Source organism: Filicampus tigris, chromosome 7, assembly GCF_054856515.1.
Source record: "Filicampus tigris isolate MCC_2025a chromosome 7, RoL_Ftig_1.0, whole genome shotgun sequence".
In the NCBI taxonomy this organism is placed as follows: Eukaryota; Metazoa; Chordata; class Actinopteri; order Syngnathiformes; family Syngnathidae; genus Filicampus; species Filicampus tigris.
In genome coordinates this window covers 23,293,840-23,582,197 of record NC_141223.1, presented here as the reverse complement: position 1 = coordinate 23,582,197, position 288,358 = coordinate 23,293,840, and the positions used below count along the sequence as shown (strand labels likewise).

The window sequence follows — 288,358 nt, the reverse complement described above, 5'->3', positions numbered from 1 at the left end:
TGCACACACACACACACGTCAAACGCAATGAGTTGCGACGTGATGAAACTGAACCAACTGAAGCATGAGCTGAAGCGTCGCGGCTTGAACGCCAGAGGCCTGAAGGCGGAACTGGTGGAGCGGCTCAGGAAGGCGCTGGATAAGGAACCCCTCGTGGAGTCGCCGGGCGGAGGGGACAAGGAGCAGGAGGACGACGAAGACGAAATGGAAGAGCAAGGTAAACTAACCCTTTACATTTTAGGTTTTCCTGGCGGGAAAAAAATAGTCCAAAAAGACCAATGCTCTCTTTTTTTGTACTGAGACAGTGATGGTTCGTTATACACAGGTGAGGACGACAAACTGCATTAGCGAGAGGTAATACAGTGATCCCTCGGTACTTCGCGCCCAGACTTTCGGAGTGCATCGCAGATTTTTTCAGAATTATTCATAACACATTAAAAATGAAATAACACAGCCATATCAGCAGCCATATTGCAGAAAAACGTATTGTTTCAAAGATATGAGTTTACTCGGAGGCTTTGTACATACCCGCGGGCACTCATCAAAAGCGCGTGATTGGTTCCCAGCGTGAGATCGACCAAGAGAGCAAGTGTATTTACTGTATCCACTTGTGTACGGCACGTGAGCCGACTGAGTGCTCATTGCAGCCTCTCACTAGTCTCTCCATGCCAACCAACTAACAGCACTTTTGAACAATGCTCTGTTCGCAAACTCATAACGTTATTCAAATGTGCTGTTTGACAGCTGTGTTTAAAAGTTGTGAGCAGAGCTTGCTCGGCCACCCGGCAAGCACGAAACGTGCTCAGCGCGACAATGACGACGAAACAAACATTATGTTCGGAAACTCCTAACATTATTCAAATGTGGCGTTCATTTAGTCAGAGTCAAGCTGGATAAGAGGATGGTACAGTACAACAGCTGTGTTCATAAGCTGTGAGTGGAGCGCGCTAAGCACAACACACAGGATGTATACAGGATAGTTTGCAAGTTATGGCAAGGACGATGAGACATCGGCAAATAAAGTGGGAAAGTGTTTGTTAGTTTTGTCTTAAGTTTGTCTTAAAACATCTTACCTTAATTCCAACCCCGTGTTGCATTTTATCCAAAGGACCTTGTTGATGTTATTGTGCAAAGAGAAAGTTGAGGCATGATTGCCTCCAGCGACCATGCTTCTTATTCGTTTTTAAAAGAAGTAGGAGGCAACGAAGAAGCGACCATTTTACTTTCACTTTGCACAACAACGACGACAAGCGTTTAAAAGTGCAGCCTTTGGATAAAATTCACTACGGCATTCTAGTTAAGATAAGTCAATTTTATGATAAAAATTAACGTAGTTATTAGCGAACATTCTGTCATAATCGCCCGCTGCCGTGGTTGAAGCTCAATTCCTCTCAACCTTGGTATTTAGTCTTCATTTTGCATTTTTAAAGTTAAGTTTATTGTATAACAAGTATTTAGAAGTGTGGGAACCATGTCGGGGTTCGTAACAGAGGTGTAAATACCCCCAATATAAAACTTTTAAATAAATCTAATATGGTTTTTCACCTATCGCGTTGGGTTCTGGACCCTATTAACCACAATAAATGAGGGATCACTGTGCTAATTAATTATTTGTTAGTGTAAAAACCATACAAAGCAATAGAAATTGAAAAAGTCTGTAATACCGCCATAAAATAAAATAAACTACGTAATGGTTATTTTGCTGTGACCGGTAACTGATCACCTAGCGTTATTTTGCCGCAAATCGCGCGGCAACTTGGCCGAGAGAGCTGTAATCGACGCCACATTTGATCATTATGCTGCCATGATGGAATCGGACCCACACTGTGTTGGTGATTAATTTTCCACATTGAAAGAAATGCAAGACTTTATTGCTGCATGTCAAAAGACACAAATGGCGTAGAGATACGCGAATCTTCAAAGCAGCCCAGAAAAGCATGAATGCAGCAGTGATAGCTAGATGAAGCCTCATGTAGTGTTGCGACTATGGCTGCCACAAACGATTATTTTGGTAGTCGACTAATCACCAACAGTAGTCGCAATTAGTCGACTAATCGGATCGTATGTAAATTGCGGCGTGTCACACCAGTAAGCAGCTGCTCTTATATAACCATAATTAGTTTACAGCTTGATTCTTTATGTATGTACACATTAATGAGATGATACAACAGCAATACATCAATACAATGATTCAACTTTGATTCAACTTTGCAGCTTGTACCAGCAGTTCTGAAATGTTCATTAATGATGGTGCATCTTAAATTGAAGTCAATATTGTGGCTTTAAAAGTTTTGGCTGCAATTGTTTAGCGCATTTTAAAATGAAACCAAAACTATACACTATGCAGAGTTGCACTAATCCTATGAAACTGTCTATAAATACAAAAAGAAATACTTGTAAACAAATTTCACTCTTCTTTTGCACCAAGCATTTTTTTATGTAGAAGGTAGTGAAATCAGAGGAGTAAAAAGCACTGTGCTAAAGAAAACTAAAATAAACACTTGCATTGGTTTTAAATTTTGTTTTCATTTAACCTTTACCCCAAACGTTTTGTCTTTCTTCACTAATTAATAATAATAATTTAATAATTTAATTTATTACGAGTAAACTGGTCTGCACAATCAAGAGGCTGTTTCAAGAGAAAAGCGATGCGCCAAATAAATAAATATATGAATAAATGACTCGTCGACGACTTAAATTAATTGTCGACAATCGAAATTGTCGACGTTGTCATGATTAGTCGACTAATCTTGGCAGCCCTACTGTATACAGGCGCGTTCATGTCTGTACGCGTTTGTGCATGCGCGTATGTGACTGTGTGTTAAAGGGCTGGTTGGGCCGGTATGGCCATGTTTTCACTAACAAGTTCATTTTATATATTTTTTGATCAGGAAAATGAAAAGAGTTGTCATTTTCTATTTTAGCAATAAACTTGTAAGTAATTAGGACATAAGTGACTCTATGAATAACGGCCCTTGTTAATGAGCAGAATGGCCGCGGCCCCCACCGTTCTATCCTTGTTCGGTCGGAGTCACGGGAGTAACGGATTACAAACTCTCCATCGGAAATCATTGTACCTTCATTGCTTATAACGTCCAAAAACGGTGATCAATTGGCACCAAAATTTATGTGGACATTCCCACTTATGACCACTTCAACATATCAAAAGGATTAACCTCTCCGTGGCTGATTTATATGAGAATGAGGAAATGTGGAAGTGAGCAGAGCTACATAGATTTATGCTGGGATGAGCGCACAAAAAAAAAAAACACTGCTTCTTTGCTGATCACAGTTAGGAAGGGCGAGGCATTAAACACCAGTCAGAATATTTACAGAGACTGAAGTGGGAATGAGGAGACGTGCACATTTATTTGGATGAGGAATGCCCCCAGTTTTTCGACCGACAACACGCTGTCCAATGGAACGTAACAGCCTAAATGGTGCGTTCCACACTCGGCTGTGGAGTCGGATGCGCACGTTCAAGACAGCCCCAGTGCTCTGACGCTGCTGCACTCTCGCGGCTGCAAGCGGTGTCAGACACCGCACGCGACTCCTTGGGAGGCAACCCTGCAACATGAAGACGCAGGCTCATGATCACCTCCACACGCTGCGCAGACAGTAAGGAGCTAATGTTGTTGTGCTAACGCCTTTTGTTCTAACGGCCTGAAGCTAGTTCTTGCTATCAGCTGTACCGTTCTTCTACTGTTAGCCAGGGAGGGACTGGGTCTGGGACTGACATGCTTACCTGATTGCTTGCCCGCTGCCAGTCGCCGTCTGCCTCCTGAGGGTTGCCACGAGCTTAGCGTCGCTAAATGTCCGAAATATAAGCAGTCGGGGTTCGTGTGCGCATTCCTGCTCTCGTCCGCTTCAGCCTGTATAAGTGGAGGAGCAATCGCCACAGAATTTTTGATTTTGGGGAGGTGATCATGATGACATCACGTTTTATGTCAATAAATCCCAACTATTGTGCAGAACACTTTTATACTTTCACAGGTTGAAGTGGACAAGAGTAGTAATGTGCATTTGCATTTTGGTGGCGATCGGTCACCGTTTTAAACAACAGAACTGACAAATTGAGCAATATTAACACGCTTGCCCCCCTCCCGTGACGTAGACAGCTGAGACCGAAAAAATAACAAGCCCAGCCCCAAAAAGGGGTGGGGCAATCTGTCATAAATCTAACCACAAAAAAGCCCATATATCACTACAGTGAGTCTTTTGGGCGGAGCATTTTAGTACTGATGTCATTTTTACATGCAAACCTGTTATGTAAGTGCCAATGTTAAGCTCATCCAAGTGTCCCTTAAACTTCAATCCCTAGAATCATATTTTTTGGGGGGGTATGTGAGGTTGGAAGTCCACACAAGGTTACACACCATATTTTTCAACACCCCAATACATTGCAAGAGTTTTTTTGCACTTACCCATTGATGAAAGTCACTGTCAAAAAGCACTTTCATCTGGTTTGGCCCAATCAATCCAAAGGGGGAAATAAACACTCCTCAAAGAATTGTGCAATCCTATGTTGTTTTTTTTAATTGAAGCTCCATAACATGCACAGTTAAATAAAAATATATCTGAAATAAAATGGCCAGTAACTAAAATAGGCCAATCTTTTGAGATTCATTCATGAAAAAAGTGTAATAAACTCTGTGTGCATTCACAGCCGAGGTCTTTGATGGAAGCGACAGTGACGCGCTGCTACAAGACGAAGACGAAGGCAGTGAGTCGAGCAGCTACTCAGAGGCGACAGACTCTGACACGGCGTCAGACTTCTGCGCAGACGCCGACCTTCCCACAACCGCTGCCATAACCAAGACGGTCGTCAAACTTGAACCGGACGAGCAGGAACGCGTCAACATCAAAGGAGGTCCGTGACAGTTCAGTTGCAGACACACTGTGGTTTGTTTTCAATATTAGCTATAAAATAGGGATAAAAAAGACAACATGCGTGCCATCCAAGGCTCCCAAGCAATTGGAGACGTTCCACCTCTAATTGAAAGCCTGGGCTATTTCCATCCAATCAAGAGCCTTTGTGCTAGCTAGGACCTCCTCCACCAGGTTGTTCTACATCAGTTCGCAGACCTCTGGGAAAATTGAGATCCTATTCCTATTTGAATCTCCATTTGCTAGGAATTTGAAATAAATTTGAAGTGTTCTGAGGCTAAATATAGATCCACACTAAAGATAGACCGATTATTGGCTGGGCCAATTATCGGGGCCGATGTTTGGCATTTTGGTGATTATCGGCATCTGCCTCTTTTTTTTTTTCATTTTAAGGCCGATAAATAAAAAGCTGGTTTATTGCAGCTTGCTGCGGCATGGTTCTCTCTCTCTCGCTCTCTGTGCTGCGCAACTGGCCCTGCCCCCAAAGCAGATTGGCCCGCCCACAGCACCATCTGATTGGTTTCTTGCGCAGTGGGTAACAGCCAATCAGCGTAAAGCTACCTTTGTCTCTCTCGCTACTAGAGCAGCACGGCACAGGAGAAATTCAAGCTATTAAAGAGACTTTGAGGAAATGTTAATACATGTCAGTCTACTATAACTGACAACCACTTGTAACATTAATATGAGCCCTTCTATGTCTTATAAACACACGGTGTAGTTCTGCCTGCCACGGTAAGATGTCTTGCCTTGAAACTAACCGCTGTCACAATGCAGAGGTGAAAGCTTTGTGAACGACATGGCTCCGGAGAGCAGTGAAGTTGCTGACAGGGAAATGTTGATAAAAGTAAGACGTCAGTCTGTGTGTAACAACCCACGTCATGAAAAGCTAAACTCGACTCAACTTTATAATATAGAGCACGTTAAAACAAACGCCGCTCCGTACAAAGTAGTGCATGCATCTGAGCCTAGGAGCTCAAGACACTTTTGTTAGACTTGTAAAACAAAGTTGTCTATTTTCTAAGATCTAAAAAAGCTTTAAAATGTTGTAAATCACTAAAGTTTTTTAATATACAGGTGCTTAAAGGCTTTTAAACTAAGTCAAGTGCTGGAGTTTTTACTTTCCAAAATTTGACACCATTTTAACCCTTTTTTCTACAAATGAATATCGGCTTCAAATATTGGTTATCGGCCTCCTTGATCGCTAATAATCGGCATCGGTATCGGCCCTGAAAAAAAATCGTATCGGTCTATCTCTAATCCAACACACACATACACTTCTACCTAGTTCAATGTATGGTGTACAATACAAAAAAATAGTTTTGTTTTTTTCATTCTTAGAGAGGTGGCTAAAGTAAACCAATTACTACTTTATTAGCTCGGCCTTTGACACCATCCTATAGCATCATAGTGTTTTAGAAAGGTGAGTCGTTCAGTGAATATCTGACAATGGGTTAAAAATGTGAATGTTTGAATTTGTGACTAGGGAACTCTTACTATGTGGGGGATTACTGTATTTATTTGAGATGGCATCTCCATTGGTGCACAGATTACATTAATTGTCCTTCATTACAGAAATTAACGAAGACCTCAAAATTGAGGACAAACCAGTGGTGGTCTGCAGTGTCGGGCGGGAGGCCCATGGGTCAGAGCCAAAATGTGAACAAGATGGCGGCGGTCTGGCCGAGGAGGTCAAGGTGGAGACCAAGAGAAGTGGACAGTATGGCCGAAAGCGACTGCACGAGGAGAGCACGGACTACAATCACTATGAACAACGCAAGGAGCAGAGGTATTCATTCATAAATTTACCAAAAGTGAATGTGTGAAGGGGAAGTTTGAGGAACTCTTCTTTTCAGCCAGTAGTGACTTTCATGAAAAACAAATAGCTTTACAGTGCATTCATCCATGCTTGTACAGGGTTTTTCCTGGCTCAGATTGAGGCAGAGGTGGCACCATCCTGACCATGCGCCATGACGTGCATGTATTCTGTAAATTCAACTTACTCACGTTCTTTTACAGGGAACGTACTTTAAGTGTTCCAATAAGAATTACTATTATTATATTAAAGTATTCATTTATTAACACTAGCGCCACCGTTTTTTAAAGTGTTACTGCAAAGAGCCGCATTATACATATAGGCGCACATAAACCTTTGGTTGTTGTTTTTTTTAGTGGCATTGCCATTACATTCAACAAAAATGTGGTGTTAAAATGTCATGTGTTGAACTTCATATTTTTGTTGTGCTCTGAATTTTTTTATTGATTTTTTTCTTAATTTTTTGAAAGAGAACTTGGTAGACAACACTACTCAGCGTTTTTTTTTCATTTGCGTCAAAGTGCATGCGTGAGATGCATGAAGCTGGTACCTCGCTTGCCAAATGTCATCTGTTCAAACGTCGCACTGTGATAGCCCTTTATCGTATGTGCAAGAGAGTGCCCATATTTGTAAGTGCTGATGTAGCAGCTGACTAGGAAGTTAAAAGTGAGGCCTTTTCTCCTGAGTTACAAAATGTATCTTTCATTGTTACAAAAGAAAACCCAGTCTTTGCTCATTTGAAAAAGGAAAATCAAAAGGAGACAAGATGTATCTTAATACAGTAAATGCACTTTATTTAGCAAGGCTTCCTGCATTGTCCTCATGCTGTGACTTGTGAACAAGTCAGCCAAAATGGCAGTAAATCGCTTGCCAGCCCCCCCCCTATTGAAAACGCTTTCGGAGGTCACGACTGCGCCGCCGTGAAGTCAAATGTTTCCATCCGAGGGGATTTGCTGTCATGGCCGACGTCAAAGTGCTCGCAGCGCCGCCCAGCAATGCTCCTTTTTGTGGTGCCCACCCTCATCACATACACATGTATGGGGTTGACAATGGCATGCTGCAATTTCCGAGCGAAAAGGGCTTTAAGAGCCAAATGAAACCGGGCAAAAAGCCGGATGAAACCGAGCAAAGAACCACATGCTGCTCGCGAGTCGCTGGTTGGCAAAGCCTGATATAACGCCTCCATTGTGGGGAACGCTGCAACTGTACTTAAAATACATTGTTGCTGCAGAGGGACATCAATCGCGCTGTTGAGCAATATCAATAGTTCTGGCTGGAGGCAGGTACACAATTAGCTGGAGGCGGCCGCCTCTCAATTTTTCATGCAGGAAAAACCCTGTTGTAACACAAAGCACTCGTGTCTCAAAGCATCTTTCCCAGTTGGAATGAATGTGAAAGCCAATACTGTAATCCACTTTAAAAACACCCCTCAAATTTTGCCACTTTTTTTTAACAAGGAAACTAGCACTCGACACTATGCCTTTGCACTTCTGATGTGCATTGCTTTACCAACAGGGAGGGCATTATAATACATAGGCATGCAACCCATGGATTTGATGATGAAACGATTGCAATAACAGTCGACGTTCTTTGAAGAGTGGAAAGAATACATGCCTGTGTTGTTGATACTCTGTCAGGATGCATTGCGACCGCTTGTTTTCAAATGTTGTTTGTAGTCAGATTCGGACAACTTCGTTTATCTTACATGGGGCAATTAATTTGAAGCTTCCCAGTGTAAATTCATACTCCTGGTTAGTTCATGAATGCTTGGATGAATGAATGAATGAATAGTATATATATCCAAAGAGACACAAATTGAATCACGGGACAGAGTTATAAATCTGGGCTTATGTAGCCTCCAAATAGAATTGCATGATCAAAAAGATACAATAAGATAAAAACTAATGAGGTCAGAGAGCAAAGCAGTGTAGAAGAAGAATGAAAACAGTAATAAGAGAAATGCCGTAAGTAATTAAATTCAAATAACTTCTCTAAACTAAAAATTTGAAAAATCATTTAAAATGAGCATACCGGATTTTATGGTCCATTATTAGGCGCAATATCAATGAATGGGTCTATTTAAACAAAAACAAAAAAAACATACATAAGATGCACTGGTTCATAAGTCTCATTGTTTTTGTGAAGCATTGTATGTGGAGCAGTTTATTCTAATTGTACTGTATGTTTATTTGATAGATTTAGTGCCATATTGCTAGGTTCAGACCGGATTCAAAACATCGGGTAGCGCTGCGTCTCGCTTGCATTTGCCGTGCAGCTACGCGGGGGTTGCTTCCAGTGGAGCAGGGGATCCTCCGACAGATGGGCGGTGGGGCGGGGGAGAGTTTGCATTGCTAGTCAATCTGGTGACCAGTCGTTGTGTTATTGCTTTGATAATGCTAAATGCTAACTTGGTTGACAGTTCAACAGCCGTAAACAAGTAGGGATGTCACAATATCGGCAATATCTTGATGTCGGGATGTTAAAATTTCCGCGATGTATCATCGTCGTCATGTCATGATATTAATAGTAGCAAATCTGTTTAAAAGCCCAAGTTATTTTCCATTTGTGCAGTTACAGCACCCTCTGCTAGTTTATTAGTGCAGTTTACCCGATTCACAATGTTTGCGTGCATGCCTCAATATTAGGCATTCGGTCATTGTAGGTCATTTATATACATTGAGGTTAATGTTAACAGTACTATTTGAACTATATGTATCATTTGGACCACAGTTAATTAGCTTTGTGAAGAGATATTTACATGCAATTGCTTATGTCTATTTTATTTGTACAGTGGTACCTCTACTTATGAAATTAATTGGTTCTGGAAGAAATTTCTTGAGTAGAAAATGTAAGTAGAGACGCGTTTTCCATGTAAATGCCCTAATCCGTTCCAAGCCCCCGAATATTTAGACATAAATGATTTATAAAGCATAAAAATGCATGAAAACACGTAACAAATACATGTTACAATTAGATTATTGCACAATAAATGAGAGTTGTGCATAATGTAAAAAACACAAAGAATAGAGTAAGGAATAAAAATGATGGTTACCTTTTAATTGCTGTCCTCTTCGCTTTTTGCCCTCTTTGGTTCATGTTCAAAAAAAGGTTTTCTCCTTTTTTTCTTTTCCTTGTTTCTAATTCACGTAAAACTATTGGAAGACCTCATGGCCCAAGGGGCAAATGACAAGGACGCTGCATCTATCTATCTATTTACCTATCCATCCACACACATAGAGACATACGGAAGAGTTCCCTCTTAGCCAATGGGATGCCAGGAAGATGCTAGGCTAGCCAATGGCAGAGCATCTTTGAGTATGTTGCGTTCAGGAAACTCCGGAGCTGCGAGTATCACCCCATACGTTTACCTATCATATCCTGAAATTTCTTTCGTAACTAGAGTCAATATTTTCCTGTTGAGGCCTTTTCATAAACTTGAAAATTTCGTATGAAGAGACATAAGTAGAGGTACCGCTGTATTCATATTTCATGTTATACAGAAACCATACACACACCCACACAACCAAATTAAGCAGATTATTGTTCACATGAACAAAACTATGTTCTAACCAATGAAAGATCCCATAAAGCAGTCATACCAGCATATACTGTATGTTTCAACATCTCCGTCGGCCCGCTTCAGCCAAACACATCATTGTGAGCTACATCGACCATGATACTTTGCGCTGCTGAGCCAATAGGAGAGCATGACTGGCCAAGCCTATTTCTCTGTGAATGCTGTTATTATGTACAAAAACAGAATATTGTGATGGTTTTGTTTTTAAATATAAGTTCTTTTTTATTTACAATATAATGAGATTTTATACAGTGTTGTGAGCATTTTATATATCGCCAACCTCCCCACAATATTGTGATAATTATCATATCGTGAGGTTCTTATCATGATATTATCGTATCGTGACATTTGGATATCGTGATAATCCCTATAAATAAGTCAATACACTCACCATTATCTAACATTTTTTGCTTGGTCTCGGCAGCAACTGGAAGTTGATTATTATCTTTCACAGATAGTCCATTATACCAGCAGGTAAAAAAAATGTTAAAAGGCTGTCAATAAAAGCGTGATGAAAATTTCGGAAGATTGCATCTCAGACATTAAAGTGTCCCGAATGCGGTACACTTACTGTTTACAACAAGCAGGGAGGTTACATTGTGGATAAAAAGTACCTGCACATATACTTTCCGACGAAGCTTCACACAGTCACAGCGAAGCTTCTTGGTGATTGAGGCATTGAAAATCCAATGAAATTAATGAAACATGATATGCTGGTTGCCATGGAGATGATTTTTCTGAGACAACAAGCGCCGTGTGTAATTACTTTCGAACGCAGCAACAGTTACCTCAGACCATGCCTAGGAGCAGAGCAAAACAGACAATGTAACAGAGCGGCAGATTTCTTTATTTTACTTGGAAGCCTTGAAACGGATTTATCAAACAAAATACACAGTCAATGAAGATTTAGAACTTTGTCTGCATCGGGATTGTGACAATTTGGAGGAATTTTTATCAGAGGAGGACCTCAATATTGACTGAAGCAGAGGCATCGCTTGGAGAGAGAGCACGCCTCATTGCTCATATCAAAGTAAGTATTTTCGTATTTTTCGAATCATAACTTTGCTTTTTTGTGCATGAATTATCTCTTACTCAGCTAAAGTGTGTGTGTGTGTGTGTGTGCGTGCGTACAGTGTTCTGTGGAGGGGCGGGTGTGTTTCTCTGAGTTTTACCGAGTAAACAATACTGTTATCAGAAAAAAATAATTCCCACTTTTGAAAAATATATTTATTTTCTTTTTCTTTTTTGTTTTTAAACATAAAAGGACTTCTGAGTCTCAGGAATGTGGTAGTCGACCTATTAGATGCCCTGATAAGGTACTACAAAGTTCTGCACAAAACTAGGAAATGAAAGAGAAAGCTGTACTGATAATTCAATATGTATTGCGATTGACACGTGATCAATATCAATAGAAAATGCCTTCGATAAAACCTTTTGATACAATTTTTTTTTAAAACAAACCTCATCCGTCTCCAAACACGACGAAGTTAAACCAACGAAGAAGCAGCAGCTAACCCAGATAGCCTAGCCAGATAGCCATCTCTGACCCAATAATGATGAGTCCGCTTAAAAGATAAAGTAGCCCTAAAACGGTTGGTCAACGATAATGTATGCACTGCAAGAAAGTATTAGTTCACTTACATTGTATGAACATTGAATGAAGGCTAATGTCTGTATCAATACTGCTTTGGGATAGCACCTAATTCAAATAAGCATTTACAATGCACTGATGGAGGACAAACTGCACGTTACATAACGATGTACACAAAAACAACAGGTTTTTTTTTTTTTTTAAATAGGTTTCAAAAAATCTTAGATTGTGATAGTTTTTTCAGACATATCACCCAGCCCTACTAAGCGCATTGTTTAAAAGAGTTTATTTGATCTTTATATTCACCAGTTTTTCATTCTTTCATAGTTACGTTGACCTCTTATTAAAGGTTAAGTATTATGTTAAAATAAAATAACCAAAATTCATATTTTGCCGGGTCATTATATTCAATAGTTAAAAAAAGAACTACATTTCATTATATATCGATATCGACCAATATGAAACACTTATATCGTGTTATACAGTACATTTCTGTCATATCGCCCAGCCCTTGTACAAGACTTTGTTCTTCCACTTCTTGGACATTGCTATCGTGAATCCCTTCATCCTGCACAAGGAAATTGCCAAAAGCAAAGGGGAGGTTTCTCTGCACCACAAGGCATTCAGGGAGAGTTTAGCTTTAGCGTTGGCCGAGATGGTGTCTTCCACCACAGCGGAACCTGGCCCATCTGGCTCCACTCATCACAGACCTGTTTACAAAGCAGGACAGAGCACCAGTGGGCGCTTGAGGTGCGGGTACTGCCACGCAAACACTCCCAGCAAGTGTGCCCACATGTGATGAGCCATTGTGCTTTTTAGCCAATAGAGACTGCTATAATGTGTAGTAAGGGATGTAAATCCGAATAAAGCCCTGATGAAAGACCTAAGTGTAAGTTTTTTAAATAGTTTGTTTGGTTGTGATTTGTTTGCATAAAATAATTGTACTTTGCAGCAAAACACTCGTTTGTACTCTTTATTATTGTATGCACAACAGTTTGTTTATAGAACGCATGTTTTTCTGTTACTTGTCGGTGATGCTTTGAATGAATCTGGATCTAGGCTATGATACACCCAAGTCTAACCTTTCCAGAATTGGGCATTTGACTAAAGATTTAGCATCCATTATTCGTTGTCAGTCTGCAGCGTGGGTACCCTTCCATCCTCCGTCATTTGTCGTCATTCCAGGGGTGAGGGAGAGCAAATAGTACCGGTCCGCCTCTGATTTTAAACAGGCTTCCATCAGCGTTTCTAAACTAGAAAAAAATAAAAATAAATACAATTCTATGGGCATCCGTCATAGGCGGATAGGCGCACTGGTCCGTCACATAGGGGGAATGCCCAGCTCTGAACCTTTCATTGGAGCCCAAGATAGTTATTCTATGTTGAAGAATTCCAGAATAGCTGCGTTTTCCCCTAAAATAATATGACCCTGGTTCCCAAGGGTCCCCCAAATGGCTTGCCTGGATCTCCTTTTAGGAAAAACCTGTGCAAAATGCTCATACAGTAGTTACGGAAAGTATTTAGACCCCTTGAAATTGTTCACTTTCTGTGTCATTGCAGCGATTTGCCAAAATCAAAAAAGTTTATTTTATTTATCATTAGAAGGACAATGTGTAGCATTCATTGACATCTATTGGTCAACTAATAGGATGCAACGACCTAAGATGGACATTATGACAACAATAATCTTAGTTTCCTAGCCCGTCTGTCAATTTGCATTATGTATTAGCAGAGGTGGGACGGAAGCGACAACGGACGCACAGTTTAAATAACAGACGGACTGATCAGAGTTTGGTCCTGCTTCAAAAATAGACCGAGAGACGGATGGCGGATGGGTACCCAGGCAGCAGACGGATGGCGATTGACAGACCAGCAAACTTTTGTAAAATGCCCACCTCTGTGTTTTAGCCAGAGCTGGGCAGTCCGTCCCTGGGCCGGGCCGGTCGGACCCTCCAGCCCGGCCGGATGCCCATTTTGGGGGCGGGGGGTGGGGGCTGACAAATTTTTAAAAATGGCTGGACTAAGCATGGCCGGAAGTAGATTTTAGTCCGGCCCACTAATCGGCCCTCATGCGTGTGACGTGATCTCGAGGCGGCCAAATTTCATCTCAGCCTACTCGGTGAAATGCTTCTTTTTAGGCTTCTTTCTACTCTCCCAACGGCGCGAGCGACAACTGCCGCAATGATTCACATGACCGACGCATTGGGCTGTTGGCGACAGGTCTGCAACACATGCCACGCACCCATTAGGAATTGTTGCTGCTCTGATCGGTCCATTATGTCACATGTTGCGATGACATACAGTTTCCCACACGGAGGAGGGAATGCACCACACAGCTTGTTGCTGCTGCTAAGCAAACGAGTTTGGCAGCGGCGTATGTGTAAAAAGAAGCTACTCACCCACGTTCCCCCTTAGCCACCACCTTCCAGATCGTTTTCGTTAAATGCATCGTCTAGTCATCTCGGCCCCTTTATGGTTGTAGCAGGTACGAGATCCATTGTTGTCGCTGTCTTTTTGAAGCGATGCCCCCCGAATTGGAACGTAACTGTTTCAAAACAACTTGTGTCCACGAGTATAGTCAAGCTGCGCGCAGCACTCAAGGATGACGCTGGCACATCAAGGTGGAGTTCATGCACTTCTTCTGTCTCGTCTTCTCTACTTCCAGAAATACGGGTACCCAGGTCAAGGGTGGAGGGTCGTGGCCGGACCGGCAAAAAAGGGTCTAGTGCCCAGCTCTGGTTTTAGCATTATACTAATATATACATATCGATATTAGATCGTTAAGGAATTTAACGTGTTGACGATCTCATAAAGCTGAAAGATCGTTTCATCGTCTACAGGGCACATTCTATACAGTTTAGCTCTATGGCGGCTCAAAGCTGCTGATGCATACCCGACCAACCAATCACAGCACGCACGGAGCACCGTACGTGACACTCCCCGCCTCCCTGTTTGTTTGTATAGCGGGAAGCTATAGCGAAAAGTCACCACGAAGCAGAGTTGGTCCTGAAAAGAAACTCCACATCCAGAGTGTCGATTTGGTTTGGTTTTTCCTCGGAGGAGAAAGCGCAAACCAGTTATTTACAAAGTTTGCAGGGACTCTGTTCGGATGTCAGATGGCAACACGTCAAACCTGTTTAATCACTTGCGGAGACAGAGACCACCCAAAAAACTACGCCGACAGACAAAACAAACGGAGACCAGACACATGGTAGCCAGAGGCAGCCGCTAGCTCCGAGCAAACGCAACCCACGGTAACACAGTCATTTAACAAGAGCGCTCCATATGATAAAACAAGCAAGCAGTGTAAAGAAGTAACTGAGGCAGTGACTTATTACCTTGCTGAAGACATGATTCCCATTAAAACAGTGGAAAACGAGGGCTTTAAAAGACTTCAAAGTACTAGACCCGCGTTACGAGCTGTGTTTTTATGTTTATGTTATGTTACCTTTTATGTTTACATTCACTGCACGTTTTGATATAAAAAAAAAACGAAAAGTGACGTTAAGTCTTCAGTCGGCACGTAGACGACCAAAGGACGATCCTCGCAAAAGTAGCGATAATGTTCGTTATAACAACAGTCATGGGGTGGTAAATATAGATGTAAAGAAATATATTACAGAAATAGTGTAACGAATAGGGTTACCTGTGTTGTGGTCGAATTTCTGTCTTGCCAAGTTGTGTTGTTTCCGAGGTTATTGAATGCATTGTGCGGCTCGCTGGATGGGAGGGGATGCGAGCGGAGGACGGAGAGGAAAGCCATTGCTCTTTTTAGACTGAACGGTTGTCATACTGTATTGGCGTCAGCTGCGGCCCACAGTAGCCGGTTGGACTAATAAAAACGTGATAATTAAACTATGTCTGTGTTCTTGGAAGACGCAACAATATATTTTAAAACGTGACGTCATCGGCAGGCGCGAAGGACTCGATCACATCTGCTACCCACACCGGCTTGCTGCGGGCCAGATTTAATAATAAAGCAATATCATCCCAGGGGCCGTAGAAAACCTCGCGGGCTTGATGTGGCCCGCGGGCCTTGACATTGACATATGTGCCCTATTGTCTTCAAGCCTTTTTCAGCCCAAATCCTGAAGCCAGGGTCTTCCTGGAGTGAAAGAATAATTACCCCATATTGGGCTAAAGTGAGATAATGAGGACAGTTTGACCTGATACCAAATTGTAATCATATGTCTAACTATAGGATTCTTTGTTTTGTTTTTTAGCGTTCTAACATTTGCTGAGTGTAAGTACAGAGTGAGAGGGAGGGAAACAGAGCAGCTTTCAATATCCATCCAATGAAAGGCGTTTATCTGTAAAATAATACAACATGGTCCGTAATTGCGCTGCCCAGTAGTACCATAATGGATTAGGGCATTTGAGGCCCCCTCTATCGTACGGTAAGTACAAAAGCTATAGACGTAGCCGTGACCTTCAATTATTCCACAAAAAACGGACAAATTTTTCCTTTAAGTGTGGAAATACACTTGAGGGAGGTGGCAATGGAATGTTTTGGAACAAACATAACAGTTTGGGAGTTTGATTTGAGAACATTGATTCTCGCAATGAGTGACAAAGGCAAGGAGTTCCATCTATCTAAAGATGAAGTGACTGAATCAATCATCGGTCTGTAGTTAACCGCCGCTATCTCTTTTAAACCCAGTACTACCTTAATCCCCAAATAGGAAAAACAGTCTTCCATTTTGAATTGGAAAGAGTTTTCAGTACTAGCCCTTTCTTCTGAGTTCAGTAACATTAAAGAGGATTCATCTTTGTTTACTTTATACCCTGATATCTTACCAAACATGTTTATTAAATCTAACAAGGCTGGGATAGATTTCATCAGTTCGCTTCAAAAAAGAATAACGTCATAAGCAAATAAAGCAATTTTGTGCTCCTGCTGTCTTATGTACAAATCAGTTATAGCTTTATGAGATCGCACTGCAACGGCAAATGGTTCGAATGCTAAAATTGATAATAAGGGGGACAAAGGGCACCCTTGCCTACATCCCGGTTTAATTTGAAATGGTTTAGAAATAACCCCATTTGTCAAAATTTCTGCATACCAGGGTCAATAACGGGTCATTGTAAATGAGTTCAACCCATCGACAGAAGGTATCTCCACAACCAAACCTTTTTAATATTTCAAATAAATAGTGCCATTTGACTATCAAAGGCTTTTTCAGCATCCAATGACAGTAGAGCAGTGTCAGTTTTCCCTTCCCAATCGTACTAAATATCCAGCACTCGCCTCACATTATGAAATCCCTGTCTGCGAACAATAAATGCATTCTGATCATCTGCAATAATACCAGGTAATATTCTTTCCAGCCTCCGAGCCAAAACTTTACAAAGTAGCTTTAAATCTACATTAAGGAGGCTAATTGGTCTTAGATTTTGACATTCAGTGCACTTTCATATGATCCATTGTTACAGATATTTCCTCCCTTGTTATAGGAGCACCCAAATCTGATCTCAGCATTCCTGAAATATTGGGTATGAGAAAGGTATCCAGGAAGTCAGATTGCTCTCGTGCCTTATGTGTTGTATCTGAGCTGTATAATTTTTTAAAAAGGAGCATAAACGTTTCGTTGATTCCTAACGGGTCAACTATAATCTGTCCATCACTGTTTTTAACCGAAACAATCGTTTTCTCATTCTGTAATTGTCGAAGACGCCAGGCCAATGTTTTCCCAGACTTTTCCCCTTGGTCATAACATTTCAAAGACTTTAATTTCGAATTTATAAGACGTGATGCTGCCATAGAGGCGGAAAGTTCATTATAATGTGTTCTTAGCAACATATGTTTTTGATGGACCTGTAGACAAAATGTTTGGTAATATTCCCCCTAAAGCATCCAACTTTTTCTGCTTCCAACTTTTTTGTTTTGCCTTGTGGCTTGTAAAGCTAATTATTTGACCCCTTACGTAAGCTTTGAAAGCTTCCCACCTCACAGAGGGTGACGTTTCATCCGTATTGGTTTCCAAAAATATAAAAATTTGAGTATCTATAAATGATACAAAGTCTGAATCCAGGAGCCACTTTTGTTTAAACTCCCACCTAGGGGGATCGCGCCGTAAACTTAAGTCCTCGTATATTAATGAGTTTGGTGCATGGTCGGATATTAAAATTCTTTCATATTGAGAATCCTTAATTTTATGTCTCAGCTCCTCAGAAACTAGTCAATACGCGAATCTGATTTGTACGTGCTTGAGTAACAAGAGTATTTGAATCTCTTGGGGTTCATATTCCTCCAAACGTCCCTCAAATGAAGTTCCTTCATAAAGTTATTTATAGCTTGTCTACTTTTAGAACGAGTCTTATCAATACCGGAGCTTATTGATAGAAATATTGAAGAATGTCGGGTCTTCAATATTTGGTGCCTAAATATTTACAAGATTTATTTTGTCTCTAATAAGTGTACCCTGTAGAATAATAAATCTTCCACAGCTATCCCTAATAGTCACATGAAAGGGTATAGATTTATGAATCAAAACCATAACCCCTCTTGCCTGTGATGTAAAGGGTGCTGAGTATACATTACCCAGCCACCTCCTCCTAATTCTCGCCTCTTAACTTGATAATAGATGGGTTTCTTGAAGCATCGCCCACCACTAACATATCGTATAAATTACTTTTTATTTCATGTTGAAGTTACTATTGAAAATATAAGGATTAAAACTATAAATTCACTTTGCATATAATATGAACATTTAAGCAGGCTCGTCGGATTTTAATTATCTTGAGCTCTGAATGGCACATTGTGAGACAAAACATCTGGCAGCATCATTACTTTTTGTTTCGTTTTTAAGACCCACGATGGCCCCCGAGCGTCCTGCACCTCAGAAGGCTTCTGGTAGTGAGCTCAAGCGCCACAGGAAGATGCTGACCATTCAGGAGAAGATAAAACTCCTGGATATGCTTCGGGAAGGGTGTAGTTACGCCACCGTAGCTCGGCATTACGGCTTAAACGAATCAACGGTACGCTACATCAAGAAAGAGGAAAAGAAAATAAGATACACTGCATCCGTATCCTACAACCTCTCAGCAAAAAGAGCGGCATCCTCTCAAAACACAACCATCCTTCGGATGGAATCCGCCTTGGCTCTTTGGATCAGTGACTGCAGAAAGAAAAATGTTCATTTGGACATGGACATCAGAGAGAAGGCGAGGCAGCTTTTTGCCATGATTGCGGGAGATGCTGACAACCCCGGCCAAGATGGAAAACCTCAAGCAAGACCATCCACATTGAAATCCGCAGCCAGACCCATTGAATTTTATGCCAGTAAGGGTTGGTTCAGCAGATTTAAAAAACGCTTCAATCTTAAGCAACTTTCCCCGCGTGATGAAGCTGCATCTGTGGCTCAGGAAGCCGACGAGTACAGCAAGAAGACATTCAAGGCAATCATCGAGGGAGGAAGTTACAAGCCCGAACAAGTCTTCAACATGGATGAAACTGGCTTGTATTGGAAGAGGATGCCTTCTCGTACCTTCATCATGAACGAGGTAACCAGAGCCTCTGGATTCAAAGCTCACAAAGACAGATTGAATTTGATCATGTGTGTCAATGCTGCTGGCTACATGATAAAACCAGCGCTAATTTACAAGTCCAAGAACCCCAGGTCACTGAAGAACAAAAATAAAAACCTGCTGCCGGTTTACTGGATGCATAACCCCACGGGTTGGATTTCAAAAGTCCTCATTTGTGACTGGTTCCACCACTGCTTCATTCCAGCAGTCAAGTTGTACCTCGCCCAAGTTGGGTTCGAATTCAAGGTGCTGTTGCTGATGGACAGCACAGGAGGCCATGAGCTGGGTCTATCCTATAAAGGTGTGCGGATCGAGGTCCTCCCGCAAAACACAGCATCAATGATGCAGCCTATGACTCAAGGCGTCCTGCGCTCCTTCAAGGCTCTTTACATGCGTAACATCCTCCACCACCTTGTCGAGGCAATGGATTGCGACGAAACCGTCACGCTGAAAACGTGCTGGCGTGATTACACAATAGCAACGTGTCTCCAAAATATCCAAAAGGCCGTGAAGGAGATGAAGAAGGAAACTTTAAATGCCTGTTGGGAAAAGCTGTGGCCTAATTGTGTCCAGGACTATGTTGGGTTCTCCCCAGATGAAATTTGTCAGTCAGCAGTAGACGAGGCAATCGAGCTAGCCAAGGTGCTCGGAGGGGAAGGCTTCAATGACATGACGCATGATGACATCAATGACCTCATCGACACACATGCAAATCCACTAACAAACGAAGATTTGATTGAACTAACGAAAGCTGCGAGTGACGAGGAGCAGGCAGGAGAGAATCCATTGGAGGAAGATGACAGCGGCCTGTCACTCGAACGGCTGACAAAATTGCTGAGAGCGGCCGAACAACTGCATGGAATGGCAGAAGATTGGGATCCGCAAATGGCCCGGGCGTTGCAGTTTCAAAACGCCATTCATGGAGCTATTGAAGTCTATAAAGACCTCCTGGCACAGAAGAAGCAATGCCTGCATCCGCCTGTAACTATGTTCATTACCCAAAGAAAGAAAAAAGACATGTCTGTGCCTTCATAAGAAATTGAAATCCTGTAGCAGAAAGATACGCCTCCTGAAGAGGTGCCTTCATAAGAGCTGTAAGTGCTCTGCTTTACTGTGCAGTTTGTACTCATCAGCGTCATCAGCGATTTCGTCATTGTACTTATGGACCATATGTTTACCAGCAATTAATCATCATTGGAAGTTATGGAGTGTATCTTATAGTGGTGCAACGGATCACAAGTCATGGTTCGGATCAGCAAAAAAAAGAAGTTAAATAGAACTTTGTCTTCATTTATTTTATAAAACGCGTTTGCCCTTTTCAAAACTTTTCAAAAAATCAACTGTCTAAGATGGCTGTTAAGAATTTAATAACCCAACTTTCATGCAATATTATGCATTATACATTCTTATTTTATATTTGGTACAGTGAATAAAATAAAGTATCCTTCTAGACATTTTGAGCTGAATGTTTCTTAAAATTATTTAAAGGGGAAGTCAACCCAAACATTTTTTTTTCAAGAATATCTTCTATGCAAGTCCACTTGTGGAAACAAGGCATTCTGATAAATATTGAGTTTGTGCAGTAAGAGTTAATGCACCCTTTTTAGGCATCTCTGAGGGCGGCCATGTTGTCACCTCTGTCGACTGAAAATCACATCACAACTGCTCAGAGCTCAGGTAACAACCAATCACGGCTGACCTGTTTTCTGAAGCTGAGCCGTGATTGGTTGTTATCTTGGCCCTGAGCAGTTGTGATGTAATTTTCAGTCGACAGAAGTGAGAACATGGGCACCCCCTGAGAAGGCTAAAAAGGGCTGGATTTTGCTGCTTAACTCATATTACACAAACGCAATATTAATCAGAATGCCGTGTTTAAACTAGTGGGCCTGCTGGGAACAAACTCTTGAAAAAAATGTGTTTGGGGTGATTTCCACTTTAATGTGCAAAAATGTTTTCTAAAATAAATGAAGCAAAAGTTTTATTTAGCTAGGGTTTTTTTCATAATGACAAAGCCCTCAAAGTGCAATTTAAGGCACATTCCCTACCTTTAGACATGGAGAGTGCCTTGCAAAGTAGTCTAGGTCCACAATATTTAAAAAGAAGTAAAAAAATAATAAATAAAGTAAGCCAAGGAACGTGTTTCACTACCAGCCGGGCACTTTTTCCTAATGCTAACAGCTAGCTACTGGCCACTAATGCCGGAGACTTGTGCCGTGTCATACAATGATGGCGCAATAAACTAGCGATAGTTAGCGTCTTAAATTAGCAACTGAATGATTTTGGGACGCCGTTGTTTTGATGTTGGTGGCAAACGTTGAAACTGCCAATAAGGCAAGCCGAAACGTCGAAAACGGAAGTAAAGTTGGCCATTACGCCACCACGTGGGCCAACTCCAAAGTAAAAGTCTGTTAAGGCTATTGGCCTCATTGACTCATTGTATTATTTGGTAAGCTTTATTTTGAAGTTAGTTTTTGCAGAGGCGGTGTGTTCCTTGAGTATGTTTGCGGCGTCCTTGGCGTCTTCCTGAATGACATGTCGTGACAAGAGGCAGAAAAAAGATCCTGTATCATTAATTTGAGGACTCGTTTCACTCCAACTTGTCAAAATGCTCCTGTACATGCAACTTACGTCATCCATGAGGGTTGTCAACTTCCTGTGCTGCTATCACACGGACTGTGGACTAATCACGTTGCCATAATGTTAATCAAAGATGATCCGTTGCACCACTCCTGGTAATGATATTATTTCCAGTTACGCGTCACAGATTTTCAGATACATAGCTGCTCGAGTGATGTGAGAACAAATTGGAACAATTAAGGTTACTGTAATGCCTTCGCATGTGGGCAAGGAGAACCACAGTCGCAGAAGTACTTGTTTGTTGAACGGAACAGTCAAATAGGTACGTGTGTGTATGTTTTTAGCACTGTTTTTGAACCTTTATTGTCTGACCTTTGACAAGGTTCAGTACTAAATGCAAACAGAAAACAGGCTGGTGAGAGGCTTCGTGACCATTCCCCAAGTGGCCCTTTTAAAATAGTTTTCAAAATGTTGATGATTGGTCACACTATTTTTAACTCTTCTCATTCTTAGGTACCAATGACATCTATTGATAGATGTCAACATAAATTAACGGGAAGGGCGGCAGAGCTTGACGATCAGTGTCAGACTTGTAAAGAGTGTACTGTGTAACTGTGTAGGTGACAGCAGGGCAACCTTGCATGAGAGATCAGCATAGATCAGACATGTCCAGCTCCGGTAGTCCTCAAGGGCCGGTGTCCTGCTTGTTTTCCATCTGTCCCTGCTGCAACATGCCTGAGTCAAAAGATCATGATCGTATCATGCTTAGAGCTTGCTGATGAGCTGATTGTTTCAATCAGGTGTGTTGCAGCAGGGACAGATGGAAAACAGGCAGGACACTGGTCCTTGAGGACTGAGATTGGGCACCCCTGGCATAGATTATGAGATGATGACAGATAATGAGAGAATTGAAAAATGAAAGTTGGACAAGTTCAGTTCACTCACTTGGAACAGCGTAGGAGTTGCAGTAGTTCTAGATGAGAAAGTGTCATGTGCGTTTGAAGAAATATTCAACTCGGTTGATAGAGCGGTTTTAAGGATAGCGATTTGGCGACTATTTTAACCTGGAAATAAAAAGCACAGACAATTTACCTGGGCCGTGCGGTGTGAGTCAGCATAGCTCACAACGTGTTTTACCACAACCCAGCTCACAGCAGATGAATTCGGCAAACCTGACTGAGTCAAGTGATTTGCCCTCTGGATCAACCAAGGAGCAGCCAAGCCTCGTCCCCAGACACTCCTGAAAACACATAGGTAAGAAGTAACTTGCTAGCTAGCGCATTTTTATTGCTTTGTTAAAGGCATGGGCCAGTATCAAATAACGATGGTATAATAGCTGTAAGCAAAAATATCACACTACTGATTTTGTAACTCTGAAAACGTATTGTTTTGCAATATTTGCTTTAAAATATAGATATATGTATGATATACATATATATATATAATATATGTGGTCCTTGGGGGCGACCGGGTACCTGAATTAACAGTCATGACAAAACATACCACATAACAAAATATAAAAATATGAAATATGTACAACAAAATGAAAAAAGACAACATACAGATGACGTGTCTGACAGGATTGACATTGATTTAGAAACACTAGAGCATTTGTGTTGTCTCTATATGGGGCTCCTTCCTGTTTTTATCCCTCCTCTGTTCCCCTTTGTGTATCTGCCGCCATTCCCCCATCTGCTCAGCACGGACACAGGCAGCTTGTACCCTGGAGTTTGGGTTTTGCTCATTTTGGTCCCGCAAATCCATTTTCTATGGCTGAGACCAGCCACATCTAATAGCTTAGCTAGCTAGCTGGGTTGACGTCTCCCCATGGCCAGAGTTGGCACTTCGTTTGTTGTCGTGACTGAGTGAGAAGCCGGTTGGCAAGTAACGACAGAGGCATTGATACACTGTGGAAATTGACTTAATTGAGTAACTGCTTAACAGTATAATGTAGTACTCACTCAAAGTGCTCAAGCAAAGTGCCTTCATGTCAAGCATGCCCATTCCCCATTACATTCAATTCTGACAATAAGACGCTACAATATTGTAAGATTTGATCTGAGAAGTCCAAAAAATTAGGATTCCCTGATTACTTTTCCACGCCCACTGGAATCCCATTTCTACACTCTAACAGTTGGGTCAAAAATAACTATTTTGGGGTGAAATTTGATCCAATTGCTGTATTAAAAACCTTGGTTCATTTTAAACCAAAAAATTGAGTTGTTCAGTTTTCACCCAAATTTTAGGGTTAAATGAACACAACAAATTGGGCCAAAATGGTTGAGTTATTCCACTATTTTATTTATTTATGTATAATGCTAAGGATACTGCGCATTCCCCAAAAACGTATTAATAACATGAAGTGAAGGTTTCACAAAATGTGTAGTTAACTTCAGGTACAACACGATTGACGTTGACAAAATTTCAGCAACAATAACAGGGATGATGTGCATTTGGTCATCACTGTTTTGTAGTTGTGTTGCTTATTATAAGGTCTGTAATAAAGGCAGATCATCAACACAAACCCAAATGAACACATCTGTGTCCTTAATACAAAATGCATTGACGTTAGCTTCAAAATACATTGTTGAGGCTCGACAAGTCAGAAGATAGCTGGACTTTTGAAGATTTTTACAATCTGCAATGACCCTTAGTTTGAAGAACCTTGGCCATTTTGCAAGGAATTTAACAGACACTTCCTCACCAAAAAGCATTATGAAGTTCTGTTCAACCTGAGAAACATTCAACTGCAAAAAAAGCACTAGCGCAAACAACAAAAACAAATACAGCAATAACTGTATCAAAGTTTCCTTCTGTTTACTTTCATTCTTATCAAGCCTGGTGTTTCCAGGAATCTTGGAAAAAGGTCAAGACCAGTGGAAGCGGTGGCTGGGTTTTGCACAACTTTGTCTGTTCTCAAATGTTGCCTTCATTTTGCCCAAAACTTCAAACTTAAATAGTGAGATTGATCATATTGTAGCGTCTTCCAGAAACATGCCGTCAGACGTAGTTTAATTATCACGTTTTTATTAATCTAAGTACAACTCCTCGTGCTCTTCTTTCTCTGCTGCTCCACTCGCTTGCCGTACGATGCATTCACGAACTTCGGAAACATCACAACACAACAACACAAATCCGACCACAACACAGATAACCCAATTCATGACAATATGCTGTTGAACAGTCAAAGATTTCAATGCCTAAAAATTGTATACAATTTCATAGACTTTTTAAAGTTACTGTATTTTTTTAATTATAAAAAGAGTTTTAATATAGTTAGCAATAATTGCAACTGTTATTGTATGTTTTTTTTTTCTTATCACAAAAACTGTATACATGTACTGTAATGACAACTTGTCTTTAACTTGAATACTTAGGTGTGTCATAGGCTATTGCTGCTGAGTGTTAAAAGATTCCAGTGTCTTAATAATTTACAAAATTAAGAGATCTTTATTGTTAGTGTATTTTTTTATTCTGGTGTAATTTCTTAGAATATCACCCGAATGGTTTGCTTTTATTTTTTGTAAAAAATGTACCATTTACTTGTCATCTTTTCAAAATAAACATCTGTTTTTCTGTACCGAAAATATACCGACCCGAAGTTTCCCAAAAAAACGAGCCGAACCAAAATGTGATTTAGCGTACCGTTACACCCCTAATACGTATGTGTGTGTGTGTATATATATATCTTTCTATATATATATATATACTGTATTAGCTTTTGTATATATATATTTATTTAGTTTGTTAGTTAGTTGGGGTTTTTTTTCTTCCTAAGACCAGTTGTCCAAGGTTGCACTTTTGAGGACCAAATGTCCATCTATCAGAAAGTTTAAGCGGTTTTGAAGCTGACTTTCTACAACTGCATGTACAGTATACAGTGGTACCTCTACTTACGAACGTCTCTTCATGCGAAATTTTCAAGTTACGAAACGCCTCAACAGGAAAATATTGCCTGTTGTTACGAAAGAAATTTCAAGATACAAAAGGTAAAAATACAATATGGGCTGCCACTCGCAGCTCCGGAGTTTCCTGAACGCAACATACATATAGCTGCTCTGCCATTGGCTATTACCTGGCATCATCCTGGCATCCCATTGGCTAAGAGGGACCTCTACCGTATGTCTCTATGTGTGTAGATAGACAGGTAGATAGATAAATATGTGATGGATATGTCTATGCAGCGTCCTCATTCGCCCCTCCAGCCATGAGGTGTTCTTATAGTTTTACGTGAATTAGAAACAAGAAAAAGAAAAAAAGGAGAAAATCTGGGGGGGTTTGTCCATAAAAACAAAGCAAGAGATAATAGAAAAGTATGAAAAGGGAATGGGTTTGGTTGATCTCGCCAATGACTATGACTGTAATGTATTGACAGTCGCCACGTTATTAAATCAGTTCCTTCGAAAAGGCCAGGCAAAAACCACTTCTTAGAGAGAACATGACCCAAAGAGGGCAAAAAGCGATGAGGACAGCAATTAAAAGGTAAACGACCATCATTTTTATTCTTTACTCTATTCTGTTTTTTTACATTATGCACAACTCTCATTTATTGTGCAATAATCTAATTGTAACATGTATTTGTTGCATGTTTTGATGCATTTTTATGCTTTATAAAACATTTGTGTCTGAATATTGGGGGGCTTGGAACAGATTAGGGCATTTACATGGAAAACGCGTCTCTACTTACAAAATTTTCTACTTAAGAAATTTCTTCCAGAACCAATTAAAATTGTAAGTAGAGGTACCACTGTACTGTCAAACTGCGAACCAACCAACCCATGCCTACTTTGATGAAGAGGAAAAGTGGGGAATGTTTTGAGCAAAGCAATTGCCCTTCTCCCCTCATTCATTCCATGTCAAATCAATACCATTTAGTCCCACTAGTTCAGACCTATTCAAGTAAATTATTCAAGGGGCCACATTATCAAAAATCCAAGGAGCCGGGGGCCTGACCGCCATAGTGACTTGTGGTGCAACGGATCACATAAATCACGGTTCGGATTGGTCACAGATTTTCAGTCACGGACTGGATCGTTTTTCCGACCAGTAAAAAAAAAAAGATAAACAGAAATTTGCCTTTATTCATTTTATAACACGCAAAAAAATCAACTCCTAATGTCTAATATGGCCGTTTAACTTAAAGCGCTATAAGGCAGGATAGGATACATTCTTATTTTAAACATGCTACAGTGTATAAAATAAGGTATCCTGCAAAATATTTTGAGTTGAATGCTTTCTTAAAATTATTTAAATGAGCAAAAGTGTTTTATAAAATAAATGAAGACAAAGTTTCATATAGCTATTTTTTCCCCTTTGTTTAAATGGACAGTGCATTAATACAATGCAATCTAGGTCCAAAATATTGGGAAAAAAAAAGTAAAAAAATAAAAGTAAGCCAAGGAACCGCTGTAGAACTACCTGCCGGCACTTGTTGCTAATGCTAACAGCTAGCTGCTAGCTACTAATGCCGGAGACTTGATACAATAACGTTGTAATTAACTAGCGGTTTGTTAGCGTCCTAAATTAGTGACAGAATTTGATTTAGGGATGGCATTGTTGATGACCACGGCAAGCGTTGAAATTACAAAACGGTAAGCCGAATGTCTAAAGCGGAAGTCAAGTTAGCTACCAGCTACCGCGCAGGCCAACTTCAAAGAAAGTCGACTAAGGCTACTGCATTTGCATCAATGACTCAATATATTAGTTGGTAATCTTTATTTTGAAGTTAGCCTTTGCGGAGACGGCATGTTCTTGGATATGTTTGCATGTGCTTTACATATGAGTGTTGAGATGAGGCAGAAAAAAATCCTGCATCATTAATTTGAGGACTTGTTTCACCACAATTTGCCAAAATGATCCCAGACATATGGCTTACGTATAATCCATGAGGGTTTTCAACTTCCGCTGTTGCTATTACAGTGAATGCGGGGAAATCACGGTGCCTTAATGTGAACGCGCACATTTTTTTATTTGTTTTTTTTCCTTCACCAACCATTTAGCTGTTCGTGCCGGGCCGAACCACGATGCTTGATCCGTACGGATCAAAGATGATCCATTGCACCACTAGTGACTTGGTTACATAGCAAATACATCGGCCTGCCTTCTGAGATTTCAATGCACGCATATTTGTCGGTCCACTCGGCACTAAACTGACGATTTTCTAAATCAAGCTTTCTTTTTTTCAGTTTTGATAGCAATGTGTTTACAGACTGAGCGCCAGAGCGAGGCGCCTCCATGACTCATTCAGGCTTCTTCCTTTTCTCTTCTTGCTTTGGGAGAAACATCCGGCATGAAAACGCTTGGCCTCTCCTGCTCTGCAATCCCCTTAATTTCACGCGCAGGAAGAAGAGCTCTGAAGCTCCTTCGTTATTCTTTTTCTACCTTCGGTAAAGAGGCATAGCACTGCACTTCGCCACAGCACCTCCTACCTTCCCAGGTGGTGTGTCGCATAAGGATGTGTACATGTGGCGATCATCTGTGGGTTTTTTTTTTTGGCAATCTTCCACGGGCCGGACCAACATGCTTGGCGCCGGCCCGATCTGGCCCGTGGGCCACCAGTTGAATAGACCTGCACTAGTTTATATCCTGCATCAGTTGCTATTCCTTATGTGAAGGAATTTTCAATTTACAGATCATGCATCCTGCGAGGATCTCCCTCCAGTTGGCAGTCTGACGAAGAAAGGTAAAAAAAAAATGAATAAAAAAAAATTCAAAATCGCAGAAATAAATTAAATGTATTGCTTGGGTAACTGTATATATTTCCATATTTTGTCATGCATCAAGCAGTGATTCCAGTCCCTCACCTGTTGACAGTGAGAACGAAGGTAAAAAAAAATAAAAAAAATACAAATTAAAGGGGGGGCCAAAGTATATTTATGGTAATAGTTTATATTTGTTTAATTTACAGATCTTCCATGGAGTGGAAATGATATGGAAGATAGTAGCTGGCATGAAACTGACTGGCAACCAAATAAGTTCCCCTTCACTGCAACCCCTGGACCCAGGAGTGCTGCTGCAGAGCTGGATTCCAACCTGCCATCTGACTTCCTGGAGCTCTTCCTAACTGACGAGCTTCTCCAACACATTGTGGATCAGACCAACCTGTATGCTACTCAGTGTCTTCAAGTTCAGTCTGAGAGTCTGCCAAATGTAAGAAGATATCCGTGGAAACCCGTGTCAGTCCCAGAACTGAAAACTTTTTTTGGACTCACTTTTCTGACCAGTTATGTCAAAAAGCCAACCATTTCACTGTACTGGAATGTGGGGGAGATTGACTCAACACCCTATTTTATCCAGACAATGTCAAGGAACAGATTTAAGATTATATGGAAGTTCCTTAATTACAACAATATTTCAACAGAGGATGATTCTGACAAAATGTACGAAGTCCGCCCAGTGTTAGACTACATCGTGAAGAAGTTCAAGGAGATGTATCAACCGGGGCAAAGCATTTGCATTGACGAGGGTATGATGCAGTGGCGGGGACGTGTAATCTTCAGAGTGTGCGACCCAAAAAAACCTGTGAAATATGGAATCAAATCATACATACTATGTGACTCTGCCACAGGGTATTGTTTCAATATGCAGCCTGATGTCAGGGAAGCGCATACTACATCAGAGATAGTGTTCTCTCTCCTTGATCGTCTCCCAGGTCACGGTTATACACTCTATATGAATGAGTCCTTCAATTCTGTTGCCATGTGTGAGCTTTTACTGGGAGCAGAAACCAATGTCTGTGGAACACTGAGGAAGAATAGGGGAGAACCTAAGGTCTTTAGCGAGGTGACAAAGTATCATTTGGGGGTGGAGGAGAAGCTTGTACGGCACAATAAGAGGGTGATGGTAGTAGCGTGGCAGGACAAACAGTTGGTGACAACTTGCCACGAAGATAGGATGCAGAAGGTTGAAGCGTCGCAAAGGGGACACAAAGACAAGGGTCCTAAATTGAAGCCAGAGTGTGTTGTTGCACATAACACCTTCATGAATGGGGTGGATAAGTTGGACCAAAACATTACATTCTATCCCTTCGTCCGACATTCGACAGACTGGTCTAAGAAGTTTGTTGCTTATCTGTTTCAACTGTGCATGTTTAATGCCCATGTCCTCTACAGTGTCAGGCACCCAAGGGAGAGTAAAACCCTCTTGGAGTTCATGCACAGGGTAGTGAAGTCCTGGACTGTAAAGCAATGTGTGTTGGCGCAGGTAAAAGAGGAGGAGGAGGCGGAACGTGCTGTTGCCAAGGGTTCTAGAAGGGCACCATATAGAAGTGACCCAATCAGCAGACTAGACGGACAGCTAGGCAAACACAAACTCGAATACCTGAAACCATCTGCCAAGAGCGTGAACCCAGCAAGGATACCAGGAAGGAGTTGTAGGGTATGCGCTCGCAGAGGCCTGCGCAAAGATACCAGAATGTGTTGTGTGTCGTGTTGTGTCCCTCTGCATCCAGGAGAATGTTTTACAGCTTACCACACAAAGCAGAACTATTCTGAAAAGGTTTGAAAACAGATTCACTGTAGTTGTTACAATACATGCATACTGTAAAACAGCTCAAGTTAGTACATTTTTGTCAAATGTTAACATTTTTACACGTGGTTGTAAATAAAGTTTGCCTTCAAAAGCCCCTCCAGTTTTGTCTCGTGCATGAAACCACTGTTAAAATGTTAGGTGTCACTAAAGAAAAAAACAACCCCAAAAAAGCCATCCCTGTCACTGTCTTGCTTGAGGTTTCTTTTCACAAAACTTTTCCCCAGACTTTTTTGCTTCAAGATGACTATGAGGCAAAAAGACCAGGAAGCTTCTAGATTCATAGCTGCAGAATTTGATTTGATTTAAGCAACAAAGCAATACCACCTTCTTCCCTCACTCATTCATGTCAAATTAATGCAATTTAGTCCCACTAGTTTTTACAGTACTATTACATTAGTTACCAGTGCTGATGTGAAGGAATTTTCATTTTACAGATCATACATCCTACAGGGATCCCCCTCCAGTTGGCAGTCTGAAGAAGAAAGGTAAAAAAAAAAAAACCTCCACACCACAGCAATAAATTCAATGTATTTCTTGGGTAATTTTATGTATTTCTATATTTTTTCATGCATCAAGCAGTGATTCCAGTCCCTCACCTGTTGACAGTGAGAATGAAGGTAAAGGAAAAAAAAATACAAATAATGTTTTCCCACACCACACAATGCAGCAATTACCAAAACTTTTATGTTCATTTTTAAATTTGATTTACAGATGCTACATGGAGTAGAGATGATGAGGAAGATAGTTGGCATGAAGCCGACTGGAAACCAAATAAGTTCTCCTTCGCTGCAACCCCTGGACCACAGAGTGCTGCGGCGGAACTGAATTCCAACCTGCCAGCTGACTTCCTGGAGCTCTTCCTAACTGACGAGCTTCTCCAACACATTGTGGATCAGACCAACCTGTATGCTACTCAGTGTTTTCAAACTCAGCCCGACAGTCTACCATATAGCAGAAGTCATGTGTGGAAACCTCTGTCAGTTGCAGAACTGAAAACCTTCCTTGGACTTACTTTCCTCACCAGTTATGTCAAAAAGCCAACTATTGCACTATACTGGAGTGTGGAAGAGGTAGACGCAACACCCCATTTCGGCCAGACCATGCCACGGAACAGATTTCAGAATATATGGAAGTTCCTTACTTTCAACAATAATGCATCACAGAATGACACTGACAAAATGTACAAAGTTCGCCCGGTGTTGGACTACATTGTGGAAAAGTTCAAGGAGATGTATCAACCGGGGCAAAATATTTGCATTGACGAGGGTATGATGCAGTGGCGGGGGCGCGGATCCTTCAGAGTGTACAACTCCAAAAAAACTGTGAAATATGGAATCAAATCATACATACTATGTGACTCTGCCACAGGGTATTGTTTCAATATGCAGCCTGATGTCGGGGAAGCGTGTCCTACGTCGGAGATGGTGTTCTCTCTCCTTGATCGTCTCCCAGGTCACGGTTACACACTCTATATAGACGAGTCCTACAATTCCGTAGCAATGTGTGAGCTTTTACTGGGAGCAGAAACCAATGTCTGTGGAATACTGAGGAAGAATAGGGGAGAACCTAAGATCTTTAGCGAGGTGACAAAGTATGATTTGGGGGTAGACGAGAAGTTTGTGCGGCACAATAGCAGGGTAATGGTAGTAGCGTGGCAGGGCAAACAGTTGGTGACAACTTGCCACGAAGATAGGATGCAGAAGGTTGAAGCGTCACAGAAGGGACACAAAGACAAGGGTCCTAATTTGAAGCCAGAGTGTGTTGTTGCATATAATTCCTTCATGAACGGGGTGGATAAATTGGACCAAAACATTGCATACTACCCCTTCATCCGAAGGTCGACAAACTGGTCCAAGAAGTTTGTTGCCTATCTATTTCAATTATGCATGTTTAATGCCTTCGTCATCTACAGAGCCAGGCACCCAGAGGAGTGTAAAACCCTCTTGGAGTTCATGCGCAGCGTAGTGAAGTCCTGGACTGTTAAGCGATATGTGTTGGCACAGGTAAAAAAGGAGGAGGAGGAACATGCAGTTGCCAAGGTTGAGGGGTGTTGGGACTTGGACGACCGCCAGGGTTCTAGAAGGGCACCACATAGAACTGACCCAGACAGCAGGCTTGACGGACAGCTTGGCAAACACAAACTTGAATACTTGAAACCAGCTGCCAAGAGCGTAAACCCAGCAAGGACACCAGGACGGAGGTGTAGGGTATGCGCTCGCAGAGGCCTGCGCAAAGATACCAGAATGTGGTGTGTGTCGTGTTGTGTCCCCTTGCATCCAGGAGAATGTTTTACAGCTTACCACACAAAGCAGAACTATTGTGAGTCATTGTGAAAACACAGGTTCAGTATAGTTGTGACAGTACTTGCATAACTGTAAACAACTTGAGTTTATACATTTTTGTCAAATGTAAAAAAAAATTACATTTTTATTTGTAAATAAAGTTTGCCATAAAAAGTGCCTCCAGTTTTGTTGTCTCATGCATGAAACCACTGTTCAAATGTTTGAGGTGTGACTAAAGAAAAAAAATGGCCTCCCAGTCACTTTCTTTCTTGATATATTGTTTCAAGATGACAATGAGGCAAAAAGACCAGGAAGATTCGAGAGTCATAGCTGCAGGAGTATCTGGGAATGCTTTTCAATAAATAAATTAATCCCAAATGTTTCTTTACAATACCATGTTCTATGCAGCCTCACTAGTCTAAACTTTTTATCTGATTAATATTGTGTTTGTGGAATACAAATTAATCAAAATCCACCTATTTTTATCCATCTCAAATATGCATTTGCGGCACTGCTAGGGAAGCACGATTGTAAACAACATTGAACAATACAATACGTTGCAATGTAAACAATTCAATTTAATTTTGTTAACACCAGATATTTTTAATAGTATTTTTCCTCTGGATAATTGTTTTATTGTATTTAATCTTTAATCGACGTAATACGTTTTTCTCTTATTTTGATTAGGTAAAAAATACATGTAAAAATACTTGGAACTACTGCCCAACAATATATTTTAACCTCTTCTCTGATTGACCTGGCCTGAAATTGGCTACCTCAGCTGTAAAACTACATTCTGAAAATTATTTTGATGTCACATTCATACTTTAAGAATGAGGTTGATAATAAAAGGAAAAATAAAAATATGAGGTCCCGATAATTTTGTAAACTCAACACAGGATGGCCGGAGCTCAGATTAGAACCCAGCTGTTGTCCCTCAAAACTATTATTTCAATGCATTTCTTCTTTATTACCCAAGGAAATACGGAATTTTACTGACAGTGGTCGAAGTAAGGATTGTACAAACGTTTTAATGTGCACTAATTAAGAGCTACCGTCGCGTTTTATCAAGTTTAAAAAAAAAAAAACAAGTTGGCAATTTTTGGCGGGCAATCTCAAACTACATTACCCAGTATTCTTTTCAGCACAGTATAGCTCTTACGGCACGGCACGTCCGTTTTAAAGGACGTGATCTATCATTTAGGAATCAGCAACCAATTACTATATATTTTTTAATCATAATTTGGTATTAAAATGCACCTCTATGGCACTTGAAGGTGAAATTGTTTACAATGTCAAAAATAGAAACTAGATTTTTTAAAATAAACGAGATGGAAATCGTTCACAACGTAACTTCCGGCAGTTTGGCTGGCTGGTGCGCTAGAGGGCAGTAGTTGCTCTTTCTGTCTACTACGCTTTTATTTGCCCGCGAGACCCGCGTCCGAGGAGGTAGGCCCCGGCTTGAGTTCCACAATTTGCCGTGTAACTTTTGTTATTGCCCATGCGAACGGCGCCCCGAGTGTGCAACTTGCGTTCGAAACTAATGCACGTTTGCTACTTGTTCTTTTCAAGCATTAACGTTTCAACTGGCGCTCACTGCATCGCACTGCTTCCTGTGCTAAGCTATCTAGCTGACATCGAAGGCGAAAAGCGCGATCTCGAAAACGGTAAACGATTGATTCCATATACGCGTGTAAGTAGTCAATTTTGTTTGCTAACCGGTATAAATACGCTACTAGGTCGAAATTACCCCCGTTGAGTAACGTGGGTTGAATATTTGTAGCCATGTAGCTGAATGGCTAATGCTAGCCTAACGCTCCATTGATGGCGCTCTACTGTAGCGTCCTTGGAAGTTAAACTCATCGCTGAAAACTTTGCTGTGTCTCATCGCCGCACTTTTTATTTGCAGCCTTTTTGCTGCACACCGCACACACGTCTTGCAACGCGATGAGTTTCGACGTGAAGAAACTTAAAGTCAACGAGTTGAAGGACGAGCTCCAGCGTCGAGGCCTGGACGCCAAAGGCCTGAAAGCCGACCTGGTGGAGCGGCTCAAGGCGGCGCTGGAGGAGGAAGCCCTCGCGGAGTCGCCGGATGGAGGGGACGAGGAGCACGGCGACGATGGAGCTGAGGACTACGACGATGGGGGCGAAACCGAAGCGCAGCAAGGTGAACCACACATTTAAACTTTTCGATTTTTCTTTAAATGAATATAAGGTACGTTGCACGTTCACCACGTGCCAGTCAGAGCATCTAGGACGGGGACAAAAAATCCTAGTTGTTTGTGAAATGAACATACAGTATAACCCAGGGGTGTCAAAGTCAAATGGATGGAGGGCCAAATAAAAAAAAAATAGCTACAAGCTGAGAGCCGTACTGAAGGAATGTTCATTGAAATTTAAAAAAATGTCTAGATTGGATTGGGTCCTTCGCGCCTGCTGATGATGTCACGCTTTATATTTCTGTAATATATTTCTTTGCCTCTATGTTTGCCACCCCCCTGGCTGTAGTGTTTTTATGTTCGGAGTTACTAAATACAAAATAAAATAATGAACATTACTGCTGCTTTTGCGAGGCAGCTCGTATGTCACTCCCGCTTATGACCCGAGAAGAAGCTGCTGCCTGTCTTGTGAAACAAGATCAGCAGAACGTTTGCGTTTCTCCTGCCAAACTGGAAACAATTTTCTGGTTGACTCGGGCTGCAAAATTGTTTGAAATATGCATAATGTGAAGTAAAACGGAGGGGATCATATGATTGGTATGATGTCTCCAGCTGACTCTATTTTAGAGTGGCAAGGTATGGATGTGGGTGCTCCTGTCAGAGAACACAGGCCCGTATTCCACTTGACACGTCTATTTATTGTGGTCTGCAACAACACAGACAAAGAATAACCTAGCAACATCATCCGATGTATATCCATTAGTTAACAATGTGTCGAAACATTACAATTCACTGTATTAAGCAATTAAACAGCCAAACAATACATCCAATACACATTCACACGTTTCATCACTAGAATAGTTAGCATACTAGCCGAAATAACTAGTGTTCATCGTGACTTCACTCACGAGAACATATCAATGCTATTATGTACAGCTGTTACCTGACACAAACTTAAATGATTAAACTCAACTTTTAACATTTACACACAACAACAAACGTGGTGAAACACGGAAAATCTGCAATTACTGAGTTTGCTGGCACGAACAAACTACTAGCTGTGTCAAAGGAGGAAAAAGAAAAGAAAACGTCACTCGCTATCAACATTTAGCGCTCGGGGCGGTAAATGCCTGCTCACAGAGTGGGACATTTCAGCACTGTGTCGAAATTCAATGAATTTCTCAAATTACTAATAGTAAAACAACGTGGGCTTTCTAGAAACATGAGATTTCTAACATGAAGTATTTCTCAATAAAGCGTGTTTTGCTCTGAATAACTTCCACAATCCGATTCTGAACGTGAAGACGTGAAGTCTTCAGTTGGCACGCAGACGACCGAAGGGCGATCCTCGCAAAAGTTCGCTATTTTATTTTTTATTTAGCAATCACAACAGCCAGGGGGTGACAAACACAGATACAAAGAAATATATTACAGAAATAATGTAACTATTTGGATTATCTGTGTTGTGGTCGGATTTGTGTTTTGCCGGGTTGTGTTGTTTCCGAGGTTAATGAATCCATCGCGCGGCTCACTTGATGGGAGGGGATGCGAGCGAGAGGAGTGGAGGATGAAGAGGAGAGCCGGTGCACTTTTTTGACTAAACGGTTGTCATACTGTATTGGATTCGGCTGCGGCCCACAGTAGCTGGTTGAACTAATAAAAACTTGATATTTAAACTACGTCTGTGTTCTTGGAAGACGCTGCAATATATTTTAAAGCGTGACGTCATCGGCAGATGCGAAGGACCCGATCACATCTGCTACCCACACCGGCTTGCTGCGGTCTGCGGGCCCGATCTAATAATAAAGCAATATCATCGCAGGGGCCGTAGAAAAGGCTCTCGCGGGCCGGATGTGGCCCACGGTCCTCGACTTTGATCAATGTGGTATAACCTAAGAACAAACGTCTACATATACATATTCTTGCGCAGTAGGGCTGCAGAAAAAAAATCTGTTAAACCAGCCAGCCCGCACCCCTCAAGTCACACTGCACACGCTCCCACTAAATGTTTTAACAGAGTAACAGACCTAAAAATGGCACAAGACCCGCCACAGGAACGACTTGTAAACAAGCAAGGCAAGTCGAAATAAAGTATGAACTGCACGTTGTCTCTGCATCCACCGGCAATCTATCATCTATTCAACTATCGTTTGGTTTACGATGATGTTGTGATACGCCAAAGCAAAAAAACACCGAGTTAGATTTGGCGTCGTCCGCAATCGGCACGAGGGATTTATTTTGAATAACATATCTTGTGCAAATATACACTACTTTTACTAGCACAAAAATAGAAACCATGCTAAACATTATTACTGTGACTTGTTAAATTTCTTGTGTAGTCTATAACATGAAGACAAATTTTTTGTGTTCATTTTTGTTTCCAATTGCTTCAAATGCAATTTGCAAACACGTTATTGGTCATTATATTGTAATACAGTTTATATGGCCTACTGTAATTAAGAAGTATTGTATAGATTACGTACTAGTATGTAACAGTCAACATTTAAATTAGTTTGACCCATTCAGCATATTAAATTTATAATTTATCAGAAGCAAATTACTTTAACTTTGTTTACTATGTGTAAATGTTACATTAAAAACAAAACAAAAAAGGCTCCAGACAAAGGTCTAAATGTATAGATGAATGGCATGTCTGTTATTCTGTCAAAATTGGCATTTTACTCCAAGCAGTTTACTACATTGGCAATTTATAAGTGCATAGCAAGTCAACTCGTTTGTTTATACAAGGAAACCATACTTTAATTTATACATTTGCACTTTAATTTTCTTTAAAATAATAATTAATTTAATAAATGTTGTTTGGTCCAAAACGAACTTAAATTATTATAGCGTCTCAAAGAATTTTGTCTTAATTTTTTTTACATGTTTAAACCTGTTCTTGTTTTGTACCAAAAAATAAATAATCGTTTGAATAATTGTGATTTCAATTATTTCATATTTTTTTCATAATCGAGCAGACCTTTGTTAGCTTGTAGAGAATACATTCGCGTGGGAATTTGAGCACTACATGTATGCAACTATGAGCCGGCACAAAATACTTAAGGGTAATGTTTTATTTATCTCTTTTTATAATCATGATCTAATGTATGATGTATTTTGCAAATGACATTGTATATTAGTGCTTTGTCTCATGCCTTGCACAAAGTGCAGCTCATTGTGGTACTTAGTATTATTTTTAAGTAAACTAGAGCTGAACAGGCTAAAGAATGGGTCTTCAATCGTGTTCTCGGATGGCCACTGTCCTGACTGTTTTCCATCTCGCCTTACTGCAACACACCTGATTCAATCATCAGAATTATCCATCTTCTGCAAAGCTTCTCCAGCTAACTTAGCATAGCATAGCTTGTTTCCTGCGGGTAAAGCGCTAAGCGTTGTTTGATCCTGTGGGAGTGTAAAGAAAGTGATGTGATTATTGTGAAATTTATATGAAAAATCAATAGAGCGCGTGTGGTTGTGATGCAACGATAAACAGCAGTATCGTGATATCGCGATGTTAAAATTGCCAGAATATCATTGCCATGTCACAATATCAAAAGCAGCATATCTGTCAAAAACATTACTTTTTGCCCAGGTCAGATGAACACAGCATTGTGAACTACATAGACTACAATACTTGGCGCCGCTGAGCCGATCAGAACACATGACAATGAAAAAACTGGCCAAGACTATTTCTTTGTCACTGCTATGTCATGTCCAAAAACATGATATTGTGCTTTTTTTTCTCTCTCAATATTATGATTTTAGTTATTCAGTAACACTTCATCTTCTGTGGGCATTCACAGCCGAGGCCTTTCCCGAGGGCGACGGTGACGCGCTGCTGGAAGAAGATGAAGGCAGGGATTCGGGCGGCTACTACGAGGAAGAGGAGGCCGAACCGGAGGTCGAATCTGAGCCGTACGAGAGTCAGCCGGCATCTGACTCCGGCCACAGCGTGCCAGACTTCAGTGCTGACACCGACCTTCCCAAAGCCGCTACTATGGATGAGGCGGTTGTCAAACTTGAACCGGAAGAGGAGGGATGCGTGAGCGCCAAAGGAGGTGTGTTATCTTAACTGCTGCTTTAGCGCAGTTTAATTGGTGACTGCAATGCCTTTAAACCTGTATAGGATTTTGGTTTGTTGTAGGAAATGACCTAACCCTTAATTTAACAAAGTATGGAACTTGAAAACGCACTGTGCTGTTCTGCACATTAATCGTTTTTCTTCAGCTGATCCAGTATGGGGGGAAAACATTTTTTTTTCTTTTTTTTTCGGATCATTTAAAGGTCACAAAGCTACAAAATAATCCGGATGTCCAAATATATTGCCAAATAGTAGTAGTAGTAGCAGCAGCAGCAGCAGCAGCAGTAGTAGCTTAGTTTTATATTACACAATGTTACTCTTTTTTCCGTTGCGATGTGCTTAGTGTACATGGACATGACACACTCCTCTGCTGCGGACTGCTCTCCTGGGTGCAGAGACAGAGCTATGAGTTTGTCTTCATAGCTTGTTTGGAGGGTGAGGCCAGCCAAAAAGATACTCCTTAAATAAGCCTGCCTTGCCTGATATAAATAAGCCTCCTCGCAAAACGGCGCCGTCAAAGAGTTGAGACAGCTGAGCGTACGATGGATAGGTTAGCAAGTGACACGTCCAAAAGACGTAACTTCAAATACAAGTTTAACGAGTGTAAATTATTTAGTGACAAGCAAGCTTGTACCCCACTGGTTGTATTCAACGTGGTCATAAATCATTAGTGTCCCAACATACGGAACTGCGTGGGCTCTTCATTTTACCATGCACAAGCCTTTAAATAACAATGTAAATGTATTGTTTACCATTCAATCAAATGTGTCATTATATTCAAATACAGTAGTACAACGGATCGAAAAAATCATGGATCGGATTAAGGATTTGGGTCACGGATCAGATCGTTTTTCGGATCAGCAAAATAAAATTGAACTTTGTCTTTATATATTTTATAAAACACTTTTGCCCATTAAAGCAATATACATTCAACTCACTTTTTGGGTCCCGAGTCTTAAGTATAGAATTAAGTATCTACCGATACATAAGAAGAAAAGAGCGTGCATATGATTTTTTTTTTTTTTTTCTATTGATATAGAAAATATTCATCAACATTTGTATGCTATAGGCCTGGACCGAGAAGAAGTTAAACCAAGAAACCAAAAAAAGCTACTAAACCAACGAAGAAGTAGCATTTAAACTAGGGATGTCCTGATCACGCTTTTTTGGAGTCTGAGTCCAGGTCTTTGGATTTAAGTATCTGCCAATAAAGAGTCCCAATCGAAGTCCCTTGAAATGCATTTAAGAAAATCCCCCAGGGAAAATCAGGATGCCGATACTACTAACTTGTATGAAAAAAACAATTTGATCTGTTCTTTCTTCAGTACTTGCGTCAGGTCTTTCCAGTGCACTGCTGTTGATGTAGCGCCTCCATAGTGGCACAACACCAGAACTGCAATTAAAATACATAGTTCCTGCAGAGGGACATCAATCGCACAATGAAAACAGCTGGAGCTTTACGCTGTGTTGAGCGATATCAATCGCTCTGGCTGGGGGTGGGACAAAATTAGCTGGGGACCCCACCATGCAATTTTAAACGCAAGAAAAACCCTGATTCTCCCTGGGCTTTGACGTCATCTTGTAGCATCGTAATGTCATAGAACAGTGAGTTTTTGAGTTGATAGCTGACAATATATTCAAGTATGAAATGTGAGGGATTGCTTATCGTATTCATTTGTGACGTCGCCTCTGTTAGGACACAGGCTGACCAAACAATGCTTGTTGTCCTTCATTACAGAAACTAAAGATGACATCAAAACTGAGGACACCCCAGAGGCGGCCGGCGATGCTGGGCGGGAGACGTCCGAGCATAGGCATGGACAAGATGGCGGCGATCTAGCAGAGCAGGTGAAAGTGGAGTCGGAGAAAAGCGGACAGTACGGCCGAAAGCGACCGCACGAGGAGAGCAGGGGCTACAACTACTACGAGCACCGCGAGGAAAAGAGGTATGGTTAACGCCTGTGCTGTGTGTGGTTGCTCTAGTCGGTCAACTAGAGATTTTATTTTGTGATACCGGCAGTGGTTCAAAACTGGAGGCAAAAACAAACGTTTTTTGAACAATGGCTGTGAAATGTTCGTGACCATAACACCATCCCAACTTACAAGGAGATGCTCTCTTGACTTTATATCAGTTCCTGTTTTCTTTTTCATGTGCAGTGGGTCATACATTGTAGGCAGACATGATGCTTACCTGTTTGCATACCCATTCAAGTTTTAATTTGCTTTGCCGTTCAACATGAATCTGTTAATTATGGTGTACAAATTTTACACGTTGATGGAATATTAACAATTAACATTAATTCGATCATTTTTCATAATTTAAGCAACATTTCGCTTCAATCACACTGCTTTACATTGTCTTGTTGATGTCTGCTGAGTGATGTGTTGTCAACAAACGCGTCTCTTTGTGAGTAGATAGCAAGCGAGCACTAGCGCGAAAAGCTTTGATTGCGCACTGAAAGAAGAGTTTGTCCGGACACAAACCATTTAATCAATGACGTTTTACACCATTAGAGTAGTGATTGATGTACTGTGTCAAGCAACATGCCTTTACCAACATGCTTCAAAGGGAGTCAAAGTAATTGCAAGACTCCAGGCTTATGACAGCATCAAAGTCCCCCCCCCCCAAGCCACTGCCTCCAATCTGGCGACGTAGCGGACAGATGAACTAAAAGGGGCCCATTTCACCAAACTAGACCGATGACCAATAACACTAATGATGAATGAGGCTTTTCGTGGTGTTTTCCTTCCGGGAGGATTTCTCAAATATGCGCGCTGAGTTCAAAGAATTATACCAGTATCGATAACTGGCATCCGCACTTTATTTTTCAGTACTCGCCGATGCCGATACCAGCGTTTTAATGCCGTATCGCGGCCCCTCCCGATACCAGTGTTGGTATCATCACAACACTATAAATTACTTAATACGATGTAAACTCCCCTTCCATAGCAGCGTGGCGGTGCTAAACGAGCATCTAAAAAGGAAGCACGTTGTGGCTGATGCCCAATTTCATTTCTGACATAAGGATAGTCGTGTCTGGAAGCTAGCTGTAGTTAGCACACACAGGCTACCGTTTCCGTCTGATGGAACGCCACACGCATGTCCTATTGTGGTATGCTAACATGTTGTCACGTCTACTGTGGATTATGGAGGCATACAAGATCTTAATGGCAACATCTAACAATAAATGACATAACCTACCTAGTTCATTAGAATATATTACTTTAATGTGCTAAATATTGTTCCTCCTAATGTTTTTTTCCATTCCAGGTTCATACCACATTTTGAATGTGTAGATCAAATTATGCATACTAGAGAATCAAAACAAAATGTTTTAGATTAAGGTTAAATAAAAACCAAACAAAAATCAATTCAAGTAGGGTTTTTTGTGTTTAGCACAGTTAATTTCCCTAATTGTACTCGCATGATTTCAGGCCCTTCTGTTTAAAAAAAATGGTTTAGTGTTTAGTGGAAGTTCCATAGTATTAGTGCTACATACTTTACGTTAAGAGTTCCAATATGACTTATGTTCAAGCATTTTATTAAAACTAGAGGCACAATTTTTAAGTGTTACTGCAAAGAGCCTCATTACACATATGGGCGCACATAAACTGTCCTATCCCCTCACTCCCAAGCTCTCTTGCATATTTTGACAAACTCCCTTTTTTTTGTATGGCTTTTTAGCTTAATACTATGTTCAAACTCCCAAGCAAGTTGAAACAAGTGCTTCATAAATTATGGGAACAACTGTGGCTGTTTTTCTGCCCGACCTTTCAAAGCAAGTACTGCTGAATATGTGAAGCCTTGCTCAAATGATGCCAAACATATGAGGCAGAATGACCCTGCAGAAAACATAGACCAGCATATTAGCACACAAGCTACGCTAGTTTTGCTGTGTATTTGTGCTAGTGCTGCTGTTTTGTTTGTTATTTTGTTGTAAGTGGGATTGCCATTACATTCAACAAAAACTGTTCAAATGTCTTGTGTTGAACTTCATATTTTTGTTTTGTACAGATTGTTTTTTTCCCTCCCATTTTGAGAGTGAACTTGGTAGGCAACACTACTCAACATTTTTTCCCTCAATCTCATTTGCATCAAAGTACATGCGTGAGATTCACCTGGTTACCTCGTTTGCCGAATGTTATCTGTTTAATTGCAGCATTCGGACAGGCCCTTTATCAGACGCGCAGCAGTGTGCCCATATTTGGAAGTGCTGACGTAGCAGCAAACCAGAAAGTAAAAAGTGGCTTTTCCCAATGGTTTACAAAATGTATCTTTCATTGTTACAAAAGAAATCCCATTCTTTGCTCATTTTAAGAAGGAAAATCAAGAGGAGAAAAGATATTCTTCAGTGTTAATACATAAATGCACTTTATTTATCAAGGCTTCCGCTATTGTCCTCATGCTTTGCCACATTACTTGTAAATAAGTCCGCCAAAATAGCAATAAATGGCCAACCCCTTGCCAACCCCTCTCCTATTCAAAACGCTTTTTGACATCACAATGTCGCCGCCGTAAAGTAGAATGTTTCAATCCAAGGGGATTTGTCCTCGTGGCAGACGTCCGAGTATGCGCAGCGCCACCCAGCACCGCTCCGTTCTGTGGTGCAACCTCTCACCACATAAAGAATGAATGGGGTGGATAGCGGCACGTGCTGCGGTTTGGCCGGGCCTGATATAGTACCTCCATAGTGGCAAACGCTGCAACTGAAGTCAAAATACATTGCTGCCGCAGAGGGACATCAATCGTTTAATGAGCATAGCTGGATTAATGAGCATAGCTGGAGCTTTATGCTGTTTTGAGCGATATTTACCGCTCCGGCTGGGGGCGGGCACAAAATTAGCTGGCCGTCTCACAATTTTGAACGCTGGAAAAACCCAAATTTTAAAATGCACTAAACATTTACAGCAAAAAAAAAAAAATAAGGCCACCGTACCGCCTTCTATTTCAATTATTCTATAATTTATAAACATGTCAGGAATGCTGATACAAGCTGCAAAGTTTAATACAAGTTGAATGTACCATTATCTTGTCTTTATTATTCATTTGTACATGCCATAAAGAAGTGAAGCTGTAAGCGACAGTTGGTCGTACAAGAGCAGGCGCTTGCTAGTGCTATTATGCTGTGATTTACATATGCTCGGATAAGTCGACTAATCGCGACTACCTTTGGCGATTACTCGACTAGCAAAATAATCGTTTGTGGCAGCCCTGCAAGGATGGCACTCACTTGCAGTTCTACGTTTTACGGCTACTAAGAGTGGCCGGTGCAGTGGTGACAGGAGGGCCAACCAGCAAGTCTTGCTTGACAGCTTTTTTTTTTTTTTTTTTTTTAATCCCCGTGGTATCGAAATGGTCAAGTGTTTTCCTGGGTATTTGATCAAGTTTGAAATGGTTGTATCGTGACAACCCTACCGCCAAATAGTGTCTTCAACTTTCGAGCTTAAAGCTTGGACACACTTGCTGATTAGTTATTCGAGGTGTGTATCATTGCGTGCTGCGCACACATTTCTTATTGGTCATTCTTGGTTAGTCTTGAGCGGGAAGCTGGTGGCGGTCCCGCAAACGCGCACCGCCACAGACCAATTAGTTCCACTTAGGTCTCAATGCCTAGCCCTTGTGACAAATCACTTGAGTCACTTCATACAAACAGTTTGCTCCTTTGTATCTCGCTGTCATTCCGTTTCACGTCGCAATCACAGAGTCCATGGCTTGTTGATGTAAGGGTTTTCAATCATAAATATAAAACCGGTATTCGTGATCATAAATATTTGCCTTTCTCTTATTGTTTTCCGAGCAGCTCGAGAAGGAAATATGTCAGGATAATCTTATTGATACACTTGACACTCAGGCCTTCCTTCAGCATTTTACCGGAAAAGGAGACTCATCTTAGGCCCAATTATCGGCAAGAGTGTAATGTTTTTAGCACTGTCTTTGAACCCGTTTGATCTGACCCGTGACCACTCGGGCCAAGCTACAGTGCCAAAGCGAAAGTCTAGGCTTGTTCATAACTGGGGCCTCATGGTCATTCTCCAAGTGGCCCTTTTAAAAGCAAGCCACAGCGTCATATTAATTCCAATCTTAACTGACAAAGATGTCTATAGATGTCAATTCTTTCACCCTGGGACAGGCTTTGGACTGGCTGGCATAGCTTGTGGAGAGTCAGAGAGCCAGGCGTGTAAACTAGTGTACTGCCAGACTGACCGCACTAATGCAACTCTGCATGAGATCAGCATATATTATAAGATGATAGATAATGAGACGGAGAATTGCAAAGCAAAATTCAGATAAGTTCACCAAACTCGCACTTGGAACAGTATGAGTCACGGCAGTTCTCAATGAGTGTTGCGATGGTGAGAAAGAAAATGCAGCAAATATGGAGAGGTTTAAAGTATAGAGCTAAGGAGACCAATGGCTGTCCATGCCTGTACATGTTAATGAGATCTTTAAAAAAAATGCCTCTGACAACCAACCCAGGCCATGTGATGCAAGTTAACGTGGCTCACAGCACGTTTTACCACAGCCCAGCTTGTCCGATGAATCCGGGTCGGATAAATTTGGCGAACCTAACACCGGATTCGTCAGATGAGTGGTTACCATCTGCAGGGTTTTTTCCCTCAATCTCATTTGCGTCAAAGTGCATGCGTGAGATTCACCTGGTTACCCCGCTTGCTGAATGTAATCTGTTTAATCGCAGCATTCGGGCAAGCCCTTTATCAGGCGCACAACAGTGTGCCCACATTTAGAAGTGCTGACGTAGCGGCTGACTAGGAAGTAAAAAGTGAGGCTTTTCCTACTGATTTACAAAATCTGTCTTTAATTGGTACAAAAGAAAGCCCAGTCTTTGCTCATTTGAAAAAAATAATCCAGAGGAGACAAGATGTATCTTTCAGTGTTAATAAAATAAATGTACTTTATGTATATCAAGGCTTCCTCCATTGTCCTCAATGCCGTGACTTGTAAATAATTCCGCCAAAATATCAGTAAATCGTGCCGCCGTAAAGTAGAATCTTTCAATCCGAGGGGATTTGCCCTCGTGGTAGACGTCAGAGTATCCACAGCAACGCTCCATTCTGTGGTGCCGCCGCTCACCACATACACAGTGAATGCCATTGACAACGACGCGCTGCAAGTACACTGAAGAGGGCTTTCAGAGCCGCATGATACAGGGAAAAGAGCTGAATGCGGCTCGTGAGTCGCAGGTTGGCCAGGCCTGATATAGCGCCTCCATAGTGGCGACCGCTGCAACTGCAGTTAAGATACGCTGCTGCTGCCGCAGAAGGACATCGGTCGCCCTGTGTTGAGCAATATCAATCGCTCTGACTGGAGGCAGGCACACAATTAGCTGGAGGCGGCGGCCTTGCGATTTTGAATGCAGGAAAAACCCTGCATCTGGATCAACTGGGAGAAGCTGAGCCTCGCCCGCAGATGCTCCTGAAAGAAATGGAGGTAAGAACTAGCTTGTTAGCTAGCTCATTTATATTGCTGTGATATAGGCATGGGCCAGTATCAGATTCTGACACTAAGAACCATAAGCAAAGGGTATCGCACCATTGCAATTTTGCTACGTAAAATGTATTATTCAAAACATTTGGGTAAATAAAAACTTTGTTCTTTAGATAAGGACACCTTTACACATAACACATAAACACATTTTAATATGTATTTTCAAGGGTCTGGTGTCACTCAAATTCGCAAGTGCCTCTCTTTGCCATTAATAGTTGCTCCAGCGGACGTGAGGCAGCGACTGTCACGTTCACTTGTTCCTAATTAATTTTTCTTACAAATTTCACGGAATAATCACATCACTGTCGATCACTGTCTAGCCATGTAGATGCACTTTGGAGCAAGCTATGCTCAGTTCGAGAGAGAAACTTGAACACACACGAGACAAGTTGCAACCGTGCACACAGATTTAGTGAAATATCATGCTTTTCTCTCCGTTTGGAGATCGAACTGTGACAAGACCTTTCAGCCTGTCCAGCGTGAGCTACACTCATTTGTGAGTGTCTGAGGCATTGGTTATTTTGCCGTGAACGGCTCTGATTGGTCAGCAGCCGCAGCGATGCATTCTGGGTCTTCCATGAATCGCCTATTTTACCGAGATTGCTTGGTTGGTTGGCTTGGCCGTGAATAGGTTATTTTTGCGTCATGTGTAGGCTGCCATGTTATGGTTTGGCTGGCTTCCACATTAAATGGCTCCCAATTCCAGTTGTGGCCGTTAGGGCAATATCAGTCCAGTAACTTTGTGTTTTCTAATCATAACCTTACCTTAACTTGAACAAGCTGAAACAGAACAGGTAGTTTACGGCTGCAGGAGATTGTAATCAAAATAAAATAAATAATATAAAGTTACAAAGTAGTGCAAAAGTTGTAGTCATTGCGCGATTCACGGCAAAAATAACGCTAGGTGGCGAGTTGCCGGTCACGGCAAAGAAACCACAGCATTCTCCATGCTTTGCTCTGTTTAAATAGTAATAGTTTGAATAGTGAAGTAACTGACAGGGCTTTTCAGTCTCTCCAGCGTTTTAGTCTCTCCAGCTCTCTTTTGAGTGTCTAGTAGGCATTTCAGTAAACGGCCACTCACACAAGTGTCATTTGCAAAATGAATACAATATAGCAGAGACTAGAGACTACAAACGCTACGGAGTACGTTCTCGTAATGTTATAGTTCGTTAGGTTAGGTATTCGAGAATTTTTTTTCTCCCAACTTAGCACCGTAATGCAGTGGTGGTCGGCCGACCGACCTACTCATCGTGGTGAGTGTACATTGTTTTTCTGTGACCCCGTCTCCTAGCGACCCCAGCTCCGTCTTGTAGTAATGACATAAAAATTAAATTTTGATTGTTTAAAGAATGGAAACAATGAGCAAAATCCCTGTATTGACACTTCGTTGCAGGAAGAGTTTGTGACAGAAGAGTGTGCGCCGCAACAAATGTCTGTGCGGGAACACGGAACGTTGCTTCTGGGCCGCAGAGAGAGATAACAAGGAAAACAAACAAAAACTAATTGATTCAGTTTTTAGTTATACATTTTTGTTACATTCAGGTTTTGGGGTCATTACAACAGAGTTCAACTTTTTTTCCCCCCTCGGCCCTGTTTTTGTGTATTGTGTCAGTCCATCCTCATTGGCTCATACCACTTATATCCGGTTGCTCAGCAAGTGAGCTGGGGTCCTGTCTCTCCATGGCTTACATCCTTTCTTTTTTTGCCGTGATGGAGCAAGAGGTCGGCAGCAAAGTAATGACGGAGGCATCTATGCACTGCCAAGATGAGCTTTCTTGACTGACTGCTTAACAGTTTAATTTAGTGCTCCTTAGCTGACTAATTATTCCCATATCCAAGCACACACGTCCTTGGTGCTGTACATAGAATAAAAATCAAACATACTATAGCGAGACAGTTAAAAGAATAAATGAATATAACAGTAAACATGATAAAACACTAAAACAGTGCAGTTTCATGCTGATTTGAAAGACAAAGAATACAAATGTGCTTTAAGACTAGTTTTAGTTTTAACCCTAACCGGCAACGGAAAAAGTTTGATCACCTCTGAGACGCCGCTTCTCCAGTAGCATCCTCGGTCCTCTAGTAGAAACTGGATTCCGCTCACCTAACTCAGGCAGGTACGTAGAGGTGTAGGAGGTCAGAGAGGTCAAGGTGGGGTGAGAAAATTTAAAGACAAAAGAATCTTAAAATTGGGCCGGGATTTGAGTCATGTTCTCCCTCCTATGAGCTCCAGTTAGGAGACAAGCAGCAGCATTTTCGACCAACTGTAGACGCTTGAGGGAGGACTGGCTGACTCCAAAATAAAGTGCATTATAGCAATCAAACAGAGATGTACCCAAGGCTTGAATTACTGTTTCTAATAGTGGGGTTTTTTTTGTTTTTTTTACGAAAATGAACAATATCGTCAACACGTTTTTCATCGGACGAAAACTAGACAAGACTAAAATGTGTTTTTGTGGACTAATGAAGACGAGGGGAAAGTGTAGTTTCATTTAGTAAAGACTGGGCTGAAAATCTTTGGAATGAAAATTAAATTATTTCTTGGCATTGATTACCGTTGACTCGACCAAGGTTTTGCGTAATTCATGGCAAAATCACATTAGATGGTGAGTTGCCAGCCGCTGAAAAATAACCACTGTGTAGAAGTAAAGCATCAAATCCCAGGTTTTGCATGGGACGCAGGAGACATATGAGATCTATGGACACATTTCCACTATATTGAAGTGGAGAAAAATATACTTATGCTTGATTTTAGTCGTAGGGAAGCAATGTGGGCACAAGGTATCTGGAAAAAACACAACCTGACTAGAGATGTCGCGGTTCAGAACAAAAAATTGTGTTAACAAAAAGTTTGGTGATGATTGTTTATAATGTAACAGTAATCCAACGTCTGTAATGCTCCAACAATGTTAAACCAACCACATACTACTGCTGGCTAACTTACTAGCTTGTGGCATGTAGCAATTGTAGCCACTTTTTGATCTGACTGTGTGTGAATTTGATTTTATGCTATGTCTGCGACATGTCTGCATCACATGCAGCGCACGTCAAAAATTGTTGCTGCGCGTAGACGCCGCTGGCATTCTCTCTCGTGATTGGTCCATTATGTCACATGCTGCGATGAGATACAGTTTTCCCCGGCTCCGTTCTTTAAGGGTAATTTATTTGTCACCACAGAGGAGAGGATCCGCATTCCGCAGGTTGTTGCTGCTGCGAAGCAAACTAGTTTGTGAGCCGTTTGGGTATTATGTCGCGTGTGTGTAAGGAAGCCTACACACGCACGTACCACCTTCGCCGCCACCTTCCTGATCGATTTTGCTGTGCAATTAAATACATCGTTTGGTCATCTTGGCCCCTTTGTTCGAGCAGGCGTGATATCCATTGTTGTCGCTATCGCTTTGTTCATAGTTCGGCAGTAAAAACACTAACAAGAATTGTCCAGAAAAGGAAGGGGAAATTCCACCCTATGGTGTCCTAGCTAATATCATCCGTGACGACACCCTACGACTTGGAGTCAAACTGCAACATGCGCGCGAGTATTAAGACAAACTGTGCGGAATTGCCGCAGTGAAGTGCGCCCGAAGAATTGGCTAGAGTCAAGAGGCTAGGAGTATTTTATATCTATATATGCAGAGTAATAATCCATCACAGTTTTAAAACCATCAAAATGACTGTTCTCGCTGTCCTGTTAAGCTCCATACATTCAAACCTGTAACCAGCCCATGCCTACATTGAAAAGGGGAATCAGTTTGATTTGAGCTTTTCAAAGCAATCCCCACTTCTCTCTTAGTCCATGTCAAATGAATACAATTTAATCCCACACGTTTATATACCGTACTGTAACATTACTATACTGATGTGAAGGAATTTTCAATTTACAGATCCTGCATCCTGCCGGGATCCCCCTCCAGTTGGCAGTCTGGAGAGGAAAGGTAAAAAAAAAAAAAAGTATATTCCTCCACTTTCCATCGCAGCAATGAAGACAAATTAATTTTTATGGTAATTGTATTTATTTTTTTATTTTGCATGTCATGCATCAAGCAGTGATTCCAGCCCCACATCTGTTGCCAGTGTTAATGAAGGTAAAAAAAAAAAAACATTTCCTTCACGGCTCACAGCAGCAATTAAAGTATTTTTATGAGAATTATTTCTTTAATTTACAGATCCTACATGGAGTGGAAATGATGAGGAAGATAGTAGCTGGCATGAAACTGACTGGCAACCAAATAAGATCCCCTTCACTGCAACCCCTGGACCCAGGAGTGCTGCTGCAGAGCTGGATTCCAACCTGCCAGCTGACTTCCTGGAGCTCTTCCTAACTGACGAGCTTCTACAGCACATTGCGGATCAGACCAACCTGTATGCTAGTCTGTGTCCAAAAGCTAAGTCTGAGAGTCTGCCATATAGCAGAAGAAATAACTGGAAACCTGTAACAGTTACTGAACTGAAAAAATTCTTAGGACTCACTTTTATCACAAGTTATGTCAAAAAGCAAACCATTTCACTATACTGGAGTGTGGATGAGGTAGATGCAATTCCTCATTTTGGTCAGACCATGTCACGGAACAGATATCAGATTATATGGATGTTCCTTACTTTTAACAATATTGCACCACAGGATGACACTGACAAAATGTACAAAGTCCGCCCAGTGTTCGACTACATCGTGAAGAAGTTCAAGGAGATGTATCAACCTGCGCAAAACATTTGCATTGATGAGGGTATGATGCTATTTCGGGGGCAAGTATCCTTTAGAGTGTACAGCGCAAAAAAACCTGTAAAATATGGAATCAAATCATACATATTATGTGACTCTGCCACAGGGTATTGTTTCAATATGCAGCCTGATGTCAGGGAAGCTCATACTACATCAGAGATAGTGTTCTCTCTCCTTGATCGTCTCCCAGGTCACGGTTATACACTCTATATGGACGAGTCCTACAATTCTGTAGCAATGTGTGATGCTTTACTTGCATCACAAACCAATGTCTGTGGAATGTTGAGGAATAATAGGGGAGAACCAAAGATCTTTAGGGAGGTGACAAAGTATAAATTGGGGGTGGAGGAGAAGCTTGTGCGGCATAATAAGAGGGTGATGGTGGTAGCATGGCAGGGCAAACAGTTGGTGACAACTTGCCACGAAGATAGGTTGCAGAAGGTTGAAGTGTCGCGAAGGGGACACAAAGACAAGGGTCCTAATTTGAAACCAGAGTGTGTTGTTGCATATAACTCCTCCATGAACGGGGTGGACAAGTTGGACAAAAACATTACATACTACCCCTTCATCCGAAGGTCGACAAACTGGTCCAAGAAGTTTGTTGCCTATCTATTTCAATTGTGCATGTTTAATGCCTTCGTCATCTACAGAGCCAGGCACCCAGAGGAGTGTAAAACCCTCTTGGAGTTCATGCGCAGCGTAGTGAAGTCCTGGACTGTTAAGCAACATGAGGGTGCACAGATAAAAAGGGAGGACAACGGACGTGCAACTGTGAACGGTAAGGTGTGTCAGAGCTTGGGCTTTAAAAGGGCACCATATAGAACTGACCCAGAAACCAGGCTAGATGGACAGCTTGGCAAACACAGACTCGAAAACATGAGGAAACCTACAAGCACTAACTTAGCAAACAAATCAAGACAGTGTAGGGTATGCGCTCGAAGAGGCCTGCGAAGTGATACCAGAATGTGGTGCGTGTCCTGTTGTGTCTCCTTGCATCCAGGAGAATGTTTTACAGCTTACCACACGAAGCAGAACTATTCTGAAAAGGTTTGAAAACCCACAGATTACTTATTTCTGCGACAATGTACATATCACTGGCATCTGGCCAAAACTTTGTACCTCCAAAATAGTCACTTTTCACGAGACCCCAAAAAATAACAGGTTTGTCCAACCGTTAACATTGCATCCTCAAAGGGAGCAAACCATCTTCAACACTTCAACACATAATTTGTCTAAAAAAATCAATAACAAACACCCACACATGTGGAAAAACTTTTTTTTTTTTTAACAAATGTTAAATTTTCCAAATTGTGACTAAGGTTATAGCCCGAAGCCTGCAATATGTCAAACAACTATATGTCTCAAAGGTTCATCCAGCTTTGTCGAATGTAAAAATTGTACAGTTTTGTTTGCAAATAAATGTGTGCCATCAAAAGCCCTTCCTAAGCATTTTGTTGTCTTGTAGATTAAACCACTTAATGTTTGGGGTGTCTCTAAAAGGTAAACATATTGCGTTAGATCATGTATCTGAGATCGGAAAATGTTTATTATCTTAATTTATCAATTATTTTTTATGTATTTTTTGGGCCAAAAAAGGGAACCAAAATTAAGGAGCGGTATTATACAGAGTACAGAATATAAAAGCTGAACTTAAATGATCCATTTTCAGAGACTGTACTACTGCTGTTTTTGTGCTTTGATGAACCGCCTTCCTTCCACGAGTAAGGATGCAAATCTGATGCAATGTACTCTGCAATGGATTTAAAAAATTTTCTATCTCTTTCTGAATTTGGTGGAAGAGTTAACAGAGCACCTAAAAGAGTTGGTTATTTAGCATCTCGGACGGGTCCGCCTTGTGCAACACTCATCTCTGGGTGGTTGCGTGGTCATTCCTCGTATTTGTTGTTCATGAAATATTTTATCCTCGTCTCACACTTCTTACACACGGTATAACTCTTGTCCAGTGTCCACTTGCCGCCTGTCTCTGTCTCATAAAAAACGAAATGTCTCCAAACCGACGCTTTTAACGACTGTCTCCGCTTTTGCTTGTTCCTCCATCTCGTCACATATTAGCTTTGCCTCGCTACAGACGTCTGACATACAAACGCACGTACGCGATTGCGCATGCGCTAATTTGTAGTTCTAACACAGTAGATTTTAGTTAATTTTTTAAAACTTTAAACATTGATTATTAATACCTCTGAATCGATTCAGAATCTTTTTGATACGAATAGCGATGCATCGAAAAATGATTGTTCCCAACCCTAATAAGCAGGTATAATCTTACCTTCCCTATCCTTTACCTTGTGACGTTACTGACTGGAGATAGGCGTGCTTTATTCAGCTCAGCTCAGATTCAGGAAACGGGTCAGCCGTGATTGGTCGGTGTGAGCAGTTGTGATGTCATTTTCAGTTGACGGAAGACAAAATGGCTGCCCCCCCAGAGATGGCTAAAAACGAGTGCATTTTGCTGCTTAATTTATATTCCACCAACGCAAAATGAATCAGAATGCCGTGTTTCAACTCGTGGGCCTGCTGGGAACATATTCTTGAAAAAAAAAAAACCATTTGGGTTGACTTCCCCTTTAAAAAGGCAGCTGGACCAAAACTGAGTTCGTTTTTTTTATTATTATTATAAGTAATTAACTATGTACATCCATTATTTTTGGATCAATCCTCATCCACAAATCCATCAAAGTCCTCTTCTCTATCTGAAATGAACAGCTGGGCAAGTTCTCTATCAAACGTTCCCTCTCGTCTCGTTGCCTCGCGGCTCCTCAGAAATGATGCAAACAACAGCGCTAGCAGACACAGTCGCATTTTCTCCTCATCCGTCCAGCCCTTTTGATTGGCCGTAACGATGACTCCGGCTGGACACTTTTCTTAAGGCATCGTCTTCCTCTTAAGAATCACCTTAGGTGGCAGTTTCTGTCCATTACCATGGCAACCAAGCACAACAGCGAAAGCAGACTTCTCGTTCCATGTTGTGCGTATCGCTACCGTGCTGGTGCCCTTCTTTTTTTTACTTTTTACTGCTGTCGGAGCGGACGATGGCCGGCTTTTCCTTGTAATCCTCCGTAAATTGCTGCGCCATGGTAGCTCTTGCCCGGGCTGATAGATGGTGCTGTTTCATAAAACGAAAGCACCAAGGCGGATTTCCTTAAAAATGTTAGATTTTCATTTCTTCAGCAAAGGGTTATTGCCCTCAGTCGAATGATGACTATCGAGACTTCTCCCGGCTGTTAAAACTGTGCTTCATAAGTGTGTTTCTTCGTAAGGTGCCATTTTCAATGTTATTTTGTACACTGCATTTCGGCACTATTTACCTACTGGGGGTGTGCCTGTAGCATCCTCTTTCACGCCCAGCCTTCCCGCTTTAATGTCCGCATGCTGTCCTCACTTACATCCGCTTTTCCTCTATACAAGCAGCGTGTCATCAGGAAATGCTCCGGGTCAGTCAAGCGTAGCGCTCATTAAAGTCACACAACAACCTGTAAAGATTTTGGAACTCGGTGCACACACAAGACATGCCGCATTATAAGGCGCCCCGTCCATTTTGGAGAAAATGTAAGACTTTTAATTGCGCCTGATGGTCCTGAAAATACGATAATGAGATTTTGATGGGACTGGAAAATGTTTTCTCCTGTTAGTGGAAGGAACGGATTTGTAAAACCTCCCCATGCAAAAAAAGGTAGAATGAATCTTCTCATCCTTGGATTTATGAAGAGTATTTTTTTTCTTTGGTCGATTTTGAGTATATACTGCAAAATCATAGAATGCAATATTATGTGGTTCTTGAAAAATCAGTCCAAAAGTTTATTAAGTCTACTAATAAGTTCAACTCTTACTCCTGGTGTGTTCTAAAGAACAGAAAAAGCTACAAACTATTCTCCTGATGAAAGAAGATGGTCTATTCTTTTAGTAGGATTGTTGTTTATACTTGTAAAACAATATTCTGAGGCACTTGAAAGGTTAGCCAAAAATCTCCTAAGTATGGGGTTGCTGCTCTGAAAATGATTGGCAGCCAATGAATAAGTGAACTTTTTTAATCGGATTGTTTCTTTTAAGGTCTCGCACGCCGCAGCCGCCTGCAGAAGATGAGGAAGAGAACATTGATGACACCCTTGTTACTATCGACACATGTAAGTGTAAACGTGGGCCCTGAAAATATGCATCTTTTTAAGGGTATACTAACTCTTGATGTCCACTTTCCCTTGGTCTCAGACAACTGCGATCTGCACTTCAAAGTGTCCCGAGATCGCTACAGTGGCTACCCGCTGACCATCGAGGGCTTCGCCTACCTGTGGGCGGGAGCGCGAGCCACCCACGGGGTGACATGTGGACGCGTGTGCTACGAAATGAAGGTAAATTTAATTGAATTGTATTGCGAAATCAATCAGAAAGGTGGTGATGAAGGTGGTACGTGTATGTGCAGGCTTCTTTACACACACACACACACACACACACACACACACACAAGTGACATCATTCCCGCACCTCTGCCAAACTAGTTTACTTTGCAGCAGACTAACTGTATGTCTTGTTCTTCAGATAAATGAGGAAATTCCTGTCAAGCACCTTCCCAGTTCGGAACCGGATCCGCACGTGGTCCGAATTGGATGGTCCCTCAACCACTGCAGCACTCAGCTTGGTGAGAGCATTCGCGGGGTGAAAATTATCCTCAATAAGAGAACCTATACTGTGACATGCTATTTATGAACTACCCTCAAATCTTGTCATAGGAGAGGAGCCCTTCTCCTTTGGATACGGAGGAACCGGAAAGAAATCATCTGACTGTAAATTTGCCGACTATGGGGAGAGATTTGGGGAAAATGATGTTATCGGCTGCTACATCGTAAGTGACGGCAGCCTCTTAACCTCAGCAGCTTTGTCCAAAAAACTAAAACCCGCTGTGATATTGGCAGGACTTTGACCAAGGCGAAGAGGTGGAGATGGGATACTCCAAAAACGGTGTGGCGCTGGGTGTAGCGTTCAAGACCACCAAGGAGGCTTTGGCGGGCCGCGCGCTCTTCCCCCACGTGTTGGTGAAAAACTGTGCCGTAGAGTTCAACTTCGGACAGAAGCAGCCTTACTTCCCCCCACCCAGCGGCTTTACCTACATCCACAGCGTTGCCCTGGCGGACAAGGTCAGAGGCACCAAGGGACCTGCCAGCAAAGGCGAATGCGAGGTAAGACATGGGCTGAACTTTGCTTTATCCCTATGTCTCCGTAATTAAACCCCCACCCCCCTGGCCGACAAGACAATCCTCGACGAGTTAAATAGCAGATACTGTACATTTATTTGCGGGGGATAGAGACTGAGCCTAAGATTTTTCATGAATAGCAAAGAAATAGGAGTAATATACGCCCTCCCCTGAAATGTGTATTTTCCTTTATTAATAGTACAATCTCTAGATATACCACAATCTGTGATCCGAAAACAGTTTAATACACTTATTTCACATTAGCCTAAGAAGTAAACATCTTACAGATGATTCGATTGTGAACAGTTGTTCCTATGCATCAAAGGCTGTCTGTAACTTACATTATCAAGCCAGACTTAACTTAGCTCCTCACTGACGTATGAAGCTTGTCTCCCAGCTGGGGTTTATCGCCACAACATACTTTCTTGATACCAAACAGTATTACTTTGCTATTACAAAGGGCTATCTTGGAGTGTTTCAGAATGAGTACAAAACTGCAAGTAGGCGGGAATAGGTTCAAAAACGCAATAAGTTAATTTGTAAATAGTGAACTGCTAATATATAGTCTCAATTGAATTGAAATGATCATACATTGACCCATATTAAAGAAAAAGTGGAAATAATTTAGAATTTGACTATTTATTTCAAGCTGTGGATAATTTAGCCCTAAAACATAAGCGTTTGTCCATTGGTCCAAGGTAAAAAGGTTAACTTGAAAGCTCCTGTATTTTTTCATACTATCTGGGGAGTCTTTAAAAAAATGTATTAAAAAAATACCTGATTTAATGAGAGTGCCAGGCATCCACAATGCTTCCATAGGCTTTTCAGTCTAAAATGTGAACGGATTAATTGCATTTTCATTCATTTTAATGGGAAACCTTTACTAGATTTATGAACACTGCAGTTTACAAACAGGCTCACGCCTTCATAATTTGAAGCTTCACCGTAAGTCTTAATTTTTAATGTTCATGTGTAAGGAAAGCAGTATTTAATATTTTGTAATATTTTTAGTATGTATCTTATTACATATACATATATTTACAATTTCTTAAATATCAACATAAGTCAGAAAATATCAGTTAAAAAAAGATAATACTTTACAGTGGTACCATAATTTAGAAGTGCTCCACCTTAAATTTGAGTTACAAGCTGTCGCTTGGCCAACTTTTTTTAATTTCATTTAATTTATTACCGTATTTTCCGGACTATGAGCCGCATCTTCTTTTTTTTATAAACCGCATCCACTCTAATTTATAATAATGAAAAAACATATAAGCCGCACCTATCTACAGGGTATGTTAAAAAATTACATATTGCATTTACCGAACGATTTTCAACTGCAAATGTATGAATTTACACTTTTGGAGTTGATGGATTTACGCCTCTGTTATGCCGTTGCGAACCCCCTGACATGGTTCCCACCCTTCTAAATACTTGTTATACAATAAATTTGATTTTAAAAATACAAAATGAAGAATAAATACCAAGCTGCAGGCTGTGAGAGGAATGTGAGCTTCAACTGCAGCATCGGATGATTATGACGGAACGTTCGCTAATAACCATATTAAAGTTTAAATTTTTATCATAAAATTGACTTACCTTAACTAGAAAGCTGTGGTGCATTTTATCCAATGGTACAATGCATTATTTCAATTAATGTGATGAGGGAAAATGATTTCATATACAGTTCAATTGAATAATGACTCACAGAACGAATTACACTCGTGAGTGGGGTTGGACATCGTTTGAATTCGAACGATTCTGGTTCAGATTCTGGTTCCTTGTTGCGATTCCGGTTCCGGAGAACCAATAAATTTCTTATCTCTCACTTCCTTGTTTTCAACCAATCAGTCATCATTCGATCGGCCCACCGGCCTTGCCAAAGTCTTGAAAAATCATTTGTTTGCTTTATTACCCAGCTGGGGTTTTTTTTTGTGGTTTTTTTTGCCAACTGTATTGTAGATATAAAAATATAGCTCCACATCCTGTATCTTTACATACACTGATGAATTGGTTTTAGTGTGAAATGAAATATGTCAAAGCAGCCCTTGCTATCTTTTATTTTACCCTTGTGGCACTTCAAAGTTTGGACACCTCTGGTTTAAATGGAGACACTATTTTCGGAGGAACTCATCTGAACTTGGCCACAAATGTATTTCTATAAACATTTTACTTTTTTTCATTAACTTTACTATGAATTTCTGGCAGGGTTATTTTTCATCAGTATTAATCTCAAATTTATTAACTTGAATTTGTAAGTTATTTTTTTAACCTTGACTAGAGCTTTATTTTTTGAAAACGTCACGAAAAGAAATTCACACGTGTGTAAATGAGTATCGACTGAGCTCCCACTGATTGGCTAACCTGCAGTGTAACCCAGGTCACGTTCGCATCAGTTACAGTGTGTTTACAGTGTGCTTGTGGGGGCCACAATTGTCTCTCTTACTGCGGATGAGAGCACACGCTCACTTGGTATAGAACATTCTTTACATATGCTAATGTTAGCTGGTTGTTTGCATTTGAGTTGAGCCACTGTTTCGTTGTAAGATGTGTCAATGATAGCGGTAGCTGTTGCGTTGGGACGACTATTCATTTAGTTTAACAAAGTTAAGCAACTCTTAGGATCGGCACCCTGTGCGCAAGAGCACACTTCTTTGTTTGTCACAGCAATTATTTTTTCGGGTCGGCAGACGATGCACCGAAGCGGTCAACCAGAAATTTAAAACGAGAACGATTCCGGGAGAATCAGAATGTTAATCTCTGTTCCAGTCAATTTTTGAGACTTCCAACCCTACTCGTGAGTCAAGGTACCACTGTTTGTAATTTTCTTGGTTAAAAGGTAACAGTGCTTGACGAGGTAATTTACTGCAAATCTTCGCGTATTTCTGTGCTCTTTCTTTAACGCCTTAAGATGCTGGCCAAACGCCCTGCTCCTAAGGCTCCTGGCAAAGAGTCTAAGCGCCAGAAGAAGGTTATGACGCTTAAGGAGAAGGTAAAACTCCTGGACATGCTCAGAGAAGGAAAAAGTGTGGCCGCAGTATCCCGTCATTATGGTGTGAACGAGAGTACCATAAGGTACATCAAGAAGAATGAGGCGCCAATAAGGAAGACTGTGGAAGCGATGATGTGCGGCAATGCCAAGATGGTCATGATTGTGCGAGATAAGCACATTGTCAGGATGGAGTCTGCTTTGGCCCTGTGGATTATGGACTGCAAGAAAAAGAACATCAGCTTGGACAGCAACATCATCCGTGAAAAGGCAAAGAAACTATACCTGCAGTTCTCCAAGGAAAGCCTTGGCGGCCCCAACGAAAAGGACGCGGGACCATCGGCACCACCGCGTATAGGTTTTCAAGCAAGCCTCAGTTGGTTGTTCCGCTTTCAGCAGCGGTTCAAACTAAGGAATCTTCCCTTAGCAGCATCTGCCGACATAGAAGCGGCCAAGAAGTACCCCAAGACCTTCCGTAAGTTAATTAAGGAAAACAGCTATCATCCGGAACAGGTGTTTAATATGGATGAGACTGTCTTGTTCTGGAAGAGGCTGCCTTCCCGATCATACCTCAATAAAGATGTATCCAAAACACGTGGATGCAAGGCATACAAGGACAGGCTGACACTTATTATGTGTGGCAATGCAGCTGGCTTCATGCTCAAGCCAGGCCTTATCTACAAGTCTGCGAACCCTCGGGCCCTGAAGAATAATATTAATAAGAGTGTGCTGCCTGTGTATTGGATGCACAATGCCAAGGCCTGGATCAGCAAAGCCCTTACCTCAAACTGGTTCCTTCAGAGCTTCATCCCTCAAGTCAAGGAATACCTCAATAACTTGTGCATGGACTTCAAGGTGTTGTTAGTCTTGGACGGTGCTGGCAGCCATCCTGTGAATTTATATTACGAGGGCGTCCGGATCGAGTTGCTCCCTGCCAACACGTTCTCCCTCCTCCAGCCTATGAGCCAGGGTGCGATCCGGGCTTTTAAGGCGCGCTACACCTGCAACATTTTCAATCACCTTGGGACGGCAATGCTTACAGACAAAAAATTTTCGCTGTATGGGTGCTGGCGCAAATTCTCAATCGCCACGTGTCTCACCATTATTGACCAATCTCTGAAGGACATGAAAAAGGAAACCATTATTGCCTGCTGGAAGAAATTGTGGCCAGAGTGTGTTAAGGTCTACGAGGGCTTCTCTCCTGAGGAATTGCAGAACTTGGCCATTAATCAGTCAGTGACATTAGCAAAACTGCTTGGTGGGCCAGGTTTCGAGGACATCACAAAAGACGACATCAGCAGCCTCATCGATGGTCACTCCAATCCCCTAACGGATGAGGATTTGGAAGATTTGACCAAGTGGGATAGCGAGGAGGAAGATGATTCGTCAGGTACAGAACCTGACGAGGAGGAGGAAGGCCTGTCTTTGAAACGTCTGTCTGAACTTATGAGGTTATCAAGGGAACTCCAAGAGAAGGCTGAAGCTTGGGATCCTCTAAGGGTTCGCTCCATGAAATTCTCCAAAGCCGTTGATACTACCATGGACACATATAAAAGCCTCTTTGTCACTATGAAGCAGCAGAGACAGCAGTTGCCTATCGTCATGTTTCTCAAGCCCCCCGTAGAGGAAGCGCCATCAAAACATACCGCTCCTCTCGAAACGTCTGATGAAGAGGAGCCAGCGGAGATGACTTCATCATCCTTATCTTAATTCATCATCACATCATCATATCGCAATTTTAAACTCCTCAATACGGTTGAGAGGATTGTTGGGGTATATTGTACATGCTCACATCTGGCCATGCTATTTTGAAGGCCTGATTGGTCGATTGTTGTAGAGGTCCTAGTTCCAAAGACAGGCACTCGAGGTCTGTCCCGTGTCACTCAGATGAGACTGGCGACCAGCTCTTGGAAGAATCCGGCTTCTTCAGAACTTATATTTACAGATTCACTGAGTAGATCAAAGCAGCAGAAATTGTTTGTACTCTTTCCCGGAACTTAAACAGTTTTGTATGTGAGGTCTAAAGACAATTCTTCTGTCTCCAATTTTGGGTTGTGCTCTGGTAACTGTTGACTATGGGACCCAATATAGATATAAAAGGTAGAGGTTTAGAAACATCTCAAGGACGATCAATGAAAACACTTCATGACAAAGACTGCGAGTTTTATTATGTTGCAAAAAAGGCGGCACGGTGGTCGACTGGTTAGCACATCCGCCTCACTGTTCAGAGGTCGTGGGTGCGATCCTGGCAGCAGCATTTCTGTGTGGAGTTTGCATGTTCTCCCCGTGCCTGCGTGGGTTTTCTCCGGGTACTCCGGTTTCCTCCCACATTTAAAAAACATGCGTGGTAGGTTAATTGATTACCGTATTTTCCGGACTATAAGCCGACTTTTTTCCTAGGTTTTGAGTCATGCGGCCTATAGTCCGGTGCGGCTATTCTGTGGATTTTTCTTCCACCGCTCGGGGCGCTCTAACCGGAATTACAGTACAAGTCAATACAATAGATTTGCCCATTAACTGGATGTGACTGCAGGTGGAGTGGCGAGGGCGCTATACAACTAGGTTATTGCATTAGGTGCTGTAATTCTTTGATTTTATGTTTTGTTCCAAGAGGTCCCTGAAGTGTACATGAATGTGATTGGATGATGTTACGTATCTTCTGTTGTTTCGATGTGAAATACTATTGTTGATTTAGTACAGTTGGCAGCACGTCGTGTGTTAGATCGGCTGACTTTTTAACATAAAACAAGACAGGTGCATATGTAGAATGTAGTGGAACAATAGATGGTGGAGTCTGGTGGACATTAGCTGACAAACTGGAGCAGCAGTCGGCAGTGAAATGACAAGTAGTTTTTTTTGTCTTGGTTCTGCTCCGTTTTAATCAGCAACGTTGCTGCAGTGTTAAAAGGCACTGTTAGGAAAGAATCTGCTCAGGTACATACATGTACATTTACAGTTCATGATCGTTCTGTAAATGCAGTAAATATAAAAGTTTTCAACATAGATATGTGCGGCTTATATAAGGGTGCGGCTTGTATAAAAAATAAATTGTGCTCCCTCCTTATATGTACTGAATTTTTTTATTGCCACTCTATTATCTCGTGACACTGTAAGAGGCCCCTCAAGCACCAAGTGATGGGGCTGAACAAGAAAGAGCTGTGGCTTAGTGTACAAGCTAGTGTGCAGGCTTTGGCAACTAGTTTTGATGAGTGGCAGATCATCAGCCACTCATTGCTGTGATTCAGTTTGTATCCTTAGAGAAAATCGTTGCAACATCGCACATGCAGTGCGACGGCCAATCAAAAATGCCATGTTTTACCACATGAGCTTTTACAACCAAAATATAGACTTTTTTTACAGTGGAACTTTGGTGTAACGGATAATTGGGGATTGGGGGGTGTTGAGTTGTCTGTTAAAACCGATCATCCGTTAAATTGAAGCACTTCTGTTCATGGCCTAAAAACACCCAATAATAGAGTGTAACATTTTGTACTGTTTCCGTGTCCTAAAAATGTCTCACACAGCACAAAAATACTGTGAATTAAAAAAAAAAAAAAAAAAAAAAACTTTAAATATGAACATTTTAAAGTTAATGCAAACGTGGGAAGAGGGAAGGGGTGTCACGCTCATAAGCTGCGAATTTATGTTGCTTCCTTTTTTGACCTCCGTTACGATTTGACACCATTAGACAAGGGCTTGACAACAAAAAAAAGGAAAAACCATGTAAAAATACAATGTTAATTAAATTATAATTAATTTATTACACCCTGCAATTACAAAATTGGCATAATCGTAAAGAACTAGTAATTTTTTATATTCAACGCACTGTTTGTTTACACAAGGAAATCATACTTGTATTTATAGATATTCACTTTAAAAAAAATTATAATTTTATAAATTTTGAGCCTAAAGGAACTTGCATTTATTTGTCTTTATATTTTTTACGTTTAAACATTTTCTTAGTTTGTACCAAAAAAAGATCGTTTGAATAATCGTGATTCAATTATTACCAAAATAATCATGATTACTATTTTTTTTCCTAAGCAAGCAGCCCTATCTCTATATACTACAAGACACTTTGCGCCATTAAACAACAGCCATAGATATAAATACGTACAAAAGACATGCTATTTTTGACCTGCGGGTCAATGGCAAGTGTCCATGCTTTCCATTACCCTTGATGGGACTGTCACCCATTTCTAAGTCTGCTTAAATTATCATTAAAAATAAATGGTTTACAGATTATTTAATTTCAAAGAAATGCGCTGGAAGTGTTCATGTACAGTCATGCAGAGAATACTCTTTCCACTAACTTCCACTAAACGTATCTCCTCCCTGTTATACAAAGCACAAATTACAGAAAAAGCACAAAAACGCAAATAGATGAGTTTTTGGGAACGAATAGTTGAGGGTAAAGTCGAAACGGAAATCGGTGAAATTCCTGTTTAGTAATCTACAAATACTCATATGAACTGGGTTATTGTGCTAGCCAAGCAGACTATGCAGCTGGCCATTAATTGGGGTAAGGTGCCTACTCCAGTGGATGCTTCTACTTTTGGTGTGGTTGTTTTCAGATTCTGATGATGGTGGGCCTGCCCGCCTGCGGAAAGACCACCTGGGCTATCAAGCATGCAGAGACCAACCCTGAGAAGAAGTACAACATACTGGGCACCAATGCCATCATGGACAAGATGAAGGTGGGTGGAATGTGCCAAGCCCCTGCAAAAATGGAAACTGTTGGAAAGAAAGATATTTGCTTCCAAGGCTGTAACCACTGTTTTCTTTTCTCATACATGAAATTAACTCATTAAAGTGGAACTCAACCAAAAAACAATTTTCTTTATGTTCTATGCAAGCCCACTACTCCAAAGACAACATTCTGATTGATATTGTGGTTGTGGAAAACGTGTTAAGTAGTAAACTCCACCTGTTTTTGTCCATCTCAGCAGGCGGCCTTTTTGTCATTTGCTGTCAACTGAAAATGACATCAGTTTCTCAGGTGACAACCAATCGTGGCTAAGCTTCAGAAAACAGGTGAGCTGTGGTTGGTTGTTACCTGAGCCTTGAACTAAAGTGATGTCATTTTCATTCGACAGCAAGTGACAAAATGGCCACCCCCTGAGATGGCAAAAAATTGGTGGATTTAGCTTCAAGTCATATTTTACAAAGCAATATTAATCAGAATGCCATGGTTAGACTGGCGGAGGCGCATAAACATATTATTGTAAAGAAAGTTTTTGAGTTTACTTTTTTTTAAATCCCATTTTTTTCCCCTGCTGCAACCTCCTCAATTCTAGCATTTTACTGTATTTTGACTGGTCTTGCACACAGAATATTGTGTTCTGTTGCTTTACAAACATGGAGCCTACCAAAAGAAAGATTCGACTTTCTCAGAAAGGTTTTTCTATCATTTTCCGTTCTTTCGCAGTCCGCACTAGGAAATAGCTAAGTTTCATCATTAAATTGGGGGCGGCATGGCTCAGTGGTAGAGTGGTCATTTCCTAACCTAGAGGTTGTGTGTTTGATCCCTGGCTGTTGTTACCATGTCGAAGCGTTCTTGAGCAAGACACTGAACCCCCAGTTGCTCCTGATGCTGTGCCATCAGTAGGTAGATGTGATGTCAGTGTGAAGCGCTTTGAGTGCCTGAAAGAGGAAGTCAACCCAAACATTTTTTTATTCAAGAATATGTTGTATGCGGGCCCCCTAGTTGAAACAAAGCATTCTGATTGATATTGTGTTTGTGGAATATGAGTTAAGCAGCAAAATTTAGCCATCTCAGGGGGCGGCCATTTTGTCACTCATGTCGGCTGAAAATGACATCATTTGCTCAGATAATGACCAATCATGGCTCAGCTTCAGAAAACAGGTGAGCTGTGATAGGACCTGATATAACACCTCCATAGTGCCGAATGCTGCAACTGCGGCTGAAATATGTTTCTGCAGCAGAGGAACCTCAATCGCGCTGTGTTGAGCAATATCAATCCCTCTGGCTAGAGGCGGGCACAAAATTATCTTAAATTTGCCGCCTGACAATTTTGAACGCAGGATAAACCTTGCTATACGATAAACAGATTGTTGAATGGCAATGCGAACTAAAAGTTGACTGGGTAGGTAAACAGTTAAGCATCATAATATATCTGCCTCGAATTGAAATCAAAGGTTAATCTTACAACCCACTACACAGGAAAAATAAAGTACTTGATATAAAGTATCAGAGCAAGTCCTTGTATGATTTGATTGCTGGAAGTGGTCACGTCCAAGATTAGTTAGCCATCATGCTCGTCTTCCTTCACTCAACTCCTTTGTTTTACCCCCCTGGTTTACAGTCACTGCTGGTATCTGAAAGAATAATTTCTTATGTCTAGTTAAAAGACTGTAGCGACCGTAAACTGCACAGGTGTTGACCATTGTTATGACTTGCGACTACTTTGCTTTTGTCTCTCACTAGACTGTGTGCCTTTGACCGCTTGCCCTCGAACATGGACACCTTTGCACACGGCGCAGGAACGTATAATGGAGAATAAATTTGGCATACGAACCGCGAATGTGAGGGGTTCACTGTACGGCAGTATGAAGAGGTTCATGTGCAGCTGAAAATCAAATACCATTCGTTAATTATGTCTGTGTTTAGTCTAAATATATCTAGATGTACAATATTATCAAGCCACAGGCATACAAAATAAAGTATTGGACTGGCTAGTGTTGTCACAATACCAAATTTTTAACCTCAATTCGATACTAGCAAAAACTACTAAATATCGGTACCGATTTCGATACCACTGTGGGGAAAAAAAAATCACCTTATTATTGAACATTTTTAGGTCGAATTTCTAAATAGGTAACGCTCATCAATTCAACAATCAAAATATCTTTGTAACAGTGCAAACAAATGCAATTTTACCGTCTTATATTTTTGTAAACATGAACTCATTCATAGACAGACATTTTTAGACCCTCTTTTACCCTAATGTTTGAAAAATGTTGAAAAAAATATAAATAAGTTCCTTGGATTGAATGACTTTGAAATTGGAACAATTTGGAACTCTATTTGTGGAGCAAGCTTTATTTGCCGATCTACTGCTTTATCAAACCAAGTATAACGCAACTTTAAACTTCTCTGCGTGGGCTTGTCTCTGTCTGAAAACAAAATACTTCCAAACAAAAGATGTTGAATTTCTTTTCGCGACGAGCACAACAGGATCAACTCTACTAACGCTACTTCGTCTTCAGCTGTGTCAGCCGATTCTTCATTTGAATCATCAACCATTTCCTCATCGTCAATTTCTCTTCCTTGTTCAGACTGGATGGCTGGAGTCACGTGACTACACACGCTGTACTCCGTCTTAAAGGGGAATGAACATAGCCTACCAGCACACACAGTCAAAACAGGCCAAAACGACTTTTATTTTCTTTTTTGTTAAAACACAGAATTTACCGACATGGGCAAAATGACGTCTGTTATTGTAGTAAATTTCTGTAACGGTCAATTTTCGGTTTATCGCCCAGGCCTATTACTTACCCACTTGTTTAATTTCTTCGTAGAGTTTGGGGTGTCTATCTTTCACGTTTGGCCAAATTTGGCGTGCGACTTGACTTGCTGACGACTGCCTTGTAGCAATGCTTGCAGACCGGCCGGCCACAGATTGCTGGCTTTCCCGACTCGTCAGCCTCGTACCCGAAGTACTTCCAAACAGCACGTTTACATTTTGGATGTTCAAATAAAACGGGTTGTGATCCTGCTGTTGCCATTTTAATTTGATAAGTTTTGTTTTTTCCGGACGGAGGTGGTCTGGGGTTTGTTGTGAAGGGATTGGAAGGAGCGGCTTCTTCTTTGTCTATTTGCCGCACACTGGTGTACACACCGACACCATTGGCGTCTGGAAGGACCGTGCGTGTAAAGATAGACCAAAACGACATTGGCCAACAGTGACAGACGCTTATCCCCTGTGGCGTCTGGCCGGCTGTTGGCACGTCACGCTGGAAAAACACACCGCAACGACAGACAGCGACGCTGACCGTTAAAGTACCTTCTGCGCATGCATAAGATGTAATACTCTTCCATACCATAGGCGGTGCATTATTAAAAACGTAAACAATGCATTCAGCTATATTCTTCTCTCACGATGAACTCCCACGCGAAGTAAACCATCACATTCTTGACACGCTATTGTGAAATACTTAAATTGTCAATCCTCGCTCTTGTACTTGTAAGATTAAGGCAGCGAAGGCGTCCTCACTGTTTATCCGCATTTGTCACTTCCCGTTGGTGATCCGAGCGCTGATTTGCTAGGTAACAGCCAATCAGAGTGACCAAATGTGACGACTGGCAACGCCGAAACATGTGTAACCGCCCCCAAGACGCTTACTGACGAGTTACGACACTACGACGGTGGTCACTGCACCAATTCAGACGTTTTTTTGTTGTTGTTTTTTTTAGGTGGGAGCAAGTATCTTCAGATTTGTATCTTTTTTGTTCCCCTGATAATTACTTTCTAACATGGGCCTGTGTTGTGCAGATGATGGGCCTGCGGCGCCAGAGGAACTATGCCGGCCGCTGGGACGTTCTGATCCAACAGGCCACGCTGTGTCTCAACCGGTTGATCGAGATCGCCGCACGCAAGAGGCGCAACTACATCCTGGACCAGGTAGCATACCGGCAGTCGCGCGCGCACACTGTGAACACTCAGCACCGTCAGTCAATGATTACTCTCTCTAATGGACTATCTATTTATTTTTCAGGGGGGCTCTGTGTATTGTAGAAGTAGTAGAAGCAGCATTGAATCTCACCCTCTTTTGTCACTTTGCTTGTCTTGTATTGTAAACGAAAGTGACAGAATATTTATTCCATGTTGTCATCCCTCGCTATATACATTTTTTGCACTTGCTATCTCCTGTCATAATACAGTACTGTTTGTCTTGTGAACTGCGAAAATGTACAAGTAGACCATGACTTTGTAAAGATGTTGAGAAACAAGTAAGCTCTGACTCTGGTGAGTAAGAAAAACACCTTCTGTTGCTAATTTCTAAGAGAGAGCTTTTTCACTTTAAAAGCTGTTTTTGTAACTAGACGTGAGATACATGGAACTGTTGAGTGTGTGTTTTTATGAATTGACCCCCCCAAGGTAAGTAGCGACTAACAGGGTTGAGATTTTCAGGGCCTTGGTATTGGTGGCAGCAAAGGTAGGTAGGGTCAGATGGCGACATTGCAATGGAGACGTGAGTATGTGCAGGTAAGGGCTATCTGTGTTGTCCTGTCAAGTGGGACGAGAGCTCCTTGGAAAACCAGGTAAGTCCAGGTAAGTGTCGGGGCTGGGGGGGACCCACATTAATGCCAACTGCAAAATGCTAATTTTTGTTCATGAGAGCTCTCTGCAGGATCATTTTTCTTTCTTAGTGCTAATTGTGTGATCTTATTTTTCTTTATTAATGCTAACTGTACAATGAAATTTGTTCCGTTTGTTTGTTCTCAATGCCAGTTAAATGATTTTTTTTCCTTTCATGCCGAGGCAGGCTGTTGATGTAGTCAAGGTCTTGAATCTGCATATTGTCTCCTGTAACTACATTTCATTGCTACTGTGCAGTTTTATGCCTACTAACACTGGTGTTTCTTCAATTTTGACTCATGTTCAACGACATTTGCGCACTAATTGCAGAAAACGCAATCTCCTCTGAAGTGATCCTGTCATTATCCACAAAAGCAAACATGCAAAAATAATACATAATTTGTGTATTCCCTACCCGTGTCGCAAAGTGTAGAATGTGCAAAATAAATCGTTTATTTCCAAACGCATTAGTGTTATAAATACTCACAGCCCACTAATTGTCCACTTAAGCCAGGAGTACATAAACTCGTTTCTACCACTAGAGTCGAGAGAGCTGTTGCGTCTTAAGTTTAAAGCCCAGAGATCGGATACGTCTTTTTCTTTTTTTAAGCCAATTCTCCGTCTCTTAGCCAATGAAATGCATCAGAATATACATTTGACAGTGTCGCGAGAGCGCGGAGGATGTCCCGGAATTTTTCGGGCATTAATGGCTACGCAGACAATGGCGGGATCTCTGAAATAAGTGATGGCAGAGAAAAAGATGACGCGCTTGTGGAATTTGAACCAGTGGAACCAGTCGAAAGTGGTATATGGTTAAGATATGTTTGTAGACAAGACAATAGCAACGTCTTTGTAACAGAACAGAGGATGACTATCATCACTGAATTAAAAAAGAAAACTAGTGCTTCTCTTGCACTGACACTTTATTTTTACATCTTCGATTCAAACAATCTATAATGAACTCGGGCCTGTGTGAAAGCCACGTCTAAACTGTCAAATTCTTTTGGAATTATGATTCTATCTGCTACAGGGGCTGAGATATCAATTATTTTGTAGTTGTTCAATTTCTGGGAGAACCTCAGGTTAAAGAGGGTGATTCTATAGTCGCCCTACGGTTTTGGGGAGATGTTGAGCCAGGCGCTTTAGTCCTTAATGGGTTAAAGAACCACATACTATGATGAACTACGATGAAATGATGAACAAGCACTATTTAAACTGATGTTGCTTTGGAGCTGTTTCAGGAATCTATTCTTCATCTACACGCATTTGGAGTTTGTAGCACCGAGAATGACATTTTCCGTTCCTTGTTGTGACCTGAATTCAGAACGTGGCCTAGTCCATCACTACCATCCGCTAACGCAATAATTAAGTCAGAATAACAGTCAATAGTTGTGTGAAAAACACTCATAAATTTGGCAATCAAATGAAAAACGGTAAGGATGGAGGTGACTGAACGTTTTGTTTTGCATGCTGCTGTGTAAGATTGTTTATTGTGCGCCATTAGGGACCATTGTACTTCACATTGTTAAAGTTGCTCTCTAAAATTAACTCTCCACCTCCCCAAAATCATGTTCGATCACACATGTAACCATTTTGACTTGTTTTTGTTTATCAAAGATTTCTTTGGTGTTGCGATTCTCAATCTTGAGGTGAAATAATTGCTGCTTTGCTCCCACACAAGTGATAATGAGGTGGAGTTATGAGACTTCAGTTGAAATTGTCCAATAGTTAAGAGTGTGCTCTCTATTTTCAACACTTAAGACCAATTAGAGTCTGATCAATACAGTGGTACCCCTACTTACGAAATGAATTGGTTCTGGAAGAAATTTCTTAACTAGATAATTTTGTAAGTAGGGATATGTAAATGCCCTAATCCGTTCCAAGTCCCCCAAAATTCAGACATAAATGTTTTATAAAGCATAAAAATGCATCAAAACATGTATACATGTTATAATTAGATTATTGCGCAATAAATGAGAGTTGTGCATAATGTAGAAAGAACTGCAATTTATAGAGTAAAGAATAAAAATGATGGTCATTTACCTTTTGATTGCTGTTCTCATCGCTTTTTGCACTCTTTGGTTCATGTTCTCTCTCAGAAGTGGTTTTTGCCTGGCCTTTTGTAAGGAACTGATTTAATAACGTGGCGACTGTCGATACATTACTTTCGTATTCTTTGGCGAGATCAACCAAACACATCCCTTTTTCATACTTTTCTATTATCTCTTGCTTTGTGTGTATGGACACAAAAGTAAACATTTTTTTCTTTTTTTTTCTTTTCCCAGTTTCTCCATCACTTTCTTGGGGTCCATAGCAAATACTCACATAAAACTATCGGAACACCTCATAGCCCGAGGGGCGAATAACGAGGACGCTGCATAGACATATCTATCACATATCTATCTATCTACCTGTCTGTCTGCACACATAGAAACATACGGTAGAGGTCCCTCTTAGGCAATGGGATGCCAGGAAGATGCGATGTAATAGCCAATGGCAGAGCAGCTATGAGTATGTTGCTTTCAGTAAACTCTGGAGCTGCGAGTAGCAGCCCATACTTTTACCTTTCGTATCCTGAAATTTCTTTCAAAACAAGAGGCAATATTTTCCTGTTGAGGCGTTTCGTATGAAGGTACATTCGTAAGTAGCGGTACCACTGTAGTTAAAAAAGTGGACCAAATATGGACATAGACGTTTGCGCTGGACAGCGACATGTAGGAGCATATTGCTAATTTGACTGTAAACATTTTCTCATTTGTTACAAAATCCAATTACCGTATTTTCCGGACTATAAGTTGGGGTTTTTTTTTCATAGTTTGGGGGTGCGACATACTCTGGAGCGACTTGTGTGATTATTATTAACACATTATTACTGTCATGGCTTGTTAGTGCTGACTTGTATCTATGATGTTTACTCTCCCTCTGCAGACGCAAGCAATTACAATTACAATTACAATTACTTCTATATCATTTCACATGTTATTGTAACCCACCTAAAGAAACATAAGATACGCCCTAAAAGCTATTAAAATGCATGAATAATTTAAACGGTTAAAGTCTGTTTTGTTAAATAAGTAATTAGAATGGTATGATAAAAAGACAATTTGACTGTTAAGGCCTTGCTAGTCAAGAAAGCCAGCTTATCCAAACAGCTAAACATTCACAAACAAACGCCACAGACTCAAGGTGTGCAGCGAAGTTGCCTGTTTATATTGTGAAACTGCACAAGAAACAAAATACTATCAATCTATGCATTATATACACATGTATTTTCATAGACGTGAACAAGATGAGCCTAAGCTAACGATTAGCAATAGCGATTAGCATTAGCAATGGTGATTAGTATGTTCAGTCAACAACACAGTACAATCATCCACATTTCAGCTCCTGTATATGTTGCATGCTCATTACACACAATTGTCTAAGTTACTTACAGACGATGGCTGAACAAGAATGAACCACAAACAGCCTCTGGCTGGGGTACTGCATCATGCAGCCACACACGTAAGAAGCCGAGCACAGAGGAGACGAAACATAATTACGACGGAATACATGAATACTTTTGGAGACTTGGAAACATTCTACATGGTCGGGGATAAATAAAAGACTTATTTAATCGATCTACAACCGTTTTGGTGAGTTTAAAGTTATCTTAGAGTAACATTCTTGTATGCTACATGTGTGAATGTTAGCTAAATGTTACCATCGTAGCTCGGTGGAAAAGATGTGTACTAAGCGCACAATTTCCTCCCAAAATTTGACTTATACTCCAGTGCGACTTGTTTTTTTCCTCTTTATTATGCATTTTATGGCTGATGCAACTTGTACTCCTGAGCGACCTATAGTCCAGAAAATGCGGTATACATCCACGTTAAATCATTCTGTTTCTACTAAAAGATTCATTTACTGAACATGCGCAGAAATCAATCTGTCTGTTGGAACCATCAGAACATAATTGAGGCTGCATGTTATTGCGGTATTTAACAACGTTTAATCATCCAGTACAGCGTCACACTGTAACAGTTATTTTTTGCTCTTTATAAACACGGTTGACTGCACCTCGTAATTTTGCCGTTTTAAAAGACTGAAGGACTCTTTTAAAATGCCACAATGCCTTTCCGTCGACCACACCAACCAACAAAAACGAAGGAAAGCCCTGTATTGTGCACACCAGGTCAGTAGTCGGCAACATCACTGCGCATGCGTCAAAGGTAAACTCACTTTTGAGAAAAATTTCACAAGCGTTTAAAATTTGACCAGCTGCTGGTCATGAACAGCACCGCTGATCCGCTATTGTTAGTGATGTACTCGCATGTCTACACTGAACACTTCTCCATTATTGTTGTTAACAGAAACAGTAGGTGTCATTCAGTTGTAAACCAAGGACCACCTGTAGCGCTTTCGTGCGAAAAACTAACAAGACACCTGAACTAGCCATTTTTAGACACAATAAAATGAGTGAACACAGGTCTCAAAGAGGAACCTTTTGAAAAATTCTGTTTTTGCGGTTATGGTATAGCATGATTTTGTATGAAAGTCACAAACGCAGGAAAGTCTTAATTACAATTAATCTTTGTATGAAAAACATGTCTATGCTATCAATATGAGACACGTAACAATGCATTCAAGCGCCAATACTCAAAACTAATTCATTATGTGCAAAAATTTGGAAAAATTATTTTCCCTTGTTCTTTGGGGATTTATTCTCAACTGTTTATAACCCCGGAATGCTAATGGTCCAAATCTTGAACAAATAATCATGTTGTGATGTTTGCTGAGTTTCACCCATGCATTTTTGATAGCGCTTGTCCTTATTAGGGCTGACTTGGGAGACAGGTGGCTTCCAGAATTAATAGGCAGCCAATCACAGGACACATGTAGACATACCACGTTCAGACCTATGGGCAACTACATGTAGACATTCCGCGTTCAGACCTATGGGCAACGTAGTCCTCAATTAACCTAACGTGAATGTTTTTGTAATGTGGGAGCAAGCCGGACTGCCTGGAGAAACCCCCCTGCAAACTCCACACAGGAAGTTTGCAGCCAAGATTCAAACCTCAGAACCGCGAGGCAGGTGTGCTCACAATTAGACCTGTTGTGCTAACCACTAGACCCCACATGCTAACCAGCTAGGTCCCACCGTGCTGCGACTTGAAATTGCAAGACCATAGTAACAGGCATGAGCCTCATTTTATCTACATTTTTGTTTTTTCACCTTTAACCTTCAACTGCTTCGTTAACTAACATGGCTCAAAATGTCTGTACTGTATCAAATAAGTGATTTACTGAGTGATGATTATTTAATGGGTCCCCCTTGCCCTTGTTGGTCCACCCAGAATTGTGGTGTAGCAGTCTTAGCAGGTAAGTCTTGTGAGCGACGCGGCCTCTAGCAGCCGAGCTAACGTGTAGCCTCATCCCAGCCAAACAAACCTGTGTCACTTGATGATTGCAGGGTTCCAGCTTCCCATTCCAGCGGAACGCCTTTGCAAGTAAAACAATAACAAACAAGCTTCTACCTCTTTCTTGTCGCCATTGCTAGACAAATGTATATGGATCAGCAAGGAGACGAAAAATGCGTCCTTTTGAGGGTTTTCAACGCAAGGCTATTGTAATTTGTCCCACGGACGAGGATTTTAAAGAGCGAACATTAAAGCAAACCAATGAGCAGGGGAAGGATGTGCCCGATCATGCTGTGTTAGAAATGAAAGGTAGGACCGCTGTGGATACAAGCAACAAAACACCAGATCTACTTGTTTTTTTTTTTTTTGTTGTTTTTTTTTTTCTGTGTAAAAATCAAACTTGGAAGATGCCCTATTTTCCCCCCTCCACTCTCTTTCCATTCCCCCTCATCCCACCCGCCCTCGCCAAGATATCAGAACTGGACATATTAAGTCCTGATTATTTTTTTTCAATGTTCTCTCTTTATGCCTCTCCTCATGCGCTGCAAACTGAGGTGGCGTCCAACATAGTTTCATTTACAGTAATCCCCTATAAACTGGTGTATCCCAGTTATTTGACGAAAACTCTGATTTCTTTATTTTTTTTTTTATTACTAACATGACAATTATCAAACATATTGTGGGATTAAAACATTTCAAATGCCTCTAAAATTATCAGTAACAAATTCACAAAAAAAACAAAGAAACACTGACTAAACTGCATGGCCTATTCTACTGGCAACATTGCTCTTTTGAATGTTCCGTTTGCACCAGGGGCATAACAAATAACAATTTGAATCAGAAAATCGGTTTGAATTTATAAGATGCAAGTGCATTGTATCGAAGAGAATCAAATCGTTCCATTTCAGAATATATCGAAATATGCGTCAAATTGTGTTTTATTGGAGAGATATATCATTGAAGGAAATGCCATGTTTACAGTATTGACAGTTTCATCCATAGGTATGTAAAATGACAAACTCATTGCATCGTAGCCTCTCGAACAGAGCCGAACCATATCAAATCAAATCATAATCCCAATGAGTGGAACTGAATCGAATTGTTCCACTTATAAATAGAAGCATCCTTTAATCGCACCGCACTTCATGTATCGGGATACGAGTTGAATTGTCATTTATTGAATAGATGCGCGCTCCCCTTTTCTGCCCAATTTTCAGCTCACACCAGCTTATTGGTGGATACCGTATATTTAACTTAAATTTGCCAGCCATTCGGAGAAAGGGCTCCTCAAATAGCAGACGAAACAAAAGGGTAGAGAAGACATTGTGACAAATAAGTTTACTGTTTTACTGTAATTTGAAGGCACTTTTGACCAGATTTCCTGTATTTCTTTCAAAAGATAATAATAATAATAAAACTTTGTGCATAGACAATGCAATCAAACAAAGATACAACCTAGCAGCCGATATGATGCATATACAGTTTATAGCTATAGCTATAAGTTATGACCCCCCCCCCCCAAAAAAAACATTCCCAGTAAAGGCAATTTTTTTGTCGTGAAAAACAGTTTTTGGGCAGCCGGGCTCGTTATGGAAAGTTCTCTCTATGCATGTACACTCGCACGACTGATGCAGTTTTAAAAAGAAATCTAATCATCTGTGTGCCATTTATCAAAGCCAATGTTGTAAGACATCTGCTATTTAGGTGTATCATAGTTTTGTTGTATTTACAATTTAAATGACTAATTTAAGCAACTATAAACATCTTTGGGGACGTCAATTAGTTGCAGTCGTTTGCTATTTCTGACAGTTCCAACAAAGGGGATTACTGTACCTGTTGATTTCCATCCACCTTACGGTTGCTCTCTTTGGTTTGCAGTGCTCTTTCCTAGATCCCCCCCCCAAAAAATCCCCAAATCTCCCCCACTCCTCCTTTCGACAAATGTTGCCTCCACGGAGGGAATGTTTGCTTCTCGACATCTAATCTTTATGCTCTTCCCGCCTCCTCTGCACGACACTAATTACTCTTCACTTTGTTTTTTGTCTTTTGGTGGTGTGGCTGCTCTGGTCCTCACTGCACCCATCCAATCCCCTTCCCCTCCCCCCCCCCCTGTCTCTTCCTCTCAATTCCCTTGCTTGGCACATCCCCTACCTTAAGCCAACTTCACCCTGCCGGAAGCGTGCGACTTCCTGGAGGTGGTCACCTATGTCGAGCTGCAGCGTGATGATGCCGAGAAGCTAGTAAAGCAGTACAACGACGATGGGCGCAAGGCGGGCCCGCCGCCCGACAAGCGCTTCGACAACCGGCAGGGCGGCTACCGCGGCCGCGGTAGCTTCCCGCGCTATGACAGCCGTGACGCACCCCGTGGAGGCGGCGGCGGCTACCAGAACCGCAGTGGAGACGCGGGAGGATACAGAGGTAAGCAGTCTTATTTTTATTTTTGTCTCACTCTTGAATTCAAACCATTTTCACCCATAGGAAATCAGGTTAGTATGTTTAAAAATGTTCCCAGGTCAAAATGTTGCCATCGTAAACCGTTTAACGGTATTGGCGATGTTAGTGAAATTTTAACATCCTCACCTGTTTTCTTGGTTTCGTCCCATGACTTATGCAATGTAAGCTAGAGGGCACTGTGACGTCAATTTCATGTTGACAACAGGGGACGTTGCTGCATAAAATGTCATCCTTCTTGGATAGCGGAAACCAAGTGGATTAATCTTCTTAATTCTTAGTCCACCAATGCAATATTAATTAGAATATTGTGTTTAGACTAGTGGGGGCACATAAAACATTCCATGAAGGTGTGTAAATGACGGACCCTACGCAATCTCCTCTTGGCAGGCTACAATCGGGGAAGCTACGGTCAGAATCGTTGGGGGGGCAACAACAGCGGTGGCAGCTACCGTGACGGTGGCTCCGACTCCCGCTCTGGATACCGCAGCCAGTCATCAGGAAGCAGCTACAACCGCCCGGGTCCTTACAACAAGGGCGGCTACAACCAGGTAATCGCCTCTTCACAATTCACTCTTGACAAATTCACCCTTTTGCACGTTTTTCTGTGCAACCTAACCTCAGCTACTTGCTAACAATCTTACCCATTCATGTCTTTCGGTTTATTTTTGTGCTCTTTCTGAGAAGCCACAATGCCTAGTAGGAAAGTAGTAATTGGTGTCAAGAAGTATGTTATAGTGATACATCTCGATTTTAGGATATATGCCAGGGAGGAGATAAGTTAACAAATAAGTGGCCAGGCCAGTTATAGCGAATCAATTAATCTACAGAAGTTGATATGTAACAATGTATTAACTTTTTTTGCTACACGGAGATTGTCACTCCACACCTGTGTGTCTTTGCTGCACTCTGCTCGAATGCCTGACACCACCTCTCCCTAGTCATGCCGAGCTCAGACTACACAAATGTAGCCAAATTTTGACCCATCAGACACATCGCAGACAGACATTCACTATTGTGACCGATCATGAGTTGTCTTGGATGATTCACGATCACGCAACGGAAAGTCTGACATGTCAGAATTTTGGTTCGCCTTGCCACATAGTGGCACATCCTTCAACGGCCAACGATTTGCTCCTAGGCATTGACCATTAGGAAGGCAGTGCCCTCCAATGACCACAGACTGTGCCGCGGTGTGCAAAAACAAACAAAAATAGGGAGAAGAGGCAGAACGAGTGCTGCAACCGCTCTTCAGTGGAACAGTGACACGGAAGGAAGCTTTGTGGAATTGTAGCGGCGGTGCCCGTGCTTTTTTAAAACCTTTCCTCGAAGGACCATGCCAGAGTAAAACAAGAGCCCCTTTTCCACCGCAGGAACCTTTGGAGGAACCGTTCACTTTACCCCGGTAAAGTGGTTCCTCCTTTTGTTTCCACCAGAAAAAATTAGCAGGGTAATGAATTGGCCCATCGCCATTCCTGGGGCCGTTTCGGCCCTGCAAGCAACCAGGGCCATTATGGCCCACCAGGAACTCTTCCCGGGGTCGGGCTCCGCTGACGATCGCCGATTGGTCGGTTGAACTTGGGCGTGTGTTGTTCACGACGCCATTAGCCTTTAGCTCCGGTAACTGCTAACTTTGCCGTCGCTGTGCTCGCTCGTCCAATATTTCAAAAGTTAAGGAAAAGTGAATAAATATCTAAACGGACGAATATGTGCAGGCTCTTGTGAGCATTTTCAGGGGACAAAGACATCCAACCCAACTTTGAATCGGCGACAAGGAACGACCAGTATGTACCGGCTTTTTAATTCCACATTATTACTGGATATTTTTGTAATTAGTGATATTATGGAGTGCAATTTTCCTTCATTGGATGCATATTGCAACAATTTATTTCGTTAATGAGGGGTAAAGTTTTAACGGATTAATGGCCTTTCCATCATTTGAGTGAGAAAAGATTTCAGATAAGAGTGTTTGGAGTTATGACCATGGTCATGGGACAAACAAAACTTCTCAAGGCACCACTGTAGAGGTTTAAAAACATCTTCCAGTAGCCTTTGTATTATCACTTTTAGATGACTGTGGCCACTTGTTTAAAATGGTCAACCATAGTATCAAATTCTGTCTTAGTTAGCAAAATGTATACATTTCCATTTCACAGGCAGTGGGGAGGAGTCAGGTGTGGAACCACTTCACAAAAAACTCAACAGGCGTTGGATGCAACTACTGCAATGCGATAGTTAGCCAAGGCTCCAACAACAGCAAAGGAAAGAATACGACAAATTTGTGGACTCATCTAAAACGATATCACAAAGAAGCATTTGATGACACACAGGCGAAAGCGGCACAGACGAAAGCACTGAAACCGCTGTCGACACAAGCCACCATTGTTCGAACATTTGGCAAGGCCACAGCGTGGGCATCAAATGAGCAGAGTTCCAAGGACACGGACAAACTCATTATGGAGATGATTGCAACCGATGTCCTGCCTTATTCCGTTGTGGAGGGCATTGGATTCGAAAGATTGCTGGCAAAAGTGGCGGAGGGATATGAAATGAAAAATGAAAGATATTTCCGTACGCAGGTCATGCCTGACTTATACACGCAAGTTGTTTGGAAAATCAAACAACTTCTCTCAGAGGACAATGCTGGAAACTGCATTTCCTTTACCGCCGACTGTTGTTCTGGGTCCGACGACGCACTCTTGACCTTGACGGCTCATTTCATTGATCAGCACTGGAAGAGGGTCCAACTGGTACTCGGTGTAAAGGCTATGTCACGGTCCCACACGAGGGATTACATCAGTGAGGTGTTTTCAGCCATGCTTCAAGAATGGGATATTGACACACATCGTGTCCACATGGTCCTGGGAGACGGCGATGCCACAGTTGTGAATGGTTTAAGGATGGCGCAGATTTGTGAACGGAGCAGCAGCGCCCACACACTCCAGCTCTGCATCAACGATGGGCTCAAGGCACAGAGGACGGTGGAAGACATGTTGTCCAAAATGAAAACCATGGACACATACTTCAACTCATCCGTCATGGCGCGGCAGCAGCTGGCCGCCATCCAGGAGGAGGTCGCCGTCCCCAACCATTCAGTACTCCAGGATGTGTCGACCAAATGGAACTCTGCGTTGCACATGCTCAGCAGGCTGTTGGAGCAAAAAACAGCCATCAGCATCTATTCCATTGACCATGGGCATTTTGCGTGTCCAACAGCAGAGCAGTGGGATTTGGCGGCCGATCTGGTTGAGCCCCTGACACTGCTGGAAGAGGTCACCAATGACCTGAGCAAAGCAGGCGCCTCTGCCGCCAGCATTATACCCAACATAAGTGTGCTGAAACTGCTGCTCAAGTCAGAGGGAGCCACCGCTCGAGGAATCCAGACATTCCGCAAGACCGTACTGGAGAGCCTGGAGAAGCGTTTTGCAAAAGTCCTGGGATCCAAAGAGCTGGTACTCGCGTGTTTGCTCGACCCACGTTACAAGGAGCGCCCTTTGTCACCAGAGACTCTAGCCCTCGCCACAGCATGGCTAACTCAAGGTGCTTGCACGCCTGCACAAAGCGTACCACAAAACAATCGCCCCAGCAATAATGAGAAAGAGGGAGTTGGTAGTATGCTGGACAATCTCTTTGACCAAATTCTGAGCCCAACTGGTCACAATGAGGCTCCAAAAGGTATCCTGGAGGAACTGGCCGCATACCTGCAGGAGCCTGTCCTAGATAGAAGAAGAGGGGACCCACTGAAGTGGTGGGAGGAAAACTCCAAGCGCTTCCAGGGATTGTCTGGGCAGGCCAGGAGATACCTGTCATGCCCTCCTTCCTCTGTGCTCAGCGAGAGGGCATTCAGCCCAAATGGCAAACATGTTATTGATAAGTGGAGCTCCCTCAAAGTGGAGAATGTAGAAAAACTCTGCTTTCTTCATTATAACCTGCCTCGATTAAATTGGCAGTATTGAGTGCAAAATTGCAACACTGGGAGAATTGCAAATGTATTTATTTTTTGCCATGTACAGTGGTGGTTGAGATCCAAGTGACCTGACTTCAGAATTTATCCATGTGTGAGTAGTCTTTGACAAACTTGAACTATTCAGAAGATACAGCGAGTGAGTGAGGTGCACTCGCCTGCCTGCAAAGAGCGCATCTTGGGCGGCCGCGAGGGAGCAGATGGTCTGTTGATGGTCTGCTAGTTAATTCATATCCGCATTTTTTTTTCCAAATGATCACATCACTTAGATTTGTACTTAATCTTCACTGCCTTTGACGCACTCGGGACCAGGGTTTTAATCCCGGTCACAAACAGTAACATCCGAATGGGTCACTCAACAAAGCCTTTTTGATAGATTCCAATTCCCATCCACCACCGGTCCCAAAACCGGATTGAAATGTGTGGGTTGCGTCACAGAAAGCATCTGGGCTAAAAACAGTGCCAAACTTATTTTTGTTGTGGTGACCCCTGATTGACTGTGGTATCAACTTTTTACCAATAGAGGATGCTAATAGACTGAAAAGGTCATTAGATACAGTTGAATGGCTGTTTATGTAGAATGGAAATGTCTGTGTGGATGGCGCAAATGCTGCTGGCGAAGCCCTGCGGAATTTTTTTTGTCGCGACCTATTTTTGTGTTCGACTTCAATGATTTGGTTGACTTTTTTTGCAGCTTTAAATATAACCGCTTTTTCAGTCATACATTAGAAAGATGATTTGAAATACAAGTGCTTTGAGTTATGACCTTTGTCAAGGAACAAAGTAAACTTGTTTATCAAGGCACCACTGTATTTGAGCAACTTTTTTTTTGAATTTTTGTTTTTTACATTTTTTCCAGGAATGGCATATTTGCTTTTTATTTTTTATCCTTGTTTCCAATTTGCCTTTTCCAGTTTATCACTTGGTTTGAGTGTTGCTAATTAAAATTCCAATTTTTAATTTCGTAGTGTTTTGCTTCTTTCTTTCAAATCATTTTCTGTGTATTAAGCGTTTGTAAATCATTTTCTGAGTATTAAAAATGTGTGTATCCTGTCTATATTAATATTATTTCATATATCAGCCAATACATTGGTTATCGGCTAAGATTGGCTTCCCCCCTAATTTTGGTAATAGCCCCCTCCCAAAAACCTCCTATTGGTCAGGCTCCAGTAGTATTTGTTTTCAAGGAAGTGTGTTGAAGTGCTATAGCTTGCCTGTTCTAAGATATTTCCATGTCAGAGAGGATCTTTTAGCTTAGGTTGTTAGCGTAGGTTTCTGGGAGTCTTCATCACGTTTGTGTTTCTGCTTTGCGGAGTGGCTCATGAAGAGCGCAAGCAAACCATTGACAGAGGCATTGTCGCTTGACGATTGCCGTTTTTACAGGTTGTGAAAGAGGAATACATGTGCACAAGTTTTTTTTTTTCTTAAATGAAATCTGACTTTTTTTTTAAGGGTGAGGGGATTTTTTTGCTAGTCGGTTGACAACAATTCCTATATAGACAGAGCTTTGGCGGCATCTAGTGCACGTTGGAAAGAGTATCCCAAAAATCGTTTTTTGTTTTTTTTTTTCAAGGAAAAAAATGCAAAAATATGCTGTTTTAAACAATTGTGTTAGTTACTCTGAAATTACTTGTAGACTTGCAGTCAGTGCTGCACCTTCATCCACTTACTCACTTTGCATGCTTGCACGCCCCCTCCCGCAGGGCTATGGCCACAGCTACAACCAGGGCAGCTACAACCAGAATTACTACAGCAACTACAATCAGTACCCGGGCTACAGCCAAAGCTACAGCCAGCCGCCCGCTAGCGCCCAGACATACGGCCACCACCAGCCCCCCGCTCAGCAGCATCAGGCCCCTCCGCAGCAGCATCAGGCTCCTCCTCAGCAGCAGCAACAGCAGCAGAGCTATAACCAACAGTATCAGCAGGTGAGTGTGAAAATGCATCTTGTAACCACACATGGAACAAAATGTTTTAATATTGATTGAAGGATTATTTCCGGCATTGCATGCAGCAAGGTTATTATAGTTAACAAAAACTGACAAAATAAAAAATGAAAGAACATTTTCATTAACAAATAAAATAAAAATAAAAATGCTTTTTTTTAAAAAAAAAAAGCTGAAACTACATCTAAGGTTTATAAAATGAACTAATCACACTGGTCAACAGCACATTTTAATAAGGGATGGCTTAATGTGTCCCAAAAAGTATGTTTGACGCTGATTTAAAAAATGCCTTCTGTTTTCTCGCATGTAAAATTTTTGGGAGATTTTCATTTTTTTGGTTTTAAGTTTTACTTATAAAAGCTTGCGCAATACGGACTTTACCATGTCTTTTAACTTTTAGCTTTGACATTACAGAAAAATTCCACCTTTTGCTGAACCTAACCCTTAATTCATAAATGTTACAAAATATATTACTTACCGGTATGTTATTGTTATAATGAAAACCTGATGTGCTAGGAGAAAAACTAAGGGAAAAGTTTACTTGCATCTCTGGTTAAAAAAAAAAAAAGTACAAATGTGTTGACCAGTTTTAAAGCGGAAAATTTCTCTAGTCTTCACCTTTGTCAGTTAATATCATACATGAGCTTTCAGGGTTCATTTTAAATATTTATTTCGGTATTGCTGTACATCCATACTGAAGAAGCTATGTTCAAGTTGTGAGGGAATTTAAGTTTACTTAACTTGAGTACACAATGCTTAGTGACTCCCCCCTTTTTTCTTTTTTTTTTTATAAATCTTAAACTCGACAAATACTCCATATACATTAAAAAAAACACAAAAACTAGGACCAAAACTAACAATGAAGTTTAAAAAAATATATATTAATAAATAATAATAAATTAGCAAACTTGCTCTAAACATTTATTAAAACTAAATTTAAAAAACAACAAAATAAAAATGAACTATAATGAACCATCCAAAACGCATAACATTATAACCCTGCCATACAGTACCAAAACCAAAGTATATATATATGTATGTGTGTGTGTGTGTGTATATGTACATATGTGTGTGTGTGTATATGTACATATGTGTGTGTGTGTATATGTACATATGTGTGTGTGTGTATATGTACATATGTGTGTGTGTGTATATGTACATACGTGTATGAGTGTGTATATGTACATGTGTGTGTGTGTATATGAATGTGTATGTGTGTGTGTGTATATGTACATATGTGTGTGTGTGTGTGTGTGTATATGTACCAATGTGTGTGTGTGTGTGTGTGTATATGTACCAATGTGTATGTGTGTGTGTGTATATGAATGTGTATGTGTGTGTGTGTATATGTACATATGTGTGTGTGTGTATATGTACATATGTGTGTGTGTGTATATGTACATATGTGTGTGTGTGTATATGTACATGTGTGTGTGTGTATATGAATGTGTATGTGTGTGTGTGTGTATATGAATGTGTATGTGTGTGTGTATATGTACATATGTGTGTGTGTGTGTGTATATGTACCAATGTGTATGTGTGTGTGTATATGAATGTGTATGTGTGTGTGTGTGTGTGTGTGTGTATATGTACATATGTGTACGTGTGTGTGTATATGTACGTATGTGTGTATATATATATGTGTGTGTATATAAATATATATGTGTGTGTGTATATATGTATGTATGTATATATTTATATATATTTGTATATATCTGTGTGTGTGTCCCCACAGTATGCTCAGCAGTGGCAGCAGTACTACCAGAACCAGAGCCAGTGGAACCAATATTACAGCCAATACGGCGGCTACCCTGGACAGGGCAGCCAGGGCTCGTCTTCCGGCTCCCAGTAGCTAGCCACCCCTAAGCAACTTCCCGTGTGCTGACCTATCCCCCCTGCTACTCGCCATCTTGTCCCCCATCCGCCCCCACAAATCATTCTTTAATAAAGTAACGCGGTGGCGTGGTGATAGATGCTAGCTAGCCCCGTGCTAACCCTTACAATGCTTTTTGCAGATGAGAGAGGTGGTTTGTAGCCGCAGCAGTAAACAATATAGATGGGGAGGTAGAGAACAAAAAGCATGCTTTTTACTTTTCTTTGCCATTTCTTTTTCAGTCACATATAACGAAACTGCCGTTTTAGAGGCCGTCTCATTAAGACGTTCACACTTTTTCAGTAGAGGCATTTTTCTTTTTTGTTTTAAATCCTCTTGTGGTTGCTGTAGTTTAAATCCCATTGTTTACCCCCAAATTTAATTTTGTACCAGTGTGAAAAATCTGATCTGTTTGTTGTCTTTCTACAATAAATGCAGTTGTATACACCTGGATGAAACGTGTTGGCTTTTCTATATATTTGTATTTTTTGGGTGCTTTCACCTTGTAGTATAAGACTACATAAAAATACCCATCTATTTTCCATAGCTTTTGTGCTCATTAAGATCAAGGTTGAGCTGGAGCCTATTCCCGCTGACTTTAGGCGAAAGGTGGGGTACACCCTGCACTGGTCGCTAATGACATTTGAAAACAGTACTGGGGGAGTTTGCTTTATTTTGTTATTAAAAACCGACATATTACTCCCATTTTTTTCATGAGCTGCACTCACGACTATTTACACAAAAGGCCTATCGCTCTGTTGTTGACAACAGTTTGCACATCTCCTTTGCCAACAATCTCCACCTCAGCTGGCAAATCACAATGCCGATGTGACATGACTATTCAATAGGTGTGCCTTTAGGCTGAGCATGATAGAGGGCCACTGCTGTGAGCTGGATCGGTGATCTTGGCAAAGGAGAAGTGCTCACTGACAGATTTATAAACAGTATTTGAGAAGGAAACCTTTAGTGTACAGAGGGGAAAAAAAAACATTTGAGTTCAGCTCATGGTAAATTGGAGCAGTAACACGCTTTTGTTCAGCATGCTTATATGTGCCACAGTCACATATCGCACCCTAACTGACAGTTTAATAGAGCAGTTTGATGATGAAGTGCCCACGTTAGGGAAAATACAATCCATGTTTTCACTGTCTTTGGGGGGTTTAGTTGTCATGGTAATGAAACCGTACTCGTCATTGGCTTAGCAGCATATGAAGTGTAATCGCTGATTGTGTGTGGTACACACGCCTGGCTTGTGTGCGCGCAGCGTGCGGACGGTTCCCTCTCAGTGATGGTGTCTGTGTGTGCCCTGCGACTGGCTGGTGATCAATTTAGGGCGTAGTCTGCCTTTTGCCCAAAGTCAGCTGGGATGGGCTCCTGGATAAGCAGTGTTGAAAATGACTTCACGTATGAGGTGTGATGTGGGCTGGCTAAACCAAACCAGCTCCTTTTAATTCTTCATATTTTCACACAAAAACATTACAGAAATTACATTAACACACGAGAACTGTTTTTGAACTTTAAATGTGGTAGCTGCCACACTTGATAACACTTTAAAAAAAAAAAAAGTTGAACGGGAATTCTGCTTTAGTGTTCATTTCCCTCCACGGACTCAATCCTGGATCCGGAAATTGCTCACGTGATATTCCCAAGAAATGTAGCACCGGAGACAACGTGACAAGAGGACAATATGCCGACTGTGTCCTTAATTTAAGCGGGAAGTAAAAACACAATGAAGGTGTCTGTTTGTGGTGAGGAAAGTTCATCTTTTCCCCGTGGTCAATCGGGCTCCCGGCTCTTTTCCTTGTATAGGTGAAGCTCCTCCAGCTTCTCCTGCAGGAAGGAGATGGGCATGGAGCACCCGCGACTTCTTGGAGGGGGCAGCGTGTTGGCCTGACACACACACACACAAGGAATCTCATGGTAGAGTGGTATTTCTTTATATTCACTTTTTTATGGTTGATTATATTTTCATACGATACAATACTGTGCTGGTGCTGATTTTATGTTTGTTAAAAACTCAGAACAAAAAATGTTGGTGTTTTTTATGGGGTGGGAGTGGGCGGCTGGAAAGGATTAATGGCAATTAAATTCAATTGAACAGAAAAAAGCGATTTGATGTACAGCGGACCCCGGCTATTTGGGGTGGATAAGATAAGGCTGGCCTGGAGATAGCGAAAATCTGCGAATTATTGATGGCCGTTTAACAAAAAAAGAGTTTTTAAACCCGAATCAGGAATCTTGGGAAAACAATTCTGGTAAACTGCCAATAAGAAAAAAATATTATATAAATATATTAATTAAATAACTGAATAGGTGAACATGAGTGCATTAATCTTAAAACCCGTACAGTCTACAAGACCCCTGTTAAAATCGTCCAAAAGCCTACTAGAACATCTCAATTTTATTTGTGTTTAACCTGGGGTGTTTGTAATGGCGGCAGGTGTGTGCTGACTTTCATATACTGTACACATTTGAACGTGATTGGTTCATTCTGAAACATCTGAAGGTGTGTACACTTGTGCAACCACCTTATCTCAATTGTTTATGTTGAATTACCCTTGCTCAAAGATTTATTTCCGATTGAGTTGAGAGGAAAAGATGTTGATGTGATTTATCTTGGTGTGATTTTTCTCAACACGATCACCTGGCATTTGAACAGGGGTGTGTAGACTTTTGGTATTCATTTTAAGTCAAGATACCAGCTTGGTGCCTCACCTGGCCGGGAGCGCTGTGGTTGTACAGTCTGCGCTCCTTCTTCTCCTGGGGTGTCCACACTCCGGGGTCCGTCTGAGTAGAGCGGTCCCACATACCTGCAGAGTCTGCGCTCTTCCTGAAGGGGGCGCAGCTCTTTTGGTGATCGGAGTCATTGCCGTGGGGGAACACAAAGGCCTCTTCCTCAGAACCTGTCGGGGGGGACATAAGTGTGGGTGGTTGGCGTTGCATGGTGGGAATTGGGATGTAGGAATTTTATGGAGGGGCTCCACCTACTCCACACACTCCCCTTGGCTCGGGAGTCGGGGGTGCATGGACAGGAGCCGCTAGTGCTTTTGTGTTTTTTCAAGCACTCCATCCCCACCAGATCCCGGCAGTGTCGGTGGCAGTTCATCCCGCAGCCTGATAAGAAACACAGCTTTAATTTTTATTATTTATATGAAATTGACCTTCCACTTTAGTTCTGTTATGCTGTTGAAATCATGTCCATAGTAGTTTTGGCAAGTGAGCCCCACCTCTGGCCAGGTATGATTACTGCACTTAGAGGTCAAGGGTTAATAGTAAGCCATGTTTGTGGGGACTCAGTTGAGAGTGGAAGCAAGTCTCTCTGATGGACAAGTTGTTGTTGTTTCTTTATTTCTATAAGTATACGATGACATTCAACACATTATTTTGACATTTTGCATTATTTTCAAGCTGGAAAGATCACATTAGTTGGTATATTGTCCACTCATCAAGCCATCCACCATCCCTAAGCCGCTTCGTGGCGTTCTTGCCTCAACAAACAAATGGTGAGTGAAGGCACTGAAGCCCTGCCGAGACTTATACCTGCTTTTGAAACAAATTATTATTTTAGGGTTTTTTTTTTTAAAGCATCAAGATAACTACATAAAAGCCAATCAAAAGCCTACACTGTGAAACATTCAGGCGTTGAGGGCGTCCGATTCGGTGGCCTCACTATCGCATCTCTGCTTTTTGCTGATGTGATACTCTTGGCTTGTTGAAACCGTGATCTCCAACTCTCACTGGAGCGATGCGCAGCCAAGTGTGAAGCGGTTGGGATGAAAATCAGCACCCCCAAATTTGATCTTCTGTCGGAAAAGGGTGGAGTGCCCTCTCCAGGTTGGGGACGAGATCCTGCCCCAGGTGGAGGAGTTGAAGTATCTTGGGGTCTTGTTCACGAGTGAGGGTAGGATGGAGCGTGAGATCGACAGGTGGATCGGTGCAGCGTCTACTGTGATGCGGATTCTGCATCAGTCTGTTGTGGTGAAGAAGGAGCTGAGCCGAAAGGCAAAGTTCTCAATTTACCGGTCGATCTACGTTCCTAGTCTCACTTATGATCATGAGCTGTGGGTGTTGACCAAAAGAATAAGATCCCGGATACAAGTGGCCATAATGACTTTCCTCGGCGGGGTGTCCGGGCTCTCGCTTAGAGATAGGTTGAGAAGCTCGGTCATCCGGGAGGGACTCAGAGGCTGCTCCTCCACCTTGAGAGGAGCCGGATGAGGTGGCTCGGGTATCTGATTAGCCTCCTGGACACCTCCCTGGTGAGGTGTTCCGGGCATGTCCTATCAGTGGGACGACCCAGGACACACTGGGGTAGGACTGTGCAATTAATCGAAATTCAATTACGATTTTGATTATTACACTCCACGATTACAAAATTGGCATAATCGTAAAAAAAACAATTATTAATACTAATTTTGAGTTGTTTTGAGGCATGCGCACACGAGTTACTTCGCCGTGACGCCCTCTCCAAGCTAGCTAGCTAGCCAGCCAGCCAGCCCGCACCCAGAAAGTCACACTGCACACGCTCCTACTCAACGTTTTAACAGAGTAACAGACCTAAAAATGGCACAAGACCCGCCACAGGAACGACTTGTAAACAAGCATCTCTGCATCCACCGGCAACACAACGAATCTATTCAACCACCGTTTGGTTTACAAGGATGTTATGATACACCAAAGCAAGAAAACACCGAGTTAGATTTGGCGTCGTCCGCAATCGGCACGAGGGATTTATTTTAAATAACATATCTTATACAAATATACACTACTTTTACTAGTACAAAAATAGAAACCATTCTAAACATTATTACTGTGACTTAAGTTAAATTTCTTGTGTAGTCTATGATATGGAGTCAAATTTTTTCTGTGTTCATTTTTGTTTCAAATTGCTTCAAATGCAATTTGCAAATATATTACTGGTCATTATATTGTAATACAGTTTATATATGGCCTACTGTACTTTAGAAGTATTGTATAGATTACGTACTAGTATGTAACAGTCGACATTTAAATTAGTTTGACCCAATCAGCATATTAAATGTATAATTTAACGTAAGCAAATTGCTTTAACTTTGATTACTATGTGTAAATATTACTTTAAAAACAAAACAAAAAAGATACCAGATAAAGGTCTAAATGTATAGATGAATAGCATATCTGTTATTCTGTCAAAATTGGCATTTTACTCCAAACAGTTTACTACTTTGGCAATTTACAAGTGCATAATAGCAAGTTAACTCGTTTGTTTATACAAGGAAACCATACTTTAATTTATACATTTTCACTTACATTTTTTTATTTTTTTAAATAATTAATTTAATAAATGTTGTTGGGTCCAAAACGAACTTCAATTATTATAGCGTTTCAAAGAATTTTGTCTTAATATTTTTTACATGTTTAAACCTGTTCTTGTTTTGTAGCAAAAAATAATGGTTTGAATAATCGTGATTTCAATTATTACCAAAATAATGGTGATTGATATTTTTTTCATAATCGAGCAGCCCTACACTGGGGAGACCATGTGTCCCGGCTGCCCAGGAAACGCCTGAGCATCCCTCCGGGAGAGTTGGAAGACGTGGCTGGGGGCAGGGAAGTCTGGGATTCCCTGATGAAGCTGCTGCCTCCGCGACCCGACCCCGGATAAGCAGTAGATAATGGATGGATGGATGGATTATTTTTGGGGGGCTTCAACAGCCATGTAGTGCACTCCATTTTGCCTCTGTTTCTTTAAAATGCAAAGAAGGGAAGCGATGCCTACTGACCTTTGCAGTGGTAGCCTTGCTTGATGACCCCCCACAGCTGCAACACAATACGTGATTTTTCATTTCAAATTGGTTTTGTGGTTGTTTTTTTTTTTCTGGATTGATGTAAAAAGACTGACAAAGCCGCCGCAGGTGTCGCAAAAGGTGGGCCTCTTGTACGTGGTCTCATGGAAGTTGTGCGGGTTGTTGAAGTTGTAGCCCAGCTTGGCGCACACCGACATCCCGCGCATGAAGTATGATGTCATCTCCTCTCGACTGATTTGCCCCTGCCTGAGGAGGGAGGACATTTTAAAATATTACTTAATGTTGAATATGTCCGTTTTGTGACAACATCTTTATTGTAAGGTGGATACTCTGCCGTAATAATCTAATATTCACATTATATGCGAATAATAATAATAATCTAATATTTACAGTACGTGAAGGGTCACCTGTCGGTTTGCTGCGTGCAGAAGGAGAAGGGGAAGTTTGCGGCAATTTTCTCAAAGTCCTCCAGCGGGATGTAGCCGTCCTGCTTGTGGTCGTAGTTCTTCATGATGGACTGAAGGGGGTGACAAAGAGAAGCGAGTGTTGACCACTTCTCCTTTGCGCTACCAACTATAAGGAAGTGAAAATCGGGCGTGCATGCGTGTGTTAGGCCGTCAGTGGCTTTCACTTAATTTAGGATTAACTCTCACATGAACACTACTGAAACACTCTTACACAAACAACTGAAATGCATGTGAGAATGTTTCAGTCGTGTACGTAGGAGCATTTCAGTAGTGTGTGTTAGTTGTATTTTTTTCATTCACACAAACACACACATTCCCAAAATCCTCTCATACATACTACTTTGACAATACTATATTACAACTGAAATCCTCTCACAACTCCTCTCATAAAATATACTGAACTCACATTGCGGTAGTACACATGAGCTTGTTTCATCAAGTTGTGAAAGCATTTCAGATGTGTCCATACTGGTGTTTCAATAACGTGTGTGAGAGCATTTCTGTTTCAGTTTTTTTTTATCTGAGAAAAGTGAAGTAGTGTGTGTGAAAGTATTTAGGTTACGTGTGTAATGGTGTTTAAGTAGTAATGGGAGAGCATTCGTGTTTCAGTTGTCATGTGAGAGTCTTTTATTAGTGTCAGTGAGAGCAGTACAGTAGTGCATGTCAGGGCATTTCAGAAAGTTGAGTAGTGTGTGTGAGAGAACGTTCAGTAGAGTGTGAAAGCATTACTGCATCAATTGTTGTGTGAGAGTGGGTCAGAAGTGTGACAGCATCTCATAGGAACTACTGATTTTTTTTCACTCAGACCGAAAATCTCACACAACTACGAATGGTTTCTTTACGCCTACGCATGCTAAAGGAATGCCCTCACACAATACTGAAAGACCCACACAAAACTGAATTCTAATTCACACACCTGAAAGGCTCTCACACATACAGCTCAAATCCTACATCACTTCATACTGAAATATTGTCATACAATATACTGAAATCAACGCTCTCGCAAAACTGCTCAAATACAAACACAATTGAAACGTTGCCACATACAACTGAAAATGCTCTCATACTGTAAACACAAATGAATTTCTCCCACATCATATTGAATAGCTCTCATATGATATACTAAAGCTCCGACACTCAATTGAAAGCCTCTTTCACCTGCTGAAACACTCTTACACACAAAGTGAAATCTGCCCGCACAAACTGAAATCCTCCCATTCGGAATGCTCTCATGTATACATTGAAATGCTCTCATATAAACATACTCAAATGACGGTCATCCTGAATGATGTCCCTCAACTGTTTGGTACTCACATCCACCATCTGTTTGACGTGTTTGGATATGGTGTCGGGGTCCAGGCGGGGGGTGACCCCTGACCCCCACTCTGCTACCAATGGCGGTTTCACTGGAGTGACGGGCTGCAGCCGGGAAAGAAAATCAAATGAGTTAGACACAAACAGAGGCAAACACGCACACGCTCACACTCACACAGTGTCACACCCCAACTCAGCACTTTAATGTGGTTGAGTGACAGTTGTGGTGCGCTGTTCATTGTGAAGTGATCACGCCCACACTGCTAACCCAAACATGAGTGTACTTGTTCAAAGTTAGAGTGCCAAAGGTTGTGACATCGCCATATTGATTATACAAACAAACACATTGTGATAACATGATACTGCGATATTACAGATGATTTTTTTCCCCCCAATAAAAGATGTGAGATTTTATAATCATGATGCCATGATATCATCATCGGATAGCCCACAATTATGATATTCATAATTTATTGTTTCTGTTCAATAGTGAAAAATAGCACTCTATCCTATATAACTAATAACAATTGATATGGAAGTAAAGAATTCAACAGTTTGTGCATCATGATTTCATGCAGCAATTCAATGAATTGTGCTGCTCTTTCTGCTGTGCCCGCCTTTGCCACCAGGAGGCAATGGACCTGCGAGACATTAAGCTTCTGTATAGTGAGCACCTATGGAGAAGGGAACGCCTTATGTCCATAAAATCCAAAACATTGGGGCCATCATTGCAGCAGTTGAAGAAGGCATGAATAGTTATATATATATATATTAACTATTTGTATTTATATATCTAGTTGTATCAATTTTCTGGCATCAAGCGACGTAACGTCCTAACGTCCATAAAATCCAAAATATTGGGGCAATCGTTTTAATATTTTGAGAGGTTGCGGTGGACATGAGTAGAGATGTGCACATACATTTTAATGACAATTGGTGGTAATTTTTGGACATGAAGTGAGATTAAGATTATAAATGCACGCCACTTAGGGCTGGGAAAAAATATAGTTTCGCAAAGTATTGCGATACTTTCAATATCTTATGTTATGTTTTGCATGTTCTATAACATACTTTTGGAACATTTGAGGTCCTTAAAGTTGAGCTTTGGCAATGGAGTTTTATTTATTGCACTCCTGTGTATCAGGAACACTTACTTGGAACAGTTTATGCCCTTATCAATCGTGACACTTGAATAAATGTCAAATGGCACTTCAGTTAAATCTCAGGAAACACATGCCTCCGTTTTTTTAAATATGTATTTTTGTAATATTTAAGTATCGCAATACGTATCGAATCCCCATCCAAGTACCGGGATCCGTATCGGATCGGGACAAAAGTGGATGGTCCCAGCCCAACCGTTTACTATTTTTCTCTATAGTGAGTGCCAACTGAGAGGAAAAAGCTTAATGTCCATAAAATCCATTTCCAATATTTCCAGAGGTTGTACATGAATTTTGGTCACGATTGATCACATTTTTTTCGGACATCAAGTTCCTTTAAGCGTTGTTGGGACTGAGCCTTTTAGAAAAAAATGTGTTGATTCTAAAGCCGACTGTTGATGCTAACTGTTAGCAATTTTTTTTTTTTTTTTTTGCATTGTTTCTTAGCTTTAAGATGAGTGGATTTTCCTAAGGCAAAGCTGTGTTGTTTTAAATACACGTGTAATTGTTTTGGTTTTATATTTAGTGTGACAATAAAGTTCACCTGGGAGTGACATTATACAGCTTTTTTTTTTTTTCACTATCTGCCAAACTGCTGCTTGTTGTGAATACCACACTTGTTTGAGCATGAAGGTGACTGACCTGGATTTTGGGGTTCTTGGGTTCCTTGGTGTAGGAGAGTTCATAGATCTGGTCCTCTGTGTAGTAGAGATCTAGAGAGAGCTGAAGCATTAAACACATCACTGGCGATGTCCCGACAGAACTCCTCATTGGGGTCTGGTCCCAGGTCCGGGACTTGGTGTCCTACCGTCAAGAGATGCAGCAGGTCTTTGTTGGCCTCGAACGGCGGCGTGAGTCTATGCAGCTCCAGGAGCTCGTTGACGTTGCTGTGGAGATGCTGCAGCTTGCTCAGGTTGATCTTGTCGCCGTCCACGTAGTCGGGCAGGGCCTCGTTGAGGGAGATCAGGTCCTTGAGATGCACGCCCAGGATGGGCACCTTGAACCCGGAGCACTCAACATATAGACGACGGTAGTTCCTGTAGTTGCTGCGCGACGACAGTAGCTCCGTCATCTCGCTCAGTGCCTGTCGACAAGTGCTCGTTTTAATATCAGAAAAGAATGAAAACTAGTAGTAGTCCACTTTAGTCTGATTTAATCCAGTTTAGTCTAGTTTTGGCTAGTCTAGTCCAGTGTTGCCTCGTCTAGTCTAGTCTCAAACCGTCCTGTTTTGTCTAGTTTACTTTTGTCGATCCTAGTAGGATAGTTTAGTCTCATCTCATCTAGTTTGGGCTAGTCTAGTCCAGTGTTGTCTAATCCAGTTAATATAGTCTCGTAGTCTCTCCTAATTCAGTTTATTCTAGTCTTTAGACTATTATATTTGGTGTAGTTTAGTTTCTTCAAAAGAATTTATTCTAGTCTTGTTTTATCTAGTCTTTTGTAGTTTAGTTTTTTCGAACTTGTTTTATCCTAGGATTGTTAAATCTGTCTTAGTTTATCCATCCATCCATCCATTATCTGAACCACTTATCCTCACAAGGTTCACAGGCGTGCTGGAGCCAATCCCAGCTGTCTTTGGGCAGTAGGCGGGGGACACCCTGAACTGGTTGCCAGCCAATTGCAGGGCACACAAAGAGGAACAACTGTTTACACTCACAGTCACACCTTGGGACAATTTAGAGTGATCAATCAACCTACCGTGCATGTTTTTGGAATGTGGGAGGAAACGGGAGTACCCGGGGAAATCCCGCGCAGGCACGGGGAGAACATGCAAACTCAACACAGGAAGGCCGGAGCCCGGGATTGAACCCTGCTGGCCTATTTTAGTCTCTCCTAATTTAGTTTAGCCCAGTCTTGTTTAGCCTCTAATTCAGTTTAGTCTTACCTTTGGTCTAACACATGGGCGGCGACATGGGTGGGTCTAAGTGGGCACAGGCCCACCCAGATTGACAGACTACCCACCCAGTGAGATTCCTGAAAAAATATACTTTAAATTATTAAATTACTTTTTAATGTGCGTTTTGTTGTGTTTTATTGTATTGAATATTAAAAATGGCATAATTGTGGTTGTCTCAGGAAGATCTGAACTTCATATTATTCAGTTTGTCATTTGGGATAGGTGGATTTTGGGAAGTGAGAGAAATATTCAGGCCCACCCTGATTTTTCCAGGCCCACCCATTAGCCACGTTCTGGCTCCACCCCTGGTCTAACATACCATAGTTAAGTCTAGTCTTGTCTAGTTTCTTCTTTTAACTTTTCAAAAAACTGAGTGTAGTTTAGTTGTAGTTTAGTCAAATTCAGATTGATAGTTTAATCTTAGTCTAGTCTCTTTTGGTCAGTCGTCAAATCTACAGAAAAAGGGCCAAGACTTTATTGTTGCTGTGAGCCATGAAAGTACCTTGGTGACGTCAGGAGGCAGCAGGTTGTACGTGTCTTTGAGGCGGGAGATGGCGCTGTGGCAGAGGCCTCCAGTGACAGCCATCAGCGTGTTGAAGTTCTGCAGAGCTCGGAGTCGCTGCGCATACAAACGGATAATGTTGTAAGATGAGTTTGAAATGACGTTAGAGTGCTTTTGGGATCACAGTTGGTGGCATACTCTACGGTTGATGCTATTACAGTTTGGTTTTTTTTCGCTCGAATAATGCCTGGAAGGAAGAAGCTAATGTGACTGGTTCGGCGCCGCCGGCCCACCTGAGCCACGTGGATGAACTTGGTGAAGACCTGCGCCCTCTGCTGGGCCGTGTGCCTGCTGAGGATCATGAGCTGGACCCACTGGGATACGCCGTTGCACATCATGACGGAGCGCTCCAGCGCCGGGTTGTCCCGCACCGAGCCTCGCACCACGTAGCTGTGGTAGTCCAGGAACTGACCAATCAACAGCGCCCACGTCATCAACGGGAACTCACGTTGCAAGTAAACTGAGATGCAAGGCAACTTTCCGAGATGAATTTTGGGCGCTCCAGCACTTCAGGTTTTCATAATTATAATTATTATAATTACTAATAATAATAATTAATAATAATAATAATAATAATTAATAATAATAATAATAATAATAATTAATTATAATAATAATAATTGCTTTCGTTATTGTTTTAATGATTTGGTGCATTTTTTTTCCTCAATCAAAATTACAACGCATGGTACAATCTGTTTTTTAAAAGTGAAACTTTAAAAATTAAATCTTCTCAAACACCTGATATGCTTTAAAAAAAGGTAAAGACATGTTTTTTTAATTTCGTCAAATAAAGCCATTTATGATCAAAATTTGCTGTTGACCAGTGCAACCGCTGGTGCAAAAGAACTCACCCTTGGAACTTAAGTAGAATTACAGATACTAACTAAAAAAAAGTAGGATTATTGATTCAAGTCCTGTTATTAAGGTTTGCTCTTTACAAAGTCACTTAGTTTTCTGTGGAATCTGTCCTCTGCTGTTAGTTCAAAATTTCACCAAGTGGTGCATTTTTATGTTCTATCTGTAATGCCTTAAGATGACACAAGATGACAAAACCTGGGCTGATAGGAAAGTATAATTGGTGCTAAGAAGGAATATTGACCTCATTAATCTCGACTAAGATCTTTGCATGTCGGGCAAGAGCCAAGTTGGGACGTTAGCCTCCTGTGTGTTTTTGCGGGTGCATTTTTTTTCAAAATCAAATAATTAGCCAAGCCATTAGAGTAAACTCGTAAAATCAGTGTTTTTGGAACATAGTTTGTGACATACATTGGATTTACAAGTTACACTATTATATTTACAATCAAAACAAAAAAAAACCGTTTTTTCCTCTATTTGCGGCAAGTCTCGGTCCCGACTACTGTCGAAGTAAAGAGTATGGACTATAATTTGCTTAAGGACAAGAGTAAATGAATTTTTACTGTCAGTTACAATAAATATCCATTTTGACAACTAATATTAGAAAACCAATTACTCAAGTCGCTCGCCGGTCTCACCGAAACGCTGCAGAAGTTCTTGAACTCCAAGTAGCTGAGGTGCTCGGCCATCTCGTCGGCCTCCATGTGGTCAAAGATGAGCGACACCTTCCTCTTCTTCACGCAGGGTGAGGGAGCCTGTGACACGTTCACGTGGGGGCTTCTGGGAAAAGACGCGTTAAACACCAAATTACAGTATATCTATCAGCACCGGACTGACCGCTTGTCAATCAACAGGACTGATTTTCAGTCAAATTTTCAACAAACATAACATACATATTTTGTAAACATTAAATAGAATTTAGTTTCCAATGACGCTAACGTAGCAGTTTTTGTCAACATCAATGACAAATCAGTTTTTCCACAAAGCTAACGTCGAAGTGCATTTTCACGGACACTAAAGACGAAATCCAGAGGCTTCAGTGAACAAACATACGTTTTGGTTGGCTTAAAAGACATTTTAGAATTTCCAACAAACCTAATGTACTTTGCTTCACATTCATTTTCGTTGACATCAAGGACAATATTGAGAATTCAATAAATCTAAGGTAAAATACGTCTTTCTAAATCTAAGGTAAAACATGTCTTTCTGGAAACAGTGAACATTAAAAGATCTTTAAAGAACATCTAATTTTTTTGCTAACATCTGAAACAACTTAATGTACATTTTTGTAAATATTGAAATGGTAAGTGGACTGCACTTATATAGCTTTATCTACACCATATGGTGAAAACAATTACCGGTAATAGTCTTCAATGAGCCCAACATATGTGCTACAGTAAATATTTTCTTTTTTTTTTTTTTAAATGACAAATATTGTACCTTTGTTTTTCATATTACAGACTAAGCAATGGGATGCACAAAGTGAGTAAGTACGGTACATTTGTGGATAAATGTAGTCATGACCATCATTATTTCACTGTGTATACCTTTTTGTGACAGTTTTGTCCGATTTTTTTACGATACAATATGTGCCTTGGCTCAAAGTTGAAGATACTTTTGTAAAGGTATTATAAGCAAAACTAGTGTCAATTTCACTGTAAACAGTGAATAGCCAACTGCATTGAGAACATGTCAACTCCACACCGAAAGGTGCAAGTCAAGATGTAAATGTTTATTTAAAAACAGGCCCGTGCAGAAGCCGAGTAGTCAAAAAAAAAAAAAAAAAAAATCTCACAGGCAGGATGTGTCGATGATCTGCGCCTCCTCCCCGTCCGAGCGTACCAATGCCCAGAGGTCCCCCATGGTCTGCTCTAGAAGAGGGTCGGCCTCGAACACGACGGGGAATTGGCCGATCCAGGTCCTAGCCACCGGAGCGCAACAGGAGAGCGTGTTTAGTAAGCACAAAACTGGGCGGGAGAGCGAACCGGTTATGTCAGTACTGGAATGGTTCCCGCTCACCTGACCAGGTGACACACTTGACCCCGCCTCAGGCCTCTCTTGTCGGCGGGGCAGTCCTTGTACGTGAGAGTCAGTCAAGGAGAACACATTCCTTTCTGTTGTTTTTTTTTTTGTGTGGAATATTTATCACATTTGATGATTTTGACATCTCACAAAGACAAGTATACAAAATACTGTTTCCAAATGTCAATTGAAAACCTCGTTGGCATCATGTGAAAAATTCAATGCTCCACCTTTGTTAAATCGCGGGTTAACTGTAATGAACCAGTTTTTGGAAAGATGAGTTCAACTCCACTGGCCACGCCCAGGCCAAATTACTGGCATATTTTTTGAGTCAAGAAATTACTTCAATAGTACCTGTCAGACAAAGTGAAGTAAGCTTCAAAATATGAAAAACAACTTTAACTCATCATACCATGAGTTAAAGAAATTCAAGATCAAATGAGAAAAATGCGTCAGGAGGAGGTTACAAAGTTATTTTCAAGCCTTTGGAACTCCAGCAAACCACAGTCAGAGCCATTATCCACAAATTGACACAACTGGGAACAGTAGTTTTCAGTGACCTTTCCCAGGAGTGGTCAACCAATCCAATTTGCTCCAAAAGTACAATGGCAACTCATCCAGAAGAGTATGACCCAGACCAAAATCCCACAAAAGACTGTAGACTTCACTGGCCCCAGATAAGATCAGTGTATATAACTTAACCATAACAAGGGCACTGGGGAAAAATGGAACCCATGCATGGGAGAGTTCCAAGGCTAAAACCAGTGCAAACATACAAGAGCATAAATGATCCCTGAGACTTCTGGAATAATAGTCTGTGGATCGATGAGACAAAGGTTGTACTTTTTGGAAGGGGTGCAACTCTTTAAAATTGTGTAAATTCACAAAGCATTTGATAAAGGGAACATCACAACATAAGCATGGTGGTGGCAGTGTCATGGTCTGGGGCTGCTTAGCTTCTTCAGGACCTGGACAACCTGCTGTGATTAATTGAAGCAATATATTCTGCTGAATACAAGTAAATCCTGCCGGTGATCAGTTTGTGAGCTCAAGCGCTCAAGTTCTCAAGGGTTGTACTGTACAGTAGTACAATGACCTGACACATACCACATACACACCATTTTACCTCTGAAGCAGAAAAAATAGAAAATTTTGGCTGAGTTACTATGACTGTGTTTAAAAAAAAAAAAAAAAAATCCAAATTCTAAATTCCTCACATTAAGCCATGTTATTTTCCACTTCTAAAATAAAATGATCATTTTACAATTACTAGTACTTGGGTTGACTTTGTGAGTTATTAAAATTCTTTTGCTGAACTGAAACATTTAAGTGTGACGAATTTGGAGGGTGGAACAAAATGTACCAAAATTACATGCTTCAAATGAATGGGTTGGAATCAGCAGAGCCAAATAAGTTATCCCGATTACAGTCATCTAATAATCGGGCCTTTGTTGATTTTGATCAGAATTTAAGAATTGCTTTAACATTGATTAAAAAAAAAAAATCATCGTCGTCAAAATTACTCTTAATGATAGTGATTTTCTTTGCATTTTAGACTCAAAATGGTATTAAATCCAATCAACTGTAGGCCTGGAGCAATCAAATGTTGTTAGAATAAATGATTGTAATCATTATCCCACTAATTATTCAAGCCATAAAACATCCTTTTGCATTATTAAACAACAATACTAATAGAAAATATGCATGTGAGGCGAGGTTGTTATTTTTGCCCACTTGCCCACTTTTTGCCCACACGTTCCACTCTGTAGTATCCGTGACTTTGAATGTGTGTGTTTTTAAAAAGCGGGCCTTGCCTGGTGAATGATGTGGGAAGTCAGCAAATGAGAGTGTAAAGTTTGGCTGTTGCAAGCTCAGGCTAGCAGCTGGCTCTTAACTGGCTATTTAATTACATACATTATTCTGTTGAACCTCCATTTTTTTGTGTCAAAATGCATGTGTTTATAAAGCATGTTTAAATGAGTTTCACTGAGATTTCATCAAGCAGCACCACCATGTGACCATCAGGATATAAGGTGAGGAGCTTCTGGGCGAAGGTCTGCGACGAGACTACCCAACTGTGCATCATCAGCGTCATGTGGACCATCTGGGACCCTCGCGGGCTGCACAGCTTCCCCTCCGAATCTGATGTAGAAGCGCAGCACAAAGACTTAGCGCTGATATAATAAGCCTCATCCCACCTTTACCTCCACCAAGGAAATTGCAGAGCTGGGCATTCCGTGACGGATCGGTCCGCCTATCCGCCGTTGACAGATGCCTATTTAATAGGCGATAAATGTTAGACGGTAAACTTTAAAAAATTGTCGGACTAAGCATAGTCGGAAGCTCATTTTTTTCCGTCTATGTACTCGATATTTGAAAAGAAAGACTCACCGTGGCATGGAGTGGTAGTTGTATTGGTAGTTTGTCGTAGTTGGTAGTCGGAAACGCGAACGATCATTTAAAATGATAATTGGAATGGCCTATAGGCGATTACTATTTGGTCTGGCCAGAACAAATTGGAGGATGGACAGACGGCGGAAGGATACCACGGGTGTAGGCGGAAGGCAATTCACAAACCGGAGATTTTTAGTAAAATGCCCAGCTCTGATAAATTGTATGTGAATCAAATTGGCACTTAATCAAATGATCGTAACAGTCTAACCAGAGACATTTTTACATGGTGGACGTGAAAAAAACAAAATCGTGTTTTTGGTTATGAGTTGATCAACATGAAAAAAAGAGTGATTTGACATTTGAACTGGATGTCAGCTGGTTGTTTACCACCGCGATAAAACGTTAAACTGGGGTCGTGAGCTCTAACTTTGGATTATTATGTTGTATTATTTTGAAAAGTGTACTGTGTAAATGGGGAACAGTGTGCTAACAAATAAAGCTAAAGCTAAGTACCACCTGAAAAATAGTTACTACTGTCTTCATCAACATTAATAAGTGTCCATTGAAAATGAGGCTGAGGTTTTATAGCAAAAAAGCATATTTCATATTTTTGCTAGCCACTGTAGCATTATTCGGTTTGTACATTAATGATTTGCATTTAGAAATGATTTACGTGTACTGTACTTAATCGTACTATAATGAATTGTAAAGAATTTAATATCATGCATTTTGAACATTTGGAATGTTGAAAATGCATGGTATTAACATCGACATTAATTATTAAATGATTTAATTCAGTGACTGATTACTATTGCCTTCAGGAGATCACATGCAGGTTTTGTTTCATAAGGATTGTGAGGGTAAAATTCCCCGCGTAAGCAGCCCCAAAAAGTTTGAGAATCCCTGAAGAGAACAACAAGCCCCATTGTATGAGCCTCCCCCTTGCACAGCCAGCCCCCCACTCCCTATGTACCCCACTTCCCTCCTTTACATAACCGGGTTGCGATCAAATGCGTGCGACTGACCGAAGCAGCCAAGGCAGCGTAGTATGAGCTCATCCAGGCTGGCCGCGCTGGCGCTAGGGGCCGACGAGGGGCCCTGCAGGGCTCGGTTGATGTCCTGGGGACTGGGACATGTGTTGCGTCTGTGCGGCACTTTCTGCCGCAGCGACTTCCTGCTCTTCAGCACGCCAGGACTCTCACAGTTGGGCTTCCTGAAAATGAGTAGTCGACAGATGAGTAGAGCACAGTGCGGTCACAACATGGAGCCACGCCAACTGTAATCGAGAGCGCGGGGAGGGGTTGAGGGTGTGTTCTCAAAATTTTGGGGCCAAGGAATTTTTCCAAGCCCCCCCCCCCATGTTATCCTAACACCAGTTAGAGTGTGCCCCTTATTGCCACAAGGATTAAAAAGTTGGACATTTTTAAGGAAAAAAATGTTACAATAGCTAATTAAATGTCATGAGAATTAAGTCATATTTTTTCAATATTTTAAAAATACAATGAAGTTGAAAAATAAAGTCTAAATATGATTTTAAAAGTTAACAAGGGGAGAAGTCATATTTTAACAAGTGTATTCAAATAACTTTAAATAACTAACTTTATTCTCGTAATATTACACCTTTTAATCTGGAACAGATGCCTTTTAATCTTGGAGGGAAAAGGATAAGCTTGGAAAAATACACTTTTGTTACAAAATAAAAACAAAATGACTTTATAAAATAAATTAATAAATATATTTATCGAAGTGGTATATTATTTTCAGAAATGATTTTTCATTTTAAATATATTACAATTGATTACGGCTAATTCTATACGCTCATTTAAGAAAAAAATCCATGTGAGAATTTTTTCCCTTCATTTAAAAAAATAATCATTTCTGAATAGTCTACCTGGTCTGTTTCACAAAGCTGGTTCAAGAAACTCTGAGTCTAATCCTGAAGTCCAAGTTGATCTACTTTGAGATAGGAAACTCTGAGTTTCCGGTGTTCTGCCAAATTGTCCTACCCCATCGAAACTTCCTACGCTAAAATATTACCATGCATGCTTGATGTGAGGGCTCCATGTGCACTGATCGGTTGGTCATTTTCCACCCGAGGGCTACCAATCAGAAAGAAGCGCTGACACAGCGCATCCCTCTGTATAGGCAGTGTGACTGAGAGGCCCTTAGTCACACAAGTGGCTCAAAGGCACAAAGAGCTCTACATCTATGTTCCCAGCAGAATCAAGCGGAGCGCAGTCAGACCACTGAGGTCATTGAAGACACACTAAAACGGGTGACGAGGAACACCGGTCCGTCACATAGACGAATGCCCAGCTCTGCTAATGGAGTGTGTAGCTAGGGCAGAGACAGAGAGCAACTCAAGGTTCATTGAATTAAACGTGGTCCCGACCAGGTTAGGTTCAGAGAGTCTGTTACTGCAGTAACTGTAACTGTAGCCGTGATTGGTCATTGTGAGCAGTTGTGATGTCATTTTCAGGCGACAGAAGACAAAATGGCCGCCCTGCTTAATTTCTATTCCACAAACGCAAAATTAATCAGAATGCCGTGTTTCAACTAGTGGGCCTGCTGGGAATATATTCTTGAAAAAAGTATGTTTGGGTTGACTTCCACTTTAAGTTAGCTCTCATTCTGAAACCATCTGAAGATACCCCTCTTTCTCTGGTTTGAGTTACCTCCCTTTTTGAAACAGAAAAGTCAGAGTTTCCTTCATTTCAGGGTTAGCAGACTCCTGAGTGTTCACTAAACCTGCTTTGTGAAACGGACGCGTGGAAGATGTATGAATGAATGAATCATGTAATTATTTATTCGTTTAAAACTACATATTTTTTGTATATTCAAGAATTGTTTTTGACTTATTTTTTTAGGGTGGGATAGTTTTGTGCACTTTAAGAAAAAAAAAACAGAAAAGAAACGCAATGCAGACATTTTATGTTTTGTCATTTATTTGTTTTTTGTAGTTTGTGAACAGGCTAACTTGTAAAATAAACAAATGCGCTCGAATAAGCAAATAAATTAATAGAGAATATTATGTGCACTATTTAGGAATAAAAGGTTAAGTATATATTATTTTTAAATCCAGGCGTGGCAAAGTGTAGGTGAACTTGTTCCTACTATTCTATTGTTACTTAAGTGTTATTATGATGATCAAAGTTTTACAGTATTTATCTATAAACTTTACTGTACTGTAACCAATTCATAAACCAAAGATAAATAAATCACAAAAAACACTTCAATTTAATTTACAATTCCATTCAGATTCAGTAATTTAATGGTGCATGATGCATCCACCTTAATTATTGAAATATATAGTTATCTGTATTTATTTTGCATCTGATCATTCAATCTTGTGGTATTTCACACCAGCTATAAGCATATGCAATACACCATGTGCCATAGTCGCTACTTATAGTGGACTATAATGTCATCGAATCTGAATTTCAGTAGAATAATATCATACTGAGATTGCGCATGCTTACCTAATAAAATGGCCTGTTTGTGTATTTGTATGGCTCCAGTGTGCCTTGCATAATGTGTAGAAATGTGTGTGTGCGTGCGCATGCGTGTGTGCAACCGTACTGCTGCTAACTAATATTGTGACATTACCAGGAAACTGGGCGAGTTCACAGAAATGACGACAAGTTCCCTGAATGGCCAGACCTACATCCCCTTCTCTTACACTCGCACACACGCACACATGCACACCCCCACACACACGCGCCCTTACACAAGTAGTGAAATATGACATGTCGGTCCAATGATGACTACAATCATATTTCGGCTGCAGGAAAGACAGGGCCACAGCAAAATAACGGCATATTCCGTTCATAAAAGTTATGGCTTTTTTGGCTTTTGGGTGCTGTAAATCTATTAAAATATTTAATCATAGTTAATCGCATCAGATTGATTTTCTTATGCAAATTTATTAAAGTGAAGTCAACCCAAACATATTATTTTTTACTAATATACTCTATGCAAGCCCACTAGTTCAAACAAGGCATTCTGCTAAATATTGTTTTTGTGGAATAAGAGTTAATAGACCTGTTTTTAGCTATCACCGGGGGCGGCCATTTTGTCACGTCTGTTGACTGGAAATAACATCAGAGATGCTCAGGTCTCAGGTAACGATCAATCACAACTCACCTGTTTTCTGAAACTGAGCCATGATTGGTCGTTATTTGAGCCCTCAGGGCATCTGGGATGTCATTTTCAGTCGACAGAAGTAATAAAATGGCTGACCCCTGAGATGGTCAAAAATGGATGGATTTTACAACTTAACTCATATTCCACAAACACAATATTAATCAGAATGCCTTGTTTCAAGTAGGGGGGCTGCATAGAACATATTCTTGAAAAAAAAATGTTTGGGTAGACTTCTTCAATTGAAAATACAAGCATTGGACTCAACTCACTCAAACAACCCCTCAGCCCTTTCAAACACATACACATACGCATACAGTACACTCACACACGCACACACGCGCGCGGCCGCGCACACACACAGTCATTTACTTTAGTGGTGTTCTCCGCTTGGTTTTAGGACTACGAGAGCAGTCTTTTTTACGGATGGCACTTATATTGCGCTCTGGCAAAAGCTTCATCGACTAAAAATGTTATTACTCGCTGCTCGAGTGTCTATTAAAGATATTGTTCATTAAAATTCTGATGTGGGTATATTTTAATGGAAACAATGTCAGGTAAATGAATGACAAACAGTTGGTGGACCGCTGAGATTGTCCCGTGCATCTCTCGTGCTGCGTGTGTGTCTGCAACCCGGAAGTCGACTTTTTTACCCATGGGGAAATTATGTCAACAAGCACCACAAAAGCTCATTATTGTATTGATTTCGACTGTCTGGTATGTACTACTGTAACACATGATTGATTTAGTTGCCAATCAATATTTTCGGTTTTTTTTATAGAAGTTTGGGGTTTGCATATATTATTATTGTATTATTATTATTGTATTTATTGTTTTTATAAAATTCTGCAATAATGTTTTGTGAGGATATATTTATTTATTGATATTGTGCAAAAGTATTTATTCCTTTGTTGGAGTTGGTTTGGTACGGCGCATTTCCTGAGCGAAGAAGAAATGAGAGAGAAGTGAATTAGAGATTAATTTAAATTTCATAACGCACTAAAAAAAGTTAACTCGGTTACTTCCTGTAGCAGCTAACCTCTGCTCACTGTGCAGCCGTTTGGCTGTACTGTCGCAAAGACGGACTTTTACGTAGTTTTACTTCAATAGTTGCTCGACGGCTCATTGGAGAAATCCAAAATAATTTGCACAGTTTGCACAGCCAAATTCAAATACCATATTAGTTGTAGGTCTTTGGTGTATCATTCAACTGTTGTCAAAGAATGCTATTAGAACAGTCTTTTGACTCAAAATATACTTTTATGTTTTTTCCACATTAATTCCAAGATTTTACTCAAGCAAATATTGGTTCCAAGCTTCATAAAAAATAGTAGTTGAAAAATACGATTAATCGCGATCAATTATGGAACATTTTTAGATTAATTAGTTGAAAAATAATACAATAATAATAATTCATTCATTCATTCATTCATTATCCATACCGCTTATCCTCACAAGGGTCGCGGGCGTGCTGGAGCCTATCCCAGCTGTCTTTGGGCAGTAGGCGGGAGACACCCTGAATTGGTTGCCAGCCAATCGCAGGGCACACAGAGACAAACATCCGCACTCACAATCACACCTAGGGGCAATTTAGAGAGTCCGATCAACTTACCATGCATGTTTTTGGAATGTGGGAGGAAACCGGAGTACCCGGAGGAAACCCACGCAGGCACGGGGAGAACATGCAAACTCCACACAGGAAGGCCGGAGCCGGGATCGAACCCACGACCTCTGAACTGTGAGGCGGACGTGCTAACCAGTCGACCACCGTGCCGCAATAATAATAATAATACAGTTTATTAAGAGCACATATTATGAATGGATTTTGTCCATATCTAAAATGGCATTTTTGTCATTAATCTAGTGAGGAAGTCCGACACCCTCCCCCCGCCCACCAGCAGCATTTAACTAATAATAATTGTGGCCCACCTACATCATTTAAGATGCTCATCCATTTTAGAGAGTCACAGTGTCATCAGCAGGTTGCACCAAAGAGACTGGAAGTGTCACAGAAAGGCATAGAAGTGGACATCCTTGGAATTGTTCACGCAAATTTTGCAGTTCAGCTCTTTGTTGCCAAGCAGCAAGTTGGGCAAAAAGTACTGAAACACTCAACGGTTGGACATTGTCCTGAAATTTCACCCCGATAAGAAGCGGTATAGATAATGGATGGATGGATGCCGAATATTTTGTTGTATGTGCAGATTTAGTTATGAGTAGTCTATGTGTGGAAGCATATCAGTGCAAGTGGAATAATAAATATCTATACCATTAAAACAAATTAAAAAAAATGAATAGTAAAACAGATTATATTTGAATTATGTTCTAGTTCTACGCAGTCCTGCCTCGATGCAACAGTCGATCACATTGCAGTGAGTTGCGTCCTTCCTAGAACTCTAGTGGGATTCATAATGTCTCAACTCCTCTCTGAGGTCATTAGTACGACACTGATATTAGTCGTTCTACACAGGATATAAAGAATGCATGACTGAGTACTGTTACTGTTTGTTCTCTGTCGACATGTTGTTGCGCTACCATTTGTTTCCAATCTATTGCTGAAAGGCACTGCAGCACTGAATCTAATTAGCGCTAGCGTCAAGCTACCGCATTGAAAGGATAAGATTGGTTGTTTCACAGATGTTGCTTTTGGTCCAGTGTACTATAAGGATGAACACATATTTTATATGTAAATTCACGAATACACTTCAAAGTGAGCTTCCGTCCGTGAACAAGTCTTTTGACCTTTTCAATTTACTTTGTGACTCAGAGTAAATGTGAACTTGATAGGGCTCATTTGATTTTTCTTGATGATGTTTGTTGGGTATTCCCCCTGGTAGATACAACACCCCCCCCCCTTCCCCCACACGCACACACACATACAAAGAGCAGGTGAGAAACATCTTAAGAATTAACTTGAGTGGCTGTGAATGGAGTTGTGACCGAGGAAGTTGTTCACCTTTTCCTCACCGACGTCTTTCCTCTTTCTTCATCCCCCTGCAGCTATTCAAGTCGGAAAACTGCTTCCCCTTTTCTTTCCCCTTTGGAAACCCCCCTTACTTGTTCCCATCTATATATGTCAGGACTCCTGGCAACAGAGCGACAAGCCCACCAGAACCCCGCAACCCACCCCGATACCCAAAACGCTTCCACACAGGCCGAGGGATATGCAAATTCCTCGCTTTCTGTCCTTAATTGATTAATTGAAGCTGTTTTGAAGGCAGAGATTGTGTGCCCACATCCCCCTCTGCAACCCCCCCCCCCCCCCTTGGCCCCTTTCAGCCGCCCCCCTCCCACAACCCGTATGAAGGGGACACTTCTTAGCCTTTCAACATAACGCTAATGTGCATAAGACCTATGAAGACTGACAATAGGGGACACATTCATTATGTAAGTACCGTACATCTCTTTGCCTCATTGTGTTCTATATTTACATGGCCTAAATGAGTGGGCAATCTTTCTTTACAAATTCAATATATTCACAGTATTTCTCCAGAGCACTTTGACATGAATGTTTGTTTCCACATTGGCTCGATTTATGAGTGAGCACTTAAATGAAAATACGACTCCATGATATTGTTCTTTATAAAAACATACAGCAATGACAAAATTAAAAAGAATTAAAGTAAATAAACACTTTTTGTCCGATTGCATCTTTTGAGTCCTGCAGCTTCTTCTGGTATGTCCGACTTGGCCACATGCGGGCAGTATAAGACAGATAGTTCATTGAGACGTCACGACTCATGTGTCAGCTCATTAGTACGGAAATAATATTAGTCGTTATTTGCAGAGGATAAAGAATATATGACTGAGTACTGTCATAGTGTCTGTCTACCCATTTGTGTTCAATCCGGTGCGCAAATTGTTGCAGCACCACAAAATAAAATGCTTTTTAGCGTTAAGCTATCTGTCTCAAAGCTAAGCTATGTAGTTGTCTAAGAGACAGGCTTTTTTTCTTTTTTCATTTTTTTTTTCTCGGAAGTGTCGTAAAAATACCCAGGAGAAAACGCAGGAGAAAACATGGAGCACCTATATAGTGCTCCATTCATTTTTATAAATTAACTTTTGACGTTTCTTCTTCATTCAAAAGAAAAAAGAAAAAAAGTCATAATAATTTACTTAATTGTTCAAAATGATCTACCAAGAGAACAGAAAAGTCTACCTACAAAAAACATTGATGACTTCAAACTAGTGTGTTCATGCCTACACCTATATAGAATTATGGTATTTCTTATTTTAACATACATTTACTCATACCCAGTAATAAAATAAGCTAAATCAAAACGTCAAATTATATACAAAACTTGCTTGCAATACTTAAAAACTGCACTACTTGGTTCTTTGTGCAATGAGTTTAAACTGAGGTCTCACACATCATTGCGATGAACGTAGCGGCTCTGATAAGAGCTGCGATCACAACCACACCGGCAGCAAAAAAGTCCCAAAGCAGGAAAGAAGGGTTTCCTGCAGCAACAACAAAAGCCTAAATAAATAAATCGGGCGGTAATCGCATTTCCATTGTGATTAACTTCATTAACCAACCGACCAATGGCATGGCACATACTGTATACACAGACAAGCATTTATAATCATACTTACAAATAATATAAGTATGTTCTATATTTATTCATGCCAGGAAAGTTCAGTGGACCCCAGATTGGCTGCATTTTCTTTCAATATTTTTTTGAATCATTTTTAATTGTTTTTTTTTTTTTCAAGGGAAACACATATTGGCAGTTTCTCAGACTCAGAGTTTTGGGTAGAATTTGTAGGTGGGGGTGGGGGTGGTTGTATTACATTTTATTTTTTTCAATCAGGGGCAGATTTGCTATTCGGGGGCCAGCCCGGTCCTTATCGCTTGGCTCCACTGTATAAGGTAGAACAATGACATGCTCTTCCACTAGATGGCAGAAGGCACATTGAACCAGGTGAATGCACCTGTTGCCATTTATACAACAGAATAGCTTTCTGTTCAATCAAGAAGGCTTGGATTTCACACTGAGCAGGTCAATTTCAGAGTGAATTGCGGTGAGATCATCACTATCTCACTATTTGTACTGATCCAGAAATATCAATTTGGTGGTGTGCCGTGAGATTTTATTTTATTTTTTAAAATAAACATGCTAGCTCAGTAAAATCTGGGAAGTTATTAATAGTAGTAATAATAAATATCTATGTTTTTATACAATATTTTGAAATCATAAAGGTGAGATCAGGAGACACGCGCATCTGTTGAATGTTGAACTATGAACTATTTTGATATACAGGTCAGATAAATTAGCTGTGACCGTGTGTGTGTGTGCGTGTGTGTGTGTGTGTGTGTGTGTGAAACCTGTCCTATGATATACTACTCATGCACGACAACACTCAAATGGCTGATGCACACATAAAAACCCCCAAACAAATTAACTTTTTTTTTTTTAAACCACACTGCCATGCACCGTATGAGTCATGACCTCAAAACCTCTGCAGCACACACAAACACACCACTTACACGCCACTTACACAACTTTTAATGCACTATGTGTTTGTGCTCTACCTCTTGGTCTTGTTCATTGCGGCTGCTTTCTCTCCGCGCCCTCCTCCTCCTCCTGCCCGGCATCTGAGCACGGCGTGGCTACAGCTCCATGCTTGACCCCTTCTCCTCCTCTTCTTCTTCCTCCTCCTCTCTGTCCCCTCAGCGTTCACCTTCCAGCCATCCACAAAACTGACCCCCCTCACCCAGAAAGTCAGTCAAGCCCCTCTCCGAGCATGTGCGGCGAGCGCAAATCAGCTGAGCCAGAGGTCATGCACCTGCCATCAAGGAGGCATATGCAGAAAGAAGAGAAGGCCTCGCACAAGTGTGGGCGAACACAGAGAGAGAGAGAGAGAAAAAAAATCACTTGTCGCGTCTACATAAACAAGTCAGCATCTTAAATGGAGGAACTGGCTCTGGCAGATAGGGGAACTTGCATCAGTTTCTGTGTGTGTGTGCAAGGGGGAGGGGTGAGGCCACAGAGAGAGAATGGTGCACACATGCAGCGCTTGTATAGGAAGGAGGAGAGCTGCAGACAGGCCGGCAAAGAGGGAGGGGGTGATGAACAATCATCAGTGTACCCCAGGAAGTAGCATTTGCTGGGACGTTTATTAAGGCACTTCCCATAGGAAATAATACAAATAGAAAAAAATCCACTTCCATGGGCCAGCTGTCGCCGTCAAGCAACTTTTATTTATGGTGCAGGCAATGTTTGAAGTGACTTTTGTCCTTTTTTTCCATATACGACTGAAAAAATGAACTATGAAATAAAAGCATCCATTAGGGATGAACAAGTAAACCAATCCACAACCACAAAAAAACAACAGTTTGTCTGCTATTAGTTTAAACAGACTCTATTTGTTTATGATTGTGATTTAGATGACTAACTTTTATGACCAGTTTATGGAGAAATTTAACAAATTCCAAAGCGTTCACATACACTTTCCTCCTGACACTTTTTTCGAGGTGATTCTTGGTGTAAAAAGTTTCAGAACGACTGGTTTATTTTGTTTTATTGTTGTTTTAATGTGTTTACATTTTCTTACACATCAGGTTTGAATTTTTGGGTTTTTAAATTTGTCTTATAAAAGCTTGAGCAGTACGGGTTTTACCATGCGTTGGAATGTATGTCTATGTCGTCTAAGAGAGTAACCCTTAAGTCATAAATATTATTAAATATATTACTATATTGCATATTGTGTTATTGCTCTTATATTATTATTATAAAATCCTGATGTGCTAGACAAAAAACAATGGCAGATTCAGAATCAGCGCAAAAACTGTTAAGTTCATCAACATTTACTTGCCTCTCTGATTAAAAAAACAACAACAATACAAATGTGTTGATTAGTGTTATGTTGGCCACCCTCAGGCTATAGCTGGCAGACCCCCAGGTTACCAGGGGCCCCAGTTTGAGAATCCCTGCTCTATGATACCCGTGTCAGGTTTCCAATCCCGATTTCTTCTTTCTTCTCCCCCTACTGTCATGTCCGAGGGTGGCAAGCGACCACACAGGGCACATAGTGTTTGCACTTGTGCAGCTGGACAGGGGCGGCTCAATGGCATCCTTGTTTGAACACGCCACCAGGAGGAAGAGGCGACCATACAGGGGATATTAATGCGCCCCAACTGTGCAGAGGTGGCCTCTTTTTTCCACAGGAAGCTGACTGGCTTGGCATCGAGTGTGATGTGGCATCGAGAAGCAGGCAAAGATGCAGAGCAGAGCGAGCGTGGCAGGCGGCCCACAGTCCGTGCATGCAAAGTCCCATGCTGCTAGAGTGGACTAAAGGAGCCTCTGAGGACAAGAAATGCTATTTACACTGATGCAAAGCGACAGTTCTGCAGTCGTCTTAAAGTGGATATGTATGGAAAACGTATTTTTTAAAGACAAACTGTGACGTGAATTCAGATTTGTTTCTAAATAGTCCCTCCCTATATCACGGTTTAGTTTTTGTGGGTTCACTGCACCAGGGTTTTTTGAATTGTTCTTATATTGTGGCCTATTCGCTAGCGGGAGTTTGCAATGATTTTTCTCCACTAGTGATCTGAACCGGAAGTAAAGTCCTTCGTCCTGTTTTAACGAACGATGTCAGGTGGTTGTGCATAGTCCGATTTGCAGTACGAAAGCAATTCTGTCATTCGCTGCTCTTATTCTTCGAGTGTTATAAGAGTGATTTCCAACTATTTCGGATATTACGTCGCAATATCATAATTGCATTTAAATTAATCTATTCGTGCAATGCCGGAAAAGTTACAACAGTTTCCATGATTTCAGAGCTTTTACAGAGTCAGAGGCAGCGCGAAATTAGGCCGCGTCCCAATTTCACATGCGGACAAAACCCAAAGTTAGTTTGATTGGCTTTTTCTTATATTAATAGCTTGTTTGTGTCTCTGATTTTAACCTTGTGAAGCACTTTGTGAGCCCACTGTGAGAAGTGATAAACAAATGAAAATGACATTAGCCTAAGTAAGTCATTTTTAACATTTTTAACTGGACTCTTGTTTGTTTAACTGGCTGTGTTTTTCTTGCTATCCGAAAACATTCTCTTCAAATATGACTTGGGAAACTTAATGAAATGTTCAGGTTCAATTACTATGAGCCGTATGACCTGACATTTCGGGTGCTGACCGGAAATGACATCATAACGAGGAAATGACAACACGCAAACAACGATTTGTCGACTATTGTACTTTAAAAATGGAACAATAAAATCGCTCATGTATGTTATTATTATTATTATTATTATTAATAATTATTTTTACTATTATTTTTTTCCCGGGATTAGACGTTAATGTTTAAGTGACGTTGTAGGGTACAGGTTGAAATTAGTTTAAAACGATCGCCGGTTCCCCTCTCAGTGGCTTTTACAAGTACTTTCTTCTTTCCTTGCCATCTTCCCGGCTCCATAGAGGTGTTAACTAAGCCCATTTGTTAACACAATGTCGCCACCCTCCGGCGTAACAACGACACTGCACGACAAGCAGACGCCAAGTCATATGCCTTGGCAAAAATGAAGCTACGGGCCGGAGATGGGCTGCGCTGGGGACTCTAATTCCCATAATGCACCTCGGGTCGTCGTCTTTGGTGGCGCGTCACCTCCCAGAGCCGACTGCCTGTGATTGCTTCTCTCCATTCTACCGGTAGCAGGCGGGGGTTGTGTCCAGAGAGTTTTTTTCCGCCAATTTGCCATGACGCAGTGGGAGATGAAGGAGAGGATGACGGATGCCGGATGGATACGGAGCAGGTAAGAACGATAGTGTCTGCGTGTGCGCGTGCATGTGGTGCATCTGCATGAGGACTGTGCCAGTGACACTCGTACAGATCCACCTTCCCCAAATGCGTTGTATATTCCTGCTTCCCAACCAGTATTGAGCCAATGTCTATATTTAACATTTGAAAAATCCTGCAAATCAAATATTGCCGATTTGCGGTTTGCTGTTCCGAGATTCACCTATTTCTATGTTTTACTGTGGAACCTCTTTTCTGTACTGCCCTAAGAATCCACAAGATGCCGCCAAAAACCCTTACTTAATGGAAAGTAGCAATTATTGTCAAGAAAGTATGTTTAAGTGATGTCTTCATTGTTCCAAGATCTTTTTGTGTTGTTGAGGAGCTAAATTTGGCCTAGGTTGTTAGCGGAGAGTCCTCAATGCATGTGTTGATTTTTTTTGTCATTTGCCATTTGTTTTTCAGGGCAATTATGTAAGGTGAGTTTTAAAGGATATATGATCTATGATATATGGAGTGTTACATTTATAGTTTAAAATACTCATATAGGTAATTATATATATTTTTGCCGGGTGTCAATTATTTTTTTTCTGGGGGTTTACTGCATATTGAAAAACCAATGATGATAAGATAAGATAAGATAAGATAAGAAGGCCTTTATTGATCCCACAGTGGGGAAATTTTCAGTGTTACAGCAGCAAGGATATAGGTAACACAGGGACGGCGGCATAATGTAGCCATTAATGTATAACATTAACGGCAAACATTCAGAATCAAACCTATGTAAATATACGCAATAACTATGTGTATATATGATCTCGTCTTAATTTATTCTCGAGCTGCAGATAAGGATTATTTTAATAATTGATTATTCTGTTGATTATTTCATGGATTAATCCTGAATCAGATAAAAAAAATAATTTCCATTTCTTTATTGAAAACAGGACATTATTTATAACGGACAGTGCAGGAAATGCACAAATTCAAACTGATTAGGATTCAGTTACTGGCTGGTCCATAACATGTCAGAAAATAGGCAAAAATGTAGATAATTTTTTCCAAAGTTAAAACGGATTTCCTAGAATTTCTAGGATTTCGACTATTTAGAGTTAAGCAAAGTTTTGTGTTTTTAAAAATGACTTTTTCCAGAGCATGTCAATTTAGAAATTTTCAAGTCACCTGCTTTACATGAATTTCTGAATGTGATTGTGGACATGCTAACCCCCCCACACACACACACACACACACTTTCCCCTCAATCCTTTTTTTAGCCTTAGACATGACGAAGGAGGGGAGGGAGGAGGGGAGGGAGGAGTGTCTGTCGGCGTGAAGGAGTGGCATTCCTCCTACAAACATGGTGGCATGGCAAGGTGGGTGCCATGCAGGGGTGGGGGCTGCCCCTCCTTCCCTCACACTCTCTCGCATGGCACTGTGAGAGTCGACCCGGACGGGTGCTGTCCTCCAGCACACCCACACGCTCTCACACCGAGAGACACTGGCAGAAATAGAGAGAGGGAGGGAGAGAGAAAGCGGGGAGATAGAAGAGGAGATAAAACAAAGGTAGAAGAAGAGAGCCAACTAAAGACTCTTGTCTTGTCTCCGGAGGTGCTGCCAGTAACGCGCGGCAAAGGATGGCGGAAGGGGGCGAGGGAGAGGAGGAGATCCAGTTCCTGCGAACGGTGAGTGTGTCTTACTTTTTGCTATACACTGTCAACCTGGAGGTGGCCAGGAGAGTCTGAAACAATCTGGGTGGCGTCGGGCATCAAGTTCATCTCTGGCACTTCACCTGAGTCCAAGTTGTTGAACATGTTGGTGCACCGCCATAAAAGGAAGGAAGTTGTCTTGTTTTCATGTTGGCGAGCTGCTTGCTTTAAACTCGGCACCTGTGTCCCTTCTCGTAAAGCTGGCAGTGGTCATATTCGGCTCTTCTGTGCATGTGTGTGTGGGGGTTTCTATGTTCTTTATTTATACCAGTACCAGGTCATGCATTTAGTAGCAGGACCTTCAGTGGGGTCTTTCCTATCTTCACACCCTAACTAGCACGTTGCAGTAACACAAACCATCAATCGTATTGAAAAATGCAATAAAACAGCACACAACTGTGCCACGTATATCATCTGTTGCAGAATCAATATTTACATCTCTAATAACGTAACAGCACCAGAGATACTGATTAGCAAATGTATTCATATGTGCCGGTCGCTACAGACATGTTTTTGGAAATTGGCTCGAACAAGTTTTGCTCAGATCAACCAATCACAGGGCAGAAAAATGCTGATATCATTGAGGGCCAGCTAGCTGGCCTTGTGAGTATGAATCTGAAATCCAACAGTCCCATTTAAGCACGGGCCAATTACCGTATTACTGTTTACCATAGTTTTACAAAGTCAAGGTTTCGATAACCGCTAAAACTTGCTGTCACCGGTAATTGTGAGGGGACTTCTAAGCATGGCACAATATGATTGGCTGCTCGCAGAGTGAATGAGCAGCCTCTTTGAAGTTAACTGCCTCCAATTAATATTTTTTCCTCCTTCTTGGGGAGGGGTGTGCAGTTACGCATTGAGGATGAGAGAGCGAGCAAGACGAAAGGCGCATTGCAAACACTCATGCCTTTTTGCACTGTTGATTAATATGCATTATTCCAGAAAAAAAAAATGGTGTCAGCGGATACTCGTTAGCCCCAAGGACAACATGAGTAACTGTCGAGTCAGTTTTAAAACTAGCTCACCAGTGATGGGACACTGTGACTCACGATGAAGAATTAAAACAGAAGAAGAATGCGAACATTCATTTATTTATTTAAGCTTAACGTGGTACACGTTTCTCCTGTACCAAATTGTCTATATTTAGTTGTGTTCGATCGTGTTCTACGGAAAAAAAGGCTCTTTTAATTTATCCAAATATTTTTAAAAAACGGTAATTTTAGAGCTGTAATTTTAATACCGCGATTTTTGCTCACGGTTATTATACTGTCAGAATCTAATATGCCTAGTTCCATTAATATTAAATGTTAAAGTCACATTGGCCAGCACTACTGATTCTGAAGGCCTCGGGCAGATTACTTTGACATAAGAGCACATAGAAACTTAAATCTCATTGTACACACACAAAAAAAAAATGTCACTGCTGTACACGCATGTGTAGACAGACAAGACAGACAGACAGACAGACAGATTGGGGCTGGTGCATCTGTTAGCGTGGTTATCTATTTTTATCTGATGAAAGCAAAGCCCGAGCAAGGAAGCTAACGGGGCCCGAGGAGGCGGAGAAGCTAGCGGTTAGCGAACGCCTGTAAGAGACAGCTGACATAGTGGATGCGTCCACTTCGCACTCAGCGGGGTCCCGAAAAAAGACCCCAAAGTGCTGACCTGGTCGGTACTTTCCAAAAGCTGAGGAGAGGGCGGCGTTGCGGAGTGAAGTTTCGCTCGGAGGTTTCCAGATATTGCTCAGCTACATTGCTACAGCTACATTACGGCCAAAATGGAGGCTGGTTGACTTCCTATGTTTTTTCCCAGGGAAAATAATGTGAAGTGAATTCATCTTGAAATATATTTTTTTAAATTCTGACCAAAAAGCTCAACCTTGGCCCATAACACATTTTCTCATGTGTTTGGGAGATTTCAAGCGTGTTTTTGCATGCTGCAAGCAAACCAGGAGAAACTTATCCATGCATTGTAACGGTCTTCTTACTGGTCTCCCTCAAAAGAGCATCAAACAGCTGCAGCCCATTCAGAACGATGCAGCTCGGGTTCTTACCAGAACAAAGAGATCAGGACATATTACTCCAGTCTTAAAGGTTTATGCTGGCTCCCATTTAACTGTAGAATAGATTTTAAAATTTTGCTCCTGGTCTATAAATCACTGAATGGTTTGGGTCCTGAAGACACGAAAGAAGGTCTGATTGAATGTAAACCCCCATAACTATGAGATCTGCAGACTTGGGTCAATTAGTGGAACTGAGGGTTCAAGGTAAACATGGTGAAGCTGCATTTAGCTGTTACGCTGCACACAAATGGAATAAGATGCCAACAGAAGTGAAGTCAGCCCCGAGTGTAAACACGTTTAAATCCAGGTTAAAAACGTTGCTTTTTTCTCATACCTTTGATTAAGGTCCACTAGACAATTTTAAATCTTCCTTTTTTTTGGAAAAATTCTTTCACATGTTTTAGAAACCCACTTTTATTTCTTTACTTTTAAATTAAAAATAAAATTAAGTTTTCTGCTAATGTGCTTAAATGTTGTAGTTTTGTTGGTTGCTTTTGTTTTCTCTACTTTGCTTTTGAAATATTGTTTACTGTTGTGTTTGTAAATGCTTGTAGGTGTTGTGTCTTTGCTTGTGTGAAGGCACATTGAGTTGCCTTGTGTATGAAATGTGCTTTATAAATAAAACTGCCTTGCCTTGCCTTAAACGATTTTGTTAACGAGGGTTAAGCGTTTTGGCCATGATTACAAAAAGTATGATCCCTTCACCAACACAACACTCGAGTCAAGCATTTGTGGTAGCAGCATGTTGAACAGGGTCTGTTTTTATTTATCTGGAACTGGCGATGGGATGAAAGTAGAGTGCAGCTTTTTATGAATTTTTAATAAGTGGTGCACTTCAATGACGCCATGGGGGTTAAGAGTTCAGGGGATGCAAAGTCTGGACACTCTTTGAACTCACCGCAGTGGTCTGTATTGGTTAAATCTTTGTCACATGGTGTATAATATCTTAATAATGGGAGCCAGTTTCTTTTATTGTTCACTAAGTGGCCATGATAATAATCTCGGAATAATATCAACGATAAACTGTATATTGTGAGGTTTCTGTGGAAAATATCACCTACATATGATCCATTTTGGGAAATGTCAATTGTGTTGCGTAGCATTGCATAAGATGTGTGACAATATGGCATGCGAGCATGTCACAGTCCAAACTTTGTTTTCTACCGCTTCAGCCCCTGACTAGACACACTTCTAAATGAATGAAAGGCTCCAGACAATGTTTGTGTTGATTAGAGTTGGATGAGGGGAGGCCTTTTCTTAGTCCGCTGTTTCTCCTGACTTCACATGGACCGAGTCTTTTAAATAAAGTAAATGAATCGGCAGCGCTGGAAACAAACCTATGCCTTAAATCAGTCCAGCAATTAACATTCCAATCAAATGAATGGAACAACCGAAATGGATGTTAATAATTTGTTAATAGCATTTTTACAGGGAATGCAGCCATTGATTGACATTACACCTTTTTGATATAGAAGTATGATCCCATTAGCCAACCGGTGCTGTCGCAATAGCTTTAATAATCCATGTCAAGAAACATGCACGCATGTGTCGTACCTCCATATTCAAATTTCATGTGTTTCATTTCACGTCAACCGAGGGAACTAAAGAACTAAGCTGGTGATGGGATAGTTGTGCTAAACGTGTTGCATGTTATTCATTAGCGTTGACGTCATGTCCTCTTTTGATTTTTGATACTATCCTCATTTTAAAAAAAAATCTGTATCATGTGACTGTATTTCCCACTGTATTTGCTGTACTGTCTGTAGCACAATGACAATTGCTTAGTTTTAAATGGATGCAACCAGTCTTTGTATTGTCTTCAATCTATTGCAATCTGGCGGCTAGGATCAGGGGATGTCATTCATATGCTGTCAGCTATGGGCATGTATTCAATTCAAGTGCAAATTTTTGTAAACAAATACATGTCTTCTTAACAGAGACACTTTATTATTGCAACATTTCTGTCAACAAATTAGTGTCCTAAACACTATAATAGTGCAACCTGTCAGTACCATTCCCATTCTGTTCTGTTTCTAAACAGTGACAATTTCTGTGTAACATTGCTGGAAAGTGCAAATCTACCTGCAAATTTAAAGTGGAAAAATAACTTAAATAAGAAATATCAAATCCAACAAAGTCAATATTAATACTAATATGCTTCAGAAATTGTGTGCTACAAAAAGTGAATTATCAGTTCCCAATGACGGCTTTTTCGTGTCAATCTTCCACTTCATCCATTGCTCTCTGAAGTACTTCTGCAATGTGCGCCCCAGTGTGGGTTTCATTCATTTCACGGGTTTGAAGCACATATGGTTTGGGTTCCCAATCGCTGATGAAGTGTGACAGCGTGACCCTTGACGACATCGCATGTAAGGCCCACTCGCTCTTACGACTCGAGTGCCTTCATCACTTGAGCCCTGCTCTCCGCATGCGAAGCTTGAATTGTTTCCTCAGTGAAATGTTTTCGACTGTGTATTTGGTAGCGTGGCTCTAGAGTGCCCATCATGTAGCGGAAAAACATCATTCTCAACTACGCTATACGAGCGAAGATCCTTGCAAATATACACAGAGATGACGTGTGTGATCGACTTGGCCCTGGGAGAATTAAAAGGGAGTTTTGCTTGCAGTAGAGAACCGGCACTGGTCTGGACAGGAGGCAAATCCAACTTGTTGACTTGCTCCTAGCTCTGGGTGATGCCGCTACAAGTGGCTGCGCATAATCGGCGTGTTTCCAGTTAACTTTATTTTTATGAGACAGTTCGTGCATATAGCAAAGTCCTTCACCGGCTTAGTTCCATCCGTGCTACCGTAATGCAGCCACAACTTTGAGTTGTATGATGTCGGCGTATTTTTTCACTTCAGTCTTTCACTTGCTTCAGCCACGTTCTCTCCCATTGTTTGCCTTCCCCGCCGCTCCTGTGACGCGCGCCCCGAGCGGACCGCCAAGTCATTGCTCAATAAGCATTGAGCGATGAAGGAGCCTTTACAGCAGCCTTATCGTTTTCCTATTGAACGTTAAAGCTGTGTCACTGTTTGCACGGTATACCTCACATGGCCGAGAAAGACACATTCAAGTTGTATTTGAGTTTCAGGCTATAATTGAAGCTTCTTTTTATAGTGTGTGACTATAAGTGTGCACCCAGGAGGGAGACGCCGGAGCAGCCAGTGGCCTACTTGCTAGCATCTATTGGGACGTATCTGTGTGTGTGTGTGGGGGTGTGCGTGTGTATGTGTAAACACCATTTTTAAATTGACCTTACAAGCATCTCCTGGGAAAGGTTTGTGTATCAGTACGTAAGTATGCAAACTGCGCAAGCTGTAGCCCCACGTCTCTGGGCCGCTTGTCCTCACTAGGCTTGCAGGTGTGCTGGAGCCTATCCCAGCTGTCTTTGGGGAGTAGGCGGGGCACACCCTGAACTGGTCGCCAGCCATTTGAGGGGCACATATAGACAAATAAACAGTCACTCTCACAATCAGACCTAGGGACAGTTTTGAGTCATCAATTAACATACCAATCATGTTTTTTGAAATGTAACAGGAAACTGGAGTACCTGGAGAAAATATGTCACTCTCATTAAATGGCACCAAAGCCCAGATAATAGGATAATAATATTTGGTGTTTTGGAAAGTTTTTACAGTGACACACCTCAACTGTTTAAAGGGGAACTGAAATCAAATGTGATTTTTGCAAAAAAACGCTGTGCATGCCAACATTAGTCCAACCAAAGTATTCTGATTAATATTGTGTTCATGGAATAAGAATTAAACAGAATCCTTCATCATTCTTCATCGATCTCAGGGAGCTGCCATGTTGGGCTGCAATGGGCGTCCCAACTAAACTGTTATTTCCGTTAAGTGCGGAACGTCAAGTGACGAAAAAAAGCCGAGCAAACTCCCTGTGTAGGCTGCGGTAATTATGATGATTATTTGAACTAAATTCCGCTTCAAACCATCATGTCATCAACTCATAGTTATGCTAGTTTTCACACCATACACAGAGTTAGCTTGAGGGTCAGCACAATAATGAATGGCATTCAAGGTTCGAGATAAGCGGTTTTGTATCACAGATGTGCACAATGTGCATCAAAACACCTTGAATAGCAAAACTGAGTATCAACCGCCAGGATGTCCCAAAAAGCTTTGCTGGGCGCACGCCCGATAATGTGGCGGCGAGCGTAGTTGGAAATCGAGGCAAGCTCGGTGCTACTTACATCATACCTGAGTAATCGTCGCGTCCATGGTGGCAGATAAAGTACACTGTCTGACACGTATCGTCACAAAGGGACTGCGAGGAAAGAAGCATTCTGACTTTATTTCATTATGGTGAATGCATGCGCGTTATGCGCTGAACTTATTGTAATTCAGAGTCTGTGGACTGTTAAACTGCACCCTGTATTATAAAAATGTTTTAGAATATTGTTTTTATTGAATTTATACTACACAATCCTTACCATGGTGTTTTCTATAGCCTGCACACAAGTAGAACAATAAAAAAAAGGAAAACTGGTACTGAAACTAAGTGTTTTTGAAAAAAATAAAACTAATAAAAAATAACAAAGCTACCCTGAAAACTAATTAAAACTAATTAAATTAAAACAAAGCAAAACTCTCAATGAAATAAAAACAAACTATAATTAAAATTCCAAAACCACAGTAATCCTGTCCAGAACCGAAACCGGAAATGAATTACCGAGCGTTACATCGTACGTCAGCCAGGAGGAGTGGCCTATAAGCTTAATGTATTCATATAGTATAAACTATAAAATATTTATAATGTCAGTAATGTTATTGGATCTGTTTTCACAATAGAGTCCTGAGTTATGATTTTGACTTTTGAGGGTCTTCACAACAAAACTTTTTTTTTTTTTTATTTAGCTTCGCTAAAAGACCGTACAAACATTCAGAAATACTATGTTTAAACTGAAATTTACATTTGTGTTTGAAATTGCCTCACTGAAAATGTTTTTAGACAAGAAATACAGTTTGATGCTATGCACAATGTGAATTTAAGAAATAAAAACGCTTGATTGTATAAAAAACAAGACAATTGTTCATCTGTCATATTTTTATTGTTACTTAAAACCCTTGATTCAGGTCTATGGGATTAACCTGCAAAAAATTGATCCTCAAATTTGAAAGTTGCTCCTCAAATTACCTATGTCATGGATTAGAAAAACTGCTTTGCAAAGAAAAAGTAAGTGTGGAAGAATCCAACTTTAGACTTTCCCTTCTTGGAAAAAGTTGGACTTAAAAAAAACCCAAAAAACAATAGGCACCTTTTTAATTCCTTTAGTAATTAGGAGCACACATGATGATTATGTTTAAGTAAAGTTACGATTCTGTGGGAGTCCTTGGAAGGAAAACCTCTGCAGTGATGCAGCGTAAGGATGACGTGTAAAAGCCGATTTTTCTTTTTTTTCTTTTATATAACTCTTGTGGCGGACCAGTGAAGGGATGAGGAAGTCATACTCATATTTTTTTTGTGTAGTTTTCATCTCATATTTAGTCCGACTCTTTTGTATTTGTTTTCCATTTAATATTTGTTACTTCTGTCGAATATCTTGCATTATTTGAAGGGCTTTTTGCCCTTGCCCTTTTGGTGGTGTTTAATTCCCACCACCAATCCCTCCTCCCTTGTGTGATGAAGGCATTTCGTCTTCATCACTCGGATTCTCTTGTGTTGCATGACCAGTTTAAAAAAAAAGAATTTGACTGAGATGTGAATGCCGGCTTGATCCAGAGGATTTTGCTGGCAAAGTGGGGCTCGAGAAGTGTTGAGCCCAGAAAATGTACACTCCAGAGACACACGTGCAGACACACCCACACGCTCACACACACGCCCACTCCCACACGCGCACACACGCACGCACACCTGTTGTTGCGTCTGTGTTGGTCATTTACACAATAAACAGGTGGTCTTCTCTTGTCTGACACTAGGGGGAGGGTTAATTGGGGAGGCATCCTACTAAAGCTAATCAATACTAGGGCTCGACTTAACGTGGATTTCTTTACGGTGGTTGCTGATCTAGATTTTTGGCAGAATAAAATTCTGATAACAAATTAATCGGCAGATTAATTTAAAAATATATAATATTAACTATCTTTTTGGTTTCTTTACACTTAGAACAATAAAGATATGAATTATAGGCAGAACATTTGACTGTCCTTTGGGTATTTGTTTAATTTATAAAGAGAGTGAAAAATTGGCAAAAATCGCTTTATTTGTTTTTTGTTTGGTTTTTGCAATTTTTTTTGGGGGGGGGGGTGTTTGAAGGTCATTGTCTTTGTCTTATGTTGTAATGTGTTAATGTGAAGAAAAAAATGGAGTAAATTAGAGGGAAATGTCCGAGAGGTTGTACACCACAAGAACAAAGAAGACGTGACTCAGACAGAGAAGAAGTCAAGTTAAGTGTACTGCATGTGTTATGGTGCTGCGAAACGTATTGGAAGGAAGGCTGCCCAGCTGGCAGCAATACTTTTTTCTTTTTGTTTTTGTGAAATATTTGGGTATTTTTTGTATAAGATTGTGCATCTTATCAAATGTTTATTTTTAGCTTCAAAGTTGTTGTTATTTTAACTTTTGACTGTAATTGTATGTTGTTTGTTGTATTTGCCATATTTGTGTATTTATAGCATAGTAGCTTACATTTTTGTTGAGTAGCTTGTATTATTCATCGTCTGTATAAAAATCACTCACATTGTGGTATTTATGTAGTATATTAGTAATTTTTAAGTATTTCTATTTTTCATATATTGTTTTGTATTTTTATAGTATGCTGCATGTTCCGTTTTCCATCCAATATTTTTTCTGTTTTTTTTACCCTTTATCTCTTTTATTTTGCCTTATATTTTAGTATTTTAATCTTACACAGAATTTTTTTTTTTTTTTAAATATTTTGTCTTTTTCTAATGTTTTATATTTATCTCAACTCTGTTCATATATATCGTCGCTGTCTTGTGAAAAGCACGAATGTCCAATTTTGTAATTTTTGAAAATGTTCATGTTAATGGGGTGTCTCTAACACAGAAACCACATTCGCATAAAAATAAAATACATGAAAAAAAAAGGATATACTGTACCGGTAAGTGCTTTTCACAGGACAGCAACGATTTGATGTATTTTAAATGTTGTCTAATATTTTTACATCTTTTTTAAACATGGTCATTTTTCCCAATATTTATGTATCCTTTATATAATATTTTGTATTTTTGTCCCATATTATGTATTGTTTTCTATTACCCCCCCTAAATTTTAAACATTTATTCAAACATTTTTTTAAAAATAAAATATTTTGCCTAATATTTTTGCATTTCATATAATATTTTCTATATAATATCTTGTATCATTTTCAAATTTTGATAATTCTTTCAAATTTTTGAGAAATATTTTCTGCGTAATATTTTTATTTTTAGATATTGATATATTTATCTTCTGATATTTTTGCATTTTTTTTTCTTCTAACATTTTGTATTTTTCTTCTAACATTTTGTAATTTTCTTCACTAGTGTTTATTTCTGAATATTTCTCAAAATGTTTTCCAGTAGTATAATATATCTGTCTTTTTCTATATTTTATGTTTGCCCCCACTCTACTCTTCATCCTATTCATGTTGGGTAGAACTGAGCTTCCTAACTGTATGAATTTCCACCATTAGTACCAAGTATTGATTGATTGGCCTTCTCGTCAATTGTCATACATTTGACTTAACTGGTTGTCAAGAGCTCAGTGGTGCTCCTAAAACGTGTTGCTATCTCCCCTGAAGCCAGCCGGCCAAGTATCTGCTGGTCAGCAGAAGGAGGTAACGTGATCTGGACAGGTGCAGCCACCGAAAATAGTCGGAGTGGAGTGAAGGGCTGAGGCCTGTAGCACGGGGGAAGAGCTGTGGAGCAAAGAGAGAAAGCGAGCAGAACGCATCATGCTGCACGCTGACTCATTTCAAAAGAGAAACGGTAACATTGTTTCAATTCCATTATGGATTTTTTTTGCGTTTTAAAGACAGCACAACCTTGTCAGTATGATGCACCACTGCTCAATACAGTAGTTCCTTACTATAAAACAGATGAGTAATAGATGTCCATCCAGCCATCCATTATCTACGCCGCTTATCCTCACAAGGGTCGCGGGAGTGTCTCAGCTGTCTTCGGGCAGTAGGCGGTGGACACCCTGAATCGGTTGCCAGCCAATCACAGGACACACAGAGGCAAACAAACATTATGTTTGTAACCTCCTCTGTTAATAATTTGAACTAGAAATATACCACAAACTATGACCACAAAACAATTGAATATAATTTAGATATTAAAATAGGTGGGGGTTGACTGGTAGTGCTGTGCTTTTTTTTTTACATTCTTTTGTCCTACTGTATCTGAAAGAGAGGTTTATTTAAAAAAAAGTTTTTTTTTTTGCAATCCGCTTTGGTTTGACAGCACCCGTGTTCCACAAATGATGTGTATAAGGCAACAAATGTCATTTCCAGGTTTTGTTTTGAACCATCCATTAAGTTAATGTCGAATCTGTTACCAAACTCTTTCAAAATTTGGCATATACATAGATCTGCCATTTATGTGAGCACCTTCTACACAGAACAAAAGGTGTGTGCTTTCACACGGTGACATAAAATTACGCAATCAGATAATTCGATGCCGTCATGATTGGATGCTGCATGTAGTTCTGCATGGATAGAGCAGCCAATCATATTGCAGCGGGGCACGTCCTGCTTAGAACTCAAGTTGAATTCAGAGTAATTCCTCAATGCCTATCGCAACTCATCAGTGCGGCGCTGATGTTGTTCGACGCAAAGAATATTATATCGTGATATCGTCAGTGTGCATGATGTTGCTGCACCAGTGATTTTCAGTTCGTTGCTTCAAGGGTTCAAGCACCCCAACATGCAGTAGATGTAGATGCTAATTAGCATTAAGCTATCAGCAAGGTTCCTGGTTGATTTTGTCCCCTCCATTCTTTGCATATACAGAACGGCGACTTTCCTGTAAAATTCTAGATTTTATGGGCACTGTAAAATGCGCCAGTGCACCTACTCAAGCTTGACGATAGTGTTTGTTAAGAGTGAGAAGCCGATAGTGTGTCACGACTATTTGGCACAACTTGCCGTGCACGGCGCTGGCTTCTTACTCCATTCGAGGATTTTACATGTGAGGCTTTGGATGTCAGTTAATCAAATTGTCTCCGCGTGGTCCACGTATTTAAGTCCATCCCGCAGAGTTGGTAGTAAGGCCTGCTACACACGAGAGGATTTTTCAAATCTTCAAAGATTGTTTAGCTAGAGACAGACACCACACATGAAGATAAAAGATCAGGCATTCACAGATCTGGGCATGTTACTAAAATTTGCCGGTCCGTTTATCGCCTTCTGCCTGCAGCCGGGGTACCCTTCCGCCGTCCCTCCATCCGCCTTTTTGTCCGGCCGGACCAAATAGTAATCGCCGATATTCTGGTCCGCCTAGCATTTTAAACGGGCTACCGTTAGCGTTTCCATCTTCCAACTTCGACACGTCTACAACAGAGTGCCTGTTGGTCCAGAGAAAATGAAATTGGGTTTGGAAGCCCAACTGATGAATCAACTTTACTCATAGAGACTGAGAACAGTCAAAGGAAAGTACTATCTATCTAACCTTCATCATTCTTACCAGGGTATCAGCTCTTTTTTAAGGCAACGGGTATATTTTTGCGGGGGATACATTTCCCAATATATGACACTTTGGCTATGGCCATTTGGAAATATTAAGATCGGCGCCCCTTTTGTATTTAACTTCATCTAAACAAACTCATGAATAACAAGGTAAAGTCAAGACTTTCAGAGATTTCAGCCAAGTAAGTCCCAAGTCCTAAAATTGGCGTATGACTTGAGTCAAGTCATCTGACTCAAGTCGCCCTCTGTACCATGTTGTTGTGCTCTGCGTAGAATGTGTTTGTGTGTGTGTGGTGGGTGCAGACCCAACGGGTCAGTCGGGCAATAACCCGGACATCCTGACCTTCACGCTGTAACTTCTCGGCCCTTTCGAACGTGGTGAGATTATCAAATAATCAGGGTGTGTGTTTGGCCCGCCGCAAAGTGTCAACCTTCAAATGCGGAAGGCAGCCTCTATTAATAAAGCGGTGAGTTAAGCTTCAGAGTTTGCACGGCCTCCGTGCCAGATTCACACGTGGTCAACCTGGACCACGTTCATTCGCTGGGACTGCTGGAAGGTCGAAGCTGCACGGATGCAGATGCGCTCGCCATACAACGTGGTGATGTGTGTGTGGTCATGTGTCGTGCCCAGAGGTGGAAAAAGTACTCATACTCTGTACTTAAAGTAGAAGTCAACCCAAAAATATTTTTTTCAAGAATATGTTCCTAGCAGGCCCACTAGCTGAAACACGGCATTCTGATTAATTTTGTGTTTGTGGAATATAAATTAAGCAGCAAAGTGCACTTGTTTTTAACCATATCTAGGGGCGGCCATTTTGTCTTCTGTCGACTGAAAATGACATCACAACTGCTCACAGCGACCAATCACGGCTACAGAAGACAAAATGGCCGCAGTTTCAGTTGCTGCAGTAACAGACTCTTTGAACCTAACCTGGTTTGTGGAATAAGTGTTAATCCACTCGTTTTTAGCCATCTCTGGGGGCGGCCATTTTGTCTTCTGTCGACTGAAAATGACATCACAAGTGCTCACAACGACCAATCACAGCTGACCTGTTTTCTGAATCTGAGCCGTGATTGGTCGTTGTGAGCATTTGTGATGTCATTTTCAGTCGACAGAAGACAAAATGGCCGCCCCCAGGGATGGCCAAAAACGAGTGGATTAACACTTATTCCACAAACACAATATTTATCAGAATGCCCTGTTTCAACTAGTGGGCTTGCATATAACATGTTGAAAATGTTTGTTGAAAAAAAAAAAATTTGTGTTGACTTCTACTTTAAGCAGAAGTACAGTACAAATGCTTGTGTCAAAAAGATACTCTGGTACAAGAAGAAGTACTTGTTAAATTTGGTATCTTTTATTTCCCACCACTGCATGTGCCAATACTGGCTAGGTATCACAGCTGACCTGTTTCCTGAATCTGAGCCGTGATTGGTCGTTGTGAGCATTTGTGATGTCATTTTCAGTCAACAGAAGACAAAATGGCCGCCCCCAGGGATGGCTAAAAACGAGTGGATTAACACTTATTCCACAAACACAATATTTATCAGAATGCCCTGTTTCAACTAGTGGGCTTGCATATAACATGTTGAAAATGTTTGTTGAAAAAAAAAATGTTTGTGTTGACTTCCCCTTTAAGCAGAAGTACAGTACAAATGCTTGTGTCAAAAAGATACTCTGGTACAATAAGAAGTACTTTTTAAATTTGGTACCTTTTATTTCCCACCACTGCATGTGCCAATACTGGCTAGGTATTTGTTTTTTTTTGTTACCAGGCTAGATACTTCCACTTCATTTGATACCACCCATTGAAAGGATTCTAAAAAGTGGCTTGGTAAGGCTCAAGTTATAGTTAAAAATAATACTGACTGGGCAGTATTGTACTTTATAAAAACATGTAGTTGCAATATAAATCAATAGAACGTAAAGCTTTTAACAGTGTGTACATTATGATAATTTAATGGCTGTTGTGTTGGATAGTGGATGGATGGATGAATGAATGTATTGCACCTTCTGGTGTGCATGTCTTGGCCACTAGAGGCAATTATAATACATCAATAATAAATAAACAAATGAATCAGTCACAGCAGTTGAGTAATATATGCAGTACTATTGGTTGTTTTTCGAAGAGTATCGACTGTATATGCCTGAGTATTATTATACAGTCATCCCTCAAACAACTCTTTCCCACAGCTGAAGTTGAATATGATCACGTGATGAGACTGCCATACGGCTACATTTGATTGGTGAAACACAGTCACATGGTAGAGCCTGGCGCAGGTGTCTGACAAAATAAATGTGCCTTTCTCTGAGAGAGAGAGAGAGAGACAGAGGAAGAGAGAGAGAGAGACACGTACGTACGCGGAGTGTATTTAAGTAACAGGTTCAATGTAGCAGAGTAAGAGCACAGTTTTTTCTTCACAAATCTACTCAAGTAAAAGTAAAAAGTGTAGTGATTTAAAACTACTCCTAGACGTGCAAAATTTCCCCAAACTTACTCAAGTAAATGTAACGGAGTAAATGTAAGTCGTTACTACCCACCTCTGGTTACAACTGCCGTCAAATTGATGCTAGTTTTGATATTCTCTCTTTTGCATTTTGTGTGTTAGCGTTAAGGGACACAAGTTATGTGGTTTGATTAAATACCGAACAGGTAATTCTCTTAGTTTTCTGTTTAGGTTTACAATAAACATCAGCTGGGAGTGGCGATAAACAATTCAAAGCTTCTTTATTGGAGAATTGTCAAAACTGCCAAACTGCTGCTTGTTTTCAAGGTCGCTATAATGACCTACGAATGGCAATTTTTGCTTGCAACTAGCGTTGTAGTTCTCGAGACCGGTCTTCAGACCACTTTTTCAGGGTCTCGGTCCCTTCTCGGTATCGAAGACATTTTTACTCGGACTTGATCAAGACCGGTCGAAACCAGGCCTGACCTTTTTCATGGCTGTCAGGACAACTCAGTTTTAAAGAGTATGACTGTATAATTTGTAGTGAAATAACTTTTCTCTGATTTGAGATTTGTTTCATTGTGGTATTTAAAAAAACAACAGCAGAATTAGCTTTTGTTGCAAACATACAGTAATAAAAAAAAAAAAAAGATACTGGTCATTTTCTTCTGCTTTTTTGTGTGATTTTGTGTCAGTCTTGACCTCCAAAAGTCTTGGTCTTGTCTCAATGTCTCAATACTTTCTAGTCTCGCTAACGTCTTGGTCTCGGTTGGCGCGGTCTTGACTACAACACTATCCGCACCTCAAAAGACAAAAATCATCAGGGCCCCGACTCGTATCTCGAAAAGCTCGTGAGTCAGGTCACTTGTAAGTCAAGGTACCACTGTAGTTACATTAGAATGTCTTTAGTGATGTTGCTGTTGTGTGTGGGCGCAATACTCCACTCCAGAGGCGAGCAGACATTTTGGGGCTGAGGCGAGACAGATGATCGGGTGGTTGAGAGGGGACACTCTTTGGCAAAGGCCTGAGATTTTACGAGGACACCCATCTTAGTCACTTTCCATTTTCACGTGCGTCATAAACATGCAATTGTTCGCTTCGACGCTGTACCCAAAACCCTGCGATGCAGAATCACGGGTGGAAGGCTCCAAATCCGAGAGCGACAAATGCGACAAATTTGAGCAGAAGTGGGCGAGAGGAACGTGAGTCAGGTTAAGTGGCGGATCCTCTTGCTTGTGTAATGGCTGAGCGCAGGCAACAGCTGAGAATGCCGAGTGTCATTTGGGGTTTGACAGGGGAGGGAGTGTTTATCGCTTGTCTTTTGCACCAGTCAAATTACTATCTGTTAGCTCTCCGCTGGGGACGTGGACACACTTTGCTTCCTTCCTTCGCCCACATGTCCCCAAAAAACAAAACAAAACAGTAGAACCAAACTATGTGACACATTCTACTCCATGGAAGAGAGAATAAATTCATCCCACAACATTTCCTCATCTAAAATGTTTCCTATATACAGTTAGGGATGCGGGCTGCTATTCACAAATTCAATTTACATTTTCCAGAACAGATTCTCTCCTTTTGGTTGAAATCCATTCACATTTGCTTGATGTTCCAGTAAGACCCTATCATGTCATTAGATGTCGCCAAATCCATGTCTATTAGGTTGATTGGTGTAGTAAATAGTATTTTTTTCTCAGTTCTTGTTTTCTGTACTGCACGTTTGAAATAAACTGAAACTAAATCAATCGTAATTAAATAGTACAGAAGTACAGTGAAGCGATCCATCTGGAGTGGGAGACTTCAATCTATGAGGAGGAGCTAAGTTTAGCCTGGTTTGTTAGTGGAAGTTAAAGCTGCACTCCAGGGTTTTGAGTTTCTAATCGCTACTTCCACCTGCATCCGAAAAATGAAATTGCACACTCCTTTCTTCGCGTGCACGATGCACATTCTCGTACGAGTGCGATCGACAGGCTCAGAACAGAGGCTGGAATTGACAACACAACACCTTTCTTTCTAAATGACAATATGCCAATATGAGAAAGAAAGCCGTTTGTGCGTCGCTTTTCAAACCCAAGGCCCATCTCAGTATTGTCAACCGCTCAAATGCAAAATCGCCGTTTACCCGACTTCTTGCCCGGCGTCGATCACTCGCAAATTTTAATCTTTTTTTTTTTTCACTTGTCATGGTTTCCCAATTTTTTTGCCTTCCCCTGAGAAACTGTACACTGTAAGAAAAAACAACAACATTGTTTTTAGGGAAAAAAAAACTGCCGGCTGTGGTTGCCAGAATAATATTGTAAAAAATACAGCAAAGTTTAAAACACATTACATAACAAGCTGTACATTTTTAATACTTTTGACTGTATTGCATAGGTTTAAGTATTAAAATTTTTCGATGTTTGTAATACAATAATATATCAATTCTACAAGGAAATATGATCCTTTCCACATATACTAACTATAAAATTATTAACTGTTCTGTTTTTTTCACAATATATTCCTTTAAAATATACATTGGTATTTTTATTACAGTTTTTTTATGTCATGATTTTATGACATATTAATGTTCATATCATAGACATTTCTTACAGTGTGGGTGTCTGAGGCGTGCGGGATGGCGGTTTCTTCTGAGCCAATGTAGAATCCAATATGGCGAAATAATAGCTTCTGTTACACAACGACGAGAACGTGCATGACGTCATATCCGCAGAAAGAGCGTGGGAAATTCGAACCAGATTCGATTCCAGCGCGAAAATTATTTTACAGAGGTTTGCAAGAATATTGTGAACAGCTAAAATGTTAATCTGCTATTTATTAGATGTGTGAGTCACAAATGGTCAAATGAAAAGATATTTTGGGGCAAAATCCTGCAGAGTTCAGCTTTAAGGAGAGTCTTCGCCGTATAAATAGACGTTTGACATCAAATTAGGGTGTCGCTATATATGTGGTATGTAATATGCGTTTATATGTGACATACCATACTGTATGTGCATTTTTATTTTTGGTATGTGTATGTATTCTGGACTCCAATTCTTGAATATTATTTTTATCTTATGTAATGGTGAAGGGGTAGGATTTAAATAAGTTAGAAATCTTCCTACTCCTTTTTGGACTAGCAGTACATGATGTTTCATTTTGGTGTATTTATACTGTAGATGTTTTTTTATGCAGTTCTTGGTTTTTTTGTAGTACGTTTGATATAAACTTGAATCAATCAATTAATTCATTCATTCATTAATTCATTCATTCATTATGTTTCATTTTGGGATATAGGTACCCCACGATTCGATTCAATTCCGATTCAGAGACCTATGATTCGATTCGATTCCGATGCATCACTGCATGCATTGGCTTACATTTTATAGTCCATGCAAAACACTGGTATCTTTTTAAAAACAAAAAACTCAAGGAAGAGCAAGGATTTATATTGCACACTTTGACTTGGCAGCGCTCATAAGAAGTATGGCTTGTTCCGCCATCTTGTCACGTATTAGCTTAGCCTAGCACAGACATCTGATGTACAAACGCACTTAGTCACTTGCATGCTTTTAGTTTTTATTTTAAATTTTACTTTAAATATCGATTATTAATACCTATTAATCGATTGAGAATCTTTTCAATATGCTGAACGAAACATCAAAAAAACGATTAGCGTTTCTCCCCTAGGGATAGTTATACTGTATATTTTTTCTCAGTTCTTGTTTTCTGTACTGCATGTTTGAAATAAACTTAAACTAATTCATTCATTCATTCCATTCATGATGTTTCATTTTGGGATAGTGACACTGTTGATTTTTTTTCTCTGTTTTTGTTTTTTGAACTGCATGTTTGAAATAAACTTAAATGAATTTATCCGTCCATTTATGGTGTTTCTTTTTTGGGATATTCATACTTCAGATTTTTTTTCTCAGTTCTTGTTTTCTGTACTGCATGTTTGAAATGACATTAACTTCAATAAATCTAAATATTAAAATGTTTTGGGATTATAGTTTATGATAATTACAATTAACAATTAATATAGGCAGTTGTAAACATTTCCTTATTATTATTTTAGCATACGCAATGTAAATGATCAGACCTGAGATGACTTGTGGGTGCTGATTTTGTGTTTAAAATGTAAAGATATTTAAATGAAAGGCAGGTGAAAACCAGCGCCCGTGTGCAGAACGTTGACTGCAGTTGTTGTGGTGAGGCTGAGGCACCAGTCGTATCTTTGTGAGACACGAGTGGAAGAATGGATCTTTTCCACTTGTGTCTCAACATTTTTGAAACGCAAGTGTGTAAAGTAGCGGGCGGCAAGGCTCAGTGGTAGCGTGGGTTCGATTCCCGGCCATTGCAACTGTGTCGAAGTATCCTTGAGCGAGATCCTGAACCCCCAGTTACTCTTGATGCTGCGTCATCAGTAGGTAAATGAGGTCTAGTGTGAAGCGCTTTGAGTACCCGAGGTAGAAGAGCGCTGGTGTATACAAGAGACAGCCCATTTACTGTACCATAAAGTAAATAATGTTTGTGTATTTGACATGTGCAGGATGACCAGGTGGTCCTGCAGTGCACTGCCTCCATCCTGAAGGAGCAGCAGATTAAACTTTGTCTGTCCTGCGAGGGCTTCGGGAACCGCCTCTGCTTCCTGGAGACCACGTCCAACGCCCAGGTAACTAATGACTCACGTAGTAGAATCCTCTCAGCTGATTCCACAATACCAAACTACCAGACTACAAGATTTTTTTTTGTGGTTCATAGCCCTTGCTATGTTAGATGTCAGAAATTCGTTCTGTGTCTTTGACCGGGCGAGTGGCCACACTGACAGTCTCTCATCACTGAAGGACACTCTTGTCTTAGTTTTGGCCAATGACAAGGAATCAATGGTAGGACTATTTACAGATAGGACACTATTTTGAAAACAAAAAACAAAAAAAAACCTAAATATTCTGACAGGCCAGACTTTCTGTGTCGTGGTTCTTAGACACCACTTCGGCAATCTTTGATAATGTCACATTACTCGGGGTAACGAAGCTTGCTCTGCAAACAAGATAACTCTTAATCAGACATGTTTGTCTGCTGCGCGTCTCTCGGGTCGAAATCAGGCTTAATTGCTGCGTCTGAGCTCGGAATGAGCCACATAAATCTCATGTCTGACAATCAGAGATGGGCACTTTACTCTATTTTGCCAGTCTGTGCTTTGTCTGTGACCTTGGCACCCTTCCGTCATCGTCCCTCCGTCCTCATCCTTTTAATGCGCTTCCGTCTTTCTATTTCAACAGTCCGTCCCCCACGCCCCAAAAAAAGAAAAAAAGCATCTGTGCATGAAGATGTTGGGAGAGAGGCTAACCGCAGAGGTTTCATAAGTCATAAACATTATTTCAAGATCATTAGCTGGCTAATTTCGTAGTCACACCCAATTACCGGCTGGGAGTATTGTGAGTGGATTGAATTGTTTACAACTGTTTAAGTGTCAACCATGAATGACAGTTTGGAGCGAGTCTTACGCTCTAGAGATGTTCCAGGCAGAACATATTTAGCATGCAAAGCAATAAGGTATGTACTCAATAGTACCTGTTAGTTACAAAACAAAATTGCTATCCAACTTTTTCCTACGCCCCATACATTATCCAGCATTACGCACGCAAGACAGGCTGGGCGTATTTGTCAATCGTCAGTAAAATGGGCGTCCTGTGGCATAATCCAAGGTATTACATATGCTGAACCACTAGAGGGCAGACTATGAGTACAATGTTACTGCGGGGAACGCACATGAAAAAGAAAAAAAAATCAGTGAATAAAGACGGCTCCGCGTTATTGCAGAAGAGAAAAGCGGTCTTTCTCTTCAAAAGAACCCGACACAAGACCTCATTCGGTGTTGAAATCGGTTAGGGACGATTACAGGAAGGACGAAAACCCACTTCTGTCCTTGCTTAGTCTTTTTAAAAAACTTCTCGTCCTCTGTTCTCCGCCCCCAAAATGGGCGTCCATGCAGGACGGAAGGACGGACCTTTCCGTCCCTGGGACGGAATTCCCATCGCTGCTGATAATCTGCCAATTTTGTGCACACAACACAACACGTTCATTTTCTTTCAGAAACAAAACAAACGACACACTACCTTGAAAAATGCTATAAGTAGTCAAAAGTTTCAATTATTTAGTTCAAGACAAAGTTATGTTGAGTCTTTGATACCTTTTTAGCCAAGCAATTCCCCAGGCCAATTGGCGAGACTCCGCCCCATCTTGGCCTCCTGCTTACCACGCATACTATCATCTGCACTTTATATTCCAGCAGTTTCATTAACCTCGCCGATCGCCTTTCCAAATGTCGGCCGCAAATGACACCCTGCAATGATGAATAAAACTCACCTTATTCATCCAAATATGATCATTTTAAAAAATGTGATGGATACTTTATATGATCAAATCCCTTTTACCTGGATAAAAACAGTGGTTATATAAATCAATCAATAAATAAATAGATAAATAGTCCTGTGATTGGTGACCTAAGTCCGCCTAATGTCAAGTCATGTGACTCATGTCATCAGCTCTGCTTCTTCTGTCTCCAACCTGGTGTCGCCTTCTTTTTTTTTGTTTTTTTGTTTGCAGAAGGTGCCTCCAGACTTGGCAATATGCAACTTTATTCTGGAGCAGTCGCTGTCGGTGCGTGCCCTGCAGGAGATGCTGGCCAACACGGTGGAGATGACCGAGGTAGGGGTCGGGAGAAGATGTGGAGAAAAGGGTGCAAAGATTCTTGCCAAATATTTTCGAATACCGTATTTCCGCAAATAGTGTTTGAGAGGGTTTGTTTACTCATGTGAAAATGGGAAAAGATGGCTGTTATGGGTAAGGTTTATTTGAAAGCCTTTTTTTTTTATATCACACTGAACTCCCGCCTATTCACGATTTCATCTATTTGTGTGTTGTCCGTGAAAGCTATCCTTAACTGTTTGCTGCTATTTGTGCTGTGGCCCGGCAATGAATTGAGAAGGTATTTGAGGAAATACGGTATTTTGACACTTGAGTTGATGAAATGTAGGTACCATACGGACTTATGCTGCATTCATTTTATAATGGTTTTTAATGATATCTGGACACCCTCCCCTTCAGGCAGTCGATTTGGACAAATGGGTATGTTTGTGAACATCTATCTACTGTATTATCTATCTGTCTGGTGACACTTCCTGTGACATCTTCACGTTCCCGTCGTTGCACATGAAAAAAAAGTCTCCATTTGTGTTTCCAATGGGGCTGATGTACGAGTGTCATGTTTCATCTAACGTATTTAACAGAGGTGGGCATTTTACAACATTTTGCCAGTCCGTCATTCGTCAGTGGCCTGGGTATATGTCTGTCATTCGTCAGTCCGTCATTTTTTCACAATGCGCGGACAAGAGCTTTGTGATAACGAGAGACGGAGTTCAGCATATGGCCGTGCTATGCTACAAGCCTGTGGAAATATTTGAACAAAAATGAGACGGATAACACGGTCACTTAAACAAATATGTACGTATTGTCATCCTCAAATGCTTCAATTTAATGTCCCGTCTTGATAATCTGATTTACAGTAAATGTGATAAATACATACATAAAATACATACAATACATAAAAACAAGCAAACAAATTTGAAGTTACAGTGGTAATAATCACCTCAAGTCATTACTTGGACTAATCTTGCTCAGTCTGAAATGCGGTAATCCTCTGCTGGTGTATATATAATTGGGTATCGTCAGCACTGTGTCTCACCTGATGTCAGCAGTTCTTTTTGCACTGTCATTGTCACGCCACAACCACATCTAATGCGTGTTACCCTTTGTGCACATTAAAAATAGAATCGGAGTGATAAAACAAACGGAGGCAGTATGGAGGCTTATGCAATGTTAGCTCTCCATTTGCACCTTAGCTCCAGGTCGGGTATCCCAGACGAAGATAAGCAAAGCGAGCCGGAGGTTGAGAATAGCATGGCATGCGGCCCAGTGGAGTGTCACGCCCACCTCTGTCGGAGGGGCAACAAGACACCTCCACAGTGTCCCCCCTCCCAACACACACACTGAGAAAGAAAAGCACTGCCACCTGTCCTGACCAAGTTAGCGCCAATGCCTAACAATGCTAACAGTGTGGCGGTAGTACTTGACATACCTGCCCCCCATGTGATCCGTGTGGATTAGGAATACTTAACCCTGCATAAAAGTCTATTGTCGTCACCGTGCTGGTGGGACTGAATTGTTTTGTTTTTTTCAAACAATGCGTTCTTGTGGCATGTTGAGAAAACAATGCAGATTTAAATGTGTTTTGTCATTTCTCCAGTCTTTATTATTTATTATTACCAGGAACAGTAATTGTTCTTATATTATGAAAGAGAAGAAGAATATGTATCTTTAATAAAGACATTTCGGAATTATTGTAAATAATCAACAGTGCAACCTTAGAGCATGTTGAGAAAACTCTAATAATGTACTATTGTTATTGGAATTATTATTTATTGTATGACAAAAGATAAGTAAATATATGAGATCGTTGCTGTCCAATTAAAAAAAAGTCTCTCCATTTTGTGACTTTCTTATTTTTGTCCAAAACACAAAGAAAACATTTCTCTGTTTTTTTTTTAATGTATTTTTTTTTTTTATTATTATTTTTTTAACACCTTCTTTATTGAATAGCGACAGTATAATTATAAAATAAAGTAAGTTTTAAAAAATACTAACTGAAATACCGTTTTGGGTATTATAAATATTGTAGTACATTTTTGTAGTACCGGCGCGCTTTATTTTTTTGTAGTAATTGTAATACCCACCTATCCATCCATTTTATATTGTGCTTATCCTCATTAGGGTCACAGCCGGGTATGCTGGAGCCTATCCCAGCTGACTTTGGGCAGGAGGTGGGGTACACTCTGCTCTGGTTGCCAGTCAATCGCAGAGCACATACGTATAAATAAATAACCGTTTATAATCACATTAAGCAATGGACATCTTAGTCTGGATTGAATGAGGTCTGGAATGAGGAAGGAAGATGGAGAACCAAGTAACATCCACAGTACTGTGAGGCCTTAACCAATTAATTAATATATTTAATATACTTAATATATTTTTATGAAATTGTATTTTGTAAAACGCATGAACTCTCTTCGCTGGGAGAAACCACTTTGTTCGATTGTCTTATAGTGATGCTTGTGGTGTCCATGTTGACATTTCCTATGAAGAAGTGTTTCCCAACCTTTACTGGGCCAAGGCACATATTTTGAATCAGATTGGGTGAATCTTACCACTCACTACCAAGCATAAAGTTCACCAAAATATATGTGCTGATCTCATTTCAATTTACTCATAAATGTACTTTGTGTGAAATCATAAAAAGCTATTATTCTGTTGTATCTGTCAACAGGCAGATACATACACAGTGGTAGAGCATTCAATTGTTCTGTCTGTCACTGTACATTGCCGACATAAATAGATGAGCAAAAATACATTTTTTTGCTGCCACTGAATTGTAATTTTTGTAAAAATGCATAGGGAAAAAATTGAATTGGATAAGTTCCCGTGGCCCCATGGTTTGGAATCACTTCTATGACGGACTTGTGGAAGTTGTTTGCTAACTACAGTTAACCATTTTTATAAAAGTTTTCTTACTTGCCTGTACTTCCCCAGTCCTCACAAGGTGGCGGCCATCGCACCTTGTTGTACGGCCACGCCATCCTTCTCAGGCACAACCACTCAGGAATGGTAGGTTAGGCAATTTTTTTTTTCTTTTTTTAAATCCCGCTTGATGTCAAAGTTCTAAATCCAGTCTCTCTCTCCAGTACCTGAGCTGTTTGACCACATCTCGCTCGCTCACAGACAAGCTGGCCTTTGACGTGGGCCTACAAGAAGATTCCACTGGTAAATTGGAATTTTTGTGTTCATTTTTACAGTAAACTGCTTCCTATTCTTTGTTTACATATTCACATTTTTCTGCGGCTGTTCCAAAGTCTTTCCATGCTAGGGAGGAGCTAAGTTTAGCTTGGGATGTTAGGCAAAGTTTCTGAGAGTTTTCGCCACTTTTGATATATTTTCAAGGTTAATGTTGTAAAATGAGTTTGAAATGATATTGGAGTGGCGGCACGGTGATCGACTGGTTAGCACGTCCGCCTCACAGTTCAGAGGTCGTGGGTTCGATCCCGGCTCCGGCCTCCCTGTGTGGAGTTTGCATGTTCTCCCCGTGCCTGCGTGGGTTTTCTCCGGGTACTCCGGTTTCCTCCCACATTCCAAAAACATGCATGGTAAGCTGATTGGACTCTCTAAATTGCCCCTAGGTGTGATTGTGAGTGCGGATGTTTGTCTCTGTGTGCCCTGCGATTGGCTGGCAACCAATTCAGGGTGTCCCCCGCCTACTGCCCGAAGACAGCTGGGATAGGCTCCAGCACGCCCCGCGACCCTTGTGAGGGTAAGCGATATTGATAATGGATGGATGGGTGATGTTGAAGTGTTTAGGGATCACAGTTAGCGGGATAGCGCCTCTTCTCACCAATAATCTTCCATTTGGAGTTTGAAACATCATGTAAATTTTCTCCCGTTGACGTCTTGAAATTTTGCCCTTTGTATGCAATTAGTGGATATTTTTAACTGACACTTGTCAGCTAACCTGGTCCCTGATAGTGTAGTGGTACACACGCCTGAGTTGTGTGCGGGCAGCGTGGGATCGATTCCCGCTCAGTGACAGTGTCTATGTGTGCCCTGCGACTGGCTGGCGACCAGTTCGGGGTGTAGTCTGCCTTCGCCCATTGACGGCTGGGATAGGCTCCAGCAACTCCCCGCGACCCTACATAGGATAAGCGGTTTGGAAGATGACATGACATGACTTGTCAGCTAGCAGGAGAAGGGGGTTCCCCCAGTATAAGATGAAACGAAAGGGTCAAGGAGAATGTTGAAGTTATGAAGTTGTACGGTTTTACGGTTTTAATTTGAAGGTGCTTTTTGATCAGGTTTTTATAGGTGATATCACACAAAAATATTCCCCAGAAAAGCCATTTTTTTCCAACACAAAAATTTTTTAATTTCTTTGGAACCCATTGTCCATTTTTTTAAATTCTTGAAGTGACCATTTCAACCAGACTCAGCATTTTGGGAAAACTTGCTACATTGCTAGTTTAAACTGTTAAAACAACAAACCTCCGTTTTTAATAGGGGGCATGTTGCAGATCCAATACAATAGTTTAAAATCCGCCACTTGGAGTGTCCAGTAGTTTTACCCATCCCACAAGCATTAACACATTTCAACATATTAAAAAAACCCTTCTTAAGCACACAGTGATTAAGTATCATGTAAAAAAAACGTGATACAGTTGGGGAACACTATATATATATATATTTTTATATATCGGCGTTAAATAGAAAATGGGTCGCGTCTATTACGGTCCGTATCCCCTGTGATTAGCAAGGTTTATAATACTACTTTTGGAAATTTAAGATACACTAACTCTGTGTTTTTGTCCGTACAGGCGAGGCGTGTTGGTGGACCATTCATCCCGCCTCCAAGCAGAGGTCTGAAGGTGAAAAGGTCCGGGTGGGGGATGACCTCATCCTTGTCAGTGTGTCTTCTGAGAGATACCTGGTGAGACTTCTTGAAATACAAACATGGCATATGTTTTGTATTGAGTTATATTTGTTAAAAAATGACTCTCATCCCCCCCTCCCTTAGCACCTGTCCTATGCCAGTGGAGACCTGATGGTGGACGCCTCCTTTATGCAGACTCTGTGGAATATGAACCCCATTAGCTCTGGATGTGAACTATCTGAAGGTGCAAACACACCACAAACACCCACACACACACACTCACACCGATATATAAAAATAACTTACAATTTACAAACACAAAAACTTGGTAAGCCAGTACTGAAATGATGATGTAACTGTACAGAGGTACCTGAAGCAATGTGACAAAAAATGGTTTAGCTAAATAAATTACATTTTCAGAAAAGCCTTAGGAAAAATTCATTCAAACAAATCCTTAATCCAAACAACAATGCAAACAAGTTGTTTTTGTCCTCCCTGATGGATTCACTCGTATCAGACCTTTTGGTGGCCTGCGTTCTTCTGTTTTCAGGGTTCCTGACAGGCGGTCACGTTCTCAGACTGTTCCACGGCCACATGGACGAGTGTCTGACCATCGCCACACCGGAGGAAGGAGAGGAGAAGCGCAGGTGAGAAGAGCAAGACGCAAAAACATCTGTCGAAGCGGCAGAAAGTTCCCCTAGCTTTAGTCATTTATTTATGTATTCATTCATTCATTATATCATTTTTATTTGACATTTTATTTATATTGTATTATCATGATTACATACATATCTGTATCTATATTTTTATTTATATTTTACACATTCATTTTATTTTATTTTTCTATACTTCAAGCTTTTAATATGCAGCCAATGTTATTGTGTCATTCATATGAATTGTTTCTCATCTTTCTGCTATCTTATACAGTATGTCTTTTGTATGCGTGCGTTCCAGAATGGCTCACTACGAAGGCGGTGCCGTTTGCAGCCAGGCTCGTTCACTGTGGAGGTTGGAGCCTTTGCGAATCAGGTGATTATACATACATAGCAACACAGTGCAATGTAACATAACAAGAGAAGAAAGTTTGTGTTTGTTTTGTTGCACTGGTTTTTTGTAACCGCACAAGCTAGGGCTTGTGGATCCCCAGCATCTAGTTACCCCACTTTGAGAAGTACAGGATAAAAAAAATGGTGAATGTTTCTTCTCCATTGCCTCCAGTTGGAGCGGTAGCCACTTCAAGTGGGGGCAATCTTTCCGCATCCGCCACATCACCACAGGCCGGTACCTGTGTCTGGATGAGGAAAAGGGCCTGGTGGTGGTGGACTCGGACAGAGCCAACACCAAACTGTCTGCCTTCTGCTTCCGCGCCTCAAAGGTCTGATATGACTTTTTTTTATTTCATGTCTTTGTTGTGATACACTATACACAAAAAGGTTGGTGACATTTTACGATGAACCAAAAATGCACTGTAAACTTTACAGGTGAATTTACCATAAAATCTAGTGAATAACACACACCCGTGTATAATACCCCCACAATCTCCCCCAAAAAATCACATAAATCTCTGTACTCTTATGTACTTGTGTATGATATGGTCCCCCAATTTCCTGGTATACTTTCTTATCAGAGTGAATAATATGAATGAAGACTCAAAATATAATCATGGTTAAAAACTATACTCTTTTCCCATACGTCTTTCAAAATATTCTTAAAATCATGTTTTCAAAAATCTTGGCCTTTACTGCATGCTCTTTTCGAAATTTACCGAAGCTACTTTTTATTTCTTTACTTGGCTTTTGAATCTCTTTGAAACTGTTTGCAACTGATTTTAAATGTTGTGTTTTTTAATTACAGAATGTGAAGCATACTAAGCTATCATGTGTATGAAATGCATTATAAATCAGTGATTCTATTTTTTTTCCTCAACCCCCTGGGCTCTGCCTAGGCACTGGTAAACAGTGTGAACATTTTTCATTTCTTATCAATCCCTCTGTATAATACCTCCCTCGATTTGAGATATATAGATATATATCTTTTTAAACAATAATCTGTGTTATTCACGGGATTTATTTTCACACGCATTCAGTCACAAATAATTCACACATACTGCTGTGCTGTAGAACGTGAGGATGGTGACCCCAAGTGGACAAAAATAACATTTGCACCTCACATGCATATGTTTTGGTAATATATGCATGAAATTTGAAAAGAAATATGAATAATAAAATTAATATGTGGTTCGCTACGTCACTCCTGTAATGCGTTTTCGGTTTATTTTAAAATTCACTTGCAAGCCAAAATCTCCACAATTTCTGTGAGTAGTGTTGTTCTATTTAATATTTTGTTGTTTGGTTGGTACCGAGCAGGAGAAGGTGGACGTGGCTCACAAGCGAGATGTGGAGGGGATGGGCATTCCGGAGATCAAGTATGGAGAGTCCATGTGCTTCGTGCAACACGTGTCCACTGGCCTGTGGCTCACATACGCCGCGCTGGATGCCAAAGCTGCGCGTCTAGGAATGATGAAGAGGAAGGTGTGCTTGTTTATCCGTCTTTTATATTGAGACCATGCATGGTTCATTCCACCACAAATGATACAATATCACTGATAATCAACAATGTCCTCATTGCTTCCAGGTCATCCTGCACCAAGAAGGACACATGGACGACGCCCTCACAGTGTCTCGCTCCCAGACGGAGGAGTCTCAAGCAGCTCGTATGATTTATAGCACCATGGGTCTCTTCAGGCAGTTTATCAAGTAGGTCTATACATACATGAACTTACAAATGTGTTTTTCACCACATACAACCCCCCAAAACGACTTGACTGAATGGATGTAATTTATCTCAAGATACAGTACCACTTGTCTTCATCAGCGAAGCATCCTCTTGTAGGGCATGTATGGCTGCTAGCAAAACTGGTTCCCTTGTATTTATTGATGATGTGACTGCCGACAAAAGTATTAGGATGAATTCTGAAGTGTTTCAGGCAATACTATCTGCTCATATTCAGCCAAATGCTTCAGAACTCATCTGATGGCGTTTCACAGTGCAGATGGACAATGGTTAAATTCACTGCCAGACATTTTCCGACCCTCTTTTACCCTAACGTTTGAAAAAATGTGAAAAAAATATAAACAAGTTCCTGGGATTGAATGGCTGGACTGTGAAAAGACAAATCAACTCATCAATGGCAGTGAATGAGTTAATGCTGAAAGTCTGCAGTTAAAGCACATCTTGTTCATTTCATTTCACATCCATTGTGGTGTTTTTTAGAGCCAAAAACATTAGAATTGTGTCTATATCCCAATATTTATGGACCTTGCCGTAATGAATTTAAATGGATTTGTTTGCCTTGTCTCAGGGGTTTGGACTCTCTGAGCGGGAAGAATAAATCTCCGGGGCCTTTGTCTCTCCCTCTGGAGGGCGTCATCCTCTCTCTGCAGGATCTCATCTTCTACTTCCGTCCTCCCGAGGAGGAGCTGGAGCACGAGGAGAAGCAGACCAAGCTCCGCTCCCTCCGCAACCGGCAGAATCTCTTTCAAGAAGAGGTATGCGTGTTTCAGCGGCATGGCCGACATGCAGGGATCAGAGGCGGCAACAATACTCACACTTTATACTTAAGTAGAGATATTTGTGTATGAGCGCATCGCTAAAAGTAGGACAACTGATTCAACTCCTTGACTTAGTCTAAGTCAAAGTAAAAAAAGTACAGACTGAATTGCCCTGAAGTTTAAGTAATAATGAAACGTTGCCATCAATCATCTGCAATACCTGCTTTGAAAACTTGAAAAATCTCCTCAGCTTGTATTTGCCGTCTTCCCTGCGTTTCTCCATCAGGGAATGATCACCATCGTGCTGGAGTGCATCGATCGGCTCAATGTGTACAACACGGCGGCCCACTTCTCTGAATTCGCAGGCGAGGAAGCAGCAGAGTCCTGGAAGGAGATCGTCAACCTCCTCTACGAGCTGCTGGGTACAAGAATAACACTCACTGGATAAAGGCGGGCAAATACATGCATTTGACTTGATTTGTTTCCCCTCTTTTGGAAAGCTTCCCTCATCAGGGGCAACCGCTCCAACTGCGCCTTGTTCTGCGACAACCTGGACTGGCTGGTCAGCAAACTGGACCGTCTGGAAGCCTCATCAGGTATCACAATGTTCCTTTAGACAAGTGTTAAGTGGGATTCTGGACAAAAAGTTATGCTCTGTATTAGTAGAGGAAAATAGACATTTTTACGTGACTCGCTTTTTCACTTTTATGTGAAAAATCTTCATAAAAAGATGTAACGTCCTCCAAAATGAAGCGTTTTGGGAACGCATGTTATTGCAGTGTAGTTGACTTACAAAGCTAACAAAGTAGAGCTTCTTTTGTTCTTCAATTTAAAAAAACGTTTGTATTGCAGGTTTTTCTTTTCACACGCATTCAGTATGCCCTGTGTCATCCATGACTTACTCAAGCCTTGACGCTTCCTAGTTACTATTTTTAATGGACAATGTTTATTAAATGTTTAATGGACCTCATTGCCAGTTGAGCGATGCATCCTGCTGGTTTGTCACCAATATTTACTCTGGTGATAGCATACTCCTCGATGTTATCAGTGGGATAGTCTCTCCAGAGAAACCGTCGCAGGTGCATCTCAAGGTCTTCCAACCAGACTGAGTTATCCATCCTTTTAATGTCTCCTAAAGCAGCATGCACACCATGTCTGAATCGAAGTACAGCTCTGATTGGATTGAGTACATCTGATCCTTTAAGTAGTATATCGTTCATACTAAGGCCTTTGAACTTTTGACTACTATTCCACACCAGCCGGACGGGAGTAGTGACAGAGTGGGGATTTGGAGCAACAAGATGGCTGACATACAAACAAGGCCGTTCCAGTTACTTTTCATTTGTTTTGTGAGTCTTATAGCTGCACGTTGCTCAACCGTTTCATGCACTTTGAGTATACGCTGCTTTCCATCTTGGCTCTTTTTGTAGCCGTCGCTCTGTCCTCAGAAAAGTAGCTTGGACAGCACTTTTGTTGTTTGGAAGCCAGGTATTATCTTGTGTCCATGGATACTTTGTGTCCCAGTGTGGGGTGTTAACATGAGCATCTGCTTTGGTGTAGGTAAGTCCTTCTTTTATTATTTCCAACTCTTTTTCCTCAGCCAGTGTCATTTCCTTACCACCTGGTGGGCAATTACCACACCGGCATCCTCCACATCTTGGTTCACAGGAAGCACCGATGCTGTCCCATCGCCACCACTCGAGGAAATCTTTCACGGAGCCTGCTGTGACCAGCGTTTTTGCAATCATGTCCCATGGTATAGATTTTGATTGACTTGGTAATCCCTTCGGTTATCTCCTTATATTTAACTGCTGCTGTACACATTGATCGCTGGTGGGCAGAAATATTAATGTGCTCGAATAGATCAGGGTGAGCTCCCCCAACCATCTTGCCCAGCGGGCTGTCCCAAAGGACGAGCTCACCGACGACTTTTACTCTTTGCGGGGCAAGTCTTCCCTCACGATGACTGATTAACAGCTCAATCTCCCTTGGACGTTTCAGATCTTCTAGGGTGACATCCCGCGAAAAAGTGTTGAAGCTTTCTGGGCTCAATTTCCTCACGGACTTTTGCGATTTTGTCTAGACCATAGCAAACGAGTTCATGTTCCCCGTTCTTGCCCTGATGCGGTTCGAGTACAAACTCTGAGGAGAAAACACTTTGTGCTCGCCGTCAGAAGCATTCCACCAACGCCGCATAGAACCAAGGTCACTTCTTCACTCCGAAGCCTGAGCCGATCAGCAGCCTTGTGTGTGATGTAGTTGGTGTCTGAGGCCAACTCACTTTCTGACCTGCATTTGCTGTGACTTCCATCAGCATCAATACTGAGGTGGATTTCCCACTCGAATGTTGCCATTAGTGAATGCCTTCCTGCGTTTTATTGCCATTTCTGGAGACAATTCGGCAAGGAATTTTTCTTGGTCAACAGTCAGATTGTTTTTAGTCGTACTGTTCTTGTGACCGAAATCACTACTCTTCTCTAGTGGTTGTGGCACACTATTTTTCAGGCACAGAAAGTAGTGATGATCGGGAGGACCGCTTTTCCTTCATTCTTGGTTCCTGCAGAAGTACGCGTCTTTACAGTCCTCCCTCCTCGTATGCCACCCAAGACACATCTTGCGCGCTCCTAGTTGTTTCAGTGTGACTCTTTTCTCTGGAACACTAAGACTTGAATTTTCTGCAGAAGAAGAGTTTCTTGTAGTGCCTTTCATCACCACACACTCCACATGTCCTCTCAAACTCTTTATTTGTGGCCCTGGTTGAAGCAAACTTTTCATTTCTTCTTGTGGGGAATTTATCAGACTTGTTTGCCATTTTTATTTGTTCCAACCTTTCAAGCACACCTTCCTGCTACTTAAGGAACGCAATGAGCATATCCAAGTGATTGTCAGCTGTTACACCACTGCTTGGTTCCAATCCAATCCCTCTTCATAAAGTCGAGAAGTTAACTTTCTATAGCCCGTACAGCCAATGGATTTTTTATTGCACCGACATTGTTCAGTTCTGTGAGGTCAGTAACAGCCTTCTTAACTGTTTGGACAAGGTCAATGACTCTGAATCTTTTTAACTTCAACAGATCCTGTTGGTTCCCCTTGCTTTTGCAGGCTTTCCCAGTCTTTTTTTCCATCTGTAATACTCTCTTCTGTTGCCACTGAACACAGGAATTCTAACAATAGGGCTGACTGGTGATTGGGTTGGGGTAATTGGCAATTCGATCGCTCCGTATTGGCTGCTGTAACTTCACGTGCTACCCTTCTTGCAGTAACAAATTCTGCCTTCCGTAGCTCCAATCTGTTTTTCAACATACCTTATGCTCTTGATTCTGTCATTCAGAGGCCTTCTGTCTTCTCCAGGGATCCATCTTTCCCAAGCACGCATGGTATCTGTGACTTCTTTCAGCCTTTGCCCCAATAAGTCCATGTGAATGCCAAAGCTTTCAAATTTACTGCTTAAGACAGCTAATTCTTAGGCTACTCTTCAGCACCTTGAATGGTTCCAATAACCTCTCGTTCGCCAGAACAGAAGCAGGAAGCAATTTACAATAGACACCTCAAGGGCTTCTTCCACCAACAAGAATAAACTAAGACACTTGGTCATATATACTGCTACTGAAAGTTAAGTTTGACTCACCAACAACGTCCCTGCGCTTCTTCCTCTGCACTGAATTAGCGTGTGCCAACACACCTGTTTTGAATTGGCCAATTAGTGTGGTGAGTTTGGAGCATCCGTCCAACACTTATGTTGGGCTCCACCTTTTGTCTGAATACGGAATTACATTTTCTCTTGTTTTGTCTGTTTCTCAAGGAAGTTGTTGTTTTGTTTTCTTCTTTCGTCACCTCTTCGCCTTTGGCAACACAAGGACAAGAACAAACATAAAGCAAATGTGTGTTTCTGCAAAAGGTGTGAATTTATGGAACAATTATGAAATACAACTGAAAAGTTGTGAATTATTTTCGATATTTGAAAAGAGGTTTAAAAATATAGTATTACAAAAATCTATAAATCATGTATAAGTGAATCTCTTAACTTACTGTCTTTAGGTTTTTGGTTTATAAATATAATTATCTATACACGTGTATAATAGGGGCATGTCTGTTTGTATTCTTACTTTTGTTTTTTGTTTCTATTTATAGCGTTTACTTTGTATATATGTAAAAATAAGCATTGTTTTTAGTTTAGTTTTTATTTGCGTTAGTGAACAAGGGGTAGGACTCAACAAGTTTTTTACTTCTTCCTACTCCCCTTGAACATATAAACTTTACTCAATTAAGATAAGTATTGATCTTTTATTTTGATTTTTGTTTTTTCTTCATGTCTTTCATGTTGTGTTTATATATATGTTCAATAAAAAAATCAATCAATCAATCAATCAATCAAGTGCTATTTCAATATATTGTAATATTTTCTGTAATTTAATAACACCTATTAAAGTATTGATCTTTTATTTTGATTTTGTTTTTCCTTCATGTCTTTCATGTTGTGTTTATATATATGTTCAATCAAAAAATCAATCAATCAATCAATAAATCAATCAAGTGCTATTTCAATATATTGTAATATTTTCTGTAATTTAATAACACCTAGGTATTCTGGAGGTGCTCTACTGTGTGCTCATTGAAAGCCCCGAGGTTCTAAACATCATCCAAGAGAACCACATCAAGTCCATCATCTCTCTCCTGGATAAGCATGGACGGAACCACAAGGTTTTTTTTTAGATTTTTTAATACTACCCTCAAATGCAGAGGTGGGCATTCCGTCAGACCGACGGACCGGTCCGTCAGTCCGTCACTGACGAACGCCCGTTTCACTGATGAATGACGGGACGTGGTTTAAAATAGACCGACTGACGAATGACGGAAGTGGGTTTTCATCCGTCAGTATAATTGTCACTAACCGCGTCTGTCAGTAACAGACGTCCGTCACTGGCAGACGCCTGTTTTTCTGATGTTTTTTGGGAGGACCGACTGATGGACCAACGGATTTCTGACGGACTAACTGACGGACTCAAATGATGGACTTACTGACGGATAGACAGACTGAGTATTCCAATTTAATTCGGGACAAAAAATTACGGACTGACGAATGATATACGGGTACTCTGGCCGCTGATAGATGACGAATGAGACACCAGCAAAATTTAGTAAAATGCCTACCTCTGCTCTTATGTCATTTTACTCATATATTTTTTGATGCACCGCCTTTAGGTTCTTGATGTCCTACGCTCTCTCTGCGTGTGTAACGGTGTCGCTGTGAGGTCCAATCAGAACCGCATCACTGAGAACCTGCTTCCGGGCCGCGACCTCCTGCTGCAGACCAACATTGTAAATTATGTAACCAGGTACACAAACATTTTCCATTAAGTTTCTACACTACATTTCTAAAACGTTTTACACTAAGTACCGCTGAAAAAAAATACTCATCTCTCCGAGTACCACCATCATGACCAACATTGAAATACTGTAGGGTAGCCTCTCTCCCTCTCCAAAATAATTTCAATGCAACTAAACTATACTTAACAAATGTACTTTACCGGATTAAAAAAAGTTCAAGTCAGTGTGACATTAGACACGGATACGTAGAGTCGAGTAGCGTAGCCTCACATGTACTCTACTCAAGTAAGAGTACAATTATTTTAAAATGACATAGTCCTCCAAATAATTACTTGAGTGTGAGTAAATAAATATTTGATAAAAACAAAAAACAAAACTCAATTACTGAGGAGTTGGTGAGTAACCCAGAGGTGAAAGTCAACTAGACAAAAATATGAAATGGGAATGTACAAATTCAGATATTCCAGTCAAAAGAAAAAGTATGTTTCAATAAAACATCTCTGACAAATACAGTGTGCCCCAGACATGCCTTAAGTAAATGTAATGGAGGAAATGTAGTGCCTACACTATATCGCAGTTCCCCTGTTGTGGTCCCCTGGTGTTTTATGCCTATTTTATTTTTTTTGAATGTCTGCTCTAATCACGATGATGATGATGTTGTCTGTGTTCAGTGTCCGGCCAAACATCTTCTTAGGTACGTGCGAGGGCTCCACGCAGTACAAGAAGTGGTACTACGAGATGATGGTGGATTACGTGGAACCCTTCGTGACGGCGCAGGCGTCGCACCTACGCGTGGGCTGGGCCATGACCGAAGGCTACAGCCCCTACCCCGGAGGTGGGGAGGGCTGGGGAGGCAACGGCGTGGGCGACGACCTCTACTCGTACGGCTTCGACGGCCTTCACTTATGGTCAGGTAAGCTCGCATGCGTCAAAGCTCAAGGCCAGGTCCGACCCTGCGCTCCATTTCCTGCTGATGATCTGTGATGAAAACAATAACGTCTCGTGTTCTGTCCAACCAGGCACGGTCGCCCGTCAGGTGGCTTCACCCACCGCGCACACTCTGGCCGCGGACGACGTGGTCAGCTGTTGTCTGGATTTGAGCGTGCCCAGTATTTCCTTCCGCATCAACGGACACCCAGTCCAGGGCATGTTTGAAAACTTCAACGTGGACGCCCTTTTCTTCCCCGTCATCAGCTTCTCAGCGGGAGTCAAGTAAGAGCAATACTTATTACAGTCTACAGTCCCCTCCAAAAGTATATTATACATTGTTGCTGTCATCAACTTCTGTTGATAGCCTTGGCCGACCGGTTCGATGTCTGTTGCTCAGAACACCAGTAGTTTCTTTCTTTTTCAGGACATTCCAAATTGTTGCGTTGGCTATGCCCATTTTGGTGAAATTGCTCTGATCGATTTTCCCTCTTTTCTCAGCTTCAAAATGGTTTGCTTTTCTCCCATAGACAGTTTTCGGTCTTCTTAACAGCAAATACAGTTTTCACAGGTGAAACCCAAAGACTAATACAAGCACTGTCTAATGTTTACGCAATCAGTCCAAAAGGCAACCTGAAATGAAGAATGTGAAACTAAATGTTGGTTGAATTGGTTAAGAAATTTGAAAGGAGTTAGGTAAAATAGCTCTCATTTTGGGAATGTTATTGTGAAAATGTGTGAATTTAGGGAATGTTATAATATCTCGGAACATTGGAATTCTGAAAAAGTGGGATCTGGAAAATCGTTACGAAGATGTCCGAATGAGTTGAACATATTGAAGTGGGTAAGAAATGTGGAAGAAAGCTATAAATATGCAAAAATCCTCATTTGTTGTAATTTTGTAATGGAAAATGTGGAATACCATAAAATACTGTATGGGAAATTTGGGAATGGGATCAATAGTTCTGTACATGTCCTACATGGGAAGAACAGTTTGAAATTGGAATGATGTGAATCACTTTAAAAATGTGCAATGAGGAGGTAAATATGTAAAACGTTGGGGATGTTGTCGTGGAGAATGTGGTGAGGAGGAAAATGTGGGAAATTTGAGAATGTGAATAGTACACAGAATATCCAGAATCAGCCAGCAATTTGGAAGTAGGAACGGTTAGAATCGATTGAGAAATGTGGAAGGAGTAGAATTCTCAACAGCATTCCACATTTACTCAACTTTGATATAATTGTGACGGCTCACCGCAGCATATAAATCTGACATCCCTGCAGCATTTTTAACTTTCCTCACTTCCTGTTTTGTCCAGAGCTCGCTTCCTCCTGGGCGGTCGCCACGGAGACTTCAAGTTCATGCCTCCACCAGGCTACGCACCGTGCTACGAGGCGCTCCTGCCTAGAGAGAGGATGCGCATCGAGCCCATCAAAGAGTACAAACATGACTTCAGCGGCGTGCGGAATCTGCTGGGCCCCACCCTGTCGCTCACCCACACCTCTTTCACACCCTGTCCTGTGGACACAGTTCAGGTGAAAACAACAACAACAACCTGTTTATTATTATTATTACAGTATTGTATATTACATTATTGTATTATTTTTAATGCAATTGATTATTGTAATGTCTTTTCTTTCTTTCAAGTTTCAGTGTGCACTACAATTATTATCTATCGGTCGGTCTGTCTTATCTATATAATCTATCCATCTATGGCTGTAGATTGTGTTGCCGCCACACCTTGAGAGGATTAGAGAGAAGCTGGCGGAGAATATTCACGAGCTGTGGGCGATTACCCGCATCGAGCAGGGATGGACCTACGGGACTGTGAGTGTGAAATTGGATTAATGTAATGACTCAATAAATAAATAAATAAGTAAACAATATTCATTCACTACATCAGTAGTCCCCAACTACCAGTTCGGGCCATTCCGGGACGCCCACAAATTTGGAAAAAGGAAAAACGTTTTAAAAATGTATTTTGCTAATGAGTAACTTACTGTAATGATCTTTCCCAGATCAGAGACGACAACAAGAAGCTTCATCCCTGCTTGGTGGACTTCCAGAGTCTCCCCGAGCCCGAGAGGAACTACAACCTGCAGATGTCCGGAGAGACTCTTAAGTGAGCTTCTTTACGACTGGGACTTGACAAAAATGAAAAGACTCGACACTTGACTTTGACTTGAGAGTTGAAGACTCGGGACGGGTGTTAAACAGAGGCGGGCATTTGCAAGCGCTTTCGTCCGTCTGTGAGTTCACGTCTGTATTTCAGGCCCGCCCGGTCGGTCCGAGTGAGGCAAACGGCGTCGAGAACGGACTTACTGGTATCACGTCACACACAGGTGCCGCACTCCTGACATGCAGAAAGAAAAAATAAAAATAAAACAGTGTTGTATACCTTTCGGTTCCACAGATGCAATGACATGCACCCCATTTTGTTTTTATTTCACCGATCACCATGCTGTGCATGTGTGTGTCTTTTGTTTTTATTTGATTTTTTTTTCTTTATTTGGTGGTGTGTCGGCTTCCGCGGCGTCTGTTTGTGATGTGAAAATTACATCGCCGATGAGGGACTGACTGGGGCCACGTGGGTCGGCTGGAAATACAGACGGGAACTTAGTGATGGATAGACGATGCCCCCCTCTGGTGTTAAACATAGATACAGTTCCTATTAGAAAATACTCATCAATGACTACATATTTGAACTGCATAACCTTGATTACCTTCCTAGATATTGTCTTTTATCTCCCTCGTAATCGACATGATAAACCGAATTAAACCCCTTAATCTTTATCTTCCACTCAAAAGATGTGCTCATCTCAAATCTAAACCAGTGCAAAGCCTCCATCTAAAGAGATATGCCGATCATTATGGTTTACAAACCTGAAATTTATAGAAAAGATGGATGAGACCCTCTTCCATGTCTACCCAGTGAAAAATGTACTTGAGGAATATTTACGTCGGTGCCGGTAAACAATTGGATTCCAAAGCAGTGAATGAGTTACGACTTGAGACTGACCTAAAACTTGCAAATGCTTAACTTGACTTGATCCCATTTCTGGAAGACAGTTTTGGTGACATCTGACTCCTTGTCCTCTCACAGGACACTCCTGGCTCTGGGCTGCCATGTCGGCATGGGCGACGAGAAAGCCGAGGAGAACCTCAAGAAAATCAAGCTGCCAAAGACGTACGTGCGCTAATGTGTTTTGATGGTTGTCACAAATACTTGACAGGTGCGGGGAAAAACTGATTTGTGCCTTCTGTAGCTATGTAATGAGCAACGGATACAAGCCCGCGCCACTGGACCTTAACCATGTCAAGCTGACACCCAACCAGAACCAACTTGTGGAAAAACTGGCAGAAAACGGACATAATGTTTGGGCAAGGGATCGTGTACGACAAGGGTGGACTTATAGTATAGTGCAGGTAAGAAATTCATTGCATAATCTCTATATTGTTAGTCTACTTGGTGGAGGTCTGTCAAAATTTTCAGTCCATTTTGGCAAAACCTCTTTAGCATTCTGTATTTCCCAGTACTGTTTGAATGGCCATTTTAATGGTTATTGGTTACGTAAATTGCCAGCCTGTCTGCCTGAAAAAAACAACCAAAACTAAATAAATCAGTAAAGACTCGTGACTAATTGCAGCAGTCTTTTTCATGTTCCACCATCAAATCTGTGTATTATATGTACGTATGATACTTCCCCCCGGTGGACAATGACACCAGCGGTAGCAGCACAATGACCATTGAAATAAAGCATAAATTAAACCATATGAACTGAACCTTTTTAATCATTTACATTTTATTTAACTCGGTTTTGAATGTATATTTGTTTTTACAGTACATCACTGTAGAGTGTCAAAAACACAGTTCAAAAATATTGGTTTACACAGAAATGGACTTGAAATCTGGGCCTGTTTGGTTCAACACAAACCCACCACAGTATTTTGTTGGCAACAGGTGGAAACACAAGATAATTGCGCCGTTTGCCATCCAGTGGAAGAGCATTTCATTGTTCTGCCTATCACTATTCATCACTGGCGTAGATAGATTTGTAGAATATAATTGCTAATGGACATTCTGGACATGACCTGTATTATATGTTTGTCAACATTTCTCTCAGGACATCCTCAATAAGCGAAACCCTCGTCTGGTGCCTTACAACTTGCTGGACGAGAGAACCAAGAAGACCAACAGGGACAGCGTCAACAATGCCGTCCGTACGCTCATTGGCTACGGCTACAACATTGAGCCTCCAGACCAGGAAAGCAGTGAGTCGTCTTCATACAGTTACACAAGTCAGTGGTTGTCAAACTGGGGTCCCAAGACCCACCAAGAGATGGGGCGTGTGAGACACGGTTTGAGGTTTGCACAATTGCATAAAATCAGGGGTCTCAAAGTCCAGTCCTGAGGGAGCATCAACTCATCATCAAGTTCTGCAGGGGCCTGAAAACGATCTCGATCATTTGAATCAGGTTTGCCGCAGGAGGAAACCGCAAAAACATGGAGGAAAGCGGCCCTCGAAGACCGGAGTTTGAGACCCCTGCATTAAATTGTGTTGTATCATTTAAAAAAATGGGGGGCCAATGAAACAAATACTGTTTAGCTTTCGGACAGTTTGAAGCTCTGATATGATAAATCATAAATCATCCCACCAAAATGATACTTTTAAAAAAAAAAAATTTCATAAACAACGGCAGAATAATTAGAGGAATAATGTGTTAGGAATAATGTGAGGAATAATATGGTTTTTTTTCCAAGAACAAAATGCATATTTTTGTGAATATAACCCATTTTTAATTAGAGAAACAGGTGTGTATTCCAGAATAAAAGGCAAAATATGACAATTCCACATGTCTGATATTCTATTGCAGTGATTCTTAAAATGTGGTATGTGGGTACCCTCTGGTGGGACGCAAAATAATCCCTGCCAGTTCACTTATATTGTACTTTTTAGTACAAGGCATTTGCATTTAATCTTAAAGAACTGTTTGTTTTAAAAGTTTTTATTTCATTTTTAACAATTAGGCCTACCACGCTACTGTATTTTAATGTTCGTCATGTTGTTTTTGTGTGGAAAAAGAGAAACAATGTTGTTAAAATATGACTTTCATCTAACTATCTTTGACTGTAATATCATAATATTCTGACTTTTTGATAGGATTACAACTTTTTATCCAGACAAAATACATCTTTGTTCCTGTAAAGATTCAAATGTGTTTTCTCTTGGTGAAAAAAATACGACCTCATCCTCTTTTGCGTCGCCTTCCTGCAGCCAGCCACGGCCTGGAGAACATCCGCGGCGACAAGGTTCGACTCTTCAGGGCCGAGAGGTCGTACGCCATCACGCAAGGGAAGTGGTACTTTGAGTTTGAGGCCGTGACCACGGGCGAGATGCGAGTGGGCTGGGCTCGTCCGAGCGTCCACTCCGACACCGAACTGGGAGCGGATGAGCTTGCGTACGTCTTTAACGGCAACAAGGTCAGTCCAATTCTTACGCTGTTGGAATGACAGTCAAGTGTTGACAGCAGTCTAAACCATGGGTACACACACACTGATTATTAACATCTTAACAAAATTTGAAATGTGGAAGACCCCTCACATGATATGGAAAAATCTGTTGTTTGTTCTTAACGCTATTATAGTGTGTGGTGTACTTGTTGTTGGTGTCATCATTGGACAATTACTGTTAAAGACACAGCTGTTGTTGTGCCCATTGTTCAAATTTGGCCCGATCATCTGTATATGTGTGCTCCGCTTAACATGAGCAAATTATCTGTGAATAAATGATCTGTTGTTCTTACTCAAATATTTTTTCGTCAGACTTAATGACTCTGTAATGTTTTCAGGCGCAAAGGTGGCACATCGGCAACGAGCCCTTCGGCCGCCAGTGGCAGTCTGGCGACGTGGTGGGCTGTATGATCGACCTGACAGAGATGAACATCATGTTCACGCTCAATGGCGAAATGCTGATCAGTGACTCTGGCTCGGAGATGGCTTTCAAAGATATTGAAATCGGAGAAGGTTTGAGTTTTAAGCGGTATTGTGGAAAATAAGAAAGACTTGTTCTGATAGAGAATTTTTATATGGATTTTTATACCTTCGTATAAATGTTAATGGAAACCTGTAAATTGTTCAGCCCAGTAAACATACTGTAATGCAAAGGCACAGACAATTGGTCAGATGGAAAATAGCATGAAAAGTTTCAAGGAGTGTCTCAGGGGGGTTTCATACCTCCACCCTTCACTGTAAGACAAAATAGTGTCACTTTAGAATAATTGAATTAGTCCCAAGTGTTGCGATTCATTCCCCACTGAAGGAATAAAACACTTTTCTTTTTTTTTTTTATTACCAAAAGGCACAGTTTTCTTTTAAGTTTTTTTTTTGTTGTTATATGTTTTTTTTTCCATACCCAACCGTACCAATTAAACCAAATCCTATCTTTTTTTTTTAGCCCCAATGGTAGTAGTATAGCACCTAAAGGGTGGAATTAGACACACGGCAGTTGTATTGATAGAGATCCATTCTTTTCCTGTATAATTCTTTCCAGCTTGGCTTGAAGGTCCCTCCACAGATACTTGGTAGAAATTTGACTTTAGACAGAATGCTGCAACTTAAACCTGAAACCCATACTTCTTTTTTTTTTAACCTCCTCAGGTTTCATCCCAGTGTGTGCATTGGGCCTTTCCCAGGTTGGAAGGATTAATCTTGGCCAGAATGTCAGCAGCCTGCGCTACTTTGCCATCTGCGGCCTTCAAGAAGGCTTCGAGCCCTTCGCCATCAACATGAAGCGAGACATTACAATGTGGTTCAGCAAAAGCCTGCCGCAATTTCAGCCCGTCCCCACTGACCACAACCACTTGGAGGTAGCTGTTGATTGGCTCTCTCAATTGTTAAACGACAAACGAATAGCAGGTCTGCGTCAAAGTTCTGAGGTTCTCGGTTTGAACCTCTGCTTCATGTTCTGTAATCAGAGTACAGTATTGTGTTTTGATTAGTGTGATTAAAAACAGTTCTTTATCCAGTTGTGCCTTGAAATACAAGTTTCATTCATTAACTCACATTAACCGGATCTCAAATCATGTTTCCCCATTAAAATGAATAGAAATGTCACTAATCTGCCCCAGAAGTAAAAATTGACAAATGGGTGAAATCACTCATCTATTTTGGCATCAATTGCTTAGGTGTCCCGCGTGGATGGGACGGTGGACAGCGCCCCCTGCCTAAAGCTGACCCACAAGACCTTTGGCTCGCAGAACGCCAACACAGACATGATGTTCCTCAGGCTCAGCATGCCCGTCCAGTTCCATGAGACCTTCAAGATCCCAGCGGGCACCACGCTACTCACCCGGGCGCTCACCATCCCCGAGGACGAAGTGCTGGTAGTTGAGCCCGACTCTGAGTTTGAGGTCTTAAAGAAGTCGGCCAGCCGCAAGGAGCAGGAGGAAGATAAGAAGGAGCCATCCGTACCTAAGGAGATCTCGGTGGAAAACGAGAAGGACGCCATGTCAGAGAAAGGAAAGAAAAGAGGGTAAGATGAACTATTCATTACAGTTATTGTCGGCATATTTGCGCTTCACTATTCACAAAATCACCGATTGGGTTCTCAGCTCAATATTTTGTGTTCTTTCTGTTCTGCCCTAAGATGCCACAAGATGGCGCCAAAGTCCAGCTAGTATGAAAGTAGTGACTCGAAAAGAAAACACATTGGCACCTTGTCTTACAAGTTTAGCCTGGGTTGTTAGTGGAAGTTAAGAAAGTTTTAGCTGCATGTGTATGTTTTTGATATCCTATTATCTGTGAGCCATTTATTTTTAAGGGTTACAGGGTTTTTACATCATGGCCAGCTAGGGGACTATGGATGAAAAATAGCCTCTTGTCTAATTCTGGCTTTTTTTAACCATGTTTTTTCATGTGTTATGTGAAATTGCACTGTCCCCTTTCAAATAAAAACTATCATTCATTCATTCGTTATGTTGCAAGATGAGATTGAAATGAAATTTGTGGTTGAAACCAATATATACAGTACATAGGCATCAATGACTCACGGTTTATCGCTATTCACGGCAGGGCTTGGTCTCTATCTCCTGCAAATGGACTCAAAGAACAACAAAATGTTCTCCTCTCTACACTTCAGATTTTTCTTCAAAGCCAAGAAGGTGGCCATGACACCTCTTGCGCCTCCCCCCGCCCCGCCGACCGTGCCCCGCTTGGTGGAAGACGTGGTCCCCGATGACCGAGATGACCCTGAGATCATTCTTAACACCACCACTGTAAGACACATCATCATGTTTTCATTTGAATGGTTGTTGATGGCACTCAAAGAAACAAGTTGAGGGAGAGGCGCCGATTTGGGATGCTTGGTGGGAGGGAGATGTATAAACGTCATTGGCATCGGGTAGAGTCATCATACCTCCAAAATCATCACATTTCAGAGACCAAAAACGCGGCATGTTTTCTCAACCATTGACATTGCATCATCAAGGAGAGCAAGCCATTTTCAACACTTGAAATTGGGCGATAATTTGTAAGAATAACACAGACTCGTGTGGACTGACTAACAGTGTATTGTAGATTTATGAAAAACTATCAAATTTAGCAAATTGTTACAGGAGTACGTGGCCCAACGCCTGCAATATCTTAGGAATAATATTTAACAATGTCACTGATACTTTATGCTTTACGTCCCAAAAGTCATTTATTATTAATATACGCAGGGGGCCCAATACAAAATGTGTAGCAGATGTTTTCACACTTTCCCCGTCATTTTCTCTCCAGTACTACTATTCGGTGAGGATCTTTGCCGGGCAGGAGCCGACCGGCGTGTGGATCGGTTGGGTTACCCCCGACTACCACCAGTTTGATCCAACTTTCGATCTCTCCAAAGTGCGGAACGTCACTGTCACTGTGGGCGATGACAAAGGCAACATACATGACAGGTTTGTTTATCTAATGTCACTGCTTGTTTACTGTTATCAGGGCCTCCTTGGAATTGCTGTGTTTATACTTATTCTCATCAATAAGTCACCTTTGCTAGAAAATGTGCTTCTTTAGGTGTGCTTTTAAGGATCGACCAAAAGTCATTCAATAGTGCCCCCTGTAAAGTTGGGAAGAATTATCCCCTACTTGCTTTTTGGAAGATTGTGATTGAAAATGTTTCCCTGTAGCATGAAGCACAGCAACTGTTACATGGTGTGGGGAGGGGACCTGGTCAGCACTCAGCAGACCCGCTTTAGTCAGGAGGACATGGTGGTCGGCTGCCTGGTGGACTTGGTCACGGGCCTCATGACCTTCACAGCCAACGGCAAGGAAATCAACACCTTCTACCAGGTGAGGAGACACATCCATCCATCCATCCACTATCCATACCGCTTATCCTCACAAGGGTCGCGGGCGTGCTGGAGCCTATCCCAGCTGTCTTCGGGCAGTAGGCGGGGGACACCCTGAATTGGTTGCCAGCCAATCGCAGGGCACACAGAGACAAACATCCGCACTCACAATCACACCTAGGGGAAATTTAGAGAGTCCAATCAACTTACCATGCATGTTTTTGGAATGTGGGAGGAAACCGGAGTACCCGGGGAAATCCCACGCAGGCACGGGGAGAACATGCAAACTCAACACAGGAAGGCGGGAGCCGGGATCGAACCCACGACCTCTGAACTGTGAGGCGGACGTGCTAACCAGTCGAGGAGACACATGTCCGCACTTCTTGAGATACTGCAAAATTGGGCAAAAAAAAAAAGAAATACATTTTTAGATTTAAGATGGAGTGCTTAAAGGCAAAGTTATGTTAATGTTTTTTTTTAAATACACAACCTAAGCAAATTAAACACATCAGTTCATGTTGTGTACTAAAACCTCAGATGATTTGTCTCAGGTGGAACCCAACACCAAGCTGTTCCCCGCCGTCTTCATCCAGCCTTCCAGCCAGAACATGGTGCAACTGGAGCTGGGAAAACTCAAGGTCCGATCCTGATGCCCACATTTCTCCTCTTACTTCCCCCAAGAGTCTCAAAACCTCTCCGCTCTGCCCCCAGAACATCATGCCCATCTCGGCCGCCATGTTCCGCAGCGAGCGCAAGAACCCGGTGCCCCAGTGCCCCCCGAGGCTGGACGTCCAGATGTTGACCCCGGTCATCTGGAGCCGAATGCCCAATCGCTTCCTCAACCCGGAGGTGGGTAAAGTGAACGAGAAGCTGGGCTGGATGGTGGAGTGCACCGAGCCGCTCGTCATGATGGCCCTGCACATCCCGGAGGAAAACAGGTGGGATGGCAACACTAGCCACGTGGCATTGTGCACTATCCACCTTGTTTTGAAAAATAATCTAACGGTGCTTCTTTTTTCCCCCTGCAATATTGCAATTGCAATTTAATATGCAATATTTTTTTCAAGGCCCCCTTCCAATGTGTTTTCAATAAACAACAATAAACAACATCAGATTGATTCGACATACATATTTTCATCTGAAAAGTTAGGCTTACACTAAAATAAAGACAAATGATCCATTCATCGATATAAAAGACAGTTTATTTATCTACTTCAATTAGAGTTGTTAACTTACCAAACACTTTGGTTTGCAACATTTGAAGTGTTCACTACAACAACTTCAAAAATTCTACCAAACAAGTATGGAGTAAACATAACTCCATTAAGTCGTTAATTTGATTAGAAACAGTAATACAAACAAATCAGAGGTTTCTATTTCAACTTTTCATATTTTCATGAACAATGATGATCCATCCATCCATCCATCTATCTCTCTCTCTCTCTCTATCTATCTATCTATCTATCTATCTATCTATCTATCTATCTATCTATCTATCTCTCCATCCATCCATCCATCCATCCATCCATCCATCCATCCATCTAGAAAATAAAGCCGACCAACCAAGATGAAGCTTTTTTTTTTGCGGTTCGGAGGTGAATTTGAAAATTTCATTTGACTACATTGCGATGTCAAGTTGAGTTTAATGAATTGTTCAGCCCTATTTGGAAGCATGCAAATTGTCCTAAAGAAGAAGTCTCTTTTGTATTCAGGTGTATTGACATCCTGGAGCTGTCGGAGCGCCAGGACCTGATGAAGTTCCACTACCACACTCTCATGCTCTACTGCGCCGTGTGCGCCCTGGGCAACAACCGCGTGGCCCATGCGCTGTGCAGCCACGTGGACGAATCGCAGCTCTTCTACGCCATCGAGAACACCTACTTGCCCGGTCCTCTGCGTAGCGGCTACTACGACCTTCTCATCAGTATCCACCTGGAGTCGGCCAAGCGGGCACGACTGGGCACCAACAAGGAGTTCATCGTGCCCATGACGGAAGACACGCTCAGCATCAGCCTCTATCCGGACGCCCAGAAGGCCCATTCCCTGCCCGGTGTGGGTCTCAACACCTGCTTGCGACCTAAACTTCATTTCTCCTCCATCAACTTTGTGGGCATGGATCCCGACTTGTATACGCTTAGTCCCATTTTCCCACTGCAGGTGAGAAACATGTTGAATGAGTTGACTTTGCAAAATAAACTTTACCTACTGTTCCTTATTATCTTGCCAAAGTGCAGTTCATCACGAACCTACGCTAATGCCAGAGGTGGGGACATTTGAGTCGCGTGCCTTGGCTCAAGTCATTAATCGGAGAACTTAAAGCGGAAGTCAACCCACCCATATTTTTTTCAAGAATATGTTCTGTGTAGTGTGTAGGTCCACTAGTTGAAACAAGGTATTCTGATTAATATTGCGTTTAATCCACTTGTTTTTAGCCATCTTTGGGGCTAACCTGTTTTCCGAAGCCGTGATTGGTCGTTACCTGAGCCCTGAGCAGTTGTGATGTCATTTTCTGTCGACAGAAGTGACGACATGGGCGCCCCCTGAGAAGGCTAAAAAGGGCTGGATTTTGCTGCTTCACTCATATTCCACAAACGCAATATTAATCAGAATGCCTTGTTTCAACTAGTGGGCCTGCTAGGAACATATTCTTGAAAAAAATGTGTTTTGGTTGATTTCCTCTTTAAGCATTAATGGCTCAAACTTATTTGGTATTCATGAGACTCCACTTGACAATGACTTGAACTACATAACTTCTTCATGCAAGCCTTGCATGTCTCCATCTAAAAATCTACATTTTCAACATAGTGTGCCAAGTCAAGCCAAGTTTATTTACAGTTTAAAGTCATTAACCACAAAAGAGTGTCAAGGGGTTTCACTGGCCCAAACTTAAAAAAATGAATCACACCACTGGTCTGAATGAATAAAAGAGAAGCGGCAGTAAAACAGGCCAAAATACAGATGTCAGGGGGTGAGTGTGGCATGAGACTAGTTGCATGCTAGGTGTAGTTTACGTAATATGATATTGACTGTAGGGCATTACAGACCACTGGAGCCCTAATAAATAGTTGTTTTTAGCTTCCACAACTTGTACGTATTTTTATGCATACAATTTCCAAAGCAGGCAGACAACTCTACCCTATTTCTGGTAAAGTTCCAGTCGAGTTTGTAAACTGTGATGAGTCATTTAAGGTTTTCAGAGTTTCTGGATGCATGTGTAATTTACACAAATTTAAAACGATTTCTAGAGCTTCAGTTTTATAGACAGTACATACATAGATTTCCTATGATCTGTAAGTTGCACGCGTAAATGACAAAAACTCATTTATAATACTGTTGGGAATTGATTTGGTTTTAAAAAATTTCCGAATGCTCGTTAGTTGCAAATTTAGCAACAAGATAATATTCATCCATCCATCCATCCATTATCTTATCCTCATAAATATTTTTCGAATATAGGCCTACTTGTAATTATTTGCCCCAAATCAATGGGAAAAAAATTGAAATGGTCCACTTCACTTGGGATCACATTGGTGTGAATGTGGCCCCACCTAATGAGTTTGACACCTCTACTCTAGGTTCTTTATGGGGGGGGCATCTGCATTTCTTATGCGTCATCGACACTTGCTTCTTTCTTTCCCGCACTTCAGGAGCTGAAGACCCTGGCGATTAGCATGCTGACCGAGGCTGTGCTGGATGGTAGCCAGGCCATGCGCGACCCAGTTGGAGGCAGCGTGGAGTTCCACTTTGTTCCCATACTCAAGCTAATCAGCACGCTGCTCATCATGGGCATCTTCAACGACGAAGACACCAAACACATCCTGAAGATGATCGATCCCAACGTGTTCAGCGGGAAGGAAGAGGAGGAGGAAGAAGAAGCGGTAACGGAGGAAGCGAAAGGCGGAGCCGACGGGGAAAGCGAGGAGGAGAAGGAGGAGGGAGACGAGGCAGAGCCGGAGGACGAGGGTGTGGGAGAGGAGGAAGAGGAGCTGAAAGCTTTGGAGAAAGGAGAGCACAAGGATGACGAAGAGGCCGAGCCGAAGGAGGAAGCAGAAGAGAAGGTGGAAGGCGAGGCCAAAGGTGGAAAAGTGGATGGAGAAAAGGTAGAAGAGGAGAAGGAGGCCGAGATGCTGGAGGCAGAATTGAAAGAAGAAGAGGAGGGTCTGGAGGAGGGATTGCTCCAGATGAAGTTGCCAGAATCTGTCAAACTACAGGTTAGTCTGATAACAATTAGAAAAGAGAGAATGCGGTGGAAAATGTGCAAGGAGGATGTACAGCTTGTGTGAATTGAAATGTGGAATATTGAAACTTTTGCGAATGTGGAGAACGTGATAAATAGTTCCGTAAATGTCCTGAATAAACGGAACAATTTTGTATTTGGAATGGTTTGAGAAATGAGGTAAGAAGAGGTCAATATGTCAAGTATTTCTTCATTTCAGAGTTTTAATGATGTGATAAAGTTCATTGTATCTTCTGAGTAAGCTGAACTGTTTGAGGTTGAAATGGCTTGAAACAGTTGAGAATTGTGGAAGGAGGAGGTAAGTGAAATGTCTTGTAATTTGGGAGTTTCATTGTAAAAGGTGTAGAGTTCTGAAAAAGTGGGAGGTGGAAAATAGTTCTCAATTTGTCCTGAATTATCTGAATATTTTGAAGTTTGAATGGTTTTTGACAAATGTGGAAGATGGAGGTAAAAATGGGGTACTTGGGAATGTGACAACTATTTCCATATATGAGCTGAACAATTTAGTTGCAATGGTTTCGATCAGTTGAGAAATATGGTAGGAGCAGGTAGATATGTAAAAATATTGTATCTCCTAACTGGGGAATTTTATCATGAAAATATGGGAAAAAGTTACACATTTGTACTAGATGAGCTAAACAGTTTGAATTTGAAATGGTTTGATACACCTGAGAAGATTTAAATATGTAAAATGTCTTTTAATTAGATAATTGTATTGTAAAAAGTTGTATTGTAATTTTGAAAAAGTGAAATGTGTAAAATAGTTCCTAAGCTGAGCTGAACATTTTGGAATGGTTTTGGAGACACATGTAAGAAGGATGTAAACATATCTGCATTAATGTGTTACTTTTGTCATGGAAAATATGGAATAGTGAAAATTTGGGCAATTTTTGGTATGTGATAAATAGTTTGCTACATGTCCCGAATGAGCTGAACAGTTTGAAGTTAGAATGGTTCGAATCGAACTTGTTTTGTTGAAAATGGATGCGGAGTAGTTGTGTTCAGATTAATTTCCACCTATGACACAGCTTTGTCTGCTCACTTTTTTATACATTTTTGCATCACTCATGGCTCTAAGACCTTTGTAAAAGAGTTTGGCAAAATGATGTAACACAGTCATTTGCGTTTGATGAAGTATTAAATGTTCAACTGTGTCTCTCTCTCAGATGTGCACCCTCCTGCAGTACTTCTGCGACTGCGAGCTGCGACATCGCGTGGAGGCCATTGTGGCCTACTCGGACAACTTTGTGCACGAAATTCAGAGCAACCAGCGCGTCCGTTACAACCAGCTGATGACAGCCTTCACCATGTCGGCTGCCGAGACGGCGCGCAAGACTCGCGAGTTCCGCTCGCCACCGCAGGACCAGGTACAGTTGGACAAAACAATTATATACACGTCTTGTGTACCCTAAAATCATTGTAAAATAAATGATTTTGTAAAATTGTTGTATTTTTCCAGAATGTTTCTTTTATTATTTACATTAAAATAAATCAACTATTTAATGCAGTACAAATTGTTAAATGTCAAATGTTTTTTGTGAAATGTCTTACAAATGTTGTATCATTTACAATAAATAAATAAATGTTTTTTTTTATTACAATAAATCAATTATGCTATTTCACGAATATATGTATTGTATTATTCATAACAGATTTATTTAACAGCACAAGTAAAACATGTCAAATGTATATGTAAAATTGTTCACTTTTTTATTACATAAAGGTTCTTTTGCTGACCAATTTCAAACACAGTCCAGAGGATGAGGATTGTCCTGTGCCCGAGGATGTTCGAGACACTCTGGGAGAGTTTCACAACGACCTCCTCCTTCACTGCGGTGAGGACACCTGGAAAGAGGTCACATTCTGCACGCCCTTTACTTCAAGTTCTAAGCCACCCCTCAAACCACCCCTGCAGGCATACATATCGAGGAGGAGGCAGAGGAGGAGGTGGTGGACACCTCGCTGAGTGGAAGACTCCTCAGCCTGGTGGATAAAGTGAAAAGCTTGCGAAAGAAGGAAGAGGAGGAGAAGCCTGAAGCAGAGGAGGAGCCCAAACCCAGTAAGATGAAACACAAATATACTAATGTGACTTTTGTGTCCCGGTCTGAATGAGTTGAGAAATGTGGAAGGAGGAGGTAATTTGGGAAAATATCTGCATCTATTCACCAGTTTTGTCATGGAAAATGTGGAGTACTGGAAAATATGGAGGAGCCCAAAGATGACGCAAATATGTTAATTAAACTGACTTTTTTGTCCTGTTTGAGAAATTTGGAAGTAGGGGACCAATTATCACATCATCTCCTAATTTGGAAATCTTGATGATAAAAATGTGGGAAATTCAGGAATGTGGTAATACTTCCATATACTTAACTGAACTGAGCAGTTTGAAGTTGGCGATGTTTGAATCTGTAGACAAATGTGAAAGGCATGGGCCAATATTAGATTCTGACAGCATGATAAAAACAAAAATAGCACAGTATCACCATATCAAAATGACCCCACTGTCTGCTTTAGAGATACCGTACATATTTGGGGGAATAAAAATTAAACACAATATATTTTATTTTTCAACAAAATATGGTCGCTGTCCTGTGAAAAATCTCAAATTTTCGAAGCTTTTTTTAATTTTCCCATTAATGCACCGCCGAAAAAAAATAAGAAAAATGAAAAAATGGAGATACGTTTTTTTCACAGGACAACGATACAGAATATTTGGCACATTACGAAACGTGTACCTTGTTAAAGAGGAAGTCGACCCCAAAATATTATTTGCAATGACATGTTCTATGCAAGGGGGCACGGTGGTCGACTGGTTAGCACGTTAATATTGTATTTGTGGAATATGAGTGAAGCACCCGTTTTTAGCCATCCCAGGGACGGACGGCCATTTTGTCACTTTTGTCGACTGAAAATGACATCACAGCTGCTTAGCGCTCAGGAGACGACGAGTTGAACATGAAGTTGAAGTTGGTTTGAATCGATTGAGAAATGTAGAATGAGTGGCTCAATATGTATTTCATTTTTATTGTGAAAATGTGGGAATTTTAGGAATGTGATCAATAATATGAGCTGCATGATCTGAATATTTAGGAGTTGGAATGGTTTGAATCGGTGGAGAAATGTGGAAGGAGGATGTCTCCATATAAACTATCTGGTCACACAGGCACCCTTCAGGAGTTGATCTCACACACCATGATCCACTGGGCCCAGGAATCGTTCATCCAGAACCCGGAACTGGTGCGCCTGATGTTCAGCCTGCTGCACCGGCAGTACGATGGCCTGGGCGAGCTGATCCGGGCGCTGCCCAAAGCATACGCCATCAACGCTGTGTCCTACCAGGACACCATGGACCTGCTGGAATGTCTGGGCCAGATCCGCTCGCTGCTTATCGTCCAGATGGGCCCAGAGGAGGAGCGCCTCATGATCCAGAGCATTGGGTCTGAATGCTTTCTGTGCACTTGGCCTACATCCAAATCCAAAGTCCTTTGATTTTCAAAAAAAGTTGAATATTTTCAATTTATGGTAGAGAGCCCTGTCATATCAAGCCAACAGGAATAGAAACAAAAACATTAGTATTTTTATTGCAATATGTACTTCAGCATATACAGTATACCATAATACAATACAATTTTATTTATATAGCGCATTTCATAACAGCTAGAGCTGTAACAAAGCGCTTTACAAACAATACAATAAATAAAAAACAATAAAAGGCTGTGATACACACGTAGATAATAAAAATGTAAATAAAGCCAATAAATTAACATAGAACACTATATACAATTGACGCCGGAAAAGATCAGAAAATTTCAGGTCTGATCAAAAGCCAGAGAAAAGAAATGTGTCTTCAACCGGGTTTTAAAAATGGACAGAGAGGGAGCTTGCCTAACAACGATAGGGAGGTCATTCCAGAGGGAAGGGCCAGCAACAGAAAAAGATCGATCCCCTCTGAGGCTCCGCTTGGTCCTCGGCACCTCGAGTAGCGCCTGGTTCGCAGACCTGAGGCTGCGGGAAGGTGCGTAGGAGTGGAGGAGCTCGGAGAGGTACGCTGGGGCCAGGCCGTTTAATGATTTAAAGACAAATAGGAGAATCTTAAATTGAACCCTGAAATGCACTCGGAGCCAGTGAATGGAGGCCACTGGCAACTTCAAAGAAAGTGCCCTCAAAGCTGCTGAACGCTGTGGCGAATATACACTGTTTACATTTAAATTTGTTTTTAAAAACAGTCGCCGTTCCTCCACCTCGGTCTGAAGTTCTCAACGCATCCAAGTAAGAGAATGCAGGCGGTAACAGTTCAAGCATCGCACTGCACTCACCGGCGCCAGTCCAAATCTCCGTCAGGCAGAGGAAATCCAAGTTGTTGGAAAGAAATAGCTCCCTCAAGGAATAAACAAAATATAATAACATAATTAACCAGTAGTAGACCAATTAGTAGCTCTGATAATAATGTGGCACATGAATACAGAAATACTGTATAACATATTAAAATACCAAAACCAATACTAAAACTAAAACTTTAAACAGCATTTTTGAAAAAATAAAAACTAACACTAACAAAACTAACAAACCTGCTCTAAAAAATAAATCAAACTAGGTGAATTAAAGTGGAAGTCAACCCAAGCATATTTTTTCTAGAATATGTTCTATGCGTATTCGTTGAGGATGGGTACATTCTATGAGTGTATTTCTCATATTCCACAATCGCAATATTAATCTGAATGCCATATTTCAACCAGTGGGCCTGCATATAACATATTCTGGAAAAATAATATGTTTGGGTTGACTTCCTCTTGTCACTATTATGTCACTAAACTAACTATTATGAAAAATGTAAAACTATTGTAAGTAACCATGCCCCTGACTTAATATATTCAAATGACCACAGGGAATTGAATGAGTCATGCATTTGAATACAGCCTGATTTTAGCTTTTGATTGATATTTTTTCCAGGAATATCATGAACAACAAGGTGTTTTACCAGCACCCCAATTTGATGAGAGCTCTTGGTATGCACGAGACAGTCATGGAGGTGATGGTCAACGTGTTGGGTGGCGGAGGAGACTCAAAGGTAAATACCCTTCCCTCAAACATCTCCATCATGGTGTGCTCATGGGTTATGCAACACGGTCCACATTTTATTCCACAGGAGATCCGCTTCCCCCAAATGGTGACCAACTGCTGCCGCTTCCTGTGTTACTTCTGCCGAATCAGCCGTCAGAACCAGCGCTCCATGTTTGACCATCTGGGCTACCTGTTGCAGAACAGTGGCATCGGACTGGGTCAGTGTGCCGTATTCATCGGTTGACAAAATAGTAAATGAAAATCTGGGTACACCACTTCCAATGTAATAAAAAGGTCTGTAAACATCCTGAAGAGAACCGTTTGAAGTTGAAATGTGGAAGGAGGAGATGAATATGTCAAATGTGTCTTCATTTCAGAATAGTATTCGCATTTATTACGGAGGTGTACCTGATGTTTTTATGATGAACGAGCTGACCGATTGTCTTCTGACTCTCAGGCATGCGGGGCTCCACTCCTCTGGATGTGGCGGCGGCCTCCTGCATCGACAACAACGAGCTGGCCTTGGCACTTCAGGAGCAGGACCTAGAAATGGTTTGGCAACAGAAAAAAAACACATACAGACACTCCCCAACTTACGAAGCAGTTACGTTCCGGAATGCTATTTACGTAACTATCTCGTGTTATTCTGACTCCTACTGAAAAAGTAAATCCAGTCTCATAACGGGTCAAAAATGGACCAGATTTAATCTGAGCACTGTGTTAAAGATGAAGTCAACCCCAAAATCTTCTTTACAAGGATATGTTATATGCACCTTCACGAGTGTAAACATGGCATTCTGACTAATATTGCTTTTGAGTTAAGCAGTAAAATCCACCCGACTTTGTCTATCCCAGGGACGACCATTTTTTCACTTGCTGTCAACTGCAAATGACATCACGGTTGCTCAGGGCTCAGGTAACAACCAATCATGGCTCAGCTTTCGAAAACGGGTGAGCCGTGATTGTTTGCTACCTGAGCCCTGAGCAACTGTGATGTCATTTCCAGTCGACAGAGGTGACAAAATGGCCGCCCCGTGAGATGGAGAAAAACGGGTGGATTTTGCTGGATTTCATATTCCACAAACGCATTATTAATAAGAATGCCATATTTACACTCGTGAAAGTGCATAGAACGTATTATTGCGTATAATTTTTTTATTGCTGACATTTTTTAAGTAACGCGTAGGTGACCATATAAGTTGAATATTCGCAAGTAGCTCAGTGTCTGTGCGCAAGAACATACAGTAAAGCGGTCCCTTTGTAATCATTGTAATTATATGACGTAGGTGGTGACCTACTTGGCAGGCTGCGGCTTGCAGATGTGCCCCATGCTGCTGTCCAAGGGCTACCCCGACATTGGCTGGAACCCCTGCGGAGGAGAGAGATATTTAGACTTCCTGCGCTTTGCCGTCTTTGTGAACGGTAACGCCACAGCATACAGTGTGTCTCAAAAAGTGTACTCACTCTTAGCCTGGCCATTATTTGCATATTTTGTTATGATTCATCAACAAGTCCATCCATCTATCCATTTTCTATACCGCTCATCCTCATAAGAGTCACGGCTAAGCTGGAGCCTGTCCCAGCAAGAGGCCACTCTGTAGTTCCACTCAACTTATGTAGTTCTTTTGGCTGACTTCCCGCCCCTCATAGGTGAGAGCGTGGAGGAGAACGCCAACGTGGTGGTGCGCCTTCTCATCCGCCGACCCGAGTGCTTCGGCCCGGCGCTCCGAGGAGAGGGAGGCAACGGTCTGTTGGCAGCCATGGAGGAGGCCATCAAGATCTCGGAGGATCCGGCAAGGGACGGACCAACTGTCAAAAAAGACAGACGCTTCATGTGTGTTTCCATCTCAGACCCAAGGGTTCACAAACTTTTTGGGTCCAGAGAACCCATACAGGGAAGACATTTTTGTCAAAGAAAGCCTCATAATCCTTTATTTTGTTTATTGTCAGGTTTGGTGGGGAGGAGCAGCAGGAAGAGAGCCGTGTGCATCTGGGAAACGCCATCATGTCCTTCTACTCGGCCCTCATTGACCTGCTGGGCCGCTGCGCCCCTGAGATGCATGTGAGTGGAGCCGCTAATGACAATGCTGCTTTCTCTCAGCGCTCCAGATGTAAAACTGGAAGTCTTTACGTCTCATTATTTATCCACTAGCTGATCCAAGCAGGAAAGGGTGAAGCTTTAAGGATCCGAGCCATCCTGAGGTCTCTGGTGCCCATCGAGGATCTAGTGGGAGTCATCAGTTTGCCTGTGCAGATTCCTTCCCACGGCAAAGGTGAAGTAAAATGTCCAGACTTTGTATTCTGTAAAAAGTCCCCACTTAGTAGTAATGTAAAGAATTATAAAGTGTGTGCGTTATGATATATTCAATGTGGCTGCTTCTGGTGTGCAAGACTTGCTCACCAGGGGCAGTATAATACAGTCAAGATGACACAAAAGAAGCTTCATAGCTTCATAGCATGAGTGCAATTGGCGTTGCTTGATATTGTTGTGTGGTAATGTGTAAAAAAAAAAAAAAAAAAAAAAATCGCCACAAAATCGCTCGATATTTGTCGATAATGAAAGAGTTAAAATTGGCCAATTAAATTGGTTGGCTGACATGCTTGTTTTATTTGTTTATTTATTTATTTCTTCTGTCCATGCCGCAGACGGTCAGGTTGTCGAGCCCAAGATGTCTGCCAGCTTCGTGCCCGACCACAAAGCCTCCATGGTGCTCTTCCTGGACAGAGTGTACGGTATCGAGAACCAGGACTTCCTGCTCCACGTGCTGGAGGTCGGCTTCCTGCCCGACATGAGAGCTGCGGCTTCTCTCGACACCGTGAGTCCTTCGTGTACACTCTTGAAATAGATGGTGCTCGTTCGTTAGGTAATACAGGCAAATTGTTTCGGGAAAGTTGACCGCGTCGGTTATTATTAGTAGCTGCATCGGTCGAGAAGCAGAAAAATAATCTCTCTTTCCCTTTTGACCGTTCTCAAGATGTATCCAACCCAGAAACAAAACAGAACAATGGCTATAGGAATTCTATTCTGCCAAATATCGTATTCGGCCTAAAAATGTGTCATGTGTCATCTTCCACACCGCTTATCCTGTACAGAGTTGCGGAAAGGTGCTGGAGCCTATCCCAGCTGACTACGGGTGAAAGGCGAACCGCACCTAGAATTGGTTGCCAGCCAGTCGCAGTGCACACAGACACCATCACTGAGCGGGAACCGATACCACGCTGCCTGCACACTCGGCTTAAAAATATATGCTGTATATCACTTGGGCCTACAAACACTATGATTAAACCTAATGACAACACTGAGATTTCACCAGATGGCAACAAAGTTGGCCTGAGCAAAATTGTAATATTTACCCATTATGTTCTTTCCAGCAGTTAGTGTGGTCAGATAACTAATCAAATCGAATTGAATTGTGATGACCACAAAGCAACATTCATGATACAGATATTCTGACCTCTCTTCTTCTAGGCGGCTTTCAGCACCACAGAAATGGCGTTGGCGCTGAACCGCTACCTCTGCTCGGCCGTCCTGCCTCTGCTCACCAAGTGTGCCCCCTTGTTCGCCGGCACCGACCATCGGGCCATAATGATCGACTCCATGCTACACACCATCTACCGGCTGTCCCGTGGCCGAGCCCTCACCAAAGCCCAGAGGGACGTCATCGAGGAGTGCCTCATGTGGCTCTGCAAGTCAGTTGGGGGGAAACATGGCAAATGACCGACATGCGAGTGACGAATCCTCCTTATTTGTGACGTACTGTTGGCAGGTATCTCCGGCCGTCCATGCTTCAGCATCTGCTTAGGAGGCTGGTGTTTGATGTACCCATCCTCAACGAATACGCAAAGATGCCGCTCAAGGTCTGCCTCCCTTTTTCTTTTTTTTTTTATCGACTCCATTGTTTTCGATTTTGTTGTACACAAACACAAAGAAGAATTCTTAAATCGGAAGTCAACCCAAACATATTTTTTTCAAGAATATTTTCCCAGCAGGCCCACTAGTTGAAACATGGAATTCTGATTAATTTAGCATGTGTGGAATATAAGTTAAGCAGGGAAATGCACTCATTTTTAGCCATCTCTGGGGGCGGCCATTTTGTCTTCTGTCGACTGAAAATGACATCACAATTGCACACAACGACCAATCACGGCTGACCTGTTTTCTGAAACTGAGCCGTGATTGGTCTTGTGAGCAGTTGTGATGTCATTTTCAGTCGACAAAAGACAAAATGGCCACCCCCACAGATGGCTAAAAACAAGTGGATTAACACTTATTCCACAAATGCAATATTTATCAGAATGCCTTGTTTCAACTAGTGCATAGAACATATTCTTGAAAACAAAATGTTTGTGTTGACTTCCCCTTTAAAGATAAATCATATACAGAATATTGGTTGCCAGAATGGCACCAAAACAAGGCAAGGCAATGCAGTTTTATTTATAAAGCACATTTCATACACAAGGCAACTCAATGTGCTTCACACAAGCAAAGACACAACACCTACAAGCAGGTTTCTAAAATATATAAAAAAAGAACATGATTTAAAATTGTTTAGAGGACCTTAATCAAAGGTATGAGAAAAAAGCAAAGATCTTAACATGGATTTAAAAACATCCACTCGTGGCTGACTTCACTTCTGTTGGCAGCTTATTCCATTTGTGTGCAGCATAGCAGTTAAATGCAGCTCTGCAGATCTCAGACCCCTACGGGGTTTATATTCAATCAGACCTTCTTTCGTGTCTTCAGGACCCAAACCATTCAGTGATTTATAGACCATTAGCAAAATTTTAAAATCTATTCTACAGTTAATTGGGAGCCAGTGTAAAGCCTTTAGGACTGGAGTAATATGTTCCAATCTCTTTCTTCTGGTAAAAACCCGCGCTCTAGCATTCTGAATGAGCAACAATGTTTCTTTTTGGACGTAGTTTTGGCCAGAGCATGAAATCAGTGAATCTGTGAGGCTTTCTGTGAGTGTTGAAGGACAGTTTCCCCCAAAATCTGTGAATTTACGAATGCTGACCCTCAAATATGCAGAGGTTCACTGTATGTACTATCTAGTGTACACACTCACACACTTGCACAGCAGCTTTTACTCTACTAATATAGAATTTTATCCTACAGCTTCTGACCAATCACTATGAGCGCTGCTGGAAGTACTACTGCTTGCCTAACGGCTGGGCCAACTTTGGGGTGACTTCAGAGGAGGAGCTGCATCTTTCCCGCAAACTCTTCTGGGGAATCTTTGAGTCTTTGGCTCACAAGGTGAGAGGTGACCTTCTTTGATCCTCGTCTCCTTTGTGTATTCACCTTTAGTCAGAGCTGGCAAACGTACTCATACTCTGTATGTAAAAAGAAGTACAGGAACTTGTGTAAAAAGAAACTAAAGGTAGAAATTACAGCTGAACAATTAACCAAATTCAAATCGATGTCACAATGTAGTAGAATAAACTTTTTTTAAATCACAAAGGCTGCAATTTTGGAAAAAAATGCTGCATTTTAGTTGGTCGGTAGGCTATGTTTTGTGTGTGTGTGGGGGTGTGTATATATATATATATATTTATATATATATATATATATATATATATATATATATATATATATATATATATATATATATATATATATATATATATACACATAGATATATATATATGTTTTCAATATTGTTGTAATCTGAGTTATGATTTACTGGCTTATGTTTGCGCCACACTTGTTTGGAAGTATTTTGTGAAGTTGTTTGTGAATTGTTAAAAGGCCAAAACTTAGAGTTAATAAGTTAACAGCTCTAATTAAAGTTGATAGATAAACTTTCTTTTCTATTAATTCATGGTTCATTTGCTAAAACTATAAGACCAAAAATGTGTGTAATGTTATGTGTAAAGTATTATTTATAATATTTTTTCAGCAAAGAAGCAGTGTGCGCTGGTCCCAGCATAAATCTATGTAGCTCTGCTGACTTTCACATTTCCTCATTCTCATATAAATCAGCCACGGAGAGGTTAATCCTTTTGATATGTTGAAGTGGGCATTAGCAGGGATGTCCACATAAATGTTCCAGTTCCAGTTGATCAGCGTTTTTGGACGTTATAAAATACAATGATTTCCAATGGAGAGTTTGTAATCGGTTCCTCCAGTGACTCCAACCGAACAAGGATTGAACGCTAGAGGGCGCAGCCATTCTCCTCATTAACAAGAGGTAGTATTCATGGAGTCACTTATTTCCTAATTTCTCCCAGATTTATTGATAAAATAGAAAATGACAACCCTTTTCATTTTCCTGATCAAAAAATATATCAAATGAACTTGTTAGTGAAAACATGGCCATCCCGGCCCCAGTAACAAAGTATTTGTAATTCATTCCTACCCACTACTGCCTTTAGTAATTCTGCTCCTCTGCATTCATCCCCACACTCTAGAAATTCGACGCAGAGCTCTTCAAAATTGCCATGCCATGCCTGTGTGCGATAGCAGGAGCCATCCCGCCCGACTACGTGGATGCCAGCTACTCCTCTCACACCGAAAAGAAAGCGTCTGTGGATGCCGAGGGCAACTTTGACCCCAAACCGGTGGAAACCACCAAGTGAGATTTGACATATACATGCTGAAAACACATCCATCCAGCACATCCATTCCATATACCGCTTATTCATGAGGAGGACACGTCAAATCCACAGAGCAAGGCCAAAGATTTAAACCACGGAACTCCAGACTGTGAGGCAGAATCTTCCAGCCACTAATCCTCTTTGCTGCCAATACAGTATGCATGAAGGACGAGCTCTCCTGCAAATAATAAACGGGATGTTTTAGAGCAATGCAATGCGCAAGACACCTCACGGCATTGTGTCGTTACTGCAGTAACATTTGATGCAAAACGACAAACAACCGGTTTTGTTGAAGTGTAACAAACGGTGAGGGATATTTTTAAGCATTTGTTTTTAATTGTTTCTATGCCGATCCCTCAATATATGTTTTCACATGTAAATTGCAGTGGCGCTGAAAAGTTTGAGGACCGCTGCCTTTATTAAAAATCTATACTTTTTTTTATGTTGTGCGTTGTTGGAATGCCAGTGCTAACTACATGTTTTAATAATTTTCTAATTGATTTCTTCTTTGCAGCATTGATATTAATTTGTGCGATTACAATGCCTTAGTTTGTGAAGTCCAGGTGGGCAGTTTACTAAATTTTGCTGGTTCATCATTCGTTATTCGTCAGCAGCCTGGGTACGTGTCCGTCATTTGTCAGTCTGTCATTTTTTAATGTGTCCTCACTAACTGAATTTTAATCGTCAGTTGGTCAGTCCGTCCGTCAGTTAAGTCCGTCAGCTAGTCTGTCAGAAGTCTGTTGATCCGTCCGTCATTCCCCCAAAAAACATCAACACAATGCGAGTCTGTCAGTGGCGGACTTTTTCAGGCAAATAGCTTGAGAGAGGTTTTACAGACAAAAGTGCAAATCGTAGTGAATCGTGAATATGCGGGAGATTAAACTGTTTCATACAAACTACTGGGAAAAAAATTAAATCCAATGTTTCAATTTGATTTCTTGTATCTTTTTCTTATAATAATAATTTGTCAAGGGGACGATGTATTCATGCTAACCATTTGTCCGTATGTCGACAGCACCATAATCCCTGAGCGGTTGGACATCTTTATCAACAAATACGCAGAGCATACTCATGACAAATGGGCATTTGAAAAGGTCAGTTCTGAAAACATTGAAAAATCTTCTCTTTTTGCCATCTTAATGAGTGTCGCTTCAACGGGTGGGTTTACAGATTCAGAACAACTGGACCTACGGAGAGGTGTTAGACGAGAACGCAAAGACTCACCCGATGCTGAGGCCGTACAAAACATTCTCTGAAAAGGTATTTCTGAATTTCTGAACCGAATTTGAGGAGTGCAAAGTGGCCTGCGGGCCACATATGGCCCTTTTCTATTCTTTAATCCGGCCTGTTTAGCATTCACATTATTGAGAGTTCTGTAAAGATATTTTCACTTTATTATTCCTATTTGGTTATCTGATTAACCCGCCTGTTATGTTGTAGGTCCAATATTATATATATATATATATATATATATATATATATATATATATATATATATATATATATATATATATATATATATATATATACAAAAAAAGATGTTAAAATGAGAAAAAAGTTGGCCTGTTTATTTGGTGATAAATATTTTTGAATTTACATTGTATGTTAAACATATTGACCCGGCAGTCACATAGGCACTGAAATTTGAAATGTCAAATACATTTTTTGCAAATAATTAAACATGAGGAGGTTCACAGTGAAATTTGAATCCTAAATAATATACAATGTATTACTTCTCCCACTTGCCTGTGCTTGTCAGGACAAGGAGATCTATCGTTGGCCAATAAAAGAGTCCATCAAAGCCATGCTGGCATGGGAGTGGACCTTGGAGAAAGCCCGAGATGGCGAGGGAGATATCGAGAAGACCGCCACCCGGAAAATCTCTCAAACGGCTCAGGTACTCTCAGGCTACGTTCACACTTGTAGTGTGAAAAACAACAAACAAACAAACAAAAAAACCTTTCCGTCTTCAGGCTACATATGATCCCAGCCATGGTTACAGCCCGCAACCAATCGACATCTCAGGAATGGCTCTGTCCAGAGAGCTGCAGGTCTGTAATGGGACATGTCTCTCTCTCGCTCTCTTTTTCCTTCGATCTCCACCATATAAGGTGTCTTCTTTTCTCTCTCTTTACAGTCCATGGCCGAGCAGCTGGCGGAAAACTACCACAACACGTGGGGCCGAAAGAAGAAGTTGGAGCTTCAGTCCAAAGGTGAGAGGCTTCCTCCGTCATGTGCTTGCACCAGTGGCAAGTGGCTCAGCAAAAACAAACGTCTCCTTTCAGGTGGCGGCACCCATCCTTTGCTGGTGCCTTACGACACCCTGACTGCCAAGGAGAAGGCCAGAGACAGAGAAAAAGCCCAAGACGTGCTCAAGTTCCTTCAACTCAACGGATATGCCGTGACCAGGTCGGGTTTTCACCTTTTCAGTTCAAACATTGGGCCTTATTCATTAATAAATGCCTGGACAAGTCCAGACAAACAAAACATGGTGCCATTGTCAATGGAAGAAGGGGATTGCTGTGGCTATTTTACAATAATACCAAGGGAAGAAACTTGCTAGAAATAAAAGCAGAATGTAGACATTTCAGAGGCTGGTGGTTCCATTCGTTCAGGGTGCATTTTTGCAACAGAGACTCTCCTTGCTTCACTTTTTCATCCACAGGTCCATGATAAATATGAAGTCCCTGTAAAGTAAAATAAATCTGTCTTGTAAATGTGGCACACCTCAGAGAAGTTTCTTACAACCCTATCAAATTTGAATGATTTAAGAAATTGCCAAGTATATACAATGAAACTTCATAATCGAGAAAATTCAACCTGTTCTCTCCGCTCTCAAACACATAATTCCACTTCTACGACCTGGAAAATAGAAGCTACTACTTCAAGCATCTTTCTTATACCGACGCATAACTTCAAGTTCCAGTTGTGAAAATAAATCCACTTAAAGCTTCTGGTGACTGGAAATTATGCCACCAGGTCATTGTGGGATTTGCAACAACGGGACACTCTAAAGTAGCCACTCCGCCTGGAAGCCTCTGTCCATAAGCTGGTTGTCATGTTGGAGTGTGATGTTATTTTATTTTTGTACCTTGCTCTCTCGCCTTCTCTCTGCGACGTACGCACACTCCCTGCCGACAACGAGGCGCTCTAAAGCGGCCACAACAGCTCGAAGCCACAGTCCACACATGCTGGCTTTCAAGTCGAATTTGTGCTTAAGTACAAAAGTCAAAATGAATGTTTACTGTCAATTATACGTATACAATACCCATTTTGATGACCTGCAGCAATGGAAAAAAAAGTCTCTGCACAAAAAAATGTTGCCTTTTATGGACTTATGTCATAAGTCATCTTTTGGTTTCAGAAAGTCAAATCAACTAAAGAAATCTAGCTCAGTCGCAGCAAATATGGGGATTGATAATCTAATGTTTTTTCACTGATCACAACACAATGAAGTATTTTTATAATTATATACTTTTTATAAAATGATTGAGGATAAGCTGTATAAATAAAGGATGGATCTAATTTTTTTTTTGTTCAATGTTTTTCTCCCGGGATTCTCCGCGATCAGGGGCATGAAGGACATGGAGCAGGACATCTCGTCCATTGAGAAGCGCTTTGCCTACGGCTTCCTTCAGAAGCTTCTCAAATGGATGGACATTGCCCAGGAGTTCATCGCTCATCTGGGTAAGCAAAACCATGACATGAGCCAGTTCACAACATGAATGTTGATGTCACGTTTGCTCCTGATGGTTCTTTTAACAGAGGCCGTGGTTAGCAGTGGTCGAGTGGAGAAGTCACCACACGAGCAAGAAATCAAATTCTTTGCCAAGGTGCGCTAGTTGTACTTTATAAGCAGTGGTTATCAAATCCAGGTCCGTGAGCCCTAGCTCGGGCTTTAATTGCAGTTATGATTACGAGGGAGTCCTTGGAAAAAAAATCTCCCCTGCAAGCAGGGGCGGAGCTAGAACTTTTCCATTGGAGTGGCCAGGGTGAAACAATTATTTCTTCTCAATTATGCTTTTTATTTAGATTTTTTTTCCTGCTGTTATGAGTGCATTGGACAAGCACTTTATTTCATGAAATGCGGACTGTGGGTGTTATGATCAACAATGACTTCTCTGCCATGTTGATTGTGTGCTAAGGTGTGAAAGTGTGTAATAATCTTGAGCACCGTTGGCCACCACGTAGCTCTGCCCCTGCCTTTAAGGGGTTTCCAGACCCCAAACGTTTGAAAAGCCATGCTTTGACAGCTTTACACTAGAGTTTTTCTCCAATGAACTGAATGTCACAAATTATTTGAGTAATTTATGTTTTCTTCAAACTTGTTTTTCCCCATAGATTCTCTTGCCACTTGTAAATCAGTACTTCAAGAACCACTGCCTCTACTTCCTGTCCACCCCTGCTAAAGTCCTGGGAAGTGGAGGACATTCCTCCAACAAGGAGAAGGAAATGATCGCAAGGTAGCTTCACAGCCATCTCGGAATTACAGTGGAACCTCGAAGGTGAAACACAAGAACTGGAAGAACACGGAACCTAATAGGAATAGTCATACTATGTTCCATTACCCGTTCTCGCATTGTTTTAAGTAACATTTGATCATCTTTAACGTAAATATAAGTATATATAAAAAAAGCTGCACCTAGTAACTTTAATAATATACCAAGGTTATTCGTGCCACAGAAGTGCTTCAAAAATCTCATTTCTTGATTGTTTTAATAATATAGGAAACTGTCAGTGTATAAAAATGTTAACCCTGGGGTGGCCAAGCATTTACATTATTAAGAGTCTTGTAGCATTTGTTGTATTATTATCCACCCCAAAAAGTCCCAATTATTTATTTATTTATTTTGTGCAAATTCATTTTGTCCATTTTCTCATTAAATAATTGGTTAATTCATTCATTGTAAATGTAATATTTCAGTCACTATCTTTATTTTATTTATTTATTTTTTCTAATTAAATACAGTAATTGGTTCACTATATATATATATATATATATATATATATATATATATATATATATATATATATATATATATATATATATATATATATATATATATATATATAAATATATATATATATATAGTACAGGTTGACATGAGTAAAAGTGGAATTAAAGTGGAATTAAACATTAGTGGGGTAAACAATTTTACATATATATTAAGTGTTTATTTTCTGAACATACTTTGCTGGTTATAAATTATATAAATATATATAATTATATAAATAATACAACTTCAAGATGAGAATTAATTTGTTTTTATTATTCAAATACCCGTTTCTAAAATTATTATTATTTATTTTATCTATTGACCTGGCCCATCTGTCCATTAAAAAAAAAAAAGTCAAATGTGATCAAACTTTATCACAAGGGTGCCCACCCCCTGGGTTAACCACTGTTGAAAGTATTTTTTTTTCTCAAGTTCTTGCACCACCTGAGTTGCGTTTGACTTTGGAGGTTCCACTGAATTACATTTTTATTTGAATTATTTTACACATTTCTTAGGCAAACCAACCAAGCAAAGAAAAAACAACTAGTGTGTGATGTGTCTGTCCTCTCCCTCCTCCACGCCCCTCCTAATGTTGGCTTTCCACGTCACCTCAAACATCTCTCCTTCCCTGGTTGTCTCCTCATCGTCCTCTTCCTCTTATTTTCTCCTCTGTGTCAGTATCTTCTGTAAGTTGGCTGCTTTGGTGAGGCACAGAGTTTCTCTTTTTGGTAAGCGATCTGCACGGCGCGAGTGTGTCTGTCCTCCTCTGCATCTTCTTCTTCCTCTTCTTCTTCTTCCTCTTCCTTTATGCCGATCACACTTTGTTTGCCCTCTCGTGCTCTCATCGAACGCACATTTTTCTGTTTGTTTTTTGCCTCTAACAGCCTGAGTGTGATTTGAATGTGTTCTTCATCACCAGAGCGGAATATGGTGTTTAGGGTCTTACTGATATGGATTATTTTGAGGCCGATTCCGATATTTGGCAGAATAAAATAATCATAAAGGATTAATCAGCCGATTAAAAAATATATATACAATGAATAAAATATCTTCAATCTTTTTTCTTACCTATAGGCTTACAACAACGAAGATATGAATTACAGGCAGAACATTTGAGTATTTACAATACTTAGTTCTTTAGTACAGTATTTGTACAGTATTTACAACAGAGAGTTTTTTTTATTCATTATATGTATTTTTTTAATTAATCAGTCGATCAATCGGTTCTCACAATTTTATTCTGGCAATTATCAAAATTGGCATTGGCCTCCAAAAATCTGTATCACTTGGGCCCTACTGTAAGAGAGAGAGACAGAGAGAGAGAGTGAGAGAGAGATATTATTGTAGCTCACAGCTAACGCCAACTTCACCAAATCAAGAACTTTTAATATTACATGAAAAACAATCAAACTTGTTTTTCATACAGAATAGATACATTTAGATATACTGAAAAAACTGTGTATAAGTTCATCTTTTTTATATTTAGTGACAGGCAAAATAATTACCCCGGAATTGCTCTTCCACTAAATGGCAGAAGTCAGCTTTATTTATATAACACATTTCTTCCACAAGGTAGCTCAATGTGCTTCACATAGTTAAAAATGCAACATTCAAAGGCGTTTATAAACAAAAGAATTTAAGACATTTAAAGGAAAGGGAAAAAACACAAGAATTTAATACATTTGAATGCAAAGTAAATAAATAAATAGTAGGTAAATAAAATCACTGAAACAATGTACAGTTTAAGTATACAAGATTTTGGAAAACATCTCAGTCAGTTAGCATTTCTTTAATGTATTCAGGATCTAAGCCATTCAATGATTTATAGAGCAGCATAATTTGATTTTTAAAATCAATTCTACAGCTAACAGCACAAGAGGTACCGTCCACTCGTTCATAAAATAGAATAAACAGGCCAAGATTTCTCTCTGAATAAGTATTTTGGTATGTTTGTAGGTAAATTGAGAAGAGAGATAAGCGTACAAAAATGGAGTTGCTGCAATTAAGTGGATAGTAAAGTAAAGTCAAATAAAGTAAAGTAAAGTACCTTTGACCTTCCTTCGGCTCTTTCTAGGAACGGATGCAGGCGCCGTGGTCAACTGCCTTCACATTCTGTCCCGCTCACTGGATGCCAGGTGTGTCTTGTCCTGGTGTCATCTTTAATGCATGCTTCTAGTTCTTAAAAAGAAAGAAATCCTATTATTTCGGCATCACCCTCTCAGGACTGTAATGAAGTCGGGGCCCGAGATCGTCAAGGCCGGCTTGCGTCAGTTCTTCGAGAGCGCTGCCGACGACATCGAGAAGATGGTGGAGAATCTCAAGCTGGGCAAAGTGTCCAGTCGCAACCAGGTGAGAAGCGCACCCGATAAAGTCATGGAGAGCGAGGTGAAATACAACGGAACTGTTCCTAGCGAGTGAGCCTGGTTGCTTGCCGTAGGTGAAAGGCGTGGCCCAAAACATCAACTACACCACCAACGCTCTGCTGCCCGTTCTCACGTCTCTCTTCGACCACATCGCTCAGCACCAGTTCGGAGACGATGTCATGAGTGAGTCCGGTCCGGTGCGGTCCGGTTTGAGTCTGGTCCGGTAGTCGCCCTCACGCCATGGTTTGATAGCCGCCGGAGTAACGCTTTGACTTTGCTTCCCCTTAGTGGACGACTTGCAAATCTCCTGTTATCGGATCATGTGCAGCATCTACTCGCTGGGCACGGTGAAGACGCCGCATGTGGAAAAGTACGTGGGAACCTCCGTCTTCGCTCCTCCCCCTCCTCTTCCTATTTCTCCTCTTCCTCCACCTCCTCTTCCTCCCATCGCTTCTCTTTCTTTACTCCTCTTCCCCTTCCCCCTCCTCTCCTAACTCTCCATCCTTCTCATCCTTTTCCTCCTCTTCTCCCTTCTTCTTTCCTTCTTCCCAGTCCTCTTCCTCACCTCCCACCTTTCTATTCTCCTCCTCCTGTTCTTCTCATTCTGCTGCCTTTCACTCCTCTTTTTCCACTTGCTATTTCTCCTCTTCATCCCCCCTTCCTCCTCCTCCTTTCCCTTGTCTCTTCCTCCTTCTTTCGCTCCTCTCCTGCCTCCTCATCCTCCTTCTCACCCTACTCTTCCTCTCCTCCTTTCCTATTGTCTTCCTCATCTTCCCCATCCCTACTCTTTCTCCTTCCTTCTCTTCCTCCCATCCTTCCTCTTTCTTTTCCTCCCCCTTTTCTCCCATCCTCCTCCTTTCCCTCCTGTCACCCTCTTTCTCCCCTCCTTCCTCTTCCACCTCCTCTTACTCCTCTCCAGCCTCTTCCTCTCCTCCCTCTCCTTCGCCCCCTAACTGCTCTCTATCAGCATCCTCTTTCTCTTCTCCCCCATATTCCTCCTGCTCCTCTATCCCTCCTTTTCCTCTTCTCTACCCCTTCCCTCCTCTTCCTTTTCCTCCTCTTCCTCATCCTCCTCATCTCCTCCCTTCTATTTATCTTCGTCCTCCTTTTCTTCCTCTTCCTCCCATCCTTCCGCTTTCATATACTCCTTCCCTTCTCACCCCTCTGCTCCCTCTTCCAGCTATTATTTGTCCTCCCTATCGTCCTCATCCTCTTCCTCATCCTCCTGTGCAGACAGCGTCCCGCTCTTGGCGAGTGTTTGGCCCACCTCGCAGCTGCCATGCCGGTCGCCTTCCTTGAGCCGGAGCTGAATGAGTTCAATGCATTTTCAGTTTACACCACCAAGACTCCCCGGGAAAGAACCAGTGAGTGTCATGAGAACGCATCATCGCCCTTCACAAATTATGAACTTGTGAAATGATTTGATTGCTTTTCCAGTACAAATAAGTACATTAAATTCCCGTTGCACAGTAAAACGCTTCGTATAATTAAAAAAAAAAAAAAAGAAGATATGCAGTAACTTGCAAAAGTAAGTACACCCCTGACATTTTAAAAACATTTTATTATATCTTTTCATGAGACAACACTGAATAAATGACACTTTTCTACAGTGTAAAGTATTCAGTGTACATCATGTAAACATCCATCCATCCATCCATTATCTATACCGCTTATCCTCACAAGGGTCGTGGGGCGCACTGGAGCCTATCCCAGCTGTCTTCGGGCAGTAGGCGGGGGACACCGTGAATTGGTTGCCAGCCAATCGCAGGGCAATTTTAGAGGGCAATTTTAGAGGGTCCAATCAACTTACCATGCCTGTTTTTGGAATGTGGGAGGAAACCGGAGTACCCGGAGAAAACCCACGCAGGCACGGGGAGAACATGCAAACTCCACACAGGGAGGCCGGGGCCCGGGATCGAACCCAAGACCTCTGAACTGTGAGGCGGACGTGCTAACCAGTCGATCACCGTGCCGCCCATCATGTAAACGGTGTGCATAAATTTACTTTCCATTCAGAACAACTCAACACACAGGCAATAACGTCGTAACTGCTGGCAACAAAAGTGAGTACAGTATACCCCTAAGTGAAAATGTCCATGCTGTCCCACTCTCTCATACTGGTCAATAAAAGTTCAATTTGGCACCTCAAGGAACTCTCTGTGGAACCCCCCCAAAAAGTTTGCTTTCCAATAATTGGGTCTGGCAAAAAAAAAAAAAACTGTTTTTGTCTCCTTCAGTTCTGGGTCTTCCCAGCCAAGTGGAGGAGCTGTGCCCTGACATCCCCGAGCTGGATATCCTCATGAAGGAGATCCACGACCTGGCCGAGTCGGGGGCGCGCTACACGGAAATGCCTCACGTGATCGAGATCACGCTGCCCATGTTGTGCAATTACCTCCCGCGCTGGTGGGAGAGGGGCCTGGAAAACTTCCCCGAGCTGGAGGGTCAGATCTGCACCTCGGTCACCTCCGAGCACCTCAACCAGCTCCTGGGTAGCATCATGAAGATTGTGGTCAACAACCTGGGTATCGACGAGGCGTCCTGGATGAAGAGGTTGGCAGGTCAGTGGGAGATTAGCAATTATTTTATTGTTGTCTACAAACTTCAAACCAACGTTCACTTGCAACCCGTGTGATATCTTTTAAAACGATTCTGTTCAAAAATAACCTTTTTCTTTTAACCTTTTGATGTGGGCCATGTTTTTAATTTGTGATACAGCTGCAACTAACAATCATTCTAATAACTGATTAATTTAATGATTATTTTATTAATTAAATGATTAATCAGATAATAAAACAAGTTTTAATTTCTGTCTTTCATTAAAAGAAACAGGCTGTTATTTCAAATTGACAGTGCAGAAAATGTACAGGCAAATTATTTATGATTGAGTTACAGGTTTGGTCAGGAATGTGTCAGAAAAAAGGCAATAATGTTCACTGCTGTTTTCCAAAATAAAAGCAGATGTTTGCAAATGTTTTATTTTGATTCAACACAAAGATAATCAGTCTGCTTTCATGGAGCACCTACTGTTGAGAGGCTAAAATTACAAGGATTCTGATCAAAATGAATGATGCTCACTGCCATTGATGAATTTACTAGTCTTTTCACAGTCCAGCAATTCAATCCCAGGAATTTATTTATATATTTTTTGAAAACAATTTTTTTCAAACGTTAGGTTAAAAGAGGGTCAGAAAATGTCTGGCAGTGAATTAGTTAAGCAAGGTCTCTAACGATGGATCAATTATCAAAATAAGGTTTGATTAACTTACTAAGCGATTAGTTGTCAATTAATCTTTGCACTTCTTATTGCATTTGTACTTAGCATTTAGAATTTAGCAGAGCTGGGCACTTGACCCTTTTTTGCCGGTCCGGCCACGACCCCCCGCCCTTATTCATAAAAATTATCACCCCGCCGCCCCCAACAAAAAAAAAAAAGTGTCCATGATTGACGCCGCCGCAGGAGAGATGCAGAGGCTTTTTAAGGATTATTATCTGGCTAGGCGGCACGGTGGTCGACTGGTTAGCACGTCCGCCTCACAGTTCAGAGGTCGCGGGTTCGATCCCGGCTCCGGCCTCCCTGTGTGGAGTTTGCATGTTCTCCCCGTGCCTGCGTGGGTTTTCTCCGGGCACTCCGGTTTCCTCCCACAGTCCAAAAACATGCATGGTAAGTTGATTGGATACTCTAAATTGGCCCTAGGTGTGATTGTGAGTGCGGATGTTTGTCTCTGTGTGCCCTGCGATTGGCTGGCAACCAGTTCAGGGTGTCCCCCGCCTACTGCCCAAAGACAGCTGGGATAGGCTCCAGCATGCCCCGCGACCCTTGTGAGGAGAAGCGGTACAGATAATGGATGGATGGATTATCTGGCTAATTTACTATTCAAACCCGCTGTGGACACGCTTCAAACACGCTTCAAAATGCACCACTAGTACTTTACTACTTACCCAACTGCGTGTGCTCACTTGCATTGCGAGCCCCGGGGTTGGTTTTGTCGTATTGTATCATTATTTGGGTCCAACAGACGGCCAGAAGGCACAGTCAACAAGTTATTTATTTATTTTGCACACTTCCCCTCCTTTACGGCCTTCAAAATAAAAGCATATCAGCAAACCACTATACACAGCAGGTTTGCCACGACATATTTCCGGAAGTAGGGAAGACGCCAGATGAAGTGCATGAACACCACCTTGATGTGCCAGCGTCATCCTTGAGTCAGGGCTGCGCGCAGCTTGACTATACTCGTGTTTTGAAACAAGTCGGGTGCGTCGCTTCAAAAAGGCAGCGACAATGGGCATCGTGCCTGCTACAACCATAAAGGGACCGAGATGATTAGACTACGCAGTTAATTTCATTGCCAAACTGGTTTGCTTTGCAGCAGCAACGAGCTGCGTGCTGCATCCCCTCTCTCCTCCTCTCCGTGTGGGAAACTGTATGTCATCGCAACATGTGACATAATGGACCGATCAGAGCAGCAACAATTCCTGATGTGTGCGTGGCATGTGTCGCTGACCTGTCGCCAACAGCACAATGCGTCGGTCATGTGAATCAATGCGGCAGTTGTCGCTCTCGCCGTTGCGGGAGTAGAAAGAAGCCTAAAAAGAAGCCTTTCATCGAGTAGGCTGAGATGAAATTTGACCGCCTCGCGAGCACGTCACACGCATGAGGGCCGATTAGTTGGTTATATTAGTAATATCCACTTCCGGCCATGCTTAGTCCAGCCATTTTTTAAAATTTGTCACCAGCCGCCCCCCCGCCTCAAAAATGGGCAACCGGCCGGGCCGGAGGGTCCGACCGGTCCGGCCCAGGGACGGACTGCCCAGCTCTGGAATGTAGCATGCTCATTCCTTATTTGTACAGCATATCATCTGAAGTTTTGGTACCACGATGTGTGCAGTGTTTGCCCAACCAATTGTGAGCCGGGCCAAGCCGGAGATGCTCAAGTCTCACTTCATCCCCACGATGGAGAAGCTTAAGAAGCGCTCGGGCAAAGTGGTGGCCGAAGAGGACCATCTGCGCATGGAAGGCAAGACGGAGGTGGACAGCGAGAACGGAACCATCCGAGACGAGTTTGCCGTGCTGTGCCGGGACCTCTACGCTCTCTACCCCCTGCTCATCCGCTATGTGGACAACAACAGGTAGATGAAGGAACATCTATACAACTATTCATAATGTTTGGAAATAATTAGGTGCCAGATTGACGCAAAAGTTTGTGTTATTCCCGGAATGTCATGTCTGTTTGCCCACAGGGCAAGATGGCTGACGTGTCCCGATCCTGACGCAGAGGAGCTCTTCAGGATGGTGGGCGAGGTCTTCATTTTCTGGTCCAAATCTCACGTGAGTCTTGCCCTCCATTTTCCTTCATCTTCTGTCAGTTCCATAACATATACATTTACTCACACTTTGTATTCAAGTAGGTTCATCAAACAACCCACCAATTAAGTAGCAAAGAATTTGTACTTTATTTCTTCCCACCACTGCTGTCACGTGCGTGTGTGTGGTAATCTTTGCAGAATTTCAAGCGCGAGGAGCAGAACTTTGTGGTGATGAACGAGATCAACAACATGTCCTTCCTCACTGCCGATAGTAAGAGCAAGATGAGCAAGGTGAGAGAGGACTCATGCACACAAACTCACTCACACACAGATGTCCGGAGCCAAAATACATAAACATTTATTCACCATTAAACTGGATTTACACGACGTGGTTCAAGTGGCACAAATCCGATTTCTTTACTTTTCTTTCTTTTTTTGCTTGGAAGTGGCACAATTGAAATACGGTGATAAATTACGTGTCTGCTAAATGACACACAAAGGTTTAGTGGCAGTGTGTTAAGCGGTGCATAGACCACAAAATTTGATGTAAATATGGTGCATTGTATATGTAAAGAACATTAACTGTAATGCAAACACTGTTTGTTAAATTTAAAGTGCATACAATAGACCGGTGGTACGAAAACTTTTTTATATCAAATCAACAAAGAAAATCTTACTTATTAGTTTATTTCATTTAATTGTTGTCACAATGGTGGTGGTACCTGTAGTGTTATGTATTTTTTTTTGGTGGTATTTTACATATAAAGTTTGAGAAACACAGCAATAGACAAGGACGTAAATCTAGCACATTAAATGTGTATAGATCACTGAGATCACTGAATAGGGTGTAAAGAGAAACATTAGAGATGTAAGGAACATTAAATTTGATGTTAATGTGGCATATTAAATGTACCATTAAATATGTCAATATGGTTCATTATAGATGTATTGAATATTGTATTAAATACTATTGAATAGAATGGTAACATGGTACTATTAAATTTGATTTGTATATGCGATACATCAGCGGTGTGTAGAGTAATAGATTTTTATGTAAGGAAAATGAAAGTGAAGTAATAATAAGTAATAATTACATTAATTTAAATCAATGACTGCACTTGTTATTGTTAACATGCGTACTTGGCTTAGTAATTATAAACACAGTGATGTCGGATATGTAAATACATGAAACTAGACATTACTAGGCAAAAAATGAATCCCAATTGAACACATGCAGTGTAAATCCAGCCAAAGACACAGTCACTCCATATGCCGTAACACATTAAGGAACTAATCTCTGATCAACTTACTAACATTTGCACATGCTGCAACACATACAAAACATTCTCATGTCAGTCATGTGTGTCTTTTCCTCTGTGGATAATAAGATGGTTGCGCTCCCGGAGCCGAACCAGCCACAACCTTGTGTTCTTATTGTGTGTACAGTGCTTCCGGAAAGTAATAACAGTGCTTTTTACACGTTTTGTTCTGTTACAACCTTCTTCCAAAACGGAATCAATCATTTTTTGTTCTCAAAATTACACACACAACACCCCATGATGACAATATATATATATATATATATGTATATTTTTGTACTTTTGTAAATTTATTAAAAATAAAAGAAATCACATGTACATAAGCATGTGATTAGTGAGGGATAGCGCAAATCCACGACTCACTGACATCATAAAAGGTTTGTAATTGCTTATAGATGCCACAAGATGGCAGAAAAGCAATGCTCTTCAACTCACATCAACCCTAAAAAACATTATTCATGTGTTGCGGCAAGTTTTTTTGTTTTTTTTTAGGGAAAATGGATTTAATTTATTTTGGAATGAGTTTGTAACGTAAAAAAATGTTTGTCGAGCACTGTGAATATTATCCGGATGCACTGTAACTCATGAAACGCGATTCACTTTCACAACACTAATACGGCAAACTCCCAGGAGCGTTGTTCAGAGGCAGTTTGTGGTGGTGGAGGACGGACGGTGGCGTGTCGCTAACTGTGCTCTCTCCTTGTATCCTGGGTCGGGGTTGGACGGCGGGCCGCTAGGCCGGAGACGGAGAGGTTAGACTGTGTTTGTGCACGAGCACTGGGCTGACCGCATGGGCACCTCCTGCGTTTTGGGCCAGGCTTCTCGTCAAGCTTCGCGCCGTGGACCGCCGCACTTGTTACCACGCAGACCCCCCCCCCACCACACGCTCGCTGACACACACACACGCACAAACACACCCACCCCCACCCACACATGCACAAATATGCATAGGCACACACACATACTTTTGTTTTTATCCAGAACACAACAAAAACAACACGTGATATAGTCACTGTTCAGTGAAAAGCAACGTAGCTCTTCATTGAATACTTTTTTTTCCCTAAACACAACAAAAACAACACGTGCTCATGTAAACGTATCCCAGGATTTATGTGTAGTGACTGTTCAAAAGTACTCACTAGTACGCACAACAAAAACAACACGCACACGCATCTGTATGATATAGCAGAGGTTCTCAAACGCATAGGTAAAAATTCCTTCTCGCTCTCTTGCTCTCTCTCTCTCTCGCTACGTACTTGGCACTTGGCTTAGTAATAATAAACACAGTGATGTTGGATATGTAAATACATGAAACTAGACATTACTAGGCAAAAAAATTAATCCCAATTGAACACATGCAGTGTATATATATATATATATATATATATATATATATATATATATATATATATATATATATATATATATATATATATATATATACAGTTTGACAGTGAGTTTTTATATTTTATTGGTTAATTTGTTGAGTAAAACTCAGTGAATGAAAAATGATTCAATTAAAGTGAAATTAAATGTTAGTAGGGTAAACAATTTTACATATATATTACGTATTTTTTTTCTGAACATACTTTGCTGGTTATAAATTATATAAATATATATAATTATTATATATTATGTATAATGGATTAATTGTTTAGCCACCTCGCTAATCTTATGATGGTCAAAGTCCTCTGAATTTCAACCTTACAACAGTAAATATTTGCATTGTGCCGTATATATGTATATGCACTGTATATGTAACTGTATATATGTATGTATGTATAGATAGATAGATAGATTTTTTTTTTTTTGGTACAAGAGCACATAGTCTTGATTGGCAATTTATGTCTACACCCACCGATAACTCCCTCGCCCTTTAGTTTACAATCAGGGACATATTAGTCTAACCTATGAGACCAAAACAGTTATGCTAGATGAATTATTGGTAATGTTAAAAAAAAAAAAAACATTGTAAGAGGACCTTGAAAAAAATAATCACACATTAAATCGCAATATTGAGGATAAAAATGCAATTTGATTATTTTTCATGCTCGTTAAGCTCTAGTCAGTGTGTGTGTGTGTGTGTGTGTGTGTGTGTGTGTGGGTGTGTGTATGTGTGTGTTAGTAAGCGGGGGTCTGCAGTGGCTTGATGAAATCTCTGTGCTGTTGTAGATTGTAGTGGCCAAGCGGGTGTCATGGCGCTCGGCTTAGCAGTTTCACGTCATTTTAAAGCGTGTTCGCCTGCAGCCGAGCGCCATCATCCCCCTTTGTTTGATTAATAAAACCGTTTGTCTGTAGATAGTTGGGGTCAATTGGTTGTTCTGACATTAGATTTTTTTCACTTTTTTATGTCAAATTCCACCGGTGGACTCTTCTCCGTTGTCATCCTCAAAAACATGAACAATATTAGCTTTGTATATTCCAGGGGTGTCCAAACTCCCAGGATTACCCCCACCCCCACCCCCCACCCCTCCAAAGAATGTTAGGGCCAAGTCGAATGTTAGTGATAGCATTGGTGGACTTTGGACACTACAGTTGTATTTGCACCGAAAAGCCACATGCTCCTCCTTTGTTGTCACCATTGGATCAGCGCAAACTAGATGTCAGGGGGATTTAAAAGCGAGCATCGGCAGCAGGTAGCTTCCATTGCACTTACTAACCGGACCCCCCTCCCTCCACATCTAATTCATTGACACTATTAAAAACGGTCAACCATTGATTATCTAATCATGTGTTTGTCCCTTGGTGGCTTTAAGACGAAACGCTCCTGTCCTTGGCAGGGGCGGAGCCAGAACGTGGCTAATGGGGGGGCCTGGAAAAAATCAGGGTGGGCCTGAATATCTCTCTCATTGAAAGAGACAATCCTTTGACAAATCATATATTCAAATAAAATGACAAACTGAACAATATGAAGTTCAGATCTTCCTTGGCATTTTCAGACTACACGACTTTTTTTCGTTCATGACGGTCACGCTGTCAAACTACAAGGTATCGTTCTGTGTATTGGGCCGGGTGAGACCCCCACACTACAAGATCGTCACCGATCAGACCCCGCCCAATCGTCGCATGCTCCCGCCAAGATTCTGTCCATCGGCGCAGGTCCATTGTGGAGGCCCGCCTCCACAGTTGTGTAGCCATGTCGATGGAGGCGTTATGTGCCAATGCCTGTGCGTTGTTCATAAGTTCAGAAAAGGCAACAAAAAAAAAAAAGAGACTATGGACCCATTCCTGAATGGTGGGGAGAGGGCAGCACGGACTGTCTATTCTCCAAAAATGTACTTGAGGTAACTAATTTGTTTAGTGACACCACGCTTGCTAATCACCTTCTAGCTTTGCAGTTAGCAAAAAAAACGTCGCATGAGTTGAAATGCTCCGTATACTTTCCAATATTTCCCCATTTGTTCAAGTCACTTTTTAAATAATGTGCTCCGGGATACCGTTTGTGCGCGCCACATCCAATCGCTCGTCATAAGTAGGGCGGCATTGTCTTCCCATTGGTCAATGCCGAAGAACCAATCGAAGGACGACATAGGTGGCAAGACGAACAAAAATTCATACAAAATTTCCTGGTGGTGGTCGTGAAGCGTCCCAGATGCCAAACAGCAATCGTTGAGTATGTCACACTAAATGGGCTACGATGCTTCAAGACAACTCAAAATCGGCTACGAGCACCTACGTTTGTCTGTGACACGTCTGTCGGCCCAAAATCAGGCTATATTCGTGTAGTCTGGCGTCGGCTTTAGGCAACCGCAATTATGCCATTCTTAATATTCAATAAAATTAAAAACACAATGAAACACTAATTCAAAAATAATTTAATAAAAATTATAATGATAAGAATTATAAAATAGTATACATTTTTTCATGAATATCACTGGTTGGAAGTCTGTCAATCTGGGTGGGCCTGTGCACACCCAGGCCCAGCCATGAGTCCGCCCCTGGTCCTTGGCAACATGAGCGTTACTGTGGTGGTCGTCCGTTGCCTGATGGCGAGGCCAGACATCAGACAGTAATGAGAGCCATAAGCCTCAGGACGGGAGAGTGTGACACAAGCTCCGTGATCCAGGAGCCAAAGCCAGAACCTTGTGTGTGCAGTGGATCCGGAAAGTATTTGCCGTGCTTCACTTTTTCCGTAATTGTTAGTGTTATCACAAAATGGAATACAGTGAATCCCCATTTATCACAGGGGTTATGTTCTAGACCCAGTTGCAACAGGTGAACATCAGTGATATAGAGAGGCTATAGATCTATGTCCACAGTATCTCTCTCTCTCTCTCTCTCTCTCTCTCTCTCTCTCTCTCTCTCTCTCTCTCTCTCTCTCTCTCTCTCTCTCTCTCTCTCTCTCTCTCTCTCTCTCTCTCTCTCTCTATATATATATATATATATCTGACCAAAGATGTTTTCTATGAGTACCTTTCTATGAGTCTAAATATAATGGAGAGGTTGAGGTGTCGCTATGGCTCCTGTCGCCGGTGACAATCACATAGTATTTTAACGATTTTAAGGTTTGTAACTAGTAATTTCATTTAATCTAATTATAATATATATAACATATATATATATATATATATACATATATATGTTATATATATATATATATATATATATACATATATATGTTAGTGCTGTCGAGCGATTAAAAATGTTTAACTAATTAATATTTCCATAATTTATCACGATGAATCATATTTTTCAACTTCAATTACCTACGAAGCTTGTAGCAGATATTTACTTGAGTAAAATCTTGGAAATAATATGGGAAAAAAGTAAGTATATTTCAAATCAAAGACTGTTCTAATTGCTTTGTGTGATCCTTGAATACAATTCTTATCCTGTAAAATACAGGTTTCGGAGTAAAATATGAACAAAGTGAAGCGTTGTCAATAGTTTCCAGATACACTCTATACGCGAGTTTCTGTGTGTGTGTGTGTGTATGTTATTGTGTGTGTGAGACTAACAGTGAGGCTACATTGTGTTTAATGCAGCTTCAAGTGAGCTCATCAGAAGGTTACGTGGACAAGAAAGAGTACTTGTTGCTCTGAGGATCAATTTTTTCTGTTTGTTGTCGAGTCATTGTGTGCGCATGCTATGCCACTGTGCATGATGTGAATCTGGCCATCACATTGCAAACGTTTCTTGTTCCATTTTCAACCCTTGGCACTTTTTGGGTGAACTTTCAGACTTAAACAGTAGACCCTTTTCATGTGATGTCAGACTACTTTCAGGGTGCATATTAGACAAACCAATAATGAAAGGTCAAGTGAGATTAATAAAGATGAATACAGATGAATAAAGAGGTTTTAGGCGGCACGGTGGTCGACTTGTTAGCACGTCCGCCTCACAGTTCAGAGGTCGTGGGTTCGATCCCGGCTCCGGCCTCCCTGTGTGGAGCTTGCATGTTCTCCCCGTGCCTGCGTGGGTTTTCTACGGGTACTCCGGTTTCCTCCCACATTCCAAAAAACATGCATGGTAAGTTGATTGGACTGTCTAAATTGCCCCTAGGTGTGAGTGTGAGTGCGGATGTTTGTTTGTCTGTGTGTGCCCTGCGATTGGCTGGCAACCAATTCAGGGTGTCCCCCGCCTACTGCCCGAAGACTGCTGGGATAGGCTCCAGCACTCTCCGCGACCCTTGTGAGGAGAAGCGGATTAGATGATGGATGGAAAAAGGTTTTATTAATAAAGATCACAGTAGTAGGGCTTGGAAGTTTGGCCTTGTTTTTTTTTCTCACAAAAATCCAGGTGACAGTTTTAACACCCCCCCTCCCTTTTTTTGTTGCCAGGTCTAAAAAAATGAGACCAGCGCAAATAATTTCATTACCTTTCTCACCATTACTGTCATTATTCAGCCTTTTAAATTCAGTTGAAAAAACCCATGAAATGTTTTCAATACAGGGAGTAAAAATAATTCAGATAATGTGGTTGTAAACATTTGCTCACCCTGATAACTGGTAATGTGGCTGTGTTTAGGATAATTGGAAGTCAACACAAGCTGCTGACATTTGAAATATCTCTGATTAAAGTCAAATAAACTTCAGATTTTTAGCAGGCTTTTCCTGAAATTTTGTTTACTTTTTAGCATAAGCCTGAAGGTTTTGTAGTAACAATTTGACTGCCGTTCAGAATCGTTCATAATCCCTCAATAATTTGAACAGGGGTGTTTGAACTTTGTACAATAAATATGTGTGCAGCTTTAGGTCACTTTAATCGCAGTGGTCGGATTGCTCAGATGCTGAACTAAAATGTTCATATTAAGATTGATCACGAAAACATAATAGATCTTACTTTACCTTTCATTATTGATTTCGTTTGAAATTACAGGTAGCGCATCTTGAAGTTGAATTGAGGGAAGTGAATACACATGACTGAAACGCGTCTACGGTAAACAAACAGGGACGGCTCGGCGTGAACGTTTCCTTTTGCCGATTCTAGTCCGGAGGCTCCGAACAGGAACGTACCAAGAAGAAGCGGCGGGGGGATCGCTACTCGGTACAGACCTCGCTCATTGTGGCGGCGCTGAAGAAGATGCTTCCCATCGGCCTCAACATGTGCTCACCCGCGGACCAGGAGCTCATCAACCTGGCCAAGATCAGATACTCGCTGGTACTGTTGACACATGGAAGCCACAATGAATCTCTGGATGCTCCATTATCAATTCGCTGGTGACAAAATGAAATCAAATGTTCCTCTCTCTTGCAGAAAGACACTGATGAAGAAGTGAGGGAATTTTTACACAACAATCTTCATCTCCAAGGCAAAGTAAGTCAGTTATTGTTTATACACAACCTCATTCACTGGAAACATTTTTTTTTCTTTCAATATGTTCTATGCAGGCCCACCGTTGGAACAAGGCTTTCTGATAAATATTGCGTTTATGGAATAAGAGTTAATCCACCCATTTTTTAAGACATCTCAGGGCGGCTAGTTTTCAGAGTGTATGCGTTTTGTGATCTTTTTTGTTTGGTGGTGTGCTGTGAGGTTCTTCTCATGTAAAATCCTGTATGTGACTTTGTTTTAATAAAGCTTGGGAAACACTGTGTTAGTAAGCTTTATAAATACGCAACGCAGGTGGAGGACCCAGCAATGCGTTGGCAGATGTCTCTATACAAGGAGATGTCTGGAAAGGCTGAAGATGCCGAAGACCCCGAAAAAGTGGTCAAAAGGGTCCAAGAGGTGTCTGCTGTCCTGTACCACATTGAATTGGTGAGTGCAAACAATACAAATCTAGCAGCAAACGTTTCTTGGAGGCTGTGGTGCTTCACTAGAAGTTCAATAGTCTTAGTATATGTTATACATTTATATTTTGTAAATAAAAAAACTTCTTCTTGCATCCGCGCAACACAATGACAGTAAAGGGTTTGTATTCTTTTCTCTTGTAGACAGAGCATCCTTTCAAGTCCAAGAAGATGGTCTGGCACAAGCTTCTGTCCAAACAGCGCCGGAGGGCCGTGGTGGCCTGTTTCAGGATGACGCCCCTCTACAATATTCCCACGTGATGATTTCCCTAATTCAATGGTTCTCAAACTGGGGTCACTCACTTGGAGGTCCACCAAATATTTCATTTCATTTAAAAAGGGCATACTTGCACATGGAGACTGGCACCCCTGTAAAACAAACATATAAAAACCAATTACCTCTCCCTACCTTAGCTTTGAGTATATGATACAAAATATCTGTCCTTTCTGCACTGAGTTAAATAGTTTTTTTTGATTATTATTTTTACAGCAAAGGATGTCCTGTTATAGGATTGAAGGTCTATTTTTTTCAAGAATATAGTACTATTTTTGACATCAAAGGTGTCAAATTCCATTCTTGAGGGCCGCTATGATGCATGTTTTAGATGTTTCCCTCTTCCAACACACCTCATTGAAATGATCAGGATCGTTATCAGGCTTCTGCAGAGCTTGCTGTTGATTTTATCATTGGAATCAGGAAACATCCAAAACGTGCATGATGGCCCTCGAGGACTGCACTTTGACACATGTGTTTTTGACGGCATCTTTTCCACAATAAAAGCTGTAATGTTAAGAGAATAAATCAGTATTTTGTAAATTCACTTGTCAAAATACTTTTAATAATTCTCGTCATCCAGACAAAATCCGTCTTTATTCTTGTCAACTTTTTTTTTCTTGAAACAAATACTTTGCTCTCACAACTATTTTTCTCTGAATTTGTTCTGATTTTGTAACAGTATGACTTTTTTCTTGGAATAGAAAAAAAAAAAAAAAAAACTTCCGCAGTACACATGATAGTTACAATATGTTTGATTGCCGGTAATCTTTTGAGTGGGGTCCTTGGAAAAGAATTCTCCTTATCAAAGGGTCCCTTTGACAAAGGCTTGAGAACCATTGGCCTAATACGCAGAAATGCATGATGACATGAATGAATGATGATATGATGCTAGCAACACCTCCTCCCACAGGCACAGAGCCACCAACATGTTTCTGGATGCCTACAAGCGCAACTGGTTGGAGACGGAGGGCTACTCGTTTGAGGACAAGATGATTGACGACTTATCGGTGCGTCATAATCCTCTTGGAATCTTCATCCTTTTACAATTTCCACTTCATTCATCCTTACATTCTGTTTTGATATCTGACAGCACTAAAAACACCTTCAATATTTATTTCGCCCTGAAATTAGATGACTTGTCCTGAAATGACCCAGAATACACAAACGTGAAAATATTTTAAATCATATTTTTTTTCTTCTTTCATTAAGCCAATTATTATGAGGATATTCTTAATGTGTGTGCATGGAAAATGAACAGAATGTAAGGCTTAAGCCGTGTGTATGTTTAATAGAAAGCCCTGGAGGAAGAGGAGGAGGAGGAAGAAGAGACTGAGACCAAGCCCGACCCGCTTCATCAGCTCATTCTGCATTTCAGCCGAACCGCTCTCACGGAGAAAACGTAAGAGCGTCTCAGGTTCTTCTTCTCCTCTTTCTTCTTCTTAACTAAGACTCATTGACTGTTTCCCTGCCGCAGAAAACTGGATGTCGACCACCTCTATATGTCTTACGCTGACATCATGGCAAAGGTAAGCAGTGTCATGCAGGTTTGTGTACATGATGTCCCGGAAATGGAGAAAAGGACTGAGACGACACGTCTCACTTTATCCACTTATTCAACCTATGCCCTTTTCAGATTTACTCCCATTTGGGCACAAAATTTTACATGTACAAACAAACTACTGTAAAATCATCATACAGCAATATCTTTATCTGTTTGTTTGTTTTCTTTCAAAAATTTACTTAAACAACTTCAGACTTTCTCAGAGCTACCAAATCTTAAAACACACACCAAAAATAACTTCCACATAATAAATGGTTGCGTTTTGGGGCTTTGGAAGATGAGTTTGAATTTGACTGCCTTATACTGTACGGCTGTCACTATCAAATATTTTTAGAATCGATTATTCTGTTGTTTGATTCTATCAATTAATCTGATAGTTTTGCATTAAAGGTCAAATCATTAAATACTTTTTTTTTTTACAGACTACTGTTGATTAACCAATTATTGTTGTATGTTTGGTATTGTTTAGAAAAGAAAATCAACTAAGCAACCATTCAGCAGTATCACGCAAATGGGACTGATGTACTCTCCAACATTTTGGAAACTGATTCAGTTGCTGGTTCGGTCATCGTTTTCTAAGTAAAAGCAGATATTTGCAAATGTCTTATTTTGATTAAATACAAAAGATAATCAGTCTGCTTTCAAGAATGACTACAGAAATCAAAGAATAATTAAATTAAATAATAATTTTCAAGAGGCTGAAATCAGAGGATTTGGACAATTTTAAATCTCTAAAATAATCTACTAGATTATTAACATAGTTGTTGACTAATTTGATGAACTATTAGTTGTCGATTTATTGACTAATTTTAACTCCTCTACTGCCTTTGTATTTTTATTTAGTTCCCCTCTGGAGAATTTGGGTATACAGTATTATAATTTGTAAAAATAAAATAATTTCTTGAATCAAACTGTATTAAGGAAAAATGTAGAATCTGCTGAAAAAGAAGAATAATGTCATATATCATTCCAGTGGTTTTCATGACAGTCAGCTAGGCTTTTTTGGCCACAAAGGTAAGATTAAATAAGAATTTTTCATCCCAGTAAAATGTTTGTAGAAATGTTCTTTTAAAAAGGACAACATTTTCTATCTATATAATACGACTTGAATCTCTTGACATTACAACATTTTGTAATGTTATCAAAACATTACATTTTTCACACCAATTCACAACTTCATTCCGGGACGCATTTAATCGGCGTCGGAATTATGCGGGGGTGTTTGGAAAAATGTCTCCCGCTGTGAGAGGTCTAAGGACCCAAAACTTTTGATAACCCCTGTTGTAAGTGACACTCCTGCATGTTGCGTGTCATGTGCTTGTTGCCTCATCCTTGCCAGAGCGCACACTACAGCAGATTTTTCGAACTCAGAGGCTACGTTTACATAATTTTTCCTCCGTGGCCTTCAATTGAATTTGCTGTTCTCTGTGTGTCATCTCCTTGCAGAGTTGCCATATTGGTGAGGATGACGAAGTGGGAGAACAGGAGGGGGAGGAGCCATCCTTTGAGGTGCGGCAGACAGAGATGGTATGGGGGGACCAGGGGAAGGGGAGACAGGGGAGTCAGCGCAGAAGCACCTCCCCGCGCCACCAGTGACCACACGGCATCAACACACTCGCACAGCCCCCCAGCCCACCCCACAACACACAACAACTACATTCGTCATTTTCTTTTTTTTTTTTTTTTAATTAAATCTTCGTGTGGTCTCACTCACAACACGTCCTGCGATGGCGGACTGAGCTGTGCATGCCTTTGCTGGATTCGGAACATCGCAGAGTCTTTATTTTTCATCCCCCAGTCCCAAGTTGCGGGTCCAACCAGATCTCTGTGGACCGACTCACATCCTCCTCTCCCCTTTACTCACATCCTCATTGGAACGTGTCTAATTTGATGACTGGAAAACTAACCGTGACATTCGTTTGATTTTGTATGTCCAAACTCCCCCCATTTGCTTCAATGTATTGGCAAGTCTTCCCTCTCTGTACTCATGACAGTAAAAGCATGCACAGTGCACGATAGGGCTGAACGAGTTTGAAGAATAATGTAGCCTGATTGCAATTTTTTATTTCCTCCTCAATATTGCGATTGCGATTTAATATGCTATTCTTTTTTTCAAGGTTCTCTTTGCATACATTTTTTGACAAACAAATACATTGATTTATATGATTTATTTATCTATGTGTAGTTGAAGTTGTTAATAATGCATATATGCATAATGCATATATATGTATGTGTATATATATATATATATATATATATATATATATATATATATATATATATATATATATATATATATATATATATATATATATATATATATATATGTATATGTATGTATGTATGTATGTATGTATATATATATGCCGTGATTGGTCGTTATCTGAGCCCTGAGCAACTTCGATGTCATCTTCATTAAACAGAAGTGACAAAATGGCCGCCCCCTGAGATGGCTAAAGTGGGTGCATTTTGCTGCTTAATTTATATTCCGCAAATGCAATATTAATCACAATGCCGTTTTTCAACTACTGGGCCTGCATAGAACATATTCTGGACTAAAATATATTTGGGTTGACTTCCGCTTTAAGCCCATCGATGACCGTAATTGCTGCATTTACGATCTGAAAATTGCATTCTACTACTTCGTACACCGCAATGTTAATTTAAACTCAATTAATTGTTCAGCCCTAGTGCACGGTCCCACACACCCTTCACAACCCTTACACGACACTTACAACACACCTAATTGGAGAAGAGGTTCAGGTCATTTATAACAAGTCAGGTTGATAATAGGGAGGGTTGAGATGGAAGTGTGGTGGGAGTGGGGGTGGTTGGGTCATGGGCAGGATGTTCAGTGGGTGGGTATTGGAGTCATGTGTAACGAAGGCTAGGAATGTACGATAATGTAGTGTGACACATTGTAGTATACAGTAGCTGCATTATGATAATAGTATACAGTAATGCCTTGAAATACGAGTGATAAGACGTCCAAGTTTTTTTTTGTATTGTTCCTCATATTTTTGTGGCTTTGACTTGACCTTGAATTCAACTCAGCTCAACTCAACTCACTTCACAACAAGCAGCAGTTTGGCAGATACAATACAATACAATACAATACATTTTTATTTATATAGTACATTTCATAACAGTAAAATTAAGATAAGTGCTGCTTATTTTCTCTTGGTTCTGTTCCGTTTTAATCATCAAAGTTGCTGCCGTGTTAAAAAGCACTGTTAGGAAAGAATCTATTCAGGTACATACATGTACATTTACAGTTCAAAATCGTCCTGTAAATGCAGTAAATATTATAATTTTTCAACATAGATAGGTGCGGTTTATATAAAGGTGTGGCTTATGTATGGTTTTTTTTTTAATTACAGTGGGTGCAGCTTCTATAAAGGTGTGCCTTATAGTCCGTACAGTACTCAAAAACAAGTAGTCAAAAACAATAACCAAATGAAACTGCATTGTACGTTTATTAAGCAATCGATATATATGAACACCAACGGTAGACAACACATGTAGACAGACAATATAATAATTCTCACAGGCAAATTCTTTATCCTCTGCGAAAAACAACTTCTATACAGCTGAGGAGTTGTGATGTCTAATCCATTTCTATGTATGGTCTATCCATATGTCTGTATTATACTGCCCCCCGCTGGCCATGGTGTGCACACCAGAAGGAGCACAGCGCAAATGCAACTCTTATCTCAAGGCACCACTGTACATGAGGGCTTCTTTGAGTAGTGAAATGTTTTGAACTACCGTATTTCCGCATATTGTGGCCAGGAGTGTTTTATTTTCTCAACTGTAGTATTTGACAAACATTTTGACAATAATGACAGTATATCTGCATATTCATCTCGGCATGATAGTTTTTTATTTTTATTTTTTTCAAAGCAATATAGCCACTTTTTTTTAAAGAGAATCAAAGTGTATTTCCCAGAATGCAAGGTGTAATCTTACCAGGATGAAGTTGTAATTTTGAAATGCACTTATCAAATGTTTTACTGTCACAATTTGACAATATTATCTTGGAAAAATATAATTCTTTTAAGATTGTGGCTTCTCATCCCAAGAAAATACAATAATTCTTTGTTCTTGTAAATATTACAACTTTGTTCTTGAAAAAAATCCACCTTATTCTCAGAGCATATCTTTTTTTCTCTTTAAAAATAAGAATTTTTTGTAACATACTCCCCCCTTTGAAAATAACCAGATTTTTAATCCAAATTGCATTTAGGGTTGTATTTATTAAGGTTGGGATTATGAGGAGGTCCTTGGAAAAATGCCTCACCTGTATGCTGGACCCAAAAGGTTTGAGAATCCCTTTATTAGAGGGGCGGCCACTATTTGAGGAACTACGGTATGTCACTTCTACAGTGCATCTAGTTTACCATAAAAGAAACAAGTTAAAGGGGATATGTTGTACATTGCTCATGTTTGACATTGAAGCAAGTATGTAAAGTATGACAGTATGTCCCTTTTAACTGCCAGCACTAATGAATGGTGCACATGTTGCACTAGTGTTTGTAGAAGCCTGACTTGCATGCTCGACATAATGTACCGTATGTTGAACGTGTGTGTATCTACTGTATGTGTGTGCGTTCTGCATTTGGTCCAAATGTTGGCTGCTTTTTGGGGCTTGTGGAAGTTATGAAGCTGCTGGGATAGCTTTTGAAACTAATGCACACAGTAGAAGCAAGTGTGCGTGTGAGAGAGAGACTGCGTGTCGTGTGTGGTAAAATAGGCTGTTAGATGTGATAGTCATGACGTTGTGGGTACTACATGCCAGACAGTCGAAATAAATAAAATAATGAGCTTATGTTGTGCTAATTCCCCCATGGAAAAAGAGAGTTCCGGGCTATAATCGGGACAGAGTTGTGTTGTGTGCCCATTTACTTATTCTTCTTCGAAGTGAAGTGCAGTCTTTTGCGACACGTGTCTCCTTTCTTTCGGCACCAAACTAATGTACAGCATTTTATAAGAGTTGACCCGCACGCAGCACGAAAGCCGCATGGGACAATATAGGCGCTGCACCAACTGTTTCTTATTCATTTATATGGCATAATTTACATTAAATATACTCACAGCGAGATTTTAATAAACAAAATGCCTTTATTAGACACTCGACAAGCGAGTAGTAATCATTTTAGTCGATGACGTCATTGCAAGGACGCAACTTAGAGCTATCCGGCAAAATGACTGCTCTCGTGATTCTAATAGTTTCAAAATCCTGTTAGTCCTCGTCGTAAATGTTATTCAGATGTCTCAGGGCAAGTGTTTCTTCTCAGGACCTGTCCCAGTTGGTTGATGTCCTCACCACAACAGCCTTACGTTGCTCATTGGCACTTAGCCCCATTTCCGAGCAAGAGAGGAGTGGGGGAGGGGAGGGGAGAAGCGGCAGTAAAACATGCCAAAATTCAACCCAGTCCGCTCTTGTGGATAATTATGCTACATTTTTAGATTTAAATCCATAAAGACATGTAAGGCGGACCAAAGAATAATAATGTAAACGACTCTGCCAGAGTTATTTGTAATAGGTGTAGGAGATCAATAATCAAGAATATTGTCAGAAATAGAGGGCCTCAAAATCTGATTTTGCTCAGAGCCCCATGGAGGCCTAGGCCGGCTCTTTGTGTGTGCACGTGAGAGAGCGAGAGTGAATGTGGGGGGGCAGTGCACTCTGTGTGGGCATGGTTACAGCCGCTTCCCTCCTGCTCTGCTCCCCACCAGGAAAAGGAGATGGAGAAGCAGAGGCTCCTGTACCAGCAGTCCCGCCTGCACAACCGCGGGGCCGCTGAGATGGTCCTGCAGATGATCAGTGCCTGTAAAGGTGGGCCACTTCACGCATCCTGTACTATACATAAAAGCGCGGACAAAATGTCTTGCCGAAGTTTGTAATTTTTCTTCATGTCTTTTTTTTGGCTGCCATTTTAGTATTTTGGCCAAAAATGCTTATTAGTCTTAATCACATTTGAGTCATCTCCCTATGTGATTTAGTTTTGTCCAGTTTTAGTCAATTAAAACTCATAAAACGTTTTAGTGTAATTTCAGTCACATTTTTTAAAATAATGAATAATAATTGAATACGACTTTTTGATAAATGTAATAATTTTGACAAAATAGTACCACATTCATGAAATAGAATGGCTAAAAAGCAAAACAACAATACGACAGCAACATACCGTTTTTCATTTGTTACTTTCTGAAAAACATCCAGACTTTGAATCTTGAGGTGACATAATGCTACTTGGTTACCACAGTGAGGAAAGAGGTGGAATTTTACAACACTTCTTAGACAGTTGAGAGTTGAATAGAGTTAATAGATTTGTCCTCAAGCTATTTTTAATTACATCAATTACATCTAAAAATAACAGATGACATAGGGACAAACCAATAATATCTATTTGTGAAAAAATATTAAATTGATCAAGTCATTATCGGACATTCCGAAAGCGACGGTATGCTTTGTGAAGCTACTTTTCATCCTCATACACAGCAGAAATGACAAAGACGCAGGGGATAGAGGCCCTGCCCTGCTGCTAACAGAAATTGATGCTCCCTCCAAAAGAGTATGGAATTGTCCATAGATGCTACAAAATGGCAGCAAAGGACTAATGATGAAAAAAAAAAATGCCAAACTGCAATCATGTGGGGATTTACTGTACATACAGTAATAACTAAAAGTAAGTAAATCCAAGTAAGCCCCAGCCCAGCAACCCGTCCCATTCCAAATGGTCCAACAGCCCACCCACCCTTAGACTCCAGCAAATATTAATGCTGCCATGTTTGATTTCTTATCGTCATATTTTTTGTTTGCGTGTAAAATGGTTTTATATCCATACAGATATTGAGTCCAGTTGTGTTTGTGCCAGGTGAGCCCGGATCCATGGTTTCCTCCACTCTGAAACTGGGAATCTCCATCCTCAATGGAGGCAACTGTGACGTGCAGCAGGTCAGTCCTTGTGTAGTAAGCAGTCATGCTGCTGATTTTTTTTTAATGTCCAAACTGTATTGAAACTTTGAGAAACATGACATCATGATAGCAAATCAATTCTGTAATGGCATTGCCAGAACTTATTATACTTACTTATTATGCATGCACACATTGCACCTGGGCAGTTTGTCCTATTTTAAAAAATCTCATGGTGCTCCACCAAGCAATAATCTCCCTAAACCAACTCACTCATCCAATCACATTTAGACACCGTCACGGCCTCACACACAGTTGGCACTTGAAATATACGTAGACGGTCACTTAACACCAGTTCACATCACACATGTGCAGTCTGACTAGTCACTATGGCAACAGATGGATACAGAGGTTAATTGTATCTTTTGCCATCTTGCGGACGAGCATTTGATTGTTCTGCTTGTCACTATACTTTGCTTGCATTAATAGATAAATAAAGATACAATATTTGTAGTAAATAAATGATAAGGCCACATTCTTTGCTTTTTGTCTCTGTGCAGAGAATGCTGGACTACTTGAAGGACAAAAAGGACGTGGGCTTCTTCCTGAGCGTTCAAACTTTGATGCAAACTTGCAGGTCTCTAACACAGTGCCCCTTTGATGTTACTTTACTTTTAATATTTGTCGGAACTCCCAAATGATACCCAGACATGACGTTGGTAAGTTGCAACTTCATGAAAGTTGACTGTTGACTCCATTCAAATGTTGTTGCTAACCAAAACAGAAGCACCAACAGAGACATACTGTATAAACAGCATTGCAGATGCGTGGAGCCAGGTCGTAAATGACTTCCATGAGCAGAAATAAAGATGACGCAGCATGAACAGTGATTCGCGTTCCAGACGAGCCCCGACCGCAGTCGAGAACTGTTTGCACAGATACTGCACATGATGGCCAGGGTGTTTGGATGTGTTTGTTGTCTAACTAAAGCGTGTGTGGTTTGTGACCAGCGTTTTGGACCTGAACGCTTTCGAGAGACAAAACAAGGCGGAAGGACTTGGAATGGTGTCAGAAGAGGGCACTAGTGAGTACAATCGACTTATTCACACACAAACAAGACAGTGTCATGCACTAACCTGTTGCAAAAAAATTCATGCAGAGCTGTGCAAACACAAGCACGCACACAGCAGATGTTGATGCCTCAACATGTTTTACTGCAGGGGTTCTCAAACGTTTTGGTTTTAGGTACCCCATGCAGGGGAGAAGTTTTTCCAAGGACCCCTTCATAATCCTCACATTAATTCAACATATGTTCACCCCTAATTACTATATAGAGAAAAATATCGGCGATTTGACAATAACCAAGGTTGTTATAAGTTCACGAAAACTAACGAAATAAGTAAAACTGCAATTGAAAAAACATTTTCATTAATGAATTGGAATAAAGACAAAAATGCTTTAAAAAATGAAAACTAACTGAAACTACATCTTATGTTTATAAAACTAACTACAATTGTAGAAAAAATGTCATTTATTTTTATCTCTGTCAATTAATATCGGTATTACTGTGTGTTCGTACTGAAGAAGGAAGGTCAAACAGTCGTTTCAATATATTAAGAAAAAACAAAACTAAAACTAATTAAAACTAAACCACAACCATGCATTTAAAAAAAAATAAAAACATAAATATTAACAAACCGGCTCTAAAAACTAATTAAAACAGAATTTAAAGAAACAAAACTCAAAGCGGATCATGAAAAATCTAAAACTATTACAACACTGGCGATAAATATTTTTTGGAGCAAAATCTTGTGATGTTACCTGAATAGTTTTGTATGAGAAGTTGACAATATTATTAGAGCAAAAACGTATTTTTCCAGGATAAAGTCAAAATACAATTACATTGAAGTTTAAGTTTAACAAGGAGAGGCAGTCATGTTTCAACAGGTGAATAAAAAACATCTTTATTCCTGTAAGATTATGCCTAGTTGTCTGGTAAATGCAACTTTATTAAAAAAAAAAAAGTACTTAAAACAAGACTTGACCCAGAAATGTCAGATTTAAGTGAAGATTCATCACAATAATATCAAAATCTTTTAATAAGCTCAAAGCTAAAGTAGGGAGGAATAACTGGTTTAAAGTGCACCCCCTATGAAAGGGACCGAGCCCTGTTGAAAATATCCACGAGTAATTGACGCCCACCTAAAACGTTTTGTAAATGCCTATAGATGCCACTAGATGGCGGCAAAGCACCTTTTCCTATCAGACAACAACCTTACAATCAAAGCGCCTCCACTTACTTCAGCAGATTCCCTTAGCCCAAGATGGCACAAGATTGCTTTGCCTGAGCACAAATTCAATCAAATGTGTTTTTTTCCCTATAATGGAGTATAGGTTCCCCCCCCCAAAATTAGCCAATCGGCAAATTTGCAAATCCTGAACTCCAAATATGTGGGCGCTCACTGTATTATGATATTAAAGTCAAAGTTTAACACCTACAAAAATCATATCATTGTGTTCTCATGTGCATCTTTGCGTGTTTGATCGTATGCGTGTGCGTGTGTGTGTGTATGAGAGTATGCGTGTGTTGTGATGGGAAATAGTTACGGAATCAGCGAGTGTTCTCCGTCCACTGACAGCACCGAGGTTTGTGCACTCACCGCATCTCTTGTCTTCTCTCTCTCCCCTCACGCGTCGCTGCTGTCAGATAAGAAGCTCGAACGTGGTAAATGGACGTCGCTTAGCCGCCTTGCCGTGAGAAATTAATCCGCTTTTCATCTCTCGCTCAAGCTCAAGGGCCCAGTAGAACTAAACTTTTTTTTCCAACGCTGGCTAGCTCTGCTTCATCATCTTCAGTTTGGTCATTACTGCGTCTGGCTGTTTCCTTGTGAAGTGACTGAGTGTTTGATCGCGGATCTACTTCAACTCAGACTACGGCCACACAAACATTTTGAAATCTAGTGCTGATTTTTGTGTGTTTTTGATGATGTGAAACATTTAACTGCTTTAGATGGGTGAAATAATCAAAAATATCATCGTAGCCGTAGTTGTCCCCTTGTAGAAGTTTATTTATTTTCATTAAGTTTGGTTTATTGTATTCCACCAGGAGTTGTTGCTATAGATTTATTTCATTCATTTGTTTTCTATTATTTATTGATTCCTATTGTTTTTTTGGGGGGCCTTTTCCAAAATTGACTTTTCTCAGACTTGTAATTGGCCTTAGAGTTATAATAGCTATAATCAGAGATGGGCACGTTCCATATTTTGCCCGTCCGTCCTCTGTCCACGAGCTGGGCACCCTTCCATCATCGCCCCTCCGTCCTTATTCCTAAAATAATCGTCCTCCGTCCCTGGCTGTCCTCATCCTTTTAAAGCGCTTACGTCCTTACGTCCTGCTTAAGCCTCATTAGCTGGCTAATTTCCTATTCACATCCTCTTACTGGCTGGGAGTATCTTGTGAGTAGATTGAATTGTTGACAACTTTTTAAGTGTCAACCAAGATAGCATTTAGCTGCCACCACAATCACAGAGTGCTCCTCCTCTTGTTCGCTTGAAGCAAAGTGAAGTCACTCCCTCCTGCATATAAACACTGTGATCACGCAATAGATAAGCGGCGCGTCGTGGTATTTCAAATTCATTCTCAAGTAGTGTATTGGTGGATTGTACACGCACAACTTAGGCTGGACGTACTTCTGTCGGTAGTGATGGGAATTCTGGCTCTTTTTAGAGAACCGGCTCTTGCGGCTCGACTCACTAAAAAGAGCCGGCTCTTTCGGCTCCCAAACGGCTCTTCAGATTTTTTTGTTGCTTTAATTCATATATTACCAATAATAATGTAACATTATGCACAAAATGAATTAATAATTCATTTTAAAAAATGTATTATACTACTATATTATAATAGCCTTTATTTTTTTCACTCTACAGTGAACTTTTAACTAATTTAAACTTTTAACTTTTTTATACTAACCAAGTCAAGCAACACAGAATCCCTGAAAAACACATGACACAACAAAATGCAAATTAAAGGATTAACTTTTTAGTACAACAACAAATAAACTATGAAATACAATTTTTTTTGTTCATAACAAATTTAAAGTGAAACACAGGAACCCTGAAAAACACACGAAATACAATTCACCTTTTTACAATTTTAGACTGAAACAATACAGAACCCCTGAAAAACACCCCAAAAATATAAATTGAAATGTGTAAAACAAAAAGAAAAAGATCAGCAGTCTCTAGTAGAGCCGTCAATATAATTAAAATTTGGCTCCTTTTCCTGCTTTGACTCGTTTCTTTTTTACTTGCTTTCTTTTTGTCCTCCGTGTTGCACTCTCTCTCCTCTGTTGACCCGTTTGTGTGCACACTTTGCAGTGTACCAGGCTGCCGCCACTCCCCCCCTCTGCTCAGCGCACTAAGCAGCGCAGACACAGAGCGACCACGTATATTGACCAATCACACGCGCCTTCAAGAGAAAAAAAGCCTCTCGAAGGGAGCCAGCTCCTGATTGGTGGGGAGCCGGCTCCCGTCATTCACTTCAAAGAGCCGGCTCGTAGAGCCGTTACGTCCGCGAACGACACAAGCCTATCTGTCAGTCAGTGAAATGTCCTGTGGCATAATTTATGGTATTACATGTGTTGAACCACTAGAGGTCAGACTATGCCTGTGAGTACAATGTTACTGCAGGGAACACACATAAAACATAAAAAAAAGAAAGAGTCTACACTGTTATTGCAGGCAGTTAAAAGGCGGCTTTGTGGTAGCGAAGAAGCGAACAGTCTTTTTCTTTTTAAAATAACCCAACACAACACATCAGTGGGCACTTGACCCAGTTAGGCATGATTACAGGGACGGCCGAAAACCCACTTCCGTCCTTGCTTAGTCTGTCCTCTTTAAAAAAAACTTCTTGTCCTCTGTCCCCAAAATGGGCATCCGTTCGGGACGGACCATTCCGTCCCTGGTATGGAATGCCCATCTTTGATTATAACGGTGAAACCACATGAATGTAACATCGCTGTGGGGTGAAACCATAGGCCAAAAATGATTCTATACATATTTTACCTTGGTTTTCAGAACGGGGTTCAGTGTACAATGGGTACAGTAGAGGAACGAAGTGCAAGACAAACTGCATATCTTTTTCATAAATTGAAAAAGATTTGATGACATTTAAAATGAAACATTCACTGATGAAATATTTTCCTTTTAGGAAAGTGTGAGATCCAATGTTTGTCTTCGTTTTAGTAAGGGCAGATGCAACCGTAAGAGTTTGAACTAGGGCCCAACCGATATATGGATTTTTTGAGGCCGGTGCTGATTTCGATATTTGGCAGGATAAAATTCCAATAGCCGATTAACCGATGAATTTAAAAAATATACATACTGGTAATTAATAAATTAATTACAGTGTGAGGCTGTTACACTTTCTTTCCTTTACTTAGTATACTCTGTGTGGGAACTGTAATAACCCATCTTATCATATTATATATTGCCCCTTTATTTGATTACAGCAATCTGCCGTTAATAGCTAAAAACCACGACTAATTGACGCCTCCCCAACATTTTTTATAATTGCCTATAGTAATAGTTTAAAGCGTAGGTATACCACTATGATTTGAAAAGTTGAATATCATTTCAAATATCATACAACATAACCCTTAAAAATGAATGTCGTACAGATTTTTTGATTCAGGAAAAATGGACTGTTAAGTGGACATGCAAATGCAGTGAAGACTCTCCCCAAACAACCCAAACTAAACCTGACATACCATACAAAGAAAACGTGACTGATAAGGCTTAAAGTGGAAGTCAAGTCAAAAATGTTCTTTTCAACAGAGGCAGGCATCGTCAGTCTGTCACTAGGTTCCCGACAGTATTTCCAGCGGACCCGCATGGGCCCAGTCCGTCCCTTGTCGGCGACAGCCAATCGGCGTCGAGAACATCATTTCCACGTCACACGCAGGTGCCGCACAAGCAGACAATAAAGGAAAAATATCAACTAAAAACAACAGACAAACACACATACAGCGTGCTGATTGGTGAAATAAAAACAATAAGGGGCAAAGGTCATTGCTTCTGTGGGACCGAAAGGTGCACAACACTGTTTTTAATTTTCTTTATTTGGCTCTGTGTCACATGGTACCCGTAAGTCCGTTCTCGACATCGTTTGGCTGACTTGGATCGACCGGGCGGGCCTGGAATAGTGACGAGAGCTGACAGACGGACTGGCGAATGCCCACCTCTGCTTTTCAATAATGCTATGTGTCCCCATTAGTCTCAACACAGAACAGTATTCTGATTAACTCATTCTATCCCAATGACGTATTTGTATGTCATTTCACAATGGGTCTGAAAAAGTCTGGTACTGAATGACTTGCTATTGCGAAAATAAGGTAACGTCGTACTGCACTGGAATAGAGTAATTGCATCTCCCTTTATTTTAATGCAAAACATTGCCTCAGATTTTGCCTTAAGAACAAGCTGAATTCGTAAACCGTGGTTCCACTTTGTTAGATTCCATTATGCTTTGCCAATTTAACTATTTGTCGCATGTAAACCGTACATGCAAAAGATAAGAGTGAGTCACTCATTAGTGTCCAAATAATGTTTACCCTGAGTTAGCCCGGTTGTGTCTGAAGCACAGCATGTTTGTACGTTTTTGCCGGCCCCTCTGCACATGTGAACTGAATACGTGTCAAGTCTCCTGTCAGGCTCTTCTTCTGCACCACATTGATGACCTTAGAGATGGTTTTCAGAGTTGACTAGATATGTCCTGCATGACAGCGTGCCCTCAAATGTCCTTTTATCGTGTTGCATGTATATTGGAATGCAGTGTGTGTCCCCATTGAAGGGTCCATAGACGGATTCTTTCCTCTGAAACCTGAGAGAATCAAAGAAGAAAATGCTTAAAAGTGGTTGAAAATAGCTGTTCTCACACACTAATTGTTGACGCAGAAACCAAAACACGACAAACAAGTCACTTGCTCAACATGGCGGATTCATTTGCATCCAATTTGTCCGTTTAGATGAGAAAGTGATGGCGGATGACGAATTCACGTGCGACCTCTTCCGCTTCCTGCAGCTGCTGTGCGAGGGCCACAATAACGGTGAGTGAACGTTTCGTCCAAAGGCTGGATTTAAACTACGGGTCCAAATTGCCTATTCAAATCAAATCACATCAAAATGTATTTATATAGCACTTATCATATATGGAAATGTAACTCAAAGTGCTGTGCAATAAAAACATCCAAAATACAAAAAGCACCCAAGGGGAGCTAATCCATGCTGAGAGGAATGACAGCCCACAGGGGGCGCCACCATCACAGAGCCCCACAATTAAATGTAAAAGGCATAATTAAGCTGTGCATCCATTTGCTACTGTTTATAGAACAGAATGCTAAGTTTTTGTTCAACTTAACGTTCCCAGATTTCACACTGAGTCAGTGCATTTGTACTTAAATAAAAACTGAGAGCAAAAAAAAACAACCTGAATTGAACATGAGGCGTGCAGTGTGAACTCAGCCCTAGTGAGCCAACGAGTGTGCCCCTCTCATCTTCTAGACTTCCAGAACTACCTGAGGACCCAGACTGGCAGCACCACCACCATCAATGTCATCATTTGCACGGTGGACTACTTGCTACGACTACAGGTGAGCGAGCACACTGTACAATTTTTCAAAAAGCTTATTATTAACTTTGTTTAGTGGACATTATTCTACAAAGCAATAATATAACACTCCATTTTTTTAAATTAAGAAATATATTCCGCATGCCATTACTTTGTACTCGTTATATAAACCCATTTTTTCTAGTGTGGTTTCCAGTTCATGTACCCCTAAAAAATGGTAAAAATTTTAAGTGTGGATGAAAAGGCGAAAGCAGTAAAAATCTATCAATCAATCGATAAATAAATAAAACTGCATTTCTGAAAAAAAAAAACCTCAGTTATGTGGTCCGAGTTTCCTTGGTGTAATGAACAAATTGTTTCTTGAGCAGGAGTCCATCAGTGACTTCTACTGGTACTACTCAGGCAAGGACATCATTGACGAGCCCGGCAAGAGGAATTTCTCCAAAGCCATGACGGTGGCCAAGCAGGTCTTCAACAGCTTGACTGAGTACATCCAGGTATGAAACATTCAGACCGCCGTGCTTTGACATGTGGTCAGTGGTTGGAAGTAACAAATAGAAATATCTTGTTACCGTACTTAAGTATTTTTTTAGCTATCTGTACTTTGCTTGAGTATTTTTTTCTGATGACATTCTACTTTCACTCCCTAGATTTAATTTCAGATTTAAATCCATATCTGCATTTTCTATTCCATACTTAGACAAAATAGGCTTGTTTTTTTCAAGAAGTTACAGTAGGTGCTACTTCTTTCGTGTTCCAGTTAAGAGGTGAGCGGTCGCAGTTTGAAGGTGGACCGGTGGGTCTTTGTAGGAGGACTGGCTGACTCTAAAGTCAAGTGGATTACAGTACTACTGTTTCAAAGTGCTGCTGCGTAAAGCAAAGGCTTTACCTTTGCCAGCTGCCTGCAGTCAAAAAAGAGGGACATAACCTTCATTTGCTGACGCAATAACAACCGACATGCGCCATGTAACACAATTTTTTTCCCTCCTTAGTATAATACTATGTATGTTAAAAAAAAAAGATTTTGTGTTTTCACGTTATCACGGGTATATGGAAATTAATTATTGCTAAATACATTTTTACCTTTCAGAGCCTTTACTCTTTTGTTTTACTATACCAAAGTTGAAGCATTACTTCTACCCCTACCAAAATCTTTTTGCGTGTGTCCTACTTTTGTCACCTCTCGTGTGACAAGAGGTCCAAGTTCAAACGTGTCTTGTCCATCAGGGTCCATGCACAGGCAACCAGCAGTCATTGGCGCACAGCAGGCTGTGGGATGCCGTGGTGGGCTTCCTGCACGTCTTTGCTCACATGATGATGAAGCTAGCTCAGGTAAGACACATCTGATCTCCTGAAAATCACCTGCATATTCGCCAGTTACAATTTGTGAATTCACATACTTGCGCCTTTTATTTTTGGGGAATCTATTCTAGCGAGTATGATTATTTCTCTAAGACCTACCGGTAATATGTTACAAAATCGCATCAAAGCCCATAATAGGGAAGTAGTAATTGTTGTCAATCAAGTATGCCAAAGTGATGCATCTCGACTGTCTAAAAATCTTTGTATGTGTTGGGGAGGAGCTAACTTCAGCCCAGGTTATTATTGGAAGTTACAGAGGCTTGTATATGCTTTACTGAAATTAAATCACCTATAAGCTATTACTCTTTAACTCATTCACGCCCGGACATTTTCAGACCCTCTTTTACCCGAATGTTCGAAAAAAAATTGGAAAAAATATAAATCAATTCTACAGCTGGGATTGGCTCCAGCACGCCCCGCGACCCTTCTGAGGAAAAGCGGTATCGATAATGGATGGATGGGTAAATCAATTCTTGGGATTGAATGGCTTGACTGTGAAAAGACCAATAAATACGTCAATGGTAGCGAATGAGTTAAGGGCAATGTTGTAAAATGAGTTCGAAATTATTTTGAAGTGGTTTGATCATAATCTGTGGTTTAAACTATTAATTGATATAAACAATTATATACAGTATAGGGTTAGTGTTTTTTTTTATTTGTCTTTGTACTGTGCTCACTTTATTGACTGTCTTTGTAAAGAGATGACTAATTTTTTCAACTCCTTCTCTTATCCTCCAGACTAAAGTATGTATCTATTTGAATTATTCAAATTTGGTTCAATTAACTCTTGACCCACCACCAACGCCTTGTCCCCTCCCCTTCATTACTAGATTTTGTTCCTTTGTTCTCTTAACCAGGTTGTTTTGGCCTCTTTATTGGGACGTTGTATGTTATTAAATGTTAACAAAATGCATAAAAACACGAGGAACGTTTTAAATAGGTTATATTGAAGATGATCCAGTAATGATGGTCGAAACAATCTTAATTAATAAACATTATCCTTCAAAATTCCCTTAAAGAGGAAGTCACCTCAAACGTTTTTTACCAGATTATGTTCTATGCAAGCCCACAAGTTGAAACAAGGCCATTTTGTCAAATTCTGTCATTTTCTGTCTGACTGAAAATGACATTAGAGTTGCTCAGGGCTCTGCTAACATCCAATCATGACTCAGCTTCAGAAAACAGGTGAACCGTGATTTACTTGAGCCCTGAGCAACCAGGATGTCACTTTTAGTTGACAGAAAGCGGCAAAATGGCCACACCCTGAGATGTACAAAAACGGGTGGATTTTACTGCTTAACTCACAATACACAAACACAATATTAATTGTAATGCCGTGTTTCGACTAGTGGGCCTGCATAGAACATATTTTTGTAAAGAACATTTTTGGGTTGACGTCTCCTTTAACCCTTTTGACTGTCTAGTTTCTGATCATATTCATGGATTTACAGTAATGCAGCCGGCCTAATCCAAGAGTCTGCTGTTGTTTAACTGACCTGTGCCTGCGTGTTTGCTTTCAATGGTGTGTGTGTGTGTGTGTGGGGGGGGGGGGGTGTTGCTCTTATAACAAGCAGCTAATGTTTTTGACGTTGCTCTTTGACATGTTGGTGCGTTGCTAATTTATTGACTCTACTCAAAAGGTTTAGAAAAATATATTTATATCGTTCATTTTACATCACATTTCCACATGTGACTTAGTACAATTCAGCACGTTTTTTTTGCCACTTAAGGACTGTAATTAAATTTCATTTTGAGGCTGATATAGTAATAATAGAATTAGTGAAAATTGATAGGTAACATTTTTTGTATCCCTGATAGATGCATCCTGATCCAGGACAACAAAATGGCGTAAGACTCTTTTGTCCACCCCAAGCAACGCCATCCCATTTGAAACAACTACTAAATGCTCCTACATTTCATTCCACACCAGTCACATTTTCAACTGCTTCTGCACTGTTTACATTTCCCACCCATCCATTTCCTTTCCCCTTTTGGACTTTTCCTGTCAGCAAAAACATTATGTAAAGCTAACAATCACTACATATAGTTTTAGTCTCATTTTATTCAATTCCTCCTTCCCTAAATGTGAAAACATCACAAAGAAGCAGATAGTCTGATAACATTCTTAAGGGGAAGTCAACCCAAACATATTTTTTTCCAGAATATGTTCTACGCAAGCCCACTAGTTGAAATATGGCATTCTGATCAATATTGTGTTTGTGGAATATAAGTTAAGTGGCAAAATGCACCCACTTTTAGCCATCTCAGGGGGCGGCCATTTTGTCATTTGTCGACTGAAGATAACATCGAAGTTGGTCGGGGCTCAGATAACGACCAATCACGGCTCACCTGTATTCTGAAGCTGAGCCATGATTGGTTGTTATCTGAGCCCTGAGCAACTTTAGATGTCATCTTCAGTCAACAGAAGTGACAAAATGGCTTCCCCCTGAGCTAGCTAAAAACGTGTAGATTTCTCATATTGCACAAGCGTAATACTAATCAGAATGCCGTGTTTAGACTAGTGGGCCTGCAACGAAAATATTCTTGAAAAAAATATGTTTGGGTTAACTTCCACTTTAAGCTTTATATTTTGAGGAGCAGTTCAAGTCAAAGTCAAGTTGAGTCTCGTGAATACCAAGTCAAAGTTGGCATGAATGAATAAATGACTCAAGAAGACACAGACACAAGCATTTATGGGTAGCAATCTGATCTTTACTGAGACGTTATTTCCATGGTCAGTGTACAAGCAACTCAAAGAAGCCTACTCTGATTTTTGGAATCATCAGAAATAATCGAACCCATGAGGATAGTTTTTTTCCTTAAAAGGAAGCTCACTGTGTAAACGTGTACATGTTTTTGTATAGTTACACAAAGGGGCAAAGTGACCTTAACTCTCTGATGCGGGCTCACCTTTAGTTTTTCTACCCTAAAGTCAAGTCGGGGCTTCCAAAATTTTGTTCCCAGCAAATCCAAATACTGTGACTTAATGCTGACTCAAGTCAACTCATATGACTCTTGTGTCTCACCTCTGGAGTCCAACAGTATGTGTAAACACTTTGGAGAATTTCAGTTTCTGTTCATGATGCATGCAGCAAGATTCATGACCTGGATCCCACGACAAAAATGCCCACAAACACTCCAAAAGTCTTTGTATAAGACTAACCTGAACAGGAGCCCCAGTACTTTTGTCCATATATTGTCCTTTTGCTTCCTTTTGTGACCTGGTGCAGGTTTTTAGCAAGTGCTCAAGTTCACTATCTGCTTCCATGTGCCGTGTGCGTCTTCCTCGCTACCGGGCTGTGATCAGATTCAGGCTAACCGGAGAGGCTGAGGTGTCAGAATTCCCAGTGTCTGTCTTTCTGTCCCACTTGCTGCCACGTGTGATCTTTGCTGTGTTAAAAATGTATTCTTCTTCCTAATAACTGCAAACCCAGGATCATTTTTGGAGTAGAATCCCCTGTGAGGTAGCGTCTCTCAATGATTTACCTTCCATACTGATTTTGGAATTAACAACTCCTCTCTAAGGACCTGGTGTATTCCTAAAGGGAGAATCTCAAAGGAATATTTTCTCTCCACTATTTGTTCTTCTCCGTGTTTCGGCTTCTCTTCAGGACTCGAGTCAAATCGGGCTGTTGAAGGAGCTCTTGGATCTCCAGAAGGACATGGTGGTGATGCTTCTGTCTCTCCTGGAAGGTAAGACGTCACCGCCGTGTGACTTAAGAGTAGCGGAAAAAAGGGTTTTGCCATCTCTGCTTAACGTATTGACTGTGGTGGGCGTTTTGTTTAGTCAACTGGAAGCTAACCGTTTACTGCCACTGACATATATACTCGTCAAATCGTTTTTTTTTTTTTACTGGATGGAAAAGGGTCTCACCCAGCCGGTCTGTCAAAATTCAATTTTATAAATTAAACCAAAAAGCATTTTGACACTTTTTAGTCAGAAACCATTATTTCTGGTGATGTTCTACTGCGGATTACTAAGGAAGGGAAAAAGAGAAGAGAAAAACTTTTTTTTTTTCCTGGTGAAAGTAGTCGACTCATTCTTTTGGTAGGCTTGGTGCTTATTTTGTCACAGAAGAAAATATTCTATGGCTCTTCAAAGATTAGTCAAAATGCTGTAAGATGCTCAGCAATATTGGGAACTTCCACCCTCCTCCCTCACCCTGCAGGCAACGTTGTGAACGGCACCATCGCCAAGCAGATGGTGGACATGCTGGTGGAGTCCTCCAGCAACGTGGAGATGATCCTCAAGTTCTTCGACATGTTCCTCAAGCTGAAGGACATTGTGGCGTCCGATGCCTTCCGCGACTACGTCAGCGATCCCCGAGGGCTCATCTCCAAGAAGGATTTCTCCAAGGCCATGGACAGCCAGAAGCAGTACTCCCCCTCGGAAATCCAATTCCTTTTGTCCTGCTCCGAAGCCGACGAGAATGAGATGATCAACTTTGAAGAGTTCGCCGACCGCTTCCAGGAGCCGGCCAAGGACATCGGTTTCAACATCGCCGTCCTCCTCACCAACCTGTCCGAGCATGTGCCTCACGACACCCGCCTGCAGAACTTCCTGGAGCAGGCCGAGAGCGTGCTCAACTACTTCCGCCCCTTCCTGGGCCGCATCGAGATCATGGGCGCCAGTCGCAAGATCGAGCGTATCTACTTTGAGATCAGCGAGGCCAATCGCAACCAGTGGGAGATGCCGCAGGTGCGCGAGTCCAAGCGGCAGTTCATCTTCGACGTGGTCAACGAGGGCGGCGAGAGCGAGAAGATGGAGCTCTTTGTCAACTTCTGCGAGGACACCATATTTGAAATGAACATCGCCGCCTCCATCTCGGAGCCCGAGGCGGACGGCGTGGAAGAGGAAGACGACGAGGAAGAGGAAGAGGAGGCGGCCAAGGAGGGCGACGGCGGTGAAGGGGAGGAAGGCAACGGCGAAGCGGAAGCCCCAGAGTCCACCTCGGCCTTTGCCGACTTCCTCGCCAGCGTGGTCAACTTCTTTAACATGTTCACCTTCCGTAACATGCGCCGGCGCTACCGCAAACTGCGCAAGATGACGGTGAAGGAGATGGTGATCGGCCTGGCCACGTTCGTCTACACGATCATCATGGGCATCCTGATGTTCGTCTATAGCATCTGCAAGGGCTTCTTCATGCTCATTTGGAAAGCGCTCTTTGGCGGAGGCTTGGTGGAGGGCGCCAAGAAGATGACGGTGACCGAGATCCTCGCCAGCATGCCGGACCCGACGCAGGACGAAGTTCACGGCGACTTGCCTCCCGAGCCGGGAGCGAGAGAGGTTCAAGATGCAGACGGAGCGGCCGACTTGGATGCAGGGGTAGGCGAGGAGGAAGAGGAGGACGGCGAGGAACGGGAAGGTGGACGTCTGCCTGGTTTCAACGCTCCCGGCGGACTTGGAGACTTTGGGGAGACGACGCCGGAAGAACCGCCCACTCCTGAGGGCACGCCACTGCTCAAGAGGAAGCCGGTAAGTAGACTCCATTAATATTATGGTGGCTGCTCGTCTTACTGTGATTCCCATTGTATGCGTTCCTTGCCACAGTTGACTACGGCAGGTGAAGGGCAGGAAGAGGAAGGAGGAGAAATTGCCGAAACTGAAGAGGCCGCTCCAGAGACAGAGAAAGCAGAGTAAGTAGTGGACTGAGTGTGTCTACCATCATGCGTTGCATATTTAGATTCTAGGTCAATATCTGGGTGGCTAGCATGTCTTGGAGAAGTTCTATGAAAAGGTGTACTTGCTTCATTCATATTTTTATTTTCATCTACGGAGCCATCCGGTTTCATCCATTGCTTGTTAACTTGTCCATAACGGAGTTGAAAGCGCGTCACTTGTGACGTTCGCAGCACTGAAAGCGTTGAGAAGAAGCCAGAGAAGACCGAGCCCGAGCCTGAAGTCAAGGAGGAAGAGCCCAAGGTGCCCGAGGAGCCGACTGTGAAGGCGAAGGTGAAGAAGGAGAAGAAACTGGCGGAGGAAGGCTTTGAGCTGTGGAATGAGCTGGAAGTCCAGAGGATTAAATTCATGGTGAGCAATTCACGGTTCTTCGGGGCACGCATAACAAATTGTCACATTGTTTAAAAAAAGTGCATACCGACATATGGGGAAACGACATAATAAACCAATTACTCCTCTCTATCTTATCTTGAGTGAATTCATTTACAGTGGTACCTCTACTTACGAAATTAATTGGTTCTGGAAGAAATTTCTTAAGTAGAAAATTTTGTAAGTAGAGACGCGTTTTCCATGTAAATGCCCTAATCCGTTCCAAGCCCACCAATATTCAGACATAAATGTTTTATAAAGCATAAAAATGCATCAAAACATGTATTCATGTTACAATTAGATTATTGCACAATAAATGAGAGTTGTGCATAATGTAGAAAGAACAGCAATTTATAGAGTAAAGAATAAAAATGATAGTCGTTTACCTTTTAATTGCTGTCCTCATCGCTTTTTGCCCTCTTTGGTTCATGTTCTCTCTCAGAAGTGGTTTTTGCCTGGCCTTTTGTAAAGAACTAATTTATTAACGTGGCGACTGTCGATACATTACAGTCGTATTCTTTGGCGAGACCAACCAAAGGAATCCCTTTTTCATACTTTTCTATTATCTCTTGCTTTGTTTGTATGGACAAAAAAAACGATTTTCTCCTTTTTTTCTTTTCTTCGTTTCTAATTCACGTAAAACTATCGGAACACCTCATGGCCCGAGGGGCGAATGACGAGGACGCTGCATAGACATATCCATCACATATCTATCAAACTACCTGTCTATCTACACACATAGACACATACGGTAGAGGTCCCTCTTAGCCAATGGGATGCCAGGAAGATGCTAAGTAATAGCCAATGGCAGAGCAGCTATGAGTATGTTGCGTTCAGGAAACTCTGGAGCTGCGAGTAGCAGCCCATACTTTTACCTTTCGTATCCTGAATTTTTTTTCATCACAAGAGGCAATATTTTCCTGTTGAGGCGTTTCGTAACTTGAAAATTTCGTATGAAGAGACGTTCGTAAGTAGGAGTACCACTGTATGTTTTTAAAAAAGACGTGTATTTTCAAAGGCTATTTTTGGGGCCTGCCGTTATCGAATATTTTTTAATTCGGTTATTCTTTTTTCACTGCCAGCTGGTAGTGAATTAGTTATCTCATTCACTGCCATTGACAGCTATATAAGTCAAAAATCCAAATCCAGTTCTTACTGATTAAATGATAATTTTATGTGCCATACTTAAGAGTAGGGCTGTTCGATTTTGCCCAACAAGAAAATCCCGATTATTTTCTCTCAAACCCGATTTTCCGATTACGATTTCATTGTAAAATAAAAAATAATGTAAAATGAAGTATTTTGAATTGAAACTTAATTTTTCTTTCTTTGAACTGAAAATGCCAGTCAATTTAACTTAATACACACAGAACAATCCATTGGGATTAACAGCATTTTACTTACACAGTAGATTTCAGATCTGTTCTTAATTAAACCAATAATGAAAGAAGAAAGTGCATATACCATCTGAAACGAAATCATCAACATGAGAGAACGTCGTCAGTCAAGTCTGTAAACCAAAAAGTGTCAGCCAGTGATTTTGCCAACCAGCTAGCGACTAGCCTTTCACCTTTCTCCCTAGTCTTACTTAAACATAAATCAATGATTAGTGCAAAACTATCACTCAATAATACAATTCACTGTCAAGCTTAAGTACGGATGCATATATTCCGGCTGGACCAGAGGTCCGTTGTAGAGGAGAAAATAAAGGGACATCGACTTTCAGACATCGAGTTACTTGCTCACGGGTTGTATTGTACATGTGGGGCACAGACTACTACAGATCTATATTTGCCCGATTTATTAACTAAACGCTCACTTGCCTGAGCAAATAGCAGAATCGCTGGTAGCCATGGATGTTGTTGTTGTTACGGACTGCGCGCTCGTGGGAGGAAGCGGAAATGCAGAGGAAACTACGGTGGCTTAGATAAGCACAAAATAAACAATTCGAACGTGCCCGATTTGAACGTTATTAAAATCGTTTTATCCAGAAAATTCGGTTACGGTTCAAAATCGCTTACTCGAGCAGCCCTACTTAAGAGTTACATACAACAGAACTGCACTTTAAAATGTGCTGAACTTGAAAAGTAAAAAAAATTTACTCTACTGGAATAAAAAAAAAGACTGTATGCAAAGCTCCAAGCTTCATTTTAATGTTTGCTGTATTGTATAGTTTATAAGGTGTACATTTTATTTGTATTTAAGTTAGTGATCCTTAAGTACCACTACCACTAGAGAGATCCTGCATACCACTAGTGGTACTCACACCACACTTTAAGAATCACTCGATGACTAGATGAAATAAAAAGTGTCATTGGTCCAGTAATTTCTTCTATGTCCTTGCAGAACTACCTCTCTAGAAACTTCTACAACCTGCGCTTCTTGGCCCTTTTCATCGCTTTTGCCCTCAACTTCATCCTGCTCTTCTACAAGGTTTGCTTTTGGGCTGACTAACTGAGAAAAAAAACTGTGATGACATTTTTGTTAATTGATATTTGATTTTGATTATTATTAAAAAATTGTAATAGTGTTTTTTTTTTTTTTTTTAATAATTAACAATTGCAATTCGCCTTGTCAGCATCCCCGTGTGTCCAACCTCTCCAGGTGTCGGACAGCCCACCAGGCGAGGAGGAATTTGAAGGATCCGGTCTGTTTGAAGGCGGCTCGGGACTGTTTGAAGGCTCCGGCGCTGATGAGGAAGGATCCGGATTCGAAGATGGAGGAGAGGACGACGAAGACGAGGGCCCCCTGTATTATTTCCTGGAGGAGAGCACTGGATACATGGAGCCCGCTTTGGCGTTCCTCAGCATCATCCACACCATCATTTCCTTCCTCTGTATCATCGGCTATAACTGCCTCAAGGTGAAATGTTTGACTTCTTCTAAATACTGTCTGACACTTTTAAGGCCTGATCGATTAATTAGCCGGGTGGCACGGTGGTTGCCTGGTTAGCACGTCCGCCTCACAGTTCAGAGGTCGTGGGTTCGATCCCGGCCCCGGCCTCCCTGTGTGGAGTTTGCATGTTCTCCCCATGCCTGGGTTTTCTCCGGGTACTCCGGTTTCCTCCCACATTCCAAAAACATGCATGGTAAGTTGATTGGACACTCTAAATTGCCCCTAGGTGTGATTGTGAGTGCGGATGTTTGTCTCTGTGTGCCCTGCGATTGGCTGGCAACCAATTCAGGGTGTCCCCCGCCTACTGCCCGAAAACAGCTGGGATAGGCTCCAGCACGCCCCGCAACCCTTGTGAGGAGAAGCGGTATGGATAATGGATGGATGGATGGATGGATGAATTGGCCATCCGATTTTCGGCTGATATTATTCTTATAAAAGTGGCTAAAATCTTTTTAAATAGTTTTTTTTCACACGTTAACACATTACAACACAAAACAAAGGTAATGGCATTCATACATTTCCCCCCCTCCGCACCCACCAAAAAAGAAGCAAAAATCTGACCTTATTTGCAGGCTTTTTTTCTCTCTGTTGTAAAGTTAATTACTAAAGGAAAAAGTACGGTAAAATAGTCATGTCGTCTGCCTGTGATTCCTATCTGTATTGCTGTAAGCATTAAGGGACCAATAAATAATTTATTTCATTCATGATATCATTTTTAATTAATTGTCGATTTAATCGTTTATCTGAATTTTATTCTGCCTGATATCTGAATCGGCATCAGCCTTTTCAAATTTTATGAAATTTTTCCCATCAGTTTGTTGGCATTTCTTCCGGTACATGCATGTGGGCATTAGATTTATTCACCCAATCAGATTTCAGCCTCGTTGTGTTGCCACGTCACTTTAATCTGCCCATGGTTGTCACGGTCAGCTGTGTTGGATAGGGTTGTCACAATACTAAAATTTCAAATTCAATATCGATACCCAGTAAAACATTTGATACTCGATACCATGTTTGATACTGCGCTGATAGAAAAATGACAAATACTTTAAAAGGCATACAAAATATGTTTATTAACATGAAGAGGACCGGCTGGTTTGGCCCTCCTGCCGCCCTCCTACTAACCATACTTAGCAGCAATAAAATGTGGAACTGCAAGCAGAATCACAGTGAGGGCTCTCCTGACTGCCAGAGGCTGTCTGCCGGGTAGGCCGCGCTGCTTGCAGAGTGCGAGCGGTGGACGCTGCGGGCACTTGCACCGTAGTATCGATACCATGACACATTAGTATTGTAATCAGATACGGCGTGTAAATATCAATACTTTTCAAAGTACTTTTAACTTTTTACTTTTAAGAACACTAGTACTGGCCAGTGTAACCATATTTTTGGGGGACTATTTGAACAGCAATCGGCCAATTTTTGCAGAATTTAAAGAGCTAATATTGACTGATGAAATCGTCCGGCCAACGTAATTGATCAGGCACTACTCACATGCATACACTATATTCATTGCAGCATCTTAGTGAGTCACTTAGAGTAGTAGTGATGGAAGAATGCTTGTGGCTAGTCTCATTCTCAATGCAGGTTTATAAGCAGCCTTAGAACGCCCTCCTGCGGTTGTTTGGTGTATTGTTTGCTGACGTTGAAAAGGAAAAAAATACAATATAATGTGTAAATAATTTCACACATAAGTCGCTCCAGAGTATAAGTCGCACCCCCGGCCAAACTATGGGAAAAACTGCGTCTTATAGTCCGGAAAATACGGTACTAGTTTTTATCAATTAATTGAATTGCAGCATTAAATCATGATGGACAAACTGTTTAATGTTTTACATTGTATTTAATTGTATTTTCTCTGTTTTTATAACGTATAATATTATAGAGTGCTATTTTGACACAAACAGAACAAAAAGCTCTTTCCGGGGGAAGGCTGGATGACACAGCATAGCTGTGTGCTTTTATACTGCCATTTTTTGTGGTGGTTTCGATAATTGCCGCCACAGTGGTGCTATTAGGAGGTGGGTTATGTCCCTACTGAATGCCCCGGGTACCAAATGCAAATTCTTGAGGCAAATCATGCAAAATGACTTTTTTCTTGACTCCTCTCACCATCTAGGTTCCTCTGGTTATCTTCAAGAGAGAGAAAGAGCTGGCAAGAAAGCTGGAGTTTGACGGCGTCTATGTGACGGAGCAGCCAGAAGACGACGATATCAAGGGACAGTGGGACCGGCTGGTGCTCAACACTCCGTAAGAGTGCATGTTTCACCAGAGCTGGCCCAAAGCTGAAGCCATCTAAGCACCTGCTTGGGGCCTTACGACCACTAGATCTGAATCGGCTACCATTGGAGATTAAAAACCATGCATGGATACAATATCTACTGTTATGTAATCAACACTCCACAGTTGCAGCAGTCTAACACAAAGTCAAAGTAAAAATTTTAGAAGTGGGCCAGCTCTGTATTTTTCCTTTTTGCTTTTCAGTATTCACATTGCTACAGTACATGTCTAAAAGTCAAAATGTGACTTGTAATCACTCATTTTTTTATGACTGCAGAACTTTCCCCAACAACTACTGGGACAAGTTTGTGAAAAGGAAGGTGAGTTCTTCAGTTTTTGGTCAAAGTGTTTTCATTCAAGAGACTGTCACTGAACGGATTTTTAATATCTTTAATTTGATCTTTTTTGCCCTGTTGGCAGGTATTGGATAAATACGGCGACATCTACGGAAGAGAGAGGATCGCCGAGCTGCTGGGCATGGACTTAGCCTCCCTGGATGTCAGCGCCATAACGCACGATAAGAAGCCTGAGCCTGACAACTCGGTCTTCAACTGGTATGTTTGCACTCTTGACGTTTTGTGGTTGGGTACTCGAATCGCACGATTTGACTCGAGTCAGACTTGAGTCGCCAGATTTAGGCCTTTGAACCTTCCTGGCTAAAACGTCGGACAAGGTGACTTGACATAGACTTGGTATTTGTGAGACCCGGCTTGACTTAGAAGTGTACTTCTTGTTTGTCTACTTGACTTCTTAAAACAAACGAGAAAGTCCAGTTGCCTGGATTCCACATTTGCGGGTTATCATGAACTGGATGACTGACAATTTATATCTTCTTCTCTGCAGGATAACATCTATCGACATCAAGTACCAAATCTGGAAGTTTGGCGTCGTGTTCACGGACAATGTGGGTTGAAGAAACCAAAGCATGTGGATTTGAAGAGCGAAATTGCATGAAAGATTTCTCTTTCTTCCCCTGGTAGACCTTCCTATACCTGGTCTGGTACATGCTCATGTCCATGCTGGGACACTACAACAACTTCTTCTTCGCTGCTCACTTGTTAGACATCGCCATGGGCGTCAAAACCCTGCGCACCATCCTGTCCTCGGTCACCCACAACGGAAAGCAGGTGACGAAAGAAATATTGTAGCAAACCACAAACAAGGTTTTACAGTTTGAAGATTTATCATTATAGTTAGTTTTTAGTTCGTTTTGACTTTTTTTTTTTTGAATTCAGTTAGGTTTTAATCCAGTTAGTTTTTAACTCATTCACTGCCAGACATTTTCAGACCCTCTTTTACCCTAATGTTTGAAAAAAATTTGAAAAAATTATAAATAGGTTCCTGGCATTTAATGGCTGGACTGTGAAAAGACAAGTAAATTTGTCAATGGCAGTGAATGAGTTAATGAGAACAAGTTTCTTTCTTTTTTATTTTTTTTATTTAAAGGCTTCATTTTAGTTTGTTTCGTATTGGTTTTAGTGGTTTTATTTATTTATTTATTTAATGTTTGGAGTGTTTCTTGAGTGCAAGATAAAAAAAAAATGTTACTAAGTATTGTGTAATAAAATAACTACAACTCTCAATTGAATGTTTGGACCACGAAAGCTCATTTATGATATTAATTGACAATGACGAAACAAAAAACATTTTCGCTATAATTAGGGTTTCAGTTTGTTTTATAAAAGTAAGATGTAGTTTCAGTGAGTTTTCATTTTATGTTTGAAGCATTTTTGTTTTTTATTGTATATTGTTCAAGAAAATGTTTCGGTTTCAGTTGATTTGTTTGTTTTCATGAACTGTCTTGACCACAACACGCTGGTACAGTGGGACCTCGGCTTTGTGATGAATCCGATCCACAGAGTCTGATTAACTAACAGACAAACAAAGGAGAGGCAAGAAAAGCAAAGCTTCTCCTGACTTCTTGTGCCCTCCACAGCTGATGATGACGGTGGGTCTGCTGGCCGTGGTGGTTTACCTCTACACGGTGGTGGCCTTCAACTTCTTCCGCAAGTTCTACAACAAGAGCGAGGATGAGGACGAGCCCGACATGAAGTGCGACGACATGATGACGGTGTGTACGTAGCAGATGTCCCAAAGCATCAGTGGCAATCGATTCATCATTGTTGCCCAAGTTTTATTGTAGTCGATGTACTGTACTGAAATGTTCATCTCAAGTTATTCACTAATGAACTTACACCGTGGGAAATCTTGGCCTGTTTAGTTAAAAACAAAGCTATTTTTCAGTTGTATGAACGTCAATAGGATAATTGTACCTTTTGTCATCGAATGGAAGAGCATTTAAATGTTCTGCCTGTCATTGTATATCACTTGGCATAGATAAAGAAAGATGTACTGTATTTTCCGGGCTACACACCGCACCCACTCTATTTTTAGAAAATTTGGGAAAAAAACGTATATAAGCCACACCTTTATATAAGCCGCACCTATCTATGTTGAAAACTTTTATATTTACTGCATTTACAGAACGATTATGAACTGTAAATGGAAATGGAAATGTATGTACCTGAGCAGATTCTTTCCTAACATTGCCTTTTAACACTGCAGTAACGTTGCTGATTAAAACTGAGCAGAACCAAGGGAAAATAAACCATACTTATCGTCACGTCACTGCCGGCTGCCGCTCCAGTTTGGCAGCTAATGTCCACCAGACTCCACCATCTATTGTTCTGCTACATTCTACATATGCACCTGTCTTGTTTTATGTTAATAAAGACAGCCAATCTAACACACGACGTGCTGCCAACTGTACTAAATCAACAATAGCATTTCACATCGAAACAACAGAACATATGTAACATCAGCCAATGACATTCATGTGCACTTTAAGGCCGTGATACACCAAAACGACGTTCATCAACAGTGACAGACGTTTACCCCCTGTGGCGTCCGGCCGGCTGTTGGCACGTCACGCTGGCAAAAACACACCGCAACGACAGACAGCGACGCTGACCATTAAAGTACCTTCTGCGCATGCATAAGATGTAATACCCCTCCATACCATCGGCGGCGGTAGTCACCATTTCTCATGGTTCGAAAACTCCAACCGTAAAGATGTTGGCCGGGGGCTGATTATAACAACCTAAACAATGCATTCGGCTCTATTCTTCGCTCACGATGAACTCCCTCGCGAAGTAAACCATCACGTCCTTGACAAGGTATTGTGAAATACTTAGATTGTCAACCCTTGCTCTTGTACTTGTAAGAAGATTAAGGCAGCGCAGGCGTGCTCACTGTTTTTCCGCCTTTATCACTTCACGTTGGTGCTCTGCGCGCTGATTTGCTAGCTAACAGCCAATCAGAGTGACCAAATGTCACGACTGGCGGCGCCGATTCAACAAACGTAAACGCCCCCAAGACGCTTACAGACGGGTTACGACAGGTGGCCACTACACTAATCAGACGCTTAAAGACGCGACAACGCTTAACGACCTCCGACGTCGGTTTGGTGTATCGGGGCCTTTAGGGACCTCCCGGAAAACATAAAATCAAAGGATTACAGCACTTAATGCAATAACCTAGTGCATAGCGCCCTCGCCTGTTGAACTCCTCCACCTGCAGTCACATCCATTTAATGGCAGATGTATTGTATTGAATTGTACTGTAATTCCGAGCGGTGGAAGAAAAATCCACAGAATAGCCGCAGCGGACTATAATGTGTGGCTCAAACCCTAGGAAAAAAGTTGCGGTTTATGTTCCGAAAAATACGGTACTGTGCTGTATTGTGTGTAGTAAGGGTCCCGACTCTCCCTCCCCGCAGTGCTATCTGTTCCACATGTACGTTGGCGTGCGGGCCGGCGGCGGCATCGGAGATGAGATCGAGGACCCGGCCGGAGACGAATACGAGCTCTACCGAGTGGTCTTCGACATCACCTTCTTCTTCTTTGTCATCGTCATCCTTCTGGCCATCATCCAGGGTAGGAACTCGTGGCCCGCCACGCTTTGGTGTCAGGTTTACCAGGTTAGCACATTGTTGACTTTGCTATGTTACCTGACTTCTATGGAGCATACATAATTACCACGTTGAACCCTACATTTATTGTTTCAATACTTGTTTGGTGTGAGGAGAAATAAAACAAATCCCGGAAGGAAAAAAAGCAAAAAAAAACAAAACGGTATTTTTGTTTTCTATTACCAAATAATTGGAAACTGTATTTTTAAGAAAAAAAATAGAGGTCTTTCTTGTTAAGGCCATATCGTTAAGCCCTACTAACTGGAATTTACTAGAGGAGGGGTTCTCGATTATTTTATTTTCTGATCCGGAAAGCCCTTACGAACTTTATGACTCGACGAACCCACTCATTGTCTATGTGCTACGAGGGTTCGAAGACGGCATGCGAGTTCGTCCTTTTACAAAAAATGACTTTATTCATTTGAGAATGCCAGATCCCGGTGGTAATACATCCCATTCATAACAGAGCTTTTAATTCGCCCAAAGCCATAACTGGGAGTAGTAATTGGTTTGTTGTGTTTGGTTTATTGACCTGCTTGTCCCCATACATACTGTAGGTCTGCACTTTAAAAGAGAAGTCAAGCCAAACATATTTATTTTCAAGAATATGTTCAATGCAGGCCCACTAGTTGAAACAAGGCATTCTGATTAATATTGCGTTTGTGGAATAAGAGTTAATCCACCCGTTTTTAGCCATCTCAGGGGGCGGCCATTTTGTCACTTCTGTTGACTGGAAATGACATCACAACTGCTCAGGGCTCAGATAATGACCAATCGCTGTTGAGCTGTTTTCTGAAGCTGAGCCATGATTGGTCGTTATCTGAGCCCTGAGCAGCTTAGATGTCATAGAGGACGCGGGTGGATTTTGCTGCTTAACTCATATTCCACAATTAATGGCAGCGTATTATACGGACCCCCAAGCTACAGCTCGCGGGCCCTCGTTTGAGAACCTCTGCACTGGAGCCCCAAGACTGCTTTGCAAGCATTGTGACCAACAAGCGATTGCGCTCTTTCAGGTTTGATCATTGACGCCTTCGGGGAGCTGAGAGACCAGCAGGAGCAGGTCAGGGAGGACATGGAGGTGAGTTCGCCCGCCGTCACGCTCACTTCCTCTTGTCGACGTTCTTGCAACGTCTTTTCTCTTGTCACACAGACCAAGTGCTTCATCTGCGGAATCGGCAGCGACTATTTTGACACGACGCCGCACGGCTTCGAGACGCACACTTTAGAAGAACACAATTTGGCCAACTACATGTGAGTGTCACTTCTTGGGTTTGACAGCGTGTTTCCATTTTCAGAAGTAGCCAATTTACATTTAGTGTCTGGATCAAGACTATTTACAAGTATTTCCAAAGTAATCCATATCCATTATGATTGGATTGATTACATGAACCAATCCAACTACAGTACACAAGTGTCAACTCAAGCACTTGTCAGATTATGTACCAGTTAAATAACATTTCATGATTTTCATGATCTATACAGCTCTAATGTACCATACATAATTTTTAATGGTCTGTGAACCTCTAAGGTACCATATTAGCATGCTACACTTTCATTTTCCATGAGCTAAACTCAATGGGCTCTATTTTCATGACCGGCGCATCTGCGAGAGGGAGTGCTGCGTCGCTGTGGTCGAGGTCAAAAATGTGTTCAGTCGTGGCCAGTCAAAGCGGCTGCTTTTATTTCCTTTAAATGCGGTGCACTAGTTGCACCCTCGAGTATCGACTTGGCGGAAGCATAGCTGTCTGAGCCGTGAAGTGGTCACTTGGAGACCGCTGAACACAACCTTACTGGGCCGGAGTGCCAAGTTTGTCTGAAACTGATCTGCCAAATTGTCAGACACTCACTGCCAGCCTTGCACTGATACGGAAATAAGGATATTTGCACCATTTGTATCATATGTACTTTGGAGATTTGATACACCGCAAGTGTTTTTATGTGTGCAAGCTTCTATACTGTACTTTCACGTTATGTCGTATATTTGTGTTTCCCCCTCACGCTTGTCTTGCAGGTTCTTCCTCATGTATCTCATCAACAAGGATGAAACGGAGCACACGGGACAGGTCAGCCATTTGCGCCATGTCAAGTCCTCTTGTCTTTCAATTTCTACCTTGCACTTCACTCACCACCATGCACCTTATTTCGGACGTTCGGACCGCACCACAATTAGGACATGTTTTTTATTCCTCAGGAGTCGTACGTGTGGAAGATGTACCAGGAGCGCTGCTGGGACTTCTTCCCCGCCGGGGACTGCTTCCGAAAGCAGTATGAGGATCAGCTGGGATAAGACGGACGACAAACGCGGGAAGAGGGAGATTGAGAAGGCAGACAGATGTGAATCAAGAGGTCAACAATGCTATGCACACTTTGACTGCAGCATCTAATTCAATCAAACAATAACGTGACGGGAAATAGGCCTTTTTTGTAACAACCATGTCCGTAGATTGCCTTGCTTCTACGCGCGCACGCGCACACACTGAATACTGTTGTCAGCGTCACGGCTCATCTACACTCGGAACTGTGCCTGAACGCATCGTGTTCATCAAACAGACGGAATGTGAGCTTGCAGACGCTGTGTTTTAGTGCCTATAACAAAGTCATAGCTTTTTTGTTTGTTTTTTGTTGGTTTAGATGAGAGGGAAGATGTTTTTTTTTTTTGTTGACGCCAGAACGCTTAAGAACAGGGGTTCTCAATTTTTTTTTCTTCAAGAACCCAATTTAGAATACTCAATTCAACCACTGAGAACTAATGGGGTAATGCATTTTTCCCCATTTTGCACGAGAGTGATTACACTGGGCGCCAGCAAGTTTTAATCGGAGATGGTGTTATGTGTCCCTAAATGTATTTTCGACGCCGATTTAAAAAATGTCTTCACTTTTTTCTAGCACATCGGATTTTTGAGATATTTTCATGTTTTGTTTTTAACTTTCACCTATAAAAGCTTGCGCAATTCAGATTTTACCATGCATTGTAATTTATAGTTCAGATGCCCCCACCCCCAAAAATCCATCTGTTGCTTAACCTAACCCTTAATTCACAAATATTACTAAATATATTACTACATTTCATATTATAACATGATGTTATTATACTATCATTATGAAAACCTGATGTGCTAGAGAAAAACACAGGCAGATTCAGGATCAGCACAAAAAAATCATCACCAAAAATTAGGGTTAGCATCTCTGATTTAAAAAAAAAAAAAAAAGAAAATATTTGTTGACCATTGGTATTAAAGGACAAGTCAAAACAAAACATTTTCTTTGCACCAATATGTTGTATGTGCCCCCGCTATATTCTGATTGATATTGCTTTCGTGGAATCGATCCATTTTCATCAAATTTAGGGCGCTGCCATAAAAGTGCCTTCGGGCTCGCATTGCAAACAGCACGTGAATGCGACTGTGCAATGCGAGCCCAAAGGCACTTTGATGTCAATTTTGTTGACAGGACAAAATGGCAGCGCCATGAGATGGATGAAATTAAATTGATTAATCTGCTTAATTCTTATTCCACAAATGCAATGTAAATCATGGCGGCACAAAGGAAATATCGCAAAGAAAATGTACACTTTAACAATGATTGAAGCACTTCTTACTTTGTCAGTCTTGTATCAAATTTTGAACCTCACTTTTTGGGATTTTCTTTTGCGGGAGATGAAGTCTGCTTTCGTGGCCATCTGGGTAATTAGAGGTGGCCTCGTGTTGCATTGATGAATCAGGAAATGTGCTGCTTCCGTTAAAGAACCGCCCCCTAAATGTCAAATGGGAAGTAAGAGTATTCATCTAAAAGATGTTCTTCCTTTTTCCTTAAAAATGACAAACATTCATTCTCTGTGGCTCAATGAGCTGACTAGCTGACTTGCACTGCTTACATTAACAACATGACTGCAAACCTGCAAACAGAGAGAAGCTACTTCCAAAAGCAGTCAATATTGCTATTTGCTTGCTACATAGATTTTTTTCCGATAGCTTTCGCAACAATTTTTACCAAAAGTTTAATTCCTACGAAGAAACTTGCAAGATGAGTTCAATTATTTCCACATTGTTTTCCGCAAGACAAGAAAGGAGCCTGGTGAAAGGCAATTACTTAGTGACAAAAATACGGATCCCGTTTAGTTTTGCATAAGCAGTGATTTGTCCAAATCACCGTTAGATTGCTTTGTTTAATGAAAAACATGCTTTGCCGCCATCTTGTGGCATCTGTTAACAATTACAAACCTCTTTGGGTCGGTGTTCATTATTCACAGCTCGGTCTCTATCCCTCTTGAAAGCTTTTGATTGGCCAAAGGTAAGGAGAAGTATGTTTAATAAGTTTGTTTTGATGGAGGTCTGCATTGAAAAAAAAAAAAAAATGATACAGCGTAATTCTACTGCAATTTCGCAGACCCCCACTTTGAGAAGAATACTCATGGAGAAATGAGCAGAGAATCATCAGCGTGTGCGATTGACGCCATTCAGTATGAATCGGCTGTACAGACACTTTGAAGTCTTATGGATTTATTTATTGTTTCTATGACTGTTTTTGGCCCCTCCGGCTAAAGGAGAGCGAGCAGGAGCGAATGTACGCATTTAAAAACGGCCAAAACGGCCTTTTTGACGAGAAGGCATATTTTACATACGAGATATACATCTATTTATTTTTTCTTTGGAGGATTCCAACATGTCACGTTGTTAGTGGGTAGCTGTGATGTGTGTGTGACGCGTGGAGGAAAATGACTTTGGTGTGCGTGTTGACTCTCAGGTGTGAAGACGCTGCCACCGAGCAATTTTGGCAGCCTTCAAGCCGTCACGTTGACTGAACTCTGTTTTGCTCTCACAATAAATGGGTTCACTCAACAAGCGTGGGAGCAAGTGTCCTCATTTGCGTGCGCACCTCTACTTTGACGACATGATGTTGTCAAAGTAGTCTGCATTGTTGAGAAACCAAACATACTGTACAAATTGATCTGTGAAAAAAAGTAGCGTTTAGTTCCACTTTAAAATTCAATGGCTTGAACAGATTGTGAGAAGCAGGATATTCCCCTTCAATGGTTTTATTTAAAAGAACTGTTTGACGTCGGATGTAAGAATGTTGTGTGGCAAGTATGAAAAAATATCTTGTCTGCTCTGAAAACATACATTCATACAATACAGAAGAAGTTATCATTAGCTTATTTAGCAAGTTTAGTTAGTCAGTTGTCAATGTTAGCAAAGATACAAAGGAACATGTTGTTTTAATAGTATCAGTTAATAGAATTTTTTTTTCTTTTTGAAAAACTTTTTTCCATTATGCCAAGTTATTGAAATGGGCATTATGTGTGAATGACAGAAAATGTTGACCTTTGTTCTTGAAAGTCAACGCAAACATTTTTTTTCAAGAATATGTTCTATGCAGGCAGCACGGTGGTCGACTGGTTAGCACGTCCGCCTCACAGTTCAGAGGTCGTGGGTTCGATCCCGGCTCCGGCCTCCCTGTGTGGAGTTTGCATGTTCTCCCCGTAACTGCGTGGGTTTTCTCCGGGCACTCCGGTTTCCTCCCACATTCCAAAAACATGCATGGTAAGTTGATTGGACTGTCTAAATTGCCCCTAGGTGTGATTGTGAGTGCGGATGTTCGTCTCTGTGTGTCCTGCGATTGGCTGGCAACCAATTCAGGGTGTCCCCCGCCTACTGCCCAAAGACAGCTGGGATAGGCTCCAGCACGCCCGCGACCCTTGTGAGGATAAGCGGTATGGATAATGAATGAATGAATGTTCTATGCAAACCCACTAGTTGAAACAGGGCATTCTGATAAATATTGCATTTGTGGAATAAGTTTTAATCCACTCGTTTTTAGCCATCTCCGGGGGCGGCCATTTTGTCTTCTGTCGACTGAAAATGACATCACAACTGCTCACAACGACCAATCAAGGCTCAGATTCAGAAAACAGGTCAGCCGTGGTTGGTCGTTGTGAGCAGTTGTGATGTCATTTTCAGTCGACAGAAGACAACATGGCCGCCCCCAGAGATGGCTAAAAACGAGTGCATTTTGCTGCTTAACTTATATTCCACAAACGCAAAATGAATCAGAATGCCGTGTTTCAACTACTGGGCCTGCTGGGAACATATTCTTGAAAAAAAAATGTTCTGGTTGACTTCTGCTTGAAGTACATTTTAGGGTATCTGTACTTCGATTGAAGTACTTTTGCCACCTTTGACTTTCTGGAAAATATCATTTGCAAAATGCTTGTAAAATTGCTTCGCCGCAATTGATTCTGTGTCGCACGTTCATGATTTCTGCCGACTTTAATCGAAGTCAAACATCAGCTGGAGGTAAAACTTGGATGGAACACAAGTGTGCACCGATATGGAAGTGTACACGATAGCTAGATAAGAGCTTTTGTGTTTGTCTTGGGTGGGCCACATTCCGACTCGAGAAAGAACCATTATTTTTTTTATGGCATTTTATAGTTCACACACACACACCAACACACGTGCGCACACGCACGCGCACACAATATGTAGTTCCACGTTCCCACTCCTCTGCTGGGTAAAAGATTAATGAGCATCTCGTGCCTCCAAAGTATATATCCTGCTCTGTCCTTTACTCCAGCCCATAGAGTATTTGCATTATCAATGTAAATTAATTCATAATCAATACATTTTAATCAAGCCGGACTTGATGACGTATTTCCGCTGGACCGACAGAAACTGTCTGAGATACAAAAATATAAACACCACATTTGGTAAACTAAAACAGCAACAACAAAAAAGTGGCCAATTTAATGCAACAAATATTACAGGACACTTTTTTTAATTAATATACAAAAACTAAAGAATGAATAGTAAATTGATAAATGTTTAATGAAGGACTGAAATTTAGAAAACATTTCATTCTTTTTTTTTAAATTGTTTACAAAATAGTTCTTGTTATTTTTTCCTTTGGGGGTGAGGGGAGAGTTTTTTTATAATCGAGAATTCTCATCTTTTTTTCCCTTAAATCTATTGATTTTAAACATGATATTACATAATTGGCTTAGGCGGCACGGTGATTGACTGGTTAGCACGTCCGCCTCACAGTTCAGAGCTCGTGGGTTCGATCCCGGCTCCGGCCTCCCTGTGTGGAGTTTGCATGTTCTCCCCGTGCCTGCGTGGGTTTTCTCCGGGTACTCCGGTTTCCTCCCACATTCCAAAAACATGCATGGTGAGCTGACTGGACTGTCTAAATTGCCCCTCGGTGTGATTGTGAGTGCCAATGTTTGTTTGTCTCTGTGTGCCCTGCGCTTGGCTGGCAACCAATTCAGGTTGTCCCCCGCCTACTGTTGGGATAGGCTCCAGCACGCCCACGACCCTTGTGAGGAGAAGGGTATGGATAATGGATGGATGGCTAATTATGATATTAAATGAAGAGTAAAGATCAGTCATTTATTAAGAAAAAAACAGTCCATGATGAAAAACACTAAAGTAGAATAAAAATATGTAAATGAATATCATTATATTAGTTGTTTATGTGATATGATGAAGCCAGCACATCTGCGGTTCAGCATTTGCAAATTCTCCTATTGGCTGATTAAAAAAAAATTGTGTGTAAAAAAAGTGCTTTGTGTGAATTTCTCGCAGATATTCCGCAAATAGCGAGATTTCATCAAAGTGAACGTAGCAAAATAAACTATGATATTTTAGATCCACGTTTTCTTTTCTTATCTATGAATGAGCTTGCTTTCAAAATCAGATGTGGCCCTCCGGCATAAACGTTTGCCCAGCCCTGCTCTAAAGTAAATAGCGTACATTCACTGCCCCTGCCTTGCGGGCCGGTCCCTATAAAAACTGTGACGTCCTGCTTGCCCACCTGCTCGCACATCTCAGCGACCGCTGCCATGTCCTTCGTCGCTCCTCCTGGTTACCAGCCCGTCTACGGCCCTGTGAGTATACCTCTTCATCCTCTATTGCTTTGTTTTGGGTTTTTTTCAACACTCTCTGACTTCGCTGTTTTGGAATTACAACACTCACAAAAATGAAGGAATGTTAAACTTAAATGCACCCTAACCTTTGCAGGTCAACTTAACTTGACGTCTCAAAACTTCTGAATCATGTTGAATGTTTCGGTACTTTTTGCTCAACTTGCTCGTCTCTGAACGGTAAAATTCACAACAGGAGTTTGATCCGTGAAAATACCCAAGGATGTCCACTTCTTGGCCTTTCTGTGACTCTTCCAGTCTTGCCGTTGATGATATTTATTTAATGAGAAGTTCAAAATAGCAGTCAGTGTTAGCACAAAATGTAAGGCTTCTGTTAGAAAGCAGACAAAAGCAAGGAATAGCCAAATAGAACATCTGAGCTTTATTTGGGGTTAATCGGTGGAACTTAAAATGGTGGAAAATGTATGTACGTGTACTGCCTCCCATTTGACACAAATTTGAATGTGATTGAATTGATTCATTCTTATCACAGCCACAGTCCTAGTTATAATAGGGTATGCAAGCTCAGTTGTTTATCCCCTCTCAAAAAGTTGGTCTGATTTTTTTGTATTCAAGATGAACAAAATAGATTATTTGTAAAAGTTGCTTATTTGTTTATCTTCAACCCCTGTACAGACCATTCCGTATTTGGGGCCCATCTACGGAGGTCTGAGGGAGGGAGCGTCCATCTACATCCAGGGGGCGGTTCCGGACAAAATGACCAGGTGAGGTAGCCCTTTGCAATTCCACCTGTGCCAGTAGCACTTGAAGAGATTCTGACAGTTGAGGAAAAAAATTCAAAGTGTTATCTGAAAAAAGAGACCAAAACTATGCCGATACTACGAATGGTTCAAATATAGCATCAAATTTACGTTGGTGCACCTTTCGTTCAGGTAAAACTGCCAGGTGGAACTGCAAAGGGTTAACCCTTTGGGTTATCACACTTGGGACTGGGTGCGGCTTTTTTTTCTTTTCTTTCTGTTGAAGGAAATCAAAGGAGCTTTTATCACATATCACAAAGAGTGCATGGCCATTAGCAGGCAGAGCAAACAGCAAAGCAAAGTCATGTTTTCAGGGAGGCCCAACCCTCACTGTTTGCTTATGGCACGGGTGTCCAAAGTCTTTTGCAACCCACTGCAGATTTTGGGAGAAATTGCATGTGAGATCTGGAATGGAATGGACAAAAAAAAGGAATCGTTGTGAATGAAATGGAATGATATTGAATGTTATGGAATGCAATTGAACGATGTAGAATGATGTTGATGGAAATGGGCAATATGTTGGTGAAAAGCGTGGAATATATTCAGTGGTGTAGGATTGATATTGGATTATCTGGAATGATATGCAAGATGTTGATGAAAAATGTGGAATGATATTGAAAGATATGGAATGATTTTGGTGAAAATTATGTTGGTGGAAAATGTGGAAAGAAATGGGATGATATCGAAAGAGATGGAATAATATTGAAAGATATGGAATGATACTGAATGATATGGAATAATATTGGTGAAAAATGTGCAATATATTGGTGGAAATTTTGAAAATTGTTCCCAGGGTGAAGTGATTGAGCTGAATATTTTTGAAATATGAATGGCAATGATGTGAAACCGTTATGTTGAGGACCTCAAAAAATGTTGTTGTTTTTTTAAATAAAAGTTTGTCACACATTTTGCTTAAAACGGAAGTCAACCCAAACATATTTTTTTCAAGAATGTGTTCCCAGCAGGTCCACTAGTTGAGACACGGCATTCTGATTAATTTTGCGTTTGTGGAATATATATTACGCAGCAAAATGCACTCGTTTTTAGCCATCTCTGGGGGCGGCCATTTTGTCTTCTGTCGACTGAAAATGACATCACAACTGCTCACAACCACCAATCACGGCTCAGACTCAGAAAACAGGTCAGCCGTGATTGATGGTTGTGAGCAGTTGTGATGTCATTTTCAGTGCCGTGTAAGATATGATAAATTATTTTAATTTCATTTTCATATACTTCAATAACACAAATAATTTGTTGCTTTGTCTCCCATTACATCAAATTGAGATTTAGACTTTTTGCCTCCCCTTTAAATACTGTATAGTCAGCTTCTTAGTATATGTTAACGTAAAGCACTTTGATTTATTTATTTATGTATTTTACCATATTTCATGAATTTAGGATTATGTGGCACCCCCGCCCCCTCCCTCCTTGCTTCAATGTTCCTCTTTGCCACCCTCAGTGGAAAAATTGTGGCATACCTGGCTTCTGTAATTCACGCTAAACGGTGTCGATCAGGTTCTTTGTCAACCTGCTGTGCGGAACGTCTGAGGCCAGCGACATCGCCCTCCATTTCAACCCGCGCTTCGACGGCCGGGACAAGGTGATCTTCAACACCCGCCAGAACGCCACCTGGGATGCGGAGGAGAAGATCCGCGACATGCCCTTCAGCAAGGGCAAGGCCTTCGAGATGGTCGTCGTGTGCTCTGTGCAGGACTACCAGGTCCGAGCGGATTCGGTCGGTGTGTTTGCAGGCGCGAAAGCGGCGTGACCTTTGACTTTAATTGTCTCGATAGTTCAAAATCAACGGGAAGGACTTTTACACCTTCAAGCATCGCCTCCCTTTGACGAGAGTGTGCGGCATGCAGATTGGGGGAGACGTTTCCATACAGACGATTAACGTCATTGGGGTGAGACAAATTTCTGTTTGTTGCTAGGCAGAATTACAGGCAGATATTAGATAACACTTTCTTTGAGACTGTTACCAGTACGAGTATTCATGGTATGGTAACGATACTGAGTATTGATACCGCATCAAAGACATCACATATCAATTAACATAATGACAGATAATGATTCAATGATGTGTCCAACCACTGCAATGTGGCGCCAACTACTGTCCATTTATTTATTATTTTTTTTGCCTTAAAGGAAAAGTCAACCCAAACATATTTTTCTCAAGAATATGTTCTATGCAGGCCCACTAGTTGAAACACGGCATTCTGATTAATATTGTGTTTCTGGAATATGAGTTAAGCAGCAAAATCAACCCCAACAGATGCTCAGGGCTCAGAGGACGACCAATCATGGCTCAGCTTCAGAAAACAGGTGAGCTGTGATTGGTCATGACCTGAGTCATGAGCATTTGTGATGTCGTTTTCAGTCGACAGAAGTGACAAAATGGCCGCCCCCAGAGATGGCTAAAAACGAGTGGTTTAACTTTTATTCCACAAATGCAATATTTGTCAGAATGCCTTGTTTTAACTAGCGGGTCTGCATAGAACGTATTTTTGAAAAAATATATATTTGGGTTGACTCCCTCTTTAAGTATTGTTACCCAATATTTTGATGTAAGGCCAGCATTGGCTCCTTACCTGCCCATTTCTAATTACAGTCAAACTGGACAATAACATTTGCATGGGTAGCATGTTGCACTTAAAAGCACCAGTGTGGCATTCAAAGTCAGGACTAAAGGAGGCACAGATGCCATTTAACCAGACTGTGGTGTTTTTTAGGGTGGCGGCATGAGTGGCGGAATGGGGGTAAGTCCATTTTGCAAGTGCATTACTTTTGTTTCTTACTATTGTTGTTTTTCACTGCCATGGCGTGAAGTGTCTTTGAAATGTTAACTTTTCCCACATGCAGCAGCAGCAGGGAGGATATCCAGGAGGTGGTATGGGGGTGCGTTATCTTTCTTGATTTGGCATCATTATTGACTTTCACTTCAATATGGTGCAAAATGACAACTGAGCCCTAGACATGACAGGAAAAACACTTGTAATTGTGACAACAATAGTAGTGTAACATTTGTGGCGTTAACATGGTTCCAATAAAAAAGTTGGGTGTCTGGGTTAGCGAATGGAGCGCACCTTTGCTTGAAACTGCAATAACTGATGTCCTCTACCTTCCTCTTCAAGTGGAGGTGCGCTCCATTTGCTTACCTAATTCTCCAGGAATTAAATTAATATTTGTCATTAGTATTTTGTGAGCACAATATAGCTTTTTGTGGCCTCAAATGAGACTTTTGTGCACACATTGGATCTATATTGTGGCGTTACTTCAATTAAAATGATTTACCCCCATTGTCATATCCATGGCTTTGTACAAAAACGATTCTGTGAAAGTAAATTTGTGGTTTTCCCACATGCATCAACAGCCGGGAGGATGCCCAGGAGGTGGTACGGGAGGAAGACCAGGATGTGGCACAGGCCCAGTGAGCCTTTTTCATTTATTACTCATATAGTTAAACACTTAAAAAATGAATTGAGTCATGAAACACGTGTTCCCCATAGGGAGGGTATCAAGGAGATTGTGAAGGTGGAAGATTTTGCATTTTGTATTTTTTGTCCATTATTTTTATTTTACACATTAATGCATTCAAACATTAATGCATTCAAACACAAGAGAAAGATAACATTCAAACCATCAAAAATCTGCCATTTTTTCCCCTATTTTTTCTCTGTTGTTATTTAAAACAAATGCTGAAGGACAAAGTGTTGTAAAAGGTTCTGCCTGTAATTCATATACTGTATTATTGTGTAACGGACTAAAAAATAAGTTATTTTATTCATTATATAATTCTTCTAATTAATCGCATATCGTACATTTATTGTGCCAAATATCTGAATCGGCACCAGCCTCAAAAAAATCAATTTTGGTTGGGTCCTAGTTATTAGTGTAATGATTCTCAAATTGGGTACCTGCAAGCTAATGGGAATGGGAATTTGTTATCGTAACAGTTATTTATTTATTCTTAAAATAGTTAACTTTTAAATTCCAGTGAAAATTAGGGGGACACAAGGTACTTCTGTTTAGGAGCTATGGGGATTATCTAGGGGTTACCCTGCAAGGTGTCCCTGGACCTCAAAATGTGACATCAATTTTGATTATTCATTTTCTTCCTAGCAGGGTGGCTATCCTGGAGGCATGGGAGGAAATATGGGGGTACGCATCTATTTCACTATTTGTCAATAATTCGATTGCCAGACACGCGTGCATGTGTACATACTGTACACGCACTGGCCACTTCATTACGTACACCTCCTCAATAAATTGTGTCCTTTTTTTCTGTCAGAGTGGATTCCCAGGATCAAACCTTCCGGTGAGGAGACATGAGTACACGTGTCACATTATTGTTATTATTAATTTATTTTTGTATTTATTGATGTATTTATTTATTTTTTGATTATGATGATTTTGTCTTGTGTTCATTTTACTGCAGAGCATGGGCGGCCAACCGATCTACAACCCTGTAAGTACTTATTATAAACAAAAGTAGGCCTGTAGTAATGATTGTTTATAAGGCTGTTTGTGCTGTTTTTGTCAGAAAAAAACAGAAAGAGTGATAATTGTCCAGTGGCTTCTTCATTTTTTTTCCCCAGCACTGTACATCAATCATCTTTCATCAAAATCAACCTTGATTTGTGTATTTTAAAAGGCAACAAATATTCTTCCAGTTCAGGCTGCCTCCCCCCGAAAACAAAATCACCATTGAAGTATCCAAATAAATGGTGGCAATTGCCGGTTTGCTTGCAGTCCATCATGTGATGTTGTCTGTTCCCTTCACCCGCAGCCGATACCGTACTCGGGCATGATCCCAGGAGGAATGTTCTCCAAGAGGACCGTCATCATCCGGGGCATGGTGCCCAACCGGGCAAACAGGTCAAGTCAAATTTATTTATATAGCCCTTAATCACAAGAAAAGGCTTCACGTGCCCACAGTTGACAAATATTAACGACATCCCTGATCTTAGCCCCTAGGGAGGCAAGGAAAAACTGAAAAAAAAAAAAAAAAACACATCTAGGGAAAAACGAGAAATCTTGAGAAGGGACCACGTAAGGGGTAATCCCCGTTTCAGGATGATCAGGCTGCAATGGATGTCGAATGGGCAACATTTAACGCATATTATGATGCTATACAATGTTAGTTAAAATAAAGTGAGAGTCAATCAAATCAATCGCAGGAAAACGGCTTCGGTGAAGTGGGTCCCTGCCCGGTGGGTCAATGGAGAAATCTCCACAGCAGCGCCTCCAGGATGCGGTGTCTTGGAGATGCGCCGGGCGGAGGGAAAATTTGGTGGCAGAAAGTTGATCTAAACCTTATGCCTACTCGTACCAGCTCTAACCGGGTGCAGGGCAGACAGCTCGCCTAACGTGACGTACTTCATTCATAAAGTGGGCATCGACGCCCCTGAATCATTGTATTATATTTTCTAAAAACCCACTGGGTGCACACGCTTGAGCGCTTATGCCATTTCAACTGCGTGCCTAAAAAGGAATGAAAGAAGCCGCTTGGATTGGCCGTGATTGAAGTCAGCTGCAACCACTCCCTCTCGCAGATCCACCAGCCTGCAGTCATCTGCGAAATTTCCTAATCCGCTTAATATATATCTAATATGCTACGCGCCGTGCAGGATTTACTCCGGTTACAAAAATAGAGCCCATAGAGTCACCTGTGATTTTCTACAGCTCACCTGTCACCCAAATGAGGGTAAGCGCTGTAGAAAATAAATGGATGGAGAAATGGGCCGGATTGTCGCTATCCATGCAGCTGGTCTGTAGCAACGGTGCTCACCGGACGTTATTTGTTTAGGTTCAGCATAAACTTCCTGGCGAGCAGATCTGGGGACATCGCCTTCCACATGAACCCGCGCGTGAAGGATGGCTTGGTGGTGCGCAACAGCATGATGGGTGGCCACTGGGGCCAAGAGGAACGCCAGCTCAGTGCCAACCCCTTCAAGGAGGGCCAGTACTTTGATGTGAGTTTTGATCAAAATGGGGTCCCTGGGTTACTGGGGGTTTGCGAGTCATTGCTAGTCGCTAGATAGATCAACAGAAACATTTGGGAATAATTTTAAGACCACTTACAACTTAGATGATATGGTATTCATTTCCTTTAAGTTATTCTATCTTCCCTTCATAGCTCGTCCTGGCTACGCAGCTTTCAGTCATTTGTGGGTTAATTTTTTATTGTCCAATCAGATTTCAACGTTGATGTGTTGCTATATAAATGAAACCTACCCATGGCCACCAGAATCATGATTGCTGGCGTCATGCGCACACAGTTGAAATTGCTGTTTTGGGGTCTTTTAACTGATCTTAACCAATAAGATTTCTGTTTGACCTTTTGGGGGCTCTGGGTAATGTCACATTTTTAGTAAGTAGTTTTTATTTTATTTATTTTCAAAATATAGAGTATTTGTCAAGTGCAAGAGAAAAAAAAGGTCACTAAGTATTTTGTAATCAAGTAAGGCAAACTACAATTCTCAAACGACTTCCTTCTTCTGTAAGTATATGCAGCAACACCGAAATAAGTACATTTAAAATGAACCCGAAGGCTCGTGCATATGCATTGACAAAGATGAAAATTCGTTCGTTTTAAAAAACACAAGATAAAGTTTCAGTTAGTTTTTATTTTTTTAAAAAGCATCTTTGTTTTTATTTCATTCACTAACAAAACTTATTTTTCAGTATTAGTTTTTAGTTATTTAATTAGTTTTAACTATATACTAACCTTGTTTCCAATGTGGTAAAGCATTTGTTTGCCAACAATTCACTATCTTTGACTACGTCCAACTAAGCTAGCATAGGGAGGGTGCATTTTGTTTAGAAAAAACAAACATTGGTGAGTGCAATGTATCAAAAGTTTATATGATATGATGAAATTAACCTTGAGCAGTCACTTGCTGTAGGCGTGAAAAGCAGGAATACAGCATTTTACATTAAATTTTCAACACAAACTAGGCTGTGCTAAAATACAGTACTTATTGAACACCCCCGCCCCCTGCGAAAAAAAACAAAACAAAACTTCTTGTTCCCAATCCGTGCCGCCATATAGCGGATGATCGTGGAATTAAACCCACGTGCTATAGAAATGAGAAAAATCTGCAAAATACCAGGACCGCGAACAATGGACGAGATGTTTGCGGTATTGCGTGTTTGTTTTTTTTCTCCCCGATAGTCCGGTAGTATATCTTAAGTCTCCACTAAACGCCCACATCCCACACGTCACTGCTTTCTACACAAAATAACAGTGACTGTTTTTGCCTATTTTCAAGATGTCCATCCGCTGTGGCAGCGACCGCTTCAAGGTGTTCATCAACGGGCAGCCGCTGTTCGATTTCACTCACCGCACGCGTGCCATCAACGAGATCGACAAGCTGGAGGTGGCGGGCGACGTGCAGATTTCCTACATCCATTTCTGAAAGCACGCCAAGTGTTCTGAATGCGATACCGCCACGGCAAGCAACATCAGAACAAAAGATTTATTTTCTTTGTACAAAATACTGGAGATCCTTTATCAAAGCATGACAAATAAAGGCATTTGTTTTCAGTCAAAGTGTGGACGGGCCCGGGGAAGGCACTTCCTGAATTCATCTTATTATGGAAAGATGAATATTTACTGTACATTCAACATTGGGGGGAAAAACGCTTATAAAGGCAACACTGCAGAGTACCACTTTTTAAGGGGAAACTCAAGACTAACATTGTTTGTGCCCCCATTAGCGGAAACACAATATTGCTATTATCATTGCCCTTGTGGAATAACAATTTAGCAGATTAGTCCATTTTCATCCATCTAAGGGCATTGCCATTTTGTCCAGAGTGCCCTCTGCTGTCGACTGACATCAACGTGGCTACGTGCTCGTATTGCCAAGTCATGTGGCCAAACCCAGAAATCAGGTGAGCCGTGATGTGTACTGGTGAGCCCGAGGGTACTTTGGCGGCAATTTCAAAAACAGGGGGCGCTATAATGGCAAAATGGAAGTCCCCTGAAATGGATGTTAAACGATTGGATTAATGATAAGAAAATGTTTTCCTTGAGTTCACCTTTCAAAAAAAATTACAATCCACCTCGGGAGCTCCCATTAGTACCTTTTCAAGTACCTCGTTCAGGCTGGAATTCAGTCAATTATAGAAAGACATTCGATATCCTTGATTTCCAATGCACCAGTAGAACAACTATGCAACTTTTTTACCCCCACCACTTGATATGATGTGATATTTTCCAAGTTTTAGATTTTTAACTTGTAGGAAAACTATGTTACTAGTGAGGCAAAAGTACTAGGGTACATTTTGGTGCTATTGGGAGGATCCAAGAAGCTACTATAGTGCATGAAACTACTAGTTGGGCCAAATAGTGTTTGTAGTGCAACATAGTAGTTTACTTGTAGGGTTTAATTGCGAACTTGCAGGCCAAAAGTGATATCGTGGGTGAAAAAACGTTTTAGTAAAGCAGTTGTTCTACTTGTGCGTTGAATTGTCTTACTAGTGAGGGTAAAGAGCGTAATAGTACCTGAAGCTGGACATGGTGGGTAACATTTACAGTACATCATACGTATATCATGTCAAATAAGTGCATTGATGATGGCAGCTGGTGAAGTGTTTTTTTGGCTGCTTGTAACAGACATCTTGAAATTTTGAAGAAAAAAAAAATTCTAAGTCTCGTCCATCACATGGAGTTCACACAAAAATTGTATACATACTACAGACAAACGTACACATTGATATAAAAGACATTAGTGCAAAGTTGGAAAAGTAGAAAAACAGCGTACAAAAGAAAGTCAATGATGTGCTTTTTTTTTTCTTTTTAAGTCCGCCTCAGAATATTCGGACCTTGGACTGTTTGGTACCTTTGTGAAGCAAAGGCTTAAAGGGGTCCTGACAGTGTTATTTTCCCATTTCTCCCATTTTGGGAGGAGATCATCAGTCAGTGGAGGGAGTTTCCTCACCCGCATGAGTTGCCATGGCACCGCGGCTCCTTACGTTTACATGCCAAATTTTCCACAACCACAATGCGCCACTTTTGGGAAGAAGAATGGAACACGAGGAAACTAGTTTTGCTTCATTTTATCACCATCCAATGAAAAGCATGTATTGCCAAATTTTGTGAGCTATTATTTTTTGAAGTGAACCAACAAGAAAATCTGAATTTGTGGAGACACATGTATTTTATTGGACAGTGTGTGTGTACCGTCTATGCATTTTATTGGACAGTGTGTGTGTACCGTCTATGTGCAAACAGGGAAAACAATGTTATCACCACATTTTGCGACTTAGTTGTTTTGGATAAATGCAAAAAAATATATATATATATATTTATATGACTTGTTTTGTAGAAATGTAAAATTATGCAAATTTTGTGATGTATGCTTGTCAATGCACAGTGATTATATCTGGGAATGCCGTTAGGTTTTTGTGTGTGCGAAAAATGGAAAAACTATCACCAAATTTGGGGATTTTTTTGTTTTTGTCGCGTTGGATAAAAACAACAAAAACTATTCAGGAGAATCATGCTTTAGGTTAGACAGGAAGTATATCATGCCATGTCTTTGTCAAGCGTTTTGTCAGTTATTAATTTGTGTTGTGTTTTGGATGAAAATGAAAAATTTGGGAGATACATACTTGTCATTGGCGTGAATCCTGGAATACTTTCAGGTAAGTGTATGTGGAAAATGAAACAAAAAACGTATAACCAATCTTAGGCTAGACACCAACTATACTGTATATCCTGGCATAATTTTTGGTGTGGTTTGGCTAAAAATGTAAAAAAAAAAAAATTGGAGATACATTCTTTTCATTGGTGGAATATACTGGAATGCTTTTATGTGTGTGTGTGGGGGGGGGGGGGGGCGTCTGTGTGCAAACTCTGCTTGCAAAGGCACACAATATCAATATCAGGAGGTTCCTGACTTGGTGGGTACGGTCCAGTCCACTTGTGCTCATCACTGCCAAGCGACCTTATGGGTCAACTCGCGCTCATCCAGCAGCTCCGTGGCAGGCGTGGACGCCCGGGTGACGTCGGGTGTGGAATGTCGGGAATAGCGCAGAGGCAGCGTGGCGGCCGAGAAAGGCGAGGGAGCGTCCAGACTCTCCATGGAGTCAGCCAGGGCTCGGCCGCTGTCGTGCTGGGGACACAGCACGTAGCGGTTGGGTTGGTGCACCTCCGCCGTGGTCACCTCCAGGCCCTTCAGGCCCAGAGGGGAGGAACTCCCGAGGGGGTCGCAGCCGCCGACGGCTCCCAGTTCCATGGAGGAATCCTCCATGTTGACGTAAAGGATCTCGTCCGGGTCCTGGGCATCGGGCAGGTCGTCGAGGGCTTTTTCCAGCTCACAGCGAAGCGACTCAAAGGGTGGACGATCTTTGGGGCTCAGCAGCCAGCAGGAGAACATCAGAGCATAGCTGAGGAAGTGGAGGAATGGTGGTTATTAGTCCAACATTGAGTCGCAGAATGTTTCAAGTTGTCCACATCATGAATTGATCTCCTCCAAAATAACGAATATCAACAAAGCAAACATGGAGTAGCGTTCAGCTGTTATTCTATCTTGCCAAAGATCAGCTACATTTAATGGTGGTAGCCAAAATCGCGACCACGATTAAAGTCGATTATTGCGCAGCCCCACTCTGAAGGCAGAAAATAGCCAGACTAGCCCAAAAATGTATCTCGACAATCTAGCACTCACATGTTGTCCAGGCAGTCTGGAGGCTGCTTGAGACGGTTTCCCTGCCTCAAATAATCATAGATCTCGCTGTTCTCCACCCCGGGGTACGGCGTCTGGCCCCTTGTGGCGATTTCCCACATGGTGACGCCAAACGACCACTGAAAGACAAGAGGAAGACGGCGTCAAGTTTCAACGAAGAGCGTGACACTGCGACGTCACCGAGCGGAACCGACCACGTCGCTCTTGGTGGTGTAGACTCGGTCGGCCAAGCTCTCGATGGCGATCCACTTGACCGGCATCTTGGAGATGCGCCCTTGCCGGTAGTAGTCACCGTTGTAGATCTTCTTGGACAGGCCGAAGTCGGCCACGCAAACGTTCATGTTCTCATTCAGCCTGCAACAACCATTTCAGATTGTTCATTAGGAATGGACACAGTGAATGCCGTTTTCCTGTGCAATCGATCATAAACTTTTGCTGAATATTCTTGCGTATCCTTTTTTTTCTTTAATCTGCTAAAATGCCACAAGATGAGTAATAGGAAAGTAGTAATTGATGTCAAGGAAGTATGTTAAGCAATAATTTCCACATTTCCACTAAAATCTGTATCGAGGAGGAGCTAAGTTTAGCCTGGGTCGTCAGTGGAAATTAGGCAGTTTTCACCATGTTTTAAAAACGTATTTTTCAGTGTAATACGCGATTAATTTGAAATGATTTCAAAGTGGTTTTGGATCATATTTTGTGATATATTTATGGTTGAAACTATTAATATAGGCAATTACAAATATTTGGGGAGGAAATGTGTTGTTATGAAATGTGCTAAATAAAACCAATTATTAAATTTAGAATAAGACAAAAGCATTAAAACATTTTTTTTACAATTTGACTTTTTCATTAATCTTGTTAAATTACAAAATGTGTAATAAAATATGGTATTTTAATAACATTCAACTTAGGTTACATTTTTGTTTTATGAAGTTTAAAAAGTGGTCATTTGTAAGGGAAACTGTATTTATTTCTATTTTCATCTAAAAAAATAGTGTTCTTTTTCTTGTGATCTTTTGATGTGGTCTGTGTTTAAATAGTTAGTTTTAGGATATGCTGCGGGCCATGAAATTGTCCAGTGAGGGGCTGCAAATTCGTGCCGTTCAGTAGAATCTCCAAAATCTCGCATCTCCAAAATCATTCTTTTCCAGGAAATTAAAAAATTACACATTTTTGAGTTATTAAACATTTGAAGGGAAAGTTCTCAGGCTAATTATTTGTCTGATTTATAATAATATATAAATAATAATAATTAAGAAAAAAAAAATAATAATAATATCAGACCCACTAGGGGACTGACCAGTAGTAGAGATTTACAGAATGAAAATTATGAGATTGAACAAATTTGGATATAGGGCACTTTTGTCTTGCTAAAATCTTGATTAAGATGACCCGCCTGACACACGGTCATCTCAGACAGGAAGTGAAAAGAGCAAGTGGATGACAAGCGTACATGCAGTTGCGTGCGGCGAGGTCTCTGTGGATGAAGTTCTTGTTGCTGAGGTATTCCATGCCGCGGGCGATGTCCGTCATGAAGCGCACCAACATCTGGGACGGGAGGTACTGCGCCACACCGCATAGACAAACTTGAAAATGTGTCAGCTCAACATGTCTTTACCCGTATATGGATTTTAATTTCCAAAGGGAGTATACATGGTCACCCTCTCAAAATATTGGCCTAAGTCATATTTTGACAAAAAACAAAAATCTCGGGATGCTCGCCATCTCTGCTAAAATCGTCCACTTCCTATCATTCAATTCTACCCCTGAAATTAAATTATTAATGAATACAATATAATCACCATTTGGTTCAGTTTTTTGTGTTTTCTGTAAAAACTGAAAAAAAAAATGACTTGGCCTATTTTTTGAGGGGAATGATGACATTCTAGCTGGTGACTAGAGCAGACTGGGCTTGATTTGCACCAGTCATTGTCAACATTTACAACATGCAATAAAACAAAAAATAAAAAATGAAATCAATTAGAATAGTGAATAATAAAATAAGTTTAAAAAAAACAAATTAAGAGTATTAAAGTGGCCATATTAAAATTGTGCATAATGTTGTAGCGGCTTACAAAAAAATATAAATATTCTGGGATTAACGCAAGTGTGTCTTCTTCTCGCCGTAAAATTTTTAATGGTCAGCAAAATCTCTTTTGCCGGGCTGTATACCACAAGTCAAGCAAAAAAATGCTCCGTGTCGTCACGACACTCACCACAGGACAGTCTCCGAGGCGCGAGTAGAGCAGGTAAGTGTGCAGGTCGCCGTGTTTCATGTAGGGCAGGATGACCACAGGCGACGGGAAGCCTTCACTCTCCACCGACTGCAGACACACGCCTGTGCGGAAACATGCCACGCCGCATCAACATAAAAGAGTCCCCAATAAGATTAATGTAAACAAATTCATTTAGTCTAATATGATATGTTAGGGGTGGTTGACTGGTTAGCACGTCCGCCTCACAGTTCAGAGGTCATGGGTTCGATCCCCGCTCCGGCCTCCCTGTGTGGAGTTTGCATGTTCTCCCCGTGCCTGCGTGGGTTTTCTCCGGGTACTCCGGTTTCCTCCCACATTCCAAAAACATGCATGGTAAGTTGATTGGACACTCTAAATTGCCCCTAGGTGTGATTGTGAGTGCGGGTGTTTGTCTCTGTGGGCCCTGGCAACCAATTCAGCGTGTCACCCCCTACTGCCCGAAGACAGCTGGGATAGGCTCCAGCACGCCCCGCGACCCTTGTGAGGAGAAGCGGTATCGATAATGGATGGATGGATGATATGTTAGAAATATATTTTAACAAGTATACATTAGTTTTCTCTTATAGGATTTAAAATAACCTACAAAATTTAAGAGACTGGAATGCACACTGTACATAATGAAAACATCAAATAATTGTTTATGAATCATAATCATACTGTAAAGGGTATGTGTAATTGGATTACTATGGGCTTTATTTTAAAAAAACTATCATTCATTACATTGGAGAAAAATAACATTATAATTAAAATATGAATTCCAATTATAATCAATTTTAGCACAAGTAAAAATAATAATTACAGAAATCTAAACGTAAAATCCTAATAATAATAAATCATGTCGAGAATGGATGAAAATGGTTGAAATAAATCTCTTTTTGATAGCCCCCCATATTGATTTTTCTCCAAGCAAATTGTAAGAAATTCATCCACCAGCGTTCCGCTTGCTGTAATCTGTCGCTGTGCAAATGAGGCGGCGTCTCACCGAGCAGCCTCATGACGTTGGCGTGGTCAAACTCCTTCATGCAGGTGGCCTCTCGCAGGAAGTCCTCCATTTCCGAACGCGTGCAGATGGCGACTGGAGCGAGAGCCACGAGAAACAAGTCAGCACTTTTTGACGTGCTCCAATACAGCGTTTGATGTTACGTCCCAACAACAACCGATGGCGAACCCAAACATGTTTGGAATTGTCTGACTTTCAACTGTAATAATCGCTTCATCGCGTTGTAATCGCTTGGGCCGGGTTGAAGCCTCCGATGGATAATTTGTCGAATTGTATATTTTTGTTATTTTCACAAATTATTGCCCGGTCTATAGTGTTGAAAATGACTTGCCATCTTTGCAATGGCTCAACAAACATGATTCTTTTTCGGGTTTCGCAGAAAAGGATACTTTTGTTCCAATTTTAGTATATGCGAAGCCGAAGCTATGCAGAAAAGGATACTTTTGGATATACAAGGATTCCTCCCCAAGATGGCGATACAACAAACTATGATCCTAACTAGGGCTGTTCGATTTTGCCTTACAAGAAAATCCCGATTATTTTCTCTCAAACCCGATTTTACCATTACGATTTCTTTGTAAAATAAAAAATAATGAAAAATGAAGTACTTTGAATGTCTTTTATTTAAACTTAATTTTTCTTTCTTTGAACTCAAAATGCCAGTCAATTAAACTTAATATACATAGAACAATCCATTGGGATTAACAGCATTTTGCTAACACAATAGATTTCAGATCTGTTCTTAACCCAATAATGAAAGAAGAAAGTGCATATACCATCTGAAACGAAATCATCAACATGAGAGAAGGTAGACAGTCAAGTCTGTAAACCAAACAGTCTGTCAGCAAGTCATTTTGCCAACCATTTGCCAAATCATTTATTAACTAAACGCTCACTTGCCTGAGCAAATAGCAGAATCGCCGGTAGCCATGGATGTTGTTGTTGTTGTTATCGGACTGCGCGCTCGTGAGTGGAAGCGGAAGTGCAGAGGAAACTACAGTGGCTTAGATACACCAAAAATAAAAAAATTGAACGTGCCGATTTGAACGTTTTTAACATCGTTTTATCCAGAAAATTCGGTTTCGGTTCAAAATCGCTTAATCGAGCAGCCCTAATCCAAACAAACTTTCAACCATCCGCTAAAATGATTTTGAAATACAGTCGACCACCACATACTCATGGTTCAGCACCCACATATTTGCATATTTAATTTTTTTCCCCCCACAATGCATTTCAGTGGCCGTCAATTATACACAGATTTACTTGACTATGTATGTATTTATGAATGGATGATTTGATTACAAAAATGCACCTCTCTGCAACACCACCATAAAAAGATCTGTTGGGATGTGTCACTTCAGCCTATTCCTTGACCCCAACTACTACTTTCCTATTAGCTGGTGACTTGCGGTAGCTTGGGTATTACAAAAGGAGCAGAAAAATGTGATTTGGGGGTTTTACTATATATTAATATATCATTAAGATAATGAATAGTATAAATGGTCCTCCGCTCACTCTTCATGGTCTTGACGGCCACACGGAGAATACAATCCTCCTGGGTCAGCTGACCTTCCATGACAGAGCCAAACTCCCCTGCAAAGGCACACACAAATCACACCACCAAAAGCCTCACAATCACACTAAATCACCAGGCTACATTCTACAAACGCCCACGCCCATTTGTACATTTTTAAAAATGACATCTGGCCTTAAGTACAAAAACGCTGCCCACCAGCTGATACGTGCTCATGTTAGATTGTCATTCCAAAGACAAGTGCCGCTATTAGATGTTGTTGAATGCTAATTTGTACCTTCTCCCAGCGTCTTGCCCAGCGTCAGCTTGTGTCTGTCCACCATTACGTCTTGGAGCTTCTGCCTCAGCTCGTCACTGATGCCCAGACTGTTCACTGCGGGTGCACAAAAAAAAAAAAACAATGTCATGACAATATGTACACACGTGATGTCATTCAGGCAGATATGGAGAAATATGGCGGCAGAAGAGAACTCTGACAGCATTCAAGCAACATTATATAAAAATTAGACCATTGGAATGCGGAAATATGTTTAGTAATCTGCCTTTATTTTATAAAACTGTCTTTTATTGCAATCGATAGGATATTAAATCAATCATATTATTAATAGTTTCCCCCTTCTATTATTACTCCCTTCCTTTGCTAATTGGCTCGGAGAAAATGACAATGCCTACATTTCATGCGTCAAGTCTGAGGTTCGACTTTGTCTGGAGGGGCTGGTCCCAAACATCGGGAAGAATGCTGGGACATTCCTTTACCGCATCTTCATCTGTGGGAATCATTTTGGGGCGAGCTGGGACTTGTAAACTAAGTTGCCATAATTACTGTCACACAGGTGTGTGTACGTGTTGCTGTCTGGAATCATTGAGAGACATCTTGGAATTCTGTTTGTAGTACCACAAGAGTTGTTTTTACAGGCTAGATTCCCGCAGATGATAAGTGCCCACACTACAGCACAAGACTAAACATCAAAATGAGCATTAAGTGTAGTCGGGTTCTCATGTGTGCGGGACGCCAACGAGGATCGACTTTATGTTGTGACTGGTGGAAAGGCGAGCCTACTTGGAAACCCGACCGCGTCGATGAGATCCCAACTCTTTACTGTTGAATAAATTGTGCACTGTCATTTCTTGTGTATAATACGCTCTTGGGTATAATATGCACCCCCAACATCACAATCACCCTGCTGGATTTTCCAGACCATGCTAAAAAATGAAAGTCTTATCCACATCCTGATTTGTATTTTATTGTATTTTTCAAAGAAATATTCTGCTCTGTGCGCATGCCCTGATGAAATGAATTTCATTCAATTCTTAATTTTTTTAAATTGGTAAACGTTAACATGACGTTTCTCTGACATCTCTACTCGAGTTCTCATAAGCTGTTAATAGACAGAAAAAGGTGCTAAATTTGTACATTGATTATTTGTTCTCCACAATGACCCTAGACAGTTCATTTTAAGTGCATAAAGTTGCCACCCCCCCACAGTACCCTTTTCTCTAACAGTATGTCCTTCGTGATGTGCATTATTATACTTTTGCCACAAGGAGGTGCAAAGACCCTGGATATAGGACAGGTGCCTGCCTGCGTCATCAGTAACTGTCTAGTAAAGACAGAGTAGCAACATATATGATAACAGAAACCAATACGCGAGGTTGCAGGTGAGCAGCGAAAATTATGTCGTTATTATTATTTATATTACAAAATTATTTCTAGTTTTGTAATAGTAGACATTACATATATTGGAAATAAAGTGCACCTCATTCACAACAACCAAGTACAGGTATGTCTATACAATGCAACAGATTTTTGTCATTTTCCTTGTACCTATGCATAATATGCGTCCTTGATTTTTAATGAATTTTTGGGGGGCAAAATTAAGCCTATCACACACAAGAAATTACGGAAAGCGTCATTTCAGGTTTTTTCTTTCCTATGAAAAACTACAAAATTGTCGCTTTACCGATGCTAGCAAGGAGCATGTCAGCGTGTGTTAGCATGTTGGTGTCCAAACATTCCGAGGTTGTCATAACTCACAGGTGGCCTCAGTAGTCCTGCGGCTGTATGAGCGTCGCGCCCGGTAGCGGACCACCAGCTCTCCGCTCTGCATCATGGGCTCGAACACATCACTGACAAGCAACCACAAAAACTTGATAATGCGGCAAAAACGGCATTGAAAAAAACTGGAAAATAAGTAATGACATGTAGAATTATCTGTCAATAGAACATGACAATTTGCCATTTAGTTTTTTTTTTTAAACAAGTAAATGTAGCTATTCAAGGGAATCAAACTAAAGGCTGTTACATTGCACAAAAACTGCCTGGTAAGAAAAAATATCTTGGCAGACAAGCATATTTTGCTTTCTTTTAAGACGAGTTTAAGTTCATCTCGGCTAGATTTGAGTTTTTGCAGTGTATTACACACACATGGCCTCGTGGTTATTATGGTTCATGAAAACTAACAAAATAACTAAAACTCAAATTAACGAAATAAAAAACGGAGGATGGTTTCACAATATTTAGTGACCTTTTTTTCATGCACTTTACAAATGACTATGGTATATATTTTAAAAAGTCTAAAAAACAAAAATAAATAAATAAGTAAAACTAATCAAAACTAAGACACTTGCTCTGAAAATACACATAAACTGAATGAACCAAAAGTCAAAACGAAATTCAAAAACTATCATGAAAAATCCCACACTATTAAAACCCTTTTCCATACGCACCCAAATCGCGTCTCCTTCCGCCGTAGTTTGGCCACGTACACGGCCATGAGTGCGCCCAGGGCCACGGCGCCAGTGGCGGCCATCACCACGTACCACCAGTGCCACGAGAAGGCCGGCGGAGACGACAGACCTGCACGGGGGGAGGCAGGACACTTCATTAGACTGAAGAAAGGAACATCATATACAAATCATATACAAAGCAAAGCAACAACATGCAGAACTCTAACCATTAATACACCCATGCTTAGCCATTGGTGGCCATTAGAAATAATCAGTTGTCTTCACCTGATTAATGATTAACCTCATTATAGATACTGGGTGTTAAAACGGTGTATGATGAAACAACAGTATGTATGAATCTGAAACTATTTGTAAAAATCTGAACTCATTCAAGCAACAGTAAGAAATCTGACAGTAAAGCAACAATATTTACTGACCTCATAAAAACAAAAATATGTGCAAATCTGATCTCATATCACAGATACAGAACTTTTCATTCTAAATAACTGATTATTTTGTAAGTCGAACAATTGCAAAATTCTTTTAGTTTAAATTACAATAAAGAAATTCACCAATTAATACAATATATACATTCACCAATGACTGAATACAAAAAAATACATACATATATATATACATATATATATATACATATATATATATATATATATATATATATATATATATATATATATATATATATATATATATATATATATATATATATAAAATGACTAAAACATAGTTAAATGCATATACAGTTGACAAATGCTATAGGTTAATAGATGCATGTTAAAAATTATGAAAATAAACCTTTTTGGGGGGGAAGTGAAATTAAGGCAACAATTATATGAGACTATTATATGAAATTGACCATTGAATTCTAGTTAGTATAGTTGGTTATTACAGTATACTGTATATACTGACATGTTAACAATGTAAAAGAATCTAGGTTCAATGGAACTGAGTTAATGGTAGGACTACACATTTTTGGACTACACAAGTTTATTTTCATCCGTAACACTTTCAATCATGTCAAAAGTTAGTTTTGTTTTATTTTTATGTTTACCTGACCTGGGTTGGTTTTTGCTTTGTTTCTATGATTTTTTAAAATTTATTTCTACTCAGTTTTATTGCCTACATGTTGGAAGTAAAGACAATCAATCAACCAAAACAATACGGATACAAGAACAAAGGGGGCCGAATGTGTTTGGCAGGCCATACTTTGGCCACCCCTGATACGAAATAAAGCCTCCTCAGTCTTCCCGTCTTTATCTCACACTTGGCCGCTTTGTATCGTCTGTCTGGCCCCATTAGACTAAGCAAACAGAGATGGCCAGCGCTCTAAATATTTATGAAGCGGCGTCGAGATTCACCCCAGCGCAACCTCGCCTCGCTTTTCTTCACGTCTTCTTCCCCTTTTTCTCCCAGAGATGAAGGAAGAAGGAAGGGAAGTCTGTCACAGGGTTTGTGGGCCATCACTTACCTCGGAACTCTGTGAATGAGAAAAAAAAAGGCTTTACTTGACCTGGCCCCAACTAACACTGCTAACTTAATTTCCACTGCGCTGTTTCTACACAACATCCATTTTAAGTCACTAATTTTATTTACGGGACACAAGAGACACATTCAAAATGGACGCGTCACCAAGGAGGAGTAGAATCTACAAATTTCTTTCAAATGATAAATAACACATTTTAGTTTTTTGATTATTGATTTGCTTTGAATAATTACACTTATCTTCCATATCCCCCCACCTCAAAAATAGGAAGTAGATTCTTCAAATTGTACTTTAAAGGACTAATATATGATCAAATCTCAAACGGTATATGTAGAGTTGTGATATTTGAAGCGGATGTCAACGCAAACATATTTTCTTTTCAAGAATATGTTCTATGCAGGCCCACTAGTTGAACAAGGCATTCTAACATAAGAGTTAACCCCCCCGTTTTCAGCCATCTCCGGGGGCGGCCATTTTGTCATTCCTGTCGACTGAAAATGACATCACAACTGATCAGGTAATGAGAAATCACGGCTCAGCTTCAGAAAACAGGTTAGCCATGACATCACAACTACTCAGGTAACGACCAATCACGGCTGAGATGCCTAAAAACGGGTGGCTTTTGCTTCTTAACTCATATTCCGGAAACACAATATTAATCAGAATACCGTGTTTCAACTAGTGGGCCTGCATGGAACATATAAAGTGCTTTGTTACAGCTGTAGCTGTTGTGAAATGCGCTATATAAATAAAATTGTATTGTATTGTATTGTATATTCTTGAAAAAAAGTGAGTTGACTTCCACTTTAAAGCATCGGTATATGTACAAACATAACCACATTAAAGTAATGTAGAAATCTGACATTAGAGAAACAACATCTCGCACTATGACTCAATTGAAGCAACATTGTGGAGAAATTTGAGCCCAGTAAAGCACCAGAATGCACAAACCTGGCATTAAAACAACAACATGTAGAAATCTGACCCATTAAAGCAGGAGTATGTTCAGGTGTGATATTTTGTGTTTTATTTCTCACCAGGAGAGACGAGCGTCAGAGTTTGCGTGGGACTCCAGGGTCCTCGCCCCGCTCCCGTGTATGCGCACACCCTGAAGGTGACGTTGGTGAGCGGGAGGGACAGGTTGATTGACATCTCCGTGTCCAGGCCGGCATCCATGACAAACTGTCCAAGGAAGATGAGTCACAGACCATTTTGGGGGGAGAGAGAGCGAAGGGGGAACATTGAGTGACTGACAGTGTGTGAACTCTAGTGTGTGTGAGATTTTGGTATGCGTGCGTGCACCTGCTTGACGGCGGGCGCGCTCAACTCCACCAAGTATCCGCGCAGGTCTCCGTTGAGCTTCCCCGCCGGCTCCTCCCACGCCAGCAGCACTCGGCTGTCGTTGCTCAGCGCCGTCACATTGCCCGGCGCCTCCTCGGGCACTGAAACACGCGACGCACACGCACGTCAAGCAATTGTCATATTCCACACACAAGTGGACATGACATGGGACAACGAAACCTCAAGAATCAACAAACCTAATTTGAGCCATCCCTGCCCCACCACCACAGCGCCATCTGCTGGATGTGGAATGAATTCATGTGGCCCAACAACCCAACAAAGGACAAACCAGCGTAACTAACTTTGAACCAAATATCGACTGAACAAAGTAAAAATTGATTGAACTGATCATGAACAGTTACCATTTTGGCTTATGCATCCATTAAGCATGAGTAACAAACCAGCTCAAACTCAGCAGTCAGTGCGCTCCACTTCCAATCTGGCAGCGAGGTGCTGGTGTGGGTTGAAAAGTGTGCGTATGTGCGTGTGTTATTGAATGGCAGTCTAGGAAACGTGGTCCAGGCGGAGCGTGATGGTCATCAGGAAGTGTTTGGCGTTTGATTGTTTCCACATGCGCTTGCCTCTGGCACGGCAGCCAAAACAAGTTAAGCGGCCCTCCCTCGCTGTCTCTCTCCCCCTCTGCCCCCTCCTCCCCTCCCAACTTTTCTTCTCCCCTTTCCATCTCGCTGTGGCCGAGCCTTCTTTTCTTTTATGCGAGGGACGTTCAAGCGCACAAAGACGTTCATTGTTGCAAAAACAAGTTTGCAAAGAGAAGAAGAAAGGCCACTGCAAAACAAAAGAGTGTCATGTTTCCCATCAGTGCTCGGAGAATCGTTTCCAGCACAGATGCGGTCATAGTAGACGTGTATCATCTCGGCACTAACGCGACACACACGCGCAACTACTGTTGAACACACTGAAGGCGGCGCTGTCGCGTGTGCTCGCGTGTTTGTGTGTTTGTGTGTCTGTTTCTCGTCTTGGAAAAAAGGTCACACCCAGGCCAAAATGCTGGGAGATTCCGTAAATAAACCTAGCGCTCCCACAGCGGGTCCAACGTTCACGTCAACTTCACAACTTGAGGAAGCTCCGCCTCTGATCGTTTGGAGTTGCTCACAAACAGGCCGGACAGAAAACATTAACAATGGTTGTGTCATGTCTTAAGTCCCTGATACACCAAAACGACGCTCACCAACAGTGACACACGCTTACCCCGTGGCGTCCGGCCACACACCGCAACGACAGACAGCGACGCTGACCATTAAAGTACCTTCTGCGCATGCATAAGATGTAATACCCCTCCATACCATCGGCGGCGGTAGTCACTATTTCTCATTGTTAGAAAAATCCAACCGGAAAGCTGTTGGCCAGCGGTGCATTATTAAAAACGTAAACAATGCATTCAGCTATATTCTTCGCTCACGATGAACTCCCACGCGAAGTAAACCCTCACGTTTTTGACACGGTATTGTGAAATACTTACATTGTCAACCCTCGCTCTTGTACTTGTAAGAATATTAAGGCAGCAAAGGCGTGCTCACTGTTAATCCGCATTTGTCACATCCCATTGGTGGTCCGAGTGCTGATTTGCTAGCTAACAGCCAATCAGAGTGACCAAATGTCACGACTGGCGACGCAGATTCAACATGCGTAACTGCCCTCAAGACGCTCACGGATGGGTTATGACACTATGACGGTGGCCACTACACCAATCAGACAGCGCTTAATGACGCCACGACGCTTGAGGACCTCCGACATCGGTTTGGTCTATCAGGGCCTTTAGGAAGCATGTAACATGCGTACAAACATGATACCTCCACCAAATAGGGGTCTCAACAACTTTGTTGGAAGAAGTTGCCTATTTCTTGTTAGGGTTCCCTAGCTCCCAATTAACTGTAGAATAGACTTTAACATTTTGCTGCTGGTCTATAAATCATTGAATGGTTTGGGTCCTGAATACATGAATGAAATGCTGATTAAATATAAATCCTGTAGGGCTCTGAGATCTGCAGACGTGGGTCAATTAGTGGAACTGAGAATTCAAGGTAAAAACGGTGAAGCTGCATTTAGCTGTTACGCTGCACACAAATGGAATAAGATGCCAACAGAAGTGAAGTCAGTCCCGAGTGTAAATGCTTTTAAATCTATGTTAAGTACTTTGCTTTTTTCTCATACCTTTGATTAAGGTCCTCTCAACAATTTTAAATCATGTTCTTCTTTTATATATTTTAGAAACCCACTTTTATTTCTTTACTTTATGTTTTCAAAGTTTTCTGTTAATGTGTTTAAACGTTGTCAATGTAAATTCTTGTAATTTTTGTTAGCTGCTTTTGTTTTCCTTGCTTCGCTTTTGACTGTTGTAAATGCTAGTAGCTGTTGTGTCTTTGTTTGTTTGAAACACATTGAGTTGCCTTGTGTATGAAATGTGCTTTATAAATAAAACTGCCTTGCCTTGCCTTAGTTAGTTAGTTAGATACGTGAATCTTGTTAAAAGTGTCTTGGGGATGAAAATGGCTGCTTCCATTCCCACCGGACACCCCTCACTGCTATTCTCTCCTTTGGGTGGTGGGGGGCTCTAATGGGAAAACAGTAAAAGTTCCTCAGAGTACTCCGACCTCCCCTTTCCCCTACTCCCACCAACAAGCCTTTTTCTTTTTTTTTCTTTCTGTTGTTTTCCCACCCGTGCCTTGCTACATGTGAGCTCATATGAGTTCAAAGCCAAAATGGGGGAAATGGAACACGGAGGCCAAGAAACATGGAGAGAAAGAGTGAGCACAAGAGAGGCTGGATTGTTTTTGTAGAATTCCTCAGTGATGCCGTTGGTGGCGTCTGAAGAAGGCCAGAAGTGGTTAGCACATAAATAGTAGAGCACAGGAGGAAAATGTTTGCTTCTGGATGACATTTTTGAAAAGAGGACAGTCAAGAACATTTTGCCCAATGAGAAACACATGCTGCAAAGACACAGACTTTTTGGGGAGTTTCACCATGTTTCTAGCGGCAAAAGTAGTGGGACACACCTTTTTTTCCCCCAATTAATTAGATACATTAGAGGTTGGGCTAAAGCCCTGCAGCTTAATTCATGTCATCAAGACATTTTGGACAATTGCAATGCCACAAGCAATTTGGGATTTGATTATATTAAATCAGTGCTCTTTTTTTTTTTTGACAGAACAATTAATCTGAAAGACAAGCATCCAAATATTTTTCCCACATCTGACTCTTTCATTTTTGGCCATATTTCTCATATGTCCCAATACGTTTGGTCCATCCTGTACGTGTCCATATTTACTTACCACTTCCTGTAGTCCCAGTGCTCTTACTATATTTGCACTTCCTGTAAAACATGTGTCCTAGTACTGGTGACCGACCATATTTGTCACTTCCTGTAGTTTTTGTTGACAATTCCCAGCCCATTATCTTTGTTCGTATTTCTCAATTCCTGTCGTTTTAGCGGACGGTAATCTCATTACTTTTTTGTCCATATTTGTCACTTAAAGCAGTTTTAGCAGACATATGTCCCATTATTTGTATCCCTATTTGTCCATGTGTCCCAGTACTTTTGTCTATATTTGACACTTTCTGTAATTTTAGTGGCCATGAACCCTATTACTTTAGTCCATATTTGTCACTTCTTGCAGATAGCAACATGTGTCTCAGTACTTTTGCCCATATTTGTCATTTTCTTTCATTTTAGCTGACACACTTTGATTTACTTTGTCCATGATGTTTACTTCTTGTCATTTTAGTGGACATATACCCCATTACTTTGTGTCACTTCCTGTAGTTAGTGGCATGTGTCCCAGTACCTTTGTCCACATGTTTCCCTTCCTGTAGTTTTAGTGGACATGCGCCCCATGATCTTTGTCCGTATTTGTCACTTCACAAGTGTACCAGTACTCTTGTCTATATTTATCACTTCCTGTAAGACATGCGTCCTGGTACTTTTTTAGTATAGTTGTTACGCCCTGTATTTTAAGCAGACATACTGTACTTCCCATTACTTTTGTCCATTATAGTCACATGCTGTAATTTTGGTGGATATGCACACTTGTCCATATTTGTCATTACCTTTAGCTAACACGTGTCACAATTTGTTTTGTCCATACTTGTTACTTGTTGTGATTTTGGTGAACATGTATCCCATTACCTTTCTTTGCCACTTCTTGTGTTGAGCAATATTTTTGTCCAAATGGATACAAGTGCCTTTTTGTCCACAATTGTCACCTTGTATAGTCTCAACATGTCCCAGCACTTTAGTCTAAATTTAGCTTTGGTGTACATGTCCCAATGCTTTTGTCCATATTTTGTTTTAGCGAGCATATGTCCCAGGACTTTGGTCCACATGTCACTTCCTGTAGATTTAGTGGACATGTGTTCTTGTATTGCCTGACTACTTCTGTCCATATTTACGTTGTGCGTCTGCCCAATGAGAACCACATGTCGCGTGCAGAGAGGTTTGACAAAGACGTATCACGTGAGGGGCTTTTAAAATAAGGCGGCGCTGTAACAAGATAACCTCCTGTCTTGGCTTTCTGTGACCCTCCTGAGATATTGAACAAAAAGGGGGAAATGCAGTGACCACACTTTATGTATTTTCCTGTGAAAAGGAACAAAAAGCCTGATTGCTGAAGAAGTGAAACTCGACAGTTTTTTTTGGAGCACAAACATCTCAATTGCATGTTTTAGGCAGCATCACTTCTCCTTTCTCTCTTTTTTGGGGTCATGGAAAGCACCGGTCATTTGTCCCACCCCCTCCTTCACTCGTCCCGCTTCTATTTCCGCTTGCAGTGCACGTTGGGAGCTGGCATGGAAAATAGCCCCTCGCTTTGAATGCAAACACGAGACCCAACCAGTCGCTTTACACCACTAGTAACGTTTCCGTGACCACTTTCTAAACGCCACATTGTCCGTAAACACACCATGTTGTGTTCGAGGACTGCGGGACGGAAACATTGTGACTCACACTAACTACCCTCAGTGGACTTACTAGCCATCTTTCTATTTTCCATGTTGTGGCGTGCTGGGGCCTATCCCGGCTGATGTACCACAAGAGGACACTTTGTCCATATTTGTCACTTTATGCATGTCGAATTACTTTATTCCATACTTGTTCCTTAATTTTAGTGTGACATGTCCCATTATTTTTGTCTATAAATAATTCTCTGTAGTAGGAATGGATGTTTCCGATTGCTTTTGTCCATATTTGTCATTCTCTTAGGTTGTTTTAATGGAAATGTGTCCCAGTACTTTTGTCCAGATTGGTCACTTTAACCGAGTCATAATTTATCCAAGTGGAGACTGAGAGCAAGCTTGAAAATAAATAAATAAATCAGACTGCTATAGCCAAGTGGAGGCTGTGGAGTAGGCTGAGCTAGTGGATCTCCTTTATTTGACTTCTCAACATGTGGATATTGACCATGATAAAGACCCAAGTGCGGACTGATCTGCAGCGAAGTGGGGACTATTACATATGGTATGCTTAGCAAGTGATTTATTGGGCTACTCAGCATGTAGATGTTGACCACAGTATAAGCCATTGTATCCAAGTGGAGACTGAGGGCTCGCACAAAAACCAGAGTGATGCAGTCATGTGGAGACTGTGGAGTATGGTAAATTAAAAGGTCTGCTTTTTTTTTACTTCTACGCATGTGAAAATTGACCACAGTAAGGAGAGAGATTTATCCAAGCGAGATTAAGGGCAAGCAGGAAAACCGGAGCACTGCCAAGTGCAGAGTGTGGAGTAGGGTAAACTCTATGGTTAGCAAACTCACCTCCTTCCGCCGTGCGCATCTCCACCCAGGACGTCCAGTGTGACGGTCCCTGACTGCTGTGACACGCCACCCTGGCAGTGTAGCGGCTGTGGGGCTCCAAGTCCTCTACGAGGTACTCGGACGGGGGCACATTCACATTCTGGTTGCGGATCATCTCATCCGGACCTCCGGAGAACGGCTCGCCCACATGTTTGACCTGCAAGAGTCCAAAAGGAGGTCCATTTTACTCCAATGAGTGCGGTTGTGCTCCTCTTGAAGCTATTTCAAAGCCACACCACAATTTGTTTTTAAGATAGCGCGGATCACAACAAATTGCTCTAGATAAAAAATCTCTAGCTCTAAAATAAAATGTGAGTTTGTGGATTAAACCAATAGCCTATAAGATCACGTTTACGTCATACATCCGTTGACTTTTGAAAGTGGACAAATTGGAGTGTGTGTGCTTGATACTGATTGGAGGACATATTTGGCGGAGGTTTATGTGTCTTTGTGGGGACGCAGGCAAACATCCAAAGTGCTGCCTCGGCACAATCTCTGCGGCGCTTGCTATCCACGCTTTGGTTCGCTTGGACCTCTCCGACCACATGCAACTTCCCCGCTGTGGCTTTGGAGCGCACAAGTGCTGGAAGTCAGCATTCTACAGCATGCTTGTAGTCTGTGTCAGTGTGTGCATATGAGTGTGCGTGTGCAACTCGGGGTGTGTGTGTATGTGTGAGCATGGGTGTACCGTTTAGGTATAAGTATGTGTGCTTGTGTGTGTAGGGAGATGTGTGTGTGGGGGGTGGGGGGGGGTGGCAGGTATGTGTGTGCATGTGCAGGTGTTTAACCTTTCAAACAATTGCTGCACTCACTCACGTTTGTACAAGTCAGTGTGAGTTTGGGGGCGTGTCCTAACCGCAGTCCCCCTGCCCCCAAACACACGCCCTGCCCCCAATCCCCGTCCCCTACCTCAACCCCAAACAGGCGAAGCTGCATGTGTGTCATTCCTGACCCCGTGAGTCACGTCCAGGCTGCAAACAAGCATTTAATCTTGTTGAGTCACAGCACATTCCCCTCGTATGGCTCACACATCATTCTGTTGATTTCTTTCCACTTTTCTTCTTACTCATCTGGAGCCCCAGACATGAACGTGTTTTGAGGGTGGCCTCAATGTAGATACAGTATACTGTGCACACAAAATACAATTTTTTTGCCATGAAGTATATATAGCGCTCACCTTGGTTTGGTGGATGTCGTTAATATGTCATTTATATTTTGTCAACTATGAGCATGTGAAGCTCTTGTGATTAAGGGCAATATAATGTAAATCAATTTGACTTGATATGACTTGAAATTGGGTATTGCAGTTTCTAACAAGGTGAGCCCCATTTGCTGACCGTGATGTCCAAGTTGTCCATGAGAATGTTTTAAAGCTACAGATTCGTATTTTGTGCACGTTATATCAATCAGGGCTCACCTTTTTTCTGAAGCTGAATCTTGATTGGTCGTTATCTGAGCCCTGAGCAACTTCGACGTCATCTTCAGTCAACAGAAGAGACAAAATGGCCGCCCTCTGAGCTTGCTAAAAACTGGTGGATTTCTCATATTCCACAAACGCAATATTAGTCAGAATGCCGTGTTTAGACTAGTGGGCCGGCATAGAACATATTCTGGAAAAAAATATGTTTGGGTTGACTTCCACTTTAAGGAAATGTAATGGTGTAAATGTAGAGAGTTACTATACATCTCTGAGTATGGTACAGCTATATTGTAGCCACAATTAAAAAGAATAATTCCTTACTATGGCATCTTTTTAATTGCCACTTTTTCTTCTGAGCCTTGTACTATGACGCCTTAAAACTTCCTTTTTTTCGTCCCATTTTGCCGGGCCTGGGCCCTCGACTTGTTTCCGCATCCCGACGAGGGAGAAATGGGGGAGAGGGATGGAAGTGTGGGGGCTTGGAGGCCGGGGTGTTGGTGGGGATGCATGGGAGAGGTATGAGGAGCAGCTTTATTAGAACCAGACGTTTAGGGGTGGCGCCGCTCGCCATAATGGCCACCGAGAGGGAGGCCCCGTTGCATCAGATTAGTTGAGCGAGGCCCACTTTCTCAGAGCGAAACCCGATCCCGTTATTTGGGGGGGACAAAGCTGGGTGGGGCTTGGGATAGTGTGGGGTGGGAAGGAGGATGGAGGCTGTCTTTGTTTTTCTGGAGAAGAAGGAACACACTCGTTTGGATAACTCACCTGTACAGTGCAGCGGATGACCGGGTAGTCGCCGCCGAAGCCCGGTTGCCATGACAACCGCAGACTGGTGGGTGTGATGTTGACGGCTCTCAGGTGGTGAGGAGCGGACGGCAACACTGATGAAGAAAGAGGCCGTTTATTGAAAATATATTCAACATTTTATCTCGGTAAAGTTTCAAGTTAGCTTTCAAGTTTTAAGCAAGTCCCAAGAAAAATGAAGCAAATCAAGTCGAGTCATTCATAAGTTTTAGCCAGGCAAGTCCCAAATCCTAAAACAGCCGATTAAGTCAGATTTGCGTTAAGTCATGTGATGCCTCCGCCCCTTACCGGTAACAGTGCCGGATCCAGAGGCGGCCACGCCCTTGCGGTTCTGGGCCTCGCAAGAGAAACTGCTGGTCCGGTTCAAACCTGAGCGGTACAAAAAAAAAACAAAAAAAAAACGGGCATGAGAAGGGGAAACTTTTGGCGGTGCAACTCCTCACTCAGCAAAGAAAGTGAGGGAGGCGCAGTTTGAGCTGATGTGAGACAAAAAAAAGCGAGTGAAGTGAGTTGTGGTTTCCGTGGCAACGTGAGTCAGTAGATGACTGCGCAGAGCGAGTCTGCAAATTTTCCTCCCATTCATTTCCTAGAGCACTTGTCCTCGTTAGGGTTGAGCCGATTTGAACGCAGAACCTCAGCAATACTAGACATTAGGTCACCGCACTGCCCGGGAAGATGTTTGTAAACAGCTCTTTGGATTGTGCAGCTTTCTTTGCCTCGTGTTTGGTGAATGCAAACAGAAGTGCACATGCTTTATAATCCAATTTCATATGCAAGTATTATGTCCTTATGTCCATGTGAGACCCACTACATGTTTGCCGTCCAAAATTGCCGGTTCGGTAAATTTATTATAAATTTGCCTCAACTGACACCCTCACTCAACACGCGAAGTGATTAACAGTTTAGCCAGCCAACTAAAGGCACAGACACACTACATTGTTGCATGAGGATGGCAACCCCAAATGGACAAACATAATACTTGCATCTCACATGCATATATTGTAGGATTATATTCATGAAACTTTATATTGGCCTACAGTATAACCCCTGCGATAAATGAGGAATTGCTGTAATCGCTTTTTGTTTGAGTACCCAGGCCCTGATTTCGCACTAAGTATATTTGTGAGTAGTTGAAATGAAATAAAACTACAACATACAGCAACAGCAAATGCACACTGACCATATGGGCAGAAGACTTGGGGCCTTTCTAACTGTCCCAAATGCAGCATTATTGTGACAATTGTTCCATAAAAGCATCAGTGATGAGTAAGTGGCCCACGTTCCCTCCACACAGCTTTGCCTTATCCAGAAGGCCAACAAGTGTCTCACATCCTGCTATCAGCGTGCTCACACACTTGAGACATTCCACAACATTCACATCATGTGACCTCGCAGCGTTGTCAAATGTTCTCAAGTGTTGCTATTGAGCCACACACGCACACACACACGCGTGCGCATACACGCACACGCACACACACACCCACCAGTGTGTCATACATGGCGAGCTGGACGCACCAAAGCTTCCATTGTAAACTGGGCAGAAAAAAGAACGCAGACTTCCGCCATTCGCTTGGTGATGCTCAAGGAAAACTGTGTGTGCATTGATGTGTGCATTGATGTGCGTGTGTGTGTGTGTGTGTGTGTGTGCGGAGAAACTCTCATCTGGAGATTGCGCAACTTGCCCTCATGTGTCGCGCACAGACACACACCGGCACGTGGATGTTGACCAACATCTGATGTTTCAATGTGCTAGCTTTCTTTACACTTGACAACAACGTGTAAATGTCCTTCGTTCAAGAGGTTTATTGTGCAGCAACACATTAGTGGAGCTAAAGTCCACCAAGATAAAAACATAACCTAGTAGCAGGACTCTGCATCTCAAAGTACACTGTACAACTGCTTAATCCAGTAAGATCCAACACAGCAGTTGTATGACCTTTCTACTGAGAGCTGTTTCTAATATTCTCAATTTGTTACTAGTGACAGGTGGCACCATAACCAGTAAGGTAAAGTGGCAAACGCTACTGGTAAAGTTGATACCCCTAAGTTTGTTGGGTGGTATTGGTAAGATTGGTATTTGTGAGAATGGCACTAGTGAGACCGGGCCATACTGATGAGACTGGTACCAAGTTGGTATGACTACAGTTGATACCTGTTAGGTGGTACTTAAAGTGGTGGTCAAGCCAAACATATTTTTTTCCAGGAGATGTTCTATGCAAGCCCACTAGTTGAAACAAGGGCCCTCTGATGAATATTGCATTTGTGGAATAAGAGTTAATCCACCCATTTTTAGCCATCTCTGGGGGCGGCCATGTCGTCATTTCCGTCGACTGTAAATTACATCAAACTACTCAGGACTCAGAGAACGACCAATCACGGCTGACCTGTTTCCTGAAGCTGAGCCGTGATTGGTCTGAGCCCTGAGCAGTTGTGATATAATTTTCAGTTGACAGAAATGACAAAATGGCCGCCCGCAGAGATGGCTAAAAACGGGTGGATTTTGCTGCTTAACTCATATTCCACAAACGCAATATTATTCAGAATACTGTGTTCCAACTAGTGGGCCTGCATAGAACATATTCTTGAAAAAAAATATGTTTGAGTTGACTTCCTCTTTCAGATTGGTACCCATGAGGTTGGTACAGTTGGTGTTTCAATGGTGTTCCATTTCATTTTGGCACCAATAAGACTGGCACCTGTGAGGTTGATAGTAAGACTGAATGTTGGTTGGTACTCAAATGAATGGTACCAATGAGAACTTGTGAGGTTAGCACTTGATGGACTGAGGGTTGTATGATACTGGTAAGTTTGGTAACCTTGAGGCTGGCGCTGTTGGCGTTCCATTCTTTGGTGGTACCAATTATGTTTTGTTCTAGTTAGGTTGATTGGGTTGTGTCCTAAAGAGAGTTCTTTCTAATATTTTGGTAACCTCATAAAAATGGTACCAGTTAAGTTGTTCCCAGTAGTGTACAAGTGGAGTCAGGCTATTGAATGGTACTGGTGTGACCGTACCAGTTAGGTTGGTATGAGTAGAGCCATATTCTTCTAATATTTTGGTTACCTTATAAAGTTATAGCCGTTCAGTTTCTATAGCGTTTATCCTCATTACAATACTGGCTGAGCTGGAGTCCATCCAGCTGACTTTGGGCGAAAGACAGCGTACACCCCAGACTGGCATCATTAAGACAAACAACCATTCAGACTCAGAATCCCACCTGTGGACAATTTAGAGTCTTCAATTATCCTAAACCTGCATGCATGTTTTTTTGCATGTGAGATGGAAATAAGCCGGAGCACCTGGAAACAGGAAGGCCAGAGTCAACATACAAATCCCTAACCTGGGAAGTGTGAGGCAGACTTCTAGCTACTGTACTTGAGAGCCAAAATATGACAAACATGCAAACTATGACTAAACTAGAATGGAATTCTGTTGACCTTTGTCAAGGCTGAGGATGTCCAATTCCTGCATCATGTATGCCTAAATTTGGCAATGCCAAAAGATCTGGATTGCAACAATATGATGATTTCTTCCTTGGTCCTAGCCAGATGACTGTGCAGGTGTACCTTTACTGACTTTAAGTGTATTAAAGTCTGCTTTTGATCTTTGCTTCTCAGAGCCTCCCTCGTGCTCTCTGTGTGCCTACTGGAGCAGCTGTCCATTCCACAGAGGTGAGCGTCGATTCCTGGTCAGCAACCATCCTAATTGTTCCGATGAGTCAAACCAAATCCCGGCACCTCACCGCCAGCCCCCAAATCCCTTCCTGTGTGACTCAGCCCACTCTGCCAGCCCGAGCGCCTCCATCCTTTCTTTTCAGACCTTTTATCTCGCTGAGTCCTCAGCGTAACTATTTGTGTTCTCCCCTAACGCACCCCTCAACCTCAAGCTGCCCCCCCTTTCCTCATCCCCCGTCCCCCTTGTGCCTGAGCCTGCAACCGTCGGCTGGCCCTCGGCCTGATAGCCTCTGGCTTCTCCTTGTTGATAATCTCCTTGCTGTGTTTGAGCCCAGATGTGTTGGGAAGGAGGCAGGTCTTGGTTGAAGAATGCTACAATGTGCTTCACTTCTTTCAATTGAAGTGGATTCAACTACAACAATGACTGTTGGGTTTTTTCCTGTCTCAAAATATTCCAAAGGCCCTCCAAAGTTCTGATCCAATATCTAATTCATTTGTAGAAGAAGCTGGTCACAGGTTGGGTTTTTCTCCTTAAACCAAAGTCAACCCAAACATTTTTTTCAAGAATATGTTCTATGCAGACCCAATAGTTGAAACACAGCATTCTGAAATATGATGCGTTTGTGGAATATGTGTTAAGCAGCAAAATCCATCCCTTTTTAGCCATCTCAGGGGGCGGCCATTTTGTCACTTCTATCGACTGAAAATGATATCACGGGGCTTAGCTAACGACCAATCATGACTCAGCTTCAGAAAACAGGTCAGCCGTGATTGGTCGTTACCTGAGCAACTGTGATGTCCGGTGAGGCAGTCTGCTGGGAGGTACTGGTAAATTTGGCACCTGTGATGTTGAGTGTAGAGGGCGACAGGGCCACCGGGTCGTCCACAGTGTTAAGAGGAGCACCATCCCGAAGCCAGATGACCCGGACCGGTTCTGGTGGTCCGTGGGCTACGCAGTGCAGGCTCAGCGGCACGTTGGCCACCACGGACATGTGCTGCGGCTCGGTGGAGAAGTGAGGAAGACCTTGGGAAGAAAGCAGCCTGGTCAGAATCGACTTGATGACGGGTCCAGTGTGCTGGTGCCTCATTTCGGGTTCCAAGGGGACTCACCTTCCAGCAGGATGCTTCCCTCCGTGGACAAAATCTGCTCGCTTCCTACATCCACCGCGCACTGATAGGTACCCATGTCTGAAAGTTGGACACTATTAATCCTGAGGAGAAGACGATTTGATTAATTAAATGTTCATTTTCAACTTGCAGTACAGTGTTATATCACAGATTTTTAATCAATTGTTGTTTTTAGGGGTTTTTATAGTACAATTGTGCCTTGAAATACACATTTGAATGACAAAAATGGCACTCTATAATATTGTACAGAATCACGCAGCAATGACATAACTAAACAACTGGGTTAGTGGTATTAAACAGCTTGAAACTTCTTTTTTATGGAATACTTCACTATTTGCCAAAGTGCAGCCATTTTATTAGCCATTGTTCACACAGAACAGAGAGAATATGCCTTAATGTATGCTGTGCTGTATGTGTTCACGTAGCAGCAGCTTCATTATTACTGTAACATAGATGCTCATTTTTATTAACCCATCTATGGCGTTTCACATTACATGTTAGCCTAAAGTTAGTGGACTTTAGTTAGATAAAATGATGTGTTTGGTTGAACATTGTTGTGTTAAAAGATCAGATATACAATTCCTTTTTTTTTTTGGGTGAGTTTTACTGTAACTTAAACTGGAAGTGACAAACAGCTTGAAGCAAACACACTGTGTCTCTTATTTGGAGAGAGCATAGGCAATCAAGAATACTTTAAGTGTGATTTGGTCAGTTCAAATGTGTTTTAAGCACGTCCACCAAGAAGAACAAACATTGTAAATATGCACATCTCCAAATATGATACCCATAAAAATATTATACACATGTACTGTACATACACCACATATACACCCTCAATACAAACTTTTTTTCCTTCTCTCTGTACAAAATACATCCACCCCCCAGCCATATTCAGTGTGCAGCATTTTTTTAAATAGAAGGAATGAACCTGGTTTGTATTTGTGCCATTATTTTGATTTCTGACTCATTCTGTTCCAGTTTCACACCACAAATTGACAAACAAAATTGATTCCTGGTTGTGGGAATGTTCCAATGTGATGACGCATGAAATGGTAATTTTCCTTCCCTATTTGGAAACTTTTGAATTTATTCTGGTAGTTTGTTGTTTTTGGGCCTTGTGTATTAATTGTGATATGATACAATCTATGAATTTCACTAGGTTTGATTTTAAATAGAGTCAATTAACAAGATATTCTTCCTTTCTTCATCTTTCTGAATGGGCCTTATTGTTAATTTTTTTTGCTGATTAAAGTATGTAATAAATTCTTGTAAATACTGCAGAAAAACAGTGTTGAAAGAAGGAAGAGAAAAGCCACATCCTGATGGTGTTCCAGTTCCATCACAGTGGTTTTAAAAATCACAAGAGGAGCCAAGCCACAGGAAACGAAACTTGATCTTATTTCACTTCAGTTATTCCTAATAAGATATGGTCAAGCCGCCTACCTGAGGGTGCTGTGCACAATCCAGCGGTCCGAGCCAAAGACCGGCATTTGGTAGTCATCGTATTCTGCGTAGGGAAGCGGCTCGCCGTCCTTCAGCCAGTACACGTTGGGCGGAATCTCGTCGTCGTCGGCGACCGTGGCCAACAGGCCGCATTCCAGCTTCACAGGTTTGCCCACGGACGAGATGACGGTGGCCAGTTGTTTCTCGAACTCCACATCTGTTATGGGGGAGAATAAGGTGCTGCATTAAAAAAAATAATAAAATAAGCCAGTCAAATTTAAATGATTTCAACAGTAACTTGCATCATGGTTACATAGGGGTGTCCAACTCATTTTCCTCATGGACTACATCTTTGTTACGGTTTGCCTCAGAGGTAGCCCCTGCATTTGATTGTTAACAACAAATCTTCTGTGTGTCATGTGTCATCTTCAACACCGCTCATCCTGTACAGGGTCACATGGAGGTGCTGGAGCATATCGCAGTTGACTATGGGCGAAAGGCGGACTACACCCTGAACTGTCGCCAGCCAGTCGCAGGGCAAACAGACACCATCAGTGAGTGGGAACCGCGCTGCCCGCACGCACCTGAGGCGAGTGTACCACTGCACCATCAGCGACTGCAACAAATTAGTTTTGAAGTCAAATGGCATGTAAAATTGTGACAAGGGAACAACCGGATTTGGTGAAAAAAACTTGTAATATCTGGTAAGTGAAAAAAGACTGCAAATTCGCTTCGGATTTTCTGCCAAAATGAAAAAAAATATATCCCTTTAGTAAGGAACATAAATTAGACATTTTATTTACCATAGTGGGCCACATTATGTTGTATTTCGAGCATACTCTGGAAATTGCCTTTCTTAGTGTTTGAATGCATTAATCAGAACAGAGGCCATTCAAGAATAAGAGGTTTCAGGGTGCTGAGCTCCAGGCCAGGAAAGATACATTTCGCAGTTTTGTACATTTAAACCCAATTTCTATGAAAGAGAAGCATAACACTTTTTGGGAAGGTTTATGACTCAACAATCTAATATGATAAACATTATATAAATGTTGAGCCACAGAAAAACAGTAAAGGATTGGATTTATAAAACTACTGTAACTTTTCTAATTCTGGGTGAAGACAACTCATTTTGATATATACATACATACATATAATATATATATATATATACATACATATATATATCTATATATATATATATATATACATATATATATATAAATATAAATATATATATATATATATATATATACATATATACATATGTATACATATATGTATATACAGTAGGAGTAAAATGGCTACAAACATGTATGATATCAGAGGTGGGCATTCGTCAATGCTTTAGTCCATCTGTGAGTTCTCATCAGTATTTCAGGCCCGCCTATTCGGTCCGATTCAGCCAAACAGCCTCGACAATGGATTTACCGTACCACGTCACACACCTGACACACAGCCAAATAAAGATATAAAATAAATAAAACAGCATTGTATACCTTTCAGTCCCACAAACCACAATGACATGTCCCAATATTGTGTTTATTTCACCGATCACACTGTGCCTGTTCATGTGGTCTTTTGGTGTTTTTTATTATTTTTTGTACTTATTTGCCTGCGTGAAATTATGTTCTCGAGGCCGTTTGGCTGTCACCAACGAGAGATGGACTGGGCCCGCGTGGGTGGGCCTGAAATACTGATGAGAACTTAGTGACGGACTGACAATGCCCACCTCTTTATGAAACACACGATTGGCTGTGCATTTGATCATTCCTTTTGTTGTTAACAGCAAATTGAATTTAAGGTAAGACGTAAGCGTGCTTGCAACATAGAGAAGTCTAAAACTATTGTTCAATTTATTTTATGACAAGATTTGGTGAAAAAAATGCTTATGATTGCGATTTCACTATCGATTTCCTGCTAAAATGAAACAAAATTAATTTAGCACGAAACATCATCATATCAATCAGTGTGAACGATTATCAGGAACACAACAAACAACACAACTAATTGCACTTGCTCTGGTTGAAAGCAGCAGTTATCCGGTACGCGTGCACGCACACACGCACACACTGATAGATGACGAGCTGACCTTGATAGCTGGACAAAGGCCACTTGTGAGCTGACAAGCAGCAGCAGAGTGCAGCTCAATGCATGTTTGCTGGTGTTCAAAAAGAACATTTCATAGTATGGTGGGTTCCAAGTGTTCAAAGACAGTTTAATTGTTATTGTTACCATTAGGTTTGTTCATTAGTGGTAAAGAAGCAGTAGTTTGGTACAGAAAGATAACTTGGGTGGATTTTTTTTTAACAAAAAGAGGGCCTATGCTTGTAAATATTTTCATTCATCCAGGTCATTTCATTCTCATGGCTTCTGAAACGACTAATGAAGTCACCATCGGTGTTTTTCGAATTGAGTGGCAGACAATTGATGCATTCAGTGCAAAGAAGCCATTAGGAAAAGTGCTTTCTGCCCCAAAAAGCAAGAGGTCGCCACCCCCCGGCAAAGACAGGAAAAACTCACTCACACGCACACGCACCCCCACATACACATGCATTAATCCACAAAGTTTTCAGAGCGCCACAATAAATCTCACATGAGTGACGTGTGTACAGACTTTCTCAAGACGCTCGACCCGCCGCCCCACCTCCCCTTCGTCTACTTCACTGCCGACCTTCCACCTCTGACCCTGGGTGACCCCCACCACTGCACATCTTACGTGTGTTGAATACCCAGAATTCAACAGAGGAAAACAAACACACAACATTACAAAAACATGCTTGGGCTTGAGTTCCCCTCGAACACATGCACACAAACCAAATACTGTATGTTGCCACGTTGCTGAATACGTTGCTTAACGCGTGTTACCAAGTGGGTTACAAAGTGTTATCAAATAAGTGTGCTCCCAAGTGTTCTAAAGTGTGTTACCGGATGTGTTTTACATACAAAATGATATATATAAATGATTGGAGGTGGGGAACACCGAGTGCCCACTTCAAGATGCTGATGTGCTTACACTGTTTTGAGACTGCGTGTAGCATGTAAAGGGAATAAAAGGAGCCACTTGGATTGGCCATGATTAAAGTCGGCTGTGACCACGCCGACAGAGGCACAGAACCCCCCCCTTCGTAGATCTGCTGGCCTGTGCGCATCAGCAAAATGTCAACATCGGGTCTAATTTACGCCGGTCTTGAACACAGAGCCAATCATGGGTTTTTTCCATGTAGTAGCAAGCTGCACGACAACACCCTAGTACAACTGACGTGCGTGAGTACCCATAATTCAATGATGGGTAACAAACAAACATGTTGTCAAAAACAACATTTGGGCATGACTTACACTTAAACCACTAAAACGGGGCATAATGGCACAATGTGGAGACACATGCTTTCCATTAGACATCAACCATAAGCGTTTTGTACATACAGCACACTGCCAGACAAAAAAAAATGCTACATTTGTCATTTTAACGATCCAAAAGCTTGTTGGTCCAAGTTGGTAGACGGAAACACAAACAGAAGTCCGGTTGAAATGCTAGGCAGACCAGCCCATAGGCGATTACTATTTGTTCCAGCCAGACAAAAAGGTGGATAGACGGCAGAAGGTTACCCTGGCTGCAGGCGGAAAGTGATAAGCGGACCAGGAAATTTTTGTAAAATGCCCAGCTCTGCCTGTTTCATCTCCATTAGAGAAGACAAAGAAGTTAAAAGAGACTCTTTCAGAACATAGAAGAGGGTTTCAATTCAACTCAGCGGGATATTACTGTTACGCACACAAGTCACAGTCACGGTTTGATGTTGACAGCATGCAACCTAAAGTTAACATAACACACATATAAGACGGGTAACATAAACACACAAACAATAATGAGTAACGACCTTATGATGGGAAAAGTTGAGCACTGCATTTCACAATGCATCCTGGAAACCAAAGAGTTTTTTCCACAAGAGCCGTTGACAGTTCGTGTGAAGTGCGTTAAGTTGTCGAGCCTTGGTCTAGATTACTATCACTACTTTATTTCTTCAAACTACATTCCATACAACAGTGGGGTCTTTCAAAAGGCCTAGACTTGTTTGTACCCTTCCAAGTAAACAAAAAGGTATAGGCATGGTCCCTTTGCAGGTTCGGACCATTTATGCACCTTTTCTAACTATAAACAATACTTATTTGCACCTAGGGGTTCAATTGCGAACCCCTGTTACATACATCACAAAAAGTTCTACTACTTTACAACAAAAATGGAGCACTACTGTACCCTTTTTTTTCTGACGGTGTACATACAACATGTAAGGGACATGAGTGTTCATCTGACCTTCCCCCAGCACAGAGCTGTTGTACAAATGTATCGGGATGAAAGTAACAAGCTCAAAAGGTTTTTTGATGGAATGGCGTGCATGTTCCTTTAAATGCTCCATTTTTCCTCCCTTGTTTCCAGCAAAACTCCCTCTGGGTCTCACTATGTGTGTTTCTCTGCCAAGCGCCACACAGGCAAACATGCACCCGCACTGTGCCTTCTTCACCCCTTCCTCCCATTCAGCCTCACCATTCATTCATTACTTCAACCATTTATTTTTCCAGGCCATTATTTGGACTCATCTTCGCCCTCCTCATCCATCCATGTGTCTATCATGCTCCAGTGTGAGTCACAGAGGCCGCCTACGATTCACAAGCAGACCCTCCTCGTCCTCCTCTTTAAAACTGAGGCTCCACAGAGAGCTCTGAGACATCGGGGAAAAATGTTGAAGCTTATTGATTTACAAGTGCCTTCGGTCACCTGAGGGCCATGTGAGTTTGGCACAGGGGCTCAACACACACAACTTGCTTGCTTGTTGAAGTTGCTGCCAACTTAAGGGTAACAAATGTGGCTTCTTTGTGTTATTATAAAATTATAACATTACAGTTAGGCAGACATAAACTTACATAACTTTGTGAATGCGATGCATGTGGTTGCTTTGGTCTCTGTAAGTGTTTATATTTGCAACTGAGCACTTCAACATTCCTAGGAAATCACAAAGTCACAACATGCGAACTGTTTTTAGAAAAGGACGGCTATTCGTGGCATTTTCCATTCATTTACAATGGGAAAACATGATTTGGGTGTTTTGAGTTAAGAGCATGGTCACAATCACATGAAATGTGTATCTCAAGGCACCACTGGGCGTACCCTGCCTCTTCTTGCCCAAAATCTGATAGGATAGAAGATAAGTGGCATAGAAAATAGATGTGTGTGCGTCTGTGTGCGTTTGTGTGTGCGTGTACACACACACACATGAGCCTAACATGCATGTTTTTGGAATGTGGAAGGAAACAAGGAGTACCTGAAGAAAATCCAGACAAGCACAGGGAGAACATGCAAACTACAAATCAAGACTGGAGCCGAGATTCAAACCCCAATCTAGAACTGGGAGGCGGATGTGTTAACCACTTGTCCATTGTGCCAGGAAATATGAAATGTTCCTAAACATGAGGAGCTCCTCAGCACTTTCAATCTATACAAAAGTAGCTCACTGACGAAAAAAAGGTTGAACACCCCTGCTCTCAATGGCACCAGTAATTCTTGTTTCACCTGCTGAAGGCTACCAAAACATTGCCCATGTCAATAAACCAATAATCCCATTTTGACAGCAACGTGTATTAGGGCTGCACGATGTTGGAAAAAAATGACATTGCAATTTTTTGGGGGGTTGCGATATATATATAGCGATGTTAAAAATAGAATTTTCACCAGATGACTTGAATAGATTTGTTTGGGAATAATTTGGTTAACTCACCATAGCATCATTGTATTCATATAATATCGTTTAATCCAGAGTAAGGGGGTTCATCTGTGAATGATTATTGCTGTATATAAAAGGGATCACAGAGGTCATGTCTCTCTGTAACGTAATAGATTATTTAACATTGTATTTCACACTTCAATGTAAACAGCAGCAAAATGCTAAACATATTTTAAACAAACAAATAAAAAGAGCAGGTGCACTAGACCCTTGAGTCATTTAAAAAAAATAGAAGAAAACAAAAACCTCTAAAGCAGCAGCAGAGTTATGAACACATTTAAACTAAACTATAAAATATTAAAACTTAAAGAGCAGGTGCGTTAGTCCCCTGAGTTTTTCACAAAAATATAACAATAACTAAAACGGTCTGTAAAACATATTGCATCCGTGATTTGTCGGTGCTGTTTGGACTTCTTATCATAAGGACTTATGCTGGCGAAGGCGTCTGTAATTGTTTTTTGAGTCGATGAAGTTTCACCTCGGGTCCCACTTCTTAGTTTGAAAAGTGTTGCCATATATTGTAAAAGTTCAATAAAAATATATTATGTTTATTGTTAAATATGAAATGCAATCGTATAGGCCTTCAAATCAATACAATTGAACTGTGCGTAGGCAGTGATTCTTTTGGCAAAACTTTTGAGGGAGCCCGCGAACCTGTTGCAACTCTTGCATCTTTAAAGTTTAGTATTTAATTAGTGATTCTTCTGCATACCACTAGAGGGAGCCCCGTAACAAGTTGACAAAATAGTTAAGAAACAACTATGAAGTTGAAAAAAATGGGCCTTAGAACTCTGTAAATATGCGCAAAAGCTTCAGTAAATACCAACATGTGTAGGCATTTGTTTAGTTTTACATATTTTTATTTAGATTTTAGTATTCGACTTGTAAATGTAGCCTACTGTTGTTTTTTTAATTTAACCATCATTATAATTACTTTACGTATAATTATTTAAAACTGAACTACATTATTTTAAAGGGTTTTTACTATTTCATATTTATTATAATTTTTGGTATAAATATATTTTTTAAATTTTCCCTGCTTGGGACTCAGCAGTCTCGTATGTGGAGCTCACGATCCAGATGTTTACCTGCCTCACCTCTCACAATCATCAAAAACTTTCTCCTCCTCATTTGAGGCCCAAAACCAACGCCAATTGACTTAACCAGCTCGTTTCTCTTTACGAGCTTCACTCTTAAAAAAAAGGGGGGGGGGGTTGTTAACGGCACTTTTCTCTTTTCGCGTACCTCGCAGGCAGGCCACTTTCGCCGGTCCAGCGGCGACCACCAAGACGACCACCAGGAGCGAGACGAACCCACAAGAGCCGAGCGGTTCCCCCCGAAAAGTGGGCTCCTTTTTCAATTGCGTCATCGCCCTCTGTAGTCCCATCATCTCGTCATGTCGCACTTTTTCAAGTGGAAGAAAGTCGTCCGCGACTCGAACCAAGTCCACTTGTTGTCCACGCCAAATAAAGAGATTACAAAGTCAACAAAAATAAAATCCAAGTCAACTTTTGTCGCCTTTCGAGAGCGACTGGTTGTGGAGCGCCGTTCCGTCACAGTGCGCGTACATTCCTCCACTCCCTCCTTCCTCCTTTCCACTCCTCCTCCTCCTTCACCTCTTCCTCCTCCTCTTTCGAGCAGGACTCAAATTCCACAAGTCAGCTTCTTTGCACCCTCCTCCTCCGTCTTCTTTTTCTTCGGAGGATGCCCGAGCTCCCGCAGGCTGTTGATTGTCTACACACACAATCGGCTGTTTAATTGCACCACGGAGGTTCCACTGAACAGAACCACCGAGTGGGTAAACTTGGATCTACTGTAGCGCCGACCACGCGGCGACAACATCACAAAGAATCCAAGTTCGTGTAAAACATTTAACGTCCCTTTTCGCACATTTAAAAAAGAGAAACTGACTGATGATCAAGGACACCCTGAAGCGGTTCATACTTCTTTTTATCTTGTGTACCCTTCCAACCTTTTTGTCATATCCTAAGTACATCCTCATTCGTGATTCTCCAAAAGTAGAACGTAATACAACTGATAATTACAAGAAAATCATTTTATTTGATCTCCTAATTGGAACATTTAATGTCTTCTTTTTAACTCAAATTAAACGCTAAATAAATGTTTTGCCTTGAAAACAATATGAATAAAACCCAATTCCAATGAAGTTGGGCCGAAATGTAAATAAAAACAGAATACAATGATTTGCAAATCTGTTTTGTGCTACAGTTAAATACACTACAAAGACAAAGACTTGCAACACTTTCCATAAAGGCTGGGACATGCTCAAAAAACGCTTATCCACAGGTGAACAGGTTAATTGGAAACAGGTGAGTGTAATGATTAGCTACAAAAGGAGCATTCCCGAAAGGATCAGTATTTCACTAGCAAGGATAGATAGGGTGAGGTTCACCACTTAGTGAACAACTGTGTGAAGAAACAGTCCAGCAGTTAAAGTGGAAGTCAACCAAAACACATTTTTTTCGAGGATATGTTCCCAGCAGGCCCACTAGTTGAAACACGGCAATTTGATTAATTATGAGTTTGTGGAATATAAGTTAAGCAGGGAAATGCACTCGTTTTTAGCCATCTCCGGGGGCGGCCATTTTGTGTTCTGTCGACTGAAAATGACAACACAACTGCTCACAACGACCAATCACGGCTGACCTGCTTGCAAACGCTTGCATAGAACATATTCTTGAAAAAAATATGTTTGCGTTGACTTCCCCTTTAAACAACAACGTTTCTCAATATACTGTACAATTACAAGGAATTTAGGGGGTTCATCATCTATGGTCAATAACATCATCAAAAGATTCAGAGAATGTACAGAAATCACTGCACATGAACAGCAAGACTCAAAACCAACCTACAATGCCGTGACTTTTGAGCCCTCGAGTTCCACAGCATTGTGTAAAGGATCTTGCCACATAGGCTCAGGAACACTTCAGATAACCATTGTCAGTAAATACTGTTCGTCGATACAAATGCAATTTAAAACTCTATATGATAATTAACAACACCCAGAAATGTCTGCGGCTTCTGTGGGCCTGAGCTCATTTAAGATGGGCTGACTCAAAGTTGAAAGTGTGCTGTGGTCTGACGAGTCCATACTTCAAATTGCTTTGGGAAAATCACGGATGTTGTGTCGACCATCTGCATTGTTATCAGTACAAAGTTCAAAAGCTAGCATCTGTGATGGTATGGGGTGTGTTAGCAACCATGGCATGGGTAACTTGCACATCTGTGAAGTCAACCATTATTGCCCAAAGATACAAACAGATGCTGGAGCAACATATGCTGTCATACAAGCAACCCCAAGCCACATTCTGCATGTTACCACAGCGTGGCTTCATAGTCAAAAAATGTAATATGAGACTTGCCTGCCAACAGTCCAGGCTTGTTTTCCATCGGAAATGTGTGGCACATTAGAAGTGAAAAATATGGCAAGAACCACCACACACTGTACAGCAACTGAAGTTGTACATCAAGCAAGAATGGGAAATAATTCCACCTACAAAGCTTCAACAATTCAACTGAATATACTTGTAGGTTGAAAAGTCTTTACAAATCATCGTACTCTGTTTTATTTACAACAAAATCCCAACTTAAATGGAATTGGGGTTTGTGCTGGCATTTCTTCAAATAAGTCCACTTTAAACAGACATCTAAATGTTAAATATCAGTAACAAAAACAATCAACAAGAATAATATTTCCACTCACTAGAGCAGTTACCTTTCCTTTAATGAGTCATCTAAGCTTTGATGAGACATTTGCTGTTTGCTTGCCTTTCATGAGCTTTGTAGTTCCATTTTCAGCTAGCAGTTAGCCACTAAATCCATCACATGCTCCTGCAGCCTTTAAGGGAGGGTGCTGTGCCTTTCACCCACAGGAAATGGATTCTTCACCCTATCCAGTCTGTGACTTTTCTTCAATGTCCTAAAAATGTTGGCTGAAATCAGTGCAGACTTTGGACACATGCGCTTGTAAAAGCTTGACCATTGGACCACTGACAACATCAGTAGTGGCAAAAAGGGCATCAAGTAGGAAACATCTGTGTGAGTCTACGTTTACTGAACCAATAATAATAATAATAGATAACAACCAACCATGACTCACCTGTTTTCTGAAGCTAAGCCATGATTGGTCGTTACCTGAGCCCTGAGCAACTGTGATGTCATTTTCAGTTGACAGCAAGTGGTAAAATGGCCAAAAATGGGTGGCTTTTACTGCTAAAAGTAGAAGTCAACCCAAACAAGAATATTTTCCCAGCAGGCCCATTAGTTGAAACACGGCATTCTGATTAATTTTGCGTTTGTGGAATATAAATCAAGCAGCAAAATGTACTTGTTTTTAGCCATCTCTGTAGGCGGCCATTTTGTGTTCTATCGACTGAACATGACATCACAACTGCTCACAATGACCAATCACGGCTGACCTGTTTTCTGAATCTGAGCCGTGATTGGTCGTTGTGAGCAGTGATGTGATGCGTTGACTTTCACTTTAAGTGATATTCCACAAATATAATTTTAATCAGAATGCCATGTTTCAACTAGTGAGCCTGCATAGAACAAATTCTTGTGAAGAATATTATGGGGTTGAGTTCCATTTAAAAAAAAACAAACAAACAAAAAATCCTACTAACTCCTCCCTCAAAGTTGTGTTGCACTTGACCATGCACAGATCACATGACTTTCATCAATAATTGCTATGTTGTGTCTCTCGTTTGTGTGTCTCAACCTCCAACCAACCCCCATCCCTCCTCGTTCCCACGCTGGGGGCCTGCAGGTTGGGCCCTTTAAGAATGGCCCCGGGGCCCTTTAAAAGAGCCCCATTGTATACAGACTGGCCTTTTCAATAGGCGCTCCAGCACTGTTCCCAGATAGGAGCAGAAAAGGAGGGAGAAGCGAGGAGGGTGAGGGACAAGAAAAAGGGGTGTTTTGAGACTTCCATGGCTTTTGGGGATGTGTGTGGGTGGGGGGGCATGGGGCATTCCTGATTGCAAGGTTTACAGGGGATTTGGTGGCGAGGCTAAAGTGGATTATGAGGTTTGAAAGCACATTGTTGCAGCAGTCAGGTTATCAGGCCTGGACAGCAAAAACACACAGGAAACTTTGGGCACACAATGAAATCGAACCTCTATTTGCAGTAAAACTCCCTGCCAGCCACTCCACAACAAAGCCCCGAAACCTGCTTACACGTCACAGGTCCGCTTAACAATTCAGAGACTCTTGTGCCCCCTAATGGTGACTAATATTTTGACCATTAGTTACCGCTATTCTGCCAATAATACTGACTGCAAAAAGCAATGAACATTTGATCAAATTTGAATTTATTATTCATTTTAGATGCATTATGCATTATGTTTTTATTTTCTATGTAGTTTTTCTTTACTTTTACACATTTCCTTATTTTGTATACAATATGTACCTATTTTTGCATTTTAGTTATTGTATTGTATTTAGTTTGTCCATTATTGAATCATTTATATGAAGGGGGTGCCCATTTGAAAGGAGGTGTTAACTTGTATAAACATGTTACTTATGGTTTATTAATTATGTGTTGTGGCTTGATTTCGATTCACAGATAAAGATGACCATATGTTGTTATATTTTGAGGGATACGTTTTCTGGGGGTCGTTTGTTTTTTTTCTTCAATACTTTTGTCTGTGTAACGTGAGCCCCGAATGTGTGGCTAGCGTAGAAACATCTGTTTGGTTTTATGCCGTACATGTGTTCAGTTCAGCTAGCAAGAACAGTGATGAGTAATGGCTACTGGCTTTAAAAAAAAAAAAAGAAGAGAAAAAAATATGGAGAGTGCTTCTGTTTTTCATTATTCACACACAAAAACAGAAGATCATCTCCATATATTACTTTTGCAAGCAGTGACAAGAAGAAAATTTGCACATTTGCACTTGGCAGCAGAGGCACATGCTGCATGAGATTTTTCTGGATTTTGACATAATGAAAGCGTATTTCAAATATTTCGATATTTGTAATTAACAGTGGCGAGCCTTTAGAGAGCACTTAACTGATTTAATCCATCTTAAAACCACCACAATCACGTCAAAGTTATTCAGCATTATTATCAGAGATGGGCACTTTACCCCTTGTCCTCCGTCCGCGACCTGGGTACCCTTCCGTTGTCATCCCTCCATCCTTGTTCATAAAAATAATCACCCTCCGACCCCGACCGTCCTCGTCCTTGTCAGCAAATCTGTCCTTCTCGTCAGTACTTCCGTCCTTACATTGCGTCGTTTCAATAAAAATAATTATTGCAAAATAACGGAATGTTCTTTTAGGAGGAGAACGAACACATCCGGGTCATAGGAGTGTACGACGGAGCTGGCGTGACCCGTCAGCTTTGGATAGATTTTCACATGACCCTTAAAGTGATGGTTAGGCCGGGATGGCCAGGCTGGGATGGCCATGTTTTCACTAACAAGTTTATTTCATATATTTTTTGATATGGAAAATGAAAAGATTTGTCATTTTCTATTCTATCAATAAATTTGGGAGAAATGAAGAAATACGTGACTCCATGAATAACACCTCTTGTTAATGAGGCCGCGCCCCCTACCGTTCTATCCATGTTTGGTCGGAGTCACTGGAGGGACCGATTAAAACTCTCCATTGGAAATCATTGTACTTTCATTGCTTATAACGTCCAAAAACAGTGATCAATTGGCACCAAAATTTATTTGGACATCCCTACCAGTGTTGGGGGTAATGCGTTACAAATGTAATGCAGTATAGTAATACATTACATTTAGGCAGTCACGACAAAATATAACATGTTACTCAAATTTTTTTGGTAATATTATTATAGTTCCTGAGATTGGTACCGCGTTACAAATTTCAGGTCCACAACACATATATTGACATCATTTAGCAAGTAGGGCAGTTCATTGTATCACTTAGATTGTAAGCTATTACTTAAAGCAACACTCAAATACAATATTTCTTGTTGGAGCTATTACTTCAATCAATACCCAAATACAAAGTTTCTTGTTACACTTTAAGCATCACGCAACAAAGTAGGGGTGGGCGAATCGATCCAAATATCGATTTTATCGATACTAAGCAAGTACTTGGATCGGACCAATATTATTGTCCTGGGATCGATACTTCGCTCATCCACCAATTTCCTTAAAGTGCCGCTTCTCTGCGCAAAAATTACATTGTATTGTTTACTCCATTTGCACTTTCTGACTTTATTTTCAAAATATTGTACAATGGAAGGTATTGTAATTGTCAACTTGACATTGTATTTTCGTTACATTGCTGTTTTTTTTGGTTTGACTCTCTTGACTTTTGTATTTTAATTTTTTAGTTAAAGTTTGCATTGTAATTATTTAAGAAAAAACAAAACACACACGCATATATATATATATATATTATATATATATATATATATATATATATATATATATATATATATATATATATATATATATATATATGAAACATAATATACAAACTCAAGGGGGATTATAACATTTCCAAGCAAAAAGTATCGATTCCGATACTACCCGGTATTTACTTGGTATCGGATCGATAGCAAAATTCCCAGTATCGCCCACCTAATATATATGTGTGTGTATATACATATATATATATAATAAATATAAATATAATAAATAATAAATATATAAAAATAAATCATGAGGATTTATTTTTACAATAATACATTACATATGAACAGTGTGTTGAATGTGTACTGTATACCGGTATCCATCTTGTGTCTTTTTTATCTTTCCATTCCAACAACAATTTACAGAAAAATATGGCATATTTTGGAGATAGTTAATTGCAATTAATTACGATTAATTTGTCAAGCTGTGATTAACTCGTTTAAAATGTTTAATCCTTTGACTGCCTCGAATTACAATTAATTTTTATTTAGAATTTTTTTTTAAAAAGCTGTGATTAACTCGATTAAAATTTTTTATCGTTTGACAGCGATCGAATTGCAGTTAGTTAAATTTTGTTCACGAGCTCTGATTAATTCTATTAAACTTGACGCTCATCATTTGACGTTCCGAATTACAATTAATTATGATTAATTTTTATTTTTGAGGTGCTGCGATTAACTCGATTAAGTTTCTTTTTAATCGCTTGGCGGTGTTCGAATTGCAATCAATTACGATTTGTTCCATCCATCCATCCATTATCTGTACCGCTTATCCTCGCAAGGGTTGCGGGGCGTGCTGGAGCCTATCCCAGCTGTCTTTGGGCACTAGGCGGGGGACACCCTGAATTGGTTGC

The 288,358-nt window shown here is 41.1% G+C and overlaps 4 protein-coding genes, 1 long non-coding RNA gene and 1 other non-coding gene across 20 annotated transcripts; 3 read left to right on the top strand and 3 right to left on the bottom strand.

The window, feature by feature from the left end:
* Positions 1-44,947: 44,947 nt before the first annotated feature.
* LOC147145212 (small nucleolar RNA SNORA50) lies at positions 44,948-45,088 on the top strand. Its single transcript, XR_015087663.1, has one exon. It is a non-coding gene; the product is annotated as a small nucleolar RNA SNORA50 (small nucleolar RNA).
* Positions 45,089-85,809: 40,721 nt separating this feature from the next.
* On the bottom strand, positions 85,810-110,910 carry rasgrp4 (RAS guanyl releasing protein 4). The gene is made up of 17 exons (XM_086036252.1): positions 110,533-110,910; positions 101,882-102,069; positions 100,493-100,604; positions 98,460-98,522; positions 98,236-98,361; positions 97,079-97,220; positions 95,819-95,992; positions 95,526-95,642; positions 93,938-94,213; positions 93,772-93,852; positions 91,970-92,074; positions 90,596-90,705; positions 90,284-90,434; positions 90,165-90,201; positions 87,391-87,516; positions 87,118-87,305; positions 85,810-86,292 (listed from the first exon to the last, which is right to left on the bottom strand). The coding sequence occupies exons 1-17, from the start codon at positions 110,547-110,549 to the stop codon at positions 86,179-86,181; spliced, it is 2,127 nt and encodes a 708-aa protein (XP_085892378.1). The 5' UTR covers positions 110,550-110,910; the 3' UTR covers positions 85,810-86,178.
* Positions 110,911-113,595: 2,685 nt separating this feature from the next.
* ryr1b (ryanodine receptor 1b (skeletal)) lies at positions 113,596-235,146 on the top strand. Of its 10 annotated transcripts, none has more exons than XM_086036373.1 (109): positions 113,596-113,753; positions 115,343-115,416; positions 134,129-134,251; positions 136,189-136,290; positions 136,690-136,710; positions 139,228-139,302; positions 139,380-139,458; positions 141,057-141,169; positions 141,257-141,356; positions 141,663-141,759; positions 142,067-142,141; positions 142,331-142,487; positions 143,479-143,643; positions 143,747-143,868; positions 144,474-144,660; positions 144,950-145,085; positions 145,164-145,259; positions 149,246-149,364; positions 149,866-149,999; positions 150,663-150,904; positions 151,011-151,203; positions 152,238-152,454; positions 152,642-152,746; positions 152,938-153,041; positions 154,023-154,106; positions 154,186-154,345; positions 155,044-155,191; positions 156,196-156,401; positions 156,770-156,944; positions 157,578-157,786; positions 158,105-158,451; positions 159,058-159,193; positions 159,699-159,859; positions 160,088-160,250; positions 160,801-160,887; positions 160,961-161,187; positions 161,962-162,406; positions 163,897-164,460; positions 165,653-165,853; positions 166,210-166,321; positions 166,402-166,545; positions 167,650-167,923; positions 169,437-169,554; positions 169,633-169,765; positions 170,005-170,099; positions 170,834-170,969; positions 171,198-171,381; positions 171,498-171,609; positions 171,700-171,820; positions 172,194-172,363; positions 173,017-173,237; positions 173,315-173,405; positions 174,667-174,807; positions 175,962-176,125; positions 177,163-177,241; positions 177,318-177,407; positions 177,907-178,044; positions 178,121-178,198; positions 178,285-178,360; positions 178,433-178,556; positions 179,719-179,834; positions 179,913-179,980; positions 180,489-180,610; positions 181,823-181,872; positions 183,219-183,279; positions 183,367-183,493; positions 183,582-183,690; positions 183,796-183,877; positions 184,741-184,871; positions 185,745-186,065; positions 188,397-188,637; positions 188,749-188,836; positions 189,013-189,105; positions 196,563-196,733; positions 196,830-196,889; positions 197,199-197,333; positions 197,510-197,622; positions 198,553-198,649; positions 198,935-199,041; positions 199,117-199,168; positions 200,650-200,712; positions 204,943-205,042; positions 206,085-206,164; positions 206,683-206,759; positions 207,133-207,206; positions 208,830-208,847; positions 213,148-213,228; positions 213,683-213,771; positions 214,118-214,246; positions 214,977-215,081; positions 216,930-216,959; positions 218,546-218,575; positions 218,723-218,804; positions 219,281-220,587; positions 220,663-220,748; positions 220,965-221,142; positions 223,507-223,593; positions 223,765-224,022; positions 226,172-226,302; positions 226,610-226,652; positions 226,753-226,886; positions 227,176-227,236; positions 227,313-227,459; positions 228,269-228,403; positions 230,111-230,267; positions 231,319-231,383; positions 231,456-231,556; positions 232,317-232,368; positions 232,497-235,146. In XM_086036373.1, the coding sequence occupies exons 1-109, from the start codon at positions 113,732-113,734 to the stop codon at positions 232,590-232,592; spliced, it is 15,312 nt and encodes a 5,103-aa protein (XP_085892499.1). In that variant the 5' UTR covers positions 113,596-113,731; the 3' UTR covers positions 232,593-235,146. The 10 variants fall into 10 exon arrangements, with proteins under 10 accessions (XP_085892499.1, XP_085892498.1, XP_085892501.1 ...); XM_086036372.1 differs by having other exon boundaries at positions 200,650-200,730; XM_086036375.1 differs by lacking the exon at positions 136,690-136,710 and having other exon boundaries at positions 200,650-200,730.
* LOC147145210 (uncharacterized) lies at positions 141,634-148,363 on the bottom strand. Of its 3 annotated transcripts, XR_015087541.1 has the most exons (6): positions 148,292-148,363; positions 145,126-145,298; positions 144,884-145,047; positions 144,464-144,647; positions 143,500-143,622; positions 141,634-141,718 (listed from the first exon to the last, which is right to left on the bottom strand). It is a non-coding gene; the product is annotated as an uncharacterized LOC147145210 (long non-coding RNA). The 3 variants fall into 3 exon arrangements; XR_015087540.1 differs by lacking the exon at positions 141,634-141,718 and having other exon boundaries at positions 143,327-143,622; XR_015087542.1 differs by lacking the exon at positions 141,634-141,718 and having other exon boundaries at positions 143,327-143,622; positions 145,130-145,298.
* A 2,714-nt stretch (positions 235,147-237,860) lies between the features above and the next one.
* On the top strand, positions 237,861-248,388 carry LOC147145208 (galectin-4-like). 4 transcript variants are annotated; one of them, XM_086036109.1, is made up of 13 exons: positions 237,861-238,187; positions 238,860-238,948; positions 240,500-240,704; positions 240,778-240,891; positions 241,717-241,743; positions 241,847-241,882; positions 242,358-242,414; positions 243,110-243,145; positions 243,276-243,302; positions 243,423-243,452; positions 243,774-243,862; positions 244,794-244,959; positions 246,259-248,388. In XM_086036109.1, exons 1-13 carry the CDS (start codon positions 238,143-238,145, stop codon positions 246,403-246,405), a joined length of 1,068 nt encoding a protein of 355 aa, XP_085892235.1. In that variant the 5' UTR covers positions 237,861-238,142; the 3' UTR covers positions 246,406-248,388. The 4 variants fall into 4 exon arrangements, with proteins under 4 accessions (XP_085892235.1, XP_085892234.1, XP_085892237.1 ...); XM_086036108.1 differs by having other exon boundaries at positions 243,107-243,145; XM_086036111.1 differs by lacking the exon at positions 241,847-241,882.
* On the bottom strand, positions 246,452-281,934 carry LOC147145207 (tyrosine-protein kinase receptor UFO-like). The gene is made up of 20 exons (XM_086036112.1): positions 281,336-281,934; positions 274,317-274,533; positions 272,856-272,956; positions 272,587-272,769; positions 268,362-268,442; positions 268,035-268,150; positions 265,811-266,006; positions 260,004-260,143; positions 259,739-259,883; positions 258,687-258,695; positions 257,201-257,330; positions 256,509-256,600; positions 254,751-254,846; positions 254,455-254,532; positions 252,922-253,014; positions 251,901-252,022; positions 251,138-251,247; positions 249,876-250,035; positions 249,664-249,800; positions 246,452-249,382 (listed from the first exon to the last, which is right to left on the bottom strand). The coding sequence occupies exons 1-20, from the start codon at positions 281,478-281,480 to the stop codon at positions 248,926-248,928; spliced, it is 2,808 nt and encodes a 935-aa protein (XP_085892238.1). The 5' UTR covers positions 281,481-281,934; the 3' UTR covers positions 246,452-248,925.
* Between the last annotated feature and the right edge of the window lie 6,424 nt (positions 281,935-288,358).

Coding starts and splice junctions, on each gene's coding strand:
- rasgrp4 (XM_086036252.1), bottom strand. Junction 87,517..90,164: donor GCAAGGCTACCACTGCAAAG/GTCAGTAGGCAT, acceptor GTTTCTTATCAG/GCTGCGGGATGAACTGCCAC. Junction 87,306..87,390: donor AGCCAAGGGGAGTGTGTGGA/GTAGGTGGAGCC, acceptor CCCCCCCGACAG/GTTCTGAGGAAGAGGCCTTT.
- LOC147145208 (XM_086036108.1), top strand. CDS start 238,143: ATGTCCTTCGTCGCTCCTCCTGGTTACCAGCCCGTCTACGGCCCT. Junction 241,744..241,846: donor GCATGAGTGGCGGAATGGGG/GTAAGTCCATTT, acceptor TCCCACATGCAG/CAGCAGCAGGGAGGATATCC. Junction 241,883..242,357: donor ATCCAGGAGGTGGTATGGGG/GTGCGTTATCTT, acceptor ATGCATCAACAG/CCGGGAGGATGCCCAGGAGG.
- ryr1b (XM_086036372.1), top strand. CDS start 113,732: ATGCCGGATGGATACGGAGCAG. Junction 188,837..189,012: donor TTTTCTGGTCCAAATCTCAC/GTGAGTCTTGCC, acceptor TAATCTTTGCAG/AATTTCAAGCGCGAGGAGCA. Junction 189,106..196,562: donor GTAAGAGCAAGATGAGCAAG/GTGAGAGAGGAC, acceptor TGCCGATTCTAG/TCCGGAGGCTCCGAACAGGA.
- LOC147145207 (XM_086036112.1), bottom strand. CDS start 281,480: ATGATGGGACTACAGAGGGCGATGACGCAATTGAAAAAGGAGCCCACT. Junction 272,957..274,316: donor ATTGTGCACAGCACCCTCAG/GTAGGCGGCTTG, acceptor TCTTCTCCTCAG/GATTAATAGTGTCCAACTTT. Junction 268,151..268,361: donor TGGATCCGGCACTGTTACCG/GTAAGGGGCGGA, acceptor TTTCTTCATCAG/TGTTGCCGTCCGCTCCTCAC.